General features: G+C 42.0%; 6 protein-coding genes across 17 annotated transcripts in view; 3 read left to right on the top strand and 3 right to left on the bottom strand.

The window, feature by feature from the left end:
• Positions 1 to 34233, bottom strand: part of LOC117407809 (uncharacterized) — a 504618-nt gene extending 470385 nt beyond the window's left edge. The window contains exons 1-9 of one of the 4 annotated variants that reach the window (XM_059015530.1): positions 28168 to 28388; positions 21617 to 21715; positions 19025 to 19079; positions 13688 to 13818; positions 9610 to 9639; positions 8036 to 8143; positions 6269 to 6373; positions 3211 to 3426; positions 1881 to 2018 (exon numbers count right to left, since the gene is read on the bottom strand). In XM_059015530.1, coding sequence (XP_058871513.1) covers positions 1881 to 2018; positions 3211 to 3426; positions 6269 to 6373; positions 8036 to 8143; positions 9610 to 9639; positions 13688 to 13818; positions 19025 to 19055 — 759 coding nt within the window. In that variant the 5' untranslated portion in view covers positions 19056 to 19079; positions 21617 to 21715; positions 28168 to 28388. Of the gene's footprint in view, positions 1 to 1880; positions 2019 to 3210; positions 3427 to 6268; positions 6374 to 8035; positions 8144 to 9609; positions 9640 to 13687; positions 13819 to 19024; positions 19080 to 21616; positions 21716 to 28167; positions 28391 to 34116 lie in introns of those variants that run through there. The other 3 variants (XM_059015531.1, XM_059015532.1, XM_059015529.1) reach the window with 3 other exon arrangements.
• A 40605-nt stretch (positions 34234 to 74838) lies between these two features.
• LOC117404862 (low affinity immunoglobulin gamma Fc region receptor III-like) lies at positions 74839 to 89688 on the top strand. The gene is made up of 6 exons (XM_059015371.1): positions 74839 to 74842; positions 74909 to 75172; positions 81835 to 82128; positions 88013 to 88288; positions 88985 to 89015; positions 89510 to 89688. Exons 1-6 carry the CDS (start codon positions 74839 to 74841, stop codon positions 89595 to 89597), a joined length of 957 nt encoding a protein of 318 aa, XP_058871354.1. The 3' UTR covers positions 89598 to 89688.
• Positions 89689 to 94868: 5180 nt separating this feature from the next.
• Positions 94869 to 220678, bottom strand: LOC131722016 (zinc finger protein 883-like). Of its 7 annotated transcripts, none has more exons than XM_059015562.1 (3): positions 219322 to 220678; positions 218676 to 219150; positions 94869 to 98017 (listed from the first exon to the last, which is right to left on the bottom strand). In XM_059015562.1, exons 2-3 carry the CDS (start codon positions 219118 to 219120, stop codon positions 96636 to 96638), a joined length of 1827 nt encoding a protein of 608 aa, XP_058871545.1. In that variant the 5' UTR covers positions 219121 to 219150; positions 219322 to 220678; the 3' UTR covers positions 94869 to 96635. The 7 variants fall into 7 exon arrangements, 6 of the variants coding, with proteins under 6 accessions (XP_058871545.1, XP_058871544.1, XP_058871542.1 ...); XM_059015559.1 differs by lacking the exons at positions 218676 to 219150; positions 219322 to 220678 and adding exons at positions 206951 to 207461; positions 212775 to 212882 and having other exon boundaries at positions 94877 to 98017; XM_059015560.1 differs by lacking the exons at positions 218676 to 219150; positions 219322 to 220678 and adding exons at positions 206951 to 207461; positions 216455 to 216715 and having other exon boundaries at positions 94878 to 98017.
• On the bottom strand, positions 143310 to 166788 carry LOC117398398 (uncharacterized). 3 transcript variants are annotated; one of them, XR_009319990.1, is made up of 3 exons: positions 166664 to 166788; positions 150274 to 158502; positions 143310 to 149457 (listed from the first exon to the last, which is right to left on the bottom strand). XR_009319990.1 is itself a non-coding variant. In XM_059015528.1 (2 exons), exon 2 carries the CDS (start codon positions 148285 to 148287, stop codon positions 146764 to 146766), a length of 1524 nt encoding a protein of 507 aa, XP_058871511.1. In that variant the 5' UTR covers positions 148288 to 149457; positions 150274 to 158096; the 3' UTR covers positions 143310 to 146763. The 3 variants fall into 3 exon arrangements, 2 of the variants coding, with proteins under 2 accessions (XP_058871511.1, XP_033853276.3); XM_059015528.1 differs by lacking the exon at positions 166664 to 166788 and having other exon boundaries at positions 150274 to 158096; XM_033997385.3 differs by lacking the exon at positions 166664 to 166788 and having other exon boundaries at positions 150274 to 158094.
• Positions 220679 to 223710: 3032 nt separating the features above from the next.
• On the top strand, positions 223711 to 241029 carry LOC131722028 (zinc finger protein 70-like). The gene is made up of 3 exons (XM_059015592.1): positions 223711 to 224322; positions 238323 to 238643; positions 239685 to 241029. The coding sequence occupies exons 1-3, from the start codon at positions 224049 to 224051 to the stop codon at positions 240350 to 240352; spliced, it is 1263 nt and encodes a 420-aa protein (XP_058871575.1). The 5' UTR covers positions 223711 to 224048; the 3' UTR covers positions 240353 to 241029.
• A 16854-nt stretch (positions 241030 to 257883) lies between these two features.
• LOC117409881 (macrophage mannose receptor 1-like) lies at positions 257884 to 277708 on the top strand. Its single transcript, XM_059015370.1, has 13 exons — positions 257884 to 257995; positions 264707 to 264754; positions 265717 to 266058; positions 270193 to 270534; positions 271079 to 271399; positions 272786 to 273127; positions 273766 to 273800; positions 274878 to 274920; positions 275013 to 275054; positions 275850 to 275891; positions 276355 to 276396; positions 276488 to 276529; positions 277226 to 277708. The coding sequence occupies exons 1-13, from the start codon at positions 257956 to 257958 to the stop codon at positions 277606 to 277608; spliced, it is 2064 nt and encodes a 687-aa protein (XP_058871353.1). The 5' UTR covers positions 257884 to 257955; the 3' UTR covers positions 277609 to 277708.
• Positions 277709 to 288358: the final 10650 nt, after the last annotated feature.

Raw genomic sequence — 288358 nt, 5'->3', positions numbered from 1 at the left:
AGTGACAGCACTAATATAGCCAAAGGAAATATAAGACCAGAATTACAAAGAAGAATTCGGAGGTGTTTGTTGTTGTAGTTTTGTTATGTTTTAAGTTATATGATTTATAGGGTGACGTTGTGTGAGAATCCTGTCTTTCTGAGGGAGTGCGCTTTATTGAAAATACAAATGAAAAATAATATTGCTTACTGATAGGGTTGCCACCTGGCCCCACAATCCCGGGACACATTGAGACAGAACAGGATTTTAAAAAGACCACTTAACTGAGAGAAAAGAACGTGTTAATTAGCTCCGATACCTTCGATCAAATTAATGATGGTGCTTAATTACCATGCATGGCAAACAACTGTATAATTATAATAATAATTAATACAATATATTACTTTTCATGTATTTCATTATTATTAATTATAATAATAATATTTAATTTATTTGAATTCACTGATACGTAAAAGTCGCTTACTTTCTGTTTGTTAATAATAAATCGCTAAAACGTACAATTACTCTCCCAATCAGTAACATTGCTCAGCTGTTCGGAGGCAGTATGTTGCGCACAGTAATTCAGCAATAGGATTCATTTCAGCAAAGGTGTAGGGCTAATTAACATGTGTGGCAATGTGCTCCGCCCCTGTGTGCATTTCTGTGTTGTATGTTGCGTGTGGTGTGTTAATGTTGGTGTATAGATATGGCTGCACGGGATATAAATGGGTGTGTGCAGCACGAGTTATTTCAAATGTATAATTGTATTTAGGCACGGGATTGCACATCACTTCAGGTGCATTTAAAGTATTTAATATGTGAGCACGAGGTTGCACAGAACTAATTCACGTGCTGGGATTAATAATTAATAATTAATTAGTAATTGAATCCCGGCACAACAGTATATATAGATGCACGTTTCATTCAGTCGGGGTTGTGTGTTCAGGGCGAAAGAACGGGAGAGAGTGAGGAGAAAGAGAAAGAGAACGAGAAAAAGAGAAAGTGAGCAATTGCTACGTGGTGCTGGAGGACCAGCACAGTACGTGTTTGTTTAGTGTTCGTCCCTGTTTGTTTGTGTGTGTGTTCGTTTTTGTTTGTCTCTTTATTTTGGCTACCAGTGCCGTGCCGTGTGTTTTGTGTTGCAACCTTTTTTATTTTCTGTCTGTTAATTATTAAATGCTGAGCACGATCACGCGGTCAGCTTCACCAAAACCCCAAGTCTCTGTGTATTACTTCCTGTTTCTGGTCTGACGCCACCCACTCTGGCCGTCTTTGTGACACATGTTAATTTATTTCAGTTTAGCAGCAAGTTTAAAATCCCGTTCTGTCTCAGTGTCCCGGGATTGTGGGGCCAGGTGACAACCCTACTTACTGATAGCAAGTCTGCCTGTTTCCCTTGAAGTGCTTAAAGATTCAGGGCCACCAGACTCAAGTGAAAGCTAATAAGTGTAATTTAGCTCGGGCAATTCATTATTTATGTATTTATTTATTTGCTCATTACCTTGAATTAACCTTTTTGTTGTTGATGTGGCTGCACAACGCAACAGCCTCCAGATCACGTTTTAACAAGGTCATTTTCCACATCGACGAGGAAATGATTAAACTATTTAATTAATTAATCTGTGTAACGCATGCTTTACATTTATAAAACTTGTTTGGGCTCTCCTCTGTACCACATACTACAACGTCTTTTTTCTATTTTAGTTTTTTAAAACACTGGTAAACAGATTGTCAATATGCCGTCTGAAGGTTTTTGACATCCAAAATGGCCGACAAGCTGCTGGCACGTGACTTGTGACATCACGTGCAAATCATCAATCCCTGTGTGCTCCACTGTGACACAAAGCACATGTACAAGTATATAGCTGAGTTCTGCTGTGGGTTTATCTCGCTGCTCTCACCTTGTCTGCCTCCTCCTTGATCAGGGCCCACATGATGAACTCCATGATGGGTAAGATGTTACTCAGCTTGCCTCGTTTCCACTCCTTCACCAGCTCTGCAAGACCCTGTTCCACAGCCTCCCCCGCTGAGACAGAGTTCTGGTTAAAGACAATATAGATTAGAGGATAAGGAGTGTTCACTCCAGACCACAGTGTGTGAGGAACTCTAGAGAAGGGTTTCAGTTGGGCAATGTTTTGAAATGAATCACACAAGCATGTCAGTATCATACATCCCTGCCATGGCTGTGAATTCAAAACAGTAGATCACTCTGCTATCTCCCTGTCAACACTGCATACCAATCTAAATGGAGCCTCACTGTGAAAAACAACCTGATATCAGAGGCTACATTTACTAAATTAATCTATCTACATTGTATTAGCAAATGACTGCATGTGCTTACATTATAGCAGTGATTAACTCATGAATGAAAAATAAAAAGATATCCTGTTTAGAAGAGATCACTAGCAGTGTGGGTGTGTAGGAATGAGATACAGGAACCTCTTTTGAGATGCTCTCATGGACAGTATGTTCAGAACAGATCACTAGCAGTGTGGGTGTGGAGGAATGAGATACAGGAGCCTCTTTTGAGATGCACTTATGGACAGTGTGTTCAGAACAGATCACTAGCAGTGTGGGTGTGGAGGAATGAGATACAGGAACCTCTTTTGAGATGCACTCATGGACAGTATGTTCAGAACAGATCACTAGCAGTGTGGGTGTGTAGGAATGAGATACAGGAACCTCTTTTGAGATGCACTCATGGACAGTATGTTCAGAACAGATCACTAGCAGTGTGGGTGTGTAGGAATGAGATACAGGAACCTCTTTTGAGATGCACTTATGGACAGTGTGTTCAGAACAGATCACTAGCAGTGTGGGTGTGGAGGAATGAGATACAGGAACCTCTTTTGAGATGCACTCATGGACAGTATGTTCAGAACAGATCACTAGCAGTGTGGGTGTGTAGGAATAAGATACAGGAACCTCTTTGGAGATGCACTCATGGACAGTGTGTTCAGAACAGATCACTAGCAGTGTGGGTGTGGAGGAATGAGATACAGGAACCTCTTTTGAGATGCACTCATGGACAGTGTGTTCAGAACAGATCACTAGCAGTGTGGGTGTGTAGGAATGAGATACAGGAACCTCTTTGAGATGCACTCATGGACAGTGTGTTCAGAACAGATCACTAGCAGTGTGGGTGTGTAGGAATGAGATACAGGAACCTCTTTTGAGATGCACTCATGGACAGTATGTTTAGACCCAGCTGTTGAAATGTGTTAATATCACCTCTGGCACTGTCTTCAGCTCTCTTGCCCACTGCATGATGATGTCGTGACCGTCCTTCAGTCTTTGCTCCTCCTCTTGGTTCAGCTCCTCCCCCTGGTTGTGCCCCGCCCCCTCACTCAGCTCCTCCCCCTCTGGTCCTGGGAGATCCTCTTTGTTTCTCAGCTCTGCTCCTTTTCTTTGCTCAACCTGTCCAGCACTCTGGCTTTGCTTTGGTGTCTATGAACACAACAAATCCAGACTAGATATCAGTGTTCTCAGGGCAGCAGCTCCCCTTCTCTGTGAAATCAGCCAGCAGAACAGAGGGGATAACACTTGCAATACGTAGCTCACTGACTGATTCATTTGGTCGTCAGTCTGCATCCTCGTCATGCCCCTTATAAAGGTTTACTTTTGTATGAGATGGTGAAGGCACATGCAAGCATGGGAAATTACAGCAAACACAACACATGGTAGAAGAATTATTCAGATCAAGCTGCTTACAATCAGGTGAGGGTCATTGGTGTTGATTGAGCTGATTTACCATCAGAGTGAAATGAGTGAAGAAACAGCTGCTTGGGTTTGTGCTGCTTCTTAGAACATGAAATCCACACAATTACTGTGCAAAGTGTGACTTTTTCTTCAAAGCATCTTCTTCAGTTGTTTCACTTGGAATGGTCAATCAGCCCAATCAAAACCAATGAGTCTCACCAGTGATGCGCTTCATCAGAATAATTAAATCCCTTCATGCAGCACTATGTAATAATATGGGAAACTGCTAAATTACTCTGAAAAGTGTGACTTTAAGAGTATTACTTCTGTACTATATAAAAGAAAATTACATCTCCCTGACAACCTGATTGTCTGTGAACCTGATTCTCAGCTCTCACTGCACCCTGCCTTTGAACCTGATTCTCAGCTCTTACTGTACCCTGCCTGTGAACCTGATTCTCAGCTCTCACTGCACCCTGTCTGTGAACCTGATTCTCAGCTCTCACTGCCTGTGAACCTGATTCTCAGCTCTCACTGTACCCTGCCTGTGAACCTGATTCTCAGCTCTCACTGCCTGTGAACCTGATTCTCAGCTCTCACTGCACCCTGCCTGTGAACCTGATTCTCAGCTCTCACTGCACCCTGTCTGTGAACCTGATTCTCAGCTCTCACTGCCTGTGTACCTGGTTCTCAGCTCTCACTGCCTGTGAACCTGATTCTCAGCTCTCACTGCACCGTCTGTGAACCTGATTCTCAGCTCTCACTGCCTGTGAACCTGATTCTCAGCTCTCACTGCACCCTGCCTGTGAACCTGATTCTCAGCTCTCACTGCACCCTGCCTGTGAACTTGATTCTCAGCTCTCACTGCACCCTGCCTGTGAACCTGATTCTCAGCTCTCACTGTACCCTGCCTGTGAACCTGATTCTCAGCTCTCACTGCACCCTGCCTGTGAACCTGATTCTCAGCTCTCACTGCCTGTGAACCTGATTCTCAGCTCTCACTGTACCCTGCCTGTGAACCTGATTCTCAGCTCTCACTGCACCCTGTCTGTGAACCTGATTCTCAGCTCTCACTGCCTGTGAACCTGATTCTCAGCTCTCACTGCACCCTGCCTGTGAACCTGATTCTCAGCTCTCACTGCACCCTGCCTGTGAACCTGATTCTCAGCTCTCACTGCACCCTGCCTGTGAACCTGATTCTCAGCTCTCACTGCCTGTGAACCTGATTCTCAGCTCTCACTGCACCCTGTCTGTGAACCTGATTCTCAGCTCTCACTGCCTGTGAACCTGATTCTCAGCTCTCACTGCACCCTGCCTGTGAACCTGATTCTCAGCTCTCACTGCACCCTGCCTGTGAACCTGATTCTCAGCTCTCACTGCACCCTGTCTGTGAACCTGATTCTCAGCTCTCACTGCCTGTGTACCTGGTTCTCAGCTCTCACTGCCTGTGAACCTGATTCTCAGCTCTCACTGCACCGTCTGTGAACCTGATTCTCAGCTCTCACTGCCTGTGAACCTGATTCTCAGCTCTCACTGCACCCTGCCTGTGAACCTGATTCTCAGCTCTCACTGCACCCTGCCTGTGAACTTGATTCTCAGCTCTCACTGCACCCTGCCTGTGAACCTGATTCTCAGCTCTCACTGTACCCTGCCTGTGAACCTGATTCTCAGCTCTCACTGCACCCTGCCTGTGAACCTGATTCTCAGCTCTCACTGCCTGTGAACCTGATTCTCAGCTCTCACTGTACCCTGCCTGTGAACCTGATTCTCAGCTCTCACTGCACCCTGTCTGTGAACCTGATTCTCAGCTCTCACTGCCTGTGAACCTGATTCTCAGCTCTCACTGCACCCTGCCTGTGAACCTGATTCTCAGCTCTCACTGCACCCTGCCTGTGAACCTGATTCTCAGCTCTCACTGCACCCTGCCTGTGAACCTGATTCTCAGCTCTCACTGCCTGTGAACCTGATTCTCAGCTCTCACTGCACCCTGTCTGTGAACCTGATTCTCAGCTCTCACTGCCTGTGAACCTGATTCTCAGCTCTCACTGCACCCTGCCTGTGAACCTGATTCTCAGCTCTCACTGCACCCTGCCTGTGAACCTGATTCTCAGCTCTCACTGCACCCTGCCTGTGAACCTGATTCTCAGCTCTCACTGCACCCTGCCTGTGAACCTGATTCTCAGCTCTCACTGCACCCTGCCTGTGAACCTGATTCTCAGCTCTCACTGCACCCTGCCTGTGAACCTGATTCTCAGCTCTCACTGCACCCTGCCTGTGAACCTGATTCTCAGCTCTCACTGCCTGTGAACCTGATTCTCAGCTCTCACTGCACCCTGTCTGTGAACCTGATTCTCAGCTCTCACTGCACCCTGCCTGTGAACCTGATTCTCAGCTCTCACTGCACCCTGCCTGTGAACCTGATTCTCAGCTCTCACTGCACCCTGCCTGTGAACCTGATTCTCAGCTCTCACTGCACCCTGCCTGTGAACCTGATTCTCAGCTCTCACTGCACCCTGCCTGTGAACCTGATTCTCAGCTCTCACTGCACCCTGTCTCCACTTCGAGCTTCATTCTCTGCGTCTCTCTTTACCTGGACCAGCTTGTCCAAATCGCCAGCCCATTTTATGATGAAGCAGCGACACTCTTCCAGGCTGCACGTATCCTCACTGGACACAGGGGTAGGTATGGCAGAGTTCTGAAATCAATCAATAAGAAATCTTTAAAACAATGAATTTAACCACAAGCACTGTAGAAACCAGTGATTTTAATTTAAATTGAACAGGAATGAAACAACAAAGAAACTCCTAAACTGCACATAACTGTTGCTGTCAAAGCTGCCTCTCTGTATCTTCAAGACACCGTTTAACTCCTTCGTTAGGTAAATGAAGGAGAGTCAACCCCAAACACACACACACTCCCCTCACTCCTTCAAACACACACACACCTCACCCCTTCAAACACACACACACACTCCCCTCACCCCTTCAAACACACACACACTCCTCACTCCTTCAAACACACACACACACACACACACTCCCTTACCCCTTCAAACACACACATACTCCCCTCACCCCTTCAAACACACACACACTCCCCTCACCCCTTCAAACACACACACACCCCCCTCACCCCTTCAAACACACACACATACACTCCCCTCACCCCTTCAAACACACACATACTCCCCTCACCCCTTCAAACACACACACACACTCCCCTCACCCCTTCAAACACACACACACACTCCCCTCACCCCTTCAAACACACACACTCCCCTCACCCCTTCAAACACACACACACCCCCCTCACCCCTTCAAACACACACACACACACTCCCCTCACCCCTTCAAACACACACATACTCCCCTCACCCCTTCAAACACACACACACACACACACTCCCCTCACCCCTTCAAACACACACACACCCCCCTCACCCCTTCAAACACACACACACACACACTCCCCTCACCCCTTCAAACACACACACACACTCCCCTCACCCCTTCAAACACACACACACACACACTCTCCCCTCACCCCTCCCTCTTTCTATACCTTCAAGACACTGTTTAACTCCTTTGTTAGCTCTGTATAATAATCTCATGTGTTTTCTGGTTTCATCTACAGGAGAGATGGCACGGAACGGCATCCCACAATTCAAGCTAAGATAGAACTCTTTGGCATTTCAAACAGCAGTAACTCATTTAAGACACAGATACTCACTGACTCTCGAGGTTAAACTGGTAGTACTGTAGTCAGGAATATTAGGCATATAGAATGCAGATGGACACTACATTTGTTTATTAGAATCGGTGCCTCTGTGGGTTTGAATTGAACTGCTAGACTCTCTCAGTAGAGGCACAAAGATGAGCCGTGTGTGTGTTTTTGTGTTGCTGGGGTTTAAATGATGAATAGCCTGCGGTCTCTTCCCACAATCCTTTTCATAATCCTCAAATCACATGCCAGTGTTCTTTATTGCTTAATTACATTTAAAAATGAAATTCAATTAAACTTGGACTACACCTAATTGTTGCTGTCAATGCTGTTTCTATTCTGTTCCGTATTCTATACATGAACGTCTTTGTTGGCTACATTAATTACCAATCCCCTCACCCCCTACACACACACCCCTCTCTCCGTACCTTCAAGACTCCTAAGCTTTTTGCTTTATCTGACACGATGGCATGCTGACACCCCACTTTAGCCCCTTTCTTCCCCCTCTGCCTCTCTCCTCTCCTGTAACCTCAGGACTCGCCTTTTCACCCCCCCTCTCCACCTCTCTGTAATAACCAACACTGCTCACTCCCCCATCCCTCCTTCTCTCTCTCCCCTCCGCTCCCTCTCTCTGTACCTTCACAACTCTGTTCAGCTCCTTTGCCAGCTCCATGATGGAGTGTCGACACTCTTCCAGGCTCCATTCACCAACCTCTTGATGTCTGGACTTTCTATCAGACCCCCCCTGTGGAATGAGTGAATAATTACAAACCTTCAGGATGGGTTCAGATCTTCACTATTTTACTGTAGATGCTCACATTCATATTACTAAAATAGATTCATATATAAAACTACTGTAGTGTGGCATGGCTAATACAAGTTGTCAATTCAGTCAAGCTAGGAAAGGGCTAACAGAGGTGGGTTAGTGAAAACCCCTGTATAAAAGCATAGGTGATTACAGAAGGCTGCAGCATTGCTGGTGTGCAGGGAAAGCAGAGACACATGGGACTCAGGTTTATCCACAAGGCTGCAGCATTGCTGGTGTGCAGGGAAAGCAGAGACACATGGGACTCAGGTTTATCCAGAAGGCTGCAGCATTGCTGGTGTGCAGGGAAAGCAGAGACACATGGGACTCAGGTTTATCCAGAAGGCTGCAGCATTGCTGGTGGTGAGTAGCGAGTGTGTTCTATTTTATTGCTTGGTTTGAGAACTTGTTTATATATTTATGAGTATGTTTTGGTTTAAAGTGCAGGGAAGCAGAAACACACGGGACTTCTGGATATATTGCTGTGCTCGTGGGGGTGAGTAGATTAGCTCATTCTCGTTCTTGTGTTGATTAAATCACAGACTCACCATTGTTTATTTTCTCTTAGTGCTAGTTGTAATCATACGGTATTATACGTGGAGAAGTGTTGTGCACACAGAGTAGCTACCTTGTGCTTGGAGTCGGTTAAGGTATTCTCTGAGGATAATTGATTCTGTTTCATTACTTTTTAAACATTAAGCTGCTGTGTTTTAGCTACATTGTAGAATGCATGTTTTCTAAAAGGTTTTATATATTTGAAAGGAGAAAGAGCAGTACAATAAATCTGCATGTATGTGAACAAGATGGTCAGTTCTTTACATCCATTATGTTCCTTGTTTTGCAGTTTTGTATTAGATTTGTCATGGTTTTCATGTTAAGGATTTTAATTCACGATAGCAATTTTATTTTGCGTGTCACATAGTTTGAATTGATTTGATATTCACTTTGCTTGTTTTGTATTTGACATGTTGCACTGAGTCTTGATTAGATTTTATTAGAAGTTTACTTTTAAAGATTCGCACTACATCCAAAAAGAAACGGTTACAATTGTATCCAACTTGTTGCATGTCTTGATGAATGATGCTATAAAAAGAATCATTTCAAAGACTATAAGATCTTTTGTCTTTCTAAATAAATAAATGGTTTTACTTATATATGTCTTTGGTGTTTTCCTTCTGGTACTGAAATTACAAATAAAGGGTGACCTATGGTACAGTAGATTAATAACAGCATGAATATCCTTTGAAGAAGAAACTCTTAATTGATGATATACATCATGACACTTAACTACACCCACCCTTCTCATCTCTCTCTTTCCCAATTCTCTTTCACTCACAATCTCCCCTTTTCTTCCCCCCTGTCTTATTCATCCGTCATTTAACAATACCACCCCCCCCCCCTTGTACCTTGAAAACTCTCTTCAGCAAACCAGGAATCTGCAAAAGAAAAGTTAATTCACTGAGTTACTATAATATGAAAACAAGTGCATACAGTTCATTAAAAGTCTGATTTTAACATTCACTTGGGACCAGACTATTAACAATCATAAAATGAGTTTCATGGGGAGCTGTAATCTGGTTCAGCATCGAATGGGCATTTAAATCTATTGTACGCAGAAAAATACATTTTAGACAGAAATTCACGGAACAACATTCTGGTTTAGTTTTACTTTGTTCCAGAGATCTCACACAGCTGCTCCTCATCTCACACAGCTGCTCCTGACCTCACACAGTTGCTCCTCATCTCACACAGCTGCTCCTCATCTCACACAGCTGCTCCTCATCTCACACAGCTGCTCCTCATCTCACACATCTCCTCCTGACCTCACACAGTTGCTCCTCATCTCACACAGCTGCTCCTCATCTCACACAGCTGCTCCTGACCTCACACAGCTGCTCCTCATCTCACACAGCTGCTCCTCACCTCACACAGCTGCTCCTCATCTCACACAGCTGCTCCTCATCTCACACAGCTGCTCCTCATCTCACACAGCTGCTCCTGACCTCACACAGCTGCTCCTCATCTCACACAGCTGCTCCTCATCTCACACAGCTGCTCCTCACCTCACACAGCTGCTCCTCATCTCACACAGCTGCTCCTCATCTCACACAGCAGCTCCTCATCTCACACAGCTGCTCCTCATCTCACACAGCTGCTCCTGACCTCACACAGCTGCTCCTCATCTCACACAGCTGCTCCTCATCTCACACAGCTGCTCCTCACCTCACACAGCTGCTCCTCATCTCACACAGCTGCTTCTCATCTCACACAGCTGCTCCTCATCTCACACAGCTGCTCCTCATCTCACACAGCTGCTCCTCATCTCACACAACTGCTCATCTCACACAGCTGTCCCTCACCTCACACAGCTGTCCCTCACCTCACACAGCTGCTCCTCATCTCACACAGCTGCTCCTCATCTCACACAGCTGCTCCTCATCTCACACAGCTGCTCCTGACCTCACACAGCTGCTCCCCATCTCACACAGCTGCTCCTCATCTCACACAGCTGCTCCTCATCTCACACAGCTGCTCCTCACCTCACACAGCTGCTCCTCATCTCACACAGCTGCTCCTCATCTCACACAGCTGCTCCTCATCTCACACAACTGCTCATCTCACACAGCTGTCCCTCACCTCACACAGCTGTCCCTCACCTCACACAGCTGCTCCTCATCTCACACAGCTGCTCCTCATCTCACACAGCTGCTCCTCATCTCACACAGCTGCTCCTCACCTCACACAGCTGCTCCTCATCTCACACAGCAGCTCCTCATCTCACACAGCTGCTCCTCATCTCACACAGCTGCTCCTCATCTCACACAGCTGCTCCTGACCTCACACAGCTGCTCCTCACCTCACACAGCTGCTCCTCATCTCACACAGCTGCTCCTCATCTCACACAGCAGCTCCTCATCTCACACAGCTGCTCCTGACCTCACACAGCTGCTCCTCATCTCACACAGCTGCTCCTCATCTCACACAGCTGCTCCTCACCTCACACAGCTGCTCCTCATCTCACACAGCTGCTTCTCATCTCACACAGCTGCTCCTCATCTCACACAGCAGCTCCTCATCTCACACAGCTGCTCCTCATCTCACACAGCTGCTCCTCATCTCACACAACTGCTCATCTCACACAGCTGTCCCTCACCTCACACAGCTGTCCCTCACCTCACACAGCTGCTCCTCATCTCACACAGCTGCTCCTCATCTCACACAGCTGCTCCTGACCTCACACAGCTGCTCCCCATCTCACACAGCTGCTCCTCATCTCACACAGCTGCTCCTCATCTCACACAGCTGCTCCTGACCTCACACAGCTGCTCCTCATCTCACACAGCTGCTCCTCATCTCACACAGCTGCTCCTCATCTCACACAGCTGCTCCTCATCTCACACAGCTGCTCCTCACCTCACACAGCTGCTCCTCATCTCACACAGCTGCTTCTCATCTCACACAGCTGCTCCTCATCTCACACAGCAGCTCCTCATCTCACACAGCTGCTCCTCATCTCACACAGCTGCTCCTGACCTCACACAGCTGCTCCTCATCTCACACAGCTGCTCCTCATCTCACACAGCTGCTCCTCACCTCACACAGCTGCTTCTGATCTCACACAGCTGCTTCTCATCTCACACAGCTGCTTCTCATCTCACACCGCTGCTCCTGACCTCACACAGCTGCTTCTCATCTCACACAGCTGCTTCTCATCTCACACAGCTGCTCCTGACCTCACACAGCTGCTCCTGACCTCACACAGCTGCTCCTCATCTCACACAGCTGCTCCTCATCTCACACAGCTGCTCCTCACCTCACACAGCTGCTCCTCATCTCACACAGCTGCTCCTCATCTCACACAGCTGCTTCTCATCTCACACAGCTGCTTCTGATCTCACACAGCTGCTTCTCATCTCACACAGCTGCTCCTCATCTCACACCGCTGCTCCTGACCTCACACAGCTGCTTCTCATCTCACACAGCTGCTTCTCATCTCACACAGCTGCTCCTGACCTCACACAGCTGCTCCTCATCTCACACAGCTGCTCCTCATCTCACACAGCTGCTTCTCATCTCACACAGCTGCTTCTCATCTCACACAGCAGCTCCTCATCTCACACAGCTGCTCCTCATCTCACACTGCTGCTTCTCATCTCACACAGCTGCTTCTGATCTCACACAGCTGCTTCTGACCTCACACAGCTGCGCCTCATCTCACACAGCTGCTTCTCATCTCACACAGCTGCTCCTGACCTCACACAGCTGCTCCTCACCTCACACAGCTGCTCCTCATCTCACACAGCAGCTCCTCATCTCAGACAGCAGCTCCTCATCTCACACAGCAGCTCCTCATCTCACACAGCTGCTTCTGATCTCACACAGCTGCTTCTGATCTCACACATCTGCTCCTCACCTCACACAGCTGCTCCTGACCCCACACAGCTGCTCCTGACCTCACACAGCTGCTCCTCATCTCACACAGCTGCTCCTCATCTCACACAGCTGCTACTCATCTCACACAGCTGCTCCTGACCTCACACAGCTGCTACTCATCTCACACAGCTGCTCCTGACCCCACACAGCTGCTCCTCATCTCACACAGCTGCTCCTCATCACACACAGCTGCTACTGACCTCACACAGCTGCTCCTCATCTCACACAGAATACACACCTAGAATACTGTGTACAGCTCTGGTCCCCTTATCATAAAAAAGACATTGAGGCATTGGAGAGAGTACAGAGGAGAGCAACACGATTAATTCCAGGACTGGGTATGTCATATGAAGATAGAGTGAAAGAGCTGAATCTATATAGCCTAGAAAGGAGAGCCAGAGGCGACTTAATAGAGGTATTTAAAATGGTCTAGGGTTTTAACAAAGTAACTGCTGAGAATTATTTTCACAGATCACAGAGAACAGAACCAGGGACCACGGGTGGAAGCTGAAGAAGAGCATATTCACAACTGAGGGGAGAAGGAGCTTTTTCACAGAAAGGGTGGTGAACCATTGGAACAGCTGCTGGACAGAGTTGTTTAAGCAGATCCTTCAAGAACAGACTGGATGCTGTCATGAACAATACTGTATAACCCTCTCTGTGACCACAATAAGACCTTTAGTCTGTCTAGCCACGGATTCCCAGAGGTTTCATTTCCCCTGCTAACCTGGTTCGGGTTTTTTTTTGTTTTTCCTCTCCTGAGCGCTAACGGACCACGCTGGCACCAAAGTGAGCGAGCATAGGTGGGCCAAATGGCCTTTTCTCGTTCTTGAATTTCTTATGTTCGTATGATTTCACTGTCTAAAGTTAAATGCCTGGTAAACACTTTATGAATACAGCCCTAAGCTTTCTCTGAAACAGCAGTCTGCCCGTGTCTGAATACAAATGATATGTGGATTCTTGCATGTATTGTGGATTTTAAAATGTTTAAATCATAGACTTTTTTACCATGGAAACTAGAATCTATTCTAATGATTAGTGTCACCATACCGTAGGGTTGCTGAATTCAGGTCTACCCCCACTGACGGACTTGGCATCACGTGCAGGGATTATACCCTTGTAGTCACGGCCGAAACTGCCAAAACTCTGAGAAACACTGAGGATTCCTGATGCACCTGAAACTGTGGAGACAGAGAGGGAGTGAGGGACTGAGGGTTCCTGATGCACCTGTAACTGTGGAGACAGAGAGGGAGTGAGGGACTGAGGATTCCTGATGCACCTGAAACTGTGGAGACAGAGAGGGAGTGAGGGACTGAGGATTCCTGATGCACCTGTAACTGTGGAGACAGAGAGGGAGTGAGGGACTGAGGATTCCTGATGCACCTGTAACTGTGGAGACAGAGAGGGAGTGAGAGACTGAGGATTCCTGATGCACCTGTAACTGTGGAGACAGAGAGGGAGTGAGAGACTGAGGATTCCTGATGCACCTGTAACTGTGGAGACAGAGAGGGAGTGAGGGACTGAGGATTCCTGATGCACCTGAAACTGTGGAGACAGAGAGGGAGTGAGGGACTGAGGATTCCTGATGCACCTGTAACTGTGGAGACAGAGAGGGAGTGAGGGACTGAGGATTCCTGATGCACCTGTAACTGTGGAGACAGAGAGGGAGTGAGGGACTGGGGATTCCTGATGCACCTGTAACTGTGGAGACAGAGAGGGAGTGAGAGACTGAGGATTCCTGATGCACCTGTAACTGTGGAGACAGAGAGGGAGTGAGGGACTGAGGATTCCTGATGCACCTGAAACTGTGGAGACAGAGAGGGAGTGAGGGACTGAGGATTCCTGATGCACCTGTAACTGTGGAGACAGAGAGGGAGTGAAGGACTGAGGATTCATGATGCACCTGTAACTGTGGAGACAGAGAGGGAGTGAGGGACTGAGGATTCCTGATGCACCTGTAACTGTGGAGACAGAGAGGGAGGGAGGGACTGAGGATTCCTGATGCACCTGTAACTGTGGAGACAGAGAGGGAGTGAGGGACTGAGGATTACTGATGCACCTGTAACTGTGGAGACAGAGAGGGAGTGAGAGACTGAGGATTCCTGATGCACCTGTAACTGTGGAGACAGAGAGGGAGTGAGAGACTGAGGATTCCTGATGCACCTGTAACTGTGGAGACAGAGAGGGAGTGAGAGACTGAGGATTCCTGATGCACCTGTAACTGTGGAGACAGAGAGTGAGTGAGGGACTGAGGATTCCTGATGCACCTGAATCTGTGGAGACAGAGAGGGAGTGAGGGACTGAGGATTCCTGATGCACCTGAAACTGTGGAGACAGAGAGGGCATGAGAGAGGAGAGAAAGGGAGGGGCTGTCAGAGAGAGAAGAGAGAAAGGGAGGGAGGGATTGTCAGAGATAGAAGAGAGAAAGGGAGGGAGTGAGGGACTGTCAGAGAGAGAGAAGAGAGATGCAGTGATGTAGGTAGAGACAGTGTAGGAGCGGTAACATTCATATTAGAAACAGGGCTGTATTCATCAGGCATGTTCATCTCTCAGGTCCTTGTAAAATATTGAGCTGTGCTTAAAACAAGTGGTTATTTTCCGTCACATATTCATGAAGCATGTTGATCTCTACATGCATCCAGATCTGCTCTTCATTTTAGATGCAGCTAACCAAGATAGAATGTGTTAAACAAGGGCAGGGCTTGTTTGAGTCTTCATCTTCAGCTCTTTATGAGTGAAAACAAATACTTAGTGACAACTTCATTATAGTTTAAATAAGCACTTCAAATGTAATATTATATCAATAACTTTTAAAACTTAATAGCATAAACTTAAGTCTAAGAATGACTTAAATTCAACAACAAACAAAAAAAAAAAAACATGACCAAATATTTTAAATATTCCACTTAGTACATTAATATGCACGATTCTCTATCAATCACACATTGTATATGACACAGGCTGGGGACGCAGTGGGGATTATAGTGAATCTTGCTATTCAATGTTGCTATTTGACAGGGCAGAGGTCCCTCGGGTTGATTGTTCACTGAGGGCTGCATTCGTAGCCAGCGGTGTGCCCGCTCCCCTGAAGCTGCAGGTTCATCTCCCCTGTCTGATACGTGCTTTCAAATATAGGTTTAAATAGAAAGGAATAGTAGAGTGTTGCATCATTAACTATCTAGAACATGGCATCACAAGCACAGTAATACATTTCAATAGAAACAAGTATATATGTATTTAAGACAGGAATTGAACTTCTTTAGATAATGCATAGAAACTGAGTTGATTTATATTTGAATCCTTTCAGATTGCAGGTTTGTGGAGTTCAGAGTTGTAAATATCAGTGTTACTGTCGTGTGTTTCAGATTGCAGGTTTGTGGAGTTCAGAATTGTAAATATCAGTGTTACTGTCGTGTGTTTCAGATTGCAGGTTTGTGGAGTTTAGAATTGTAAATATCAGTGTTACTGTCGTGCGTTTCAGATTGCAGGTTTGTGGAGTTCAGAATTGTAAATATCAGTGTTACTGTCGTGCGTTTCAGATTGCAGGTTTGTGGAGTTCAGAATTGTAAATATCAGTGTTACTGTCGTGTGTTTCAGATTGCAGGTTTGTGGAGTTCAGAATTGTAAATATCAGTGTTACTGTCGTGTGTTTCAGATTGCAGGTTTGTGGAGTTCAGAATTGTAAATATCAGTATTACTGTCGTGTGTTTCAGATTGCAGGTTTGTGGAGTTCAGAATTGTAAATATCAGTGTTACTGTCGTGCGTTTCAGATTGCAGGTTTGTGGAGTTCAGAATTGTAAATATCAGTGTTACTGTCGTGCGTTTCAGATTGCAGGTTTGTGGAGTTCAGAATTGTAAATATCAGTGTTACTGTCGTGTGTTTCAGATTGTAGGTTTGTGGAGTTCAGAATTGTAAATATCAGTGTTACTGTCATGTGTTTCAGATTGCAGGTTTGTGGAGTTCAGAATTGTAAATATCAGTGTTACTGTCGTGTGTTTCAGATTGAAGGTTTGTGGAGTTCAGAATTGTAAATATCAGTGTTACTGTCGTGTGTTTCAGGTAAACTGACCCCAGATCAGTTGCTGTGGAACAATCACTCCAAGCCGATGTATCTGTCTAGATAGTTTCAGCACACATGCCCTGTCAGAATAGTTTAGGGGGTGGAATTACTGTATCAACATTCCTATCAGCTTTAACTCAGAGACCGAACTGCATGGTGTATCTGTGAATGGATATTGAACTGTGAAAAAGAGCCAGTGGTTAATATGGTGGTGATGTCCTGATACCTGCTGCACAGGGAGAGTGAATCTACAGTGTGAAGGTTTTACTGTAGTGAAGTGAGAGCCAGTGGTTAATATGGTGGTGATGGCTGGTGATGTCCTGATGCCTGCTGCACAGGGAGAGTGAATCTACAGTGTGGAGGTTTTACTGTAGTGAAGTGAGAGCCAGTGGTTAATATGGTGGTGATGTCCTGATACCTGCTGCACAGGGAGAGTGAATCTACAGTGTGGAGGTTTTACTGTAGTGAAGTGAGAGCCAGTGGTTAATATGGTGGTGATGCCTGGTGATGTCCTGATACCTGCTGCACAGGGAGAGTGAATCTACAGTGTGGAGGTTTTACTGTAGTGAAGTGAGAGCCAGTGGTTAATATATTGGTGATGTCCTGATACCTGCTGCACAGGGAGAGTGAATCTACAGTGTGGAGGTTTTACTGTAGTGAAGTGAGACCCAGTGGTTAATATGGTGGTGATGGCTGGTGATGTCCTGATACCTGCTGCACAGGGAGAGTGAATCTACAGTGTGGAGGTTTTACTGTAGTGAAGTGAGAGCCAGTGGTTAATATGGTGGTGATGTCCTGATACCTGCTGCACAGGGAGAGTGAATCTACAGTGTGGAGGTTTTACTGTAGTGAAGTGAGAGCCAGTGGTTAATATGGTGGTGATGCCTGGTGATGTCCTGATACCTGCTGCACAGGGAGAGTGAATCTACAGTGTGGAGGTTTTACTGTAGTGAAGTGAGAGCCAGTGGTTAATATATTGGTGATGTCCTGATACCTGCTGCACAGGGAGAGTGAATCTACAGTGTGGAGGTTTTACTGTAGTGAAGTGAGACCCAGTGGTTAATATGGTGGTGATGTCCTGATACCTGCTGCACAGGGAGAGTGAATCTACAGTGTGGAGGTTTTACTGTAGTGAAGTGAGAGCCAGTGGTTAATATGGTGGTGATGTCCTGATACCTGCTGCACAGGGAGAGTGAATCTACAGTGTGGAGGTTTTACTGTAGTGAAGTGAGAGCCAGTGGTTAATATGGTGGTGATGGCTGGTGATGTCCTGATACCTGCTGCACAGGGAGAGTGAATCTACAGTGTGGAGGTTTTACTGTAGTGAAGTGAGAGCCAGTTGTTAATATGGTGGTGATGTCCTGATACCTGCTGCACAGGGAGAGTGAATCTACAGTGTGGAGGTTTTACTGTAGTGAAGTGAGAGCCAGTTGTTAATATGGTGGTGATGTCCTGATACCTGCTGCACAGGGAGAGTGAATCTACAGTGTGGAGGTTTTACTGTAGTGAAGTGAGAGCCAGTGGTTAATATGGTGGTGATGTCCTGATACCTGCTGCACAGGGAGAGTGAATCTACAGTGTGGAGGTTTTACTGTAGTGAAGTGAGAGCCAGTGGTTAATATGGTGGTGATGTCCTGATACCTGCTGCACAGGGAGAGTGAATCTACAGTGTGGAGGTTTTACTGTAGTGAAGTGAGAGCCAGTGGTTAATATGGTGGTGATGTCTTGATACCTGCTGCACAGGGAGAGTGAATCTACAGTGTGGAGGTTTTACTGTAGTGAAGTGAGAGCCAGTGGTTAATATGGTGGTGATGGCTGGTGATGTCCTGATACCTGCTGCACAGGGAGAGTGAATCTACAGTGTGGAGGTTTTACTGTAGTGAAGTGAGAGCCAGTGGTTAATATGGTGGTGATGTCCTGATACCTGCTGCACAGGGAGAGTGAATCTACAGTGTGGAGGTTTTACTGTAGTGAAGTGAGAGCCAGTGGTTAATATGGTGGTGATGGCTGGTGATGTCCTGATACCTGCTGCACAGGGAGAGTGAATCTACAGTGTGGAGGTTTTACTGTAGTGAAGTGAGAGCCAGTGGTTAATATGGTGGTGATGGCTGGTGATGTCCTGATACCTGCTGCACAGGGAGAGTGAATCTACTGTGTGGAGGTTTTACTGTAGTGAAGTGAGAGCCAGTGGTTAATATGGTGGTGATGTCCTGATACCTATGTTAAAACATGTTTCTGCTGGACTAAGAAGTTGTGTTACTTTTACTCAAATTGTATTATTGATTATTGTAGATCAAAAGACAGACAGCTTGTTTTCATTCTTACCTGTTTCCACGTCTGCAGTTTCCTTTTCCATCTTCTGTACTGATCATCCACACAGCTGATTAGACACACAAAGACAGTGATGTCAGGAATAATGTCCAGCCAACTGTGCTGAGCATATATAAGAGACATTTGAAATACTCATAGTTAGGGCTTCAGTTTTTCTTGTGGGCATGTACAATCCTCCCTATCTAACTGTAATATATCTTTAAATCCTGTGAGTGTACAATCCTCCCTATCTAACTGTAATATAGCCTTAAATCCTGTGAGTGTGCAATCCTCCCTATCTAACTGTAATATATCTTTAAATCCTGTGAGTGTACAATCCTCCCTATCTAACTGTAATATATCTTTAAATCCTGTGAGTGTACAATCCTCCCTATCTAACTGTAATATAGCCTTAAATCCTGTGAGTGTGCAATCCTCCCTATCTAACTGTAATATATCTTTAAATCCTGTGAGTGTGCAATCCTCCCTATCTAACTGTAATATATCTTTAAATCCTGTGAGTGTGCAATCCTCCCTATCTAACTGTAATATAGCCTTAAATCCTGTGAGTGTGCAATCCTCCCTATCTAACTGTAATATATCTTTAAATCCTGTGAGTGTACAATCCTCCCTATCTAACTGTAATATATCTTTAAATCCTGTGAGTGTGCAATCCTCCCTATCTAACTGTAATATAGCCTTAAATCCTGTGAGTGTGCAATCCTCCCTATCTAACTGTAATATATCTTTAAATCCTGTGAGTGTGCAATCCTCCCTATCTAACTGTAATATAGCTTTAAATCCTGTGAGTGTGCAATCCTCCCTATCTAACTGTAATATAGCCTTAAATCCTGTGAGTGTGCAATCCTCCCTATCTAACTGTAATATATCTTTAAATCCTGTGAGTGTGCAATCCTCCCTATCTAACTGTAATATATCTTTAAATCCTGTGAGTGTACAATCCTCCCTATCTAACTGTAATATAGCCTTAAATCCTGTGAGTGTGCAATCCTCCCTATCTAACTGTAATATATCTTTAAATCCTGTGAGTGTGCAATCCTCCCTATCTAACTGTAATATATCTTTAAATCCTGTGAGTGTGCAATCCTCCCTATCTAACTGTAATATAGCCTTAAATCCTGTGAGTGTACAATCCTCCCTATCTAACTGTAATATAGCTTTAAATCCTGTGAGTGTGCAATCCTCCCTATCTAACTGTAATATAGCCTTAAATCCTGTGAGTGTGCAATCCTCCCTATCTAACTGTAATATATCTTTAAATCCTGTGAGTGTGCAATCCTCCCTATCTAACTGTAATATATCTTTAAATCCTGTGAGTGTGCAATCCTCCCTATCTAACTGTAATATATCTTTAAATCCTGTGAGTGTGCAATCCTCCCTATCTAACTGTAATATATCTTTAAATCCTGTGAGTGTGCAATCCTCCCTATCTAACTGTAATATAGCTCTAAATCCTGTGAGTGTACAATCCTCCCTATCTAACTGTAATATAGCCTTAAATCCTGTGAGTGTACAATCCTCCCTATCTAACTGTAATATAGCTTTAAATCCTGTGAGTGTGCAATCCTCCCTATCTAACTGTAATATAGCTCTAAATCCTGTGAGTGTGCAATCCTCCCTATCTAACTGTAATATAGCCTTAAATCCTGTGAGTGTACAATCCTCCCTATCTAACTGTAATATAGCCTTAAATCCTGTGAGTGTACAATCCTCCCTATCTAACTGTAATATAGCTTTAAATCCTGTGAGTGTGCAATCCTCCCTATCTAACTGTAATATAGCCTTAAATCCTGTGAGTGTACGATCCTCCCTATCTAACTGTAATATAGTTTTGAATCCCTCGAGCAAGAACAATCCTGCACATCTAATTGTAATCTCGTTTAAATCTCGCAAGCGTGTGCAATCCTCCCTGTCTGCGGAGTCTCCGGTAGAAATGTAGGAATTTGCTCTCACTCAGTAGTTGGGGTGGGTTAAAAGCACAGAAGTCCTGGCTAAGAGAACACCCCTCAGGAAGCAAGCGAAGTCTTCTCTTAGCCCAAGTTTTCTCTTAGACAGAGTTGACCACCGGACACAATATGCCAAGTCCAATCACGATATGAATCAATAAATACAAATGTATTTATTACTTATGTCATGACGCATGTGCATCAACCTATGAAATTAACAGAATAAGTAAGAAAAAAGCAATAGGCAAGCATATGATGATAAATAATAATAATAATAATAATAATAATAATAATAATAATAATAATAATAATAATAATAATAATAATAATAAATTAACTGACAAACACTTGTTAATAAAATAACTGACAAACTCAATTCACAAAACACCCCTACATATGGTAAAAATGCAGCAGCGGCTCTAACAGTAATTATAAATATGAGAATTAATTTTAACACAATGGTTATTAACACAGCACTGCCCTGCACACACGTTAACAATAAGATTACTCTTGCGATGACAAGTTTGTTCTGAAAAGATTGACTAAACCATTTGAATTTGAGTTTGTTACAAAACAGTCTGTATCACTTTTGAATCGGTCGCAACAAATCGCTAGCGGTGCCAAAAAGGTGTCCTTTTACGTGCAGTTCCTGTTCCTTTAGGCGGAGCGTTTCCAATGGGAAAATTCCATGTGAAAATCCCATGTTCTCTGAAGCGAAGTGTTCTCTTAGGAGGTGTTCCTGTATGTGGAACAAATCAATGCCAGATACAAGTCAAGAAGGAGGGGCATTGCATAACTGACTGCACTGGGAAAAGGGTTAAATCAACGTGAATTGAGTATCCATTACATCCATAGTACACCCTCGCTATAACGAACCTGTTGGGGTCCAAGCCTTTTGTTTGTTATATCGAGGGGTTCATTATAGCGAAAGGACAATCAAAATGAACAAACACTGTTGGAGTACGTAAATGAGATGAGATTGTGAATGAAAGTAGAATTACATGTACCTGTCCGTTTCATGTATGCAGTATTCTGCCTTTGCTTTAATCTATTCGTTAACCAATTAAAACGCAGTACAAAAAAGCACAAATACCGAATTGAAGCTGAACTTTTATTCAAAATCAATCTGACATGAATAGTTTAAAAGTGTACAAAATGTTAATCCAGCGTGCAAATTAACCCGACATGAAAACTTCATCACATCCTCGTTTTTTTTGTTGTTGTTGTTGTTGTTTTTTCTTTAATCAATTATGCTTTGCCGCATGGTTGCTGAAGCAAAAAAAAGTGCTTTTTGACAGCCTGCATTCACGACAGAGATACGCCTGCGTTAATGCTTCTTTAAAACGATCAATATACTGTAGTTTCGAGCTTTACAAAAAGGGATCACACAATACCTGAATATACAGCTCTGGAAAAAATTAAGAGACCACTGCAAAATTATCAGTTTCTCTGGTTTTACTATTTATAGGTATGTGTTTGGGTAAAATGAACATTTTTGTTTTATTCTATAAACTACTGACAACATTTCTCCCAAATTCCAAATAAAAATATTGTCATTTAGAGCATTTATTTGCAGAAAATGACAACTGGTCAAAATAACTAAAAAGATGCAGTGTTGTCAGACCTCGAATAATGCAAAGAAAATAAGTTCATATTCATTTTTAAACAACACAATACTAATGTTTTAACTTAGGAAGAGTTCAGAAATCAATATTTGATGGAATAACCCTGATTTTCAAGCACAGCTTTCATGCGTCTTGGCATGCTCTCCACCAGTCTTTCACATTGATGTTGGGTGACTTTATGCCACTCCTGGCGCAAAAATTCAAGCAGCTCGGCTTTGTTTGATGGCTTGTGACCATCCATCTTCCTCCTGATCACATTCCAGAGGTTTTCAATGGGGTTCAGGTCTGGAGATTGGGCTGGCCATGACAGGGTCTTGATCTGGTGGTCCTCCATCCACACCTTGATTGACCTGGCTGTGTGGCATGGAGCATTGTCCTGCTGGAAAAACCAATCCTCAGAGTTGGGGAACATTGTCAGAGCAGAAGGAAGCAAGTTTTCTTCCAGGACAACCTTGTACTTGGCTTGATTCATGCGTCCTTCACAAAGACAAATCTGCTCGATTCCAGCCTTGCTGAAGCACCCCCACTGTGGCTTGTAGACCTGGGGAGGCCTACAAGCCACAGTGTCTCGCACCCACTGTGAAATGTGGTGGAGGATCGGTGATGATCTGGGGGTGCTTCAGCAAGGCTGGAATCGGGCAGCTTTGGCATGAATCAAGCCAAGTACAAGGTTGTCCTGGAAGAAAACTTGCTTCCTTCTGCTCTGACAATGTTCCCCAACTCTGAGGATTGGTTTTTCCAGCAGAACAATGCTCCATGCCACACAGCCAGGTCAATCAAGGTGTGGATGGAGGACCACCAGATCAAGACCCTGTCATGGCCAGCCCAATCTCCAGACCTGAACCCCATTGAAAACCTCTGGAATGTGATCAGGAGGAAGATGGATGGTCACAAGCCATCAAACAAAGCTGAGCTGCTTGAATTTTTGCACCAGGAGTGGCATAAAGTCACCCAACATCAATGTGAAAGACTGGTGGAGAGCATGCCAAGACGCATGAAAGCTGTGCTTGAAAATCAGGGTTATTCCACCAAATATTGATTTCTGAACTCTTCCTAAGTTAAAACATTAGTATTGTGTTGTTTAAAAATGAATATGAACTTATTTTCTTTGCATTATTCGAGGTCTGACAACACTGCATCTTTTTTGTTATTTTGATCAGTTATCATTTTCTGCAAATAAATGCTCTAAATGACAATATTTTTATTTGGAATTTGGGAGAAATGTTGTCAGTAGTTTATAGAATAAAACAAAAATGTTCATTTTACCCAAACACATACCTATAAATAGTAAAACCAGAGAAACTGATAATTTTGCAGTGGTCTCTTAATTTTTTCCAGAGCTGTATATTTAAGAGCATTGTTACCAAGCCTGGAATGAGTTTCGTTTCGGAGGCATAGTAACACAGCGCGAGAGCTGACTTCACTGCAGAGGTGCGTCCCGTACGTACAGACCGGGATGTTGACAGTGTGTGTTTATATGATGCTGACTTCACTGCGGAGGTGCGTCCCGTGCGTACAGACCGGGATGTTGACAGTGTGTGTTTATATGATGCTGACTTCACTGCGGAGGTGCGTCCCGTGCGTACAGACCGGGATGTTGACAGTGTGTGTTTATATGATGCTGACTTCACTGCGGAGGGGCGTCCCGTGCGTACAGACGGGGATGTTGACAGTGTGTGTTTATATGATGCTGACTTCACTGCGGAGGGGCGTCCCGTGCGTACAGACCGGGATGTTGACAGTGTGTGTTTATATGATGCTGACTTCACTGCGGAGGTGCGTCCCGTGCGTACAGACCGGGATGTTGACAGTGTGTGTTTATATGATGCTGACTTCACTGCGGAGGTGCGTCCCGTGCGTACAGACCGGGATGTTGACAGTGTGTGTTTATATGATGCTGACTTCACTGCGGAGGTAAGTCCCGTGCGTACAGACCGGGATGTTGACAGTGTGTGTTTATATGATGCTGACTTCACTGCGGAGGTGCGTCCCGTGCGTACAGACCGGGATGTTGACAGTGTGTGTTTATATGATGCTGACTTCACTGCGGAGGTGCGTCCCGTGCGTACAGACCGGGATGTTGACAGTGTGTGTTTATATGATGCTGACTTCACTGCGGAGGTGCGTCCCGTGCGTACAGACCGGGATGTTGACAGTGTGTGTTTATATGATGCTGACTTCACTGCGGAGGTGCGTCCCGTGCGTACAGACCGGGATGTTGACAGTGTGTGTTTATATGATGCTGACTTCACTGCGGAGGTGCGTCCCGTGCGTACAGACCGGGATGTTGACAGTGTGTGTTTATATGATGCTGACTTCACTGCGGAGGTGCGTCCCGTGCGTACAGACCGGGATGTTGACAGTGTGTGTTTATATGATGCTGACTTCACTGCGGAGGTGCGTCCCGTGCGTACAGACCGGGATGTTGACAGTGTGTGTTTATATGATGCTGACTTCACTGCGGAGGTGCGTCCCGTGCGTACAGACCGGGATGTTGACAGTGTGTGTTTACATGATGCTGACTTCACTGCGGAGGTGCGTCCCGTGCGTACAGACCGGGATGTTGACAGTGTGTGTTTATATGATGCTGACTTCACTGCGGAGGTGCGTCCCGTGCGTACAGACCTGGATGTTACAGTGCGTGTTTATATGATGCTGACTTCACTGCGGAGGTGCGTCCCGTGCGTACAGACCGGGATGTGACAGTGTGTGTTTATATGATGCTGACTTCACTGCGGAGGTGCGTCCCGTGCGTACAGACCGGGATGTGACAGTGTGTGTTTATATGATGCTGACTTCACTGCGGAGGTGCGTCCCGTGCGTACAGACCGGGATGTTGACAGTGTGTGTTTACATGATGCTGACTTCACTGCGGAGGGGCGTCCCGTGCGTACAGACCGGGATGTTGACAGTGTGTGTTTATATGATGCTGACTTCACTGCGGAGGTGCGTCCCGTGCGTACAGACCGGGATGTTGACAGTGTGTGTTTATATGATGCTGACTTCACTGCGGAGGGGCGTCCCGTGCGTACAGACCGGGATGTGACAGTGTGTGTTTATATGATGCTGACTTCACTGCGGAGGTGCGTCCCGTGCGTACAGACCGGGATGTTGACAGTGTGTGTTTATATGATCATGACTTCACTGCGGAGGTGCGTCCCGTGCGTACAGACCGGGATGTTGACAGTGTGTGTTTATATGATGCTGACTTCACTGCGGAGGTGCGTCCCGTGCGTACAGACCGGGATGTTGACAGTGTGTGTTTATATTATCTTTTTTTATATTTTACTTGGGGTCCTTGTGGGGGCGAGGTTTGTTATAGCCGAATGTTTGTTATAATGGAGGTGCTACAGCGAGGGTGTGCTGTAACTAGAGAAAATGGGCAATTATTAATGTGACAGCACCATTTTTTTGCTTTAATATGTTTAATTGTGAAATATCTTGAAATACCTATTTTTAGACAATGAAATGTTGTGAAATAGAAAAAAAAAATTACCTTGAAAAAGATATACATAAGAGAACAGTGCTTACACCACCTCCTCTTCCAACATATTCAGAAATATCTGACTGATTCTATAGATCTTTGAAAAATTGTAAGTAACTTTTGTGTTGCCAGTGACATGCCAAAAGTTCTTAAAAATATGTTAAATTGTTGGAAAAATATCGAGTAATCTCTGTGTAAAAAAGTTTCTATTGACTTTTTGTATTTGAATAGATTGTAGCTTTACCCTGGGCATTGTAAACTGCTGTCTGCTCTTTGTAACCCTGCTGTCAGCTTAAATAAAACTGTTACTTGTTACTTCAGAAACGCCTACATGGAATTCTTACCACTCTTAAAGGGAGTTGACATAATTAAACCAAACCAATACTTTAAACACAGCACAGAAACCAGAGAGGGAAGGGAGGAGAGGAGATAGGTGAAAGAGAGGGAGGAGAGAGGTGATAGAGAGGGAGGGGAGGGGAGGGAAGGGAAGGATATATCAGTAAGACTTTCTCTTGTTCTCTTGTTAAGTGCCTTCAGTTTATTGTATTTTTATAGCAATATAGATTTCACTGGTATTTGGGTTGTTTTAGAATCTATTAAAGGATCTGAACTCCAAACTAAAGTCAGATTACTAAACGTCTCTGTAACATCAGACGTTTCTATAAACCTCTAATGAAAATATTTCAATATAGGTTTTGTATGAGGGTTGGCTTTGTACAAATTTGTAAAAATATGTTTAGTTTACTTAGATTTAAAATCTTAAAGGAGTTGACAAAGTTGACCCTACAGCCATATATGATATAACATGTTTTACACATAAACAAATAACATTTAAATGATTCTAACGCAATGTTTTCAACTCATATCAAGGAATGAAGAAGCCATTTCCAGAGAGAAACGTGCTGCTCAATTCCCAGTGTGCACTGTGTTATTGTATCAATACATTTTATTAACATGTAGGCAGAAGAGCAAGACCAACAGAACGTCAGGACCTGTATAATCGAGTGTAAGTGTTGCGCAGTTACACCAGACTGCGGGACTGCAGTGAGATTTCTAAACTGCATGCTCTGCATTCTGCTTCAAACCCCGTTCACATGACTGAATCGCTGAGAGGACAGTCTTACTCACATTACTAACAGATCAACAGAAAGTCAGGACCTGTATAACCGAGTGTAAGTGTTGCGCAGTTACACCAGACTGAGGGACTGCAGTGAGATTTCTAAACTGCATGCTCTGCATTCTGCTTCAAACCCCGTTCACATGACTGAATCGCTGAGAGGACAGTCTTACTCACATTACTAACAGATCAACAGAAAGTCAGGACCTGTATAACCGAGTGTAAGTGTTGCGCAGTTACACCAGACTGAGGGACTGCAGTGAGATTTCTAAACTGCATGCTCTGCATTCTGCTTCAAACCCCGTTCACATGACTGAATCGCTGAGAGGACAGTCTTACTCACATTACTAACAGATCAACAGAAAGTCAGGACCTGTATAACCGAGTGTAAGTGTTGCGCAGTTACACCAGACTGAGGGACTGCAGTGAGATTTCTAAACTGCATGCTCTGCATTCTGCTTCAAACCCCGTTCACATGACTGAATCGCTGAGAGGACAGTCTTACTCTACTAACCGATCAACAGAAAGTCAGGACCTGTATAACTGAGTGTAAGTGTTGCACAGTTACACCAGACTGAGGGACTGCAGTGAGATTTCTAAACTGCATGCTCTGCATTCTGCTTCAAAACCCCGTTCACATGACTGAATCGCTGAGAGGACAGTCTTACTCACATTACTAACAGATCAACAGAAAGTCAGGACCTGTATAACCGAGTGTAAGTGTTGCGCAGTTACACCAGACTGAGGGACTGCAGTGAGATTTCTAAACTCTGCATTCTGCTTCAAACCCCGTTCACATGACTGAATCGCTGAGAGGACAGTCTTACTCACATTACTAACCCATCAATAGCGATTGATTTCCATCACATATTTTGTGACATTTTTACTGAAAAAAAAACCTATGAATACCTTTAACCTAATATAAATCTACGTATATAAAGAGTGAAACTGTTTTAGATCTCTACCTTGTTGTCTTGTCCACACGGCCACACTGCGCACCAGGAAATCAACTTCCTCTCTGCGCTGACAGGAAACGATGACGCACAGGAACCACCACCCCCGCCTCCCCTGAACTGAAACAGTTCTTAACTAACCACTGGTCCCTCCCTTTAAAGGAGGGCTGATCATCTTTAAAATCAATTCTTTCACTGCTTATTAGTTTTATTAACATTATCACTGGTCCGCCTACCTTTAAAGTAGTGCTGACCATCTTTAAAATTAAATCTCTGGGGGGATCACGTGACGCTTAAACTCAGTGGATGTGAAAGGACGAGCTCCGCATAACCTGATTGTATTTTTCCACCATTTGACCCCCTCCTGTTCTACTTCGACAGTAACAAATACTAAACCTCCAGTAACAATATCCCTGGATGAATATTGGGTGAATTCGACCGAGATCAACGAACAAAAAAATAAACGAACCACAGACCACGAACCACAAAATCAACAAAGAAAAATTCCAAAACTAGGAGTGCTACTCGACACGAAGAGGGACAAGATGGCGACCGCTGTTGTATACCTGAAGCCTTCATCTCGCAGATAGTTCGAGATGTCTCTACACGAATCAAAAGTATACTGGATAGAAAGCTTGAACGAATGATCAGCTCAGTCTACACTCTAAAGGCAGAAATTATTGAATCTGGTAAAAGGATTCAAGCAACAGAAGAACGTATATCTTTTATTGAGGACAGAGATACTGATCGAGATAAGCATATAGTGACGGCTGAGAAGGTGATAAAAGAGCTACAAGAGCGAGTGGAGGGGAAGAGTAAAAATGTAAGAATCACATGTCTGCCTGAGAGCACAGAGGGGAAATCACTGCTCACTCGCTTGCACCCAAGCCTGGAGCTGAAGAAAGGCCGCGACCCATTATCGTGAGATTCCACAACTACAGGGATAGACAAGCCGTACTGGAGGCTGCAAGAAAGAAGGGTGATCTGAGATTCAAGGGGAGGAAAATAATGTTTTTCCAGGATTTTTCATTTGCCGTCCAGAAGAACCGCCGAGAGTTCGACTCAATACGCAAGCAACTACGAGATGACAACATTCGATTTGCTTTGCTGTACCCTGCCACGCTCGGATTCGATTTGCTTTGCTGTACCCTGCCACGCTCGGATTCGATTTGCTTTGCTGTACCCTGCCACGCTCGGATTCGATTTGCTTTGCTGTACCCTGCCACGCTCGGATTCGATTTGCTTTGCTGTACCCTGCCACGCTCGGATTCGATTTGCTTTGCTGTACCCTGCCACGCTCGGATTCGATTTGCTTTGCTGTACCGTCACGCTCGGATTCGATTTGCTTTGCTGTACCCTGCCACGCTCGGATTCGATTTGCTTTGCTGTACCCTGCCACGCTCGGATTCGATTTGCTTTGCTGTACCGTCACGCTCGGATTCGATTTGCTTTGCTGTACCCTGCCACGCTCGGATTCGATTTGCTTTGCTGTACCCTGCCACGCTCGGATTCGATTTGCTTTGCTGTACCCTGCCACGCTCGGATTCGATTTGCTTTGCTGTACCCTGCCACGCTCGGATTCGATTTGCTTTGCTGTACCGTCACGCTCGGATTCGATTTGCTTTGCTGTACCCTGCCACGCTCGGATTCGATTTGCTTTGCTGTACCGTCACGCTCGGATTCGATTTGCTTTGCTGTACCCTGCCACGCTCGGATTCGATTTGCTTTGCTGTACCCTGCCACGCTCAGATTCGATTTGCTTTGCTGTACCGTCACGCTCGGATTCGATTTGCTTTGCTGTACCCTGTCACGCTCGGATTCGATTTGCTTTGCTGTACCCTGCCACGCTCGGATTCGATTTGCTTTGCTGTACCGTCACGCTCGGATTCGATTTGCTTTGCTGTACCCTGCCACGCTCGGACGGGCTTAAGTCACTTTTGCTGACTTTGTTATGACGGAGTCTTAAGTCTGTTTCACGAAACGATTTTCTGGGGAGTCTTAACTTAGACCAGCGTTTCTGTCCTCGCACGACGTCTTCCACTCAAGAGAAAGCAGTTGCCTGAGGGACAGATTGATCATTTTGATTCTTCACTGGGACTTAAGAAAAATCATTATGTCATGTAAATATAAATAATGTCAAATGTATATTTTATTATAGAAGTTCGTAATTTTTTATTTAAAAAGTTATCGTTATAATTATATTTAAACATATGATTAAACTGCTGCTTTTTATAAATTAAACATAGATTTACAGCCCTAATTATTGTTATAATGTTAATGGTATGATCTACATTGCAATAACATATTTAATACTGTAATACAATAAAAAAAACACGCTGGAATTGGATTGCTTCGATTTGGTTCAATTGACTGTTTATTAAAACGGTATCGACTTCTCAATTCAGTCTTAGGGTAGAATTGCTTTGGGCAATTCTCATCTGGGTGATCATCAAGTAAATCACATACTATCATCTGTCGAGCCATGGCAGAAAAAAAAGTTGTTTCAAAAGCAGCTCTGGACTTAAGCCTCCTTCAGGGTAGTCTTAAAGTTAAGACCTAACTTAAGACCAAAACTCAGTTAAGACTCGTTCGTGAATAAGACTTAAGTCCAAATTGACGAGTTATGACCAGCCTTAGACTTCAGTCAGCTTTGTGAATACGGCCCCTGATCTATTAATATTACTGCACCTTAATAGTAACAATGATCTAAACAGTGTTTCTGTAGGTAAAAATGTCGACATACAACTGAAACAGCATTTAAATCACCCAACAATGTTTTTCTCATCTCTGTCACTAAGAATTACAGAATAAATGGCTAATATACAGTGGTATTTAATCAGAGAACAGAACAAAGAAACCTCTGAGGTAAGCAGTAACACTTTATTCAAAAGCCAGCTGAGAAATCACCACGTAAGTCTCACTCAGCATGTAATTATATATATATATATATATATATATATATATATATATATATATATATATATATATATATATAGTGAGGAAGTGTAGTCCTGGGGAGCAAAGGACTACATTTCCCAGAAGGTCACAGGCTGAAAAGCCTTCATTTGTTTAATTGTTTTATTAGTGATTATCCCCTGCATCTGGTGATTTATTGTAAATTAGAGCCAGGTGCAGGGTATAAAAGGAAAGCAGCCAGTCTGTTCTGGGCTGCTGTGTGAAGAGCCCGCTTGCGAGTGTGTGCAGGCGTACAATAAAAAAAAAAAAAGGTAGTGTGAATCCTTTTTGTTGGAGTGTGCTGTGTAGCTTTGTTTTATTTGGCAACAGGTAAACAGCTTGGCTGTCCTGTCTTTAGTTTAGGGTCCTGGTTTATGTTTAGTTGCTGCTCGAAGAGAGCTCGGTGTTTACTTTGGATTTGTTTTATTTTGTGTGTATTTGTTTATTTAAAGAAATAGTACGTCAGCGCTGAAAAAAAAAATTAATTTCAGTGTCGTGGGCCTATTTTTAAAGGGGCAAAGAACCCGAGTGGGTGAGGTTCATTTACAATATATATGCAACAGCGGCATCTACTTATTAAACTAAATATTGCCTTATAAAACTGACTAGTGAGAATGCAATGTTTAAATTAGACACAACAGATACATCTCACCACTACCCTCCGATTTCAGAAACATATTTAAAACACAATTAAAATCTCTCCTGCTCTCTGCTGACACACCCGTTGGGTTTTTAAACACGGTCGGGTTCGGTATTGAATTCTATTGAGCTCGCCGCGGACGGGAAGGGCTGCGGCACTGCGCAAACTGACACGGAACTCGTTTAGTCCACGTGTCATCTAATGCTGGTTTACAATCGAGGGAAATGATGCCGCTTACCAGCCATTGCTGTGAAAACAGCCTCAGGAATTATTGGTGAGCTGTCTTGAACACCGCCAAACCTAAATAGGATCATTTCCTACAAAAAAAAAAACCCACTCGGATGTGGTAAATCAGTCTGCTTTCAATTCACAAATGCCATTTTATCTCAAACATTTTACTATGAACGGGAATATTCAATGTAATGTTTATGGCAAATGAAAAAGTACAAAATGTTACAATCAAACAGTCTTCAGGACTTTTTTTTCACCTCATGAACTGTAATATTTTGACCTGCAGTATATTTAATCAATAAATTCATCATTTCTGTATTTCTCACTTCATTTTTCTTAAAATGACATATTAAGCTTAACGACAAAAAGATTAGCATACTTTTCTATTTAAGTGTGAGTTAAGTGTACCATAACCTAAAAGTGAACTTGTTATTGTCTCTGTAATGTACACCACGCTGTTGTTTAGAGAGATCCGCACGTCCACGCATGTTCAGGGGAAAGAGGAAAACGCAACCTAACTATTAAGTCCCGCTGTTGAAAAAAAACTATCTTGCGGAGTGCACAGATATACTTTTGTTCAGTGGTCTCATTTAATTTCTCAAGATAATTTCAGGTGTTACTCTGTCATTGTAGTTGTTAGTTTTGCTCCAACAGCAGAAGCGAGACTACAGGAAACAATGCGTCACTGGCCTCTACTCCCTTAGCCAATAGCAGAGCTGCATGATGAAGAGCGCCCGCCTGCCTGTCAATATCTGCAGTGGCCAGCGAGATGAGAGTTTTACGGCTGTAGTTGGCGAATTTTCCATTTGTTAAAAAATAATAATGTATTCATTAAAAACTACTGTTGTATAAACATCAAACCTATAGCAAAGAATTTGAATGTTAATTGAATGTAGAATATTCGAATATGGTGCCTCACCCCTAATTATATATATATATATATATATATATATATATATATATATATATATGTGTATGTGTATATGTGTGTGTTTGTTTTCCCCTTCTCCAGGCCCCCTTCGAGTAGCTGTGCCCCGGGGAAATCCGTCCTCTCGGTGGACCTCAAAATAGTTCTTCACCAATTTTCAAAACGATTTGCAGCCTGCCAGGGCTGAACCCCACCCAGCACCTTTGCTTACTAAATATCTCGTTTATTAAAATACGAGAGTTAAGAACTTTCTATTCAAGATTCAAGAACACACAGCATGTGTGTCTGTGTTTGACTTCTCTTTCCTGCCAGCACGAAGCGAGTCAGATCACTCTTCCCTAGCAGCAAATGACACTGCAGCCAGCGAATCATTTAGGTAGCTCTGTGTTCTATATTCACAAGCGACACGATCACAGTAGAAGTTACATTACCAGAATTCATACATCTCAGTTCTCAGCGTTTTCTCTCTCACTGCGTGGATCTGCAGGGGACAGACACGCTCACTGCAATCCTTGGTGGAGGTTTATTTTGTGTATTTGAGTTTGTTTGTGTTATATGGTTATTGTCTATTTTGGGTTACTATTAATGGTTTGATTTATCTGTTTATAGTTTTCTTTAAGCTACCTTGTTGTGGTTAATGTATTGTATTTTATCACTATTTTTGATTGTAGTGTGATTTGTGTTCACTAATGAATTATTGTGTTTGAGTTATTTTCTTAGTCCACGGGGGTTGCAGTGGGTGTGTTTGCCTCCTTGCGTTTCCTATTCCGCAGAGAATAATTAATCCAGCTCAGTTGGTCTAATTTATTGGTAAGGTTTAAGATCGCTAACTGCTCTGTTTTAATTAACTATATTAATAAATTGTTTGCTCAGAGTTGCCGTTCCTGGTGTCTTTGTGACGTGACTTCATACACTCTCCCTTACAGTACTAAACTGTAGCGGTGTGCTCAGCAAGTGACAGCACAGTCATTTAATATAGAAAAAATATAGAGAGAGACATTCATAGATTACTTGTTTAATCATTCTGATTATGTGTTTAATAATTAATATTCGGTTTCACTTCCAGGACCATGGCTATTTTCTATTAACACAACCATTGTTATAACTCATTTTAAACACACACACACATATATAAATGCAGTCATTAGGTTTAGATGTCACATTCCTTTGCTGTCACTGTATTGATTTAGATATTCAGGTTGGATACCTCGGGATCCTTATTGAGAAGCCAGCGGAACTCCAGCGTTTCTCCGACCCAGTGAAGGAAGCGTTTGTCCCGGATAACCCCTCCCGTGATGAGCGGCGCTGCCATGACAACCTATGACATCACCCGCACAAGACACAACACGGCGAGTCATTTTTTGTAATACAGTATTAACGCTTTATTGTTTTCACAAAATAACATTAATAAGATTATCAGCTCAGCTGCTGCTACCAAAACGTATTTTTGTTTCATATTGTTATTAATGTATTTAATTATTTATTTGGTTAAACTAATCCAGCGTTACATTTTAATTGAAGTTACCACAGCGTGTTCATGTATGAATTACTGACGAGTAATATTGAGATTTGATTACACTAGCAGATGAACTGATAATGTATGGATGTTATTTTGTGAAAACAATAAAATATAAAAAAAATGCTACAACATTTAATAAGTAAATAAATTATACACCAAACTGTACCACATTCGTTTAGTCTTAATATCATAACAAATATACTTCTTATAAATACGTACCTTCTGTTATTTGTTGGAAAACGGTCTGGAACTGAAGTAAAGTGCTTTTTAATACAGTGCTATTTGAGTATTTAAAATGTGGTTATCTTCAAAATTAAAATGTCAGCAACGGTGTGTTAATTAAACGAAGCGCCTAACGGCGCTCGGAACTTTGGCATTTTTAAATCCTAACGGTCTCTGCTCAGCGGAGTGGAATGTTCAGGAGCCGGTTGCCTAGCAGCGTCTCCGCCTCCTTCTCTGCCCCGCCCCCTCTCTCCCTCTCTCGTTGCTCCAGCTAGGAGTTCACATTCAGCTTCCTTAGATTATATAGCGCCATTCTTTACTAACTTTTACAAATGAGCTTATTGGAGGCTTCGTGTTTTTAAGATGGTTCAGGTGCAGTCCGGGCAGACTGACTGCAGCATCATTACAGTATACCGCACTGCGCTCGGCTTTGTGTGGAGGCTGATACACAAAATAATGAACGACTGGTAAAGAAATCACATGGATTGCTTTTTAATGCTAAATATGTATCTGGTATTCTAAGTATTATCTACAATTAATAATTTTCAGCTATATTCATATTCAGAATGTAATACAGTATTAAGACAGGGTCCAGTATTAGAAATAAATAAACACGCTTTAAGAGAAACAGCAGTGATGTTTATTGACCATTCCCATCCATTCTCTAGATGTTTCTACATTGTGGTTGCAATCCACAGGATCAAGGGACTCAGCGATGTTAAATAAAAACCTAGAGCCCACAATTAACCAAAATATTGAATGTAAAGAACACGTTCATGTCTTGCTTTCTCATAGCTGCTTCTGTGTGTATGCACCAGTGGTGTTTATTTTGTTTAATTATCCGTCTTGTCTAAGAATGTGTATATTATATAAAATATATATTTATGAGCTAGTGCCGGCGATGCGGGCTCTACCGTGTGATAGCTGACCGCTGCAGGGAGTTATTATCAACCGGGACGCTGTGACTGGAGGCAGCAGCGCCCAGGCAGGGAGTTTTTCACAGATACATAATCTGTGTTTTGTGCACCGATATTACTATTTCCCATTCTCTTCTTCATAACGAGATGTTCAAACACTAACGCGATACCCCTGATAATGCTTTTAGAAGTACATAAGGTTATTCAAGTTGAGCTCCGTTGTCACAAACAGATCCACAATGGCGCAGGCATGCTCGCAGTTTCATAGCTTTCTCTTCGCTAGTCTTGGAGGTTCAGGGCGTGTGAACTTGTTTTTGGTAAATACAGCACAGGGTCGCAGAAAGGTCATTCTTTACGAGTAAACTTCCAGGCAGTAACCTCTGCTATTTCTACCCCATGCTTTTATTTAGTGTCTCTTAAACTGTCTTATTGTCTCCTATTCTTTATCCAGGACAGTATTCCTCCCTGCTGTCCAGCGGCACAGATTTAGAATCTTCCTCAGACTGCGCTGCGAACTAAACCAGGCAACAGAGCCGCGTCCACAGCAGCAGAAGAGTCATCAGCAATGAGACACGCCAAGGAGTGCGCTGCTCTGTGAGACTCGAGGGGACGCGTTATCAAAGCGCTTCCTCCAGCCTTTAATTAACTGCTATTGATTTAAAAAAGGACAAGACATCATGTTAATGTTACAACATGAAAAACTAAACACACTGAGAGTGCTGAAGAGGGCTTGAAATACAGTGTATCACTCAGCTGTGTGGCTCTAGCTTTGTAAAATGAACAGGTGGTTTACCTCTTTAAAATAAATAGGAGATAATTAAAGACTGGCGTAAAAGCTTTGAAAAGATGTCCTGAGGTGTCTTATTGTGATTAAAAAGCGTCCCATTCCACAAGAAAAACCTGAGAGGCGTTAGAAAACTAAAGCTCTTTGAATGAAATGCTTTTTATTATATGAATAACTACCCAGTGGAGTGACAGAGCAGGTTAATAAACTAAATGTATTGAATGAATATTGAAATCAGATCATATATGTCAGAGAGTGAGAGGTTTGAATTAAACAGTCCAGTTACAGTATTGTTAAAATGTTTTAGTAGTTTAACTACTTATGACTGCGAGGAGTGGAAACAAAGGTAAATATTCTCATACAATACTCTGCATTTATATTACTGCGCCCAACAGTACTTTCTGTAAAGCTGTATTTGGGTCTGTAGTTATTGTCCCCGGTCTGTACCAAGTGTATTCATTCAGGAGAGGCAACACGAGTGAAGGTGAATAAGCAGCCTACAGAATGTGTGCATTGCAGAAAGCGTTTATTATTAAAACATGACGATACATCTCTCAGGTTTCATTAATAACTCCAATACAGTATTTGAGTGGCGTTAGCTTGTAGCCCTTCAAAAGTTACAAACGTCAAATTTGCAAAGCTTCAATGTATCCAGTAGGTGGCACCAAAACACTGTTCAGCTTTTACATTGTACAGTTTAGACTGCATTGGTTGATAATGTACTTTCCTCCTTGAATGAGTTCAGTAAAAAGGGGCGGGCCTAGATATTTCAAACAGCATTACTGATATTTTTGTGATACAATACACACATAAAAACAATGTGCTCCACAATATAAAGCATTCTTTAATTCTTAGTTTAAACTGCTGCATAATAAAGTGAATGTACACAAACATTTGTGTTTAGTGTTTAAGTCTTCTAATAATTAGATTATTATGTTTAACCCATTTACCTTTCTAAATGATACCTTCAATCTTCTACTGAGATACTAATGGGAAAATGGAAAATAAGTTGATGGCTGATTGAAACAAAATCTTTGTTGTTTTGTGAAACGTAATTAACTCTCATCAAAAAAATGTAACCTAAGAATCTTCCTGTTTCTTTTCTTTGTAAATCACCTCCTCACCCAGTTCATTGCTCTGTGTGTGTAATCTCCATGCCTGCAATGGTAATGACTAGAGTTCAATCACCTCCTCACCCAATTCATTGCTCTGTGTGTGTAATCTACATGCCTGCAATGGTAATGACTAGAGTTCAATCACCTCCTCACCCAGTTCATTGCTCTGTGTGTGTAATCTCCATGCCTGCAATGGTAATGACTAGAGTTCAATCACCTCCTCACCCAGTTCATTGCTCTGTGTGTGTAATCTCCATGCCTGCAATGGTAATGAGTTAAATCCTAGGGGTCAGATGTAAACCCTTTTTATTTTCTTTTATTTAAAATATATTCCGATCCTGCAGTCTTTTTAATGTGCCCATCAGAACACACTTCTGCTTTTCTGCAGTCAGCTCTGCTCTGCATTCATTTCTGAGAAGGAAATACGTGTCTGTGGTTAGTGAGAGGAAGTGAAGGCAGGCAGGGTTTAAATTGAGCCTGAATACTGGAATGCATCCCTGCACCCCCTGTTAAACTGCCAAGAGGGGATTCTGAAAAGGGGAGATTGATTATTATTATTTATTTATTTATTTATTAGCAGACGCCCTTATCCAGGTCAACTTACAATTGTTACAAGATATCACATTATTTTTTTACGTACAATTACCCATTTATACAGTTGGCTTTTTACTGGAGCAATCTACGTAAAGCATCTTGCTCAAGGGTACAGCAGCAGTGTCCCCCACATGGGATTGAACCCACGACCCTCTGGTCAAGAGTCCAGAGCACTAATCACTACTCCTCACTGCTGCCCCGGATTGAGCTGAGCAGCTTGATACCAAACATGCCCTCAATGATCTTTAGATGACGAGGTCTGCTCTGCTGCTTAGAAAAGTTAATTGTAAAAGAAAACCATGGTAAGAACATGGCAAAATAAAGACAATTCTAGATAAGTTTGATATTGTATGATGATAAACTGATTATATACACAGATTCATGTAAAAAGGAAAATATGCTGAAAATATTTTCTATTGCTTAATTAATTAATTATTATTATTATTATTATTATTATTATTATTATTATTATTGTGACTAACTTTTTGGGGTTGCAGCACCCCCTAGCAGTCACACACAGATGATGTATTTATTCAGCTAGAATTAAGCAAAGATCTGTGGTATAATGAAAAACAATTCATGTGAAAATCTGCGGGTAACATTGAAGCAGGGTTTCACTCTAACTATTCTCCTGTTGAATGCAAACCTACAAGTGTGGTGTTGTGTGTGTCTCTGCTCTGGGGGCTCTTGCCACCCCTCCTCAAAGGCTCAGCCACTGTAGAGCCTCACCCCTCTGAGGGAGACTCCCTGCTGGGACAGAGGGGGACCTCCTGGACAAACAGTCATTTCAATCCAGCCTGAAGCTGCCCCGTGCATCATTGCAGGCAGCCTCCAAAAGAGATGTCACAGACTGGCTGGGCAGTGAGACATGGATCCAGTGGCAGAGTGAGGAAGCTCACAGGTAGCTCACATTACCACTGCTCATGCTATCCCAGCTCTCTGGATTAAAAACCTCCAGTGATGCCAACCCAGCAGATTCATGAGCACCAAAATAAAAGTGTAGAAATATAAACTGAACATTTATTTTAGTATCAAGGCCTTTGCATAATGATGAAGTTTCAATGTCGTGATGGCCTTTGTTTAACTGTCCCTGCAAGTACTTCCCCTCTCCAATGTCAAGATGACTTGTGTCTGTCAGCACAAGCACAGCAGTGATGCTCTTTTCAGGCTCTTCTATCTGGCCCTACCCCTGTTCATTCTTTAACATGTATTATCCCTGCTGGGGATGCACATCCTCGTCTAAACCTTGATGATCTGAACCCCTCTGTTATCCAAGCAGCCCCTTGTTAACCTGTCTTGTTGTGTGCTGTGCTCTTCTGCCCTGTCGTCATTGAAATGTGGTATTCAGCCCTCAACCTCAGGTATTTACAGTACAGTTCAGTACTGTACAATATGGATTTAAAGATAAAGCAGTATCATATATTTTATTGGGAGTCATATAAACAATTTCACAGTTTTAATTCAGTTATCTGAACAATTTGATCATCTGAACACCCCCTGGTCCCTATTAGTTTTGTTAATAGAGATTTTACCTGGTTCATATTCACATTTCTATCTTGAAGTGCAGTTGTGGTGACACTTGGTGAGGGTGTTCTTTAGTGTATTGAGAGAACCAGAATCTGGGAATATGAAGAGGTGTCTGTCTGTCACATTCACATTGTGCACATTCAGTGGATGCAGGTCAGACTGATCAGACTTACTAATCTAGCATTGCAATGATTTCTTTATAGTGCATCTCCATGCATCCACAGAGCAGGTGCAGTGTGAGTGTTTATGTTACAGTGTGTCACTGTGAGGGTTTGTCTAGTTCATGTAGATGTGTGTCTCTAGTAGATGTGTGTTACTAATCTAGTATTGCAATGATTTCTTTATAGTGCATCTCCATGCATCCACAGAGCAGGTGCAGTGTGAGTGTTTATGTTACAGTGTGTCACTGTGAGGGTTTGTCTAGTTCATGTAGATGTATGTCTCTAGTAGATGTGTGTTACTAATCTAGTATTGCAATGATTTCTTTATAGTGCATCTCCATGTATCCACAGAGCAGGTGCAGTGTGAGTGTTTATGTTACAGTGTGTCACTGTGAGGGGGAGGGTTTGTCTAGTTCATGTAGATGTGTGTCTCTAGTAGATGTGTGTTACTAATCTAGTATTGCAATGATTTCTTTATAGTGTATCTCCATGCATCCACAGGGTAGGTGCAATGGGAGCACCCTGAAATTGAAAGGTACACTTACTCATAGGTAAGACTGTATTCTTTTCACAGTTATCACAGATTTCACGATTTATGTGTTAGGGCAGCAGTGTGGAGTAGCGGTTAGGGCTCTGGACTCCTGACCGGAGGGTCATGGGTTCAATCCCAGGTGGGGGACACTGCTGCTATACCATTGAGCATGGTACTTTACCTATATTGCTCCAGTAATAACCCAACTGTATAAATGGGTAATTGTAGGTAAAATATATATATATATATGTGTAAAAAATAATGTGATATTTTAACAATTGTAAGTCGCCCTGGATAAGGGCGTCTGCTAAGAAATAAATAATAATAGAGTAGTGTGTCATGGTGAGGGGCTATGGAAGTTTTAACTTCTTAAATAACAAAGAAGTTGTTAGATGCGAAGTGTAAAATGTAATATTCCCCGCAATGAGATCACGTAGTTATATTCACTCAGATGACAGAATCAGAGATAGGCACAGTGGGAGGAAACTGTATGTCTACAGATTCTACTCTGAGCTCATCTTTGAAAGTGTCTCCAGACAGAATGCAGGCTTGTGAAGTCGCTGCACTGATATGTAAGTATTATTGCTGGTGCTTTATTAAACATGCTGCTGATTACCCATCTGGTTTGGGGACAGTTAGAGTGAAAGATTCCAGGTTTGTAAGACTAATTCAAAATCTATATTTTGAGGTAGTGTCTTGTGGAAATGTCATGGTAAAAGCAGAGTGTGCAAGCCAGGTAAATGACAGAGAGTATTGTGAAACACACTGTATGCATGGTAAAGCAAGGAAGTTTTTCATGGTAAAAGTGTGGTAAAGTGTAGTAAAGCTAGTCAATGTAAGTAAATCAAATGGAAGTATGGAACTGCAGGATACCACATGGTACAGGACAGGGAAGTGTGCTAAAGAATAAAAACATGCATGTGCTGGATTACTACATTGATCAATGAGAAGAACCTGGAAACCAGCGGGCTTGTATTTTATTTGTTCTATATATATATTTAAAATAGTGGTACAGAAAGTCCTCTCACAGTAATGTATGCTGATGCTGCTGAGGCCCTTTGAACTGGTCTGAACTGTAGCTACAGCAGCTCACTGACACTTCCTGTTGAAACAAAGTGTTAAAGCTGAGCACAGGGAGCGAGCACACGAGCACTTGATTTATTCAGTGTTATTTCTTTCTTTATCAGCATGTTATCAGCTTTAGCAACACGTGTCACATTCTATTGAAGAAATATACACTGAATTTGATATTTGCTTCACAGGCCACACACACAATGTGGGGAGGGGGAGTTAAACAAACATTTAGCTCTGCTAGGAGGTGAAATACAAACTTTACATTAGTAATGGCTCGTTCACATTTAGCTCTGCTAGGAGGTGAAATACAAACTTTACATTAGTAATGGCTCGTTCACATTTAGCTCTGCTAGGAGGTGAAATACAAACTTTACATTAGTAATGGCTCGTTCACATTTAGCTCTGCTAGGAGGTGAAATACAAACTTTACATTAGTAATGGCTTGTTCCCACAAAAGGAAAGGTCTGTTTTCTATGATCAAAGTATTTTTTTAAATTTCATTACCTAGTGATTGTAGGTTGGCAGTGTGTCACCAGCCTTCTCCCTGTTACACTGATCACACCCATTATTGAACTGAATTCACAACTCAAGTCTGCTTTCTTCTCTTCATATGAACACTGGAATCAGTATGAATATTGAATGTGTCAAAAAAGCTCTGACTGGTTTTGAACACGATTCAATATCACCACCAGTTGCTACTCAAGAATACTTTAACTGCAGCTACAGATCTGTCAGTTTCCTAAACCCCATGCGTGTGTCCAAGTTAATGAAGGATTATTATCATGTGACATTGTCTTGCTTTGTGTTACTAACAAAACAAGAGAAGGAAACCTGATCAAAAGTGTCAGATCACTAGATGGCGCTGGCTCTTACTTCTCCCTATGTTAGCACATGTTACATGTATGTATGGCAGCACCTATAACTGATGAGCATGGTATAACAATGGTAAAAGCATTGGAAACAGCAACATGACTGTGGTGCTTTTATAAGGGTCTAGTCCCTGACTGTCTCTCTTGTGTTTTTCAGTGCTGACTGTAGTGAGCTGCTCCAGACAGTATGAAGGTAAGAGAACAGTTTACAATGTGAACACAGTTTAAAAACAGGATTTACAATTCATGGGGGAAAAGCATGAAGCTGGTTTGAGAAATGACACTTTTCATGTTAGGTATGTGTGTTGAAAATAGGCTGTGGCAATGCAGTCACAAAGTGAAGAGACTGGTAAAGATTATCATCCTAAACACATTTTTAAAATCATCTTTCCTTTTCTTCTGTCCAATGTAACAATTTAACTTGGTTAAATAAAAAAATGAATGACTCCATCAAACACCATTACAGTGCCATACTGTGCTCCACCTAGAGGCTGTGTGTGGAAATACTGGAAAGCTTTTGAATAAGAATATTACATTGGCTGACTGCTGACCAATTCAACTACATAAGTGCTTCTTGATGAATACATCCATTTGAAACAACACAGTAATGAATGTAACTCAGTTTAAATGAGTAAGAACAATTGTGAGGGTTTCCAGTGACCAGACAGGCAGTGATTTTCTCATGTTCTTTTGTAGAAGAGCTTGTATTGTTTCTAGTCTCTTAGACTTCAGTTTGGAACATGCAGATATTTCAAACACGACAGATAATGTTTCTGCTGCTTCCTGTACTTCATGTGTTGTGGTTGAACTCACATTAATGTAAAAAATAACAGGGGAGGAGCCAAACATCCCATCACAATAAAAGAGGGACCTGTGATAATGTCAGTAAAGGTAATAAGAAGATGGATTTCTAAATGTTGGTTAGTATTCATTTGTTGTCTGCTTCAGTCAGAATTAACAGAAATGCACATTGAAATCTGGATTGACTGTGGTCTGTCATATTATATATTTAAGTGCTGCCCCTGGTGGTGACTCCCACTGTTATTGTCATCACTGTTACCGTGAGGGAAATGTTTCTTTAAGCATTTTTACTCGATAATCATCGATCATCGTCGTTAGAATTTGCACGATAATCGATGTCAACGCCAGGGTTTGATTTACAAACACTAATATGAGCTATTCTCAGATTTCATTATCATTATCGAGTAAAAATGCTTAAAAAAACATTTCCCTCACAGTAACAGTTTAGTTACATCATGCTCTTTTAATAGAGCATGGTATAAAAACTCATTCAGACAAATCCTGATGTTTTAAGACCCCTTTGATGAGTACATTGGCATTTAAATACAGCATATTTTCATATTCCTGCCGTCACTTCGCCTTGTTTTGTGTAAAATCTGACATATTTCCAGTGTAAACATAACGGTAAATTAAGAAAATAATAATAATAATAATAATAATAATAATAATAATAATAATAATAATCAACCCCACTGTCCAAATGAGGAAAAAACAAGGTTTGAAAACTATATTAACATTATGGCCTATTCACATGGAAATAGTTCGATATCTAATTTTTATTTATTTATTTATTTATTTATTTATTTGCTGTTGGTTACAATTTATGAATTACACTGCCCAGCTGCTAGCGAAAGCAGCAGTCCCTCCAGTGTGCCGCGGCTGCAGAGATGCATTTCACTTTTTGCTGTAATTAAAATTTACATGCCTTTCCATAGCCACTTAGATTTGCATTATCTTCAGTGAATACAACTATAGCGTCATTTTCCCAAACGTACATTAGAGGCAGCCTACCCTTTCCTGCAACGGAACTTTCCACAGCGACAACTCCGGTTGATCATTTTATTTTGCGTCTCCATTCTTGAATATGTATAATACCTTTTTCATACATGTATGTGGCTTTATTATTAATTCACTTACTGCCCACATCGCAACCATGATATGTAGAATATCACTGTCATACATGTATAGGCCTAATCAATCTACACACTACGTCGCAACCAAAAATGCGTCAAATACTGGAGTGCTCTGAGAAGCGATTCGCTTATTATTATTATTATTATTATTATTATTATTATTATTATTATTATTATTATTTCTTAGCAGACGTCCTTATCCAGGGCGAATTACAGTCGTAAACAAACTGACACAGTACATTACTAAGGCCCTACCTATTTCACTGCCGTGAAAAACGTGACACGGAGCGTGAAATTCATTCTTCACCGTGAAAACTGTCTTTTGTGTACTTTTACTCTGCACTTAAATCCAACTAAGTTATGTGTATCGGTCCAGGTTCCTGATGTGATTATAAGCTTGTTTCAATTTCAAAAAGAAAACTGGACAGGATTTATTGATTGACACGTAACAGCAGCCAATAACTGCTCTGGGCTCTCCTCACTGATTGGTAGATATGGGCATCCGGGACGGGTTTAATATCCTAGGAGATCTCAACTGATATTGTTAAGCGAGTGAACATTTTGTGAGTGTACAAAATGAATACAAAAAATCTACAATAATTACTGCAGCCAGGAATTTCGGGGCCCGGGACATCCCTGCCTTTATGTTTGAGAACATTTTTGATGCAACAGTCACAGACAGTGTGCAGAGATCCTAATAGCGATGCATATTTTCCCCAAAACAGTTTGTAGATTGCATTCAGTAGGTCGACCTTTCTCTTTGCGGAAGCGCGTTTTTCTCTTTATTTACATCACTTACAAAATACTTTAAGATAGGGTTCCTGCTTCTCAGCTCCGATTCACTTTTTCTCTCTTTTCTCTCTTTTGCTTTCGCGAGCCGGATTTATGATGATACAATTTTTCTGACTTTAATGCACTGAGCACAAGCATAATGCATACTAAGAATCAGTTTGCTGCGGAATAACACATATTTTCAATGCCGTGGGACAATTTTTAGTTTTACACTTGGGCCCGGGCAAAAGACATGCACGGCTCAATACGCGTTATTATTATTATTTGTTTATTTAGCAGACGCCTTTATTCAAGGCGACTTACAGAGACTAGGGTGTGTGAACTATGCATCAGCTGCAGAGTCACTTACAATTACATCTCACCCGAAAGACGGAGCACAAGGAGGTTAAGTGGAGGTTAAGTGATTTGCTCAGGGTCACACAATGAGTCAGTGGCTGAAGTGGGATTTGAACCGGGGACCTCCTGGTTACAAGCCCTTTTATTTAACCACTGGACCACACAGCCTCCTGTTATGAAGTCTACCAGCTAGACTGGTGTGTCTTTTGCCCCTTAGTGTAGTTTAAGGTACACCATAAGAACATAAGAAAGTTTACAAACGAGAGGAGGCCATTCAGCCCATCTTGCTCGTTTGGTTGTGTGGCAATGTGCCCTGCCCCTGTGTGCATTTGTGTGTTATGTGTTGTATGTTGCGTGTGTTAATGTTGGTGTATAGATTGGTACACGGGATATAAACGGGTCTGTGTTTCACGTGTATTTAAAAAGTGTAGATTTGTATTTAGGCACGAGGAGAGCACAAATCACTTCACGTGCTGGTTAAATGTAATATGTGAGCACGGGGTTGCACAGAATTAATTCACGTGCTGGGATTCAAGTGAATAAGTAATTAGTAATTGAATCCCAGCACAACAGTATATATAGATGCACATTTTCATTCAGTCGGGGTTGGGTGTTCGAGAGTGGAGAACGGGTGAGAGAGAAGGTGAACGTAAAGTAAAGGAAAATAATAATCTATAAGTGTTTGTACTCACCGTGTTTGTTTGTCTCTCCGTGCACCGTTTGTTAAGTGTTTAGTACGTTTTGTTTGTCTATTTATTTTGGCGTGAAGTGCCGTGTCCTGTGTTTTGTTGTTGCAAACCTTTTATTTTCTGTTCTGTTATTAAATGCTGAGCGAAAGCATTCGCTCAGCTTCACCAAACCCCAAATCTCTGTCTGTTTATTTCCTGGCTCTGGTCTGACACCACCCACTCCGGCCGTCTTTGTGACACGTGGTGTCAGCAGTGGGATCTACAGCGCCTCCAGGACTCAGGCCAGAGCAGGAACCGCATCTTTTTGGATTACAAAAAAAATAAAAAAAATAAAAATAATAGTAAAGCGAGGATGGGAAGAAAGAGCTGCAGGAAGCAGCAGAAGCAGCAGCAGCAACAACAACAGCTGCAGCACTCATCCTGCATGCCAGGCTGGGAGGAGGACAGCCACAACGGGGCAGTAGCCACCCCTCTACCCCCACTGCCACCGGGTTCCCCACCGTCCCGGGAAATATGGGACTGGCTGGTGCACCCCGAGGGGAACTTCGCCAGTGACCTCCCCTGGGTTATTCACGCGCTGCAGATGCGAGATGGGAAACGATGGGAGGACTGGGAGCAACAGCACAACCCAGCATCCGTTCGTGACCTCACCATGGTGGTGCGCCTGAGCGTCCACAGCCCAAGCGGGAGGAGCCTGAGCGTCCACAGCCCAAGCGGGAGGAGCCTGAGCGTCCACAGCCCAAGCGGGAGGAGCCTGAGCGTCCACAGCCCAAGCGGGAGGAGCCTGAGCGTCCACAGCCCAAGCGGGAGGAGCCTGAGCGTCCACAGCCCAAGCGGGAGGAGCCCGAAAGTCCTACGCCTGAGTGGGGGGAGCCCGAACGTCCACAGCCCAAAAGGGAGGAGTCGGGGCGTCCACAGCTCAAAAGGGAGGAGGTCGGGGATGGTGGCTGGGAGGTTTTTTTAAAGAACCTCGCGGCAGAGTTATGCCCTGGCTGTGGGGCTTATGGGCACACGTTAGCCATATGCCCCACCCAGTATGAAGAGGAGGAACTAGCGCCCAGACGGGGGGACCGCGAGCGTCCAGCGCCCAGACGGGGGGACCGCGAGCGTCCAGCGCCCAGACGGGGGGACCGCGAGCGTCCAGCGCCCAGACGGGGGGACCGCGGGAATCCGAAGCCTGAGAGGCAGCTGTTCCCACTTTCACCAGCAGAGCAAGAATGCCTGTTGGTTTCCCCAGCACAACCAGCAGAGGAAGAATGCCTGCTGGTTTCCCCATCACAACCAGCAGAGGAAGAATGCCTGCTGGTTTCCCCAGCACAACCAGCAGAGGAAGAATGCCTGCTGGTTTTCCCTTCCGAGGCAGAGCCGCACCAGTCCCCTGCAAGAAAGGCAGAGCCGCACCAGTCCCCTGCAAGAGAGGCAGAGCCGCACCAGTCCCCTGCAAGAGAGGCAGAGCAGCACCAGTCCCCTGGAAAAGGGGGAGACTACACGCTGCTCCTACCTCCGTCGCCAGGAGACTACACGCTGCTCCCACCTTCGTCGCCAGGAGACTACACACTGCTCCCACCTCCACCGGCAGGAGCAGAGCAGCAGGAGCTGCCTCTGCCTCCGCCACCTCCACCGGCAGGAGCAGAGCAGCAGGAGCTGCCTCTGCCTCCGCCACCTCCACCGGCAGGAGCAGAGCAGCAGGAGCTGCCTCTGCCTCCGCCACCTCCACCAGCAGAGGGTGAATGCCTGCTGGGTCCCTGTCCACCAGCAGAGGGTGAATGCCTGCTGGGTTCCCGTCCACCAGCAGAGGGTGAATACCTGCTGGGTCCCTTTCCACCAGCAGAGGATGAATACCTGCTGGTATCACTTCCCCCACCAGCAGAGGATGAATACCTGCTGGTATCACTTCCCCCACCAGCAGAGGATGAATGCCTGCTGGTATTACTTGCCCCACCATCACGAGGAGAGGAGCGGGAGCTGCCTCTGCCTCCATCACCATCAGGGGGAGAGGAGCAGGAGCTGCCTCTCCCTTCAACAGAAGGACCAGGACTAATTGCTGGCGGTCCTCAGCAGCCCTTGCATAGGCTGCTGAGGGAAGCACGGGGAAGAACTGCCCGGCCGCAGAGGTCGAGAAGAGGGCCAACACCCGCACCCCAACTTGTCCTGACTCCCTGCCTAGCTTCGCCCAAGGATGCTTGCCACGCTTCGCCCAAGGATGTCTGTCTGGCATCGCCTGGGGCTGCCTGTCGCTCCGCATCGCCTGGGGCTGCCTGTCGCTCCGCATCGCCTGGGGCTGCCTGTCGCTCCGCATCGCCTGGGGCTGCCTGTCGCTCCGCATCGCCTGGGGCTGCCTGTCGCTCCGCATCGCCTGGGGCTGCCAGCCGCTCCGCATCGCCTGGGGCTGCCAGCCGCTCCGCATCGCCTGGGGCTGCCAGCCGCTCCGCATCGCCTGGGGCTGCCAGCCGCTCCGCATCGCCTGGGGCTGCCAGCCGCTCCGCATCGCCTGGGGCTGCCAGCCGCTCCGCATCGCCTGGGGCTGCCAGCCGCTCCGCATCGCCTGGGGTTGCCAGCCGCTCCGCATCGCAGCAGGGAGTACTGTGGCCGGAACCCCACCAAGGGGAGCTGCCGGCCATGAAGAAGGTGGGGGAGGTCAGGAGACCTGCTCCCACTGCAGCAGTTTTGCTGCCAGAGATCGTGGGGGAGGTCAGGAGACCTGCTCCCACTGCAGCAGTTTCGCTGCCAGAGATCGTGGGGGAGGTCCGGAGACCTGCTCCCACTGCAGCTTCTTCGCTGCCGGAAGTACTGTGGTCGGAGCCCCACAAAGGGGAGCTACCGGCTACGAAGAAAAGGGGAGAGGGCAGGAGACCAGCATCCCCCGCAGCAATTTCGCTGCAGGAGTGGACCGGCATGCTGTCAGCCGTGCCACTACCGGCAGGGGTGCTGACAGCATTGCCAGCAATGGGCCCACTGAAGCCTCCCTTCCCAGCCCGAGACTTTGTCCTGGACTGCTGGGTTTTTAAGGGGGGAGGTGGCCGTTGAGGCCATGTGTGCTGCGCACAAGGGGGGGTATATGTGGCAATGTGCCCCGCCCCTGTGTGCATTTGTGTGTTATGTGTTGTATGTTGCGTGTGTTAATGTTGGTGTATAGATTGGTACACGGGATATAAACGGGTCTGTGTTTCACGTGTATTTAAAAAGTGTAGATTTGTATTTAGGCACGAGGAGAGCACAAATCACTTCACGTGCTGGTTAAATGTAATATGTGAGCACGGGGTTGCACAGAATTAATTCACGTGCTGGGATTCAAGTGAATAAGTAATTAGTAATTGAATCCCAGCACAACAGTATATATAGATGCACATTTTCATTCAGTCGGGGTTGGGTGTTCGAGAGTGGAGAACGGGTGAGAGAGAAGGTGAACGTAAAGTAAAGGAAAATAATAATCTATAAGTGTTTGTACTCACCGTGTTTGTTTGTCTCTCCGTGCACCATTTGTGATTTCCATTACACGAGAGTAGATGTTAAAACTTCATGCTGATTTGAACTCGGCTCTCGCCAAGATAAGCACCAACTAAGACGTAGCTTTACAGTAAACTAATGTGATCCATATGTGTCTCCCTCCATTTACGTTTCCTTCCATATGATGATGTAGATATCCTTCTGTCTGGTGTTAATGGCTGAAGTGTAATGCTGGCTCCAGGGATCAGCTTATTTTGCCTCCCTGGCGCATCAGCACACACAACGGCTGCGATGCTGGCTCCGGGGATCAACCAAAGTGCGGCCTCCCCAGCGCATCAGCATGACAACCGTCTGGATTGAGCTAAGTAGGGTACATCTCTGGGGTTTTCAAGTGGGCACCTTCCATCCTCAGTGTTTCGTCGACTAGCCCACGACACCTCAAGAGGGCTCGACGGTGATTCTGGCGTCCCAGCATCACCCCCCTCCGTCCCCCACTCAACTCAGCCCAGCTTACTTACCTGTCCCCAGCCAGAATCTTTCCGTCTCAACCACAGCCAGTTGCTGCTCCTCTCTGCTGCTTCAGATAAGTTCTTCACTGTGCGACGCAACTCTTGGCCACTGAATCCGACGTCTCTGAGAAACCGGGTTGTAGAGTGTGCCACAAATCCTCGACAACCCACTTCCACTGGGTAAACCCGAACTCTCCATCCTCGCTGTTCCGCTTCAGTGGCTAGTTGAGCATACCGCAGTTTCTTCCTCTCATACGCCTCATCTACAGCATCCTCCCATGGCACTGTTAACTCTACAAGGTGAACAAGGCGTGCTGATCCAGACCACAAGACAATATCTGGTCGAAGGTTAGTGGTGGCAATCTCAGGTGGAAAAATAAGCCGTTGACCAACATCTGCCAGCATATTCCAGTCTCTAGCAGCTTCCAGTTGTCCTGGGCGAGGATTGGTTTTAACACCTTTTCTTGGTGGTTGCTCTCCTGGGCGGAGGAATGTTGTCTTTTGTGTGTAATGTTTTGATGGAACAGGTGGCAACTTATTGGTCATGTTACGCTTGTCTTCCAATGCTAAGGCCAAACATCGCAGCACCTGGTCATGGCGCCAAGTAAACCGTCCTTGGCTAAGAGCCACCTTACATCCTGTCAAAATGTGCCTTAATGTTGCAGGTGATGAACACAAAGGACATGAGGGATCCTCTCCTACCCAGAGGTTTAGGTTCTGTGGTGATGGGAGAACATCATATGTTGACCTGATGAGGAAACTGATCCTGCTCTGTTCCATTGACCATAGGTCTTGCCAGCCAATCTTGCGTTGTTCCACACTCTCCCATCTCATCCATTCTCCCTGTTTGGCCTGGGAAATGGCCTTTATACACCTCATCCTCTCCTCCTGCTTTTGCACCTCGTTGACTACCAGCTTCCTCCTTTGAGCTGGGGCCGCCTTGTGCCATGTAGGAGGAGTTGAACTGAAACCAAGACCCCCTCTTCCATGCTGAACTTGCCCCATGATATCACCAATTCGAAGGGCAGCCTTTGCATCTTCCACAGCTTTCTTTGCCGCCCACTTTCTTCCAGTTTTCAACACAGGTGCTGCCTCCCTTACGCATTTATCGCGTGACTCTACTAATGTCATTTCCAGTCTGACCTTGGCGCACTTAAACTCCTCGGTTAGAGCAGAGACTGGTAGCTGCAGTATTCCTTTACCATAAAGTCCCACTCTGCTGAGGCAGCGTGGAACTCCCAACCATTTCCTGATGTATGAACTGATTAAAGCTTCCAGCTTCTCTACTGTTGTCAAAGAAACCTCGTACACAGTCAGTGGCCACAGCAACCTCGGCAGAAGACCAAACTGAAAGCACCAGAGTTTTAATTTACCTGGTAGAGCGCAGCTGTCTATGCTCTTCAACCCTTCCACTGCTTGTTGTCTAACTTCTCCCACACGAACTGTGTCCTTTAGATCCCCGTCGTACCATCTCCCAAGACTCTTCACTGGCTTCTCAGACACTGTTGGTATTGCCTCACCATTAATGAAGAATGTTTTATCTACTACTTTGCCTTTAATTATAGAGATGCTCCTTGATTTAGTGGGCTTGAATTGCATTCGTGCCCATTCAATGTTATTGGTTAATTTGCCCAATAATCGATTAGTGCAGGCTACTGTTGTAGTCATGGTTGTCATGTCATCCATGTATGCTCGAATTGGTGGTAGTCGCATTCCAGAAGCCAAGCGCTCTCCTCCTACTACCCATTTTGATGCCCTAATGATTACTTCCATTGCCATGGTAAAAGCCAGTGGAGAAATGGTGCATCCTGCCATTATTCCAACCTCTAGGCATTGCCATGTAGTGCTGAATTCTGAAGTTGAAAAACTGAATTGCAAATCTCCAAAATAGGCTTTCACTAAATTTGTTATTGTCATCGGTACACTGAAAAAATCAAATGCTGCCCAAAGTAGTTCATGTGGCACTGAACCATATGCATTAGCCAAATCCAGGAATGTCACATGGAGCTCCTTCCTCTCCTTTTTAGCTGATTGAATTTGTTGCCAGATCACATTGATGTGTTCTAAGCAACCTGGGAAACCTGGAATGCCCGCTTTTTGTATTGAAGTGTCAATGAAGCAGTTCTTTAATAGGTAAGCTGACAATCTCTGAGCAATAATGCTGAAGAAAATCTTGCCTTCTACGTTTAATAGGGAAATGGGACGAAACTGACTGATGCTTGTAGAATCTTTTTCTTTAGGTATAAAGACTCCACCTGCTCGGCGCCATGCTCTTGGTACAACCTGTTTTTCCCATGCCACTTTCATCAATTTCTACAGAATTCGTAGAACTCCTGAAGCACTCTTGTACACTCTGTACGGAACTCCATTAGGCCCTGGAGATGATGAAGCCCTTGCTTTTTTCACAGCTTGCTCTATTTCTTTCCACTTAGGTGCACAGTCCTCCATTTGGTATTCTGGTGGATTGATAGGTGGGATGTCTGACGGAACTGACATAGGCTCCTGCCTTTTTGAATCTGTATGTGTTTCCTCCAAATATCTCTCCAGCTCAACCTTAGATGCTTTTAGTGTGCCATTCTTCTCACTGGTGAATAACTTCTTTACAAATTTGAATGGGTCTTTATAAAAGTTCGCTCTCGCACGCTCCTTCTTTTTGTAGCGTTTCCGTAGGCGCTCAGCTCTGCGCAATGTTGCAAGCTTATCTTTTATGACCCTTTGTAAGAGATTGAGTCCCTCCTTCTGACTTTGTTCTGCTCTTCTCCATTGGTTCCTCAGCTGTCTCCTTTCTCTAACTAAGCGTTCAATCTCCTGCTGCCGTCTAGACTTTCCAGGAATAGTTTGTACTTTTTCCTTCCTTTTTTCAACTCCAAACCTCTCACTTCCATATGCGTAGATGATGTCCCCAAATTTATCCAGCTTCTTTTCAACTGTTCCACTTAATCTTTCCAATGCAACGCAGAGATCTGTGTTTACTGTGTCCCATGCAGTTTTCTCACAAGCTCTTGGCCATTTAACTCCAGGCTTGTGCCCGTTGAGGTTCTTTTCTCTCTTATGCTGGTTTGTCTGACCGGGTTCACAAGGATCATTAGGTTCATCACTAACTGTGTCCATGCAAGTCCTCCTCACATCTATGACAGGGGTGCTGATATCCTGCGAACTGTGGTTTGCTTCCTGTCGCTGGATTTCATTCGACTGACTTGACTGACTTCGTAAGAAGTACTGATCAATGCGAGGCCCTTGTCCCTTCTCCCTCAAGCATTTCATTCTCCCTTGATGAATCTTCAAACCCCTGACCGTTGTCGCCTTGCTCCAGCCGCAGACACAAACCTGGAGTTCCATGTCTTTGTTAACTGCAGATCTTGAATTAGTCTTTTGTGAAGTACTCTCCATACTCATATCCGTTTCCGTTCCTAAGTCTTTAACCGTGTTGTCCAACGTTGAGTCATCTTCCGCCCCCGCTCTCGCAGACTCTAGGGGTATTTTTCTCTTTAATTTCTTAGAAGCCTTGGGCGGGTGTCTCCAGCATCCTGTAAACACAGAGCTGGATACTGCCGACAAGGGTAGCTAACCCTTACCAGCCCCAATGGGGTCTCTTTCCTCCTGTCAGCTGTCTCTCCAGGCTGTCACAAGGTCTTTCCCTTGTTGCCAGCTGCACTATTCACAGCAGTCACTGGACGTATCCAGATCTTTATGATTTCCATTACACGAGAGTAGATGTTAAAACTTCATGCTGATTTGAACTCGGCTCTCGCCAAGATAAGCACCAACTAAGACGTAGCTTTACAGTAAACTAATGTGATCCATATGTGTCTCCCTCCATTTACGTTTCCTTCCATATGATGATGTAGATATCCTTCTGTCTGGTGTTAATGGCTGAAGTGTAATGCTGGCTCCAGGGATCAGCTTATTTTGCCTCCCTGGCGCATCAGCACACACAACGGCTGCGATGCTGGCTCCGGGGATCAACCAAAGTGCGGCCTCCCCAGCGCATCAGCATGACAACCGTCTGGATTGAGCTAAGTAGGGTACATCTCTGGGGTTTTCAAGTGGGCACCTTCCATCCTCAGTGTTTCGTCGACTAGCCCACGACACCTCAAGAGGGCTCGACGGTGATTCTGGCGTCCCAGCATCACCCCCCTCCGTCCCCCACTCAACTCAGCCCAGCTTACTTACCTGTCCCCAGCCAGAATCTTTCCGTCTCAACCACAGCCAGTTGCTGCTCCTCTCTGCTGCTTCAGATAAGTTCTTCACTGTGCGACGCAACTCTTGGCCACTGAATCCGACGTCTCTGAGAAACCGGGTTGTAGAGTGTGCCACAAATCCTCGACAACCCACTTCCACTGGGTAAACCCGAACTCTCCATCCTCGCTGTTCCGCTTCAGTGGCTAGTTGAGCATACCGCAGTTTCTTCCTCTCATACGCCTCATCTACAGCATCCTCCCATGGCACTGTTAACTCTACAAGGTGAACAAGGCGTGCTGATCCAGACCACAAGACAATATCTGGTCGAAGGTTAGTGGTGGCAATCTCAGGTGGAAAAATAAGCCGTTGACCAACATCTGCCAGCATATTCCAGTCTCTAGCAGCTTCCAGTTGTCCTGGGCGAGGATTGGTTTTAACACCTTTTCTTGGTGGTTGCTCTCCTGGGCGGAGGAATGTTGTCTTTTGTGTGTAATGTTTTGATGGAACAGGTGGCAACTTATTGGTCATGTTACGCTTGTCTTCCAATGCTAAGGCCAAACATCGCAGCACCTGGTCATGGCGCCAAGTAAACCGTCCTTGGCTAAGAGCCACCTTACATCCTGTCAAAATGTGCCTTAATGTTGCAGGTGATGAACACAAAGGACATGAGGGATCCTCTCCTACCCAGAGGTTTAGGTTCTGTGGTGATGGGAGAACATCATATGTTGACCTGATGAGGAAACTGATCCTGCTCTGTTCCATTGACCATAGGTCTTGCCAGCCAATCTTGCGTTGTTCCACACTCTCCCATCTCATCCATTCTCCCTGTTTGGCCTGGGAAATGGCCTTTATACACCTCATCCTCTCCTCCTGCTTTTGCACCTCGTTGACTACCAGCTTCCTCCTTTGAGCTGGGGCCGCCTTGTGCCATGTAGGAGGAGTTGAACTGAAACCAAGACCCCCTCTTCCATGCTGAACTTGCCCCATGATATCACCAATTCGAAGGGCAGCCTTTGCATCTTCCACAGCTTTCTTTGCCGCCCACTTTCTTCCAGTTTTCAACACAGGTGCTGCCTCCCTTACGCATTTATCGCGTGACTCTACTAATGTCATTTCCAGTCTGACCTTGGCGCACTTAAACTCCTCGGTTAGAGCAGAGACTGGTAGCTGCAGTATTCCTTTACCATAAAGTCCCACTCTGCTGAGGCAGCGTGGAACTCCCAACCATTTCCTGATGTATGAACTGATTAAAGCTTCCAGCTTCTCTACTGTTGTCAAAGAAACCTCGTACACAGTCAGTGGCCACAGCAACCTCGGCAGAAGACCAAACTGAAAGCACCAGAGTTTTAATTTACCTGGTAGAGCGCAGCTGTCTATGCTCTTCAACCCTTCCACTGCTTGTTGTCTAACTTCTCCCACACGAACTGTGTCCTTTAGATCCCCGTCGTACCATCTCCCAAGACTCTTCACTGGCTTCTCAGACACTGTTGGTATTGCCTCACCATTAATGAAGAATGTTTTATCTACTACTTTGCCTTTAATTATAGAGATGCTCCTTGATTTAGTGGGCTTGAATTGCATTCGTGCCCATTCAATGTTATTGGTTAATTTGCCCAATAATCGATTAGTGCAGGCTACTGTTGTAGTCATGGTTGTCATGTCATCCATGTATGCTCGAATTGGTGGTAGTCGCATTCCAGAAGCCAAGCGCTCTCCTCCTACTACCCATTTTGATGCCCTAATGATTACTTCCATTGCCATGGTAAAAGCCAGTGGAGAAATGGTGCATCCTGCCATTATTCCAACCTCTAGGCATTGCCATGTAGTGCTGAATTCTGAAGTTGAAAAACTGAATTGCAAATCTCCAAAATAGGCTTTCACTAAATTTGTTATTGTCATCGGTACACTGAAAAAATCAAATGCTGCCCAAAGTAGTTCATGTGGCACTGAACCATATGCATTAGCCAAATCCAGGAATGTCACATGGAGCTCCTTCCTCTCCTTTTTAGCTGATTGAATTTGTTGCCAGATCACATTGATGTGTTCTAAGCAACCTGGGAAACCTGGAATGCCCGCTTTTTGTATTGAAGTGTCAATGAAGCAGTTCTTTAATAGGTAAGCTGACAATCTCTGAGCAATAATGCTGAAGAAAATCTTGCCTTCTACGTTTAATAGGGAAATGGGACGAAACTGACTGATGCTTGTAGAATCTTTTTCTTTAGGTATAAAGACTCCACCTGCTCGGCGCCATGCTCTTGGTACAACCTGTTTTTCCCATGCCACTTTCATCAATTTCTACAGAATTCGTAGAACTCCTGAAGCACTCTTGTACACTCTGTACGGAACTCCATTAGGCCCTGGAGATGATGAAGCCCTTGCTTTTTTCACAGCTTGCTCTATTTCTTTCCACTTAGGTGCACAGTCCTCCATTTGGTATTCTGGTGGATTGATAGGTGGGATGTCTGACGGAACTGACATAGGCTCCTGCCTTTTTGAATCTGTATGTGTTTCCTCCAAATATCTCTCCAGCTCAACCTTAGATGCTTTTAGTGTGCCATTCTTCTCACTGGTGAATAACTTCTTTACAAATTTGAATGGGTCTTTATAAAAGTTCGCTCTCGCACGCTCCTTCTTTTTGTAGCGTTTCCGTAGGCGCTCAGCTCTGCGCAATGTTGCAAGCTTATCTTTTATGACCCTTTGTAAGAGATTGAGTCCCTCCTTCTGACTTTGTTCTGCTCTTCTCCATTGGTTCCTCAGCTGTCTCCTTTCTCTAACTAAGCGTTCAATCTCCTGCTGCCGTCTAGACTTTCCAGGAATAGTTTGTACTTTTTCCTTCCTTTTTTCAACTCCAAACCTCTCACTTCCATATGCGTAGATGATGTCCCCAAATTTATCCAGCTTCTTTTCAACTGTTCCACTTAATCTTTCCAATGCAACGCAGAGATCTGTGTTTACTGTGTCCCATGCAGTTTTCTCACAAGCTCTTGGCCATTTAACTCCAGGCTTGTGCCCGTTGAGGTTCTTTTCTCTCTTATGCTGGTTTGTCTGACCGGGTTCACAAGGATCATTAGGTTCATCACTAACTGTGTCCATGCAAGTCCTCCTCACATCTATGACAGGGGTGCTGATATCCTGCGAACTGTGGTTTGCTTCCTGTCGCTGGATTTCATTCGACTGACTTGACTGACTTCGTAAGAAGTACTGATCAATGCGAGGCCCTTGTCCCTTCTCCCTCAAGCATTTCATTCTCCCTTGATGAATCTTCAAACCCCTGACCGTTGTCGCCTTGCTCCAGCCGCAGACACAAACCTGGAGTTCCATGTCTTTGTTAACTGCAGATCTTGAATTAGTCTTTTGTGAAGTACTCTCCATACTCATATCCGTTTCCGTTCCTAAGTCTTTAACCGTGTTGTCCAACGTTGAGTCATCTTCCGCCCCCGCTCTCGCAGACTCTAGGGGTATTTTTCTCTTTAATTTCTTAGAAGCCTTGGGCGGGTGTCTCCAGCATCCTGTAAACACAGAGCTGGATACTGCCGACAAGGGTAGCTAACCCTTACCAGCCCCAATGGGGTCTCTTTCCTCCTGTCAGCTGTCTCTCCAGGCTGTCACAAGGTCTTTCCCTTGTTGCCAGCTGCACTATTCACAGCAGTCACTGGACGTATCCAGATCTTTATGATTTCCATTACACGAGAGTAGATGTTAAAACTTCATGCTGATTTGAACTCGGCTCTCGCCAAGATAAGCACCAACTAAGACGTAGCTTTACAGTAAACTAATGTGATCCATATGTGTCTCCCTCCATTTACGTTTCCTTCCATATGATGATGTAGATATCCTTCTGTCTGGTGTTAATGGCTGAAGTGTAATGCTGGCTCCAGGGATCAGCTTATTTTGCCTCCCTGGCGCATCAGCACACACAACGGCTGCGATGCTGGCTCCGGGGATCAACCAAAGTGCGGCCTCCCCAGCGCATCAGCATGACAACCGTCTGGATTGAGCTAAGTAGGGTACATCTCTGGGGTTTTCAAGTGGGCACCTTCCATCCTCAGTGTTTCGTCGACTAGCCCACGACACCTCAAGAGGGCTCGACGGTGATTCTGGCGTCCCAGCATCACCCCCCTCCGTCCCCCACTCAACTCAGCCCAGCTTACTTACCTGTCCCCAGCCAGAATCTTTCCGTCTCAACCACAGCCAGTTGCTGCTCCTCTCTGCTGCTTCAGATAAGTTCTTCACTGTGCGACGCAACTCTTGGCCACTGAATCCGACGTCTCTGAGAAACCGGGTTGTAGAGTGTGCCACAAATCCTCGACAACCCACTTCCACTGGGTAAACCCGAACTCTCCATCCTCGCTGTTCCGCTTCAGTGGCTAGTTGAGCATACCGCAGTTTCTTCCTCTCATACGCCTCATCTACAGCATCCTCCCATGGCACTGTTAACTCTACAAGGTGAACAAGGCGTGCTGATCCAGACCACAAGACAATATCTGGTCGAAGGTTAGTGGTGGCAATCTCAGGTGGAAAAATAAGCCGTTGACCAACATCTGCCAGCATATTCCAGTCTCTAGCAGCTTCCAGTTGTCCTGGGCGAGGATTGGTTTTAACACCTTTTCTTGGTGGTTGCTCTCCTGGGCGGAGGAATGTTGTCTTTTGTGTGTAATGTTTTGATGGAACAGGTGGCAACTTATTGGTCATGTTACGCTTGTCTTCCAATGCTAAGGCCAAACATCGCAGCACCTGGTCATGGCGCCAAGTAAACCGTCCTTGGCTAAGAGCCACCTTACATCCTGTCAAAATGTGCCTTAATGTTGCAGGTGATGAACACAAAGGACATGAGGGATCCTCTCCTACCCAGAGGTTTAGGTTCTGTGGTGATGGGAGAACATCATATGTTGACCTGATGAGGAAACTGATCCTGCTCTGTTCCATTGACCATAGGTCTTGCCAGCCAATCTTGCGTTGTTCCACACTCTCCCATCTCATCCATTCTCCCTGTTTGGCCTGGGAAATGGCCTTTATACACCTCATCCTCTCCTCCTGCTTTTGCACCTCGTTGACTACCAGCTTCCTCCTTTGAGCTGGGGCCGCCTTGTGCCATGTAGGAGGAGTTGAACTGAAACCAAGACCCCCTCTTCCATGCTGAACTTGCCCCATGATATCACCAATTCGAAGGGCAGCCTTTGCATCTTCCACAGCTTTCTTTGCCGCCCACTTTCTTCCAGTTTTCAACACAGGTGCTGCCTCCCTTACGCATTTATCGCGTGACTCTACTAATGTCATTTCCAGTCTGACCTTGGCGCACTTAAACTCCTCGGTTAGAGCAGAGACTGGTAGCTGCAGTATTCCTTTACCATAAAGTCCCACTCTGCTGAGGCAGCGTGGAACTCCCAACCATTTCCTGATGTATGAACTGATTAAAGCTTCCAGCTTCTCTACTGTTGTCAAAGAAACCTCGTACACAGTCAGTGGCCACAGCAACCTCGGCAGAAGACCAAACTGAAAGCACCAGAGTTTTAGTTTACCTGGTAGAGCGCAGCTGTCTATGCTCTTCAACCCTTCCACTGCTTGTTGTCTAACTTCTCCCACACGAACTGTGTCCTTTAGATCCCCGTCGTACCATCTCCCAAGACTCTTCACTGGCTTCTCAGACACTGTTGGTATTGCCTCACCATTAATGAAGAATGTTTTATCTACTACTTTGCCTTTAATTATAGAGATGCTCCTTGATTTAGTGGGCTTGAATTGCATTCGTGCCCATTCAATGTTATTGGTTAATTTGCCCAATAATCGATTAGTGCAGGCTACTGTTGTAGTCATGGTTGTCATGTCATCCATGTATGCTCGAATTGGTGGTAGTCGCATTCCAGAAGCCAAGCGCTCTCCTCCTACTACCCATTTTGATGCCCTAATGATTACTTCCATTGCCATGGTAAAAGCCAGTGGAGAAATGGTGCATCCTGCCATTATTCCAACCTCTAGGCATTGCCATGTAGTGCTGAATTCTGAAGTTGAAAAACTGAATTGCAAATCTCCAAAATAGGCTTTCACTAAATTTGTTATTGTCATCGGTACACTGAAAAAATCAAATGCTGCCCAAAGTAGTTCATGTGGCACTGAACCATATGCATTAGCCAAATCCAGGAATGTCACATGGAGCTCCTTCCTCTCCTTTTTAGCTGATTGAATTTGTTGCCAGATCACATTGATGTGTTCTAAGCAACCTGGGAAACCTGGAATGCCCGCTTTTTGTATTGAAGTGTCAATGAAGCAGTTCTTTAATAGGTAAGCTGACAATCTCTGAGCAATAATGCTGAAGAAAATCTTGCCTTCTACATTTAATAGGGAAATGGGACGAAACTGACTGATGCTTGTAGAATCTTTTTCTTTAGGTATAAAGACTCCACCTGCTCGGCGCCATGCTCTTGGTACAACCTGTTTTTCCCATGCCACTTTCATCAATTTCCACAGAATTCGTAGAACTCCTGAAGCACTCTTGTACACTCTGTACGGAACTCCATTAGGCCCTGGAGATGATGAAGCCCTTGCTTTTTTCACAGCTTGCTCTATTTCTTTCCACTTAGGTGCACAGTCCTCCATTTGGTATTCTGGTGGATTGATAGGTGGGATGTCTGACGGAACTGACATAGGCTCCTGCCTTTTTGAATCTGTATGTGTTTCCTCCAAATATCTCTCCAGCTCAACCTTAGATGCTTTTAGTGTGCCATTCTTCTCACTGGTGAATAACTTCTTTACAAATTTGAATGGGTCTTTATAAAAGTTCGCTCTCGCACGCTCCTTCTTTTTGTAGCGTTTCCGTAGGCGCTCAGCTCTGCGCAATGTTGCAAGCTTATCTTTTATGACCCTTTGTAAGAGATTGAGTCCCTCCTTCTGACTTTGTTCTGCTCTTCTCCATTGGTTCCTCAGCTGTCTCCTTTCTCTAACTAAGCGTTCAATCTCCTGCTGCCGTCTAGACTTTCCAGGAATAGTTTGTACTTTTTCCTTCCTTTTTTCAACTCCAAACCTCTCACTTCCATATGCGTAGATGATGTCCCCAAATTTATCCAGCTTCTTTTCAACTGTTCCACTTAATCTTTCCAATGCAACGCAGAGATCTGTGTTTACTGTGTCCCATGCAGTTTTCTCACAAGCTCTTGGCCATTTAACTCCAGGCTTGTGCCCGTTGAGGTTCTTTTCTCTCTTATGCTGGTTTGTCTGACCGGGTTCACAAGGATCATTAGGTTCATCACTAACTGTGTCCATGCAAGTCCTCCTCACATCTATGACAGGGGTGCTGATATCCTGCGAACTGTGGTTTGCTTCCTGTCGCTGGATTTCATTCGACTGACTTGACTGACTTCGTAAGAAGTACTGATCAATGCGAGGCCCTTGTCCCTTCTCCCTCAAGCATTTCATTCTCCCTTGATGAATCTTCAAACCCCTGACCGTTGTCGCCTTGCTCCAGCCGCAGACACAAACCTGGAGTTCCATGTCTTTGTTAACTGCAGATCTTGAATTAGTCTTTTGTGAAGTACTCTCCATACTCATATCCGTTTCCATTCCTAAGTCTTTAACCGTGTTGTCCAACGTTGAGTCATCTTCCGCCCCCGCTCTCGCAGACTCTAGGGGTATTTTTCTCTTTAATTTCTTAGAAGCCTTGGGCGGGTGTCTCCAGCATCCTGTAAACACAGAGCTGGATACTGCCGACAAGGGTAGCTAACCCTTACCAGCCCCAATGGGGTCTCTTTCCTCCTGTCAGCTGTCTCTCCAGGCTGTCACAAGGTCTTTCCCTTGTTGCCAGCTGCACTATTCACAGCAGTCACTGGACGTATCCAGATCTTCATGATTTCCATTACACGAGAGTAGATGTTAAAACTTCATGCTGATTTGAACTCGGCTCTCGCCAAGATAAGCACCAACTAAGACGTAGCTTTACAGTAAACTAATGTGATCCATATGTGTCTCCCTCCATTTACGTTTCCTTCCATATGATGATGTAGATATCCTTCTGTCTGGTGTTAATGGCTGAAGTGTAATGCTGGCTCCAGGGATCAGCTTATTTTGCCTCCCTGGCGCATCAGCACACACAACGGCTGCGATGCTGGCTCCGGGGATCAACCAAAGTGCGGCCTCCCCAGCGCATCAGCATGACAACCGTCTGGATTGAGCTAAGTAGGGTACATCTCTGGGGTTTTCAAGTGGGCACCTTCCATCCTCAGTGTTTCGTCGACTAGCCCACGACACCTCAAGAGGGCTCGACGGTGATTCTGGCGTCCCAGCATCACCCCCCTCCGTCCCCCACTCAACTCAGCCCAGCTTACTTACCTGTCCCCAGCCAGAATCTTTCCGTCTCAACCACAGCCAGTTGCTGCTCCTCTCTGCTGCTTCAGATAAGTTCTTCACTGTGCGACGCAACTCTTGGCCACTGAATCCGACGAATTAATTTTGTTTGTCTATTTATTTTGGCGTGAAGTGCCGTGTCTTGTGTTTTGTTGTTGCAAACCTTTTATTTTCTGTTCTGTTATTAAATGCTGAGCGAAAGCATTCGCTCAGCTTCACCAAACCCCAAATCTCTGTCTGTTTATTTCCTGGCTCTGGTCTGACACCACCCACTCCGGCCGTCTTTGTGACAGGTTGTTAGTAGCTTATTGGTCCCAGAATCTCATCAAGCAGCTTCTCGAAGGATCCCAGGGTGTCAGCTTCAACAACATTACTGGGGAGTTGGTTCCAGACCCTCACAATTATCTGTGTAAAAAAGTGCCTCCTATTTTCTGTTCTGAATGCCCCTTTATCAAATCTCCATTTGTGATCCCTGGTCCTTGTTTCTTTTTTCAGGTCAAAAAAGTCCCCTGGGGTCAACATTGTCTCTACCTTTTAGGATTTTGAATGCTTGAGTCAGATCACCGCGTAGTCTTCTTTGTTCAAGACTGAATAGATTCAATTCTTTTAGCCTGTCTGCATACGACATGCCTTTTAAACCCGTGATAATTCTGGTTGCTCTTCTTTGCACTCTTTCTAGAGCAGCAATATCCTTTTTGTAACGAGGTGACCAGAACTGAACACAATATTCCAGGTGAGGTCTTACTAATGCATTGTAAAGTTTTAACATTACATCACTTCAACACTTCTCACAATATATCAGAGCATCTTGTTGGCCTTTTTTATAGCTTCCCCACATTGTCTAGATGAAGACATTTCTGAGTCAACATAAACTCCTAGGTCTTTTTCATAGTTCCCTTCTTCAATTTCAGTATCTCCCATATGATATTTATAATGCACATTTTTATTGCCTGCATGCAATACTTTACACTTTTCTCTATTAAATTTCATTTGCCATGTGTCTGCCCAGTTCTGAATGCTGTCTAGATCATTTTGAATGACCTTTGCTGCTGCAACAGTGTTTGCCACTCCTCCTATTTTTGTGTCGTCTGCAAATTTAACAAGTTTGCTTAGTATACCAGAATCTAAATCACTAATGTAGATTAGGAATAGCAGAGGACCTAATACTGATCCCTGTGGTACACCACTGGTACACCACTGGTTACCTCGCTCCATTTTGAGGTTTCTCCTCTAATCAGTACTTTCTGTTTTCTACATGTTAACCACTCCCTAATCCATGTGCATGCATTTCCTTGAATCCCTACTGTGTTCAGTTTGAGAATTAATCTTTTATGCGGGACTTTGTCAGAAGCTTTCTGTAAATCTAAATAAACCATGTCATATGCTTTGCAATTATCCATTGTCAATGTTGCGTCCTCAAAAAAGTCAAGCAGGTTAGTTAGACATGATCAGTGTCACATTCATGCTGAAACGTAGCTGCAGTTTACTTCATTATCCAGTACATTGTTACGACTGAGCGAGCTGCTTAAACACGCAGAAAACGATTCAAAATCCCCCCTAAGATCGGGTCAAGGAGTTGGCAATAGCCATCCAGATCACAAAGACTAATTCGGAGATAAACTGGTATGAATTCTTCTTCTTCTTCTTCTTCTACTTCTAATGTAAAATGGTAAGTTTGTTTATATTAGTGATTGATGGCACTGGTGAGCATGTAACTTCCTTAGAATTTAAGAGTACAAATAAATGCTTCCTGTTATTCAGTAGTACTGTTTGTTTATCTTATAATGTGACGGTGGGGGCTAAATTTTAGCCTTTTACTTTAATTGCGGAATAACACAGACTTTTATAGTTTGTTTTTTTTGTCAGATTTTTAATTTTTTTTTTTTTTTTTCAGAAAACTAGGATCTTTGGTGATGACGGTTGTACTGTCTCGTTTATGATAAGCCTCACAGACTCCATCTTAAGTTCAACTAACAACTTTATTGACAACATGTCACCTGACATGAACACTTGTCCAGTTCTCATAATAGTTAACCCTTTATTATGACATGTACATGTGAGGTCTGTCGCATGCTCATGAGCAAGCCATTTTGAGCAAACCATTTCTCAACCAAGTAAAGGGGGAAAAAACATTTAAAGCTTAGGACACATTTTTAATTTCATGGAATATTCGATTTTGTTAAAATATTATCGATTTGTTATTGTGGGGTCCCAATTGACAAATAATTAAATTATCGATATTATTACAAGCCTAGTTCATATATTTACAGAATATAATCAGCATTTCTAACAATTTGTATGTTTAATATTTGTCAGTAATTTGACCCTTCTGTTGAAATGTCATATGCTGGTGACTCCACTGATACTGCACACTAACAGTACCTCTCTGTCTCTCTGCAATATAGATCCTAATTCTGTCATCTTCTCTGTTTCTACAGAGCTGCCCCAGACTACACTCACCCTGGAGCCTCCATTCCCAGAGATATTCATCGGGGAGACAGTCACTCTGAGGTGTGGGGTTGAGGGGGGTTCTGCTGGCTGGAAATATCTCTGGTACAAAGACAGTGAGGACACTCCACTGCTCCAGACTGCTGGCCGCAGTATAACTGGTGACAGCTACACAATCACTGCAGCTGCTGTATCTGACCAGGGCCAGTACTGCTGTCGAAGACAAAGAAAAAGTCGACCAAGTTCCTCTCAGCTCAGTGATAAAGTGACATTAACTGTGTCTGGTGAGTTTATTACCTCAGCTGCTACTGTAAATTGGACTCATTGCTGCCCCATTGACCACAGACTTCCACTTTATTGTCTGTGTTTTAAGGTCATAATCATATTGAGAGAGATTCCTCATAAATTCTTTTGTCACACAAATCACATCCAGAGATGTTATTGGGGGGACTGCAATCTATCTTGCAGTTTCCAACCTGATTATAGGGGACTGTGTCCTAATCCTATCCTGTTCTCTGTTTCAGAGGGCTGTCCCAAGGCTGTCCTGACCCTGCAGCCTGCCTGGTCACAGATATTCACAGGAGAGACAGTCACCCTGAGCTGTGAGGTGGAGGGGGGCTCTGCTGACTGGAGGTTTAAACTGTACAGAGATGGACGTGAAGAGGCAGGGTGCAGTGATCAATACAGCAGTAGATTTGGGGACAGCTGCACAATCAGTACCGCTCAGTATTACCAGAGTGGAGTGTACTGGTGTGAGTCTGCATCAGGACAGGAGCGCAGTAATGCTGTCAACCTAACTGTGTCCAGTAAGTCATTGTCATTACAGATAATATTCAGACCCTGTTGAATAGTCCTGCACTCGGATTGGCTGAGAGGGTATTGTAAGCTACTGATCGGCTTGCTGATTTGAGTAAAGCTGTCTCTGGATCTCCAGTCAGTATGAATTGTTGCTGCTCACATTGCTGTTTTAAAGTAACATCTGAGCAAATGGGCATATGTACATAGGCTTCAAATGACTGAATAGCAAATCTAGGAATACCCCCCCCTCCCCCCCTCCACACACACACACACACACACACACACACACGTTACACACTTGAAATAAAGACGACTCAAGCGTGTTGTAGAAAATAAACCTCTTCGTTTATTTCTGAAAATCATAAAATGCATTGCTTTAGTACAGCACCATATTATCAGTATCTCTCCTATTACCGACAGCCTACACTACTGATCGGAGCAGTAGTTGTTACGCTTTACTTTCAGTTTCAACACGAACGTCTTAGTTCTAATCGGCGAACATTCTATATAACCACAAACTCTATAATGCTGCAACTAATCACATTAGAACCTGTTCATCAAGGATTTAAAATAAACTGGCAAAACAAACACAGACAAGACAACGAAAAGGAAGGCCTTTTATCATTCATGCAATCTAAGTGCAGGCTAATAAGAACCATGCGGTAAGAATATTGTGTGTGTGTAAACATTTATTTATTCAAATAAACCGAATTTCTATTACTTCACATGTTCCTAACAACTTCACCGATAACAGCGATTAATTAGGGCCGGTTTGCTTACCTGAAAATCATAAAATACATTGCTTTAGTACAGCGCCATGTTATCAGTGTCTCTCCTATTACAGGCAGCCTACACTACTGATCGGAGCAGTAGTTGTTACGCAATCCTGTAGCTCCCTCTACTGATGCAGTTGCACTGTCCTCCAGCAAACCACACTCTTGTAAAAGCTTTTGCAATTCACCCAACATAACTTGAATGCCTAAATAAATGTACTGTTTTAACAAAAAAATATGGGGGTGGGTATTTTACATACCTCCCACACTCTCCTCTACTCAATTAATGTCGACTCGACATTCGAAGATTTCCCATAACACTATCAGTCCTCAGACTGGGGTGATTCATTGGTGGTTATTGGACACTTCCTATGTTACAGCATTTTTGTTTTCGAACACCTAGTACCATTGTGCACTATGATATCTAGTTGTTTCCTGTGCCACTTTATGCAGGGAATTATGTCCACAAAAGGTAAGTGATTTACACTTCAACCTTGAATCACAGAATAACGGATCATAGGTGGGTCTCCTTTACCTTTTACCTGAACATGAACCCAACCATTGCTCTTGCTGTCTGATGCGGCCTACTACTACGTGCTTTACTGACCTTGATCCATTATAAAGGGTGTATGGTAATTCTTTTCACTTGACCCCCTTTGCATTAACAGTATTTAACCCCTTCATTAAACAATCTTAACATTTAACTGTCCTATACAGTTTTCAACAGTTCAACAGTCCATAGTGCAGTGGAGTCAATAGTACAGTATAGTCCATAAACTGGTCACAGTCCGTAGTTCAAGTCAATGTCAGAAATTGGTCACAGTCCATATCTCAGTCCATGTCAAAAGTCTCTTGGCACAATCTTGGGCTGCCCCAGACTGTCATAAGTCAGTGTTTTGGGCGGTCGTCTTCCTCTTCTGGGGTATGTTCTTCTGGGGGGAGAATAGATTTCTTCTTCTAAGTCACTGTGGTCACTTGAACCTGCTCCTGGATCAGGTATGTCCACCTCCTCAACAGTGTGACTTGGAAGAGGAGGATGAACCGCAACACAGTTCCGATTACAGGGTCATCTTCTTGAGCCTTTCTCATGGCTTCTTTGGTTATCACAGCAACTGGAGATGGTAAGTTGACACTTCCGTCCTGTACTACTGCAGTTGTGATGGTCACAGGGAACATCCATGGCACTTGCTCCTCGTGTTGTATTTGGATCGCCTCCACAGTACTGCTTATAACGTCAGGGCGGACTTCTTGTGAGCATTGCTGCATATACTGTTCAGTGTCTAATGGCATGCGGGACAGACCGTCGGCATCAGCGTTTGTCTTCCCTGGACGATACTTAATTGTGAAGTTAAAGTCCGCCAGCTGCGCCACCCACCTGTGCCCTGTAGCGTTTAGCCTAGCGGTGGAGAGGACATAGGTGAGTGGGTTGTTGTCTGTGTAGACGACAAATGATGGAGCAAAGTATAGATAATCGCGAAATCTTTCACATATGGCCCACTTCATTGCTAAAAACTCCAGTTTGCCGGAATGCATGTGATAGTTCTTTTCTGGTAGAGTCAGTGTTCTTGAGCCATAAGCGATGACCACCAGCTTGCCATTCTGCCGCTGATACAGAACTGCACCTAGTCCTTCTTAAGAAGCATCACAGTGCAGGATAAATGGTTCTCTGAAATCAGGATATCCAAGAACTGGTGGATGAGACAAACAATCTATCAGGTGATGGAGGGCCTCTTCGTGTTCTCCCATCCATTTAATTGGCTGACGAGAAGAAAGCTGCCCTTGACCCTTCTGCTTCTTCGATGCTTTTGCTTTCCACCCACTGCCAACCGTCTTCTCAGCTGATAACAGGTCGTAGAGTGGTTTTTCTATCCGAGAGAAGTTTTGTATGTACGCACGGTTACACTTGAAATGTATTTGCTTACGATTGTAAGTCGCCCTGGATAAGGGCGTCTGCTAAGAAATAAATAATAATAATAATAATAATAATATGAGAGGAACCCTAAGATCTTTCTAAGCTCTCCCACTGTTGCTGGCTTCTGCTGTTTCAGGGATTGCACTGGTGCAACTTCAGCTGGATCCATGGAGTAGCCATCTTCAGACACAATCTTGCCAAGGAACCTGACCTGCCATTTGAAGATTTCACATTTCTTTGCTGTCAGCTTGATCCTGTGCTGCTGGTAGCGACCTAACACTGTGCATACATCCATTACATGGTCTTCAAATGACTTACTATGGATCAAGTTGTCATCAAGATAGCTCATCTCGTAGCCCTGCTAAGCACACTTCCATACTTCTCTGGAACTCTGCAGGGGCAGAACTGAGACCGAAGGGGATTCGGACCCACTCGTACAGTCCCCATGGAGTTATGAAGGCTGTCAGCGGTCGGCTTTTCTCCTCCAGGAACCCTTGGTGGTAAGCCTTCCCCTGGTCAAGCACTGAAAACCAGGAGCTCCCTGTCAAGCTGTCTAGCATATCCTGAATTCGGGGAATAGGGTGGCGATCTGGAATGGACTTCTGATTAAGCTCACGGTAATCGCAGCACAGCCGTAGACTCCCGTCCTTCTTCCGCACGCACACAACTGGTGAGGAATACGGCGATTTTGATTTGGTGATCCACCCCCGGTTCAGCAAGTCTTCAAGGTACTCTTTAACCTCCTTGTGTAGTGGCTTGGGGACAGACATATACGTTTTCCACACTCATCTTTCAGTCTGATCTGTAACTGTAGAGAGGGAATACAGCCTATGTCTTTATCATCCTTAGAAAATGCACCACATTCTTCTCTTAGCATTTTCCTTACCACCAGCTGTTGTTCTGTCGTCAGGTGGGCCACTGAAACTGGAGGGTCCCACAAGGTATCACCGTCGTCCTTCTTTTGGGTCGGGCTGTCCTTGTTCTCTTGTTGATGGACTGTCTCTGAAACACTATTACAGTTGGTCAGCTGCTTTTCACATGTTGAGGGCTGGTTTAGAACGGGTTCTACGGGTTTGGCTGCAGCTGGATAAACTGCTTTCACCAGCTGGATGTGTCCTAATAGAGAGCGTTGATTAAGCCTGAGATCATGACATGTATCATTCGTAACAGGAATTATTATTCTAGACAAGCTGCCCTTCTGAAGACAAAGAAGAGTTTCAGCAACGGCTAGTCCATCAGGCCACCTCGGGTTTTCATCCGGTATGAAGAGCACTTCCTGGTTCCCTAAAAGAGGCCCTGTGTGCACACAGCATCGGACACCAATGGTCTGGCCTGCTGGGATAATTACTCTCTGTCTCCCCACTCTAACTGCACACACACTGCTGTCAGGATCGTTGCTTTTAATCAGCTTCATCAATGCCTCTGCTTTCTTAGAATCACAAGAGAAGGCTAAACTCATCGCGTCAATGATGATGTCTGCAGACGGTTCAGCCTCCATATCCAGGTTGACTAGTGCTTCAATCACATTGTAGGCAATGATTGGTTCTTCTGCCACACCTGGCTCACAGGACACAAGGACAGGAACTCTGAATTCAGGTTGGGACCTACTTTCTATTCCGAGCTGGAATTTTAATTCAATCCACCCAGCAAATGGAATCTCTGTCTGGTTCACTGCCTTCCCTGTGAGTGTACCGGGCCCTAGGATGTCTTCCACAGCTCTGATTTTGGTGCCAGGTAGGTGTTTCTTTCTCCACTCCTCATTGATGAGGCAGACCTGGGATCCTGTGTCCCATAGTGCTTGTGTGGCAATGCCATCTAAGGAACACCAGATTAAACATTTTCTCCCAATCAAGTTTAGCAGCTTTGATTGACATTTTGGTGTAATGTGGCTAATGTAGCAGGACCCTGTGAGTTCGCTTTTACTGTCTTGTTTTGCTTTTTCTGCCTCCATGGATTCTAATTGACTAATGCCATTACGTACTTTCTTGTGCATTTCCTTGTGTTGCTCCTGGCAGACTTCTGAACAGTAGAACACAGCGTAGGGTTCTTGAACATTTTTAAACTGCAGAGAGTGACTTTCTTTTTTTCCACACCACTGGCAGCAATGGGACTTTGGTTCGAAAGAGGTTACTGTCTGTCCCGTGACGGCAACCTTCCCTCGTTTCCCTGCTGTTTTTGTGCTCTACAGCCTCTGGAGAGATGGCCCTGCTGACCACATTTAAAGCAATGGTTGCACATCTCGCCCTCACCTGTGTCTTGACAAGCCCTGCATCCTCGCTTTTGGGGGTTGGGTCTGTGGCTGTGCTTCACTGAGAGGCTGACCATTTCTTTCATTTCTGCCATGTCCTCCTTCAGCTGCTTCACTATATCATAAAGGTCTGGATCCATCCTCTTGTCCGTTTCCACCGCTTTCCTGCTTTTCTCCGGTCGAGGCGTGCCACTGCTTGGGGAGTTGTCCTGTGCAACCTGTTGAAGAGACTTGGAATTCTCTGTCCTGTTACCACTCTGCTGATGAATTTGCCCTTTTGTTTGCAATTCATTCACTTTTGTGATTTTACTGCATAGATTTTTTTTTTTTGTTTTTGCTGTCTTTCCCATTCAAAGCTGGCTGCTTCATTCAATTTTTCAATAAGCACCTCATCCGCTACAGCCTGGTCATCCAAGTAGGGTTTCAGCTGGAACTTAATATGGTCACTTAACAGTCCCGTGTTCACCGACCTCAAGAACTTCCTCTGAATGAGCTCTGCACTGTACTGTTCATCTGCCCCAACTTCTTTGGAAGCAAACAAGAGTCTCTCTTTTAATTCAATTGCCCTAAACAGGAAGTTTTGTGGAGATTCACGACTGTCTTGTGAAATACTGACCAGACGATGGTACAAGTCAGCAGAGCCGTCTTCCTTAAAATGACCCTTTAGAATTACTTTGAGTTGGGAAAGGGTGAGGTCACTTTTAATTTCCAGCATGTCTCTAAGATTAAGTCCAGGGCTAATAGCTTTCACCACAGCTTCAATGATTTCTACTTCAGTGTGACCTTTCGGCAAGCCTGTGTCAACCTGGTGCATCAAAATTGTATATGAGAGTTTGTCTTTTTGGCCCCTTTCCCCAATCTGGCCAGAGATCTTGAAATCCCTCCTAATGGTCACTTCTGGAACTCTCCCTTTGTTGGGTTGTGTCAGTCTAGACAGGGATTCAGCTGTGCTCTGTTCATTTATTTTTAGTTTTTCACTTAAGTATTTAATTTCATCCTCCATGGCTTGATAGATGCCTGGAAAGACTTCTGCATTTCAGAATACTGTCTTTTCAATTCCTTTAATTGAGCAATTTCAGTCTCTGTGTTATCTCCTGAGTTTCCCTGACATGACCCATCCTGTTGTTTAATTTCACTGATGAATGCAAGCAAATCCAAAAGATACTGTTGAGCACAATCCTGTTCCTCCTGTTCTACTGTATCATCCAGCGCCGTGTTTATTATTCTCATTAATGCACGCCTGTTATTCCCATTCATTATGTCATTTTCTGCAGCAATCTTCCCCTTAATACACACATCCTTTAACTGGTTAAATTGCAAATGGATGAGGCTTTCCCTCACCCTATCCTGTAGTTTTTCCAGTTCCATGGTGTATTCTCAGCAACAGATTGCCACGCAGTTCTGCTTTGTTTCTCAGGTTTGCGTTAAAAGAGAAGAAACGTCTTTGTGGATTTTTTTTTTTTTTACTCACGGGTATTTCTTCTCTTGGGCTGGCTCGCCAATACACACACACACACACACACACACTGACACACACACACACTGACACACACACACACACACACACACATACGAACATAAGAACATAAGAAAGTTTACAGACGAGAGGATGCCATTCAGCCCATCTTGCTCGTTTGGTTGTTAGTAGCTTATTGATCCCAGAATCTCATCAAGCAGCTTCTTGAAGGATCCCAGGGTGTCAGCTTCAACAACATTACTGAGGAGTTGGTTCCAAACCCTCACAATTCTCTGTGTAAAAAAGTGCCTCCTATTTTCTGTTCTGAATGCCCCTTTATCTAATCTCCATTTGTGACCCCTGGTCCTTGTTTCTTTTTTCAGGTCACAAAAGTCTCCTGGGTCGACATTGTCTCTACCTTTTAGGATTTTGAATGTTTTAATCAGATCGCCACGTAGTCTTTTTTGTTCAGGACTGAATAGATTAAATTATTTTAGCCTGTCTGCATACGACATAATTCTGGTTGCTCTTCTTTGCACTCTTTCTAGAGCAGCAATATTCTTTTTGTAACGAGGTGACCAGAACTGAACACAATATTCTAGGCGAGGTCTTACTAATGCATTGTAAAGTTTTAACATTACTTCCCTTGATTTAAATTCAACACTTCTCACAATATATCTGAACATCTTGTTGGCCTTTTTTATAGCTTCCCCACATTGTCTAGATGAAGACATTTCTGAGTCAACATAAACTCCTGGTTCTTTTTCATAGTTCCCTTCTTCAATTTCAGTATCTCCCATATGATATTTATAATGCACATTTTTATTGCCTGCATGCAATACTTTAAGTTTGCTTAGTATACCAGAATCTAAATCATTAATGTAGATTAGGAATAGCAGAGGACCTAATACTGATCACTGTGGTACACCACTGGTTACCTCACTCCATTTTGAGGTTTCTCCTCTAATCAGTACTTTCTGTTTTCTACATGTTAACCACTCCCTACTCCATGTGCATGCATTTCCTTGAATCCCTACTGCGTTCAGTTTGAGAATTAATCTTTTATGCGGGACTTTGTCAGAAGCTTTCTGTAAATCTAAATAAACCATGTCGTATGCTTTGCAATTATCCATTGTCAATGTTGCATCCTCAAAAAAGTTAAGCAGGTTAGTTAGACACGATCTCCCTTTCCTAAAACCATGCTTACTGTCTCCCAGGATATTGTTACCATATAGGTAATTTTCCATTTTAGATCTTATTATAGTTTCCATAAGTTTACATATAATAGAAGTCAGGCTTATTGGTCTGTAGTTACCTGGTTCGGTTTTGTCTCCCTTTTTGTGGATCGGTATTACGTTTGCAATTTTCCAGTCTGTCGGTACAACCCCTGTGTCAAGAGACTGTTGCATGATCTTGGTTAGTGGTTTGTAAATAACTTCTTTCATTTCTGAGTACTATTGGAAGGATCTCATCTGGCCCAGGGGATTTGTTTATTTTAAGAGCTCCTAGTCCCTTTAACACTTGTGCCTCTGTTATGCTAAAGTTATTTAAAATTGGATAGGAACAGGTCGACATGTGGGGCATGTTGTCCGTGTCCTCCTTTATAAAAACCTGTGAAAAGTAATCATTTAATATATTTGCTATTTTTTTTCTTCATCTATGATTTTGCCATTTGTGTCTCTTAGACATTTAACCTCCTCTTTGAATGTTCTCTTGCTGTTATAATATTGGAAAAACATTTTGGAATTGGTTTTAGCCCCCTTAGCAATATTGAATTCTATCTCTCTCTTGGCCTTTCTAACTTCCTTTTTGACTTGTGTTTGCAGTTCCAAGTATTCTTTCTGTGTACTTTGTTTTTGGTCCATTTTAAACGCTCTGAAAAGTGCCTTTTTTCTCTGAATATTTTTTTAATTGATCTATTAAACCATTTTGGCCATTTTGTTTTAGATTTAGATTTGTCTGCTTTTGGGATGTAATTAAAAACAGCCATCCTTTTTCTGTGGATGTTTTCTCTATTTTACTCCAATCTACTTCTGTTAGTCTCTTTTTCATACCTTCATAGTTTGCTTTTCTAAAATTGTAAACTTTAGCTTTAGTCACTACTTTTGGGGTTTTAAAAAACACTTCAAATGAGACCATGTTGTGGTCTGAGTTTGCCAATGGCTCTCTGACCTTTGTTTTAGTTATTCTGTCTTCATTATTTGAAAAGACTAAGTCAAGGCATGCCTCCCCTCTAGTCGGTGCCTTGACAAATTGCGTTAGGAAGCAGTCATTTGTCATTTCCACCATTTCAATTTCATCCGTCGTGCTCCCCACCGGGTTCTCCCATTTTATACAGGGGAAGTTGAAATCCCCCATTAGTATGGCTTCTCCTTTTCTACACGCATTTCGAATGTCATTGTACAACAGATTATTTTGCTCAGCGTCTGAATTTGGCGGTCTATAACATGCTCCTATTATTATGCCCTTTGAATTTTTGTCCATTATTCTGACCCATATTGATTCTGCGTTGTTTTCTTTGTCCAGATTTAACACCTGGGCTTCAAGACTATTTCTTATGTATAGCGCTACCCCTCCGCCTCTTCTGTCCTGCCTGCCTTTCCTATATAGTGTGTACCCACTAATATTATATTCGTCTCCATCACTCTCAGACAACCAAGTTTCTGTAACACCTATCACATCGTAGTTACTTGTTAGTGTAGTAGCTTCAAGTCTCTCAGCCCTGCTGATCTGAACTCTTTCTATCTTTTCAGATCGATGGGTGATCCTGCAGACTAATCCATCCTGACCCATCTCTCAGCCCTGCTGATCTGAACTCTTTCTGTCTTTTCAGATCAATGGGTGATCCTGCAGACTCCCCCCCAGCCTGTGATTGAGGGAGACACTGTGACTCTGAGGTGTCGTGTCCGCTATAATTCTCATATTACCAGGGTTGTCTTTTATAAAGATAATGAAGAGCTACAGTCCCGGACTGACACAGAGCTGAGTGTGGATCGTGTTTCAAAGAGTGACGAGGGGTCTTACAAGTGCAGAGCGTGGAGGAACGCCTCTTACCTTGGTGAATCTGCAGAGATGCGGGTGTCAGTGAGAGGTAGGTTCATTCTAACAGCTGAGTTTTATTGAGAGAGAGAGTCCTCACCCCCTTCTCTGTCTGTAATGTCTCACAGATACATTCACACTGGAGTCTATTCCAGCTGTGTTAATGTGACTCTGCAGAGGTGCGGGTGTCAGTGAGAGGTAGGTTCATTCTAACAGAAGGAGTCCTCACCCCCTTCTCTGTCTGTAATGTCTCACAGATACATTCACACTAGAGTCTATTCCAGCTGTGTTAATTTTCTCAACACAACTCAGGTGCTGAAGTAACGGGTCCTAGCAAAGTTTTCTGATATGAAAGCTCTTCCTGGTCTGAGTGACTCTCATACTCTGAGTAGTCTAGAAGCTGTAATAAAGCAAAAAGAGGACCTTTTAACACATGTCTTCTCATTTAAAATGAAAACTCACAACATGAAATAAAACAGGACAGTGCCTGTATATTTATTCAAAACACAAAACAAACAAAACAAAAAGCTGAACTCCTTCAAGGAGTGCGTACTAAACTTTGCCAGTCCAAACTACTCAACTGGACGGCTAAGCTGTTGACCAGCAATAAAACACCTGTACTTATTAAATATCAAACACAGTGCTGAGAGAGAGAGAGAGAGAGAGAGAGAGAGAGAGAGAGAGAGAGAGAGCAATAAAACACCTGTACTTATTAAATATCAAACACAGTGCTGAGAAAGAGAGAGAGAGAGAGAGAGAGAGATAGAGAGAGAGAGAGAGCAATAAAACACCTGTACTTATTAAATATCAAACACAGTACCTTCTCTTCAGGTTCCCACACAGGTCTCTCCACAGGCCTTAGCCTTCACACAGACAAGAGACACACCTTTTGACCTTTTTATATACAGATAGGTGTCCCTAATTACATTAATAAAACAATGAACTCCTTTGCAGCAGGGCAGCAGGAGAGAGCCCTGCACATTATTTTGTATTTGTGTTTTCTGATTTATGTATTATTATTAATTAATAATAAAACAATTAAATTAAATAAAACAATAAAGCAAAACAATTCAATTAAACAAATGTGCATTCGCACATGTTTTTTTTTCCCCATGCAGGGAGGATTAGCCCCCTCCCTGCTGTGTTACACTTCCCCCCCCCCTTAAGTGCGCAGCACTGATCGGCCATTCCAAGGCCACATTCCCCCCCCCCCCTTTGAAGTCCGGCGCCCAGAGGAAGGGACCACGATCCGGCGAGGAGGGACCCAAACGGCTTGCCAGGGGCGACCGACGATAGGCCGGTAACCTGGACGGTGCAGCGACAGGCAGAGGTGTGAGCCACGGGACCGGCGCAGCGACATCCGAGACTCCAGGGGGAACACAGCGGGAGGAAGGGGGAACGCCAGTGACGTCACACGACCGCGTTGTGACGTCTGAGGTATCAGGGGGAGCGGAGCAAGGGACCAGGTGAGCAACTGTGCCTGGCGGTGCCCCGACCTGGGCACTAGGTCGAGCACAGGGAGCTCCATGCATTCCTGCAGGGTGTCAACGAGCACGGGGCAAGGGACCGTACCCATCAGCGCCGGACTGCTTTGCTGGGGTGGAGGTCGGGGCTGTGGTGGAGCTGGGCACTTTAGCTCCTCTTTCTCAGACAGCTGCAGCTCCTGCTGCGGCTCGGGCACTGCCGGTTTTCTCTCCAGAGCAGGCAGCTCCGGTTCCAGAACTTGCAACTTTGGCTCTGGTACAGGCGACTCTTGTTGTGGTGCCGGCCACACCACCTTCTGAAGCACCAGCTCCAGCTGTGACACGGGGAACTCCAGTTCCCATGTGGGCAACCCCCACTCTTACCTCCACTGCTGTGTGCTCTCGTTCTGCTTGCGAGTTGCCTCCTGCATCTCCGCCGTGGACTTCTCTAGAGCCCTTATCAGCTCTGCAATGTCCATATTTATTTATTTATTTATTTATTTATTTATTTATTTTTCTGCGGGTCAGTTGGGGCTCTTGCTTACCGCTGCCACCATATGTAACCGAGCACGCAACTCACTCGGCTTCGTTGCCCCTTAAAAACACCGACCCAACACAGAAATGGAGATTAAAGCGCAGTTGCGCTATTTTTAATGAACAACACCAAAACAAAACACACACAAAATAAACACCTAGCTCTGTACGAGCACTAACTAACACATAGGAACACCCTGACTACAAGTGGGACAGCTAGGCTGTTTCCCCACTAAACAATAAATAAAAACCACACAGGTTTAATACAGTACACCTTTTACCTCACGACTGCCAGGAAGCAGAGTACTTCTTTCTGCCTCCTTCTTCTCAGCCGCCCCGAGCAAACTGACTGCCCTCTTTAAATACCCTGCACCTGGTTCTAATTTAACAATAATTACCAGGTGCAGGGGATAATTAATAATAAAACAATTAACAAATTAAACAATAAAGCAAAACAATTCAATTAAACACATGTTTTTTTTTTCCATGCAGGGAGGATTAACCCCCTCCCTGCTGTGTTACAGCACATACACAAACAGGAGTGTAAACAAAGGGTGGAAAAACAGCAATACAAAATTGAAAAACAAAAACACTTTTCAAAACAAAGCTATAAAATAAAAGGTGGCCAATACAGGGGCCGAGCGCTACCAAAAAGGAGGGTCCCACTGCCGAAGTGCATGAGCTACACACCCCTCACTATACTGTATGGAGATCGCTCCTGATCCCCCTAAACTAACCCTGCTCTATATCAGTGCCAGTGACGTAGGAAATAAGTTGACTGGGAAATAAGTTGATCGCGCAAGCGCAGTAATGCAAAAGTAGGCAAAAGTAAGGCAGAGCAACAGTTTGATTAAAGGGGAGGTTCACTGCATGGCTTTTTATTTTTATCTGACCGTTTTATTTGCAAGACTGTGTATGATGGTGCGTGTTCGTGCCACTGTCTTTTCGTATGAACTTTAAAATGTGTGATCGACGGCTCTTTATATGGTAAATTGTTTTAAACCCCTGTCTTTATGTTTCTATAACATCATTGTCAATCAGATGTAGTTTATGTGTGATCACAGAGATTTATTTATATATTAAATGATTTTACACGTCAAAATGTTGTCAATCTTTAATCAAAATTAAACTGTTTCAGTAATATAATCTAATGACATGCTGCATCCATCATATTAGTATGACAAGGTCGTATTTTGCATCCATCATCCATGCTGCATCCATCATATTAGTATGACAGGGTCGTATTTTTACATTTTAATATTAGTACAGCTGTAACTTTACTACAGTTTAGACACGGCATTACGTAGACCTCCATATACTGTATGATCTCTCTTTCTTACAATAGCTGTCTTGGTTGGTATTGAACTACAGGCATTTACCACGGTTTAGCAAAGACGTTAACTCTTTTTAATTTTTAACTAATTAATGTATTGGTTCTTCCCAAACTTGTAATTGAAATATACATGCATGATGAAAACAAGTCTCCTGTTCGTTTTCTGTCCTAATTATACAAAGTACAGTATGTAAAAATAAATGAAGCAACAAAGCGCATAATACAAAATAATAATAACACTGTATAAGCAACATTTTTCAAGTACATCATGTGATTTATGTGACCGTGGCATTAGTAATTGCAGCAGGGAGCTCAATTTTTTCTAAGACTGAAACTCATGCTTTAACTTTTGGAAAGTCGCTTGTATACCTGTCCATACAGTAGTGCTTCCCAAAACAAGAACACGTCCAGAAATGCAAAATAACGTTAAATATGGAACACATTTTGCTAGTTAACATTTGTTACATTAATATCACAGGCAGCTTACAAATTTCTCTGTCTGTCTGCTATCTGCTATCTCCTCCTGGATGCACTCGCATCACCTCAAACTCAACCTCTCTAAATCTGACCTCCTTTTCTTTCCCTCCTCCCCCTCCTCTGATCTCTCTATCTCTGTTCCTCTGGAATCTACCACACTCTCTACCTCCTCCTCAGCTAAGAACCTCGGAGTCACCCTGGACCCCTGCCTCTCTTATTCCCAGCACATCTCCACTCTGGCACCCACTTGCTGATTCTTCCTGAGCAACATACGAAGATGCAAGCAAGCAAATCTTCACCCAGCTGCTTTTACATCATGTGACCGAGTGAGTCACTCATCAATGAAACAATTAGCTCAGCCACTGGTCTCTTAACAGGATGTTCCCCAGTTTCCTATGTTGGTCAGAGACTGAAACCTTGGTAGAGCACCCTTCTGGCCAACTCAGGTATTACACTGCAAACTTATATTTTAACCCTTTGCAGTCCATTTATTAAGTGCGTGTCAGGCACGTCAGGTCCAATTTATTTTCACACGCGCAGTTAATTTTAGACGCGCTGCTTAAAAGTATTTTTTTTCCACAGTCAAACGGATTTAAAAGGCCCTGCATATCAACAAAGCACTCACTAGGCATCTCCAGCCCCGCCCCACCCTTTAGTTCGCTATAGCGTTCACATATGCTAAGAAATAAATAATAATAATAATAATAATAGTCGTATATACCGATCGATCATCTTCTGATCACTCGTTTTATTACCAAACTCCTCAATAATGCGATCCAAGTCATTATTTTATTACTAGAACATCTATTTATTATTATTTGTTTATTTAGCAGACGCCTTTATCCAAGGTGACTTACAGAGACTAGGGTGTGTGAACTATGCATCAGCTGCAGAGTCACTTACAACAACGTCTCACCCGAAAGACGGAGCACAAGGAGGTTAAGTGACTTGCTCAGGGTCACACAATGAGTCAGTGGTGAGGTGGGATTTGAACCGGGGCGCTCCTGGTTACAAGCCCTTTTCTTTAACTGTGATATTCTCTGAGCACTGATGCAGTAACAGCCAGCTTGTTTCCTTATGGCCGCCAGGGGCAAGTATGACTAATCATTTTTTTTTTTTTTTTCGGCTTGTCTCGGCTCCTGTCGCTCCCACTCAGCCATTGAATGGTGTGAAAGAATATAAACACCTCAGTCTAAATTAAGATCCAAAGTTATTCAGTGCACTTCATTAACATTCTAGCAATTGCAGGGAGAGACAATCAGAAGGCAACTGAACATAAGTTCTTCTAGTAACCCATGAGTTCTCTGCTCGCAGGCAGAAACAAAGAGTTTATATAGCTAAACAGGCATGATTCTACATAAGGCAGTAACCAATCAAGTCTTTACAAGTATTCTGCTTGTACCAATCACATGTTAATAAGCTTCTTATAGTAACCTTGTATTTCTATCAACAGTGGCTAATACTTTGCATTGTGTAAGAAAAGTGAAGATGCAAGCAAAATGTTTATCTAGTTTCTTGGCAACTTGCAGTTACAGATAGTGACAGCTAGAACACTCTGAAGAAATAAAAGACCTATTGTACTCTCTTACTTACATACACAGACTTTCTGTCACGTACATAATTTTTTTTTCAAACTCAAGTCTATGTCTCACATTGTTTACTTCCACAATGATCTTCTCGTTTTTTTGATGATGTCAGACAGGGTCCGACAATGGACCGGATAGGAATAATTGCAATGTCGGACCGGGTCCGACACAGGACCGCAAAGGGTTAAAGTGTAGGGCTTTCACCCTGCCACACCACTACTGCACAGAGACAGACAGACAGACACAATGTATTTTCTAAAACTTGTGCTTTTCATATTCAGGTCTGTAATGCTCTCAGTAATTCAGGTAGTGCAGTACCCTACAGGGGCATTGCATTGGGACCTGAGTTGGCAAGGAGATTTAAAATGATACAAAGCAATTGTACAGTGAAAAACAAAATCAATAAAAAAAGCTTAAAACATTATTTTCTAATCAACAATATTAACATATTTATAAAGAAAATCCTATCCTCTAAATGTTTTATCATTTTATAATTATCTGCGCTGAACAGAAATGTTTTGTTTTTTTTATTAAAGGTTAATGCATTCTTTAATTCAGATTTTTATGAATAATGTGATTTTCTTCCCAGGCTGCAACAATAGTGGTTTTGTGAAAGCTGGTTTAGCACTTGGCAATGACAATGCTACAACATGAGTGACAGACACCCTGCTGAACCCAGGATACAGACTTTAACTGGGTTTGGATCCACAGAGCCTCACTGAATATGAAGCCACAGTCTTAACCTGACCTGTGAGGCAACAGTGAACAAGCCTCCTGTCTCCACTACATGGCTTTTACCCCACAGTGTTATGGACTGCTATTGTATTACACTGACCTAGCCCCCAGAGTGCCCCCCAATTAATGTCTAACAATGCTGATCAGAGCTCAGCTCTATAATTAATATTCAGAGAAAGGTGGTGCCCACACTCTGAGAGACAGGAGCAGACACTGACTCTAATTCTTCATCCTCTCTGTTCACTCACTCTGAGAGACAGGAGCAGACACTGACTCTAATTCTTCATCCTCTCTGTTCACTCACTCTGAGAGACAGGAGCAGACACTGACTCTAATTCATCATCCTCTCTGTTCACTCACTCTGAGAGACAGGAGCAGACACTGGCTCTAATTCTTCATCCTCTCTGTTCACTCACTCTGAGAGACAGGAGCAGACACTGGCTCTAATTCATCATCCTCTCTGTTCACTCACTCTGAGAGACAGGAGCAGACACTGGCTCTAATTCTGTCATCTTCTCTGTTCACTCACTCTGAGAGACAGGAGCAGACACTGGCTCTAATTCTGTCATCTTCTCTGTTTCTACAGAGCTTCCCCAGACTACACTCACCCTGGAGCCTCCATTCCCAGAGATATTCACCGGGGAGACAGTCACTCTGAGGTGTGGGGTTGAGGGGGGTTCTGCTGGCTGGAAATATCTCTGGTACAAAGACAGTGAGGACACTCCAGTGCTCCAGACTGCTGGACGCAGTATAACTGGTGACAGCTACACAATCACTGCAGCTGCTCTATCTGACCAGGGCCAGTACTGCTGTCGAGGGCAAAGAGGAGATCAACCATGTTCCTCTCAGTGCAGCGATCCTGTTACACTGACTGTGTCTGGTGAGTTTATTAACACAGTGATCCTGTTACCCTGTCTGTGTCTGATGAGTTTATTAACACAGTGATCCTGTTACACTGACTGTGTCTGGTGAGTTTATTAACACAATGATCCTGTTACACTGACTGTGTCTGGTGAGTTTATTAACACAGTGATCCTGTTACACTGACTGTGTCTGGTGAGTTTATTAACACAGCGATCCTGTTACACTGACTGTGTCTGGTGAGTTTATTAACACAGTGATCCTGTTACACTGACTGTGTCTGGTGAGTTTATTAACACAGTGATCCTGTTACACTGACTGTGTCTGGTGAGTTTATTAACACAGTGATCCTGTTACACTGACTGTGTCTGGTGAGTTTATTAACACAATGATCCTGTTACACTGACTGTGTCTGGTGAGTTTATTAACACAGTGATCCTGTTACACTGACTGTGTCTGGTGAGTTTATTAACACAGCGATCCTGTTACACTGACTGTGTCTGGTGAGTTTATTAACACAGTGATCCTGTTACACTGACTGTGTCTGGTGAGTTTATTAACACAGTGATCCTGTTACACTGACTGTGTCTGGTGAGTTTATTAACACAGTGATCCTGATACACTGACTGTGTCTGGTGAGTTTATTAACACAGTGATCCTGTTACACTGACTGTGTCTGGTGAGTTTATTAACACAGTGATCCTGTTACACTGACTGTGTCTGGTGAGTTTATTAACACAGCGATCCTGTTACACTGACTGTGTCTGGTGAGTTTATTAACACAGCGATCCTGTCACACTGGCTGTGTCTGGTGAGTTTATTAACACAGTGATCCTGTTACACGGACTGTGTCTGGTGAGTTTATTAACACAGTGATCCTGTTACACTGGCTGTGTCTGGTGAGTTTATTAACACAGTGATCCTGTTACACTGGCTGTGTCTGGTGAGTTTATTAACACAGTGATCCTGTTACACTGACTGTGTCTGGTGAGTTTATTAACACAGTGATCCTGTTACACGGACTGTGTCTGGTGAGTTTATTAACACAGCGATCCTGTTACACTGACTGTGTCTGGTGAGTTTATTAACACAGCAATCCTGTTACACTGACTGTCTCTGGTGAGTTTATTAACACAGTGATCCTGTTACACTGCCTGTGTCTGGTGAGTTTATTAACACAGTGATCCTGTTACACTGACTGTGTCTGGTGAGTTTATTAACACAGTGATCCTGTTACACTGGCTGTGTCTGGTGAGTTTATTAACACAGTGATCCTGTTACACTGACTGTGTCTGGTGAGTTTATTAACACAGTGATCCTGTTACACGGACTGTGTCTGGTGAGTTTATTAACACAGCGATCCTGTTACACTGACTGTGTCTGGTGAGTTTATTAACACAGCAATCCTGTTACACTGACTGTGTCTGGTGAGTTTATTAACACAGTGATCCTGTTACACTGACTGTCTGGTGAGTTTATTAACACAGCGATCCTGTTACACTGACTGTGTCTGGTGAGTTTATTAACACAGTGATCCTGTTACACTGACTGTGTCTGGTGAGTTTATTAACACAGCGATCCTGTCACACTGGCTGTGTCTGGTGAGTTTATTAACACAGTGATCCTGTTACACTGGCTGTGTCTGGTGAGTTTATTAACACAGCGATCCTGATACACTGACTGTGTCTGGTGAGTTTATTAACCCAGCTGAAAACAGAGCAGTGTTCTCAATACAGACCCTGCAGAATCCATCAGTAACATTGCCCATGTTTACAACAGAAAAAAAAACAGACTGATATGCTGTTGCCGTACCTTTTAATACAATACAATATTAGATGTACCTGCTTTATTAAGAGAGTTAATAACAAACTTGGCCGTCAATGTGTTTTAATTGATGTGGGGCTGTGCTAATAATTCTGATGTCAGACATTGCTGTGGTATTAGTAATGAATATTAAAATTGCTAATTTGTATACCCCCACATTATCTGACTCGAATCCCATCTCCCAGGCTCTCTGTTAGACTTCGAAGCTGGCTTGGGACTCCTATTGTTATTGTAAGGTTTTTATTATTATTATTATTATTATTATTATTATTATTATTATTATTATTATTATTAGGCGTCCAGGCCATAGGCTGGGAAGCCTATTGTTATTGCTGTGAATCTTCTTCTTCTTGTTCTTTCTGTCAGAGTTGCTTGAAAACTCATGAAAATCGGACGGTTGGTAGATGCCTATGGGAAAGTGTCGCGGAAGAATAAACACATGTCGTAGGTCACATGGTTTAGCCAGCATATTGGCTTAATTGAAAAAAGGGGTTGCCTAAATGTAAAAATTCACCTTTCGAAAACCACTTATTGCAGAGTGCTGAAACTGGGTATACTTGTTGAGGGATAGTCCAAGATTAACTGGTGTTCATAAGAAGCTGATGGGTTGTGTGGTATGGTGGCTATGTTGGATGACATCATAATCACACTTGGATGACAGCATAATTACAAACCACGAAAAAATTGGTAAAAACTTGGCTAGTGTGGTTGTCAAGAGAAGTTGCTTCAATAAGAAACATGGATGACATCATCAGCATACAAAACTGGCTAATAACTCCTTATAGAATGCAGATAGGGTCATGGGTACTATGGAACACCTACAGGAACCCATATATTCTGTATCAAAAAAATGTAATTATATGCTATAAAAATGTTATTGCCTGTGACCTTTGACTTCTCCTTAAGGCCATGGTCATGATGGAACACATATAGGAAGACATGTATGTTCTATATAAAAATGTAATTGCCAGTGACCTCTGACCTCTCCTAAAGGTCAGATAGGGAGATAAGGTCATGGTTACTGAAGAACACATACAGTAGCCCATATATTCTCTATAACAAAATGTCATTGCCTGTGACCTCTGACCTCTCCTTAAGGTCATATAAAAAGCTGCCTTATAACTACTTACAAAGTTTAGATAACATGATTGCACAAAAACCTGTGAAACGTTGCTGTATAGTAGTACCCTATGGGAAGTAATGCCCACAATTGAATGAAGATGATTGCTCACATGGATAGTGACCAATCGATTTGCATAAATTTCATGGTAAAAACTAAGAAGCCATAAAGTTGCTTGCAACTCTAGTTATTATTATTTTTTTTCTTCCCAAAACTTTAAACTGCTCCTGTTCACATGTGGTGTAACCAATCAACATGAAACCTGGCAGGTAGCTGCCTATGGGAAATGATTCATCTGAAACTTCGCATATGTCATCAGCAACCATTTTACTATCAAAATGGCTGCTACCAAATTCGACAAAAATGCGACCCAAACATCAAACTGCTTCTGTTTGCAAACCATTTAACCAGCTAACTCTTAACTTGGTGGCGTTATCCTGGGGACAATGGAATTCAAATAGGGAAAAATTGTGTTCTTTTGTAAAACAAGATGGCTGCTAGACATTTTCTTAAATTTAAAACCACTTCAGTTGAAAAATTGTTTATTTGATTAACTCCAAAGTTGACAAGCATCATTCCTGTGTCAACAGAATTGACATTTTCAGAAACTGTGTTTGTGCGTAAACCAATATGGCCACATGACGCATTTCTTTAAAAACCTTTCAAAATCTTCGGTCAAATGTAAAACTAGCTTATAAAGCCTTACAAAGTGCAGATAGGTTAACGGTTACTGTGGAACACATATAGGAAACCATATGTGCTCTATCCAAAAATGACCTTGCCTGTGACCTTTGACCTCTCCTTAAGTTAAAATGTAAAACTAGCTTATAACTCCTTACAAACTGTATATAGGTCAATGGTTACTATAGAACACAGAGAGGAGCCCATATACAGTATGCTCTATCCAAAAATCACCTTGCCTGTGACCTTTGACCTCTGTAAGGTCAAATGTAAAACTAGCTTATAACTCCTTACAGTGCAAATAGAGTTATGGTTACTATACAACACATTTAGGAACCCATATATGCTCTATTCAGCAATTACCTTGCTCGTGACCTTTGACCTCTCCTTAAGGTTAAATGTAAATTAGCTTATAACTCCTTACAGTGTGTAGATAGGGTCATGGTTACTATGGTGTTTAAAGTTATAAAGCATCATGAGGTGATGAACTAATGCAGTATTTTGAATTGAAACTGCTCCATAAAACTGATCTATTGCTGACACTTGTGCTGAAATGCTACAGCTTGCTAAAATTTCCACCTGGTACTGAGCTTGGAAGCCGTAAAACTGCCTGGCAGTTCTAATTATTATTATTAAAAAATAAAATAATTATTAAAAATTATTAAAAAGCATAATTAATACAGGCAATGCATGCTTTTTAATTGCATATTTTGTAATGTGCACAATCAATTATGTATAAACAAAAACAGGGTCAATGCTTTCGTTATGCATATCAAAGATTTGTAATGTCACACAAAAAGGCTAAATTATTAATAAATTAATCAATCCTTTTTAATGTCAAATGGGAATAAATGACCATTTTTAATCTTTATGCATGTTTACACATTCTATGAATATGTCTGTTGCACTGTGCTGTCCAGCACTGTCTGTCTATGTGTGGAAATAAGGGCTAATCAACCAAGAGAACAAATTCACACACAGAGAACATCTACAAATATTACAAGAATCCAGAGCTATGCTCATAATACCCCTGAGAGACAGTAACATTGAGCTGCTTTTATTAGAGACTGTCACAAAGACGGCCAGAGTGGGTGGCGTCAGACCAGAAAAGGAATACACAGAGACGGTGATGGTGATGAGCTGAGTGCAATGGCTGCACTCAGCGTTTAATAACAAATAAAAGGTTTTAAACAGTACACAAAACAGGACACGGGACTTGCGCCAAAATAAACAGACAAACAAAACGGACTAACACTAAACAAACGGTGCACGGACAGACAGACAGACACGGTGAGTACAAACAAACTTATCTTTACGTTTTTACTGATTTACTTATTTTAACTCTCTCTCTCTCTCTCTCTCTCTCTCTCTCTCTCTCTCTCTCTCTCTCTCTCTCTCTCTCTCTCTCTCTCTCTCTCTCTCTCTCTCTCTCTCTCTCTCTCTCTCTCTCTCTCTCTCTCTCTCTCTCTCTCTCTCTCCCGTTCTCCTCTTCCGAACACCCAACCCTGACTGAGTGCTACGTGTCTCTATATATACTGTTGTGCTGGGATTCAATTACTAATTAATTATTCACTTGAATCCCAGCACGTGAATTAATTCTGTGCAACCCCGTGCTCACATATTACATTTTAAATGCACGTGCGTGATGTGCAATCCCGTGCCTAAATACAAATATACACTTTAAACACACGTGAAACACAGACCCGTTTATATCCCGTGTACCAATCTATACACCAACATTAACATACGCACGCATACATACACAAAACACACAAATGCACACAGGGGCGGGGCACTTTGCCACAGAGACCAACACAGTTAACAAGTCCATGTGAACAGAGCCTGTGGGTGCAGGTCATGCTGAACTGGGTTTTATTTCTGTCCTTGGCAGACAGGTCTGTGTTTCTAACAGGCCTTGTTTCCTTTCTTGACTGAAACATTTTTTGTTTCCTTTACAGGCAAAACGATAAGAAGCCTCTATACTCCAGCACTGACTCTGTCTCTCTAAGGAGCCTCTATACTCCAGCACTGACTCTGTCTCTCTAAGGAGCCTCTATACTCCAGCACTGCCTCTGTCTCTCTAAGGAGCCTCTATACTCCAGCACTGCCTCTGTCTCTCTAAGGAGCCTCTATACTCCAGCACTGCCTCTCTGTCTCTAAAGAGCAGGTGGCTCTGGGGGAATCCCACTATATGGAAGACGCTGGTTCTGATTGATTTGAATATCTTGGTCAGACAGCTTCACAATCACTAACCTGTCTTCATGTCATCTTTTCGTAGCTCTGTTCTCCAGGGTGACTCTGACAGCATCTCCAGGAGCCACAGTGAAGGAGGGAGAGGCTCTTAACCTGACCTGTGAGGCAGCAGTGAACAAAACCCCCCGCCCTGAACTCCACTACACCATTGTGAGAGACGGGGAGCCTGTGACTAACAGCACTGACTCTGCACTGTACAGCATAGCCAGCACTGAGAAGAGCCACACTGGGAGCTACACGTGTGCTGTGGAGTCACAGGGAGTGAAGAAGAGCAGCCAGGAGCTACACATTGAACTGCAAAGTAAGATTACAAACCCGTCCTACATGACTGTCCTTGATTGAAAGTGATCTCACAGTAAAATAGGTCACATTGTGATCCCATTATATTCCTATTCCCTGAAGAAACAGAATAAACAGACCACAGAATTACCAGCAATTACAACACAATGGATTGGTAACAAATCCTGCACAGTACAGACACTGTTTTTATACTTTGCAAATTCAGTGGTGTATATTTCCCACTAATGTTTTAGATTTAGAGTGGCAAGTTGAAGGCTGTTCCTATAGAGCGAGTGTGAGCAGGGTAATGTTCTTGAATCCCTATCAGCTCAGTCAAGGTGTATGGAAGTCACTCGCACACACTCATACTGTACCTTCCTTCCCCCAGCGTCCTGGCACAGCGCTGTTGCTATTGGCTACTGAGTGAGCTTCACTTTGATTCATTTCATTGTGTTCACTCTGCTGCTCCTTCAATACTGCAGGATCCAAGGTGAGACTCCCAGTCAGTGCACACATTTCACCTGGCCTGTCACAGCACACATGCAGGCTTCTTCTTAAACAGCACAGCCCAGTCTTAGGGATAGTTCATTAAGAAATCATTATTTCATCATTAAACATGCACAGCTAGTTTACAAAATAAACATTTTGGAAGTTTGTATTTATTTTTGTTAACACAATTATAAGAAACAAACTGAACAATCTGTATATATTTTTCCAGGTTCCCCGTGTCTCGCTGGTGGTAAGTCAAGGTAAGTCAGTATTAGCCAGTATGTGTACAGACAGGGGGCAGCACTCGCTATCTCTACCTGTCATCATCCTTTACAGCACTGAAAATGGAGATGGGAACTTTCTGATTAGCTCTTTAAGAATCCCTCTTACAAACTCTAACGGTACCCTTCACTTAGACCTGTGTCCTGAGATGCTATACAGGGTTAATTTGGCTTTTTGGTTTCCAGATGATAAAGATCTAAGGCTTTGACATATTTGACTCATAATCTTTATTCTTTGATTCTTCAATCTAGAGTATTAATAATAACCCTTTTGTCAGTAATGTCACAAAGCTGCTGCCTCCAGAGTGTCTTTACAGTTGATACACAGCTGCTCCTTACCCTGAAATGCACTCTGTGATTTCAATGGGACTTGATTCCTCTGAAGCCTAGAAGTGTCATCATCCTTTAAAGCTTTTGTTATTGCTGCAGTTAAACTCTGAACCCTCCTTGTGTGTCTCTGACATCTGTCTCAGGAAAACCTCGGATCAGGATCAGGAGCAGTCAGCAGAGGGGATTGAGCTCTCCAGCCGTGTGCAGCACACTGGAGTGGAACTGGAATAGTGCTGCATTACCATAGACTGGAGTGGAACTGGAATAGTGCTGCATTACCAGAGACTGGAGTGGAACTGGAATAGTGCTGCATTACCAGAGACTGGAGTGGAACTGGAATAGTGCTGCATTACCAGAGACTGGAGTGGAACTGGAATAGTGCTGCATTACCAGAGACTGGAGTGGAACTGGAATAGTGCTGCATTACCAGAGACTGGAGTGGAACTGGAATAGTGCTGCATTACCAGAGACTGGAGTGGAACTGGAATAGTGCTGCATTACCAGAGACTGGAGTGGAACTGGAATAGTGCTGCATTACCAGAGACTGGAGTGGAACTGGAATAGTGCTGCATTACCAGAGACTGGAGTGGAACTGGAATAGTGCTGCATTACCAGAGACTGGAGTGGAACTGGAATATTTGAGCTTGTGTTTAGTACACACTAGCAGCTGAGCTGATAATCGTATTGATGTTATTTTGTGAAAACAATAAAGCGTTAATACTGCCTTACAAAAAATGACTCTGAGTGTTCTGAAGTATACGGAACGTGCGGGTGATGTCATAGGTTGTCATGGCAGCGGCGATCATCACGGGAGTGGTCATCCGGGACAAACGCTTGTGGATTTAGAATAAAAAAAATAATATGGAAGACCAAATTCTAAAGTGCATAGAAATGAAACTGCTGAGGATGAGAATTCATTGCAGAATGAAATGATGAGGGCTCAGAGGTTTCAGTTAAAATCCGACATACACACATATACAATATATACAAATTCATGACAACACAGGGAGAATATATCTCATACATAATAAAGACAATTCATCTATATAATATTAGAAAGAAAGAAAATAACTCTCCTAACCCCTCCCCTCCCTCCACCCCAACCTTAAAATAACTCTCCTAACCCCTCCCCTCCCTCCACCCCAACCTTAAAATAACTCTCCTAACCCCTCCCCTCCCTCCCTCCACCCCAACCTTAAAATAACTCTCCTAACCCCTCCCCTCCCTCCACCCCAACCTTAAAATAACTCTTCTAACCCCTCCCCTCCCTCCCTCCACCCCAACCTTAAAATAACTCTCCTAACCCCTCCCTCCACCCCAACCTTAAAATAACTCTCCTAACCCCTCCCCTCCACCCCAACCTTAAAATAACTCCCCTAACCCCTCCCCTCCCTCCCTCCACCCCAACCTTAAAATAACTCTCCTAACCCCTCCCCTCCCTCCCTCCACCCCAACCTTAAAATAACTCTCCTAACCCCTCCCCTCCCTCCCTCCACCCCAACCTTAAAATAACTCTCCTAACCCCTCCCCTCCCTCCACCCCAACCTTAAAATAACTCTCCTAACCCCTCCCCTCCCTCCCTCCACCCCAACCTTAAAATAACTCTCCTAACCCCTCCCCTCCCTCCATCCACCCCAACCTTAAAATAACTCTCCTAACCCCTCCCCTCCCCTCCCTCCACCCCAACCTTAAAATAACTCTTCTAACCCCTCCCCTCCCTCCCTCCACCCCAACCTTAAAATAACTCTCCTAACCCCTCCCCTCCCTCCCTCCACCCCAACCTTAAAATAACTCTCCTAACCCCTCCCCTCCCTCCCTCCACCCCAACCTTAAAATAACTCTCCTAACCCCTCCCCTCCCTCCCTCCACCCCAACCTTAAAATAACTCTCCTAACCCCTCCCCTCCCTCCACCCCAACCTTAAAATAACTCTCCTAACCCCTCCCCTCCCTCCACCCCAACCTTAAAATAACTCTAACCCCTTCCCTCACTCCACCCCAACCTTAAAATAACTCCCCTAACCCCTCCCCTCCCTCCACCCCAACCTTAAAATAACTCCCCTAACCCCTCCCCTCCCTCCCTCCCTCCCTCCAATTTAGCAAAACCAAACGAATAAAAAACCCTTGGGTTTCCAGAATTAAAACAGTATCCAAAGTCAGTACTGAAAACTATAGCATATAGAGTAAGGCCCTAACAGCAATTACAAAAAAAATACATCACAGTATCTAAACCTGTCTAATGATTAACTGTTACAATACCGTAGCTTGCTTCACTCGCTTTGTTTTGGCTGCATTGTCGTCATTTTTTTTTAAATGTGGGTTGTGACAGATATTCAGATAAATTGTAACATTGAAGAGATGGGCTTTGTATTAGAGGCTGTGTGGTCCAGTGGTTAAAGAAAAGGGCTTGTAACCAGAAGGTCCCCGGTTCAAATCCCACCTCAGCCACTGACTCATTGTGTGACCCTGAGCAAGTCACTTCACCTCCTTGTGCTCCGTCTTTCGGGTGAGACGTAGTTGTAAGTGACTCTGCAGCTGATGCATAGTTCACACAGCCAAGTCTCTGTAAGTCGCCTTGGATAAAGGTGTCTGCTAAATAAACAAATACTAATAATAATAATAACAATTAGAAAACTGGTGACAGAGTTGGAAATCGCGCGTGATGGGCAAGTGTATTAATTTGTTACATTATTTATCGGATAACAGAGTGCTGACTATGTATATGGGATACGTATTCCCATCAAGGATCACAGAAGAGAGGGAAAAAGAGAAGAGAGGGAGAGGAGAGGAAAGAGATGAAGGATGGGGGAGAGGGGGAATGAGAAAGTAGAGGGGGAATGAGAGGAGGAGAGCGGTAGAAAAGGAGTCTGCCGTCCTGATGCTTTTAGTGAAATTCATTTGAACCTTTAGGAGATTAGCACAGAGGTGACCATGGACACAGGTGTGAGGAGCCATGACATTCCACACACTCTAGAGAAAAAAATACTCTACAGTATTTAATTAAAAAATTGGACAAAACGCATTACATTGTTTACAGTCCAGGTCGCGGATGTACCAGCTAAATCTATAGAGCACCCCGGCCCCACATTTATTTCCATTGCCACACTGTATTGTAGATTATTGTCTGCTCTGTAATGAAAGCTTCATCCATTAATCCGGGTTCATACACTTTTTCAAACATCAAAATTCCATACTTTTTTCTAGACTTCCATTTGTATTTCCCAGACTTGTGTTTTTAGTTTCTACTAGTTTTTCAATAGTTATCCACATAGGCAGGCAGCCGCAGAGCATTATAGCTTTTTGATTCAGAGCAGAAGTTGCTCCTGGTTTTCTAAAAGTATTTGTTAGAATCTGGAGGTGCATATCTAGCAAGAGACAATGCAGGTATGCAAAAGAGAAGTAAGCTACAATCTAAGAAATGCCCAATATTTGAGAACTACGTTGCATTATTTACAAAAATAATACAAAAAGTTGTATACTGCAAGTATACTTATGTCAAAATAGGATAGTATTATGTGACCAATAGGATACTAAAACCTGACAATTTTGGCACAAGTATACATGCAGTATATTACTTTTTTGTAAGGGATGAGATTGGATTCTGAGCCAAACTTCTTTACACCCTCTGTTAAATGTTGAACACCCTGGGAGGTGAAAAATAACAAAAATGAAATAACAAATGTGCGAGTGTGGTATATTAAACATACAAGTCAAACACTAAATACAGCACACCCTCGCTAGAACAACCCTGTTTGGATCCAAAGCCTTTTGTTTGCTATAGTAAAAGGACAACCCAAAACAAACACTATAAACTGTTTTGTTTCAATTGCAAAAGTTAATTTAAATCTTGGTTCATTACTTAAAGAAAAAGAAAAAAAAATCAATGTTGCTTTGCCGTGCCGGTTGCAGAGAGCTGTACGAGCCAACATCAGCAGCAGTTTGATTTTAAAATCAGTATTTAATCGTATAATGAAGGCCATATAGCGAGGATGTAAATAGTACACTCAGCTGACGGTTTGGATTCGAGACAGTTGCTGCACTCGGTACTGTAAGTTACAAGCAAGCACCATACATTTAAAATAAAATTACCGGTACGTTTTATTAATCACATTAAAGAAATGAAAAAAGCGATGTTAACATGCTACATTTGTACAAACCAAGGGGCTGCAGAAAGAGTTTATTTTTTTTTTAAATCCGAGTCGGTGATAATAAGGGCCTGTTCACACTGGAGCTTTTTTCGTACTCAGTACAGTTCGGTTCGTTTGGAGAGCAGTGTGAACATCAAAGTTTGATTGGCAAACAAACCGAACTGAACTGAACTGAGACCACTAGAAGAGATCGTCTCAGACCGTTTGGCAAAAGAACTGAGTTCGGTTCGCTTAAAAAACATGAATGTGAACACTGGACGGTCTCGGTTCTTTTGCAAACAGGAAACGAACCCGGTAGATTTGGCTGTACAGTAGCGTACAGTTACTGCATACACAAACAGGTGGTAAAAATGTCCAGATGAGTGATATGGACAACGGGGGAAACAATGGCATTGTTAGAAATGTGATCAGAAAAAAATTAAAAAATCAGACTGACAAAACCCAATGTATTTGCTGTAATATCAACATACCTGGGAATTTATTAAAATTACCGTAGCTCTGGTTGGCTGGTGCGATTGCTATAACCTCTTTTTTTAAAAAAAAAAAAAAAAGCTTTTCTTTATTTTTGTAGAATTGTTCAAGTTCATGTTAAATGATGTCAACTGCCTCCAATCGCTTTCATGATTCATCATTGACATTGGGAAAAAAAAATCACATTTGCAGAAAATACAGCTGCATGTGTATTACTGTATACGATGTTGTGCGAGGGAGTGTGCAAGCACCAACTTTATTATACAATATAGTACAGTATGCAAGTTAAACATTCCGTTTTTGGCTCGTTGTCCAGTTTTTAACAAATGTCTGTTTGTTAAAGTTATGCTTGGTGCGTACGTGAATATGTTTACCAGTGCTGAAAAAAAACAAAAAAAAAAAACAACTAAAATACAAAGTATTATATTAAAAAAGGACCAGATTTTCCTTTCTAAATTATTATATGTTCCTGATTTTGGTTTAGTAAACTTAAAGAAAGAAAACAATGCTATACAGTAGGATGCCAGTCTCAGAGTTTGCCAGATAGTTCCCAGGTATGAATTACGTGTTCTCTGTTGTCTTGCATAAATGAAATAAAACACAATTTATTTATTCATCGCTGTACACACTCTATTCTAATGTTTTACACGAGGAGCTACATCCCTAAACAATACATTCCTTTATATCTGTTGTCATTATTACAATACCGTCGTTCTTTTTTTCAATATACGAGGATTTTATATAAATGAAAAAAAGCAAAACATTTAACAATATATACAGTAGGCTACTGTACTACTATTGTATTTGAATATTTACATAGTGTGAAGAAGCAATGCCAGAAAATGTAAACATCCGATGGTCTTTATTAATAAAAAACGAGTTCACTTTATTATTATTTATTTCTTAGCAGACACTCTTATCCAGGACGACTTACAATTGTTACAAGATATCACATTATTTTTACAAAAAATTATAATTTTTTTTTTTACACATTATTTTTACATACAATTCCCCATTTATACAGTTGGGTTTTTACTGGAGCAATCTAGGTAAAGTACCTTGCTCAAGGGTACAGCAGCGGTGTCCCCACCTGGGATTGAACCCACGACCCTCCTGTCAAGAGTCCAGAGCCCTAACCACTACTCCACACTGCTGCCCTGATTATTTCAATATGAACACAAGTGAACTGAGTCCTGGGAAAACACGGAAGTGAACCACGAAAACGAGCCCCAGTTAATTTCCAAACGAACTCAGTACGTTTGTATACAAGGCAAGTGTGAACAGCTAGCACATTGATACATTGCTTCAAAGCAAACGAACCGGACTGAGGACGTTTGAAATGAACCCAGTGTGAATACACCCTAACTATCGTATTACATTTTTTTTTTCCTGGGTTGGGAAATAACATTAACGATTTAATAAAGGTAACAACAAGATAACACAATGTGAATCTCGGTGAGCAGAGTACAGTAGCTTGTAATTCCAGTCTGTAACTTTGTTTAAAAAATCATAGCCTTGGCTGTCGTAGACTCCATTTTACCCTTTGTTTCACTGGAGCAGACAGTCATGTGACATAAACCAGTGCGCTGACTGGATAGGATTGCTTTTGAGTTGTGAGGACGCTGTCAGGGGTGTTACACGGGGCAATCCTCGCGGGATTTGGTCACAAGCAACATAGCTGCTACTAGTAAACTGTCTAGACAGTTACTGCTAGAGCTGCTGACCCGCTTTAGAGATCAATTACTATTAATAATAAAAGTAATCGCGGAATCATTTTCATTCTCCCATGATGCTAGTGAAATTCCAGACTTTTTCAAGACTTTCATAACGGAGACGTGGTTTTTCAAGCATTTTCAAGCCCTGGAAATCAGTTTTGCATTTTCCATACTTTTTCCAGACTTCCAGACTAGCGTACGAACCCTGATTAATAGTCATAGCTCAGCTACATTTTCATTGGGAATTTGTCACCAAGTGCAAGATACTGCAAAAGAGCAAGAAAGAGCCAGGGATGAAACCGCTATGACTTTATGTACCCAAGATCCGTACACATGCCTGCTGCACTGCTATTACTCGGGGCACTTTACAAAAGCAACACAAACACAAGCATGGACAATGCACACTGCAAAGCGACACGTCACGCAATATTCACTCATTCATGTCATAATACAGTCATGCAACACTATCAGTTTTCATACGTTTTTGAATAGTGATGAATTTCCAAAACCCATCCTCCAGGTGGTTGCCCAGTAAGGACGCTGCAGTCTCGTCTCTGGGATGCTACATCAGGGGTCTGGATACTCATTCCCATCAATTTATTTATTTTCAAGTTAATGAAGTTCAAATGTTAAACTCTGAAACTCATTTCCACACTGAGTTATTGATTTCTCCTGACTCGTCCATCAGATGAGGTGTGAATAGTTTCCTTTCTGCATATTCTCGCTCCCAGGCACTGACTGCATTGACAGCCTGAGTTAAACTGACAGCAGAGAAGCCTCTTGTGACATGTCAGCGTCACCGCCCACTTTGACAGAGAGCAAGAGAGTGGATTTGCATTTTTATAATTTAAAATGCATGCTCTTAAGAGTGATACATAAAACATACATGCTGAAAAAATGGACCGCAAAGGGTTAAGAGTGATACACAAAACAGTCTTTAAGGTTTCTCTTCTCTGTGAATTCGCTGGTGTTTTTGAACGGCTTGTTTAAGACGGAAACTCTTCCTACAGTCAGAGCAGCAACACAGTTTCTCTCCTGTGTGAACTCGCTGGTGTTTTTTTAGGCTTCCTAAATGACTGAATCTCTTCCCACAGCAAGAGCAGTGATACGGTTTATCTCCTGTGTGAGTTCGCTGGTGTGAAACAAGGCTGTCTGACCGACTGAAACTCTTCCCACAGTCAAAACAGTGATACGGTTTCTCTCCTGTGTGAGTTCGCTGGTGTCCTTTTAGCCTTCCTAACTGACTGAAACTCTTCCCACAGTCAGAACAGTGATACGGTTTCTCTCCTGTGTGAGTTCGCTGGTGTGAAACAAGGCTCTTTGACTGTCTGAAACTCTTCCCACAGTCAAAACAGTGATACGGTTTCTCTCCTGTGTGAGTTCGCTGGTGTGAAACAAGGCTGTCTGACCGACTGAAATTCTTCCCACAGTCAGAACAGTGATACGGTTTCTCTCCTGTGTGAGTTCGCTGGTGTGAAACAAGGTGGTCTGACCGACTGAAACTCTTCCCACAGTCCGAGCAGTGATATGGTTTCTCTCCTGTGTGAGTTCGCTGGTGTGGAACAAGGCTGTCTGACCAACTGAAACTCTTCCCACAGTCAGAACAGTGATACGGTTTCTTTCCTGTGTGAGTTCGTTGGTGTCCTTTTAGGCTTCCTAACTGACTGAAACTCTTCCCACAGTCAGAACAGTGATACGGTTTCTCTCCTGTGTGAACTCGCTGGTGTTCTTTTAGGCTTCCTAACTGTCTGAAACTCTTCCCACAGTCAGAGCAGCGATACGGTTTCTCTCCTGTGTGAGTTCGCTGGTGTGAAACAAGGCTGTGTGACCGACTGAAATTCTTCCCGCAGTCAGAACAGTGATACGGTTTCTCTCCTGTGTGAGTTCGCTGGTGTGAAACAAGGCTGTCTGACCGACTGAAACTCTTCCCACAGTCCGAGCAGTGATACGGTTTCTCTCCTGTGTGAGTTCGCTGGTGTAAAACAAGGCTGTTTGACTGACTGAAACTCTTCCCACAGTCAGAGCAGTGATACGGTTTCTCTCCTGTGTGAGTTCGCTCGTGTAAAACAAGGCTGTTTAACTGACTGAAACTCTTCCCACAGTCAAAACAGTGATACGGTTTCTCTCCTGTGTGAATTCGCTGGTGTTGTTTTAGGTTTCTAAAATGATTGAAACTCTTCCCACAGTCAGAGCAGTGATACGGTTTCTCGCCTGTGTGAGTTCGTTGGGTTTTGTTTAAATGCCTTGTCTGCATGAAACCTTTCCCACAGTCAGGATATTCTCCACCGCCTGCCCTTGCTTTAGCTGCTGGACTGGAACCTGGAAAACATGAACAGGAAAGAAAGTAAGAGGGGCTGCTTGTAGGCTTAAGGTTGGTTCATAATTAAGACTCCGACATAATTTGTCGAGGGTCTCTGACCCTGTGTGACAGGTTGGAATTACGTCACACACACTCTTGCGACATGCGTCTTTTTTGGAAAGTCGTACAGCCTTTTCTCATGCGTCTGTGATCTGAAATCGCTTGTGGTCTGCGCCGGATGTATCACATTCATCTGCAGTGATGTATGAACCAACTCTCAGGGCATGTGCAGGGCCGGATTAACACATAGACAAACTAGATATACAGATAAAACTTGACTTCACTGACGTTCAAACCGAGGCATGCATCTCAAAATCAAATTGTCCTGACGGGTGTTATGCAGATTTCTGTACCCTATAGAATTGTGTATCCCCTGTGCAGAGGCAGTTTCTCAAAGATCGCTGGACGTGCACGCGTGATATTTCTGTGCCCGAGCCCCACTGTGTTGTCAAGCACTGCCATGGAGTTCAACAACGGTGGAGGAGTGGATTAAAGCATATGAATTTCAGCTGTGGGGGCTTGCACTGGGTTACACCAGCTTAAAGTTAAAAACTTAGAGTAAGTAGCGGGGTTCCAAAGATATAACATTCCACATCCCCATGTGTTGCTAGAACTGTATTTTTGTTTACGACTGTAAGTCGCCTTGGATAAGGGCGTCTGCTAAGAAATAAATAAATAATAATAATAATAATAATAATAATAATAATAATAATAATAATAATAATAATAATACAATACTACTGTTTAAATAACGTACCTGTCATTTATTTTCAACGCTAACATCATGACAACTTTTTACACATAACTAAAGCATGTTTCAAAGCTCTTTTCGAAATGCCCACCCTAGTGCACTGATAGCGTCAGGATTATTGCCAACATTGTCAGGTAACACAGCAATAGTGATCCATGATGTGGTATGGAACAGAAAAAACAGAGCCCTTAAGGTTTTTTGTTAGGGGTGGGAATTTCGAATAATAAGATATTCGAATATACCAAGAATGAAAGTTTCGACTCCTCAACCTCTAATTACTCATAACAGTGACAGGTCTTTAGAAAGTATTAGCAGCAACCACACATAGGGACGCTGTGGCAAAGTGGGTAAGTGAGTGCAGGTCAAGGCAATGCAGCAGTGCAGAAGAAAACAGACAGACAATTATATCCAGGTGCAAGGGTGTGTATTGTTTTCACAATGTCCAGAGGCTGACGGCAATCAGCTGTAAATAATACTGTTGTAAAGTGATACAGTGGTGTGTATCACTTCGATTAGAATCCCCGGGTTTGAGCCGTAACAAAAAGTCCCATTCTTTTAACACCCACACGTAACACAAAACACAGTCACAGTTCTTTAGTGAGTGATTTTAGTGCTCGTGGTGTGTAATACAATTTGTTGTGGTGAGGGAAGTGCTGGTGTCCGGGTTTGATGCTGGCCTGCGGCTACAGCTCCGGACAGTGTTAGTAGTCTTAGAAACAAACAAACAAACAGTTTACTAGACAAACAAACAAACACAACACTCACGTTTTTTGTTAGGAGTGGGAATTTCGAATAATAACATATTTGCAGGCGATCTGATTCAAACATTCAAAATCCTAAAAGGTATAGACAATGTCAACGCAGGGGACTTTTTTGACTTGAAAAAAGAAACAAGGACTAGGGGTCACAAATGGAGATTAGATAAAGGGACATTCAGAACAGAAAATAGGAGGCGCTTTTTTACACAGAGAATTGTGAGGGTCTGGAACCAACTCCCCAGTAATGTTGTTGAAGCTGACACCCTGGGATCCTTCAAGAAGCTGCTTGATGAGATTCAGGGATCAATAAGCTACTAACAACCAAACAAGCAAGATGTGCTGAATGGCCTCCTCTCGTTTGTAAACTTTCTTATGTTCTTATGTACAGTGCCTATGGAAAGTCTACACCCTCTTGAACTTTTTTTCACATTTTGTTGTGTCAGTGCCTGTGGCAATGTGCCCCGCCCCTGTGTGCATATTATGTGTTGTTGTATGCGTGCGTGTGTTAATGTTGGTGTATAGATTGGTACACGGGATATAAACGGGTCTGTGTTTCACGTGTGTTTAAAAGTGTAGATTTGTATTTAGGCACGAGGAGGGCACAAATCACTTCACGTGCTGGTTAAATGTAATATGTGAGCACGGGGTTGCACAGAATTAATTCACGTGCTGGGATTCAAGTGAATAATTAATTAGTAATTGAATCCCAGCACAACAGTATAAATAGGCACATTTTTAGTCACTCGGGGTTAGGTGTTCGGAAGAGGAGAACGGGTGAGAGAGAGAGAGAGGAGTAAAAGAAAAGTAAATAGATCGTAAATATAAGTGTTTGTACTCACCGTGTTTGTTCGTCTGTCCTGCACCGTCTGTTTAGTGTTTAGTCGTTTTGTATGTCTGTTTATTTTGGCGCAAGTGCCGTGTCCTGTTTTTGTGTTCTGTTTAAACCCTTTTATTTGTTAATAAACGCTGAGTGCAGCCATTGCACTCAGCTCATCATCACCACCGTCTCTGTGTTTGAATTCCTTTCTGGTCTGACGCAACCCACTCTGGCCGTCTTTGTGACAGTGCCTCAGAGTTTCATGCATTTAAATGAGGATTTTTTCCACTTATCTACACACCATACTCCACACTGTTAATTGAGAAAAAGATGATATATTACAAATACAAAACTGGAAGATCATAATTGGATAAGTCTCCAACCCCCTGAGTTAATATTTGGTGGAAGCACCTTTGGCAGCAATTACAGCTGTGAGTCTGTTGGGATAGGTCTCTACCAACTTTGCACACCTAGATTAGGCAATATTTGACCATTCTTCTTTACAAAACTGTTAAAGTTCCTTGGGGAGCGTTGATGGAAATTTTCGATTGGATTTAGGTCGGGGCTCTGACGGGGCCACTTGATGACATTTACCTTTTTGTTCCTTAGCCACTCCAGTGTAGATTTGGCTGTGTGCTTTGGTTGTCATGCTGAAAGGTGAACTTCCGTCTCAGTTTCAGGTTTCTTGCAGAGGGCAGCAGGTTTTCCTCAAGGACTTCTCTGTAATTTGCTCCATTCATTTTCCCTTCTATCCTGACAAGGGCCCCAGTCCCTGCCGATGAGAAACATCCCCATAACATGATGCTGCCACCACCATGCTTCACAGTAGGGATGGTGTTCTCTGGGTGATGTGCTGTGTTGGGTTTGTGCCAAACATAACGCTTTGAATTTAGGCCAAAAAGTTCCATTTTAGTTTTGTCAGACCAAAAAATTTTTGCCACATGGCTACAGAATCTCCTGCGTGTTTTTATGCATACTTCAAATGGGATTCAAGGTGGGCTTTCTTGAGTAACGGCTTCCTTCTTAACACCCTACCATTCAGGCCAGATTTGTGGAGTGCTTGGGATATTGTTGTCACATGCACACTTTGACCAGTCTTGGCCATAAAAGCATGTAGCTCTTGCAAAGTTGTCATTGGCCTCTTGATAGCCTCTCTGATCAGTCTCCTTCTTGCTCGGTCATCCAGTTTGGAGGGACGGCCTGATTTAGGCAGGGTCTTGGTGGTGCCATACACCTTCCACTTCTTAATAATCGTCTTGACCGTGCTCCAAGGGATATTCAAGGCCTTTGATATTTTTTTTATACCCATCCCCTGATCTGCGCCTTTCAACAACTTTGTCCCAGAGTTCTTTTGAAAGCGCCTTGGTGCTCATGGTCTTTGCTTTGAAATGCACTACCCAGCAGAGGGAACCTACAGAAACTGCTGAATTTACGCTGAAATCATGTGAATTACTACAATGTAACACAGGTGGAGGCCACTTAACTTGGTGTGTGATTTTGAAGGCGATTGGTTACACCTGAGCTAATTTAGGACTGCTATTACAAGCGGGGTGGACACTTATCCAAACAAGCTATTTCAGTTTTTATTTTTAATTAATTTTCTACAAATTTCCAGAATATTTCTTTCACTTGGAAGTTGTGGGGTGGGACGGCACTGTATATATACACAGTAGCAGCAAAGGTTTAGCATTGCCCGGATAGTTTGCAGTTTAAATCTGAATGAAAGGTCACTTCTAAAGCCGTATCCACACCAGACAGAGCGACGCGAGTGAAGTCACCGAATGTCAATGTTGGAAAGGATCCAGAAGACTGGAAATAAACACCCCGCCCACGCATTCCTATTGGACAAACTAGAGATGGGCTGTCTTTACAAAACAGGGCTTGTTTTGATAAAAGGTTATCCTGACCTCTGGCAACTCCATTGTTAAAAAATATATATACAAGTTACTTAATACTAAAGTATTTTAAAGTGCAACATTATTATTATTATTATTATTAATATTATTATGTTGTTGTTGAGCACTACATTATCACCATCTTTATCATTATTATTATGTTGTTGTTAAGCACTACATTTTATTATTATTATTATTATTAGTATTAGTATTATTATGTTGTTGTTAAGCACTACATTATCACCATCTTTATCATTATTATTATGTTGTTGTTGTTAAGCACTACATTTTATTATTATTATTATTATTATTAGTATTAGTATTATTATGTTGTTGTTGTTAAGCACTACATTATCACCATCTTTATCATTATTATTATGTTGTTGTTGTTAAGCACTACATTTTATTATTATTATTATTATTATTATTATTAGTATTATTATCCATGTTATTATGCGCAGGTCACACCCTAACAATGCCGTTCTGCAAATCTATTTTTTGCTACACTTCTTCATAAACGCTGCTGAAGACTGTGACACATCAGATCATGTGTTTGAGTCATCTCTGACTTCATTTACTTATGAATGATTATATTTTCTATGCATTCAGACATTCTATCAGTAAACTAAAAACACGTATCCCCCAATTTGACATGAAGTGTTGTGTTCTGATAAAAGTGTTAACATCCTCACCCCATGGATGGGACGTGTTTTGAGGCGTGTTTGATGTCTGTCAAGGGTGTTAACCTTACTTCAGATTGGTCAGCTTCATTCCAGTTGCGCAATGAAAAAAAATAAAAACAGAAACAAGTTCTATTTTAGCGACGCAGAATTTTCTCAAAGCGACGTCGCTCGCATCACTCGCTGCTGGTGTGGATACTCCCATTTGACTGCAATGACTTCTAAATTATTTGCTTGTGTTGCTCGCGTTCCGTGTGGATATGGCTTAATAAACAAAAAGCCTTTTTTCAGTCGAGACGCCTCACATCTCTAAAAGATGCACTGCTTGCTTGTTTCAGTCGAGACGCCTCACATCTCCACTGCACACAGTAAAAGATGCACTGCTTGCTTGTTTCAGTCGAGACGCCTCACATCTCCACTGCACACAGTAAAAGATGCACTGCTTGCTTGTTTCAGTCGAGACGCCTCACATCCCCACTGCACACAGTAAAAGATGCACTGCTTGCTTGCTTGTTTCAGTCGAGACGCCTCACATCCCCACTGCACACAGTAAAAGATGCACTGCTTGCTTGTTTCAGTCGAGACGCCTCACATCCCCACTGCACACAGTAAAAGATGCACTGCTTGCTTGTTTCAGTCGAGACGCCTCACATCCCCACTGCACACAGTAAAAGATGCACTGCTTGCTTGTTTCAGTCGAGACGCCTCACATCTCCACTGCACACAGTAAAAGATGCACTGCTTGCTTGTTTTTTGCCACATTCTGTGTTTTCTTCTAAAGTAGCAGATGGGTGCTGGCATTTTAGATGATTGAGAATGTACTTGTTGATTTACAATATGAAATGCTTGTGCTGCAGAGATTACATTGCATGGTGGTCTCGTTTAACTTTTTTCAAAATACTCACTGCTCATGTACTCCCTTAGCCAATAGCAGAGCTAGGTAAGGAAGAGCCCTGCCTCCTGTCAGTTATCAGTGAGGTGACAACTGTAGTGGCTGATCACTTTTAACTTGCTCCTCTGTCAAAATACCATGCCAAGCTTTTTCGGGTGTAGTTAGTTAATTTATCCATTTGTTTTAGAAATTAACGAGTACTCGAAACTTGATCACAGTGTTTCGAGTAGTAATTTCATTTAGAATACTCGATTATTCAGACTCACCCCTGTTTTATGGATCTCTCTTCCTGCAGTGATTTAGAGTACAGATCTCAAACCTCAGTGCATTAGAGCAGACATTTCTAAAAGAGCTTTGCAACGGACTAAAGTCATGTGTTAAAAGTTGTCAGGATGTGAACAATGTAAAGAAATGACAGGTACGTTATTTAAACAGTTGTAGCAACACGTGGGGACGTGGAACGCTATATTTTTCAGAACCCCGCTACATACTCTTTATAGTCTTTACTTTATTTGTAAAAGCAAAGTCAGTAAAGACTGACGCTGGTGAAACTGAGCCCTGGGATCAAAATCTGCCCTCAGAGTTCTCCTGTAATGTTTCGGGTCTATTTCCTCTAAAACACCCTACAATTATATATTTTTCAATAGCATTACGTTTAGGGGTGTTAATCATTTAAAATTTAAATGGTTAAATATTAGCAAAGTGTCAAATGTTTTTAATTTTGCTGAATTGTTTAAACTTTGTCAAATGTGCAGGTCAAATATTAAGAACAGGAGGGTGTCTGCAAATAACGGCTACTCAGTTTTCTTTTGTTGTCCATTTCCTACCTTTGTCACGTGACATCATTGTCACTGGATATTCACCTCGCAATTTCCAGCATGCTTTTGCTCTCATGACTATCAATGTTATCTTCAGGAGATCGAAATAACCGAAGCGCTGTCTGGGCACATTGTGATATAAAGGGAGACTGTGCTCTGCAGAGCTTAGTTACAGCAGCAGTACAGGAACAATGTTAAAATATATGAAAATATATCTACTGGTGCTGGATCTAGTGAGGAGGAGGTGGAGCCCAGGCAAACGACAATGCAAGTGCATGGCTGGTAGTGCAGGAAACGTGATAAAACTTGGGCTGAAAACACAATACCATGGTTGATTACTGAGACGAACGCAACTGATTCAACAAGTTCATGTGTTTTGTTGATCCAGATTTTTAGTCTTGCTGGTTTGCATTAAATCCTTGTGTGTGAGTGTGTGCTGGTACGGCAGATCAGCGCGTTGCTAGGATACACACTTCAAGCCTTTACATTCGTCTTGGAGAAGACAAATCACAAGCAGGCCTATTGGATGCACGGCTTCTTCATTTAAAAATTAAGAAAAACACTTTCTTTTATCTATTAAATCTACCAATTACCTTTTGTTTCAAAGCATGTTGTGTTTGGATTATATGGCAATACTATAGAAAAATAAGCTGAATTTAGTACAATTGTTACATTAGTCACGGTTTGTGAGATTAATTCAAACGCTTTGCTTTTGGACATAAAATGTGAACAGTATTGAAAAACCATAGTTCAGAAATTACTTCTGTTAAATACAGTATTTTAAATTATTATTACAATGTTAATCTGATGCAGACGCACGCATATTCTTTTCAGTTGTTAAATGTAAGTCCTTTGTATTTTTTGTTTTTTATATAATTGAAGTGTTCTCATTTGAATGCAAGTCGTGCCTTTTTGTTTAACTATTATGCACACACTGTTTTAGTTATTAGAGCGTCTGTTAAAAAAAAATAAAAAATGTGTTTATTTTGAAAAATAAAACCTCAATGCATGGATAATCATTGATAAATGTCTATACGATACTCAAATATGAAATGAGGGTGCCGACTGCACCTCTACTTAACAGGATCAACTGCATTATTTAAGGAGAGTTGAAAAGCTGAGGTAAAACACTGAACAATCAGAAGACCTTTTTACAGACATATAGGCTATGCGATCATTTACAGAAAGCTATTTATTTAAAAAGATATAGCACTCTCAATGTTTTTACTTGAACGTTTAAACTATATATTTGTAGAAGTCTAAAAGTCTAAAATAAATGTAATGGAATCAAGCACCCCTAATAACGCTACACATGTACAATAATATCCCTCTATTTAGACACTGAACATTTCTAATGTTATATACAGTACTTTAGCTCTTCTCCCCTTGGTATAATCGGGTAGGAGTGCCAGTGTGAAAGAGGCTTATATCTGTATCTTAAGATCACCAGTAGAGAGTCCTATCCTGAACTGGTGTGAGTGGTACAGGAAAAACAAATAGCTAGTAATGTAACCCACATGCTCCCTCCCTCCCTCTCTGCCACACTATCACGCAATCTAGAATGACAATGTCACAGCTACTGGGAGTCACTCACCTGCTAGACTGCATTCTGAATGTGACTGACCGTCTTCCTTTCCACCTCCTTGCATGCTGTTTGGACAGCCTTCCTCTCCAGTGCCTTGCTCTCTCACACAGATTCTCTCCAGCTTAGGGATGTTTGGTTTGAAGTCCTCGGATTCTTCCATCCCTGGTTCCATGTGGTCAAACTCTACTTCAGGGGGCTCCTGTTTAATATGGTTAATTTCCAGCACCTCTTCTTGTTTCACAGGAAGGGGTTCTTCTGTCTGTGGGATCTCCAATTCACTGTGCTCAGCTTTAATCTCAGAGACCTCTGGCTGGCTGCTGTCACATTGCATCTCACAGAGCTCCTGTTTAATGGGGAGGGAAGCCAGCCCAGCGACCTCCGCTCTAAAGAGGACAAGTTCAGGTTCAGGGAACTCCTCTTTAATCTGGACAGATTCCATCTCCACACTGTCCATGGGAGCACTCGGGATTCTGCTTAGCAGCAGCTGAAAAAAAAATGCATTTATTTAAATATAGTGCTACTAAGGCCATTCAAGGGACTGACAAAACCTGGCTTTAATAGCAGGGCTGGCTTTACTATTGAAGGGACACAGAATTTCTTGTAATACGTTTATAATACCAGAGGATTGTATCTGTCTAATCTCAAGAATGATGGATGAAAGTTACTATAGTTCTCTTTTCAGTTAATAAGTGTGTTTGGTGTTTTATAATACATTCTCTTAAAAAGACTGATCAGCAAGGAGTCATTTTGTCCTCAAACCTTGGTTGTTAGGAGCTTATTGTTCCTTTTAGGAGGCTGTGTGGTCCAGTGGTTAAAGAAACAGACTTGTAACCAGGAGGTCCCCGGTTCAAATCCCAGCTCAGCCACTGACTCATTGTGTGACCCTGAGCAAGTCACTTCACCTCCTTGGTCTCCGTCTTTCAGGTGAGACGTTGTTGTAAGTGACTCTGCAGCTGATGCATAGTTCACACACCGCTTTGTGATGGTGGACCACTATGAAAGGCGCTATATAACACTAAAGATTATTACTATTATTATTATTGAATCTGTTTCTTGAAGGATCCCAGGGTGTCACTTCAACAACATTACTGGGGAGTTGGCTTCAGACTCTCACAATTCTCTGTGTAAAAAAGTGCCTCCTATTTTCTCTTCCAAATAGCCCTTTATCTAATCTCCACACACATACATAATGTAATGAGATGTAAGAGAGTAATAAGAATTAAAAATAAATAAATCCCTAGAGAATTGTGTTTATTTATTACCTTAAAATAAGTACTACATAAATAAACAGTGTGTTGTCGTGGCAATTGGTGATCAAACAAATAATAAAGTAAAATAAAACAAAATAAAATCAATAAATAATAAGGTCATCGCCTTACAGTGATGGCTTTGAAGTCATAATGCATTGCAAGTGTTATTAGGGAATGCTGTGTCGCGTTTTCAAGCGCGTCACTGAGCTGCGCTGCGAGGTTTGGAGACGCGCTTCTACAAGCTGCGTGTGACGTCAGAAAGACAGCAGCCACGAGCAGCCGGCGCGCGCTCCGGGTAACAGAACGAACCCCGTATTTACCCGCGAGACGCTTTCAGAACAATGAGAATCTGTCTGGAAACCCGCGAAGCTGTCAGCCCTGAAACACACAGACTGTGAATGAGAGGATGAGAAGAAAAACAAACGCGCTGACACAGACACGCCGCTTCACAAATACAACACACACACACACACAAAAACAACGCGCTCCTACCACACTACAACCCGGACCTTTCAAAATAATACAATATAACAGCGCTCTGTAGTTTATAAACACATTGTAGAGCTCCATGCAGACTCTCTCACCTCCTCTCTGCTCTCCCTCAGTGTCTGAACGGATAAAACAACGCGCTCCTACCACACTACAACCCGGACCTTTCAAAATAATACAATATAACAGCGCTCTGTAGTTTATAAACACATTGTAGAGCTCCATGCAGACTCTCTCACCTCCTCTCTGCTCTCCCTCAGTGTCTGAACGGATAAAACAACGCGCTCCTACCACACTACAACCCGGACCTTTCAAAATAATACAATATAACAGCGCTCTGTAGTTTATAAACACATTGTAGAGCTCCATGCAGACTCTCTCACCTCCTCTCTGCTCTCCCTCAGTGTCTGAACGGATAAAACAACGCGCTCCTACCACACTACAACCCGGACCTTTCAAAATAATACAATATAACAGCGCTCTGTAGTTTATAAACACATTGTAGAGCTCCATGCAGACTCTCTCACCTCCTCTCTGCTCTCCCTCAGTGTCTGAACGGATAAAACAACGCGCTCCTACCACACTACAACCCGGACCTTTCAAAATAATACAATATAACAGCGCTCTGTAGTTTATAAACACATTGTAGAGCTCCATGCAGACTCTCTCACCTCCTCTCTGCTCTCCCTCAGTGTCTGAACGGATAAAACAACGCGCTCCTACCACACTACAACCCGGACCTTTCAAAATAATACAATATAACAGCGCTCTGTAGTTTATAAACACATTGTAGAGCTCCATGCAGACTCTCTCACCTCCTCTCTGCTCTCCCTCAGTGTCTGAACGGATAAAACAACGCGCTCCTACCACACTACAACCCGGACCTTTCAAAATAATACAATATAACAGCGCTCTGTAGTTTATAAACACATTGTAGAGCTCCATGCAGACTCTCTCACCTCCTCTCTGCTCTCCCTCAGTGTCTGAACGGGTCTGTCTCCCACAGAACGAGGAATATACCAATCACAAAATACAAACCGATCAGCGCGGTCTGACAATTCATCTAATATGGACCGCAAAGGGAATTGTGATACCTGGGATCTTTTAATAAAAAATGAATATGACTTTCAATTTTAACATCATAGTCGAGCTGTTTGTAGCTCTATATTTTTCCCAGTGAATACAATTTGAATTCAGGTACCCCCTCCCCCATGCCGGAGTTGGTATAGTCCTTTCTCTATCAGGCGGCAGCAGCGTCGATGCTGCGAGTTTCACGCAGATATATAATCTGTGTTTCGTGTAATTATATTGATATTTCCCGTCCTCTTCTTCCGAATGAGATGTTCAAACACTAACGCGATACCCCTGATAATGTTTTTTAGAAGTATATCATGTTAATTCAAGTTGAGCGCCGTTGTCACAAACAGATCCACAATGGCGCAGGCATGCTCGCAGTTTCATAGCTTTCTCTTCGCTAGTCTTGCAGGTTCAGGGCGTGTGAACTTGTTTTTGGTAAATACAGCACAGGGTCGCAGAAAGGTCATTCTTTACGAGTAAACTTCCAGGCAGTAACCTCTGCTATTTCTACCCCATGCTTTTATTTCGTTTCTCTTAAACTGTATGATTGTCTCCTATTCTTTATCCAGGACAGTATTCCTCCCTGCTGTCCAGCGGCACAGATTTAGACTCTTCCTCAGACTGCGCTGCGAACTAAACCAGGCAACAGAGCCGCGTCCACAGCAGCAGAAGAGTCACCAGCAATGAGACACGCCAAGGAGTGCGCTGCTCTGTGAGACTCGAGGGGACGCCTTATCAAAGCGCTTCCTCCAGCCTTTAATTAACTGCTATTGATTTTAAAAAGAACAAGACATCATGTTAATGTTACAACATGAAAAACTAAACACACTGAGAGCGCTGAAGAGGGCTTGAAATACAGTGTATTACTCAGCTGTGTGGTTCCAGTTTTGTAAAATGAATAGGTGGTTTACCTCTTTAAAATAAATAGGAGTTAATTAAAGACTGGTGTAAAAGCTTTGAAAAGATGTCCTGAGGTGTCTCATTGTGATTAAAAAGTGTCCCATTCCACAAGAAAAACCTGAGAAGCGTTAGAAAACTAAAGCTCTTTGAATGAAATGCTTTTTATTATATGAATAACTACCCAGTGGAGTGACAGAGCAGGTTACAAAACTAAATGTATTGAATGAATAATGAAATCAGATAATATATGTCAGAGAGTGAGAGGTTTGTATTAACAGTCCAGTTACAGTATTGTTAAATGTTTTAGTAGTTTAACTGCTTATGACTGCGCAGATTGGAAACAAAGGTAAATATTCTCATATAATACTCTGCATTTATATTACTGCTCCCAACAGTACTTTCGGTAAAGCTGTATTTGGGTCTGTAGTTGTTGTCCCCGGTCTGTACCAAGTGTATTCATTCAGGAGAAGCAACACGAGTGAAGGTGAATAAGCAGCCTACAGAATGTGTGCATTGCAGAAAGCGTTTATTATTAAAACATGACGAGACATCTCTCAGGTTTTATTAACAACACCGATATTCTATTTGAGCGGCGTTAGCTTGTAGCCCTTCAAAAGTTACAAACATCAAATTTGCAATGCTTCAATGTATCCAGTAGGTGGCACCAAAACACTGTTCAGCTTTTACACTGTACAGTTTAGACTGCATTGGTTGATAATGTTCATTCCTCCTTGAATGAGTTCAGTAAAAAGGGGCGGACCTAGATATTTCAAACAGCATTACTGATATTTTTGTGATACAATACACACATAAAAACAATGTGCTCCACAATATAAAGCATTCTTTAATTCTTAGTTTAAACTGCTGCATAATAAAGTGAATGTACACAAACATTTGTGTTTTAGTTTGTAAGTCTTCAAATAGATTAGTATGTTGAACCCATTTTGCTTTTTAAATTATACTTTCAGTGTTCTACTATGCCACTAATGGGAAAATGTAAAATAAGATGATGGCTGATCGAAACTAAATCTTTGTTGTTTTGTGAAACATAATTTCCTCTCATCAAAAAAATGTAACCTAAGAATCTTCCTGTTTCTTTTCTTTGTAAATCACCTCCTCACCCAGTTCATTGCTCTGTGTGTGTAATCTCCATGCCTGCAATGGTAATGACTAGAGTTCAATCACCTCCTCACCCAGTTCATTGCTCTGTGTGTGTAATCTCCATGCCTGCAATGGTAATGACTAGAGTTCAATCACCTCCTCACCCAGTTCATTGCTCTGTGTGTGTAATCTCCATGCCTGCAATGGTAATGACTAGAGTTAAATCACCTCCTCACCCAGTTCATTGCTCTGTGTGTGTAATCTCCATGCCTGCAATGGTAATGACTAGAGTTCAATCACCTCCTCACCCAGTTCATTGCTCTGTGTGTGTAATCTCCATGCCTGCAATGGTAATGACTAGAGTTCAATCACCTCCTCACCCAGTTCATTGTATCCTTGAGCAAGGTACTTTATCTAGATTGTTCCAGTAAAAGTCCAACTCATGAATAGGTATTTATATGTAAAAATAATGTGTAAAAAAATAATGTAATTGTGTGTAACAATTGTAAACCACCCTGGTTTCTGCTAAGAAATAAATAATAATATGGCAAAATAAAGACAATCCTAGATAAGTTTGATATTGTGTGATAATAAACTGACTATATACACAGATTCATGTAGAAAGGTAAAGAAGTAGACAAATATGGTGACTTATATACTTTTGTATTATTATAATAACTTTTGGGGGTTGCAGCACCCCCTAGCGGTCACACACAGGAATATTTATTTATTTATTTATTTATTTGTTTATTTATTTATTTATTCATTCAGCGACAATTAAACAATGATCTGTTATAAAGCTGTGGTATAATTTATTTATTTGTTCATTTTTGAAATTCTCAGGGTAACTTGAAGCCGTGTTTCACCTCTAACTATTCTCCTGTTGAATGCAAACCTACAGGTGTGGTGTTCTGTGTGTCTCTGCTCTGGGGGCTCTTGCCACCCATCCTCAAAAGCTCAGTCACTGTAGAGCCTCACCCCTCTGAGGGAGACTCCCTGCTGGGACAGAGGGGGACCCCCTTGACAAACAGTCACTTCAATCCAGCCTGAAGCTGCCCCTGCCTCGTGCATCATTGCAGGCAGCCTCCAAAAGAGATGTCACAGACTGGCTGGGCAGTGAGACATGGTTCCAGTGGCAGAGTGAGGGAGCTCACAGGTAAGAACATAAGAAAGTTTACAAACGAGAGGAGGTGATTCGGCCCATCTTGCTCGTTTACTTGTTAGTAGCTTATTGATCCCAGAATCTCATCAAGCAGCTTCTTGAAGGATCCCAGGGTGTCAGCTTCAACATCATTACTGGGGAGTTGGTTCCAGACTCCCACAATTCTCTGTGCATAAAAGTGCCTCCTATTTTCTGTTCTGAATGCCCCTTTGTCTAATCTCTACTTCTGACCCCTGGTCCTTGTTTTTTTTCTCAGGTAAAAAAAAATAAGTCCCCTTGGTCGACATTGTCAATACCTTTGAGGATTTTGAATGCTTGAATCAGATTACCGTGTAGTCTTCTTTGTTCAAGACTGAATAGATTCAGTTATATTTTCCTGTCTGCATATGACATGCCTTTAAAACCTGGAATAATTCTGGTTGCTATTCTTTGCACTCTTTCTCTCCTTTCTGTAGCGAGGTGACCAGAACTGAATACAATATTCTAGATGAGGTCTTACTAATGCTTTGTAAAGTTTTAACATTACTTCCCTTGATTTTAATTCAACACTTTTCACTATATACAGTGCCTATAGTAAGTATTCACCCCATTGGACGTTTTCACAGTTTGTTGTGTTACAACCTGAAATCTTGATGTATTTAAATGAGATTTTTTTCCCTTTGATTTACACAATCTACTCAACACTTTCAATGTGTGAAAAAATGGGTGGGGGGTGGGGGGTGAAAAAACAAATCAATTAAAAATAAAAACCTGAAAAGTCTTCATTAGATAAGTATTCACCCTGTTTGTATTGGGAATGGGTTTCTTTGGGAATCTATAATAAAAGATGTCTCAATATCTTGCACAGTAGCATCCATATTTAGGGCAGCAGTGTGGAGTAGTGGTTAGGGCTTCTGACTCTTGACCGGAGGGTCGTGGGTTCAATCCCAGGTGGGGGACACTGCTGCTGTACCCTTGAGCAAGGTACTTTACCTAGATTGCTCCAATAAAAACCCAACTGTATAAATGGGTAATTGTATATAAATAAATAAATAAATAAATTATGTGATATCTTGTAACAATTCTAAGTCGCCCTGGATAAGGGCGTCTGCTAATAAATAAATAAATAAAAAATAAATTTGCATGTTGGGTTGGGTTTGACAGTGTGATCTCATTCATGTGCAGGTGTTAATACAGCAGCACCTTCACATCGAACGAGCAGGACACAGAGACAGAGAGCAGCTACTCCACTCACTAGTAATCGGTAAGCACACATCTCAATGATTTTTCAAATGTGCTTTCATTTCTTTATTTTTCTATTCCTCTGAAGGTGGTGGATTGGAGACCAGTCCTCTTTATGTCTCCACAGAGCAGGGATAACACAAGCAGAGGCAATGGGAGCTTATGGAATATTAGTTTGTTTAAAAATAAGTGGCTTAGCCACTATTGATATTTAAAGGGATTCTCAAGCCCATTAGTTTGATCAGCCTGACTTGTGTTTTCTTTTATAAAACGTGCAGACTGTAGTCCAGCAGCAGACCTCAGTGTTGTGACTGTATACTGAGGATAGTCTTATTATTGATTCCATAGTGTAACATGTCCTGGATGTAAGGCTGATAGGTCTGTACCTGCCCAGGTTTGCTGTATCACCCTTCTGAGATATTGTTACCATATTGATGAGCCTCCTGACATCCGGGTCACCCCCTGTCCTTATCGACAAATCCTTTGTAAATAATTTTTACTAATAATTTTTGTTTATAAATGTATATAACTCAACACTGGTGATTTTGAAACCCAGGTGAACTGTCTGAATAGTTAAATAATCCCATAATTCGGCTATAACTTAACCATTAAAAAAAGTGTAAAAATAAATGAATAGTCTACAAGCCCTTCTCTTGTGGATCCTGGATACAAAGAGTTAAAGATTCTGCGATTCACTGCGAATAGAAAAAAAAGAACAAGCAAAAAAGAACAGACTGTTCTGCATTATCACATTTGAATCAAAGGCACTCCACAGCAGACCAGACCTGTGACTCACCTTTGATTCAAATGTGATCATGCAAAACACTCGAGATATGTCACATGAGGGAAAGCAACCTGTCTGCAAATCAAAACTGGTGTCCTGCCTTTCACCTTGCTGCGGAGGCCTGGGGTCCTAGCGGGGGGAGGGGCGGGGGGCTAGGTGCTGCACTGGGTTTATGTTAATGTTAAGAAATACCTTCTTTTAGTATTTCTAAATGTAGCACTATTGAGTGTGTAATAGTTATGGGTGTCTATTGTTAATGCATCAGGATAGTCTGTCACCTTCCTCTGGAGGCCTGGGTTCCAATCTGGATGGCTAGGTGGTGCTGTGGGTTAATGTTAATGCACTAGACTAGCCTGTCACCTTTCTCTGGAGGCTCGGGTTCCAGTCTGGATGGCTAGGTGGTGCTGTGGGTTAATGTTAATGCACTAGACTACTCTGTCTCCTTTCTCTGGAGGCCTGGGTTCCAATCTGGATGGCTAGGTGGTTCAGGGTATGTGTAGGTAAAGTGTCAGATTTACTGAAGGTATTTTTTTGTTTCAGCAAATTATTTGTAAATACTGATTCCTTATCATTTTATTGATATAGTGTAACATTAGTCATATTGAAACCTCAGGGACCTGTCTGAATATGTTTTTATGCCACTGTGTATTTCCATGGATACATATGTAAAGGTTTTTTCTTTAATTGTTGATAGTTAATTAGTAAATGAAGTTAATGATCAGCAATCAGGTTGTATTGGGAATGGGTTTCTTTGTGAATCTATAATAAAAGATGTCTCGATGTCTTGCACAGTATTGATTTGCATGTTGGGTTGGGTTTGACAGTGTGATCTCATTCATGTGCAGGTGTTAATACAGCAGCACCTTCACATCGAACGAGCAGGACACAGAGACAGAGAGCAGCTACTCCACTCACTAGTAATCGGTAAGCACACATCTCAGTGATTTTTCAAATGTTCTTTCATTTCTTTATTTTTCTATTGCTCTGAAGATGGTGGATTGGAGACCAGTCCTCTTTATGTCTCCACAGAGCAGGGATAACACAAGCAGAGGCAATGGGAGCTTATGGAATATTAGTTTGTTTAAAAATAAGCGACTTAGCCACAATTGATATTTAAAGGGATTTTCCATCACATTAATCTGATCAGCCTGACTTGTACTTTCTTTTATAAAACGTGCAGACTGTAGTCCAGCAGCAGACCTCAGTGTTGTGACTGTATACTGAGGATAGTCTTATTATTGTTTCCATAGTGTAACATGTCCTGGATGAAAGGCTGATAGGTCTGTACCTGCCCAGGTTTGCTGTATCACCCTTCTGAGATATTGTTACCATATTGATGAGCCTACTGACAGCTGGGTCACCCCCTGTCCTTATCGACAAATCCTTTGTAAAGCATTTTTATTATTATTTATTTCTTAGCAGACCCCCTTATCACATTATTTTTACATACAATTACCCATTTATACAGTTGGGTTTTTACTGGAGCAATCTAGGTAAAGTACCTTGCTCAAGGGTACAGCAGCAGTGTCCCCCACCTGGGATTGAACCCATGACCCTCCGGTCAGGAGTCCAGAGCCCTTACCACTACTCCACACTGGTGATTTTGAAACCCATGTGAACTGTCTGAATAGTTAAATAATCCCTTAATTGGGCCTATAACTTAAAATTAGGGCTGTCAAGTGATTAAAAAAAATAATCGCGATTAATCTCACGATTAAAAAAATGAATCTTAGATAATCTCAGTTTTAATTGCATGTTAAATTGTCACAATTACTACATCCATTGAATTTAAATGTGTTTTATTACTGATGCTATTGTTTTTATTATCCTTAACTGTAAATAAAATTGTTTAAAATGTATTTATTTAACCAGGAAATGTACCCATTGAGACCACCACCAAAATGTACTAGGGGCAATAATTTAGAAATTACAAATACAACCAGCACAATAACATGTGCGGTTCAAGCTTGATCAGCAGCACACAGAGATCAGAAAACACAATACATAGGATATCTATTTTAAAATGTGATTGTGAACTGAAATAAATTTTGTTTTTTTTAATAAAATTATAAATCTGTAGCTATAGTAAGCACTTCTAGGAAATGAACTGTTAATTGTGAAGAGAACATACAAAAAACACTGTCATCATATCCAAAAACTGCAAACTAAGAATTGTCAGGCTTTACATACTTCATGAAAAAAGCAGCAACGCAGCCTAACTCATTTATTATCATGATCATTCTTCGCTTGATATGGGCTTGCAGCGATCCTGCATTTCTACTGAAACTGGTGGGTTTAATTTGTTGTTGTTATTGTCTGTAGCTGAAGAGCTGCTCGTGTATTTTGAGAGATGAAGGCGTGTTCAGCACGCAGCAGACTAGATGTACTCGTGTGTGATACTGGAACTCACTTTGACAGTAGACAAGAAAGCGTCTTTCTGTCCAGTGAGTTAAAATAATTAATCTCTAAAAACATTTACGTGTTAATTGCAGAAGTTAACTGCGATTAATTGAAAGCCGTACTTAAAATCATTACAAAACTGTAAAAATAAATGAATAGTCTACAAGCCCTTCTCTTGTGGATCCTGGATACAAAGAGTTAAAGGTTCTGCGATTCACTGCGAATAGAAAAAAAAGAACAAGCAAAAAAGAACAGACTGTTCTGCATTATCACATTTGAATCAAAGGCACTCCACAGCAGACCAGACCTGTGGCTCACCTTTGATTCAAATGTGATCATGCAAAACACTCTGGATATGTCACATGAGGGAAAGCAACCTGTCTGCAAATCAAAACTGGTGTCCTGCCTTTCACCTTGCTGTGGAGGCCTGGGGTCCTAGCGGGGGGAGGGGCAGGGGGCTAGGTGCTGCACTGGGTTTATGTTAATGTTAAGAAATACTTTATTTTAGTATTTCTAAATGTAGCACTATTGAGTGTGTAATAGTTATGGGTGGCTATTGTTAATGCATCAGGATAGTCTGTCACCTTTCTGTGGAAGCCTGGGTTCCAATCTGGATGGCTAGGTGGTGCTGTGGGTTAATGTTAATGCACTAGACTAGTCTGTCACCTTTCTCTGGAGGCCTGGGTTCCAATCTGCATGGCTAGGTGGTGCTGTGGGTTAATGTTAATGCACTAGACTAGCCTGTCATCTTTCTCTGGAGGCCTGGGTTCCAATCTGGATGGCTAGGTGGTGCTGTGGGTTAAATTCACCTCTACAACAGACGTGGTTATACATTTTATATGTGTTTTTGCTATAATATAATTTGTTTAATTAGTGCAAGAAAAGTGTCTTGATACATAGTTTTAGGAATGGTATCTAAACTGTTGAATAATTTCAGTAAAGATAATTATTTGGATTCACAGAGAGACAGACACCAAGTGGTCAGTGATGTAACTGCAGTTTGTTTCTTTTCAAACAAGAAGGGGATAATAATAATAATAATAATAATAATAATAATAATAATAATAATAATAATAATAATAATAAATTCCAAATTATGCATATTACACATTAATTCTTAATGCAATATGTCATATTGTAAGTATATAACTCCACTGAACAGAAATAATTGCAAAGTACAGTAATCCGTCCCATATCTGACTGTGGTGGGACCAGAGTAAGGGCGGATATGCAAAAAGTGAATGAATGAATCCTGTTTTAAATACCATTACACACAGCTGTAACAATTACTATATTCACACAATTCTTGTTTTGAGATTCAGCTTTTATTAGGGAGCTCCCCTAAATACCTTGTTTAGAAAGATATTAATGTTTGTGACAGAGTAGCCGTCTGCCGTGTGGGTGCGTGCATTCACTGCTGAGTGACAGGCAGGAGATCGAGACGGAGGTTGAAGTTGATACGCCCCCCGCAGGCGAGCAGGATTTATTTACATATCAACACACTGAACACGTGACACTACCAGCAATGGCAGAGCATGGAACACATACAACACAGTGTACGAAAACTGTGGTGGGATCTGCAATCTCTGAACTCATCTTCTCTGTTCAATAATAAACTGACGTTGCTGAAGAGCTTGATCGTGGAGGATATGTGACGTGCGGATTCACGCCGGATCACTGTAGTATCTAAACTGTGAGCCTACACTAACCCAAAATGTGAATAACTGTTATTTAAGTTATTATGCCTCACAAGCTTTAAAAACAGAAACAGTTGCCAGTGCGTACATTTTTAACAAATGCATATATAAAACTGCAGAGTAAACCTTAGTTTCTTGTATTTACTTTATCATCATATGTAGATTTTTTCATAAACATTTTTGTGATTAAGTACTGTTCGTTAAGAGTGGAGATGGTTGTAGAGCTGTTTAATGTTGTGTCTGCGCGGTCGCACAGGCATCGTTTAAGGTCTGAATGAAGGTCCTGTTTAAAGTCGATTTTACAACCAGCTCAAAAGGGAGATAACATCCCACCGATATGCATGAACATGTTTATGTGTGGTCGGACTGGCAGGCTCAACAAACCCTGAGAACGGGGTAGCACTTGGTTGAAAACTTTTTGAGATACAGAGTTTATTTCTTTTAAATTATTAAGATGCTTTTTTATACACCTGTATCTCTAAGCAAATTAAAGAACCCCGCTCGGCATACACATAATCCCGGGGGTGTACATGTGCAATAATTAATATATTTTGGGGGCAGGTTCCTAGTTTTACAGAAACTGAACCCCAAAGCTAGCAGTCTGACGTCACTGCAGCCTGATGTCGTTGCTAGGCAGAGTGAATTGCGACCGTTCCATTGCACTGAATAGGGAGACATGGAATATATAGTTCAGCACACACGGGTCACATCTGTGTTTCTGTCTGGATCAAAATTGTAATCCGTGATCATATTTGTTTTGTCTGTTTGTGCCTTCAACACTGGGGAATAATAATTTGTTAATTTAGGAAATACTATTTTCATTTCCCCCCTCTGAATTTTGTTGTTATGGTACGGTCGTGAGTTTAACGAGACCGTTCCATTCCATAAACAAATCTATGTTGCTGTGGGTATTAAACCTGTTAACTTCTCTGTGCTTTTAAATAATGAAATGAAAGTGACCCTGTGTGTAGTGTTACTTATTATACAATTAAGATTAAATTAAATTAAACTGGTGGGGGCGCAGCTTCTAGCATGTATCTAGTACAGCAATTGCAAGCAACGACACTGTTACTGTACAGATTTCATTCAGAGGGATGCAGGAAGTTTAACAATAACGACATGTCGGTTGACAGGAAGACATGAATAATAACATGATCCTGTTTACAGTTTTTGAAAGAATATTCTGAAATGACAATGATTTTGTAAAGACATGAATGCATTTTATACGTTTATTCATACTAAAAATTACTTATTTGGAATGTCAATTGTGCTGAGTTAGAAAATAAACATACTGCTCAGTATCACCAGATTTATATAGAGCCATTTTAAAATTCAAACACGGAATTCATTATCCCCCATATTGTTTATGAGTTTATTAAAATAATATGATATTGTAATTAATACAGCACTTGCCAATTTCAAGCATGACAGGGTTGTAATTCCCACAAAGGGAAACCATCAGCCACGGTCACTGTGTTGCCTGGTTGTGAAAAGATGAGCAATGGTTTCAATGTAATGATAGCCATGCACACAATGCATCAGACTGCCTAAAAACCTGCACGATTCTTACATGATCTTTCGAGAGAGAGTGGACAGAGCCATACAACATGAAGAATAACTGCCCTCAGCACTGCTGTTCAAATGTGTCCCCACTTCTCCAGTCTCAGGTACAGTCGTTGTTGTCCCCACCTCTCCAGTCTCAGGTACAGTCCTTGCTGTCCCAACCTCTTCAGTCTCAGGTACAGTCCTTGCTGTCCCCACCTCTCCAGCCTCAGGTACAGTCGTTGCTGTCCCCACCTCTCCAGTCTCAGGTAGAGTTGTTGCTGTCCCCACCTCCCCAGTCTCAGGTACAGTTGTTGCTGTCCCCACCTCCCCAGTCTCAGGTACAGTTGTTGCTGTCCCCTCTTCTCCAGCCTCAGGGACAGTCGTTGCTGTCCCCACCTCTCCAGTCTCAGGTACAGTCGTTGCTGTCCCCACCTCTCCAGTCTCAGGTAGAGTCGTTGCTGTCCCCACCTCTCCAGTCTCAGGTACAGTTGTTGCTGTCCCCTCTTCTCCAGCCTCAGGGACAGTCGTTGCTGTCCCCACCTCTCCAGTCTCAGGTACAGTCGTTGCTGTCCCCACCTCTCCAGTCTCAGGTACAGTCGTTGCTGTCCCCACCTCTCCAGTCTCTGGTAGAGTCGTTGCTGTCCCCACCTCTCCAGTCTCAGGTACAGTTGTTGCTGTCCCCTCTTCTCCAGCCTCAGAGACAGTCGTTGCTGTCCCCACCTCTCCAGTCTCTGGTAGAGTCGTTGCTGTCCCCACCTCTCCAGTCTCTGGTAGAGTCGTTGCTGTCCCCACCTCTCCAGCCTCAGGTACAGTCGTTGCTGTCCCCACCTCCACAGTCTCAGGTACAGTTGTTGCTGTCCCCTCTTCTCCAGCCTCAGGGACAGTCGTTGCTGTCCCCACCTCTCCAGTCTCTGGTAGAGTCGTTGCTGTCCCCTCTTCTCCAGCCTCAGGTATAGTCGTTGCTGTCCCCTCCTCTCCAGTCTCAGGTACAGTCATTACTGTCCCCACCTCTCCAGTCTCAGGTACAGTCGTTGTTGTCCACACCTCTCCAGTCTCAGGTATAGTCGTTGTTGTCCCCACCTCTCCAGTCTCAGGTACAGTCGTTGCTGTCCCCACCTCTCCAGTCTCAGGTACAGTCGTTGCTGTCCCCACCTCTCCAGTCTCAGGTACAGTCGTTGCTGTCCCCACCTCTCCAGTCTCAGGTACAGTTGTTGCTGTCCCCACCTCTCCAGTCTCAGGTACAGTCATTGCTGTCCCCACGTCTCCAGTCTCAGGTACAGTCGTTGCTGTCCCCTCTTCTCCAGTCTCAGGTACAGTCATTGCTGTCCCCACCTCTCCAGTCTCAGGTACAGTCGTTGCTGTCCACACCTCTCCAGTCTCAGGTACAGTCGTTGCTGTCCACACCTCTCCAGTCTCAGGTACAGTCGTTGCTGTCCCCACCTCTTCAGTCTCAGGTACAGTCGTTGCTGTCCCCACCTCTTCAGTCTCAGGTACAGTCGTTGCTGTCCCCACCTCTCCAGTCTCAGGTACAGTCATTGCTGTCCCCTCCTCTCCAGTCTCAGGTACAGTCATTGTTGTCCACACCTCTCCAGTCTCAGGTACAGTCGTTGCTGTCCCCACCTCTTCAGTCTCAGGTACAGTCGTTGCTGTCCCCACCTCTCCAGTCTCAGGTACAGTCGTTGCTGTCCCCACCTCTTCAGTCTCAGGTACAGTCGTTGCTGTCCCCACCTCTCCAGTCTCAGGTACAGTCCTTGTTGTCCCCTCCTCTCCAGTCTCAGGTACAGTCATTGCTGTCCCCACCTCTCCAGTCTCAGGTAGAGTCGTTGCTGTCCCCACCTCTCCATATAATAAAAATAAAATACAAAAAAAACATAGAATATTGCAGGTTGTATTAAAAATAAAAACATGTATTGTAAAAGGCAGTCAAAGTGACGGCTTCGGCTGTTAGGTTAGTTGTAGACATTAGGTTTCAGAGTAGGCGGTAGATTTAGGGGTTAGGAGGCTAGTAGGTACCTACTGGCCCATTGCTATGGGATGATTCTTGCTTGATCACGTCCCATTCAATCGACTGATCTCAATCAGATCAGCAGGCGCAACAGTGTTTTTAAGCGCTGTTCACACTTGTATCGGTACAGTTTGTTTTGTTATAGAATATACCCGTACGAAACCACTTTCTGTCCTGACTCACTTTCCAGTACCGGTACAGTACAGATACAGTTGTGAACACCTGTCCACATTCATGATGTTTAATTCGACAGTGCTGGGGCTCTGAACTCGTTTCCATGACGACCGCTGTCACATCTGTTAGAAGCGGATCCGTTGTTATGTAATACAGCATGTTTTCCCGTCCTGTCCATGTACAGTATTTAGTTTTTGTCTTTTTGTTCGTCTCGATTAAATCGGATATTGCAGGTTCTACTGTAATTATTAACGAGTAAAACATTACTGTGAAAGCACCAATACATCATGAACCTAAAGAAAGCAATGCAGATGAGGAATTGTTATGTGTTTAAGCTTGAGCATGCATCAAACTCTTCAATACCAAACACTGAACTGAACACATGAAAATATTCAGTTCTAATGATATTATTTCTCTTCAGCTCTGTGGTATTACAGACCTATCAAATATACTGTGGTGTTTATTTTGTAAACAGCAGTCTTGGAACATGGAACACATATGCAATGTAATTCCTCAATAAATAATACAAATAAACAATTATTGTTTTGTTTTGCTGTGTTTTTTTATATTTGAAACTTCCCTCTATGAAGGTGATTAATAGTAAGTCTTCTCTTTCTAATGCAGAGTCTGCTGTGATGGGGGAGAGGGGGCTGCTCATCCTTCTGCTTGCAGGTGGGTTTCCTTTATCTATTTTTCTCACTATTTGCTTTGATATTTCCCACACTCCCTGCCTGCATGTTACACATTATTTTACATGTATCTGGAGAGGTTCCCAGTCCTCTTGTGTTCAGTCTGCCTGTCACAGGGTGTGCGTGTCGTGTGCGTATGTGTAGGGGGTATATTGGGTTGGCATGCAGAGGAGGGGTTACATTTCTCCCTGTCAGATCACGTGGGAATGTGGCTGGAGCCGACAAGTGAATACATGATTAAGTGATTAAATAGGCTCTAGACACGGGTGAATAGAAAAGGTATTCACAGGTGGTAATTAGTGAGGACACAGATCTTCTTTCTACACAACATGGTCACCTTTGCTGGTTTAACATTGGAACTTCCTTCCGTGCCTGAGCGGTGCATCATGGGAATCCAAAGAGTGCCGGTAGCGACTTTTCCCCTATCTATAGAATGTAAAATCTGCTTCATTTCCTATTCCAAGGCTTCTCTTTTTTAAAACGATTGCATTTTTAAACGAGATTAACCTAGATTTATTTAGAGACACACCTCCTTAACACATACGTGTTATTCTTTATACAATCGATGTTTTCACCTGGCCTGACGAGAGCTCTTTATTGCTACTTTATGCTGTCCTGTCTCAGTCTATTAATCTTTCACTCCACTAGCTATCAGCATGTTAATAATGCTGTTTATTCTTTATCAGGGTTTTGTGTGCCTGCGTACAACCAGATCAGAAAACACGTGTTTGTGGAAACTGTGAAGAGCTGGTCTGGAGCTCAGAGCTACTGTAGAGAGAAGCACACAGACCTGGCCACTGTGCACAGCCAGGAAGAAGCAGAGCAGCTCTTAAATATTACAGGAGCTTCTCTCGGGGATTCCTGGATCGGGCTGTATCGTGATGACACACAGAACTGGCAGTGGTCTAACAGCGATGATGTCATCTACTCCAACTGGAGGGCAGACGTCTTCTGTGCTTCAGTCAATTCAGATGGAAAGTGGACTGATTTACCCTGCCACCTTCAGAAAGCCTTCATGTGCTACAAAGGTAAAGACATAATTGTTGCTATATTGCAATTGATTATTCATTTATTTTAGTTCTTATAATTATTAAGCATCCTTTGTATGAGTTTTCAAATCCACCCACTCCTACAGCTGCTAATATCTCAAACTATTTCAGCTTGCAAATATTTTCAGTCAAAACCCTGAATCCAAGTTGCCCTTGAAAGGATACAAAAACATACAGTTATTAGATGTGTTTGGTGTGTTTCAGAGGCAGTTCAAAAAGATACCTACATTTCGTTAGTGATAGATGGCTGGATCTATAACACTGTGTTTCCCCCCTCTGGTAGGGCTGTCAGGTTTACCTTCCCCTCTGGGCTGGGGTTTGCTGTGTGAAGGTTGAAATCTTCTCTGGGAGTTCTGTGGCAGTTCATTTCTTTCAGATTCAGGAAAGTCAGGCTCTGCTTCATCTCCTAGTACCCGAGTGCTGCTGGTATTGGGCCGGGTATCTGTATATTTCACCATACTCTCTGCAGCTTCCAGGATGGTGGGATTTGAGTTGTCTGCATTTCCACTATGCTCATGGCAGCTCTGACCTCTGCAGACAGGTTACGTATGAACAGCAGCTTGACGCTCTTGTCTACATTGTTCCCTGGATGTGCTTCACCTGCATAGTAAAGGAGTTTCAGTTCCTTGTAGAAGTCTCTTGGGTCCTCATCCTTCTTACATTGTCTGAGACAGGCTGTGTGCAGGGCTGTGCAGGGATCACCGGGTCCTCATCCTTCTTACATTGTCTGAGACAGGCTGTGTGCAGGGCTGTGCATGGATCACCGGGTCCTCATCCTTCTTACATTGTCTCAGACAGGCTGTGTGCAGGGCTGTGCAGGGATCACCGGGTCCTCATCCTTCTCATATTGTCTCAGACAGGCTGTGTGCAGGGCTGTGCAGGATCACCATACTTGGAGCATTTCCCTGTTAAGGCAGTGCATAGTTTCTCAACGTTTTTCCTGGTCCACTCCTGTACTGTGTCTACAAGTGTGAGAGAGCGGTCTGGCCTCATGCAGATCACTTGTCAGTTCCCAATCGACGATAATATCCTGGATATGACTGATGTGTCCCTCAATGGTGATGTTCAAACTTGCTGATAGTTGACGCTAACTTGTGGACTTGGTGTAAACCATTAGTTTTCAGTTCAGGTTGAAAAATCAATCATACATAAAGCCCTTAGAGTTTTTCTTCTGGACCGTGTCCTTTTGGATTTCAGTATCTTTGAGGGCCTGTCGCCCCCAACAGCAGCATAGTGGCAAATCTGGATGCAATCTCATCTTTGGGTTCTTCTCACATTGTCAGCAGTAGATTGACTTTGCCTTTCGATCATCTCTGTGTGTGTGTGTCTGTGTCCTGTGTGTGTGTGTGTGTGCGTCTGTCTGTGTGTGTCTGACTGTCTGTAATCTGTCTGTGTCTCTGTTTGTCTGTCTGTCTCTGTGTCTGTCTGACTGTCTGTATCTGTCTGTGTGTGTCTCTGTGTGTCTGTGTCCTGTCTGTGTGTCTGTGCGTGTATGTGTCTGTTTGTGTATGATTTTATTTTCGATAGTAATTTTACTACATATATATCTCATACCCTGATAACCATTAGCTTGATACTTGCGTGTACTTCCTGTTGGTATAGTTCAGTTTCAGGTAAAGCAGGATGTCTTGAGGGAACCAGAGACGTGGTACGCCAACTCCACAGCTTTGCAGCCATTCTGAAGGGACAACTTTGACTTGGATCTTTCAGAACAAAGGGAGGCCAGAGAGCGTTTCTGATTGGCTGGTCATATCAGAGCTGAGACACTGTTTGAAGTGGAGGTGCCAATCACTGTCTCCTGTGTCGGGCACACTTTGAGTAGATTACACACGGTGATAACCCGTGTCTCTGCGTTTGCATACTGAGTAAATTACATTGATTAATTAGTGATAGCCAGTGTCTACACATTCGCAGACTTAAACTCATTACTGAGAATACCAATCTGTCTGCAATGTGATCTACAATACCAAACTGAGAACACCGAAACAGGAGTAAATTAGCCAATTCGAGAATGTTGCCCCTTATTTTTAAATAACGCACAGATGTACCTGACTGTAGACAGGATGCTGTTTGTGATAAATTGTAGGATTGATGAAAACACAATTTGTTTTGGGTTCAGAGCCAACTCACCTCCACAGCTCCCAGCCTCTCAACTGCTGTTTGTTTGTGTTTACAGAGACCAGCAACATCACTGAGAGATACACCCTGATTGAAGAACTGAAAACCTGGACTGAAGCTCAGCAGTACTGTAGAGAACACCACACCGACCTCGTCAGTATAAAGAACGCCAGTGAAAATGAAGAGATAGTGAAGAAAGCGCAGGGCAAGCCCTTCTGGATAGGCCTGTTCAATGAGCCCTGGAAGTGGTCACACCAGGGGGATAACTACACATTTCACAACTGGAACTATGGGCAACCAAACAATGGGGGAGGGGATGAGAACTGTGTGTTGATGAGTAAGACTGGTGGATGGTTTGACTATGGCTGCAACAATCAGAACTCCTTCTTCTGCTGTGAGGGTGAGGACCCTGTTCAGACTGAGTTCTCATTTAATTCAGTGTAAACCTTCAGGTTCAAAGAGGGAAGCATGATTAGCTCTCTTCAATAGGTCCTGGTGGTGACAAATCTATCAGTTTCCACTTTGAGAATCAATCACAGAGGGTCTAAATGGGGTAAAAATAATAAACAAAACCCCAGTTATATTTCCTTAGGCTTTAAGGTATTGTGCTGTGCTGTGCAATATCCTATAATAACAAGACATGTACCTTTGCACCTTCTAAAACAACATTAGCATTGATTGACAGTGAACTGAGTTTTTCTCACAACGATTTCTTTGTCTACCTGGTGTTTCCATGACCTTCGTCACTCATGCCAGAATGATACTCGTGTTACAGTACAAACCACAAGCATGTTAGTATATTTATTATCACCATACAGTTCTACTAGTGTCCTACATTCTTACAAGACCAGTATTCTGTGACTGTTGGTTCCATTTCCAGTGGAAATCTTTTCTGTGAAGAACACGTTTTCACTCATCTTTATTGTGCTGTCCCCTCTCCCCAGGCGGCTCCTCTAGTCAGTGTTTCTATGAAGGAGCTTGGAAGACATGGCAGGGAGCTCAGAGCTACTGCAGAAACCAAGGCAGAGACCTGCCCACCATTCAAGACCAGGCCAGGGTTAATAAGCTTATAGGTCTTATACCTTTATTTACTTTATATAACTGGTATTGGATCGGGCTGTATCGTGACAAAGAGAACTGGCAGTGGTCCAGTGGAGGTGATGTCATCTACTTCAACTGGGGACGATACCTCTTCTGTGCTTCAGTGAATTCAGAGGGAGAGTGGGAGGATTCACTCTGCAGTCAGGGAAACTATTTCATGTGCTACAGTGGTGAGTTGAGATTCAATTCCTTTGTTAATGACACAGCTGACTGGACTGGGGGATGAAGCCAGGTCCCCTGGATACTGCACAGGGGCCGTAAGTGATACTGTTTGCTTCATATTGATTTTGCACCGACTGTGAGGAAAATATGAATGATCAATTTGAAAAAGAACGGTCATTATTCCTAAATCATTAAATAGACTCCCCCATCCCCCACTTTGCTATTAAATACTTTTCAGACATAAACTAAAGAGACTCCCATGCACTGCTAGAGATGCTGCTTTTCAGGACCTTGATAGCTGAGCCGGATGTGACTCGGGTTCAATCACTATACACAGGAGAGCCAGCGCACCTCCACAGCTGACATTGTTTTTGATCTGCTGTTTGTGTTTACAGAGACCAGCAACATCACTGAGAGATACACCCTGATTGAACAACTGAAAACCTGGACTGAAGCTCAGCAGTACTGTAGAGAACACCACGCCGACCTCGTCAGTATAAAGAACGCCAGTGAAAATGAAGAAATAGTGAAGACAGCGCAGGGCAAGCCCTTCTGGATAGGCCTGTTCAATGAGCCCTGGAAGTGGTCACACCAGGGGGATAACTACACATTTCACAACTGGAGCAAAGGGGAACCAAACAATTGGGGAGGGGGTGAGAACTGTGTGGCGATGAGTAAGACTGGTGGATGGTTTGACACTGGCTGCAACAATCAGAACTCCTTCTTGTGCTATGTTGGTGAGGACCCTGTTCAGACTGTGTTCTCATTTAATTCAGTGTGTACCTTCAGGTTCAAAGAGGGAAGCATGATTAGATCTTCAATAGGTCCTGGTGTTGACAAATATAGCAGTTTCCACTTTGAGAATCAATCACAGGCTCCCTGCTCAGGCTGATGGGATGGTCAATATCCTTCCAGAGGTAATGGGGTGATGTGGATTGCAGCTATCAGTACCCCTTGTTCTGCTGTGATTGAAGGCTCCCTGTTCAGTCTGTGCTCTTGTTCAGCTTAGGGTTTGTACCCCAGTCTGTGAGCAGGGACTCAGAGGATCAGTCCATCTGATCCTACAGCAGCTGTCTGACCTCCAGAGCAGGACAGGGTGTAGCCTAGAGATCAGAAGAACCAGAAACCAGCCCGGTCATTAAGAGTGTGAGAGGGAGCAGCTACCCCTCATTGTTATACCCAGGAGAGACGTGTGCTGTGATATACATTCTTACTGTCTATTTATTATATTTATTTGAAAACAATACACCATGTCATTGTCAGCATTGCCCTGGTGGAGACAGCAGCATAGACACAGTTTCATTGAAATGCATTTGAACAATACACTTGAAACAGGAAACACTAAATCTTGTGGTTGTGTGTTTTCTTTACAGATTCAGACCCCACAAGCCCCCCTTCCACTCCGGTCTCTCAAGGTATGCAGTGTAATCACTTCAGTGGATTCAGAACCACTGCAGGAATCTGGCTTTGTTATAAACTTTCTTTTTTCTCTTTTTCTTGTTACAGAAGGAGAATCCTCGAGCCCCTCTTCCACTCCGGTCTCTCAAGGTAAGTGCAGTTTGAAGATGGCAGTTTGTTCAGTGTGATTGACAGCCCACACCATGTGTTATAAATGAATCTCAGTGTTCTTATCAACCTCACTAATTTAACAGGGAGTTCACAATTGCCCTGGTGATGACAGCACCACACACACACACACACACACACACACACACACACACGCACATGCACACACACACACACACACAATGTCACTAAAATATATTTAAACAATAATGTAAAAAGGCAAATGATATATTTTTACTCCTGCAAATCCAAACCTCTCAAGCCTTCTCTCAACTCCAGCCTCTAAAGGTATGGAGTGCACTAGTTCAGTTTGAATGTGGCTTTGTAATAAATGACTTATTGTTTGATTGTATTAGTATTTATTTATTGTCCTGGTGGAGACAGCAGCATAGACACAGTTTCATTGAAATGCATTTGAACAATACACATTTACGCTGCGACAATTCCCCAAATATCCATTTTGTCATATGTACTGAAAAGAAAATGTGTTGATGAAAAGATCTGCAATATACTAATTTAAATATCATTTGCGTCACCTTAGTAAGATCTCTAGCGAGAGTCATGTGACATTGTTAAAATAAACAGTGGCAGTTGAGTTGTGGTTTGCTGCAGCAGAGGGTGCCTGAAGGATAACGTCTGTACATGCAAGGGTGCAAGAATCAAAATTACATTGTTTTTGTTAAATGTAAACTTAATCTGTACAATGCAATCTGTTCTGTCTTCATTTTACCTATTTTAATACTGTTATATATATATATATATATATATATATATATATATATATATATATATATATATATATACAATACAATACAATCGCACACATATATATTCAGAGTTCTCAATGTATTTTAAATATAAATCATTGCACTGAAATAACACTAATGTGTTTTGGGGAGGCTACACATTACATTATGTACAAATAGAAATCTGTACAGTAGGACTATACAGTGTACTGTATTAAAATCAAATGAATACCTAGTGCACTTTTTTGTACTTTAGCCTGCTGGTAACACCAAATAAATCAGGCTGCTGCCTTGAACACATTGGTGTACAATGCAAATAAAAGATTATTTTAAATTGAAACTAAATGATTTTAGGGTTTTCTTTAATTTAAATTTATTATTTTTAAGTTGGTCTACTTAGTAGCTTAGACAATTAACACACAATAGATCCTGGTCCTATACAGATGCTCAGAATGAGCTGGAGTGGTTAGAGGCGCACGTTATTATTATTGATTTCTTAGCAGACGCCCTTATCCAGGGCAACTTATACAATTATATCACATTATGTTTTACGTACAATTACCCATTTATACAGTTAGGTTTTTATTGGAGCACACTTAGCAATGTCCCCCACCTGGGATTGACCCCACAACCCTCTGGTTAAGAGTCCAGAGCCCTAACCACCACTGCACACTGCTGCATGTGTGCAGGCTCCTGAGCCAAACTTGCTGGGAAAACCAGAAATGTCATAGAAATGTGTTTTCAAGGCTTGTAGGTACACCCTGACGTTAGTGAAAATTAGGTACTTGGGTGTTCATCTCAAAAGTACATTTAGCACAACTGGCAAAGCACGAGAAAAAGCGGACTGAGAAATGTCAGCAACAATTGCGACTGTTTAAAACATGCTTTCAAAAGTTGAGAAATGATGCTGACAGCTTTGCGTTTGTTTAGTACGTCACGCTACACTTCCGCCTGGTTTGCAATGATTGCGACGGACGCAACACTTTAGTACCCCTAAATCTTGTTGTTGTGTGTTTTCTTTACAGATTCAGACCCCACAAGCCCCCCTTCCACTCCGGTCTCTCAAGGTAAGTGCAGTGTAATCACTTCAGTGTGATTCACAAACCACAGTAGAATGGCTCTCTCATGTGTCATGTGAACCACTAGACCTATTGAAGCCATGTGAGATTTGTGTGCAACAATAATGTGAAAGCTGAATCTAGCGTGAGGCAACTGACTGCCTGACTGACAACATGTTTAAGTCTATTGAAAACTGCCCTAACATTAGACACTCCTCTAAACATCTAAACACAAGAGTTCATCTTTGAAAATCTACCTCTACACGTCTGCTTCTTGTGTTCTAGGTACCAGCACCTCACCTGAGCCCTGCACTTAACTCACATTCTGTGCTGCATGTTACAGACGACGTGGGTCTTATTGTTTTACATGGGGTTTATTTAATTATTCAGCTTAGGGTTTGTACCCCAGTCTGTGAGCAGGGACTCAGAGGCTCAGTCCATCTGATCCTACAGTAGCTGTCTGACCCCCAGAGCAGGGCAGGGTGTAGCCTAGAGATCTGAAGAACCAGAATCCAGCCCAGTCATTAAGAGAGTGAGAGGGAGCAGCTCCCCCTCATTGTTATACCCAGGAGAGGCGTGTGCTGTGATATACATTCTTACTGCTATTTATTATATTTATTTGAAAACAATAAACCATGTCATTGTCAGCATTGCCCTGGTGGAGACAGCAGCATAGACACAGTTTCATTGAAATGCATTTGAACAATACACTTGAAACAGGAAACACTAAATCTTGTTGTTGTGTGTTTTCTTTACAGATTCAGACCCCACAAGCCCCCCTTCCACTCCGGTCTCTCAAGGTATGCAGTGTAATCACTTCAGTGGATTCAGAACCACTGCAGGAATCTGGCTTTGTTATAAACTTTCTTTTTTCTCTCTTTCTTGTTACAGAAGCAGAATCCTCGAGCCCCTCTTCCACTCCGGTCTCTCAAGGTAAGTGCAGTTTGAAGAGGGCAGTCTGTTCAGTGTGATTGACAGCCCACACCATGAGTTATAAATGAATCTCAGTGTTCTTATCAACTTCACTAATTCAACAGTGAGTTCACCATTGCCCTGGTGATGACAGCACCACACACACACACACACAAACACACACACACACACACAATGATACACACACACACACAAACACACATACACACAATGATACACACACACACACACGCACTGACACACACACACACACGCACACACACTGACTGACACACACTCACGCACACACACACACACACACACACACACACTGACACACACACACACACAATGTCACTCAAATATATTTAAACAATAATGTAGAAATGCAAATAATGTATTTTTTACTGCAAATCCAAACCTCTCAAGCCTTCTCTCAACTCCAGCCTCTAAAGGTATGGAGTGCACTAGTTCAGTTTGAATGTGGCTTTGTAATAAATGACTTATTGTTTGATTGTATTAGTATTTATTTATTGCCCTGGTGGAGACAGCAGCATAGACACAGTTTCATTGAAATGCTTTTGAACAATATACTTGAAACAGGAAACACTAAATCTTGTTGTTGTGTTTCTTTACAGATTCAGACCCCACAAGCCCCCCTTCCACTCCGGTCTCTCAAGGTATGCAGTGTAATCACTTCAGTGGATTCAGAACCACTGCAGGAATCTGGCTTTGTTATAAACTTTCTTTTTTCTCTCTTTCTTGTTACAGAAGCAGAATCCTCGAGGCCCCCTTCCACTCCGCTCTCTCAAGGTAAGTACAGTTTTGTTTTATTTCCCTTTTAAAAAACAAGCATTTCAGAAATACCATCATATCAAGCGTTTAGAAACTGGTAAAAATGTAATGTACAGTACAGTGTAGTGATTGAAGACGACATACCACGTGCATTTGTTTGCAAGTTGAGTTTAGGTGACTTCACTCACGTGTCTCTGTTGAAACTCAACATGACAGCAGCACCAACGAAGAAAAAAAAGCAATGTTTCAGTAAAAGACAGAGCTAAAACAAAATCTGATTATCTCTATGAGGATGGTGGGACACTATTCAAGTTTTGCTGCCATTGATCATGTATGAGTCTATCCCATTAAAAGATCATATTGCCAGTCATAAACACGTAGAGAGAACAAGAAAGCAAATAAGACGGAAACAATGACAAAGCACACATTCACTATACTGAAAACTGAGGTCTAAGACACTGCATTCATTATACTGAAAACTGAGGTCTAAGACACTGCATTCACTATACTGAAAACTGAGGTCTAAGACACTGCATTCACTATGCTGAAAACTGAGGTCTAAGACACTGCATTCACTATACTGAAAACTGAGGTCTAAGACACTGCATTCACTATGCTGAAAACTGAGGTCTAAGACACTGCATTCACAATACTGAAAACTGAGGTCTAAGACACTGCATTCATTATACTGAAAACTGAGGTCTAAGACACTGCTTTCACTATACTGAAAACTGAGGTCTAAGACACTGCATTCACTATGCTGAAAACTGAGGTCTAAGACACTGCATTCACTATGCTGATAACTGAGGTCTAAGACACTGCATTCACTATACTGAAAACTGAGGTCTAAGACACTGCATTCACTATACTGAAAACTGAGGTCTAAGACACTGCATTCACTATGCTGAAAACTGAGGTCTAAGAACTGCATTCACTATACTGAAAACTGAGATCTAAGACACAGCATTCACTATGCTGAAAACTGAGGTCTAAGACACTGCATTCATTATACTGAAAACTGAGGTCTAAGACACTGCATTCACTATGCTGAAAACTGAGGTCTAAGACACTGCATTCACTATGCTGAAAACTGAGGTCTAAGACACTGCATTCACTATGCTGAAAACTGAGGTCTAAGACACTGCATTCACTATGCTGAAAACTGAGGTCTAAGACACTGCATTCACTATGCTGAAAACTGAGGTCTAAGACACTGCATTCACTATGCTGAAAACTGAGATCTAAGACACTGCATTCACTATACTGAAAACTGAGGTCTAAGACACTGCATTCACTATGCTGAAAACTGAGGTCTAAGAACTGCATTCACTATACTGAAAACTGAGATCTAAGACACAGCATTCACTATGCTGAAAACTGAGGTCTAAGACACTGCATTCATTATACTGAAAACTGAGGTCTAAGACACTGCATTCACTATGCTGAAAACTGAGGTCTAAGACACTGCATTCACTATGCTGAAAACTGAGGTCTAAGACACTGCATTCACTATGCTGAAAACAGAGGTCTAAGACACTGCATTCATTATACTGAAAACTGAGGTCTAAGACACTGCATTCACTATGCTGAAAACTGAGGTCTAAGACACAGCATTCACTATGCTGAAAACTGAGGTCTAAGACACTGCATTCACTATGCTGAAAACTGAGATCTAAGACACTGCATTCACTATACTGAAAACTGAGGTCTAAGACACTGCATTCACTATGCTGAAAACTGAGGTCTAAGACACTGCATTCACTATGCTGAAAACTGAGGTCTAAGACACTGCATTCACTATGCTGAAAACTGAGATCTAAGACACTGCATTCACTATGCTGAAAACTGAGGTCTAAGACACTGCATTCACTATGCTGAAAACTGAGGTCTAAGACACTGCATTCACTATGCTGAAAACTGAGGTCTAAGACACTGCATTCACTATGCTGAAAACTGAGGTCTAAGACACTGCATTCACTATGCTGAAAACTGAGATCTAAGACACTGCATTCACTATACTGAAAACTGAGATCTAAGACACAGCATTCACTATGCTGAAAACTGAGGTCTAAGACACTGCATTCATTATACTGAAAACTGAGGTCTAAGACACTGCATTCACTATGCTGAAAACTGAGGTCTAAGACACTGCATTCACTATGCTGAAAACTGAGGTCTAAGACACTGCATTCACTATGCTGAAAACTGAGGTCTAAGACACTGCATTCACTATGCTGAAAACTGAGGTCTAAGACACTGCATTCACTATGCTGAAAACTGAGGTCTAAGACACTGCATTCACTATGCTGAAAACTGAGATCTAAGACACTGCATTCACTATACTGAAAACTGAGGTCTAAGACACTGCATTCACTATGCTGAAAACTGAGGTCTAAGAACTGCATTCACTATACTGAAAACTGAGATCTAAGACACAGCATTCACTATGCTGAAAACTGAGGTCTAAGACACTGCATTCATTATACTGAAAACTGAGGTCTAAGACACTGCATTCACTATGCTGAAAACTGAGGTCTAAGACACTGCATTCACTATGCTGAAAACTGAGGTCTAAGACACTGCATTCACTATGCTGAAAACAGAGGTCTAAGACACTGCATTCATTATACTGAAAACTGAGGTCTAAGACACTGCATTCACTATGCTGAAAACTGAGGTCTAAGACACAGCATTCACTATGCTGAAAACTGAGGTCTAAGACACTGCATTCACTATGCTGAAAACTGAGATCTAAGACACTGCATTCACTATACTGAAAACTGAGGTCTAAGACACTGCATTCACTATGCTGAAAACTGAGGTCTAAGACACTGCATTCACTATGCTGAAAACTGAGGTCTAAGACACTGCATTCACTATGCTGAAAACTGAGATCTAAGACACTGCATTCACTATGCTGAAAACTGAGGTCTAAGACACTGCATTCACTATGCTGAAAACTGAGGTCTAAGACACTGCATTCACTATGCTGAAAACTGAGGTCTAAGACACTGCATTCACTATGCTGAAAACTGAGGTCTAAGACACTGCATTCACTATGCTGAAAACTGAGATCTAAGACACTGCATTCACTATACTGAAAACTGAGGTCTAAGACACTGCATTCACTATGCTGAAAACTGAGGTCTAAGAACTGCATTCACTATACTGAAAACTGAGATCTAAGACACAGCATTCACTATGCTGAAAACTGAGGTCTAAGACACTGCATTCATTATACTGAAAACTGAGGTCTAAGACACTGCATTCACTATGCTGAAAACTGAGGTCTAAGACACTGCATTCACTATGCTGAAAACTGAGGTCTAAGACACTGCATTCACTATGCTGAAAACAGAGGTCTAAGACACTGCATTCATTATACTGAAAACTGAGGTCTAAGACACTGCATTCACTATGCTGAAAACTGAGGTCTAAGACACAGCATTCACTATGCTGAAAACTGAGGTCTAAGACACTGCATTCACTATGCTGAAAACTGAGATCTAAGACACTGCATTCACTATACTGAAAACTGAGGTCTAAGACACTGCATTCACTATGCTGAAAACTGAGGTCTAAGACACTGCATTCACTATGCTGAAAACTGAGGTCTAAGACACTGCATTCACTATGCTGAAAACTGAGGTCTAAGACACTGCATTCACTATACTGAAAACTGAGGTCTAAGACACTGCATTCACTATGCTGAGAACTAAGGTCTAAGACACTGCATTCACTATGCTGAAAACTGAGGTCTAAGACACTGCATTCACTATGCTGATAACTGAGGTCTAAGACACTGCATTCACTATGCTGAAAACTGAGATCTAAGACACTGCATTCTCTATGCTGAAAACTGAGGTCTAAGACACTGCATTCATATACTGAAAACTGAGGTCTAAGACACTGCATTCACTATGCTGAAAACTGAGGTCTAAGACACTGCATTCACTATACTGAAAACTGAGGTCTAAGACACTGCATTCACTATGCTGAAAACTGAGGTCTAAGACACTGCATTCACTATACTGAAAACTGAGGTCTAAGACACTGCATTCACTATGCTGAAAACTGAGGTCTAAGACACTGCATTCACAATACTGAAAACTGAGGTCTAAGACACTGCATTCATTATACTGAAAACTGAGGTCTAAGACACTGCATTCACTATACTGAAAACTGAGGTCTAAGACACTGCATTCACTATGCTGAAAACTGAGGTCTAAGACACTGCATTCACTATGCTGATAACTGAGGTCTAAGACACTGCATTCACTATACTGAAAACTGAGGTCTAAGACACTGCATTCACTATACTGAAAACTGAGGTCTAAGACACTGCATTCACTATGCTGAAAACTGAGGTCTAAGAACTGCATTCACTATACTGAAAACTGAGATCTAAGACACAGCATTCACTATGCTGAAAACTGAGGTCTAAGACACTGCATTCATTATACTGAAAACTGAGGTCTAAGACACTGCATTCACTATGCTGAAAACTGAGGTCTAAGACACTGCATTCACTATGCTGAAAACTGAGGTCTAAGACACTGCATTCACTATGCTGAAAACTGAGGTCTAAGACACTGCATTCACTATGCTGAAAACTGAGATCTAAGACACTGCATTCACTATACTGAAAACTGAGGTCTAAGACACTGCATTCACTATGCTGAAAACTGAGGTCTAAGAACTGCATTCACTATACTGAAAACTGAGATCTAAGACACAGCATTCACTATGCTGAAAACTGAGGTCTAAGACACTGCATTCATTATACTGAAAACTGAGGTCTAAGACACTGCATTCACTATGCTGAAAACTGAGGTCTAAGACACTGCATTCACTATGCTGAAAACTGAGGTCTAAGACACTGCATTCACTATGCTGAAAACAGAGGTCTAAGACACTGCATTCATTATACTGAAAACTGAGGTCTAAGACACTGCATTCACTATGCTGAAAACTGAGGTCTAAGACACAGCATTCACTATGCTGAAAACTGAGGTCTAAGACACTGCATTCACTATGCTGAAAACTGAGATCTAAGACACTGCATTCACTATACTGAAAACTGAGGTCTAAGACACTGCATTCACTATGCTGAAAACTGAGGTCTAAGACACTGCATTCACTATGCTGAAAACTGAGGTCTAAGACACTGCATTCACTATGCTGAAAACTGAGATCTAAGACACTGCATTCACTATGCTGAAAACTGAGGTCTAAGACACTGCATTCACTATGCTGAAAACTGAGGTCTAAGACACTGCATTCACTATGCTGAAAACTGAGGTCTAAGACACTGCATTCACTATGCTGAAAACTGAGGTCTAAGACACTGCATTCACTATGCTGAAAACTGAGATCTAAGACACTGCATTCACTATACTGAAAACTGAGGTCTAAGACACTGCATTCACTATGCTGAAAACTGAGGTCTAAGAACTGCATTCACTATACTGAAAACTGAGATCTAAGACACAGCATTCACTATGCTGAAAACTGAGGTCTAAGACACTGCATTCATTATACTGAAAACTGAGGTCTAAGACACTGCATTCACTATGCTGAAAACTGAGGTCTAAGACACTGCATTCACTATGCTGAAAACTGAGGTCTAAGACACTGCATTCACTATGCTGAAAACAGAGGTCTAAGACACTGCATTCATTATACTGAAAACTGAGGTCTAAGACACTGCATTCACTATGCTGAAAACTGAGGTCTAAGACACAGCATTCACTATGCTGAAAACTGAGGTCTAAGACACTGCATTCACTATGCTGAAAACTGAGATCTAAGACACTGCATTCACTATACTGAAAACTGAGGTCTAAGACACTGCATTCACTATGCTGAAAACTGAGGTCTAAGACACTGCATTCACTATGCTGAAAACTGAGGTCTAAGACACTGCATTCACTATGCTGAAAACTGAGGTCTAAGACACTGCATTCACTATACTGAAAACTGAGGTCTAAGACACTGCATTCACTATGCTGAGAACTAAGGTCTAAGACACTGCATTCACTATGCTGAAAACTGAGGTCTAAGACACTGCATTCACTATGCTGATAACTGAGGTCTAAGACACTGCATTCACTATGCTGAAAACTGAGATCTAAGACACTGCATTCTCTATGCTGAAAACTGAGGTCTAAGACACTGCATTCATATACTGAAAACTGAGGTCTAAGACACTGCATTCACTATGCTGAAAACTGAGGTCTAAGACACTGCATTCACTATACTGAAAACTGAGGTCTAAGACACTGCATTCACTATGCTGAAAACAGAGATCTAAGACACTGCATTCACTATACTGAAAACTGAGATCTAAGACACTGCATTCACTATGCTGAAAACTGAGATCTAAGACACTGCATTCACTATGCTGAAAACTGAGATCTAAGACATTGCGTTCAAGGCGGCTCTTTCCTGAAGTTTTGAAGGAAAATGAGTTGCGTGTTTAATGATTGTTTACTTTATTTATTTCTATGCTACCTGTGTTTTAATAAAGCTGTAATTAGCAATATTAAACAAAGGCAGTTTTTTTTAATTAAATTATATTTCAAAATTGTATAATGCAACAAAATGAATACATTCAAAGGGTTAGTGCGTCGTCGAAGGTTCCTCACTGATAATTGATCCTTTCTCAGTTAAAACGGTACATTCCTCAGAATCTAAAAAGGGAACGCTGCTCCCGTTCTGTGCTGCACATTACAGACTACGTGGGGTCTTATTGTTTGACATGGGGTTTATTTAATGGCTGTGTGAACTCTTCTGTGCTGCACATTACAGACTACGTGGGGTCTTATTGTTTTACATGGGGTTTATTTAATGGCTGTGTGAACTCTTCTGTTTGTCTGCACATTACAGACTACGTGGGGTCTTATTGTTTTACATGGGGTTTATTTAATGGCTGTGTGAACTCTTCTGTGCTGCACATTACAGACTACGTGGGGTCTTATTGTTTGACATGGGGTTTATTTAATGGCTGTGTGAACTCTTCTGTGCTGCACATTACAGACTACGTGGGGTCTTATTGTTTGACATGGAGTTTATTTAATGGCTGTGTGAACTCTTCTGTTTGTCTGCACAGATAACATGGCAACAGCAAGGGTCAAACTAAACGTACCCGAAGGAGTGAATCTTGAAGACCCTAAAGTGAGCGAAGCCATTTTAGAGCAGGTAGGTGACACTCCCTTTCAGAAATCCAAACTGACACTGCTTCCTGTGTACTGGGCTTTGTGTGACACTGATGAGCTAATCTCACGTTGACTTTGCTTCCCTTTAGTTCCTTCTAGTTTCCTCTCGTTTCCCTGATAGATACACAGAGAGATGTGGTGCTCCTTGATAACACTGTGTTTCTTGTGTTGCTGTTTCAGATTCGGGAGCATCTCTCCAAGAACTTTCCAATGGACGGTGTTAATCTGCGCTGGAGAAAACAAGATGGGGAGATATTCCACAAGGAGGAAGAGGAGAATAAGAAGTACTTCAAGCCGTGAGATACCAGTGCCCACAATGACAAGCAGGGGCTTTCAGAGCAGCACTGTCTTATATTAATCTGACATTATCTACTGGTTTATATTACTCTGACATTATCTACTGGTTTATATTAATCTGACATTATCTACTGGTTTATATTAATTTGACATTATCTACTGGTTTATATTACTCTGACATTATCTACGGTTTATATTACTCTGACATTATCTACTGGTTTATATTAATCTGACATTATGTACTGGTTTATATTACTCTGACATTATCTACTGGTTTATATTAATCTGACATTATGTACTGGTTTATATTACTCTGACATTATCTACTGGTTTATATTAATCTGACATTATCTACTGGTTTATATTACTCTGACATTATCTACTGGTGCAGCACTGGTTTATATTAAGGTGAGGTGTGTGTGTTTTAATTTAATGATAATTTAAATATATGTTCAATTATTTACTGGTGCTGCACATATTTATATTAAGGTGATGGGGTGTGTGTGTGTTTTAATTTAATGCTAATTTAAATACATGTTCAATTATTTACTGGTGCAGCACATATTTATATTAAGGTGAGGTGTGTGTGTGTTTTAATTTAATGATAATTTAAATATATGTTCAGTTATTTACTGGTGCCGCACATATTTATATTAAGGTGAGGTGTGTGTGTGTTTTTAATTTAATGATAATTTAAATATATGTTCAATTATTTACTGGTGCAGCACATATTTATATTAAGGTGAGGTGTGTGTGTGTTTTAATGTAGTAAATGATTCTAATAGAGGTTACATTAGTTGCTGGTGCAAGTTTCTTTCACCTTGTAAAGAATATATTCAGAGTGGTAACAGAGTAACAGGCCTCTTCACCATGGCATGGCAGAGCATGGATTTACAGAATGAATGTACAACTTGCAGTGTACTATTAAATCCCATAGAGGGCACCACAAACACATTTACTGAGGGAGGAAGGGAGCAAGCTCCTGTATAATGATACAATCACCTGGAAGGTCTTGATGCTGCAGTACATTACAAACAGCAGCCAGGATACAGGTGTTGAATTGCTTATCAGGAGGACAGGGCTAAGGTAGATGGCAGATGAAGGACAGTTCTCTTTTTCACATGATCCTCCAGTGCAATGACATGGGCAGCTCTAGCCTGGGTCACTCTGAGTCTCTGTCTGGTAAGTGAGACGAGTTGTCCTAGTGCAGCTCAGCAAGCTGGTCTCTTCCAGTCCAGGTCTGCGTTCCAACCATGGCTGCGTTTCTACCTGGAGGAAAAGCCCTCCAGGACTGGAGCCTGTCGCAATGCAAGTGAAGCTGCAGCATATACTAGCACTGTGGCGCCCCCTATGGTCTTTAAATCATTCTCCATTATCAAACAGAAATATATGTGCAGTCTGCAGGGTGCAATGAAACATGGGGTTAAGTCATTAAGGCTATGAGTAGGGTGGTTTGCTACAGCTTATGATTTCAATGGAAATGTCTTATTTTTTCTGATGATATTTAATTTACATTACTGTAAAAAACATAAAAATAACAGGGTCACTGAAAAAGTTTTATTTTGCATTATAGTGTATGGGGAGCAGAGGGGTGGGGGGCAAATCCATGCATTCATGAAACATGTTCATCTCATGCAAACACATAGAAATCACACGAGCTGTACCAAAGAAAATATGTGATTCATGTCATTGTATTGTATGAAGGGTTGTGCATGCTAATGATACTCTACTACTCTGTATTTCTGAATGTATTTTTGCTGAATTATTTAAATAAAGTTTCAATCTCAATCTTTGGCATCTTTTTTATTATTACTATTATATTACCACGATTAAACACCCACGAAGTGTCCACGGCTGGGATGAAGCTCGAGTGAAGACGACCAGACCGCAGGTGGAATTCTGAGCAAACCGCATCACTCATAGAATAAGGAGGAATGTGTTTGTATTGTATTCATGCAAAAGTCTCTTGACACAGGGGTTGTACCGACAGACTGGAAAATAGCAAACGTAATACCGATCCACAAAAAGGGAGACAAAACCGAACCAGGTAACTACAGGCCAATAAGCCTGACTTCTATTATATGTAAACTTATGGAAACTATAATAAGATCCAAAATGGAAAATTACCTATATGGTAACAATATCCTGGGAGACATTCAGCATGGTTTTAGGAAAGGGAGATCATGTCTAACTAACCTACTTGACTTTTTTGAGGATGCAACATTGAAAATGGATAACTGCAAAGCATACAACATGGTTTATTTAGATTTCCAGAAAGCTTTTGACAAAGTCCCGCATAAAAGATTAATTCTCAAACTGAGCGCAGTAGGGATTCAAGGAAATGCATGCACATGGATTAGGGAGTGGTTAACATGTAGAAAACAGAAAGTACTGATTAGAGGAGAAACCTCAAAATGGAGTGAGCTAACCAGTGGTGTACCACAGGGATCAGTATTAGGTCCTCTGCTATTCCTAATCTACATTAATGATTTAGACTCTGATATAGTAAGCAAACTCGTTAAATTTGCAGACGACACAAAAATAGGAGGAGTGGCAGACACTGTTGCAGCAGCAAAGGTCATTCAAACTGATCTAGACAGCATTCAGAACTGGGCAGACACATGGCAAATTACATTTAATAGAGGAAAGTGTAAAGTATTGCATGCAGGCAATAAAAATGTGCATTATAAATATCATATGGGAGATACTGAAATTGAAGAAGGGAACTATGAAAAAGACCTTGGATTTTATGTTGACTCAGAAATGTCTTCATCTAGACAATGTGGAGAAGCTATAAAAAAGACCAAGAAGATGCTCGGATATATTGAGAGAAGTCTTGAATTTAAATCAAGGGAAGTAATGTTAAAACTCTACAATGCATTAGTAAGACCTCACCTTGAATATTGTGTTCAGTTCTGGTCACCTCGTTACAAAAAGGATATTGCTGCTCTAGAAAGAGTGCAAAGAAGAGCAGACAGAATTATCCCGGGTTTAAAAGGCATGTCGTATGCAGACAGGCTAAAAGAATTGAATCTATTCAGTCTTGAACAAAGAAGACTATGCGGCGATCTGATTCAAACATTCAAAATCGTAAAAGGTGTAGACAATGTCGACCCAGGGGACTTTTTTGACCTGAAAAAAGAAACAAGGACCAGGGGTCACAAATGGAGATTAGATAAAGGGGCATTCAGAACAGAAAATAGGAGGCACTTTTTTACACAGAGAATTGTGAGGGTCTGGAACCAACTCCCCAGTAATGTTGTTGAAGCTGACACCCTGGGATCCTTCAAGAAGCTGCTTGATGAGATTCTGGGATCAATAAGCTACTAACAACCAAACGAACAAGATGGGCTGAATGGCCTCCTCTCGTTTGTAAACTTTCTTATGTTCTTATGTTCTTATGTTCTAACAATGTAGCTGACGACTACGGCACCTTGTTTTTAATAAGGCAAGGACCTTAATGGCCGAATGGATACTGATTTTCCGTTCCCCAGGTTCGCTAATCCCCGGGTTCCCACACACACACACAATGGAGCAGCTCTAGGTAAAACAAAGTTTATTGTTCTCAACAGGGATATTTCAAACATTAAAATCAACACAATGATAAACAGACAAAATAGTAAAAAGCACACAATAGGGAGTACCAAAAAACAATATTAAAAATAAACCACACTAGGCAGTCCTCTCCTGTTGGTAAAAATCTAAAAAAAACAAAAAAAAACTTAATGGTTGTTACTGTCCTGAAAAAAAATAGTTAAAAGAAATAAGTTCCAGAACTCCCGGGGGGTCCCACAGGCCGGCTCTCCCGCCGCACCCCACCCACCGCAGGAACCGTCAAGCCTTGCCATGCCTTCCACTGCCAAATCAACCGACACCTCCGATGTACCTGGGACGCATCCCAGGGGCAGAGGACCCAGCATACCGAAGACAGGATAGAAAGGTGGTCGCTGACTGAGGGCAGCGATGCCGACGCATCCCAGGGACAGAGGACCCAGCAACCGAAAACATATACGAGGGTTATGACTGGAGAGCCGACCCCTCGAGAGGAAGTCGGTCCCGGATGACAAGGACATAAAAGGAGATGAGAGAGAGAGGGCTACCCAGCGTCTGAGACTTCTGTAAGGGGCGCTCGTTAAACCCCTGATTGGCCGAGACGTCGCCCTGCCTGGGACCTGAAATAAGGACAAAGCATAGAGTTTAGTATAGGACTCGAGCACAAGGGCCACGTCCCAAAAGAAAGGCAGAATTGAACAGAGCCTCGAGTGAGGCAAGATAAGCGCAGGAGCTGCGACAGGACAGGGTATGGCCGGGGGTCCGCTCTGACTCACATTGTGAGAACCCCCCTGAAGGTAAGGGAGGCAGATGCCTAACCCTGAGGTCGGGGAAGTGAGACTCACTTGCCCCCCAAAGGATGGACCCCCGGCACCTCACGAAATCTCCCACACCGTGAGACGAACAAAGAGAGCCATGCCAACGCATAACATAGACACAAGACCAGAAGGACAAACGAGACAAACAGAGGGAAGTTAGTGGATATTAGTAGGATGTGATTATGTGTATATCTGCCGCTCAGTGGAGAGGGAAAAACCCCTTGAGGCCGATTAGGGGAAAACCTCTGGTGGCCCCGGCGGTCAGGTAGCCCCCACTCCGGGCATACTAGCAATTTTAAAATGGGCTAGGACTATATCGGAGGGGGATGAACGAACATAAGAGTCTACTGCAGAGGAGGACCAGCGCCCCATGGTCTTGATCAGGCTGTGGTTGATGCTGGCCCTTGCGACGGAGGTAGCTGCGCCTAAACGAAATGAGTGGGGAATATAAAGCTGAGGAGGGAGGACTGTTCTGGAGAGGAGCGTGGAGAGGTGGGCTGAGAACCAGTGATGAGTGATAATGGAGTGAGAAACTAGAAGCTGAAGGAACTGTGAATTCTGAGACTTCTGGTCTCCATGAGGAGATCTTCGTAGGGGGAGAAGCAACCTTTCCGAAGAGTAGAGATGAGTGGATGGAGAATGTCTGTTGATATGGGCAAGCGGGAAAGTGCAGCGGGGGGGGGGGACTTTTGCAGATTCCACGGAGAGTCAGACGAACTACTGGTATGGAGAGAATGGTGGGAGAAGGCACGGACATGATGCGGTAGTGATATTGGATTCCTGAAATGTAAGATTTAATGGATGCTGGGGAGAGATGGAGAGATTCCTTAGCATGGACAATGAAAGCCAGAATCCAGTCTTGATTGAAGGGAATGGGTGGATATGATTATGAGCGCAGAAGGTTAGGAATGCTGACCAGGCTGTAGAATAAGAAGCTCTTGAAGAAGGGGTGAGGGCTGTAGACATGTAGTTTTGAGCAGATTGAAGGAGGTTGCGGAGGGTAGGGTTCAGTCTAGAAGCAGCTGATGAAACTGTGGGATCTGAAGGGGGTTTGTGGAAGCAGACGGGACCAGCTGACAGAACTTGGATATCTGCAGGCGGGAGAGAGCATCAGCAGCATTATTATGGGTACCAGGAAGATGGCGGGCTTGTATTAGGAAGTTGAGAGATACAGAAGACCATATGAAACGACGGAGCAAGCGCATAATGAGAGGGGATGAAGAACGTCCTTTGTTGATGATGTGCACTGTGGGTTTGTTATCACTGAAGAAAAGGATTGATTTCCTTGACCATTGGTGACCCCAGAGGACAGCGGCTGCTACGATTGGATATAATTCTAGGAGAGCAGTGGATTTCTCTTGAGGGGGAAGAAGCTGAATTTCAGGGGGCCAAGTGCTGGAGAACCATTCGCATGAGAGGAACCCGCCGAATCCGATGGATGAGGCGTCTGTGAAGAGGGCAAGATCGTGAGGGGCTGAAATAAAGTTATCATAAAATAAGGAGAGACCGTTCCAGTTAGTAAGGAGAGAAATCCACATTTTTATATCTTTTCGGGCTTCGGCTGAGATTTTGACGTGTGAATTCATATTCTTCGCAGTTGATGAGAGGACTAGAAGACGTGAGATAAATGTTCTGCCCTGAGGAATGATGCAAATGGCAAAATTAAAATGACCGAGGAGAGACAGGAGGTCTCGCTTCTTAATGAAAGAGGAGATCTGAAAACTGTTGATGAGTGAGAGAATACGTTGGAGTTTGGCAGGGGGCAGGCTGGCTTCGAATTTCACAGTATCTAAAGTAATGCCGAGGAATTCCAGAGAGTTGACGGGGCCGATGGTTTTCTCTTGAGAAAGGGGGACACCAACTAAGGAGAAAAAGGGCCTTGAGCTGATTAATTGCTTGGGCTGGAGGATCTGAAGGGGGGGAAATAAGTAGGAAGTCGTCCATTAGATGGAGGAGAAAGGGAACACGATAGGTGTTGAGCAAAATCCAGCAGAGGGCTTCTGATAAGGAATCAAATATTTTTGGGCTACTGCGGCAACCGAAGGTGAGCTGGGTGGAGAAATAGAACTTGTCTGCCCAGCAGACTCCAAAAAGGTGACGGAGGGAAGGATGAATAGGCATGACCTTGAATGCATCAGAGATATCGACCTTGGCCAGCCAGGCTCCGTGACCTGCAATTTTGATGAAATGAATGGCATCTGAGAGCTTTATGTAGTGAAGAGCGAACTCCTCACTTGAAATGAGGGAATTGATGCTACGTGTGTAACCGCCCCGAGGAGCAGATAGGTCAATGATAAGGCGTTTCTTGCCAGAATACTTGCAGGTAGCGATGCCTATGGGATTAATGCGAAAGGTAGTGAAGGGCAGTGCTGCAAAGGGACCGACCATGAAGCCTTTATCAACTTCGGCTTGGATGAGGGAACTGACGACTTTTGGCTCTGCTATGGCAGAACGGAGGTTTTGACAGATGTGAGACTCCAAAGGGATGTGAGAAATGCCAGTGAAGAAGCCATATGTAAGTCCATTAATTAGATAGGAGACGAACGGCTTGTCAGGATGATTTTGAAGTGCCTTATCGAAAGCCAAAACGTTGATGGGAGTGAAAACATGAAGTAGTTTTGATTGTCACTTAGCTGTAAGAGGACATATGGACCGGGAGTGGGCGTCATTACAGAAGCTGCAGACGTGGAGGTTCTTGCAGAGACGGTTGAAGCAGGTGGAAAAATTAAAATTATTACATATTTGCTTGCCGCCTGAAAACTTGATGGGACGGCCATAGATATCTTGGGCTTGAGATCTGGTGGGCCGAGCTGAAGCATGGATGGAAGCAAGGGCAAGTGGTCTTGAACTGGGAAGAGAAGGCAAGGGACGAGGAATGGGTTGAAGTGGACTAGCTGCAACTTTAGGGCATAAGTGAGAGGAGTGCGCTGTGGAGGCGCATGCACTGCAGGCGTTGGCACGAATTCCACTGAAGATGCGGGTGAAAAGATCTGGGTCGGAATGGGACCAGTCCACGATACGGTTGTCAGCTGAAAGGGTGGCAGCGGCTTTGGCTGAGAAAGCGTGGTGGTATTGATAGAACAGGGTGCCCCCATAGCGCACAGACAATTCAACAACCAGGAAGAGATACTGATTTAGCTCCTGTAATCTGTGTGGATAAACAGAACAGAGAATGTCACGATAGATGGAGAAAGCGAGAACAAATTCCCCCACTGAAAGGCCTTTTTGAAGACGTGGGTCGCAGGACTTTAGAGTGATTGAAACGTCTTCACAGTCGACCACTCTGTGATCCAAAAACTCAGAAGAGGCGATGCGAATGGAAACGAGATTAACGTCCTTGCCTTCGATAATTTGCTTCCTAATTTTTGGAGAAATAGAATGGCTGGTAATAGCACGGGGAGAAGAAGAACCTGCTACAGTGGCTGAGGAGAGGTTCAACTCTGGAAAAGCAACAGGGGGTACTAAAGAGGACGTACCTGAAGTATGAGCAGGAGTGGAACTGAAGGCAGGTAGAACCGGAGAGGGATTCTCCAGTTTGTCAAGACGGGCGCTGAGGGCTAGCTGAGAGTCTATAATGGGCTGAAGCAGAGTTTTCAGCTGATTAAATGTGACCTGAGGGGCGCTGCTGGTGGAGGTGATGGGCGAAGTAAGTGACTGCGGCAGCAGATGCTGTGGATGCGCTGACTGCGCCGGCAGGGGGAGCTGAGCTGCATGAGCAGGATCTTGCGTATGCGCAGCAGGAACAGAAGCTGAGAGAGCAGCAGAGGTGGAGGGCCTGATGGCCGAAGCTTGCAGACGGGGAGGAAAAATCAGCTCGGCTGACAAAGCTTCACAATAAGTAAGAAATAAGGACATGCGATCTCCGCCCACGGGGATGGGAATGGACTTCTCAAAAAGGATTTTCAGTAGCTTAGGTGTCATCCAATCTTTATAATGAAGCTGTGGCGGGGGCTGGCTGGCAGAACCGCGCTTTGAGCCGCGCTCTTGCCTAGCTGAAGGCCAGGTGGAAGCCAGGTTGACTGACGGGGCTGGTGCAGTCGAGAGCCGGGAGGAGGAACGGGAGGTCTGACAGAGACGGACCGGTGGAGGAGTCGGAGGCAGGAACTCGTCTGAGTCGGAAGGAAAGGCGTAGGCTGAAGGCTTTTCCATAGTCAGCAGGTAATCTTGCAGCTATTTAGTTGTTTGAACGATAATCTTCGTAGGAGTTATTATTATATATATATATATTGTTTTTTTTGTTTTTTTTGTTTATTTTTTTTAAAGTAATGCGTAACACTACCGGTCAGGATTCAAAAACGAAACACTCGACAGAAAGGGTGCAGGTGATCAGGGCTTAAATAGAAAAATATACTAATTAACACTAATTGACAGAATTAGAAAATTAGAAGATTAGAAGATTAGAACCCCTGCTCCACGCCCCCTGAACTACACAAGCTAACATTTGTTACCCCCAAAAAATCTTTTGAATATATTTTGACTAATAACAGAGACTTATTAATATATAACAAAAATGACTCTAAAAGAAATATTAATGTAAAGCATATTGTCTAATCATAGAAATAATTAGGAACAATCCTAGACTCTGATTGCCTGAGATGTCCTCATGATAACATTACTGATTTCTCTAAAGCAGCCTCATCGCTGTCTAAAATCAACACATCCAATACAAAAACAGTCACTTCAGAATTACAACAATCCTTATAGTAAAGTGGGTTACAAACAAGCTGTTAAATACCTTGTTTTTAGGTAACTTTTGAACAGTTCTCAATCAAATTTTAAAGTTAACAATTTCACTTTGCAGCAGTACTTCTCTTAGTGTAATGTTGCACAAATAATTTTTTTTTTCATTTAACACCATCATTGCATTCATAAATCAATAACAGCAATGATACTCTCCAGGATGTGTTATCAAGGGGCTTGAAGGCGTGGCAATCTCTTATGATAACACACACCCTGTTGTGTATTATTGCTTAAATACAAACTATTCAGTTAATGATATTTCCGTATCAGATCATTTTCTGGTTATTCTACAGATTTCAGTAAATAAGTCAGAATTTCACGCTGTACTGCAAGTTGCATGGAGTGTGTATTACTGACACACACACTAGTAATCAATAAAACAAACTATCAAGAAACAAAGGGAATTATTTTCATATGTAATTTAAAGCAAAGCATTTTCTTAAAATTCTGTAGCTTTGCTATTAGATAGCAGACGGCATCGTGCTGCAATGTTTCAAACAATTTTTCTTCTTTTCTTTTGAAGCAGCTGAATCCATCTTTTGTGATTACAATCGTTCTTCTCCAAAGCTGGTCATCTCGCTTAAAAACACAAACAAAAAAAAAAAAAACAGGTGTGTATCTGAAAATATTTGAAATGTGTTCACCAAACAATTATTATTATTATTATTATTATTATTATTATTATTATTATTATTATTATTAATAATTCATTTAGCTGGTGCCTTTATTCAAGGCAACTTACAAGAATCACAATAGAAAATACAGTTTACAAAAAATTGTTTAACTTGTTAAAGTACAAATTACAAGTGTAACTGACTACAGGACAGGACTGCTGTGTGATTTCTATAAACTAATCTTCTTCAATAAAGAAAACTTTATTCCAACTACATGTGCTGGTGTGAAAAGCTCCTTCCACCCTACATTGAAGTTAATGTACAAACATTTAAAACATGCATTATATTTTATAACTTACTGTTACCCAAAGAATCCTGGTCATTTTTTTTGTTTGTTTCATTTAATATTCTGCATCTCACAATATTGCATATTTAATATATATTTGGAAAAAGATGGGAGATGTATTCTTTGGGTTCTAAAATGCTCTTTTAATGGGTCACTGCATGTTTTACAGCTGTTTGGACATTAAAAGCTGTTTGGCCTAGTAAAGATTAGAAAACTGTGGAGTGATTTACCTACAAAATGTGTAAAGTATTTTTGTAATGACTTATTGTTATTCTGACATATTTTGTCTTGTTGGCCATTGTAACAACATTATTGTTCCATTATCCATCAGATAAACACAGACCTTTTGTGAGTCATTGTGATGTAAAAAGATGCTTTGCACACTAACACGTTTATTAAACAAGAGGTTGAAGTAGGGTGACAAGAAAAACTTACCTTCTATTTTTGTAAATTCCAGCTCAAGGGAGGAAACCTACAACCATCTTGTGAAACAGATCGTTCTGGTCTAAATAACCCTTTGCATTAATCCAGGTGTGAATGGCATTGTAATCATTTTGATTCATTACATTCTTTGGTGAAAGTTTTTTATACCATTTATTTAAAATATTAATATGAGACTGTAGAATGGTGTTGTGGAACACTGCCAATCTTTGTGCATTTAATCTGAGTTGTGCTCTATTGGATGTCTTATTGTTATTCTTCTTTGTAGAAGGCTTCAGTATATAATCGGGTATTGCTCCAATGAAGGTCAGCTTGAAGGCATCTCGTACATTATTAGTACTTATGCTCTTTGCTAACTCTTCCCGAAATTTCTTTGAAATGGTACTGGGAAACCTGCGATGCAACACTTGAGGCAATAAAGAAGTGGGAAGATTCATGCCATGATACTTGTGTACTGATGGAATTAAACTGACATTCAATGGACTTGATTGAGTTGCAACTTCGAGCATTGCTATAGCAAGCTTACTGTTCTGGTTCATGTTGTAGGCACTGAGGATGCTGTTCACTGGTGGTTGATGGTCTGCATTGATGAAATGCCCTATCCCTGATTTGTACATAAATATCCTGTTCTTTTTGTATTTTTTTACTATTCCCAGATGCTTTTTAAGTTCATTTTTTGTTTCTTGCCGCCGTATTGGAGCAGCTCCCTCTGCCATGAACCAGTCGCCCCCTCTGATCCCATCTGTCCACTGTTTACGTTTAATAAAAGATGCCCATTGGGATGACTTGTTCAAGAGTGTTTCAGCTTCCAACATTCTGAGCTTTTCCACTGAAGAAGAGACATGTTCATCAGAAGATGTCAATTGCAGCCCACGGGCCAAAGCATGAAACATACAACTTTTGTCTTCATTTTCCAACCTGACTACTTTTCCACTGAGACAGAGGTCATAATGGCCATCAGGGTATTGATCGCTTTTTGGTTTATAGACTAATTCAACAGTTTGAGAAGCAGTATTGGTATTGGGGTCCACAACCTGCATTTTATTCAGTTTTCCCTGGTTGTCCTCAGTGAAAATGACAACCTTTGTCCTAGTTGCTTCGGCTAATATCCTGAGATCAAGTATTGTCCCTGGAGTATCAATCTCCTTAATTTTCTGGGCATAAGATTGCACGCGTTGCAGCTTATCTGTGTGGAGATTTTTATTTGATTTTATATCCACAGGATTGTTGGCTATGTAGCTGTTATTTTGTCCAGCTTTTAGCTTTTCTTTAGTTCTTTCTGTTTTAAAACCGATCCTCAAATAGTTACTGAGGTGTTGATTAGCTTGTACTTTGGCAATGTTAAAAAGATGGCTGGAGAATTTGTCATGGAAAATCTGAACCACAACATCTGACAGCTTTTTTGCTATTATATCAGACAGTTCATGTTTGAAACCCTCCAATATCTGCTTGTCATTAACTGACAGTTGTCCTTTTTTCACTTTCTCCACCATCCCATTTTTTTCTGCAAATGTTTTCAAATTTTCTGAATATTTGTTGTTAAACTCCTTACAAAGACTGGTCACTGCAATAACTGCATCAATACCCAATGCAGCCATGTGTGTGGCTTGGATTGCAGTCAAAACTGTGCTTTTCAACCCTTTAACTTCCTGTTTGGCTTCATTGAACACACCGAGAATGGAAGCGGAGAGAGTGTTCTGCCAGTCAAGGTCAATGCAGTATGGCTGTAGTACTTTCATAGATATCGACTGGAAAATCTCCTTTAACTGTGTTTTAAGATTACTATCCATTAAAAGATCCCGTACGTCTTCCACATCTTCAAGCTGTGACAGAATTACCAAGTCTACTAATGGTCCCAATGGATCCCTTTCCATATCTGCTTTCACTGTTGTCATGGCTTTGTCTCGGACTTCATTTTTTATTTTTTCAATAATGAGTTCAATTAACTTGTCTTCTGCTTTGCTTATTCCATACATGACAATTTGTTGTCCAATTTCTTTACCTGTGTGTTTCATTGCATTCTTCATGTTAACCTTCATGACACCATGTAGACCTTGTCTGCTTTCTTTTGAAATGACCTTGGGCAAGGACTTTAGATTTTTACCAAAACTCTTAATTGCTGCCTTGGATGCTTTAAAGCCTTTGGCGAGCAACTTGCCAACACCAAACCCAATAAGTGAGACAGCTACAGAAATCGATTTCTCTATAGCCCATGACTTCCAGCTGAACTCTCCTGTCACCATGGCTTCTATTCCACTGATACAATCAGATATCCCTTCAGTTATTAGACTCATTCCAACAGTGGCAAGTGTACCAGCAGTGAATACAGTCAGAAGCGTTCCTCCCACTATCTGGAGAACTCCGAGGAAGAAAACCAGCAGTCCTTCCCAACAGAAACGAGGTTTTTCTTGTACAGAAAAGACATTCTCTAGACCAAGCTTATAAAAAAAATATAGTTGCTCTTGGATCTCAGTTTCAGTATCTGTTACCAAAGAGAACACAGAAGTTTCCACTGCCTCTGCATCCCTACCTCTTTTCTTGATGTCAGTCAATTTGCTCAAGGCTTCATTAATGTTTTTATCAAAGTAACCAATTACATTGCACTTTGTCATAATTTGTTTCTCAAAGGCCGTATTGCTTTCTCCTGAATCTCTGCTACACATCTTCACCAGCTGCAAAGTGACCACACACTCCTCAGTGAAGTACTTCATAGATTCCTTTGCCTTCTGTAACTCTTCTATGGCTCTTAATAGGTAATCTGTATTGCTTTCTTTTATAGTACAGTAGGCATGACTATAGAAAGCAATGGCAGCCCAGGTTGGGTCTAGATCCATGGCTTTTTTGTAAAGTCTAGCACTCTCTGACAAATTGTTGTCAAAGAGTGCATTGTTAGCAAACTTAATATAGTGGTAAATGCTAGCACAGGGAGACTCGTTAGTTTCAGACTGATGTTTGGCATTTATCATGTCAGTACTCAGGCTCTTAAGTAGCTCAGTTTGTTTTAAATTTACAATCTCCTCTGACTTTATTTGCAGCCATATGCCCCAGTACTCATTCATGATAGCAACTGTAGCTTTGCGGACCTCAACATCCTCAATATCATTATATATCTTTAATAGGGTCTTGCAATAGTTCGAAAATAGCTCTTCTCTCAGACAAACCTCAGGGATATCATCCATCATAACATGCTCAACCTTGTTTTTTGCCAGAATGTCCCTGCTTTCCTTCACCAATTCCAGTGTAGAATCTGATTTCAAAGACTCTTGAAGGTGGCTGGAGCACATGATTATTTGAGCAGAACCAGGTTTACCTTTGCGTGCTGTTCGGCCAAATGCTTGCAGCTCCACTCTTGCATTCTGAGAAAGGAAGGTAAGGACCACAAATAAACCTCCACTTTCATTGACCTCATCAGAGACTTTAATGTTTGTGCCACGGCCAGCTAAGTTTGTTGCAACAATAACATCACCCGGATTCAATGCATCTTCTAAGATATTTAGGTTATTATTGTCACTCCTGGTATACAGCTTGAGTTGACCAGACACATGTGTTTTTAGTGCTGCATGAACTTCATAGGCTTTGTTAATACTTTCACAGATCACAAGAGCTGCTCGGCCTCCTCTATAAGCAGTCGGGTTAATCTGGTCTTCAACAGCGATACATATTTTTGTTTTCCATCCCTCTATGGTATGTGTAATCACGCCTTTTACTTCAAATAGCTTCTTCCTATTGAATGGTGGAACACTACAAGTTGAAAGATTTGGGTAGAGCTCCTGTAAGAACTGTATGTCACATCTGGTCCCCAATGTTCCCGTGGTTCCATAGATATGCTCCTGATACTTTTTGAAATAAGTCACATTGGAAATGTAATTGGTCACAGAGGACATGCAACTTATTTTACTTTGGTGTTTTATTTCTAGAAATTGTTGCAAGCCATCACCCCATTTCTTGTTCAGCTCTACAATACCAGTGGACTTGAAATCTACAGGCAGGATACAGTCACCTTCAACTACATATTCCTGGCCTTGCTTTAGCTTGATGGCTAAAAAGGCATTCTGAACCCAAGTTTCCAGTTTCTTTTCCACTAGATTTCTGAGAAAACCTGGGATATTAAGCTTGTCTTTACTGTTTTCTGATGGAGTGAATTGGAGATTAACTCTTACGTTATTTAGAATGGGATCCCATAAGAGTTCTTCAGAATCATACAATGCACAACATAAACCATCCTGCAGAACTAGAAAAGATAAGTCCTGAATATCTTGTACATCATTCTCACTACGAAGTTCAGGCTGCAGTGTTCCAGTCTGGTCTTGGGTGTAAGCAATGAAACGATAGGGTAGGTATTCTTCTGCTTTTTTAAAGAACTCAAGCATAGCATCCTGGTTTACTGTCTTTAACTCCTCCAATAGTTTCTCTCTATCTCTATAGATTTCCTGAATGAAACCCAAATGAACCACATTATGTTCTTCGGCAATACGCAAAATATCAATTGGTTCTTCGATTCCCGATCCTTCAGTGTCTATGGAATCATAGACAGCTTTGTAGAAAGGCAGTGGTGGGCCCCTGATAAATGTCCTGTTTTCTGTTGCTACAAGACCATACTGGCTTACAGTACTCCAGATCATTGTCAAGACAGTATTTAGGTGATACATACTGACCGTGTCGGTGGACAGATATGTGAGTTGCACTCCCCGGTCCAATAAAAGAGAATCCACCTCATCAATTATGATGCACTGGAACTCACGATCAGGGCATATGTCCTTCAGTTCGAAAGTCTGCCGTAGATAGTCAGCTGCAAATGTCTCTACAGTGCCATAAACAATATCAGACTGGTAGCATTTCTTGCGGTCTTCATCAGTGGTTTTGGCCGTGTTTGTATCTACTTTAATACCAAAATGATCATAAAATTTAGACCATTCTTCTGCATCCCTCTCACTTAAAACAGAAGAGCTAGAGACTATGTCAACTTTCTCTCCCATAAGCACACGCATTGCTGCAAACATGGCTATGACGCAGGACTTTCCTTCCCCAGTACCCATCTCCAGAAGCTTCCCAGAGTCAGATAGAGCTAAGAAACACCAGCTGATCATCTGAGTAACTCTGGGCCACCACTTACTTACTTTGAAAACTGCTTCACATAGAATATAGAGGACCTGCTGAAGGTCTTTTACATCCTTGCTGTTTCTTTTTAGCAAAATTTTTTAAATATCTTTGTATTTTTCAATTTCTTCATGCTCAATCATGTGCTGAACAGCTTTAACAATGATGCAGGTTTTCTCATCAGTGACCTCATCGATATCTCTTGATTCTCTTATTTCTGTGAGAACATCTTCTATACTTTTGTTTCCTTCACTTTGCAATTCGCTTTCAAAATAAAGCAGTGGGTTATCTATTCCAACTTTGTCAAAAAGATGGATAATAGAATGCCCTTCACGATCTTTCCATGTTGAAGATATTTGATAAATCTGCACTAAATGTAAAACTTTCATGATGGAAATATGATCATTATCATATTTCTCTATCAAAGCGACAAAGAAGTCTATGGCTTCCAATGGTGTCCATAGTTTGGTGCTTCCAAGGTCCAAAACCTTCTTGATTGGTTCCTTTGAGGGTTCTTCACTGCAGGTTTGCAAGACCACAGTAAGCAGCAACTCAAAGCATTTTCTTCCCGCCTTCGATACAAAGCCCTCAGTTGTTCTTTTTGTTTCCTTAATGGATTTCAGAAGAGTTTCCAGAAATTTAAGAACATGGATTTCCTCCTTAGAAAACTCTTTGGACATTTTTTGTGAAATGGACAGAATCTTCATATCAGAATATAGTTTGTCTCCTTGCAGGGCTTGAAGTGAATGTAAGAGAACTGTAACAAACTGAGTCCTCTCATCCAAATTGCTGTCAGAGTTGGAAACAGTATCCAGTAGAATGTTAATATAGTCTGCAATGGTTTTTAATAAACCATTTTTATTTACAAAGCCTGGAAACTGCAATCCATAGTGTAGAAAAAGGCCATCCTTTTCAAGAATGAACCCCCGGAAGTGAGAGGTTTTCTTCAGCTCTGAAATGTGATGGAGGTAATCAGCTACAAACTGCTCAATGGTACCATAGACAATATCAGACTGGTAGCATTTCTTGGAGACTTCTCCAGTGGCTTTGTCATTGTTTTTATCAACTGTAATACTAAACAGCTGGTAAAAGTCATACCATTTGTCCACTTGCTTCTTGCACTCAGCAGCAGAGCTTAATATTATGTCCACAGGCTCTCCCATAAGCACTTGCATAGCAGCAAGCATGGCATTGACACACGAGTCTTGTTCATCTGTAACAACCTCTAAAGGTTTGCCGTTGTCTGATAATGCAACCAAACACCAGTTGATCATCTGTGTCACTTGAGGCCACCAGGTTTTTGTTTGGAATACTGCTTTGCAGAGAACAAATAAGGTTTTTTGAAGGTCTTCGGTTTCCAAGCTGTGACTCTTCAAGGAGCCTTTTGTTAAACCTATACAATTAGTATTATCATTTGTGACATTTTCAATTAAATTTAGGACACCTCTTACTATACATCGTACCTTAAAAATGGTGGCCTCCTCCAAATTCCTTGATGCCTTTATTTCATGAAGAACATCATCAAGACTGCTTTCATCTTCACTTTTGAGTGACTTTTCAAGAACTGTATGGAACTTTTCAGGGCCAACAGAGTTGAGAACATGACTTAAGGAACGCCCCTGGTTGTCTTGCCACGTAGCGGATATGCCATATGCTTGCACTAAATTTAAGGTTTTCACAATGGAAAACTCATCATCATATTTTTCGGTCAATGCTCCTAAGAGACCCATTGCCTCAGCTGGTGTCCATTGGTTTGTCTCAACAAGTCCTAACAGCTTGTGGATTAAGTCTGCATGAAGGTCTTCACTGCATGATTGTGTGATGGTGGTCAGGAGCAACTCGTAACATTTTTTTTCCACATTCAGCACAAAACCTTGGGTGTTAATTTCCATAATATCTTGTAAGGAATAAATAAGCATTTCAAGAAATTTAAGAATAGATGTTTCTTCAACGGAAAGCTCTCTTTTGGCCCATTTTTTAGTGATGCTGAGGATGTTTTGATGAGTATCTTTGCTTTTCTCAAACAGGGTCACAAGGTTTAAAAACAGAGCCTGAGTAAACAGGAAACACTCATATAAATCAGTGTCTGAGCTTCCAATTGTCTCCACAATGAATTGCAACTGATTGGAAATGTTTTCCAACGAGACTTTCTCAGAAATATCCAATGACAATACAGCCAGTTCAGTAATCAATACTTGTGCTTGGTTTAAAGTATTGACTGAAGGAGGGTTATCAATCCATTCATCAAACAATAGATTGTCAAGAGCTCTTGTGATATCAGCAATGTGGTCAACAGCCAACTGACTGAGATTCATATTTGGAGCTGGGATTCTACATTTTTCAGAGAGGATGAGAAGTAATCCTTTATCATTAGGGTCATGGTTAAGTATTTCTGAATCCTCAAACTCATCAAATTTGCTTATAAAAAACTCTCTCTTTGTCTCATTTTCAAACAGAGATGTTCCATGGAGTCTTTCCTTGGCAGTCTGTTCTTTTGCATTCTGGTGAGTTTGTTTCAGCCTTTGCTTCAAGTCTTCCCTTCTTTGTTTCTCCTTTTCCTCGCTGGCTCTTTCTTGTTCTTCTCTCCTCTGTCTCTCTTCTTCCCTTCTCCTCTCTTCAGCTTCCCTCATCTGTCTCTCTTCTTCCCTTCTCCTCTCTTCAGCTTCCCTCATCTGTCTCTCTTCTTCCCTTCTCCTCTCTTCAGCTTCCCTCCTCTGTCTCTCTTCTTCCCTTCTCCTCTCTTCAGCTTCCCTCCTCTGTCTCTCTTCTTCCCTTCTCCTCTCTTCAGCTTCCCTCCTCTGTCTCTCTTCTTCCCTTCTCCTCTCTTCAGCTTCCCTCCTCTGTCTCTCCTCTTCCCTTATCTCTCTCTCTCTCTTTGGTCTAAAAAAGCAGTCTGGGCATTCATATGCATTATGATGATTTACTTCCCTATAGTACTTCCCATTGTTAAATACATACATTTGTCGACCCTCTATCCATCTTGTATCCAAATTTGAAAAAGAGGTGCATGGAGGGAGCTGTTGTCCACATTTGTAGCAGTTACAGCCATTTACTTCTGAAGGCACGTTACCCATGTTGAATGAATTTTCAAACAATGAAAGATGGCAAACAATCTGTCCTTTTCCCCTGCATGAAAAAAGACCCAGTAGAAATTAGACTTTTCTACATATCAGAATAAATGTAGAGGCTAATTATGTGTTACAGAGCAGATACCTTGGTGTTTTGTCAAAGTAAAATAAAACATTATCATATTTTTTTTAAAGTTAAGCATTATTGCATTTATCAAGTGTAATTGTCTGCACCCATTCCCTGTCTGTATTTGCCTGTCTCTGCCGGCTAGTACTTGGAAAGATAACCAAGAACACTTCAGTCTGTGCTGAACACTTTGCTTGGCACACATGTGTCTCAGCATGGTTTATTCTGGCTACAACTGATAAGGTAATGGTCACAAATTCACTTCAACTTTTACAAAGAGCATTTCAAGTGGAGCAATTAAAAAAAAGAAGCCATTAGAAGCAACAATTGTGTGAATCTTGGGCCCCAGCACCTTTCCAAGTGTGCCTATTTGCTTGATGCTTGACAAGATTGCCCCAATTGCTTCTCCTAACTTGTGTATTTTGTGTGACAGGAAATTTGGTAACACTAGTGTGTGGATGCAGTGAACAATGAGCACCATCTAGTGGACATTATTGTTACAGCATGCATGTGTTCTTATAAGTGTTACAATTCAACCATGATTCTATATATGCATTCTCAGTTTTACATTTGACCTTTTGGAGATGTACATGTTTTCCTATACTTGTTACATAACAACCATGACCCAGTATGCAGTCAATAAGAAGTTATAGGCAGTCTATTATCCAGTTTTACAATTGACCTTTAGGAGAGGTCAGAGGTCACGGGCAATGACATTTTTTTATAGCGCATATATGGGTTACTATACATGTTACATAACATTCACGCCACTATCTGCAGTCAATAAGTTGTTATAGGCAGTTTTATAGCCAATTGTGTACGCTGATGATGTCATCAAGCATGGCCGCCATGTTTTTTTACTGTAGCAACTTCCCTTTAACAAGCTGTGGCAATGTGCCCCGCCCCTGTGTGCATATTATGTGTTGTATGTTGCGTGCGTGTGTTAATGTTGGTGTATATTCATTGGTACACGGGATATAAACGGGTCTGTGTTTCACGTGTATTTAAAAAATGTAGATTTATATTTAGGCACGAGGAGGGCACAAATCACTTCACGTGCTGGTTAAATGTAATATGTGAGCACGGGGTTGCACGTAATTCATTCACGTGCTGGGATTCAAGTGAATAATTAATTAGTAATTGAATCCCAGCACAACAGTATATATAGAGACACATAGCACTCAGTCGGGGTTTTTAGGTGTTCGGTGAGTGGAGAACGGGATTGGAGACGGAGGTAAAAATAATAATAATAATAATAATAATAGTAGTAGTAATAGTAGTTAAATCTGCTCACCGTATTTTGTCTGTGTAGTTCGTTTTGTTTGTCCATTTATTTTGGCTTAAAGTGCCGTGTCCTGTTTTGTTTCAAACCTTTTATTTTCTGTTCTGTTATTAAATGCTGAGCGCAATCACGCGCCCAGCTTTACCAAACCACATCTCTCTGTTTGTTTATTTCCTGCTTCTGGTCTGACGCCACCCACTCCGGCCGTCTTTGTGACACGTGGTGTCCTACGTGGGATCTACAGCGCCTCCAGGACTCAGGCCAGAGCAGGAACCACATATCTGGATTAAAAAAAAAAATGGCAGAAGACGCCATCAAAGTGCGGGACTGGATGCTGGAAAATGCTGGGCTGGAGACCCAGTCTATACCAGTAGTCGTCCAGTTCCTGCGGTTGATGGACAGGGAGAGATGAGAGACGTATGCGAGGGAACAGACCGTAAGCACCTGGGAGGAAGGTGTGGGGTTGGTCCTCAGCTACCTGGAGGCAATTATAAGTGGAACAGCAGCCCAGGTAGCAGGTCCACCAGCAGAGGAAGAATGCCTGCTGTCCCCGTCTCCACCAGCAGAGGAAGAATGGCAGCTGGTTTTGCCTCCACAGCCCGAGCGGGAGGAGCCAGAGCGTCCACAGCCTGAGCGGGAGGAGCCTGAGCGTCCACAGCCCGAGCGGGAGGAGCCTGAGCGTCAACAGCCAGAGCGGGAGGAGCCTGAGCGTCAACAGCCCAAGCGGGAGGAGCCTGAGCGTCCACAGCCCGAGCGGGAGGAGCCTGAGCGTCAACAGCCAGAGCGGGAGGAGCCTGAGCATCCACAGCCCAAGCGGGAGGAGCCTGAGCGTCCACAGCCCGAGCGGGAGGAGCCTGAGCGTCAACAGCCCGAGCGGGAGGAGCCTGAGCGTCAACAGCCAGAGCGGGAGGAGCCTGAGCGTCCACAGCCCGAGCGGGAGGAGCCTGAGCATCCACAGCCCGAGCGGGAGGAGCCTGAGCGTCAACAGCCAGAGCGGGAGGAGCCTGACCATCCACAGCCCAAGCGGGAGGAGCCCGAACGTCCTACGCCTGAGTGGGGGGAGCCCGAACGTCCACAGCCCAAGAGGGGGGAGTCGGTGCGTCCACAGCCCAAAAGGGAGGAGTCGGTGCGTCCACAGCCCAAAAGGGAGGAGTCGGTGCGTCCACAGCCCGAAGAGAGGGAAGTCGGGGCTTCCACAGCCCTAGGACCCAAGCTGCCAGCAGAGGGAGAATGCCTGCTGGTTCCACCTCCACCAGCAGAGGGAGAATGCCTGCTGGTTTCCCCGTCAAAGGCGGAGCCGCACTAGTTCCCTGCCAGAGAGGCAGAGCAGCACCAGTCCCCTGGAAAAGGGGGAGACTACACGCTGCTCCCACCTCCATCAGCAGGAGACTACACGCTGCTCCCACCTGCACCGGCAGGAGCAGAGCAGCCGGAGCTGCCTCTGCCTCCGCCACCTCCACCGCTTCCTCCACTAGGAGCAGAGGAGCAGGAGCTGCCTCTGCCTCCACCACCGCCAGGAGCAGAGCAGCAGGAGCTGCCTCTGCCTCCGCCACCACCACCGCAGGGAGCAGAGGAGCAGGAGCTGCCTCTGCCTCCGCCACCTCCACCGCTTCCTCCACTAGGAGCAGAGGAGCAGGAGCTGCCTCTGCCTCCGCCACCGCCAGAAGCAGAACAGCAGGAGCTGCCTCTGCCTCCGCCACCACCACCGCAGGGAGCAGAGGAGCAGGAGCTGCCTCTGCCTCCGCCACCTCCACCGCTTCCTCCACTAGGAGCAGAGCAGCAGGAGCTGCCTCTGCCTCCACCACCGCCAGAAGCAGAACAGCAGGAGCTGTCTCTGCGTTCCGTACCTCCACCACAGGGAGTACGGTGGCCGGAGCCCCAGAAAGGGGAGCTGTCGGCCACGAAGAAGGGGGAGGAGGTCTGGAGACCACCAACCCCAGCAGCAGTTTCGCTGCCGGAGATCGTGGGGAAGGTCCGGAGACCTGCTCCCACTGCAACTTCTTCGCTGCCGGCAGTACTGTGGTCGGAGCCCCACCAAGGGGAGCTACCGGCTACGAAGGAAGGGGGAGAGGTCAGGAGACCAGCATCCCCCGCAGCAATTTCGCTGCAAGCATGGACCACCATGCTGTCAGCCGTGCCACTACCGGCAGGGGTGCTGACAGCATTGCCAGCCATGGGCCCACTGAAGCCTCCCTTCCCAGCCCGAGACTTTGTCCTGGACTGCTGGATTTTTAAGGGGGGAGGTGGCCGTTGAGGCCATGTGTGCTTTGCACAGGGGGGGTATATGTGGCAATGTGCCCCGCCCCTGTGTGCATATTATGTGTTGTATGTTGCGTGCATGTGTTAATGTTGGTGTATATTCATTGGTACACGGGATATAAACGGGTCTGTGTTTCACGTGTATTTAAAAATGTAGATTTATATTTAGGCAAGAGGAGGGCACAAATCACTTCACGTGCTGGTTAAATGTAATATGTGAGCACGGGGTTGCACGTAATGAATTCACGTGCTGGGATTCAAGTGAATAATTAATTAGTAATTGAATCCCAGCACAACAGTATATATAGAGACACGTAGCACTCAGTCGGGGTTTTTAGGTGTTCAGTGAGTGGAGAACGGGATTGGAGACGGAGGTAAAAATAATAATAATAATAATAATAGTAGTAGTAATAGTAGTTAAATCTGCTCACCGTGTTTTGTCTGTGTAGTTCGTTTTGTTTGTCCATTTATTTTGGCTTAAAGTGCCGTGTCCTGTTTTGTTTCAAACCTTTTATTTTCTGTTATTAAATGCTGAGCGCAATCACGCGCCCAGCTTTACCAAACCACATCTCTCTGTTTGTTTATTTCCTGCTTCTGGTCTGACGCCACCCACTCCGGCCGTCTTTGTGACACAAGCGTAAAAGGCAAGAATGTTGCGATCAATCAATTTCAATTTCTGCTTCAAACCACAGAACCAATCAGCTTCTTAATAGCTACAGTTAATCATTGACTATCCCTCAACATCTATAACAAATTTCAGAACACTGCAGTAAGCAGTTTTTGATACATAGGCATTTTAACAATTCCTTCAAAATCCATATGGCTGCCGAACAGTGTGAATTACAATTCAAGATTCATCACTGACAACAGTGCATAGGCATCTATCAACCAAGCACATTTTGTAAGTCTACGAGCAACTTTTGGCAGAAAGAAGAAGAAGGAGAAGAAGGACTAGAACAGTCAAGCAGTTTTTACGGCTTCCTCACTGCAGTACCAGTACCAGTAACAAACACTTCAGCAATTACCAGAAAAAGTGGGTTTAGTTCTTGATATTTGTCAACTTTGAAATCAGTAACTTCAGAAGTTTGAAGAGTTTACATGCAGCAGTGTTCATGTTACATACAGAGCAAAAATTTGGCAACACATCATGTGCATACAGTGATTAATGAGCACCATCTAATGGACAATTTTGTTACCTATAAGTGTTACAATTCAACCATGACTATCTGCATTCTCAATGGATTATTAAGCCAGTTTTACATGTGACCTTTAGTAGAGGTCAAAGGTCAAGATTGGTGACATTTTTTGATACAGCATGTATGTGTTCCTATATGTGTTACATAACAACCATGACCCTATCTGCAGTCAATAAGAAGTTATAGACAGTCCATAGCCAGTTTTGTACACCGATGATGTCATCGAGTGTGGCCGCCATGTTTTTTGCTGTACCAACTTCCCTTGAACAAGTGTAAAAGGCAACCATACTGTGATCATTAATTTCAATTTTTGTTTTAATCGGGTAAGCAGTTTCTGATAAGAAGATGTTTGTTTTTTGATGATTTTACATTTTTACTGTAATTTTATGTCATTAATCAATGTGGTTGCCAAACCACAGAACCAATCATCTTATTAGCAACAGTTAATCATGGACTATCCCTCAACAAGTATAGCAATTTTCAGAACTCCGCAGTAAGCAGTTTGATATGTAGGCGTTTCAACAATTTCCACAAAATCCAATATGGCTGCCAAACCATGTGACTTATGCAAATTTGCCATACATCACTGCACATAGTCATATACCAAATTTAGCAAATTGTGCGAGCCTACAAGCAACTTTGACCATTGAGCAACATTGTCACATGTGACCTGGAAGTGGAAATCGCATACATATGAACTTTTGAAGCTATTTGTGGTTGAAGTAACCAAAACAAAGATGGCGCGCCAAAAAGTAAAAAACGCTTTTCAGCTGAAATGGCAGCAATGCAGATGGTTTAAGAAATTGATCCTGAATCAATCTTGTCTGCCTCAAACATCAATTTGGATGAGGTACAGGTATTATGTGCTGGAATTGAATCATATGCTAAAAAAACCCAACAATTTATGCTTTGCACAAACTGTCAAGGCTGAGTCTCCACTATTAGCCCAAATTCTCAGGAATCTACAGGAAGGGTCTGTATTTATTCTGGGATCTAAACGTTTAACATCATTTAGGCAGAAATAAATGGCTGTGAAAAAGACAGAACACAATTCAAGCAGCCACTATTGTGATTGCTAAAATGCAGCTGCGCCATCAGAGTGGAAACTTTCTCAATCAAAGTCATTTATTTTGTGCTTTGCATACCTCTTTGTAGAGAAACTGTCAAACTTAGCCGTTATGCCATTTTACAAGTGACATTTTCCCAAATTAATTAACATGTTTGTATGCTTATTTAAATAAATACACTAATAAACAAAATAATGGAATGCAGAAATATATTTCTAGATGACTCTTATACATAAACCCCAACATTTTCAACCCTCCCCCTAGAATTCCAATTCCTTGATGATCAAACAAAATGGCCACATCAGTGATAAAGACAGTAGGGTTCATCTACAAGTTAAAGCACTGCAGTAGAATTACCCACACAGTTAAAGCACGGCAGATTGCAACATGTATTTTGTTTTTTATATTATATTCAATCTGGCAGCGCTGAATGGGGCACACAGTGTTAATTTGCAGGTTCGCAAACTTTTTTGAAACACATAAAAGTTCAAATAAAATACATACAATAAAATGATTTTGCAGTGCAGCAGCTGTGGCACCTAATCTCAAGACAACCTTATTAAAATAAATTCATCCGCAGCATCAGCATTCTGTGTGCTTCGGATTATTTGACAATCCTGAAATGCTGCATTTTACCATCTTGCCTGAATTTGCACAAAATGGGAGGTGAAAAAATAGTGTTGGATTCATATTTGTAAAAAAAACATTTTTGTCAGCAAGTAGCAAGACTAAAATTAGGATGCGCATGCAACCCAAGCTGTGATCTCTTGTGCCACGTCAATTTAGGCCTACCTATGAAATGTTCCTAATTTGCGTACTGCGCATGCCCGCACTATTTTCAACCACTGCAGCATGCCCAGAATTTTTTTCCTTAACACTGAGGACGCTCATCAAAAATTGCTGCCTATTTTTTTGGATAAGAAAATATGTGTTCTGTAAACTTACATTATACTCCAATGTAATAAAGTTTCATATAAAAGACAGACAGCTGGTGAAGTGTACTATAGAGCCAGGTACTTTTTTTAATACAAAAAAGCAACAGATAAAAAGGCAACTATACACTGACACACAGCGTTTTCTTGACACATTTAGGGTCTGATTTTTCCAAAGTTGGTAAAACATGTCCTCATGAGTAAGACCACCAGTTTAATTTAATTCATTAAGTATAGTAATTGTTTCAAATGTTGATAATTTATGGGGGCTATTTACAACCATGGTGTTTGAGTAGATAAGTCATAAGTATGATACAGTAACTCTTGGAAAACCGGGGCCTAAGTAACCCTTAAGTACACCTTGTAAAATTGTTTTGCAAAGGTAGTATTATTAGTAGAGATATATCATTGTGACAGGGTGACTGGGCGGTGACGTCAGGCAGAAGCAGGAATGAAAACAAACTGACACCAGTACTGCAGATTAAGGTGGCGTTTTCCGTTTTATTTGCAAAACAACAAAAATAAATAAAATATTTAAACAAAAAGACTCACAGAGCGAAAATAAAAGGTTTAAATAAACAAGTCTCGAACACAAAATAACACGGTCAGGCTGGGCAATAGCCTTCACTGATCCTTTGTCTTTTCTAAATAAAGTCCCTCTCTCTCTCTCTCTCTCTCTCTCTCTCTCTCTCTCTCTCTCTCTCTCTCTCTCAGAGCTCAACAAATAACAACCCCAGTCTTTTTTTCTAATGTCTGGAACACACGTATTTTGCAATACCAGATGCCAGAATAAGTATGTAGATATTAAATTACTGAATACATTCTTATTTCACGAGAGGTAGGCTTGACTGATTCATTTACAGAAGACGGCTCTTAAGACGGACAGGAAAAAAGCCATTAAAAAAGAATAAATGATCATACAATATGTAGGGCTTTTTAGAAAATAAAATGTTTGAAAGTATACAACCGAGACATTGTAGCACAGCTATTCAAAGTAAAATAATTAGACAACCAACTTTCACTAACGAAAAGTCCTTACGGAAAATAGTTTAACTTTACTGGTAGCAGAGTTAAGAAGCTTAACTAAAGGAAACATTTTAAGACTTCTTAAATTCAGTTTTACATATTGTTAATATTACTTTATGCCAACAGAATTCCAGAAGCACAGAGTACAGAATCTTAGACTCTGGTTTTCCAAATAAAGCAGTAGCAAAGTGTTTAGCTGTTAATTTGGTGTTAATTAATTTCTGGGTCGTTTTTGAGTTGCACTCAGAATGTGACAAACAAACATACAGTTTATGAGCTGCAGAACTAAGATGAATTAGGCGGTGAAAGGCAGATAGGAAACAGCTTTACCTTCATCTGGCAGGACAAGCGGCCACACTTCTTATTCTGTTTCTTTTCTTGTCTCAACTCAAGTTTTCATTCTCGTTCATTTTATATAATCCACTTATCTCTGATCTAAGCACATAATCATTTTTTTATCTTCTAACTGGTTCTATCAAGTTACACAATTATCCTTTTAGAACAAAAACAATGACGTAATACATTCCTTCAGGTAAAGTGTAAAGTGTAAAGTACTGCACGCAGGCAATAAAAATGTGCATTATAAATATCATATGGGAGATACTGAAATTGAAGAAGGAATCTATGAAAAAGACCTAGGAGTTTATGTTGACTCAGAAATGTCTTCATCTAGACAATGTGGGGAAGCTATAAAAAAGGCCAACAAGATGCTTGGATATATTGTGAGAAGTGTTGAATTTAAATCAAGGGAAGTAATGTTAAAACTCTACAATGCATTAGTAAGACCTCACCTAGAATATTGTGTTCAGTTCTGGTCACCTCGTTACAAAAAGGATATTGCTGCTGTAGAAAGAGTGCAAAGAAGAGCAACCAGAATTATCCCGGGTTTAAAAGGTATGTTGTATGCAGACAGGCTAAAAGAATTGAATCTATCCAGTCTTGAACAAAGAAGACTACACGGCGATCTGATTCAAACATTCAAAATCCTAAAAGGTACAGACAATGTCGACCCAGGGGACTTTTTTGACCTGAAAAAAGAAACAAGGACCAGGGATCACAAATGGAGATTAGATAAAGGGGCATTCAGAACAGAAAGTAGGAGGCACTTTTTTACACAGAGAATTGTGAGGGTCTGGAACCAACTGCCCAGTAATGTTGTTGAAGCTGACACCCTGGGATCCTTCAAGAAGCTGCTCGATGAGATTCTGGGATCAATAAGCTACTAACAACCAAACGAGCAAGATGGGCCGAATGGCCTCCTCTCATTTGTAAACTTTCTTATGTTCTTATGTTCTTATACACCTTTTTCTCAAAAAAGGTGATCGCACCTTATACAAGGGAAGACAGGTTTTAGGGTCACTCTGTGACAGCGTTCCCCAGTATATTTCCATGTTGACAAAATATATTAATTGTCATTAAACTCGGATGTCCTGTAATAATCATATGCGTGGATAAAAGTGCCTGGGGTCTGCAAAAAAATACGTCTGGAGAAAAAGAAGGAGATTGACATTTTTACCTTCTTTTGGTGATTTATTTATCTTACTGTATGACAGGTTGTGACAGGGTTGGCAGAGTGGTGACATCAGGCCAGAAGTAATGGCACTTGCGCCGTTTTATTTTCAAAAATAACAAAAATAAAGGAGATATATTACATTATACGGCCACACAGAAAACAATTGTATTTTGATTATACAGAACGGTATTCTACTTTATTATTTTTATTTAGCTGTAATTAGATTAGTCTCTACTCTCTGCCTGAGTGAATGACTGACAGTCTATTGTTTTTCAATCAGCCTTTTGAAAGGCTGGCGCCTGCTTGCCAGCTGCGCTGCTTTGGTCAGTCAATTAGCATCAGGACTAGTGAAAATAAATACCAGAGACTGTGGAGTTTTACTACGCAACAAAATATGGAATTGATGTTTGGATCAGATGGTACGGAAGTATTCTGTGAAAGCTGGCTCCCGACGGTGGTCTGTTCAGGTGTTTTACAATGTATTGGACCTATCAGCCATCAACTCCGGGTACTTTACAAAGAATGCACAGAGAAGAATTTACCAAGGAGAGAATATACTTTACATTTAGCACAGGAACTTCGCAAGGAGCATTTGGAACAGAGGGAAACTGCCAAGCGTGTACCCACAGCTGAAGCTGACAACAACTGACGCCAATGCCAGGTTGGCAAGTGCAATAAAAATAAAACTTCGGGCAGCTGTGCAGAAAGGTGGCGTGGAGAAGCGCATTATCTGTGTTGATTGTGAACAGCCTTACACTCAAGGTAAAGGAATACCATTTTGTCGAAAAAAAAGAAAAAGAAATTAGACTTTTTTATAACTTCTTGTGCTGTGCGCTTCTGTAATATGTTTTCTACTAAGTTTATTTCTCTAAGTTGTTCATTTGCTTTTGCACATCTGATAATAAATTGCTGTTGAAAAGTTTAAAATGTATTGCTATCATTTCAGTTTTATAAATATGTATGTTCTAAACCGGTGTCTGTTCAGATGTATGTGTGTATATATGCTTTGGTTTTTCAGATGTTTATGTAACGTACTCAATATATATATATATATATATATATATATATATTACATCCGACTGTTTCTCCGTTCATTATACTATTTACAGTGTTTTGAATACAGCCGTCAGAAAGACTGCTGCGGGGCTTCTAGGTATATCTCTGGTCCTTCTAGTGTTAACAAACAGTCCTTAAAAGTTTGCTAGAAAGGAATTCTGAAAAAACCTTGGGGTATGTATAATATGTACATTATTCTAATATAATAATATCATATTAGAAAATGATTTATTACCATCAGCCAATCAGTTTTCATCTCTATTAGGCTGAATTTTAAATTTGATTCATAGGTGGTGCTGTGACGTTCCAGTGGGCATCTAGATTTAGATTTTTATTAATCAAAACTGTCTGTGAAAAAACTGTCCTTAATAAAACATTCCTTAAAGCATGACCTTGAATAAGGCTTGTGGCAGGGCAGGAGCCTGCAAAGGGTTGATTTTAGTTGAGTTAAATATTTCCCTGACAACTCCACGTGGGGAATGTGGCCATTCCTTAATTAGATCTTTTTTTGCACTTCCCCCACAGTTCTCTGTGTTTGAATCTCCCTCCACCCACATAACATCTTGGGCCAGGACGCTATTCTTTCACATGTGGTGTCAGGGTGGGATAGCGCACCCTGGAGACTCAGACCCGAATTGCAGGGAGTTTAAAAAAACAATAATAAGAAATGGAGAACAGTCCAGAATTGGTTGCAGGGAGAAGGTGGTGGAAGCCCTGCAGCGATGCACCCTGGGATTGGTAGGCAGAGCAGGACCAGTGGGCAGCAGAGGGAGTTCCCATCTGTGGTGTTCCAGAGAGGGATGCATACACCTCCCTTGATCTGTGGGTTGACGATTTGGATATGGTTCTCACCGAACTTGAGGGTGGGTGGGTGGTGAACTGTGGGGAACTGCTGTCCCAATTGCCAGAGAAGGAGGGGCTGTCATCTCCAGCTGCTGCCAACTTTGGCATGTTTAATAGGTTTGGATAGGTTTGTAGCCCAAGAATTTGCCAACAGCAACAAAAACAAGTTGATCCATGCAAATCTCCACTTGTTTCTGGTCTTCATCAATTATGTGATTCAAATGAAGCAACTGCAGCTATAAGGCAACAGACAAGTGTCAACAAAGATAAAGTTATAACTTGCTCATGCATAGTTTATTTTCTTATGCTCTGCCAGTTTTTTTCAGGATAATAATTGTGTTTCTTTCAAATTTCTTGTCATTTTAACTGTGTTGTAATACCCTTTGTTTTAATATTTATTTCACAGGTTGTAGCCATAAATCCTCTGCGTTTACTGTAGTTTTTTCTTATCAAGACCAACCCCATGATTGTTGCATTGGTAACGTGACCGATCCACATGAATAGGGGTAGAGTTTATGTTAGGAAACTCAAGGTTATGGGTAGCCCAAGAGGAGAGTAAGAGATTCGCTATGAAGAGAATGATGTAATGTGTTTGTAGATGAAAGTAATACACTGATCCGAGCCATAATATCCCCCATTCCCATATCACATTCTATTCATCCGGAAATCAAAACTAGGCATTTCCAACACTGGAAAGGGGCGGAGATGGATTCCACTTGATTTGGAAGAAAAAGTAGGAAGGCACAAGACAGCAGCTGTCCACCAATCACAGCTTAAGTTTCTGACCTTTCAAAAAAAGTCGAAACAGGCTAACTGTCTCCCTGAAACAGCATGGCAGAAGATGAGAGGACTGATTGTCAACAATAACTAATACACGCGCAAAACCCTGATGCGCATATATAATTAAATATTAGTAGTAGTATTTTTCTTGCAGACATTTAAGGTTGTGTGAGTTTTATTTGTGTGCATTTCCTACACAGCTGCTTTCTGGAGGTACATTTTGTTTTGTTTGTTAATGAGTTTGTCTGTGTTCGAAAGGTGTTTACTAGATTGTGTTTAGTGCAATTGAATGGGTTGTTTTGTAGATGTTTATTATTGTATAGGTTATATCTACATGTACAAGATGCTAAGGAGAACAAAACCAACACATGAATAAACATTATTAGCCAAGCTGAATCAAGTGATGATATTGTAAAGCAATCATAACCTACACAATGTTGTAACAAACTCAACCCTAACTGAAATCAATTAGTTTTAATTATTTAACTAAGGAAAATTACCACCCACAGAAAAAACATATTTTTGTAGGTAGGTGAGCTGAGTGCCAGATCCAAGAAAATAAATGCTGGGTAAGTCAGGATTCTTTACAATAATTATGTACTGTGGTAGTACAAAAAAACACAGAGCAAGACAATAAATACTGCTAGTTTGGTTGGGTTGTACATGTTTAAAAAACAGTTTAATATCGGTAACATGTCGAATTCAGAGGAAAGCACACAGTCTGATGCTGTGGATTTCACTAATATTTAATATAGGTAACATGTCGAATTCAGAGGAAAGCACACAGTCTGATGCTGTGGATTTCACTAATATTTAATATAGGTAACATGTCGAATTCAGAGGAAAGCACACAGTCTGATGCTGTGGATTTCACTAATATTTTTATAGGACGTCATGAGAACCTGTTGCAGAGATAGCGTTCTTTCTTGATGACTTATATATTACCAGTCCCCATGACACTGATTTAGAGGAAGAGGCTGAGGAGGCTCCTGCGGTCTTACCAGAGATTGAAACACTAAAAGACTTCATGTTGGAATGAATTACTCATTTAGATACCATGGAGAATGAGAGTTAACTCACTCACTCAAGAAAGTGCAGTAAATAGGGAGGAGTCTCCCAGGCATTGTATAGACCAAAGATTTGAACATATGCAAATAGCCATTGATACAGCAGAGCAGAACAGAAACAGAAAGTGGTTCATTGTTTGTTGAGAAGGGATGAACAGTGGCAGTGCAAGCTCATGAAACACATTTGATCTGCTAGCACACCTAGAATATCTACGATTCCCACTCCTATGACTTCTCATAGAACCATTCCGGATAACGACACCATGGTAGATTTTTCACTTCGCTCAGGTGTTTCCACTAAACCGCCTGTTTCTCTGCTGTTTCCTGAGTTTGGTAACACAGAAGATGATAGTGACATGTTGGGGTTTTTAGAACAGTGTGCACATTTTCTAGCTCTTCATCCTATGGGGGATCCTGAGAGAATGGCTATCCTGTCATCTGTTTTAAAAGGTTCAGCTAGAAGCTGGTGGATAGCTGTGGGGGGGAATATACATAGCTGGGATGATTTTCATGAAGCCTTTCTTGCTGCATTTCTACCCACTGATTATTTGACAGAAATAGCAGACAGGCTCAGGAATATGGTGCAGACCCCATGGCAGTGCAGAAGGGATTGTGTTTATGGTTATAGGGCTTTATGTATTAAATGGAAACCTGACATTGCTGAAGAGGAAGTCGATTGATTGATATTGAATAAATGTAATCCAAAGCTTGCTAGTTGTGTCAGAGATTCTGTCAAGACTGTGGACAAGCTAGTGAGAACTGGCACCATGGTGGAAAAGGATTGGGCAGCACAGAAAGAGTACTGGTCAAAAGTTAACCAGGCTGGTTCTGAAAAAGGAACCAAGAAGGGGCCTGTGGCAAAGTGGTAACAGTGTGCAGGTGCAGGAATGCAGCAGTGATCAATGAACAGACAGACAACGGTAATCCAGGTGTTGTTTATTTTTATAATCCAAAGTCTGATGACAAAACGGCAGTAAACAATAACAATGAGAAACAGGCAATACATTGGCATGTATTGCCCTGTTTTAATACACGGGTTGGTCCTGAAATAATAGTCCTGATCTTATACACCCACACGAAACACAAAACACAAACACAAGTTCACAGTGAGTGCTAAAATGCTCGTGGTGTAAATACAGTTATTCGTGAAACAAAGTGCAGTGTAGTCCAGGTTTTGTGCTGGTCTCTGACGACAGCTTCGGATCGTGTTAGCCATCTAAATAACAACAGTATATTTAATAACTACAAAACAAACAAAACACGCACAATAATAACACACGTCCTTCCTTCTGGTTCAGCTTAACCATAACAAGGAACAGATCATTTCACTACGCCCCCTTTTGTACTGTCAATCATGACCCCTTGGTTAACGAGTGCAACCGCTCCTCCAATGTTGTTTCCCTTCCGGGTAGATGATTTAGTGTATCGTAGCTCAGCCCCCTTTCTAGATGACCGACTTCCTTCTAACCCTAGAAATGAAGGTTGGGAGAGAGATTTATCACCAAGAATCATTCTGTCTCTGTCACAGGGACCTTAAAAGTAAATCAGTCTAAGACCTTGTTAAGTCTGCTCATAAATGTTGCTTGTTTTTGCATTTTCTTTTGTCGTCATTGCCCCCCGGAATGATGCTGGCCAGTAAAATGTTTGTGTGGCTGGTGGATCTTTACATCCACAGGTAATCTCAATGCTGGGGATAAAAATGTTTTAATTCTTTCTCTTTTTAATAATACTGTTTAGGAGTCCTGTGTACTGCAGACCATTGCTGCTTGCAGTAGATTGTTCAACATCCACAAAGTTTCAGTTTCCCTAGGCATGAGTCTTTTCGCTTCTCTAAAAGTGAAGTTGTCAGGTAAGATGTTTGGAGAGTTAGGGTGTAGTGAGCACAGATAATATTGTTTATCAATTAATAAAAACAAATATTAAACATCCTTAAGTCAGAGTCATAGAAACTGCCTACTGTGTTAAAATGAAAAGAAAAACAAACAAGATACTATTTCATAGACGTAAGTATAGTTAACATTTTTAGATTAAGATGTTAAAATAAAGCACCCTTTGAGCCTTTGAACAGTTGCTTTGTGAATATGACCTTCTATTGAAGGCATTGTAGGCAGAAAATAAACAACCATAGGTAACATGAATGAATGAAACCACATGAGCAAAACCAGTGAGCGTCTCCTCTGTTATTTGATGCTGTTTGTGTTTCTGGTAGTTCTTGTAAAAACAGAGGGGGAGGAGGTTCTTAATTCTAACTTGACTGGTTTTGTACATGTGAAATGTTTTTGATTAGATTTAAATTTACCCCACTTAGAATAATCCATATTACTAAATTACCCAAACAAACAAACCAAAACCTCCCTCAAATACACTCACTGTCAAAAAAAAAAATACAGCACTTAGTAGGCGTTGGTGGATTCTAGGTGTTGCAAGTTTTTAGACAGTGAGTATATAAAAAGATACGAATTAACAGTTAGGATATAAAACAATTCATGCGTACAATGACAACAGCAGTACCAAAGTGAAGGCCAGTGCCTCAGTCTAGATAGATACATACATAGATAGATAGATAGATAGATAGATAGATAGACAGACAGATTAACTTGTGACTGCTTGTCTCTGAAGATTGTGTTAAGTGCTGGCAGGATTGTTAGCAGGCAGGTAGTAACAGGAAGCGTTAGTTTAATGTTGCTTCTGGTAATGGCTTTGGAACAGGTACAGGGACACTCCCTAAGCTGTCTGCCAACAGTCCCGCCAGTGCCAAACACAAGTCACTGCTGGAAGGAAAGAGGGGGTGCTCAGTTTTTACATTTATGAATAGCTAGAATAGTTTTTTAGATTTGAGGGAGGTTTTTAGGGCTACTAGAGAGACAGACACCAAGTATCACGCCTGCTAAAGAGCAGCTATCAGATTTAAAAAAAAAAAAAAAAAAAAAAAAAAAAAAAAAAAAATGAACCTTTGGTTCCCACATGCTGCTACAGCTGTTTAAGTACCACACCTGCAATTGTAACCTTCATTGTTAACAGTCTGACAAGTTTTTACACTCTAAACATTCTCAAAATGGCTGCTCATGGAGAGCAGATTTTGTGCAGCATAAGTCATGTGATTGTCACAGGTAGGGTGACCTGAGATAACCCAGCTAGTGTACCTATGTAGCTGATGACTACGCCACATTGTTTTTGGTAAGGCAAGGACCTTAGTGACCGAATAGTTATTTCGTTCCCCCGTGTCGGTTCTTTGTTCCCCGGGTTCTCACACACACAATGGAGTGGCGTCTGGTAAAACTAATTTTATTTTTCTCAACAGGGTAAAAATTGTTAACCAAACCACAATACAAAAAATAAGTTAATTTCAAAAGGGAGTGCCCCAAAAAAACAAAAAAACGCACACTAGGCAGTCCCCTCCTGTTGGTCACGGTCTCCGAAAAAAGAAAAGATCAGGCACATGGACAATTACTGTTCGACAAAACAAACAAGGAAAAATAAATAGTCCAGGGGGGTAGACCCCACACTCCTGGGGCTTCCCCCCCCCCCCCCCCCCCCCGACTCGCTCGGTCCGCTGCTGTTTCCTCCCACCGATGCAGGAACCACCACCTCCTGCTGGATCTCTTCACTGACGATCAGCTGCCGCCTCTGAAGGACCTGAGACAGGAGAGCGGGGCAAAGAAAAGGGGCCGTCAGAAACTGACACACAGGTAAGTAAACTACACCTTCCACCACAAAGTTCTGGTCACTTCTCTTCAACAGGTCTCTAGCCTCGCGTTTCTCTCCTCTCTCTCTCGTCACGCTCCCTGGATCTCATCCTAATTCCATCTGCCGCCACCGGTCCCAACCTGGAAGCTGGACTCCAGACCTAAAAGGCAAGGTAGGTAAACCACTGGAGGCCTCAAGCACACTCTGACGGGGGTGCAGGGGGCCAGCCAGTACAGCTAAACAGTATAGACAAAACAGTTAACACAGAACTTGACGATTGATTGTCCTTTCCCCTCTTCCAGAGATCAAGGAAAACAATTCGCCCCTTAAAGATCCGTGGGGGGCCCCAAATGTCCAGGACTACACACTGGGACCCCAAGCAATTGCACCTGTCCCTCGCTCCACCAAGGAAAACAAAAAAAGAAACAAGTGTCCAAAAATAAATTGCTATTTGTTCTGAATCCAAAAAAAATGTGTTAGTGAAATGCTTAACTGATAAAAAATGATTGTCTCTCTTCTCTTTCTGGTATGCAATAAAAAAACCACAACAAAACAAGAAAAATACAGCCAACCTCTTATGCTGCACAAAATCGTCTCTCCATGATCGGCCATCTTTGCTGTGGACTTTAAATCTTAAAGTGTAACAACTTGTCACAATGTTAACAATGAACGTTAATATTGCAGGTATGTTACTTAAACAGCTGAAGCAACATGTGGGGACTGATAACTCCATTTAAAAACCCTGATAGCTGCTCTTTAAACACTGTCTCATAAAATCATGCTTCCATCATGAAATCTCGTGCATGCATGTATTAGTTACCCAAGTAAAGATAGCACTCAAAATGATTAACAAAGGGCTACATTGTGGGGCTCCTGAGTGGCCCATCTGGTAAGGCGCTCCGTATGGAGTGCAGGATGCGCCCTATAGCCTGGAGGTCGCTGGTTCAGGTCCAGGCTATTCCATTGCCGGCCATGGATGGGAGTTCCCAGGGGGCGGCGCACAATTGGCCGAGCACCGTCTGGGGTGGGGAGGGCTTAGGTCGGCCAGGGTGTCCTCGGCTCACCATGCACCAGCGACCCCTGTATACTGGCTGGGCAACTACGGGCCTGCCTGCTAGCTAGCAGCCCAGAGCTGCGTGGTCCTCCGACGCTGTAGCTCTGAGGTGGCTGCATGGCGGGCCTGCAGAGTGAAAAGAAGGGGGCGGCTGATGACACACGTTTCGGAGTACATGTGTGTTCGTCTTCGTCTCTCCCGAGTCAGCGCAGGGGTTGCAGCGGTGAGCCAGGCTTACGAATTGGGCATTTAAAATTGGGAAGAAAATGTGGTGAAAAACAATTGTCAATTCCAATTTAAAAAAAAAAAAAAAAAAAAAAAAAGCTACATTTTTTGGATTTGACTCAAGAATCTGTCAATCACTGTAGTACGGACATTCCAGTAAGGTACGGTGTCATGCAACATTTTGAAGCCAGTAAAGTACGTGTGATGAAATGTACTGCGCGCCTATTGAGGTTTGAATGACTGATCAATAAACAAACTCCTTACTGTACCATAGCTTTTGCAAAATCCTGAATATGTTCATGTTCTTGCTCATTTTACACTTTGTTTCCATGCATAATTAGTAAGTGGTAGTTTCTTTGCAGTCTTTGTTTTGAGATTAATTAGTTTGGGATAACATTCAACTATGACATCATATCAATACTCAGAAAAGCTCATGTATAATAATTTGAGATCTCTCTGGAGAGAGCCAGATAGCTCCCCCTATCCAGACCAATATTAACTCCTTTTTTGTTCTAAAAATACACTAGCTAGTTTAACCCAGGTATAAGAACATAAGAAAGTTTATAAATGAGAGGATGCCATTCAGCCCATCTTGCTTGTTTGGTTGTTAGTAGCTTATTGATCCCAGAATCTCATCAAGCAGCTTTTTGAAGGATCCCAGGGTGTCAGCTTCAACAACATTACTGGGGAGTTGGTTCCAGACCCTCAATTCTCTGTGTAAAAAAGTGCCTCCTATTTTCTGTTCTGAATGCCCCTTTATCTAATCTCCATTTGTGACCCCTAGTCCTTGTTTCTTTTTTCAGGTCAAAAAAGTCCCTGGGTCAACATTGTCAATACCTTTTGAATGCTTGAAACAGATCACCGCGTAGTCTTTGTTCAAGACTGAATAGATTCAATTCTTTGAGCCTGTCTGCATACGACATGCCTTTTAAACCCAGGATAATTCTGGTCGCTCTTCTTTGCACTCTTTCTAGAGCAGCAATATCCTTTTTGTAACGAGGTGACCAGAACTGAACACAATATTCTAGATGAGGTCTTACTAATGCATTGTAGAGTTTTAACATTACTTCCCTTGATTTAAATTCAACACTTCTCACAATATATCCGAGCATCTTGTTAGCCTTTTTTATAGCTTCCCCACATTGTCTAGATGAAGACATTTCTGAGTCAACATAAAATCCTAGGTCTTTTTCATAGATTCCTTCTTCAATTTCAGTATCTCCCATATGATATTTATAATGCACATTTTTATTGCCTGCATGCAGTACCTAACACTTCTCTATTCAATATCATTTGCCATGTGTCTGCCCAGTTCTGAATGCTGTCTATCATTTTGAATGACCTTTACTGCTGAGTGTTTGCCACTCCTATTTTTGTGTTGTCTGCAAATTTAACAAGTTTGCTTACTATTATTATTTATTTCTTAGCAGACACCCTTATCCAGGGCGACTTGCAGTCAAACAAATACATTTCAAGAATCACAGTACAAGTAATAATACAATTAAGAGCAAGATAAAAATACAATGACTTTGGTTCTAGCAAGTACAAGTACAGTGCCTTGCGAAAGTATTCGGCCCCCTTGACTTTGCGACCTTTTGCCACATTTCAGGCTTCAAACATAAAGATATGAAACTGTATTTTTTTGTGAAGAATCAACAACAAGTGGGACACAATCATGAAGTGGAACGAAATTTATTGGATATTTCAAACTTTAACAAGTAAAAAACTGAAAAATTGGGCGTGCAAAATTATTCAGCCCCTTTACTTTCAGTGCAGCAAACTCTCTCCAGAAGTTCAGTGAGGATCTCTGAATGATCCAATGTTGACCTAAATGACTAATGATGATAAATAGAATCCACCTGTGTGTAATCAAGTCTCCGTATAAATGCACCTGCACTGTGATAGTCTCAGAGGTCCGTTTAAAGCGCAGAGAGCATCATGAAGAACAAGGAACACACCAGGCAGGTCCGAGATACTGTTGTGGAGAAGTTTAAAGCCGGATTTGGATACAAAAAGATTTCCCAAGCTTTAAACATCCCAAGGAGCACTGTGCAAGCGATAATATTGAAATGGAAGGAGTATCAGACCACTGCAAATCTACCAAGACCTGTCCGTCCCTCTAAACTTTCAGCTCATACAAGGAGAAGACTGATCAGAGATGCAGCCAAGAGGCCCATGATCACTCTGGATGAACTGCAGAGATCTACAGCTGAGGTGGGAGACTCTGTCCATAGGACAACAATCAGTCGTATACTGCACAAATCTGGCCTTTATGGAAGAGTGGCAAGAAGAAAGCCATTTCTTAAAGATATCCATAAAAAGTGTCGTTTACAGTTTGCCACAAGCCACCTGGGAGACACACCAAACATGTGGAAGAAGGTGCTCTGGTCAGATAAAACCAAAATCGAACTTTTTGGCAACAATGCAAAACGTTATGTTTGGCGTAAAAGCAACACAGCTCATCACCCTGAACACACCATCCCCACTGTCAAACATGGTGGTGGCAGCATCATGGTTTGGGCCTGCTTTTCTTCAGCAGGGACAGGGAAGATGGTTAAAATTGATGGGAAGATGGATGGAGCCAAATACAGGACCAATTCTGGAAGAAAACCTGATGGAGTCTGCAAAAGACCTGAGACTGGGACGGAGATTTGTCTTCCAACAAGACAATGATCCAAAACATAAAGCAAAATCTACAATGGAATGGTTCACAAATAAACATATCCAGGTGTTAGAATGGCCAAGTCAAAGTCCAGACCTGAATCCAATCGAGAATCTGTGGAAAGAACTGAAAACTGCTGTTCACAAATGCTCTCCATCCAACCTCACTGAGCTCGAGCTGTTTTGCAAGGAGGAATGGGCAAAAATTTCAGTCTCTCGATGTGCAAAACTGATAGAGACATACCCCAAGCGACTTACAGCTGTAATCGCAGCAAAAGGTGGTGCTACAAAGTATTAACTTAAGGGGGCTGAATAATTTTGCACGCCCAATTTTTCAGTTTTTTACTTGTTAAAAAAGTTTGAAATATCCAATAAATTTCGTTCCACTTCATGATTGTGTCCCACTTGTTGTTGATTCTTCACAAAAAATTACAGTTTCATATCTTTATGTTTGAAGCCTGAAATGTGGCAAAAGGTCGCAAAGTTCAAGGGGGCCGAATACTTTCGCAAGGCACTGTATATGACAAAATACCATTCAATAACAGAGCAGATAACAGTGTCAGTGATAGTTACATCAGGATATAATTACTATACCAGAATCTAAATCATTAATGTAGATTAGGAATAGCAGAGGACCTAATACTGATCCCTGTGGTACACCACTGGTTACCTCGCTCCATTTTGAGGTTTCTCCTCTAATCAGTACTTTCTGTTATCTACATGTTAACCACTCCCTAATCCATGTGCATGCATTTCCTTGAATCCCTACTGCGTTCAGTTTGATAATTAATCTTATGCGGGACTTTGTCAAAACCTTTCCGGAAATCTAAATAAACCATGTCATATGCTTTGCAATTATCCATTGTCGATGTTGCATTCTCAAAAAAATCAAGCAGGCTAGTTAGACACGATCTCCCTTTCCTAAAACCATGCTGACTGTCTCCCAGAATACTGTTATCATATAGGTAATTTTCCATTTTGGATCTTATTATAGTTTCCATAAGTTTATGTAGCACCATCTTATGGATGTACCCGACCACACCACCCCCTTTTAATATATAGGAGAAGGAGATTCCCAAAAGTACAGTTGAATATGAATAATCCCCACACACAAGAACCCTTCAAATAAATGAAAGTATAGAGGTCGGTACAGTTTAAAATCAAGATTTATTATAAAATGGGAAAAGCCCCAAATTTCATAGAGCACAGAAGAAAAAAATAAAAAATTTAAAAAAAAAAACACAACAATCTGTTATACTAGGTAATAAGCAACTAATCAATGATTTAGTCAAAAATACAAATATGCAATTGTAAAGGTTCCAGCAGATAGTATGTAACTGTGGAGATCGGTGAAGTCAGCCCACCACCAAAAGACAGGAGTGCGATAGAGCCACCTAGAGAACAATCACAACAGATAAACAAAAACGAATCTGTGAAACAAAATAACCAACACAAATGAAAATCAAACTTAAAAAACTACAAAATCATCAAAAGTGCATAAATCAAGAACACCACACAGTGCTCAACCAAACACCAAACAAATAAAACACCCTGCAGTGACTCTATCACTATCCTGAATCAAGAACACCACAACACACAGTGCTCAACCAAATAAAACACCCTGCAGTAACTATCACTATCCTGAATCAAGAACAACACAGTGCTCAACCAAATAAAACACCTTGCAGTGACTATCACTATCCTGAATCAAGAACACCACAACACACAGTGCTCAACCAAATAAAACACCCTGCAGTGACTATCACTATCCTGAATCAAGAATAACACAACACACACAGTGCTCAACCAAATAAAACACCCTGCAGTGACTAGCACTATCCTGAATCAAGAACACCACAACACACACAGTGCTCAACCAAATAAAACACCCTGCAGTGACTATCACTATCCTGAATCAAGAACACCACAACACACACAGTGCTCAAACAAATAAAACACCCTGCAGTGACTCTATCCTGAATCAAGAACACCACAACACACACAGTGCTCAAACAAATAAAACACCCTGCAGTGACTCTATCCTGAATCAAGAATAACACAACACACACAGTGCTCAACCAAATAAAACACCCTGCAGTGACTATCACTATCCTGAATCAAGAATAACACAACACACACAGTCCTCAACCAAACACCAAACAAATAAAACACCCTGCAGTAACTATCACTATCCTGAATCAAGAATAACACAACACACAGTGCTCAAACAAATAAAACACCCTGCAGTGACTCCATCACTATCCTGAATCAAGAACACCACAACACACACAGTGCTCAACCAAATAAAACACCCTGCAGTGACTATCACTATCCTGAATCAAGAATAACACAACACACACAGTGCTCAAACAAATAAAACACCCTGCAGTGACTCCATCACTATCCTGAATCAAGAACACCACAACACACACAGTGCTCAACCAAATAAAACACCCTGCAGTGACTCTATCCTGAATCAAGAATAACACAACACACACAGTGCTCAACCAAATAAAACACCCTGCAGTGACTATCACTATCCTGAATCAAGAATAACACAACACACACAGTCCTCAACCAAACACCAAACAAATAAAACACCCTGCAGTGACTATCGCTATCCCAGCAACAGGAAGTGCACTGCCTCCAAAAATCCACAAAAGGCTTAGTTTGGATATAAAGCATGCTATACGCAAATGGTGAATCAGCTGTGTGCAATATGACCTCAAATAACTATCAATTGGTTTGCAAGCATTGCTAAAGTTACATAAAAAAAAAAAAACCCCGTATTGACACCATTTAAGAAACAGTGGGAGCGTTCTTTATCCTATGAAAAAAAGAACAAAAGTTAGCATCTCCCCAAAGGCACGCTACTACCATTGTACAATAGAAATGTTTATAAAATCACAATACCTCAGGCGGGCTGTAACCTACACGGTACATAAACCCACCCTACACGAACCTTTAAACAATCAATCACATTACCTCAGGCGAGTCTGGATTCAAACACCTTTATTATGGCCCGCCCTACAAATACCGGAACTAAAATTAAAGACGTGCTTAAAAATAATTCAAAATATCAATGAATCACACTGGGTAAAACAGATAATGTAACTGGCCTACCTCCACTCATCAAACAAACATCAGACAGACACCCGGGTAAACCAGCTCCATGGAAAGTGTGCGCTACTCTGAAATGAGGAACGCTACGGCACTTTTAAAGGTAAGCTTATCGTTTTGTAATCTCCCAATCCACAGCACCTGTTGATGATGTTGATCAGCTATGCTAATTAAGCATCTAAATCAGGGTATTTTAGCAAATCAAGCTCTAATGTTCACTGAATATAATAAAATCAGTAGCACCCGCTACATTTACATATAATTGAAGTCAGGCTTATTGGTCTGTAGTTACCTGGTTCGGTTTTGTCTCCCTTTTTGTAATTGCTCCAGAGCAAGAGGTCCACAGATAAATATTTAAAATGGTGCTTATTAGCTGAAAATTAAACCATACCAACATTGACTTTAATGCTTCACTTGAGTAGTGTATGTAGTATTATAATGTGGCTTGGAAAAATAACAACCTCTGATTTGTTAAACAGCATCACATGACCGTGTGTATATATAGCATATAGCACGGCTTGCATACTAATGAGCCGCTTCACACTGGATAAATCACTACGCAGCACTGCATTCTAAATTCCATGACAAACTGCCATTTTATTTGTTATTAGTTACAAAACCACAGCCAAAAATGAGTGACATTCCACCTATTTCCTTTTAATATATTTGGGGATGAAACTCCAGATAACTGGTACATAACCGGCTTACTGGGTGAAGACAGCAGACCACCTGAAAAAAAGAAATAAATAAAATAAGGGCACCAGCAAAACTAGACACAGAACAGTAGATGAGGAACAGCTAAATGAAATAGAAAAAAACAAAGATTGAAAAAAAAACAAAAAAAAACTGTTAATGTACTTAAAGACTGGTTTAAAGAAAAAGAAATACATTCATTTTAAGGAAATAAGTCCAAAAAAATCTCAACAACATTAAAGTGGATTTTATGCCAGTGCAAGAAGTTCAGCTGGGGTCCAGTATTGAGTCTGCAGTGTTATAACACTGAGCTGGACTGAATACATATTTTAACAGTAAAAGTTTTAACATCTCTGCTGACAGCGAGTTTAAAACCAACAAGAATGTATTCCTGTCAGTCATGAAAACTTTTAGAAAAGCAGATAAAGAGAAGGCCAGACACCACCCCCCGAATTACCGGCCTGGATTTGAAGCATCTGCGGGAAACTGACGCACTGTCCCCTGACACCACGGTCGGATTGGTGCGTAAAGTCTGGTTTGATCTTCAACTTAATCTGGCACAATTTGGACGCAAGGGTGTCCGACAACTAACAAAAACATCTTCTGAGATCCGAAAGGATGAAAATGGATTTGAATATGTGTGCCTCACATATAACACTATGTAACACAATTTTTGTTCCTGGGTAGTAAGTGTTATTTCCTAATTGCTTATGCCTCAAAAGTATAGAAAATGGCTATTATTCCCCACAAACTTTGCTTTTGTGACCAGGACAGTGATATTTTGAAATTTACCTATTTCCAATGAGAAAACGGGCGAATTTGTGTCTTTTCGTTCACATAAAGTCAGAAAAAAACAACATATGAATCCAAATTAACATGTATTTATACTAAAGTAATACAATGACTACAAAAGATTTAGAAGTGAGTAGTTTTTCGAGATTTACGATTACACTGTAAATCACTTTCACGAATCAGCCCCCAAATGTAGTCTCCCATCATGTTCTCGTTATACTGTCCTTGGTAGCGGCGTTCAAAGTCCAGTATATCCTGGTGGAAGCACTCGCCTTGCTCCTCCAAGTACGCTCCCATGTTCTCCTTGAATTTATCAAGATGAGCATCAAGGATATGGACTTTGAGGGACATCCTACAGCCCATTGTGCCGTAGTTCTTCACCAGAGTCTCAACCAGCTCCACATAGTTTTCGGCCTTGTGATTGCCCAGGAAGCCCCGAACCACTGCGACAAAGCTGTTCCAAGCCGCTTTCTCCTTACTAGTGAGCTTCTTGGGGAATTCATTGCACTCCAGGATCTTCTTTGAGAGCCTGTTGACATACTGTATCACAGTATGGTACGGCAGCTGCACCGTGGCAGACAGGGAGAGGCTTCAGAGAGTAATAAGAGCAGCACAGAAGATCATTGGCTGCCCTCTCCCCTCCCTGATGGATATTTACATCTCCCGCTGCCTCAGCAGAGGAAAAACCATCATTAAGGACAGCTCCCATCCTGGTTCTGATCTGTTTAACCTGTTGCCCTCAGGGAGACGTTACAGGTGCATCAGAACAAGGACTAACAGATTCAAGAACAGTTTTTTCCCAAAAGTCATAACCACTTTAAACTTACACATGCATTGACTTACAGTATAGGTATATAGCGTCTCAGAACTGTGCACTTTACAGCCCCCCTCACTTCCCCCCCTGGGCACTACTTATTTTATTTTATGTTGTTATATTTATTTATTTATTTTATTTTATTTATCTTATTTATCTTATGTACATGTTGGCACTGAAAATAGGAGTGGTTTTTAATCTCATTGTACATGTGTATAGTGACAATAAAGGCATTCAATTCAATTCAAAATTCTTTATCTGTGGTCCGATGAAGACACCAGCTTTGACCTTTGCCTCAGACAGCTTAGGGAAGAAGTCTTGAAGGTACTTGAAGGCTGCCGACTCCTTATCTAGAGCTCTGACAAATTGTTTCATAAGGCCCAATTTGATGTGCAGTGGTGGCATCAGCACCTTCCGGGGGTCCACCAGTGGCTCCCACTTGACGTTGTTCCTCCCCACAGAGAACTCGGTCCGCTGTGGCCAGTCCCGCCTGTGGTAGTGCGCCTTGGTGTCCCTGCTGTCCCAAAGGCAAAGATAGCAGGGAAACTTGGTAAAACCGCCTTGGAGACCCATCAGGAATGCCACCATTTTGAAGTCTCCTATGACCTTGATGCCATCTCAGAAAAATGCAGATATGTATCCACTTAGGCAGCTGGAACTAAACTGAACTGGTGGGCTTAAGGCCCCTGTATTTATACTACTATTTATATTACTGGAAAGTTCTAGAAAGTTCTAGAAGTTACTCCAAGTTTACTCAGCACTGAATCTATCTGGAATGTTCTGGAAAATAGGTACATTTCAAAATATCACTGTCCTGGTCACAAAAGCAAAGTTTGTGGGGAATAATAGCCATTTTCTATACTTTTGAGGCATAAGCAATTAGGAAATAACACTTACTACCCAGGAACCAAAAAAAAAAAAAATTTGTTACACGGTGTAATGAGTACAGAAACTCGGCTGATGGCTCGGGCGTTATCACCACCCCAAGCATGGTATATACCATGGGAACCACATGGCCCAACGTGGTTTATACCTTACTTATACTGAAACAGTACTATACTTAATATATTAACTAAACTGTTGTCATTTAAAAAGTGAGTAAGTAGATTTAACAAAAATGCACAGAGTCATTTTATTCAATCAATAATAGGTTTATTGAACTACATGCAGGAAATCAGGTCCCAAGTACAGAACAAGCAGATTCAAAGTTTTACAGTTTCCATGATTATTAATACTCCTGGCACAGGGTGGTTCCCCTCTCCTGTTTCAGACACTTAACCAATGGTAAAGGGACAACATCCATTACTCATTCTTTGTCTGTGTGTGTGTAATATTTTTGCGTTGTGTGCAAAAGATACAACTACATAGCATGTGCTGAAGTAGTCTTAAGAATTGCTTGTCAGCAGGAAATTACTATTTCCAACTTGTTATTCTGTGAATGTTAGCTAGCTATGTTGTGTTATCTTGGCTGTTTCAGTTTTCCCCAGCTGTCAGCCGTTCGTCAAAGAAGTTCCTGTTGGCTCGACACTCAAACTTGTGGACTTGGCTATCTTCTTGTTTTTCTCAAGAATATGCAAATTTAGTTTGCTTTCCCTCACCGCTCCCACTTCCTCTACTAATCTTTCTGAACTAACAGAGTGTAAGAGATTTGTGTGTTTAGTCACTTCCCAGTGCACAGCATTTCTGCTGTAGCACCCAAACAAAACAGAATATTATTTGCTGTTATTTCTCTTTGCATGTTACAACTAAACCATTTCAAGTTTGGGGTTAATAGATATAAATGCAGAAAATTACAGCCAATTGTCTGACTTCCCTGACAGGGGAGAGGTTAATGGAGGAACGAGAACAATAATGAAAGGATTTAGCCTTACTCATGGCGAACCTTTCCTTCTAGGAGGATGGGGTGGCTGCAGTGGCAGCGAACCTGTAAGGTTAGGGACTGAGCTTCCCTGCCCACCAAAGGATGGACCCCTGGTTCCCTGCAACAGTGCCACCAATGCAAAAAAAGAAAATAAGGATGTTAGGTGTTAGTATTTAGTAAACAGATGGAAAATGTGTAGACCTCCCGCTGAGTGGAGAGGAAAATCCCCCTTGTGGGAGGAAACCTCTGGTGGTCCAGGCAGAGAGAAGGCCCCCACTCTTGGCATGCTAGCAATAGTTTGTTTTGCTGAAAAGATATCAGGAAAAGAAGAGTGGATGTATGGTTCAAATGCTGAAGAAGACTAACGTCCCATACTTTTAATTAGATGCTGATTGTTATTGACTTTAGCCACTGATGAAGCTGCACCTATTCTGAAAGGATACGTGGTATGGAATTGAGGAGGCAGGCCTGCTTTGGAGATGAGAGAGGACAGATGGGATGAAAAGCAGCTCCTAGAGATGACAGTATGGTTGGAGTTATTAAACAAGGTGGAAAGGAGCAGAAGGGTTGTGACAAGACAGAGAAGAATAAGGGCACAGGGGGGAGTTGAGCTTACGGAATGGCACAAACTACCCCTGGCGGAAATGATCTGTCTTGGAGGAAGTGAAGGAAGTCTTGGCGTGGACAATGAAGGAGAGAATAAAATTCAGGTTAAATGCGTATGAAGAGCAGGTGGCTGGAGCGAGGGCAGAAGCCATATAACCTTGTGCAGATGCGAAGAGGTTGAGCAGAGAAGGGTTTAGTTGAGAATCAGGTTTCTGAAAGAAGGAACTGCCAAGGGAAATGGATGGGCAGAGGGAACCAGGCATCAGACTTGGGAATCTTGACGAATGATACGGATGTGAAAGCTGAAATGTCCACGAAAGGAGAGAAGATGATGATGGTGCTGGTGATCTGAAATCCTAGATGAGGGAGAGGATACATTCAAACTTGGAGGAAGGCAGGCAAGCTTCGAGCTTTTAGAGTTCCTGAGGAAAGATGCAGATTGTCTTTTGTGTGGACAGGAAATGACAAAATGTAGTCCTGGTGCGGGCTCTGTCACACCTAGCTTTGGCATAGATCTTTTGTGCTATAAATCACTGGGACCCTTTGCATGGCAGGCCTCAGTTGCCAGGGTAAACAATTCTTTTATGGACTCACAGTCAGTTACAATGTTAAAGAGCAGACTCACAGTCAAGTCTCTTATTTAAAGAAAGGAGTGATTCTGATTTAAAGACAGGCTCTGATTGTCAAACCAAGTATTCTAAAGTAATGAAAACAGAATACTTGGATTCAACAATTTAAAGTCTTAAAACTGCTGCTATATTTCTGGGAGCTAAACAAAGGTATAGTTTAAATAAATGATAAAAGTATTAAGACTTGATCTAAAAGGAACCCCTGAATTAGAAGTAAATTTTCTATTTAAATTGCAGCTGTTAGAATGTTGTATTTAAAAGAAGCAAGACAATAAAATACAAATAGTATAGACTATAACTCTAACAGTAAACTTACTAAAGGAATACAAACTAATGTTGTAACCTTGTTCTCACCTGCTTGTGGTACAGGCAGCGTTGAAGATGATTCATAGGTGTTGGCTGATGAAGCAGGGATTTTTTCTGATGGTCAGCGATTTAAAAGCTAAGATCCTCTCTATAATAGGCGATCTTGTTAATATTAATGAACGGAATTACCGGATAACAGAAGATAGGAGTTTATCTTACAATAATAATTTTTCCATATATAACAGAAATGAATTAGAACCTGTCAGGAAGAGATGGGAATGGAAAGCGTGTTACTACGTTAAGTTAGATGTTGGTTTGAAATCATGAGTATTGGAAAATGCTTACGATACTGTTTCATATTAATCAACCCTAAAATTGGCAAAAAGCAAAGGTTGTCTTAAAACCTGCTTTGACTGGATTTTGTATGAACAGTGAAGGTGGTCAGGCTTAGTTCAGTCACTGTAGCACTATGGCATTCTGGTATATTAATGCTAGCCTGTATTTAGATATAAATAACTGCACCTTCCATTAAAATCTTGAAAGATTTATCAATGGAGTAAAATAATATTACAATTTCTAGAAGCAACGGTTATACTGAAGTAACTTAATTAGAAATACATCTTATAATGCCATTTAAAGTTAAACTGTTGAAAGCACATAGTAAAAGTTTATTATAACAGAAGCATGGCATTGACAATATTGTAAATATATTGTTAAGACACATTTAAAATAATGTTCATTTAATTTAATCAATTTAATAATTAGTTCAGTTTTTCCAACTAAACAAAAAGTATTTTAGACATTACAATATATTTAAACCAAAGAATATACATGTTTAGTTTATATAAAGGTATTACTGCAGTAATAAACAGAGGTATTTATTTACAGGGAAATGGAAGAATTTAAAAGTGAAAGAATTAAATGTTTGTCTCAGACACACAGTAGAATTCTGGAAGGGCATTATTATTATTATTATTATTATTATTATTATTATTTATTTCTTAGCAGACGCCCTTATCCAGGGCGACTTACAATCGCAAGCAAATACAAATACATTCAAGTGTTACAATACAAGTCATACAATAAGAGCAAGAAATACAATAATTTTTTTTTTTCAAGTTTGACAAACCACAATTCAATAATACAGCAGATAATAGTGATAGTTACATCAGGATATGATTAAGTACAAAATACTACAGGTTAAACACTTGGCAGATTACAGTATTCTGAAGTACAGGATTAAATGTAGTAAAATATGGGGCAGATAAGAGCAAAATAAAGCACATTTACATGAAGGGTGATAGTGTCCCAGGATACAAACAGAGGAGTTCTACAGGTGCTTTTTGAAGAGGTGAGTCTTAAGGAGGCGCCGGAATGTGGTCAGGGACTGGGCAGTCCTGACATCTGTAGGAAGGTCGTTCCACCACTGCGGAGCAAGGGTGGAGAAGGAGCGGGCTCGGGAGGCAGGGGAGCGTAGCGGAGGTAGAGCTAGTCTTCTAGTGCAGGCGGAGCGGAGAGGTCGAGTGGGGGTGTAGGGAGAGATGAGGGTCTGGAGGTAGCTGGGTGCAGTCTGGTCAAGGCATCTGTAGGCTAGTACAAGAGTCTTGAACTGGATGCGAGCGGTGATCGGGAGCCAGTGGAGTGAGCGGAGTAGTGGAGTAGTGTGGGCGAAGTGAGGCAGAGAGAACACCAGGCGGGCAGCAGAGTTCTGGATGAGCTGGCATTAGACCTTCAAAAAATAAAACTTAGTCTTTGGCACCTCATAGCAGGATTAGGTGTTGGCTCTTGAAAGCGGGATTTGCCACCCTTGAATGATAACCAACGGAAGGTGCTTTAAAAAAGACAGGAGTATGTATCTCATTATATTATAGAAAATAATGAGAGCTGAGTTATAAAATTAGGATGTAAGCGTTTTCTTATTATCTGAAAAGATTCCGGTCCAGGTGTCTCTTGAATCGGCCAAAAAATGACTTCATGCGGTGAATTTGTTAAAGTGCTTACAGTGGATTTTACTGCCCTAAATATACTGTGGGACTGTGTGGCATTGTTCTTTCGTGGTTTAAGTCCTTACAGATAGATTTCAGTTTGTCTCTATTGGGGAGGATGCATCTGAAAGTTCTTTGTGGTGTCCCTCAGGGCTCTATCTTGGGTCCACTGTTGTTCTCACTGTATTGACTCCAGCTTGTCCAAACTCACGGGAGTGCCAGAGCCAATGTGATGTTCCCTTTGGAATCCACATTAAAGAGCGGTGACTTCGCACGGCACCTGCAAAGCAAATAAACTACTGCACGAATAGGGAAGTGTTCATCGTTTAGTAAGAAACTCTTACCAAAAGCCCCTGAAAAGCAGGATTTTTTCACTGGAGAGTCAAAACCAAACACTAGTGACCCACATTAGTTAATTAGGTCTCACTGGGGATGTTAGTTTAAATAGAAACTGCTGTTTACATGACAAACAGATCATGTGTGCACTGCATTACATAAGCAGCATATTTAAAAAAGATTTGTTTTATGTCTTGAATTCTTGAATTGTCATCACAACAGAATTTTATTTTGCTGACTTCATTTGGCATGTGTGTATATATAGCTATTAATGGGTGAAGATCGGAGTTTAACATGAAAACAAAGTTTGCTGAACTGTCACTTTAGCCTCCTTCAAGATCTCTGTCTTCAATAGGTTATATTATAATAGGTCTTATTGGTTAATGACATGAAAGAATGTGTTGGAGGGAGTTGATTTTTCCCCCCAGGTCACCAAGGAAGTGCAATACTATCTGAAAGTCCCAGATATCATGTTTTAAAATACAAATGCACTTTATGTAACAAAGTGTGGGGCAAAGTAATGGATGGCATGTACATTCTGCCCTGATTTGTACAATTTAACCCTGGATTCTAAGGGAAGTGTAGTTTAGCAGGCAATGGACCCTGAACTATATTTCCCAAGATGCAATACAGGCAGGATTGAAAATTTAATAGACTTGATTAGGCACCTGAATAAGTGGGGAAGTAGGATCCTGCAACACTATTTTAGAAAAGGGAAATAATTGAAATAAACATGAACAATGGTATAAAGTGGTCTTTGTCAGTGATGCTATCACAATGTAAATTGCTGCTGTACAGGAATTCAATGAGTTTTACTCTCTTCATGTAACTGCTCTTAGACTTGGGGTTGGAATTTTAATTTTTTTTAACCTTTATTAAACCAGGAAAGACCTGTGGGATTAAAATCTCTTTAAACCCAAATTTAAATAAGAACGCCCAATCCAGACAAGTTAATCAGATTCCAAGAAATGAAACCTGTCTCACTGGTTCTTATCTTTATTATCATTTTCAGATCAAGCCATGCACAAGAAAGATTTCTGCTTTCCTTTCTGGAAGAAATATTTTAAAATCAGGAAAGTTTAAACTGTAAAGGTATATAAATAATGGATGATTTAAACTATTATTAATCTACAGAGCCATGAGATCCTCTCCCTAAAGGGAATGCTTGGCAGCAGGATTACTGCTCCTGATTGTTTAGTTTCTTTTTCAGGTGTGCACATTCGAGCTCCCTTGTGTTTTTACTATCTGACTTAAAGAGCAAACATGGAGTTTTCAGTCCTCACATGCTGCTGCAGCTGTTTAAGTACCATGCCTGCAATTGTAACCTTCATTGTTAACATTCTGACAAGTTTTTACACGTAAAGTTTTCAAAATGGCCGCTCATGGAGAGTAGATTTTGTGCAGCATAAGTCGTGTGATCTTTCCTGGAAATGCAAAAAAAAACCTACAATGTTCCACACAAATGGTTCAGCATGGTGGGTTGTTATTATTGTGTCTCCTTGTGTTGGAAACAAGTAAGGATTAGAGTAGTTTGTTTAGGATATTTTGTGATTACATGACTTATGCTGCACAAAATCTGCTCTCCATGAGAGACCATTTTGAGAACTTTTAGAGTGTAAAGACTTGTCAGAATGTTAACAGTGTTGCAGGTATGGTACTTAAACAGCTGTAGCAGCATGTGGGGACTGATAACTACATTTTTTAAAACTGGCACTCCGACCTGGGTCCAGACCTGGGTTCTGGCTACCTGGTTGACACAGGATGTGGGTCGACACGGTTTGCGAGACGATAGCAAGAGGATTATGTAACAAATAATTAGATTACATATATCTTTCTCGTTTGGTTGTTAGTAGCTTATTGATCCCAGAATCTCATCAAGCAGCTTCTTGAAGGATCCCAGGGTGTCAGCTTCAACAACATTACTGGGGAGTTGGTTCCAGACCCTCACAATTCTCTGTGTAAAAAAGTGCCTCCTATTTTCTGTTCTGAATGCCCCTTTATCTAATCTCCATTTGTGACCCCTGGTTCTTGTTTCTTTTTTCAGGTTGAAAAAGTCCCCTGGGTCGATATTGTCAATACCTTTTAGAATTTTGAATTATTATTATTTTATTTCATTTATGCAAGACAACAGCGAACACGTAATTCATACCTGGGAACTATCTGGCAAACTCTGAGACTGACATCCTACTGCATAGCATTGTTTTCTTTCTTTAAGTTTACTAAACCAAAATCAGGAACATGTAATAATTTAGAAAAAAAAATCTGGTCCTTTTTTTAATATAATACTTTGTATTTTAGTTTTTTGGGTTTTTTTTTGCAGCACTGGTAAACATATTTACGTACACACCAAGCATAACTTTAACAAACAGACGTTTGTTAAAAACTGGACAACGAGCCAAAAACGGAATGTTTAACTTACATACTGTGCTATATCGTATAAGAAAGTTGGTGCTTGCATACTCCCTCGCACAACATGCAGCCGTATTTTCTGCAAATGTGATTTTTTTTTTTTTCCAATGTCAATGATGAATCATGAAAGCGATTATTATTATTATTATTATTATTATTATTATTATTATTATTATTATTATTATTAGTATTATTATTATTATTATTTATTTCTTAGCAGACGCCCTTATCCAGGGCGACTTACAATCGTAAGCAAATACATTTCAAGTGTTACAATACAAGTAATACAATAAGAGCAAGAAATACAATAACTTTTGTTCAAGCAAAGTACAAGTGTGACAAACTACAATTCAATAATACAGCAGATAATAGTGATAGTTACATCAGGATATGATTAAATAGTGATAAAATAGGGGGCAGATAAGAGCAAAATAAAGCATATTTAAATGAAGGGTGATAGTGTCCAAGGATACAACAGAGGAGTTCTACAGGTGCTTTCTGAAGAGGTGAGTCTTAAGGTGGCACCGGAATGTGGTCAGGGACTGGGCAGTCCTGACATCTGTAGGAAGGTCATTCCACCACTGCGGAGCAAGAGTGGAGAAGGAGCGGCTCGGGAGGCAGGGGAGCGTAGCGGAGGTAGAGCTAGTCTTCTAGTGCAGGCGGAGCGGAGAGATCGAGTGGGGGTGTAGGGAGAGATGAGGGTCTGGAGGTAGCTGGGTGCAGTCTGGTCAAGGCATCTGTAGGCTAGTACAAGAGTCTTGAACTGGATGCGAGCGGTGATCGGGAGCCAGTGGAGCGAGCGGAGTAGTGGAGTAGCGTGGGCGAAGCGAGGCAGAGAGAACACCAGGCGGGCAGCAGAGTTCTGGATGAGCTGGAGCGGACGGGTGGCGGACGCAGGGAGGCCAGCCAGGAGGGAGTTGCAGTAGTCTAGGCGGGAGAGTACCAGGGTCTGGACCAGGAGCTGGGTAGTATAGTTGGTGAGGAAGGGTCGGATTCTTCGGATGTTGCTCAGGAAGAATCGGCAAGTGCGTGCCAGAGTGGAGATGTGCTGGGAATAAGAGAGGCAGGGGTCCAGGGTGACTCCAAGGTTCTTAGCGGAGGAAGAGGGAGAGAGTGTGGTAGATTCCAGAGGAGCAGAGATAGAGAAATCAGAGGAGGGGGAGGAGGAGGGAAAGAAAAGGAGGTCAGATTTAGAGAGGTTGAGTTTGAGGTGATGCGAGTGCATCCAGGAGGAAATAGCAGACAGACAGGTAGAGATACGGGAGGAGATGGTGGAGTCAGAGGTGGGGAAGGAGAGGAAAATCTGAGCATCATCAGCATAGAAATGGTATGAGAAACCATAGGATGCGATGAGGGGGCCCAGGGAGCGGGTGTAGAGAGAGAACAGGAGAGGACCCAAGACTGACCCTTGGGGGACTCCAGTTAAGAGAGGGTGAGGTGCGGAGGTTGCTCCACGCCAGGTTACCTGGTAAGTGCGGTTGGAGAGGTAGGAGGAGAACCAGGCCAGAGCAGTGCCAGAGATCCCCAGGTCAGCAAGAGATGATAGTAGAATAGAGTGATCAACAGTGTCAAAGGCAGCAGAGAGGTCGAGGAGAATTAGGACAGAGGAGAGAGAGGCAGCTCGGGCACACTTAAGTGAGTTTGTGACAGACAGGAGGGCGGTTTCAGTGGAGTGAGCAGAGCGGAAGCCAGATTGGAGAGGGTCAAGCAGAGAGTGGTTGGACAGGAAAGCAGAGAGCTGGCGGTGTACAGTCCGCTCGAGGGTTTTGGAGAGGAAGGGTAGGAGGGAGACAGGACGGTAGCTCTGGAGGGAGGTGGGGTTTTTTGAGGAGGGGCAATGGTTCAGGTAACCTGAGTTGGGTGTGGTGGTGAGGTCCTCCATCTTGACAGGAAGTGGGGAAGCAGCCATGTTGTTATTGTTATTTATTTCTTAGCAGACATCCTTATCCAGGGCGACTTACAATTGTTACAAGATATTACATTATTTTTTACACATTATTTTTACATACAATTCCCCATTTATACAGTTTGGTTTTTACTGGAGAAATCAAGGTAAAGCACCTTGCTCAAGGGTACAGCAGCAGTGTCCCCCACTTGGGATTGAACCCACGACCCTCCGGTCAAGAGTCCAGAGCCCTAACCACTACTCCACACTGCTGCCCTGTTGGTGAGGGAAGCTTTTATTGACTTCCCTGAGTACTGACTTCCTGTAGTCAGGGCAGTACCTGTAGAAGATATTGAAAGGGGGGACAGCTGATTTTAAGTATGTTTCCCTCTGCTTGTTTTAAAGCATAGTTTTAATGCACATGTTAGATTAATGTTTAGTTATATATATATATATATATATATATATATATAGATATATATATAGATATATATTATATATATATATATTCATTGATTTGTTTCTTTTTGAATACTTTATTTATTCTTGATAACTGTTTGCTGGTTTGTTTCTATATACCCACCTGCAGAATGGTTTATTCTGGAGGAGGGGGAGGTCTGGAAGGGTATAAAGGCTGTTAGTTTTGTTCAGTCAGGATCGTCTTTTTGTGCAGATCAGAGGGCAGTTTTGCAGCTCTGTGGTTGGACTCAGTTATTGGAGTCAGTACCTGTGATTAGGTGACTATAAATAGTTCTTTTTGGTTTCCACTTTTTCTTTCCTCAAATTGTTTGATATTTTGTTCAATTAGCTTTTTGTTTATTATTGTTCTTAAATAAAAATAATTGGTTTGGCACCAAACTTCTCTGTGATCCTTGTGCGCGTGTGTGTGTGTGTGTGTGTGTGTGTCAGTCACACACACACACCGAGACACACACACACACAGAGACACACACAGTGAGACAAACACACTGAAACACACACACACTGAGAGACACACACAGTGAGACACACACACTCACTGAGACACAAACACACACACATACACTGAGACAAACACACCCACACTGAGACACACACACACTGAGACACACACTGAGACAAACACACTGAGACACACACACAAACACACTGAGACAAACACAGTGAGACACACACACACACACAGACACACACTGAGACACACACACTGAGAGACACACATACTGAGACAAAAACACTGAGACACAAATACACTGAGACACACACAGAGACACACACACACACTGAGACACACACACCGAGACACACACAGGTACAATTATGTTATGATAATTGTTAAATATTCAGATTTAGCGGCCAGTTAAATATTTAGCTAAATGTTAAATCTAGTTAAGAGATTTAAGATTTATTTAAATATTTAGCTAAATGTTAAATCTAGCTAACTGTTAAATGTTGTAACTAGATTTCTAAATGATATCTGAATGCACACATTTATAAAAAGCTGTATTTATTTTCTCCTCATTTCTGGCAGCCCATACTAACGGCGCTCGGAACTTTGGCATTTTTAAATCCTAACGGTCTCTGCTCAGCGGAGTGGAATGTTCAGGAGCCGGTTGCCTAGCAGCGTCTCCCCCTCCTTCTCTGCCCCGCCCCCTCTCTCCCTCTCTCGTTGCTCCAGCTAGGAGTTCACATTCAGCTTCCTTAGATTATATAGCGCCATTCTTTACTAACTTTTACAAATGAGCTTATTGGAGGCTTCGTGTTTTTAAGATGGTTCAGGTGCAGTCCGGGCAGACTGACTGCAGCATCATTACAGTATACCGCACTGCGCTCGGCTTTGTGTGGAGGCTGATACACAAAATAATGAACGACTGGTAAAGAAATCACATGGATTGCTTTATAATGCTAAATGTGTATCTGGTATTCTAAGTATTACCTACAATTAATAACTCAGCTATATTCATATTCAGAATGTGATACAGTATTAAGACAGGGTCCAGTATTAGAAATAAATAAACACGCTTTAAGAGAAACAGCAGTGATGTTTACTGCCCATTCCCATCCATTCTCTAGATGTTTCTACATTGTGGTTGCAATCCACAGGGACAAGGGACTCAGTGATGTTAAATAAAATACTAGAGCCCACAATTAACCAATATAGAAAGGAAGGGGGGAGAAATGTATTGCCTGCGTGCAGCACCTTCCACTTTCCTCTATTAAATGTCATTTGCCATGTGTCTGCCCAGTTCTGAATGCTGTCGAGATCATTTTGAATGACCTTTGCTGCTACAATGCTGCCACCGTGTGAACATTTACTAGAACTGTTTGTTCTTATATATATGTCAAGTCTGAAGTCACAACGGTCAAGGGTCAAGTCTGGAAACAGCCAAGCCTGATTGACCTGATGATGATGATGATGAGGAGGAGGAGTGTGAGGGAGGAGACCCTCACATTGTCTCAGTATGTATCTGGACATTTACTGCAAATGTTTTTAATCTGTTTTTGTATGGTGTTGCTGATCCTTGTGTCTAGTAAGGAAAATAATAAAAACAAAATTCACTTCCCTGTTGTACGGGGACTGGAGGCCTGTGGTTGGGAGTGTCCTGAACAACAAAAGAAATGTTAATGAAGAGTACGGTTTAGAGAGCTGGTTTGGAAAGGAGCACACTTCCAGAACAATGTATTGCACTACTATTGTTGAGATAAACTGATATGCAATGGTTCAGGTAACCTGAGTTGGGTGTGGTGGTGAGGGCATCCATCTTGACAGGAAGTGGGGAAGCAGCCATGTTGGTGAGGGAAGCTTTTATTGACTTCCCTGAGTACTGACTTCCTGTAGTCAGTTCAGTACCTGTAGAAGATATTGAAAGGGGGGAGAGCTGATTTTAAGTACGTTTCCCTCTGCTTGTTTTAAAACATAGTTTTAATGCACGTGTTAGATTAATGTTTATATATATATATATTCATTGATTTGTTTCTTTTTGAATACTTTATTTATTATTGATAACTGTTTGCTGGTTTGTTTCTATATACCCGCCTGCAGAATGGTTTATTCTGGGGGAGGGGGAGGTCTGGAAGGGTATAAAGGCTGTTAGTTTTGTTCAGTCAGGATTGTCTTTTTGTGCAGATCAGAGGGCAGTTTTGCAGCTCTGTGGTTGGACTTGGTTATTGGAGTCAGTACCTGTGATTAGGTGACTATAAATAGTTCTTTTTGGTTTCCACTTTTTCTTTCCTCAAATTGTTTGATATTTTGTTCAATTAGCTTTTTGTTTATTATTGTTCTTAAATAAAAATAATTGGTTTGGCACCAAACTTCTCTGTGATCCTTGTGCGCGTGTGTGTGTCAGTCTCACACACACACACACACACTGAGACACACACCGAGACACACACACACACTGAAACACTCACATAGTGAGACAAACACTGAGACACACACACACACACACACACACTGAGACACACACTCACGCACTGAGACACACACACAGAGACACACAAACACAAGGAGAGACACACACACTGAGACACAAACACACACTGAGACACACACACACACTTAGACACACACACTGAGACACACACACACAGGTACAATTATGTTATGCAAATTGTTAAATATTCAGATTTAGCGGCAAGTTAAATATTTAAGTAAATGTTAAATCTAGCTAAGAGATTTAAGATTTATTTAAATATTTAGCTAAATGTTAAATCTAGTTAAGAGATTTAAGATTTATTTAAATATTTAGCTAACTGTTAAATCTAGTTAAGAGATTTAAGATTTATTTAAATATTTAGCTATCAGTGACTTCACACACCTCCGTGATCTCACACACCTCAGTGATCTCACACACTTCAGTGACCTCACACACCTCAGTGACCTCACACACCTCAGTGACCTCACACACCTCAGTGATCTCACACACCTCAGTGATCTCACACACTTCAGTGATCTCACACACTTCAGTGATCTCACACACCTCAGTGATCTCACACACTTCAGTGATCTCACACACCTCAGTGACCTCACACACCTCAGTGACCTCACACACCTCAGTGACCTCACACACAGGCCTCAGCTGTTGGTGTTCTGAGCTGGCATCAGTGTAGATGTTATTTTCTGAGCTGAGCTGAGCTTTCATGGCATCAGAGATCTTGTTTTTTTTTTGCGCTGGCATGGCACAGAGATGTTAGTTTCTAAGCAAATAAATGACTTCATACAGCACAGATATACAGCAAGCTTACGTAATTTTCTTTGCTCAAATTTGGTCTCATTTCCCTAGCATGATACATGGTGTGAGACAAAGCATATTAAAAGTTAACATTAAACATTAAAAGCGTTTCTTCTTCACTTTACCAATGTCAGCAGAAACCCAGATAACAAGAAGTTCCATTTAAGAACAATGATGTGGGTTTTGCTCAATTCTCACAGGCAGCAAAGCGCTATACTCATGCATCACAAGGTTGAATGACAAGGCTGGTGATTGCAAACTACTGATGTACACCAGCTATGTACAGCTTGATGTTAAGAGTTCATTAACCCTGCGTTGATTCAGAGCTTAGACAGGAAAATCACACAATGTTTACACTTTCAATGATTTCTCACTTCCTTCAACATTTAAATAGGAAGCATAAGTAACGGATTGTATAATGAAAAGGAACAAAGGCTGATGAAATAATAAGAGCTCATGCCATTTAACTGGAACAGTGTGTACCCTGTCCCACACACGCGGTGTGTGCTTATCAGAAAAAAACTGCGTGTTCCAATTGTATAGTGTGTTATTATGAGTTCCGTGACACTTACCTGAAGTTATAGCATGTCACTTTTAACAAAAGTAAGGGATTTTAAACCAGTTTGAATTGGTTTGATTATGGTTTGTACACAGGCTCAAAACAGCTTATTAAGCAGAAACAAAGTTTTGATCATCCCTCCGAGGTCACAGCTGCACTCTGAGTTATGAAAAGCCAGTCACTCCCACATGGGTGTATTTGGGGTCACATGCCAAGCTAAACAGCTACAAGGTCAGGGAAGCAAGAGTTTTAAAATCCTTACACAGTACTTGAATTTGGTGTTATGTTTGCATCCTATGGTAACATTATATTTTATTTTTTAATTGTTTATTTACAGATTACCAGATACTCATTTTCAATTCATCAATAAAAACACCCTGAACTGCAGCGATGACACTAACACTTTGTTTTAATTAGGGAAGATGTCCAGGAAACACTGTCTAGTGTCTTTAGACCTCCATCCAATTTACCTTTTCCCGCTAAGGTTTTAGAGAAGGTGGGAGCTGGCCAACGCAATATATTTCTTGGTGATAACCAAATACTTGAAAAGTTTCAATCAGGCTTTAGATCTGGTCACAGTACAGAGACTGCCCTAGTCAAAGTGCTGAATGATTTACTAATGAGCGCAGACTCCGGTCACATATCCATTCTGGTTCTGTTAGATCTAAGAGCAGCATTTGATACTATTGATCATGCTAGTTTAACTGATCGCCTTGAAAGTCGGATAGGGATTTCAGGAACTGTTTTAGACTGGCTTAGGTCATATCTTACGGACAGGTAGAATTTTGTTTCAATAGCAGACTCTGTATCACAATTATCTACGATCTCCTGTGGTGACCCCAGGGCTCCATTCTTAGCCCCTTAATATTCTTCTTATACATGCTACCATTGGGCATGATTATCCATAAACACCATGTACATCTTCACTGTGATGCTGATGACACACAGCTTTACATCTCTGTGAAACCTGGGGATATATCGGTTGTCTCCACCCTAATTGCATGTCTGTCGAAGGTGGAAAGCTGGATGTCCCAACATTTTTTGCAGTTAAATTCAGGTAAGACTGAAGTTGGAGCAGAAATTGGAGTTTGTAAATTCTATAAAAACTAATTTAGGTAAATATAATTCAAATATAAATTCCAAAGCCAGAAACCTGGGATTTGTAATTGATTCTGATTTATGATTTGAGGGTCATATTCACAATACCACTAAAGTGTCCTTTTTATTATTTATGTAACATTGCCAAGATTAGGTCTTTTTTATCATTGCCTGATGCTGAGAAGCTAATTCATGCATTTGTTTCATCTAGACTGGATCACTGCAATGCTCTGTTATCTAGGCTACCAAATCATGCCTTATTCCATTTGCAGCTTGTTCAAAATGCAGCTGCCAGGGTGCTAAGTAAAACAAAGAGAAGAGAGAGCATATAACTCCAGTGTGGGCTGCACTTCACTGGCTTCCAGTACGTTTTAGAATTGATTTGAAGGACTTGCTGCTGGCTTGCAAGGTGCTCCATGGTCTGGCTCATGACTCTCTAAAGAGCTCCTGTGCCCACATGCACCTGTCCGAGCTCTAAGGTCAGCCGACTCCAGTCTTTTGCTTCTTCCAAAGTTTAAGACCAAGAGAAAGGGTGAAAGAGCTTTCAGCTATAATAACACACCAAGACTGTGGAATAGACTGCCATCCGACATCACAGAAGCAGAGTCACTGCCTGTTTTTAAGTCGAGGTTAAAAGCTGATTTTTTTTAGATTAGCTTTTGAATCCTGATTTTATGTATCAATCTGTTATTATTTTAAACTTGTTCACTGTATTTCTGTTTTTAAACCGAGTTGTTGCTTACTTTTTATTAATATTACCAATGTTGCTGTAAAAATGGTGTTTAATTCTGTGTTTTGTTGTTTTTTTATTGTATTGTAAAGCACTTTGAGACACTGTGTGAAAGGTGCTATATAAATAAAGAAACTTTAAACATTACATCACTGCTTTCTAGATATTATTAGTGGGAAGATGAAGCAGGGATGTGAGTAACTAGACTGGGTTTCTTGACCATCTTCAATAATAAAAACTTGTAATAATAGCTAGAAAGCAGTGATTTGTGTAACTACACAATGTTTGCTACATTACTCAAATATATCAATACCCATCATGCCAGTAAGAACTGGCAGAAAAGTTATTTGTGTCTTTAGCCATTTTCCCACAGCAGACTGTATTAATAACAGTATTTCTCCTAAAAATGTGCATTCAACTGCATATTTCACAATTACAGATGTGTTAAAAGAGGTGTCTATCAAAGCACAGTAAATAAAGTGTAGACAGTATTGTAGTGGCCTCTAGTGTCAGTGAGAGTAATTGCAGGCACTCACCCCAGTCATCCTGATCTTCTTTTCAGTAGGACCCTTGTTGATGCCGCCATGCTGCGTTCATTTCACAAACAAAGGGCCGGCCACACCCGTGCATCGCACACAACTAAACTTGAATCTAAACTAAATGGAACTGAGATTGTGCTGCGCTTTGTATTCTAATAGGATCCAGTCTTTCACAATGCCATTTTTTTCTTCTGTATCATCGTGCATTAATTTCTGATGCATATTATTCTTTTAAAATGAACTCTTAAAGGGAAGCTCTGCACCGGCTGTGGAATGCAACTCTGTCACATGACACGTTTGCATTCCGCAGCAAAGCAGCTGTGCGAGCATGGACACCTGTCCCTGCAGAGCAGAGCAGCAAGTGCGAAATGAGAATAAATAGTTCTGTACTGCGATATTAAAAAGTTTAATTTCACTCTTAATTATATAAATTTGTAGAGGGGGAAACTGGTTTCCATCTTCTTTACGTGGAATGGTTAAAAGTACTGAATTCTAGCTCTAAACTTGCTGACGTTTTGCAATACCCAGGAGCTGTGCACGAGCTGTTACCAGAGGGGAAGATGAACCAGCACCTTGGAAAACAACAGGAATTCTGTACAGCATCACACAACACAAATCATGACAAACAAACAATTCATCATTTATTGTACATTAGATCATTAAAAAAAATAAAAAGCATGATAATTAACTTGAAAATAAATAGAGTAAGTTCAAAATGTTAAATCCTGAAACTCATTTCCACACTGAGTTATTGATTTATCCCAACTCGTCCATCAGATGAGGTGTGGAATAGTTTCCTTTCTGCATATTCCCGCTCCCAGGCACTGACTGCATTGACAGCCTGAGTTAAACTGACAGCAGAGAAGCCTCTTGTGACGTGTCCGCATCATCACCCACTATCTGACACAGAGTGCAAGAGAGTTTTAAATGCATGCTCAAGAGTGATCTACAAAACAGTTATTACACAGGGATTCGTAATGCAAGGTTAATATTTTTTTCCCCTTCATGAGTGAAAAGTCCCATTGAACATGGTTTTTAAAGTTTCTCTCTTCTGTGAATTCGCTGGTGTTTTTGAAGGACTTGTTTCACACTGAAACTCTTCCCACAGTCAGAGCAGTGATACGGTTTTTCTCCTGTGTGAGTTCGCTGGTGTGAAACAAAGCTGTCTGCCCGACTGAAACTCTTCCCACAGTCAGAACAGTGATACGGTTTCTCTCCTGTGTGAGTTCGCTGGTGGTATTGAAGGCCTTGTTTCACAGTGAAACTCTTCCCACAGTCAGAACAGTGATACGGTTTCTCTCCTGTGTGAGTTCGCTGGTGGTATTGAAGGCCTTGTTTCACAGTGAAACTCTTCCCACAGTCAGAGCAGTGATACGGTTTCTCTCCTGTGTGAGTTCGCTGGTGGTTTTGAAGGCCTCGTTTCACACTGAAACTCTTCCCACAGTCAGAGCAGCGATACGGTTTCTCTCCTGTGTGAGTTTGCTGGTGTGAAACAAGCCTGTCTGCCCGACTGAAACTCTTCCCACAGTCAGAGCAGCAATATGGTTTCTGTCCTGTGTGAGTCCACTGGTGGATTTGAAGGCCTTGTTTCACACTGAAACTCTTCCCACAGTCAGAGCAGTGATACGGTTTCTCTCCTGTGTGAGTCCACTGGTGGATTTGAAGGCCTTGTTTCACACTGAAACTCTTCCCACAGTCAGAGCAGTGATACGGTTTCTCTCCTGTGTGAGTTCGCTGGTGTGCTTTCAGGGTTCCTGAGTGACTGAAACTCTTCCCACAGTCAGAGCAGCGATACGGTTTCTCTCCTGTGTGAGTTCGCTGGTGTGAAACAAGGTTGTCTGCCCGACTGAAACTCTTCTCACAGTCAGAACAGTGATACGGTTTCTCTCCTGTGTGAGTTCGCTGGTGGTTTTGAAGGCCTTGTTTCACACTGAAACTCTTCCCACAGTCAGAGCAGCGATACGGTTTCTCTCTTGTATGAATTCGCTGGTGTGAAACAAGGTATCCTGACTGACTGAAACTCTTCCCAAAGTCAAAGCAGTGATACGGTTTCTTTCCTGTGTAAGTCCGCTGGGTTTTGTTTAAATGCCCTAACAGCGTGATACCTTTCCCACAGTCAGGATATTCTCCACCACCTGCCCTCACTTTAGCTGCTGGACTGGAACCTGGAAAATATGAACAGGAAAGACAGTAAGAGGGAGTGCTTGTAGGCTTAAGGTTGGTTCATACTTCAGACTGACAATTTCTGGTTGGAGTTGAGGGTCTCCGACCCTCTGTGACAGGTTGAATAATGTCATCCACACTCCTGCGACAGGTGTATGAACCAAACCTTAGGGCATGTGCAGGGCTGATTAACACATAATCCCTGACATTCGAACTGAGGCATGCATCTCAAAATCAAAATTGTTCTGACGGGTGTTATGCAGATTTCTGTACCCCATGGAATTCTGCATCCCCCCCTGTGCAGATGCAGTTTCTCAGACTGCTGGATGTGGACACACACACACGCGATATTTCTGTACCTGAGTCCAGGTGTTTTCTCAAGCACTCCTGCAGCTTGCAACACATATTGTGAACAAGACAAAACTAGTGATGTGGCAAAATAAAAACCGCACATTTAACTCCACTGATTTTCTAGAAATACAGGACATTCAGCCTCCTGTGTTGCTCATGCATGAAACCCTTGATTTAAAGTAACCTTAGAAAAGATTCTTTTAAAAACACGTTTTCATTTTTTTCACATGTACTGTCCAGAATCATCAAGTGTTCATATCCAGCGATCTTTGAAAGAAAATGCAGCTGTGTCAGGATGGAATCATCAAGGGTACACAATTCTACAGGGTATAGAAAGCTACCATAGGAAACACCTGAATATACTTGTATGTCAAAACACTGACTATTCTCTGCTCTGGAGAAAAGGGCATTTTCTTTAATGAAGCGAGTCAAACCCAAGGAGACATTGACGATTTTGTGTGCAGTAATCTAATGTATTTGACTCACAACAATGTACAGGTAGGTTTGTTTTTTACTATTTATTTTCATTGGCTATTGTGGAGCTCCCATTAGTGAAGTCTGAGCACCCTTCTATATATTACCTTTTTCAACTTCATATGGGGTTCCTTGTTTGTTTGAACTGTTGCCTTTTTATTCAGTAAATCAGGAAAGTCATTGTTGAGCTGTACTACACAACTTAACATAGGCTTTAGTTTTTAGCACATCCCCTACAGTTTGATTTTCTGTCGGCTTCATTCAGTCATTCATAAAAACTTAAAACTGAGAATTCTACCTGTTGTGAAAGGGTGGAGCGCTAGTTATAAAGGCTAGAATGTATACAGAGGTGTGTGTATGTATGTATAGGTGTACGTGTACATGTGTATGTGTATGTGTACGTGTGTATGTGTACGTGTGTATGTGGCTGTTTGTTCTGGGGTAGGAGGCCCGCATGTTTATGCTTGCCTCGGACCCAGTGATGGCTTCATCCGGCCCTGGGCATGTGGCTGGGTGCTGGAGTGGATTACAGCATGTTAATTTCAGCTGTGGGGGCTCGCACTGGGATACACCATCTTAAAAAAGCAAAGTTAAACTTAGAGTAGGTAGCTAGGTTCCAAAAAATATAGCGCTACCCTCCCCACGTGTTGCTACAACTGTTTAAATAATGTGTTTTTTTTTTTCATTGTTCACATCCTGACAACTATACACTTATAACTATAAAGTTTGCTTCAAAGTTCTTTACAAAATGTTGGCTCTAGTACACTGATTATTGCCCACGTTGTCAAACAGGTAACACAGCAATTATGATCACTGATGTGGTACGAAACAGAAAAGAGTACTTGGGTCTTTTTGTATCTCTCTTCCTGCAGTGATTTAGAGTGCATATCTAAAACCCCAGTGCACTAGAGCAGACATTTCAAAAAGAGCTTTGCAATAGACTAAAGTCATGTGTAAAAAGGTGGCAGGATGTGAACAATGTAAAGAAATGACAGGTACGTTATTTAAACAGTTGTAGTAAGACATGGGGGCGGGTAATGCTAGATTTTTCAGAACCCCGCTTCTTACTCTTTAAAGCCTTTACTTCATGTGTAAAAGCAAAGTCAGTAAAGACGGACGCTGGTGAAACCGAGCCCTGGGATCAAAATCTGCCTTCAAAGTTCTCCTGTAATGTTTCGGGTCTATTTCCTCTAACACACCCTACAATTAGATGTTTTTGTAGGGTACATTTAGGGGTGTTAAACATTTAGAATTTAAATGTCAGTAAAGGGTCAAGCGTTTTTAATTTTGCTTAATTGTTTAAACTTTGTCAAAAATGGCCAAATATTAACAACAAGAGTGTATCTGCAAATACAGCTACTCAGAGTTTTCTTTCATTGCCTTCACCAGATGCATCTGAAGGCTTGGCATTTAAATCAGCCTCGCCTTCATTTTCATTACAAGCAGGACATGCAAACGAGATCGCGACATGTTAATAAGAGACTCCTCTTTATTAAAGCTAGAATGAACAGTACAGTATTTTATGCTGGACTCACTCTATTACAGTCGCTGTGCATGTCTGTATTTACATTAAGAGGAGTCACTTCTGCATTTAAATGAAAACCCCATTTAGTTGTTTCACATGAACGTGTTTCTCAGTGTGATCGAGATACACGAATGGATGAACAGGATCAACTGCATTCTTTAAAGAGAGTAGAAAAGCAGAGGTACAACACAGACAACCAGAAGCCCTATTTATAACATATGTGCAGTAATTTAGAGAAAGCTATTTATGTAAAAAATAAGTAATAGCACTCAATGTTTGTATTTTAACATTGAAACTATATATTTTCAAAAGTTTAAACTTGATAAATGTAATGGAATCTAGCACCCATAATGACATCACACATGTACAATAATATCCGTCTATTTAGACACTGAACATTTCTAATGTTATATACAGTACTTTAGCTCTTCTCCCCCTTGGTATAATGGAGTAGGAGTGCCCGTGTGAAAGAGGCTTATATCTGTATCTTAAGATCACCAGTAGTGAGTCCTATCCTGAACTGGTGTGAGTGGTACAGGAAAAACAAATAGCTAGTAATGTAACCCACATGCTCCCTCCCTCCCTCTCTGCCACACTATCACGCAATCTAGAATGACAATGTCACAGCTACTGGGAGTCACTCACCTGCTAGACTGCATTCTGAATGTGACTGCCCATCTCCCTGTCCACCTCCTTGCATGCTGTTGAGAGAGCCTTCCTCTCCATCGCCTTGCTCTCTCACGCAGATTCTCTCCAGCACCACGCTACACTCCCGCAGGCCCACAGGCTCCAGCTCAGGGATGTTTGGTTTGAAGTCCTCTGGTTCTTCCTTCCCTGGTTCCACATGGTCAAACTCTACTTCAGGGGGCTCCCGTTTAATACGGACCATTTCCAGCACCTCTTCTTGTTTCACAGGAAGGGGTTCTTCTGTCTGCGGGATCTCCAATTCATTGTGCTCAGCTTTAATCTCAGAGACCTCTGGCTGGCTGCTGTCACATTGCATCTCACAGAGCTCCTGTTTCATGGGGAGGGAAGCCAGCCCAAAGAACTCCACTCTAAAGGGGAGAGGTTCAAGTTCAGGGAACTCCTCTTTAATCTGGACAGATTCCATCTCCACACTGTCCATGACAGCACACAGGATTCTGTTTTTAAGTTGCTGAAAAAAGAAAACATTTATTTATTTACAGTATTACTAAGGCCATTGAAGGGACCGACAGAATCTGTCCTTAACAGCAGGGCTGGCTTTACTATAGACACAGAATTACACAGAATTAATTGCAATAAGTTTAATAACAACAAAGGACTTGATCTGTCTAATCTCAAGAATGATGGATGAAAGTTGGCAAAAGTTACAATATTTCTCTTTTCATTAATTATGTTGAGTATTTTAGAATGCATTCTCCTAAAACAACCTATCAGCAAGGAGTCCTTTTGTCCTTGGGCCTAAATGTAGACTTGTTACAAAACATGATCTGTGATACAATGTTCCACAAACTTTATCAAACTGTGTATATTCTTTTAAAGACTTACACAAACATTGCCAACACTGGTGTATTATTTACTCCTTAGCAGACGCCCTTATCCAGAGCGACTTACAATTGTTACACATTATTTTTACATACAATTCCCCATTTATACAGTTGGGTTTTTACTGGAGCAATCTAGGTAAAGTACCTTGCTCAAGGGTACAGCAGCAGTGTCCCCCACCTGGGATTGAACTCATGACCCTCCGGTCAAGAGTCCAGAGCCCTAACCACTACTCCACACTGCTGCCCAGTGTAGTGTAGGGTCACGCGAAATCTGGTCTCCCCTTATCATACAAAAACAGGTTTCCATTAAAATGGATTCTAGTGAACAAACAGCTCTACGTTCCGACACCACGAGCTGAAAAAACAGGTTATCACTCAAATTTTCTTGATCTGAACAACAAAAACTAAAACGTGCATCTCCATCTATTTCTTGTATAATGTATTGCTGGACTGAAAATGGACCAAGAAGGAATAATATATACAGTATATCTCCTCCAAATTAAAAAGAATTACCATTGTGCAACTTTTCAGATTTTTTGAAGCTGTACGGTTTCCCTCATATGCAATTTTAAGTAATAATAATAATAATAATAATAATAATAATAATAATAATAAATCAGAAAGAATGACAGTCCGGTTTCAGATAGCCTCCGGAGATAGCTGCAACGAAACCTAAAAGATATTTCAATACTGATTGGGAAAATGAATATTTTGTTTTTGAACAATCAAGGGTGGAATTAATCTGCAGTGGCCAGAGCATTGCCAAGAAATGGTGTACAAAATATGAAAACACGTCTGCAGCAGAAGATATGATTGTAAGAAAAGCGATAGAAAACAGGAGGCACTGGAACCATGTTTAAAGCAGGGCTGCTGAGAGCTCCTCTAGTTCCAGTGTCCTTGCAGTAATGCAGTGGCACTGAAACCATGTTTAAAGCAGGGGTGCTGAGAGCTCCTCTAGTTCCAGTGCCCTTGCAGTAATGCAGTGGCACTGAAACCATGTTTAAAGCAGGGGTGCTGAGAGCTCCTCTAGTTCCAGTGTCCTTGCAGTAATGCAGTGGCACTGGAACCATGTTTAAAGCAGGGGTGCTGAGAGCTCCTCTAGTTCCAGTGCCCTTGCAGTAATGCAGTGGCACTGGAACCATGTTTAAAGCAGGGCTGCTGAAAGCTCCTCTAGTTCCAGTGCCCTTGCAGTAATGCAGTGGCACTGGAACCATGTTTAAAGCAGGGCTGCTGAGAGCTCCTCTAGTTCCAGTGCCCTTGCAGTAATGCAGTGGCACTGGAACCATGTTTAAAGCAGGGCTGCTGAGAGCTCCTCTAGTTCCAGTGCCCTTGCAGTAATGCAGTGGCACTGGAACCATGTTTAAAGCAGGGGTGCTGAGAGCTCTTCTAGTTCCAGTGTCCTTGCAGTAATGCAGTGGTACTGGAACCATGTTTAAAGCAGGGGTGCTGAGAGCTCCTCTAGTTCCAGTGTCCTTGCAGTAATGCAGTGGCACTGGAACCATGTTTAAAGCAGGGGTGCTGAGAGCTCCTCTAGTTCCAGTGTCCTTGCAGTAATGCAGTGGCACTGGAACCATGTTTAAAGCAGGGGTGCTGAGAGCTCCTCTAGTTCCAGCACCCTTGCAGTAATGTGATCACAGCATTATGAGGTATGTTTATTTGATATTGGGATATAATGAAGTATACGTAATACTAACAGACAAAATATATGATCTTGTCCTAGTGAGGTCAGTATTTTGTAAGGTGTCTGTTGTGTAATATGACTGTGCCGACCCCTGCATATAAGTGCCATTTAAGATAAATTACTGCAATTATACCTGTGCCCAGCAACGTACAGAATTAACCAATGTTGCATCATAGTCGAATATAATGTTACGTTAACATATTGAATTACATACTGCAGTTTAACACAATTAAGCAGGTTGGTGATTCCCAGTCCTTACATAAAATATGCCTTTACCATTAACAGAATGCTACATTCATTGTTTACTGAACTAATATGAAGCATCATCATTTATAACATATTTAAAAGTACAACAATTGCAAACAGCATCCATCTACCTGTAATTTTAGGCAACTTAAACTGAACAGAAGTCTCCATAGCTTAGCCATGTAGCTGTCACTCGCTGAAGCTGATTTTACAGGAAATTTACAGATTCTAGTTACTGACGCTTCGTAGAACAAAAGTTTGTTTTAATCCCCGTACAAAGTTATACTAATCTTATACATGGTTTTAATTGTGAGTATATTTAAATGAAAGATGTTAAACGTTTATATACAAACATTGAAACTGTACATAATTCATATTGTATTTTGTAACAAACTATTGAAAATGTGTTTTTTCTTAAACATGTACCAGTATGTACGTTTTCTTAAAAGGATAAAGGAATCTCGTTCAAATCACGTCAGTGTGCTCGCTCACCGGTGATGCACAGTAGAGGTCACAGATTCCAAGTACCTGGCACATCATAAATGATATCTTTCTAATTCCTGTGACTGAAGGTAGAAGAACACTCTGTGGTTGCAAAATACCGACAGCATGTAGCCTGCTGGGGTCACGTGACTGCAACCTCTCACTTGGATTGTTTACATCACGTGGATATGTTCGCAGTCCCCAGTAGAATGTACAGATCAGGACTAAACAGTGCATTTTTCTAAATACAACAGTGGAAATCGTTTAAGCAACTAATGTATGTCAAAGAAAATATTATAGGAAGGTTGGTGTTTCTGATGCGTTTCACTTAAAAACCTGACATCAGGGAATCCAGGCTTGTTAATTCCTGTCACGCGGACACAGATGCTAATTCCTGGACTGTCCGGGTCAAACCTGGACCGGTGGCAGCCCCAACTCAGGGAGATGGTGTTGAATTCTCAAATGCTCTGCAACCCCCGTAAACAACACCATTCTCCCCATTCACTAACACCGTGACCCGTCCCGTTCCCCTTCCAATACAAACTGAACAACAAGTCCTGCACACATTCTCCCCATTCACTAACACCGTGACCCGCCCCGTTCCCCTTCCAATACAAACTGAACAACAAGTCCTGCACACATTCTCCCCATTCACTAACACCGTGACCCGTCCCCCTTCCAATACAAACTGAACAACAAGTCCTGCACACATTCTCCCCATTCACTAACACCGTGACCCGCCCCGTCCCCCTTCCAATACAAACTGAACAACAAGTCCTGCACACATTCTCCCCATTCACTAACACCGTGACCCGTCCCGTTCCCCTTCCAATACAAACTGAACAACAAGTCCAGCACACATTCTCCCCATTCACTAACACCGTGACCCGTCCCGTTCCCCTTCCAATACAAACTGAACAACAAGTCCTGCACACATTCTCCCCATTCACTAACACCGTGACCCGTCCCGTTCCCCTTCCAATACAAACTGAACAACAAGTCCCGCACACATTCTCCCCATTCACTAACACCGTGACCCGCCCCGTTCCCCTTCCAATACAAACTGAACAACAAGTCCCGCACACATTCTCCCCATTCACTAACGCCGTGACCCGTCCCGTTCCCCTTCCAATCCAAACTGAACAACAAGTCCTGCACACATTCTCCCCATTCACTAACACCGTGACCCGTCCCGTTCCCCTTCCAATACAAACTGAACAACAAGTCCCGCACACATTCTCCCCATTCACTAACACCGTGACCCGTCCCGTTCCCCTTCCAATACAAACTGAACAACAAGTCCCGCACACATTCTCCCCATTCACTAACACCGTGACCCGTCCCGTTCCCCTTCCAATACAAACTGAACAACAAGTCCCGCACACATTCTCCCCATTCACTAACACCGTGACCCGTCCCGTTCCCCTTCCAATACAAACTGAACAACAAGTCCTGCAACAAAGCAATTGTCCGGGTCGTTACAATATATTTATAAGTAAAAGTATATAAAAAGCATGACAACCTTTATGTACAAAAATCTTCACTAATATACAATTGAACAGGAACTGTTGAATATTTAATTTCATACAGTACTAAATGTCATTGTTTATATGATAGTAATGTAAACACAAATTACACACATGTCTATGTGTTCATTTTTCAATATTTATATTAATATTTATTTATGTTTCACTTTTACCAAGTATATAGGCTATCCTTCAGCATAGCTAATTCTTAGAAATTAGGTTTCTTTTTTGTCCAGCGGGGACCACAAATAGCGTTACTCTCATCAACCAGCATAGACAGAGGAAACCGTACTTCCTTGTGCCAATAGGGACCACAATGAGTGTTACACTCACAGGAAACCAACAATTTTCAGAGCTCCAGCTCAAAATCTCAGAATGAGGATGATGAAGATGAACGACGACTTGAAATATTACACAGTCTGGAGAATTTTCAGCTGGCTGACTTCAATCTTTCAAAATCCTGTTTGTCTCAACTAATCGTGTAGCGCTGACAGTTAACACAACACGCTTGTAAGCTGAAGGTTGTAGGTTCAAAAAGATTTTTTTTAGAGGCAAACGTTCCATTTTAGAACAGAAATAAATCATTTCGTTTGCTAGGGCGGCAAACATCGTTGCGCGGCCCTGCCCATCCACTCAACTGAACCGCAGTTAAACTCTACAGGAGTTCCCGTATTTGAAAGAGATAAGAGCACCAATTCATTACAAATTCAGACAACCAGGTATTATTGTAAAGCACTAGTATATGCAAGACACTAGACGTACAGCTTTTTATATTAATAGATATTTTCATAACCAGTTTCATACACACATGATTAAAACACCGTCATTATTAACTCTGTGTGTAACACTCCCCCCTCTCGTATACTAAATGGTTCGGTCGAGAATCAGCTCGCTTCACTGCCCTATTGTAGCCGCTTAAGAAATAAAACACTAATTAAACAGAACAAGCGTGCAGGACATGCAAAGGATCAGCAGCATATTTCAGGAAAGCAAACGCAACCTACAGAGCAGAGCATCTCCGTGTGTGTCCATCAAACTGAATCAACCCACAGCAAAGCACAGGAAGAGGGGCTGTGCATAAGAATGAACACCGCGCGCTTATTGTATTGAAGAAGAGCTTCCTTTCAAAGAGTCGCCAGTGCTGGAGTTACACAAACTGAACGGAGTGAACGCCACGCATGCAAACGACAATGTGCTGAAATGGAGTGAACGCCACGCATGCAAACGACAATGTGCTGAAATGGAGTGAACGCCACGTATGCGAACGACAATGTGATGAAATGGAGTGAACGCCACGCATGCGAACGACAATGTGATGAAATGGAGTGAACGCCACGCATGCAAACGACAATGTGATGAAATGGAGTGAACGCCACGCATGCGAACGACAATGTGATGAAATGGAGTGAACGCCACGTATGCGAACGACAATGCGATGAAATGGAGTGAACGCCACGCATGCGAACGACAATGCGATGAAATGGAGTGAACGCCACGCATGCGAACGACAATGCGCTGAAATGGAGTGAACGCCACGTATGCGAACGACAATGCGATGAAATGGAGTGAACGCCACGCATGCAAACGACAATGTGCTGAAATGGAGTGAACGCCACGTATGCGAACGACAATGTGATGAAATGGAGTGAACGCCACGCATGCGAACGACAATGTGCTGAAATGGAGTGAACGCCACGTATGCGAACGACAATGCGATGAAATGGAGTGAACGCCACGCATGCAAACGACAATGTGCTGAAATGGAGTGAACGCCACGTATGCGAACGACAATGTGATGAAATGGAGTGAACGCCACGCATGCGAACGACAATGTGATGAAATGGAGTGAACGCCACGCATGCAAACGACAATGTGCTGAAATGGAGTGAACGCCACGCATGCGAACGACAATGTGCTGAAATGGAGTGAACGCCACGCATGCAAACGACAATGTGATGAAATGGAGTGAACGCCACGCATGCGAACGACAATGTGCTGAAATGGAGTGAACGCCACGCATGCAAACGACAATGTGATGAAATGGAGTGAACGCCACGCATGCAAACGACAATGTGATGAAATGGAGTGAACGCCACGCATGCGAACGACAATGTGATGAAATGGAGTGAACGCCACGTATGCGAACGACAATGTGATGAAATGGAGTGAACGCCACGCATGCGAACGACAATGTGATGAAATGGAGTGAACGCCACGTATGCGAACGACAATGTGATGAAATGGAGTGAACGCCACGCATGCAAACGACAATGTGATGAAATGGAGTGAACGCCACGCATGCAAACGACAATGTGATGAAATGGAGTGAACGCCACGCATGCAAACGACAATGCGATGAAATGGAGTGAACGCCACGCATGCAAACGACAATGCGATGAAATGGAGTGAACGCCACGCATGCAAACGACAATGTGATGAAATGGAGTGAACGCCACGCATGCAAACGACAATGTGATGAAATGGAGTGAACGCCACGCATGCAAACGACAATGTGATGAAATGGAGTGAACGCCACGCATGCAAACGACAATGTGATGAAATGGAGTGAACGCCACGCATGCAAACGACAATGTGCTGAAATGGAGTGAACGCCACGCATGCAAACGACAATGTGCTGAAATGGAGTGAACGCCACGTATGCGAACGACAATGTGATGAAATGGAGTGAACGCCACGCATGCGAACGACAATGTGATGAAATGGAGTGAACGCCACGCATGCAAACGACAATGTGATGAAATGGAGTGAACGCCACGCATGCGAACGACAATGTGATGAAATGGAGTGAACGCCACGTATGCGAACGACAATGTGATGAAATGGAGTGAACGCCACGTATGCGAACGACAATGCGATGAAATGGAGTGAACGCCACGCATGCGAACGACAATGTGCTGAAATGGAGTGAACGCCACGTATGCGAACGACAATGCGATGAAATGGAGTGAACGCCACGCATGCAAACGACAATGTGCTGAAATGGAGTGAACGCCACGTATGCGAACGACAATGTGATGAAATGGAGTGAACGCCACGCATGCGAACGACAATGTGCTGAAATGGAGTGAACGCCACGTATGCGAACGACAATGCGATGAAATGGAGTGAACGCCACGCATGCAAACGACAATGTGCTGAAATGGAGTGAACGCCACGTATGCGAACGACAATGTGATGAAATGGAGTGAACGCCACGCATGCGAACGACAATGTGATGAAATGGAGTGAACGCCACGCATGCAAACGACAATGTGCTGAAATGGAGTGAACGCCACGCATGCGAACGACAATGTGCTGAAATGGAGTGAACGCCACGCATGCAAACGACAATGTGATGAAATGGAGTGAACGCCACGCATGCGAACGACAATGTGCTGAAATGGAGTGAACGCCACGCATGCAAACGACAATGTGATGAAATGGAGTGAACGCCACGCATGCAAACGACAATGTGATGAAATGGAGTGAACGCCACGCATGCGAACGACAATGTGATGAAATGGAGTGAACGCCACGTATGCGAACGACAATGTGATGAAATGGAGTGAACGCCACGCATGCGAACGACAATGTGATGAAATGGAGTGAACGCCACGTATGCGAACGACAATGTGATGAAATGGAGTGAACGCCACGCATGCAAACGACAATGTGATGAAATGGAGTGAACGCCACGCATGCAAACGACAATGTGATGAAATGGAGTGAACGCCACGCATGCAAACGACAATGCGATGAAATGGAGTGAACGCCACGCATGCAAACGACAATGCGATGAAATGGAGTGAACGCCACGCATGCAAACGACAATGTGATGAAATGGAGTGAACGCCACGCATGCAAACGACAATGTGATGAAATGGAGTGAACGCCACGCATGCAAACGACAATGTGATGAAATGGAGTGAACGCCACGCATGCAAACGACAATGTGCTGAAATGGAGTGAACGCCACGCATGCGAACGACAATGTGATGAAATGGAGTGAACGCCACGCATGCGAACGACAATGTGATGAAATGGTCGCACCACTGCTGCACAAACGCAAGGTCCTCAAAACGCAACTCCTCCAGAGTAATGATGTGTCATTCATGGCGGATGGGCAGCAGTGGGGAGTAGCGGTCAGGGCTCTGGACTCTTGACCGGAGGGTCGTGGGGATAAGGGCGTCTGCTAAGAAATAAATACATGAAAATAAAATGGAACGCTGCAAACAATTAAAAAGGTAAAAGCCCGATTCGATTCTGTTACCGGTTCAGAATCGATACTGTTTGTCTCTGCGGCTGGATTGGGAGAACTTCTTAAAAACTAAAACTAGCGGATATTTCACGCAGCCATGCTTTAAATGAGTATTGATGCACGTGCGCAAAACAGTTTATGAATACGCTCAATGTTTTTATTAGCATGACGCCTAAAAGTCTGCAATTACAAAAGACATACGTTTGTACGCAGTTATTTAAAAGTGACCATAAGTGCAAAAGTGCAGGCTCCAGATATAAAAAGCTTACTGGAGCACTGCTAACTTTGAAATCGGTAGAATTATTCCGTTAAGTGAGCCCGAATCAGAATTAGAACAGCTAATTGACAAACGTTACATGCCATGAAGATCTAGCGAAATCTATTTCATATTTACTGTGAAGTATAATAATAGAGAGAGACGCTTACTTCAGGTATTGTCAGTGGGATCTGCAGCACGGCTCTAGTCACTCGCTCTGACCGTCTCGGTTCTTCTCTCCAGGGTAAACAGGCAGCTCAAACTAACAGCGACAGGTAATCTGTGTGACTAGACTAGTCCTCACTGCAGATTTAACCCCCTCTCTCGCAGTTCCAGGTACAAGAACACGCCCCCAACACGTCAGCCCCTCCCCGGGTGTCCGCTGTCCGGTGTTAGCCTCTCTTTGTTCTGTTTAGGGAGTCGTTATCTCTTTTCTCTGCTGGGTGAGCTGCAGTGAATGCGTCCTTTCTGCTCTTCAGATGAGCGCTGTTACCAGCCACTCCAAATCTGAAAATGTGTTACAATGTGTTAGCTTAGTTCAAGGAGAACAGTGCTTTTTATTTTTTTAATTATTATATATAACTTATATATTATTTGCTTCGGTTCACTTTCACAGATGTATACAGCACTATGAGATTACAGGAATACAGTTTAAGATACTGTGAAAGAAACCGTTCAAGGTGAGGGGACAATTTAACCCCCCAGGTGATCAAGGAAGTGCAACACTATTATTATTATTTATTTCTTAGCAGACGCCCTTATCCAGTGTGACTTACAATTGTTACAAGATATTACATTATGTTTTACATACAATTACCCATTTATACAGTTGGGTTTTTACAGTGTCCCCCACCAGGGATTGAACCCACGACTCTCCGGTCAAGAGCCCTAACCACTACTCCACACTGCTGCCCATTTCACTATCTGAAAGCAAGGCTTGTAAACCCGGATTGTAACCTTGTGTAGTACCAGATATCCTGCATCAAAATAAAAAATGTGTTTCTTTCACTTAACAATATTAAAAACCCTGTGTGACGCTCCACAGCACGAGTTTGGAATTGAGGTCTCCCTCAGTGTTTTAAATGATACCAGCAGAATAAAACTAGTGAAGGAAACAAAGGTACACTTCATTGAAAGTATATTTAAACATGATTTCAAACATATTAAGGAGAAACCAGTTCAAATACAAATGTGGCTTTTTTGTTAAAGATTCTGAATTTAGTGTGAGTGTGTGCTGGTACGGCAGATCAGTGCGTTGCTAGGATACACACTTCAAGCCTTTACATTCGTCTTGGAGAAGATTAATCACAAGCGGGCCTATTGGATGCACGGCTTCTTCATTTAAAAATTAAGGCAACACTTTTTTTATCTATAAAATCTACCAATTACCTTTTGTTTCAAAGCATGTTGTGTTTGGATTATATGGCAATACTATAGAAAAATAAGCTGAATTTAGTACAATTGTTACATTAGTCACGGTTTGTGAGATTAATTCAAACGCTTTGCTTTTGGACATAAAATGTGAACAGTACTGAACAACCATAGTTCAGAAATTACTTCTGTTAAATACAGTATTTTAAATTATTATTACAATGTTAATCTGATGCAGACGCACGCATATTCTTTTCAGTTGTTAAATGTAAGTCCTTTGTATTTTTTGTTTTTTATATAATTGAAATGTTCTCATTTGAATGCAAGTCGTGCCTTTTTGTTTAACTATTATACACACACTGTTTTAGTTATTAGAGCGTCTGTTAAAAAATATATATATATATTTGTTTATTTTGAAAAATAAAACCTCAATGCATGGATAATCATTGATAAATGTCTATACGATAATCGAATACGAAATGAGGGTGCCGACTGCACCTCGACTTAACAGGATCAATTGCATTTTTTAAGGAGAGCTGAAAAGCTGAGGTAAAACACTGAACAATCAGAAGACCTTTTTACAGACATATAGGCTATGCGATCATTTATAGAAAGCTATTTATTTAAAAAGATATATCACTCTCAATGTTTTTACTTGAACGTTTAAACTAACTATTTGTAGAAGTCTAAAAGTCTAAAATAATGTAATGGAATCAAGCACCCCTAATAAAGCTACACATGTACAATAATATCCCTCTATTTTGACACTGAACATTTCTAATGTTATATACAGTACTTTAGTTCTTCTCCCCTTGGTATAATCGGGTAGGAGTGCCCGTGTGAAAGGGGCTTATATCTGTATCTTAAGATCACCAGTAGTGAGTCCTATCCTGAACTGGTGTGAGTGGTACAGGAAAAACAAATAGCTAGTAATGTAACCCACATGCTCCCTCCCTCCCCCTCTGCCACACTATCACGCAATCTAGAATGACAATGTCACAGCTACTGGGAGTCACTCACCTGCTAGACTGCATTCTGAATGTGACTGCCCGTCTTCCTGTCCACCTCCTTGCATGCTGTTGGGAGAGCCTTCCTCTCCAGCGACTTGCTCTCTCACACAGATTCTCTCCAGCTCAGGGATGTTTGGTTTGAAGTCCTCGGAGTCTTCCTTCCCTGGTTCCATGTGGTCAAACTCTACTTCAGGGGGCTCCTGTTTAATATGGTTAATTTCCAGCACCTCTTCTTGTTTCACAGGAAGGGGTTCTTCTGTCTGGGGGATCTCCAATTCATTGCGCTCAGCTTTAACCTCAGAGACCTGTGGCTGACTGCTGTCACATTGCATCTCACAGAGCTCCTGTTTAATGGGGAGGGAAGCCAGCCCAGCGATCTCCGCTCTAAAGGGGACAAGTTCAGGTTCAGAGAACTCCTCTTTAATCTGGACAGATTCCATCTCCACACTGTCCATGGCAGCACACAGGATTCTGCTTAGTAGCAGCTGAAAAAGAAATGCATTTATTTAAATATAGTGCTATAGGATTCTATCTCTCTAATCTCAAGAATGATGGATGAAAGTTACTAGAGTTCTCTTTTCATTAAATAAGTATGTTTGGTGTTTTATAATACATTCTCTTAAAGACTGATCAGCAGAGTCATTTTGTCCTCAAACCTGGTTGTTAGAAGCTTATTGTTCCTTTTAGGAGGCTGTGTGGTCCAGTGGTTAAATAAACAGGCTTGTAACCAGGAGGTCCCCGGTTGAAATCCCAGCTCAGCCACTGACTCATTGTGTGACCCTGAGCAAGTCACTTCACCTCCTTGTGCTCCGTCTTTCAGGTGAGACGTTGTTGTAAGTGACTCTGCAGCTGATGCACAGCTCACACACTGCTTTGTGATGGTGGTCAACTGTGAAAGGCGCTATATAACACTAAAGATTGTTAGTATTATTATTATTAGAATCTGTTTCTTGAAGGATCCCAAGGTGTCGCTTCAACAAAGTTACTGGGGAGTTGGCTCCAGACTCTCACAATTCTCTGTGTAAAAAAGTGCCTCCTATTTTCTCTTCCAAATAGCCCTTTATCTAATCTCCACACACATACATAATGTAATGAGATGTAAGAGAGTAATAAGAATTAAAAATAAATAAATCCCTAGAGAATTGTGTTTATTTATTACCTTAAAATAAGTACTACATACATAAACAGTGTGTTGCTGTGGCAATTGGTGATCAAAGAAATAATAAAGTAAAATAAAATCAATAAATAATAAGGTCATCGCCTTACACTGATGGCTTTGAAGTCATAATGCATGGCAAGTGTTATTAGGGAATGTTGTGTCGCGTTTTCAAGCGCGTCACTGAGCTGCGCTGCGAGGTTTGGAGACGCGCTTCTCTACAAGCTGCGTGTGACGTCAGAAAGACAGCAGCCACGAGCAGCCGGCGCGCGCTCCGGGTAACAGAACGAAACCCGTATTGACCCGCGAGACGCTTTCAGAACACTGAGAATCTGTCTGGAAACCCGCGAAGCTGTCAGCCCTGAAACACACAGACTGTGAATGAGAGGATGAGAATAAAAACAAACGCGCTGACACAGACACGCCGCTTCACAAATACAACACACACACACACACAAAAACAACGCGCTCCTACCACACCACAACCCGGACCTTTCAAAATAATACAATATAACAGCGCTCTGTAGTTTATAAACACATTGTAGAGCTCCATGCAGACTCTCTCACCTCCTCTCTGCTCTCCCTCAGTGTCTGAACGGATAAAACAACGCGCTCCTACCACACCACAACCCGGACCTTTCAAAATAATACAATATAACAGCGCTCTGTAGTTTATAAACACATTGTAGAGCTCCATGCAGACTCTCTCACCTCCTCTCTGCTCTCCCTCAGTGTCTGAACGGATAAAACAACGCGCTCCTACCACACTACAACCCGGACCTTTCAAAATAATACAATATAACAGCGCTCTGTAGTTTATAAACACATTGTAGAGCTCCATGCAGACTCTCTCACCTCCTCTCTGCTCTCCCTCAGTGTCTGAACGGATAAAACAACGCGCTCCTACCACACTACAACCCGGACCTTTCAAAATAATACAATATAACAGCGCTCTGTAGTTTATAAACACATTGTAGAGCTCCATGCAGACTCTCTCACCTCCTCTCTGCTCTCCCTCAGTGTCTGAACGGATAAAACAACGCGCTCCTACCACACTACAACCCGGACCTTTCAAAATAATACAATATAACAGCGCTCTGTAGTTTATAAACACATTGTAGAGCTCCATGCAGACTCTCTCACCTCCTCTCTGCTCTCCCTCAGTGTCTGAACGGATAAAACAACGCGCTCCTACCACACTACAACCCGGACCTTTCAAAATAATACAATATAACAGCGCTCTGTAGTTTATAAACACATTGTAGAGCTCCATGCAGACTCTCTCACCTCCTCTCTGCTCTCCCTCAGTGTCTGAACGGATAAAACAACGCGCTCCTACCACACTACAACCCGGACCTTTCAAAATAATACAATATAACAGCGCTCTGTAGTTTATAAACACATTGTAGAGCTCCATGCAGACTCTCTCACCTCCTCTCTGCTCTCCCTCAGTGTCTGAACGGGTAAAACAACGCGCTCCTACCACACTACAACCCGGACCTTTCAAAATAATACAATATAACAGCGCTCTGTAGTTTATAAACACATTGTAGAGCTCCATGCAGACTCTCTCACCTCCTCTCTGCTCTCCCTCAGTGTCTGAACGGATAAAACAACGCGCTCCTTCCACACTACAACCCGGACCTTTCAAAATAATACAATATAACAGCGCTCTGTAGTTTATAAACACATTGTAGAGCTCCATGCAGACTCTCTCACCTCCTCTCTGCTCTCCCTCAGTGTCTGAACGGATAAAACAACGCGCTCCTACCACACTACAACCCGGACCTTTCAAAATAATACAATATAACAGCGCTCTGTAGTTTATAAACACATTGTAGAGCTCCATGCAGACTCTCTCACCTCCTCTCTGCTCTCCCTCAGTGTCTGAACGGATAAAACAACGCGCTCCTACCACACTACAACCCGGACCTTTCAAAATAATACAATATAACAGCGCTCTGTAGTTTATAAACACATTGTAGAGCTCCATGCAGACTCTCTCACCTCCTCTCTGCTCTCCCTCAGTGTCTGAACGGATAAAACAACGCGCTCCTACCACACTACAACCCGGACCTTTCAAAATAATACAATATAACAGCGCTCTGTAGTTTATAAACACATTGTAGAGCTCCATGCAGACTCTCTCACCTCCTCTCTGCTCTCCCTCAGTGTCTGAACGGGTCTGTCTCCCACAGAACGAGGAATATACCAATCACAAAATACAAACCGATCAGCGCGGTCTGACAATTCATCTAATTGGACCGCAAATATAATTGTCATATCGGAGACCTTTTAATTAAAAATAAACCACACTTTCAATTGTAACACCGTAAACGAGCCGAGCTGTTTGTAGCTCTAGTTTTTCCAGTGAATACAATTTTAATTCAGGTAACCCCCTCCACCATGCCGGAGTTGGTACAGCCTTTTATCACCCGGGACGCTGTGTCTGGAGGCAGCAGCGCCGATGCAGAGAGTTTTTTGCAGATATTTACTCTGTGTTTTGTACCGATATTGTTATTTCCCGTCCTTTTCTTCAGAACAAGATGTTCAAACACTAACGCGATACCCCTGATAATGTTTTTTAGAAGTGTATCAGGTTAATTCAAGTTGAGCGCCGTTGTCACAAACAGATCCGCAATGGCGCAGGCATGCTCGCAGTTTCATAGCTTTCTCTTCGCTAGTCTTGGAGGTTCAGGGCGTGTGAACTTGTTTTTGGTAAATACAGCACAGGGTCGCAGAAAGGTCATTCTTTACGAGTAAACTTCCAGGCAGTAACCTCTGCTATTTCTACCCCATGCTTTTATTTCGTTTCTCTTAAACTGTATTCTTGTGTCCTATTCTTTATCCAGGACAGTATTCCTCCCTGCTGTCCAGCGGCACAGATTTAGACTCTTCCTCAGACTGCGCTGCGAACTAAACCAGGCAACAGAGCCGCGTCCACAGCAGCAGAAGAGTCACCAGCAATGAGACACGCCAAGGAGTGCGCTGCTCTGTGAGACTCGAGGGGACGCGTTATCAAAGCGCTTCCTCCAGCCTTTAATTAACTGCTATTGATTTAAAAAAGGACAAGACATCATGTTAATGTTACAACATGAAAAACTAAACACACTGAGAGTGCTGAAGAGGGCTTGAAATACAGTGTATTACTCAGCTGTGTGGTTCTAGTTTTGTAAAATGAACAGGTGGTTTACCTCTTTAAAATAAATAGGAGTTAATTAAAGACTGGCGTAAAAGCTTTGAAAAGATGTCCTGAGGTGTCTTATTGTGATTAAAAAGCGTCCCATTCCACAAGAAAAACCTGAGAGGTGCTAGAAAACTAAAGCTCTTTGAATGAAATGCTTTTTATTATATGAATAACTACCCAGTGGAGTGACAGAGCAGGTTAATAAACTAAATGTATTGAATGAATAAAGAACTCAGATATTAATATCTTAGCAGACACCCTTATCCAGGGCAACTTAAAATTGTTACAAGATATCACATTATTTTTATATACAATTACCCATTTATACAGTTGGGTTTTTACTGGAGCAATCTAGGTAAAGTACCTTGCTCAAGGGTACAGCAGCAGTGTCCCCCACCTGGGATTGAACCCACGACCCTCCGGTCAAGAGTTCAGAGCCCTAACCACTACTCCACACTGCTGCCCAGATAATATGTCAGAGAAACTCATAAATCAGTTTAGCATTATTTTATTTTTTTTACATGTTTAAACCTTTAGAATAAATATCTGAATATTTGAAAAGTATAATAACTGTGTGGAAAAAGAGTCAAATCATTTTAATTTGTATTACAAATCATTCATAAGATAATGTCATGACTCGAAAGCGATTCACACCCCCTGACCAGGTGGCAGTAGCACATGCAGTGAGGATTGGATCTGCTTGCTACACACTTCATTGTCAGCCAGCGCTCGTCTCTTGTTTTGCGCCGCGGCTGCTCCTGCGCAGGACCTCTTGAGAAGCTGCGCGGCTCTGCAGACTTTTAAACCCGTGGATGCGTGACCTGGATCTGAATCTGGACACGTTTTCCGCAGAATGTGCTCAGACTTAGTACCTGGAATAGAAAGGGCTGCTGCTGCGTGCAAAGTCTGTGTGTGATGCATGTATTTGAATGGGAAGGCTACGATAAAAACAGATATATCTTACTAAATACAAACCGAAGGCTGTGTTTCTGAATGCAAAGAGGATTCCGCTAGAGCAGTTTCAAACTAAACCAGTGAAGATGGACATCTGTGTCTCCGTGTCGTTGTTTCAAGACGAGCTCGCCTCCACCGTCGAGCTCGCAGTGAAAGCGGCTGCAGACAGCGTCGTGTGCGCGATTACTGAAGCTGTGAGCAGCAAATTCACTGAATTACAAGAGGACATGTCTGCAGTGAAGAGAGAGAATGAAAGTCTGAAGCTGAGATTGGAAATATCAGAGAGCGAGCTGAAAGCCGTGCGAGGGTGTATATTAAACGCTGCACATGCAGACATTAAACAGCCTTTCATATTTCAAGGTAAGATGGGTTTTATTGTGTGGTATTGCTCGGTCAATCCAACACCTCAAACCACCTTCTACTGGAAAGATCTTGGGTCGAATCTCTCTTCAGACACGTTTTAAAGTGTTTGATTATTATAAGCGCTGTTAATAGCACAGCTCTGTCCTAATATTGGTTATAAGGAGTCTAATTGAGGCATTGTGTTATTTTATAGATTATAAGAACGTAGTGCATCTAACCTAGTCTAATTCATATTTAAATAGGTATTCTAGAAACTAAGAAACTACTATATTGGTAAGTCTTAACCAGTCTGTAATTAGAGAGTCTTACACGGTGTCCTTCAGGTAAAGTGATGTCTTGTTTAGAGTCCCACTGAGAGTCACAGACCATATTACAGAGCTTTAGAATAATGATTTGGGACCTCATATCAACACACAGCAGCGCATCGTGTTTTCGTGTTTGACTGCACATCTGTTTTTAGATAAATGCTTTCATTGTCTTCAGCTCCAGTGCTGTGTTTGTCTTTGGTAGAGTCGCGGCTCATTATTTTGCTGTAGTCCTGTTTCCTTATTGTTAAACACACACATTTACAGCGATCTTTACAGACAGAACTGGGTGAATACAGGGGGCGGCATCAGCACCCTGCCTTAATATATTATTAAGAATGGATAGTGGTGCAGTATACATTATACTATAACAGTGTATTATTAAGAATGGATAGCGGTGCAGTATATATTATACTATAACAGTGTGTATTATTAAGAATGGATAGTGGTGCAGTATATATTATACTATAACAGTGTGTATTATTAAGAATGGATAGTGGTGCAGTATATATTATACTATAACAGTGTGTATTATTAAGAATGGATAGTGGTGCAGTATATATTATACTATAACAGTGTGTATTATTAAGAATGGATAGTGGTGCAGTATATATTATACTATAACAGTGTGTATTAAGAATGGATAGTGGTGCAGTATATATTATACTATAACAGTGTGTATTATTAAGAATGGATAGTGGTGCAGTATATATTATACTATAACAGTGTGTATTAAGAATGGATAGTGCTGCAGTATATATTATACTATAACAGTGTGTATTATTAAGAATGGATAGTGGTGCAGTATATATTATACTATAACAGTGTGTATTATTAAGAATGGATAGTGGTGCAGTATATATTATACTATAACAGTGTGTATTAAGAATGGATAGTGGTGCAGTATATATTATACTATAACAGTGTGTATTATTAAGAATGGATAGTGGTGCAGTATATATTATACTATAACAGTGTGTATTATTAAGAATGGATAGTGGTGCAGTATATATTATACTATAACAGTGTGTATTATTAAGAATGGATAGTGGTGCAGTATATATTATACTATAACAGTGTGTATTAAGAATGGATAGTGCTGCAGTATATATTATACTATAACAGTGTGTATTATTAAGAATGGATAGTGGTGCAGTATATATTATACTATAACAGTGTGTATTATTAAGAATGGATAGTGGTGCAGTATATATTATACTATAACAGTGTGTATTATTAAGAATGGATAGTGGTGCAGTATATATTATACTATAACAGTGTGTATTAAGAATGGATAGTGGTGCAGTATATATTATACTATAACAGTGTGTATTAAGAATGGATAGTGGTGCAGTATATATTATACTATAACAGTGTGTATTATTAAGAATGGATAGTGGTGCAGTATATATTATACTATAACAGTGTGTATTATTAAGAATGGATAGTGGTACAGTATATATTATACTATAACTGTGTATTATTAAGAATGGATAGCGGTACAGTATATATTATACTATAACAGTGTGTATTATTAAGAATGGATAGTGGTGCAGTATATATTATACTATAACAGTGTGTATTATTAAGAATGGATAGTGGTGCAGTATATATTATACTATAACAGTGTGTATTATTAAGAATGGATAGCGGTGCAGTATATATTATACTATAACAGTGTGTATTAAGAATGGATAGTGGTGCAGTATATATTATACTATAACAGTGTGTATTATTAAGAATGGATAGTGGTGCAGTATATATTATACTATAACAGTGTGTATTATTAAGAATGGATAGTGGTGCAGTATATATTATACTATAACAGTGTGTATTAAGAATGGATAGTGGTGCAGTATATATTATACTATAACAGTGTGTATTATTAAGAATGGATAGTGGTGCAGTATATATTATACTATAACAGTGTGTATTAAGAATGGATAGTGGTGCAGTATATATTATACTATAACAGTGTGTATTAAGAATGGATAGTGGTGCAGTATATATTATACTATAACAGTGTGTATTATTAAGAATGGATAGTGGTGCAGTATATATTATACTATAACAGTGTGTATTATTAAGAATGGATAGCGGTGCAGTATATATTATACTATAACAGTGTGTATTAAGAATGGATAGTGGTGCAGTATATATTATACTATAACAGTGTGTATTATTAAGAATGGATAGTGGTGCAGTATATATTATACTATAACAGTGTGTATTAAGAATGGATAGTGGTGCAGTATATATTATACTATAACAGTGTGTATTATTAAGAATGGATAGTGGTGCAGTATATATTATACTATAACAGTGTGTATTATTAAGAATGGATAGTGGTGCAGTATATATTATACTATAACAGTGTGTATTATTAAGAATGGATAGTGGTGCAGTATATATTATACTATAACAGTGTGTATTATTAAGAATGGATAGTGGTGCAGTATATATTATACTATAACAGTGTGTATTATTAAGAATGGATAGTGGTGCAGTATATATTATACTATAACAGTGTGTATTATTAAGAATGGATAGTGGTGCAGTATATATTATACTATAACAGTGTGTATTATTAAGAATGGATAGTGGTGCAGTATATATTATACTATAACAGTGTGTATTATTAAGAATGGATAGTGGTGCAGTATATATTATACTATAACAGTGTGTATTATTAAGAATGGATAGTGGTGCAGTATATATTATACTATAACAGTGTGTATTAAGAATGGATAGTGGTGCAGTATATATTATACTATAGCAGTGTGTATTAAGAATGGATAGTGGTGCAGTATATATTATACTATAACAGTGTGTATTATTAAGAATGGATAGTGGTGCAGTATATATTATACTATAACAGTGTGTATTATTAAGAATGGATAGTGGTACAGTATATATTATACTATAACTGTGTATTATTAAGAATGGATAGCGGTACAGTATATATTATACTATAACAGTGTGTATTATTAAGAATGGATAGTGGTGCAGTATATATTATACTATAACAGTGTGTATTATTAAGAATGGATAGTGGTGCAGTATATATTATACTATAACAGTGTGTATTATTAAGAATGGATAGCGGTGCAGTATATATTATACTATAACAGTGTGTATTAAGAATGGATAGTGGTGCAGTATATATTATACTATAACAGTGTGTATTATTAAGAATGGATAGTGGTGCAGTATATATTATACTATAACAGTGTGTATTATTAAGAATGGATAGTGGTGCAGTATATATTATACTATAACAGTGTGTATTAAGAATGGATAGTGGTGCAGTATATATTATACTATAACAGTGTGTATTAAGAATGGATAGCGGTGCAGTATATATTATACTATAACAGTGTGTATTATTAAGAATGGATAGTGGTGCAGTATATATTATACTATAACAGTGTGTATTATTAAGAATGGATAGCGGTGCAGTATATATTATACTATAACAGTGTGTATTATTAAGAATGGATAGTGGTACAGTATATATTATACTATAACAGTGTGTATTATTAAGAATGGATAGTGGTGCAGTATATATTATACTATAACAGTGTATTATTAAGAATGGATAGTGGTGCAGTATATATTATACTATAACAGTGTGTATTAAGAATGGATAGCGGTGCAGTATATATTATCCTATAACAGTGTGTATTATTAAGAATGGATAGTGGTGCAGTATATATTATACTATAACAGTGTGTATTATTAAGAATGGATAGTGGTGCAGTATATATTATACTATAACAGTGTGTATTAAGAATGGATAGTGGTACAGTATATATTATACTATAACAGTGTGTATTATTAAGAATGGATAGTGCTGCAGTATATATTATACTATAACAGTGTGTATTATTAAGAATGGATAGTGGTGCAGTATATATTATGCTATAACAGTGTGTATTATTAAGAATGGATAGTGGTGCAGTATATATTATACTATAACAGTGTGTATTAAGAATGGATAGTGGTGCAGTATATATTATACTATAACAGTGTGTATTATTAAGAATGGATAGTGGTACAGTATATATTATACTATAACAGTGTGTATTATTAAGAATGGATAGCGGTGCAGTATATATTATACTATAACAGTGTGTATTATTAAGAATGGATAGTGGTGCAGTATATATTATACTATAACAGTGTGTATTATTAAGAATGGATAGTGGTGCAGTATATATTATACTATAACAGTGTGTATTATTAAGAATGGATAGTGGTGCAGTATATATTATACTATAACAGTGTGTATTATTAAGAATGGATAGTGGTGCAGTATATATTATACTATAACAGTGTGTATTAAGAATGGATAGTGGTGCAGTATATATTATACTATAACAGTGTGTATTATTAAGAATGGATAGTGGTGCAGTATATATTATACTATAACAGTGTGTATTATTAAGAATGGATAGTGGTGCAGTATATATTATACTATAACAGTGTGTATTAAGAATGGATAGTGGTGCAGTATATATTATACTATAACAGTGTGTATTATTAAGAATGGATAGTGGTGCAGTATATATTATACTATAACAGTGTGTATTAAGAATGGATAGTGCTGCAGTATATATTATACTATAACAGTGTGTATTATTAAGAATGGATAGTGGTGCAGTATATATTATACTATAACAGTGTGTATTATTAAGAATGGATAGTGGTGCAGTATATATTATACTATAACAGTGTGTATTAAGAATGGATAGTGGTGCAGTATATATTATACTATAACAGTGTGTATTATTAAGAATGGATAGCGGTGCAGTATATATTATACTATAACAGTGTGTATTAAGAATGGATAGTGGTGCAGTATATATTATACTATAACAGTGTGTATTATTAAGAATGGATAGTGGTGCAGTATATATTATACTATAACAGTGTGTATTATTAAGAATGGATAGTGGTGCAGTATATATTATACTATAACAGTGTGTATTATTAAGAATGGATAGTGGTGCAGTATATATTATACTATAACAGTGTGTATTAAGAATGGATAGTGCTGCAGTATATATTATACTATAACAGTGTGTATTATTAAGAATGGATAGTGGTGCAGTATATATTATACTATAACAGTGTGTATTATTAAGAATGGATAGTGGTGCAGTATATATTATACTATAACAGTGTGTATTATTAAGAATGGATAGTGGTGCAGTATATATTATACTATAACAGTGTGTATTAAGAATGGATAGTGGTGCAGTATATATTATACTATAACAGTGTGTATTATTAAGAATGGATAGTGGTGCAGTATATATTATACTATAACAGTGTGTATTATTAAGAATGGATAGTGGTGCAGTATATATTATACTATAACAGTGTGTATTATTAAGAATGGATAGTGGTGCAGTATATATTATACTATAACAGTGTGTATTATTAAGAATGGATAGTGGTGCAGTATATATTATACTATAACAGTGTGTATTAAGAATGGATAGTGGTGCAGTATATATTATACTATAACAGTGTGTATTATTAAGAATGGATAGTGGTGCAGTATATATTATACTATAACAGTGTGTATTATTAAGAATGGATAGTGGTGCAGTATATATTATACTATAACAGTGTGTATTAAGAATGGATAGTGGTGCAGTATATATTATACTATAACAGTGTGTATTATTAAGAATGGATAGCGGTGCAGTATATATTATACTATAACAGTGTGTATTAAGAATGGATAGTGGTGCAGTATATATTATACTATAACAGTGTGTATTATTAAGAATGGATAGTGGTGCAGTATATATTATACTATAACAGTGTGTATTATTAAGAATGGATAGCGGTGCAGTATATATTATACTATAACAGTGTGTATTAAGAATGGATAGTGGTGCAGTATATATTATACTATAACAGTGTGTATTATTAAGAATGGATAGTGGTGCAGTATATATTATACTATAACGGTGTGTATTAAGAATGGATAGTGGTGCAGTATATATTATACTATAACAGTGTGTATTATTAAGAATGGATAGTGGTGCAGTATATATTATCCTATAACAGTGTGTATTATTAAGAATGGATAGTGGTGCAGTATATATTATACTATAACAGTGTGTATTATTAAGAATGGATAGTGATGCAGTATATATTATACTATAACAGTGTGTATTATTAAGAATGGATAGTGGTGCAGTATATATTATACTATAACAGTGTGTATTATTAAGAATGGATAGTGGTGCAGTATATATTATACTATAACAGTGTGTATTATTAAGAATGGATAGTGGTGCAGTATATATTATACTATAACAGTGTGTATTATTAAGAATGGATAGCGGTGCAGTATATATTATACTATAACAGTGTGTATTAAGAATGGATAGTGGTGCAGTATATATTATACTATAACAGTGTGTATTATTAAGAATGGATAGTGGTGCAGTATATATTATACTATAACAGTGTGTATTAAGAATGGATAGTGGTGCAGTATATATTATACTATAGCAGTGTGTATTAAGAATGGATAGTGGTGCAGTATATATTATACTATAACAGTGTGTATTATTAAGAATGGATAGTGGTGCAGTATATATTATACTATAACAGTGTGTATTATTAAGAATGGATAGTGGTGCAGTATATATTATACTATAACAGTGTGTATTATTAAGAATGGATAGTGGTACAGTATATATTATACTATAACTGTGTATTATTAAGAATGGATAGCGGTACAGTATATATTATACTATAACAGTGTGTATTATTAAGAATGGATAGTGGTGCAGTATATATTATACTATAACAGTGTGTATTATTAAGAATGGATAGTGGTGCAGTATATATTATACTATAACAGTGTGTATTATTAAGAATGGATAGCGGTGCAGTATATATTATACTATAACAGTGTGTATTAAGAATGGATAGTGGTGCAGTATATATTATACTATAACAGTGTGTATTATTAAGAATGGATAGTGGTGCAGTATATATTATACTATAACAGTGTGTATTATTAAGAATGGATAGTGGTGCAGTATATATTATACTATAACAGTGTGTATTAAGAATGGATAGTGGTGCACTATATATTATACTATAACAGTGTGTATTATTAAGAATGGATAGTGGTGCAGTATATATTATACTATAACAGTGTGTATTATTAAGAATGGATAGTGGTACAGTATATATTATACTATAACAGTGTGTATTATTAAGAATGGATAGTGGTGCAGTATATATTATACTATAACAGTGTGTATTAAGAATGGATAGTGGTGCAGTATATATTATACTATAACAGTGTGTATTATTAAGAATGGATAGCGGTGCAGTATATATTATACTATAACAGTGTGTATTATTAAGAATGGATAGTGGTACAGTATATATTATACTATAACAGTGTGTATTATTAAGAATGGATAGTGGTGCAGTATATATTATACTATAACAGTGTATTATTAAGAATGGATAGTGGTGCAGTATATATTATACTATAACAGTGTGTATTATTAAGAATGGATAGTGGTGCAGTATATATTATACTATAACAGTGTGTATTATTAAGAATGGATAGTGGTGCAGTATATATTATACTATAACAGTGTGTATTATTAAGAATGGATAGTGGTGCAGTATATATTATACTATAACAGTGTGTATTATTAAGAATGGATAGTGGTGCAGTATATATTATGCTATAACAGTGTGTATTATTAAGAATGGATAGTGGTGCAGTATATATTATACTATAACAGTGTGTATTAAGAATGGATAGTGGTGCAGTATATATTATACTATAACAGTGTGTATTATTAAGAATGGATAGTGGTACAGTATATATTATACTATAACAGTGTGTATTATTAAGAATGGATAGCGGTGCAGTATATATTATACTATAACAGTGTGTATTATTAAGAATGGATAGTGGTGCAGTATATATTATACTATAACAGTGTGTATTATTAAGAATGGATAGTGGTGCAGTATATATTATACTATAACAGTGTGTATTATTAAGAATGGATAGTGGTGCAGTATATATTATACTATAACAGTGTGTATTATTAAGAATGGATAGTGGTGCAGTATATATTATACTATAACAGTGTGTATTATTAAGAATGGATAGTGGTGCAGTATATATTATACTATAACAGTGTGTATTAAGAATGGATAGTGGTGCAGTATATATTATACTATAACAGTGTGTATTATTAAGAATGGATAGTGGTGCAGTATATATTATACTATAACAGTGTGTATTATTAAGAATGGATAGTGGTGCAGTATATATTATACTATAACAGTGTGTATTATTAAGAATGGATAGTGGTACAGTATATATTATACTATAACAGTGTGTATTAAGAATGGATAGTGGTACAGTATATATTATACTATAACAGTGTGTATTATTAAGAATGGATAGTGGTGCGGTATATATTATACTATAACAGTGTGTATTATTAAGAATGGATAGTGGTGCGGTATATATTATACTATAACAGTGTGTATTATTAAGAATGGATAGTGGTGCGGTATATATTATACTATAACAGTGTGTATTATTAAGAATGGATAGTGGTGCAGTATATATTATACTATAACAGTGTGTATTATTAAGAATGGATAGTGGTGCAGTATATATTATACTATAACAGTGTGTATTATTAAGAATGGATAGTGGTGCAGTATATATTATACTGTAACAGTGTGTATTATTAAGAATGGATAGTGGTGCAGTATATATTATACTATAACAGTGTGTATTAAGAATGGATAGTGGTGCAGTATATATTATACTATAACAGTGTGTATTATTAAGAATGGATAGTGGTGCAGTATATATTATACTATAACAGTGTGTATTATTAAGAATGGATAGTGGTGCAGTATATATTATACTATAACAGTGTGTATTATTAAGAATGGATAGTGGTGCAGTATATATTATACTACAACAGTGTGTATTATTAAGAATGGATAGTGGTGCAGTATATATTATACTATAACAGTGTGTATTATTAAGAATGGATAGTGGTGCAGTATATATTATACTATAACAGTGTGTATTAAGAATGGATAGTGGTGCAGTATATATTATACTATAACAGTGTGTATTATTAAGAATGGATAGTGGTGCAGTATATATTATACTATAACAGTGTGTATTATTAAGAATGGATAGTGGTGCAGTATATATTATACTATAACAGTGTGTATTATTAAGAATGGATAGTGGTACAGTATATATTATACTATAACAGTGTGTATTATTAAGAATGGATAGTGGTACAGTATATATTATACTATAACAGTGTGTATTAAGAATGGATAGTGGTGCAGTATATATTATACTATAACAGTGTGTATTATTAAGAATGGATAGTGGTGCAGTATATATTATACTATAACAGTGTGTATTATTAAGAATGGATAGTGGTGCAGTATATATTATACTATAACAGTGTGTATTATTAAGAATGGATAGTGGTGCAGTATATATTATACTATAACAGTGTGTATTATTAAGAATGGATAGTGGTGCAGTATATATTATACTATAACAGTGTGTATTCTTAAGAATGAACAGTTTTGCAGTATATATTATACTATAACAGTGTCTATTAAGAATGGATAGTGGTGCAGTATATATTATACTATAACAGTGTGTATTATTAAGAATGGATAGTGGTGCAGTATATATTATACTATAACAGTGTCTATTCTATTATTAAAATCTATCATTTGCTCAGAATAGCGTGAAGCTGCAGTTTGTTTGTTAGAAAAATTCTAACCATAAAATAAATAAATAAAGTACATTGTTCAGCTCATGGTAAACAGAATTAGGAAACGATCGCTCATATTGTTTAAAACACAGACACTTACTAATACAGAGTATAACAGAATTAGGAAGCGATCTCTCGTATTGTTTAAAATCCAGACACTTACTAATACAGGGTATAACAGAATTAGGAAGCGATCGCTCATATTGTTTCAAACCCAGACACTTACTAATACAGGGTATAACAGAATTAGGAAGCGATCTCTCGTATTGTTTAAAACCCAGACACTTACTAATACAGAGTATAACAGAATTAGGAAGCGATCGCTCATATTGTTTAAAATCCAGACACTTACTAATACAGAGTATAACAGAATTAGGAAACGATCGCTCATATTGTTTAAAATCCAGACACTTACTAATACAGGGTATAACAGAATTAGGAAGCGATCGCTCATATTGTTTAAAATCCAGACACTTACTAATACAGAGTATAACAGAATTAGGAAACGATCGCTCATATTGTTTAAAATCCAGACACTTACTAATACAGAGTATAACAGAATTAGGAAACGATCGCTCATATTGTTTAAAATCCAGACACTTACTAATACAGAGTATAACAGAATTAGGAAGCGATCGCTCATATTGTTTAAAATCCAGACACTTACTAATACAGGGTATAACAGAATTAGGAAGCGATCGCTCATATTGTTTAAAATCCAGACACTTACTAATACAGGGTATAACAGAATTAGGAAACGATCGCTCATATTGTTTAAAATCCAGACACTTACTAATACAGGGTATAACAGAATTAGGAAGCGATCGCTCATATTGTTTAAAATCCAGACACTTACTAATACAGAGTATAACAGAATTAGGAAACGATCTCTCATATTGTTTAAAATCCAGACACTTACTAATACAGGGTATAACAGAATTAGAAAGCGATCTCTCATATTGTTTAAAATCCAGACACTTACTAATACAGGGTATAACAGAATTAGGAAGCGATCGCTCATATTGTTTAAAATCCAGACACTTACTAATACAGAGTATAACAGAATTAGGAAACGATCGCTCATATTGTTTAAAATCCAGACACTTACTAATACAGAGTATAACAGAATTAGGAAGCGATCTCTCATATTGTTTAAAATCCAGACACTTACTAATACAGGGTATAACAGAATTAGGAAGCGATCTCTCATATTGTTTAAAATCCAGACACTTACTAATACAGGGTATAACAGAATTAGGAAGCGATCTCTCATATTGTTTAAAATCCAGACACTTACTAATACAGGGTATAACAGAATTAGGAAGCGATCGCTCATATTGTTTAAAATCCAGACACTTACTAATACAGGGTATAACAGAATTAGGAAGCGATCGCTCATATTGTTTAAAATCCAGACACTTACTAATACAGGGTATAACAGAATTAGGAAGCGATCGCTCATATTGTTTAAAATCCAGACACTTACTAATACAGGGTATAACAGAATTAGGAAGCGATCTCTCATATTGTTTAAAATCCAGACACTTACTAATACAGGGTATAACAGAATTAGGAAGCGATCTCTCATATTGTTTAAAATCCAGACACTTACTAATACAGAGTATAACAGAATTAGGAAGCGATCTCTCATATTGTTTAAAATCCAGACACTTACTAATACAGGGTATAACAGAATTAGGAAGCGATCTCTCATATTGTTTAAAATCCAGACACTTACTAATACAGAGTATAACAGAATTAGGAAACGATCGCTCATATTGTTTAAAATCCAGACACTTACTAATACAGAGTATAACAGAATTAGGAAACGATCGCTCATATTGTTTAAAATCCAGACACTTACTAATACAGAGTATAACAGAATTAGGAAGCGATCTCTCATATTGTTTAAAATCCAGACACTTACTAATACAGGGTATAACAGAATTAGGAAGCGATCTCTCATATTGTTTCAAACCCAGACACTTACTAATACAGGGTATAACAGAATTAGGAAGCGATCGCTCATATTGTTTAAAATCCAGACACTTACTAATACAGAGTATAACAGAATTAGGAAACGATCGCTCATATTGTTTAAAATCCAGACACTTACTAATACAGAGTATAACAGAATTAGGAAACGATCTCTCATATTGTTTAAAATCCAGACACTTACTAATACAGAGTATAACAGAATTAGGAAGCGATCTCTCATATTGTTTAAAATCCAGACACTTACTAATACAGGGTATAACAGAATTAGGAAGCGATCTCTCATATTGTTTAAAATCCAGACACTTACTAATACAGAGTATAACAGAATTAGGAAACGATCGCTCATATTGTTTAAAATCCAGACACTTACTAATACAGAGTATAACAGAATTAGGAAGCGATCTCTCATATTGTTTAAAATCCAGACACTTACTAATACAGGGTATAACAGAATTAGGAAGCGATCTCTCATATTGTTTCAAACCCAGACACTTACTAATACAGGGTATAACAGAATTAGGAAACGATCGCTCATATTGTTTAAAATCCAGACACTTACTAATACAGAGTATAACAGAATTAGGAAACGATCGCTCATATTGTTTAAAATCCAGACACTTACTAATACAGGGTATAACAGAATTAGGAAGCGATCTCTCATATTGTTTAAAATCCAGACACTTACTAATACAGAGTATAACAGAATTAGGAAACGATCGCTCATATTGTTTAAAATCCAGACACTTACTAATACAGAGTATAACAGAATTAGGAAGCGATCTCTCGTATTGTTTAAAATCCAGACACTTACTAATACAGGGTATAACAGAATTAGGAAGCGATCTCTCGTATTGTTTAAAATCCAGACACTTACTAATACAGGGTATAACAGAATTAGGAAACGATCGCTCATATTGTTTAAAATCCAGACACTTACTAATACAGGTTACTATTTAAGAGCAGAGGATGCATGCACTAGGGAGAGCCACACCATTTCAAATGTATTGTAATACTAGAAGGGATGTGATTGGATGTATATATACAGTTCATATGACGTTGCACAAGTAAGCTTCCAATGTTGTTACTAATGATTATTACACAGGTGGAGTTTGTACAAAAAAACATATTGCTGCACTTTGAAAAGTCAGAATTGTGTAAATCACTTGTTTCCATGAAGCTGCTTTGAGAATAAGCAGCTCTCCTGCTGCAGCCCCTTGTCTGCTCATTGTATTTGACACATTGAAACTTGTATTCTGTGATGACAGTTTCCATCCCAACCATGATCACAATACAGTATGAGTTCACAGAAAGACATTCCTCAGACACTTTGCTGAGACTTGCCTCTGTTGTCCTCAGCTGTTGTGTGGTTTCCTGCTGCGAGGAAAAATGTGTTTTAATTTGGGAGTTAAAGGGTAAAGTAACACTATTAATTAAAAATAAATCAATAAAATAAGAGAGATAGCTCCTCTTAGACCCAGTGACATTATGTTGACTCAGAAATGTCTTCATCTAGACAATGTGGGGAAGCTATAAAAAAAGACCAACAAGATGCTCTGATATATTGTGAAAAGTGTTGAATTTAAATCAAGGGAAGTAATGTTAAAACTTTACAATGTATTAGCAACACCACATCTAGAATATTCTGTTCAGTTCTGGTCACCTCGTTACAAAAAGGATATTGCTGCCCTAGAAAGAGTGCAAAGAAGAGCAACCAGAATTATCCCGGGTTTAAAAGGCATGTCGTATGCAGACAGGCTAAAATAATTGAATCTTTTCAGTCATTCTGACAAGGGGCTGGCTTTGTAGAGGAACCTAGCTAGTAAGTAAGAGTTGTAATTTTATACAATTTTGTTTCCCACAGATCCCATTGAGAGCCACGCAATCCCTGAAGCTGAAGCACAGGAAGGGCCAAAGATAGAAGCAGTTTACACACAAGAGGAGTCCTTTGAGCAGGAGTGGTGTGCAAGTCTAATACAGGTTACAGAGCTGACATGTGTTAAAGATGAAGACGTCCCTGAACAGGAATGTGTTCCTATTAAAGAGGAATTCATAGAACAGGAATGTGTCTCCATCGCAGAGGAACGTCGTACTAAAAATAATGTCTGTACACTTGAGGAGAACACCAAGCTGGGATCCAGCCTGTGTGATGATTCTCCATCTGAATGTGATCTGGGATTTGGAGGTAATCCTAGAAAACAAGCAGCATTGAGCTGCCTATTCATCCTGCAGAACCTGGTACTGAACACCAGCAGTGTGCTTGAGAGTCATATTTTAACCAAGGGGAGCTGCCCAACCACTATGTCAACAAGGACATCACTGTGCTTGCTCCTGAGGCACCTGCTAGCTATGCAGCCACTGCCACGCCTCTTTAGAATGCTGTGAGATCAGCGCTGTCCAATCACGCTGGATGTGCAGCCACTGCCACGCCTCTTTAGAATGCTGTGATATCAGAGCTGTCCAATCACGCTCCTGGAGGCCATTCCACTCCACATTGAACAGGTTCACTTCTATAAAGTGCTGCTCCTGTGCCTGGATGGATCTTTAATTAGTTCATTTAAACAACTCAGAACAGGGTTGGAACAAAGATCATGAGTGGAAGGGCCAGCTTTGGACACCCCTGTGTTAGATCTGTGCCTTTCCCCATTTCTGGTAGGCTGTTTGCAGTTGTGCTGCTCCCACAGCTGTACAGAGCTGCAGGGATCACATGTCCCATCACTGGGTGATGTCAGATCCAGTCGGGTTGCTTAGCGTCACCAGAAGAAACATTTCAGTAGAGCATTTCTGTGGAGAGTATGCAGCAGCATCGCCACAATGAGAGTGAACCCGTATTGTATGACCCATCAGTCTTATTTTAATTCTTACACTTTATTCAGATACAATATCATGTTTAAAAGCTCATCTCACTACAACTTTCCCAGGGACTGTAATGTTTGCTCTCAGCAGCACATTTCACTCTTGTGCGTCTCACAGTAAGCATTGCTGTGTTGTTATTGTCACAGTACATTAAGTACGTGTGTGGAGGGGTTCTGTACAGCAGACCAGCAAATCAGTTTCAGCTGGGAGGGGGATTCTGGGAATTGTAGTTTTACCAGGTCTTTGCTCTAATTTTGAATCATCAGAGTTCACTCTAGTTGTCATGTTTATGACATGAAGCCCTGCAGAACAGTACATGTGGAAGAATGCTGTACAATAACCTTTGTCTCTCTTCTCTTTCTTTCTTTAGCTTCTAAAGTAGATGAAGGAGAACACGACTCCACTCCATCACCCCAGTGCAAAAACTCTTCTAGAGGCAAACCACAGTGCAAGAAACACAGAGAAACGACACCCCAAGAAGAGTATGTGAAGACATTGAGAACTCACTCAGTTAAAATCCCTTCTTTACAAGACAGACACCCACTTACTGTGGAGAGTACAGAGACGCCACATTCTGCATGTTTTAACAATTCTGAAACCCAGGGCAACTTGAAGACCTTGCCTCATTCTATTAAAGGTGGGAAGAGTTCCTGTCAATTAGACATTCCTGAAACTCACAAGGGAAATCCCACAGGAGGGACTACGTTTTCCTGGGCTGATTGTGGGAAGAGTTTCAATCATATATCACTGCTTAAAAGACACCAGCGCATTCATACAGGAGAGAAACCTTCCCACATACAGTCCAGTGATAAGAGTTTCACACACTTAGGAAATCTTAATTCACACCAGCACATTAACATAGGAGAGAAACCTCATCACTGTGATGTTTGTGGGAAGAGATTCAGCCATTTAAGAGACCTTAAAAGACACCATCAAATTCACACAGGAGAGAAACCTTATCACTGTGCTGTTTGTGGGAAGAGATTTAGCCTGATTGGAAACCTTAAAAGACACCATAAAATTCACACAGGTGTGTAATCCTCTCCCTGCACTTAGTGTGTGAAGTGAAGTCAGTTGCAGGCTCTTACAGGACTCGAGAACATTCTCAGAATTGCAGACGCTTGGGGACACCTAAACAACAGGAGGACATTTGACTAAATACAGAAATATTTACTGAAAACAAAATAATAAACTTGCTTGATAAACAGGGTCACCCCTAATCACAATCTGTTCAGATCAAAAGCTCACAGACTCAAATATGAACGAGTACATCTTGTATTCATCGTCTTGTTGAGCATTCGGATTGTGTTACCTCACATTAGTAATATATTAAATAGATTGTTATTATGAATGCACGTTTCTCTTTCCTTTCTCATGCGTTGCTCAGCCTCTTGCAGTGGGTTCTGTGGAACCTTCCCCCGATACCACGGTGAATCTGCGGTACCTCAAGACACAGCACAGTGTACTGCAGTTATCATGCCGGCAGCTTGCAGTGTAAAGCAGTACTGTTTCCAGCAGGGGGCACCAGAGAGCTTTTAGGAATGTAATGGGCTGCATACCATTGCTTCTTAACGAGATGATTTCTGCTCAGGATGTGTTTAATATTGCCCTCTCTCTCGGGTGCTCTATTAACAAACGTAGGTTCTGTGTTTTTAATATCAATTTGTTGATTGACAACGAGACTACTAAACCAAATAAAATCTATATTAAAAATGTTTTGCTGCCTGTATTAAATGCTGTTTTAAATGATGTTCAGTGTCTTGTAAATCAAGGATTTCATTTTAAACATCCAGAACAGGCATTTTCAATACTTGGAAATGGGACTTTTAGCAACAATGCCTCCATCTTTTGGTTGAAGTAGATTATGATTAGCTGCTCCGCAGCTTAGTATGCAGCTCTGTACTGAATCCACAAGTTCATCGCAATTGACCCAGATGGTTGTCATTGCTGGCTTCATTAGGAGCACTAGGCACTGGGAAATGTAGTTCTGATGCCATTTTAAAATCCCAGAACTACATTCTCTTTAACAGATTTCCATAAGTGCTGTGCGCTACACCACTATCTGTGGAAGAGGCTGAAAGCAGAGCCACGCAATGCTGTTACAAAGCAATGCCAGCAGCATTCATCTGGAGAGCCTGCACAACCTCTGCCCCAGATTTACAGCCTAATAAAGTCAAGGATACCAGATCTGATGACAGCACTGGAAGATGCTATTGATAGTGATGGTGTTGGAGTGGAGACACAAGAGGCTGTCCCTGGAACATCAGGTATCATTCACTACAAAATGAGTATTCAAATCAATTCAAAATGAGCATTCAAATCAATTCAAAATGAGCATTCAAATCAATTCAAAAACGAGTATTTAAATCAAATCTGATACTTCTCCCTAAACTACAGAATTTGAAAATCTTATTCTGAAAAGAAATAGTTTTTAAAAGATATCTTCAACTTTCAGCTTTTATTTTTTTTTCTTTTAAGATGTGGGTTGCACCCCCTGTGCAGCTGTGTGATCTGATGCAGTATTTATAAATGCATCTAGACAATTCCTGCCGTACCTTTCTCTGCACATAAACTTGTCCAGGTATGACGGTATCAGCTCCTCTTCTGTGCCCTGTATTGTTATAAATGGTTTCTTAACACAGGCCCTGTTGCTGTCCAGCCGTAAACTGCAAAGTCAGTTTGATAAGTGACCGGGTATTTGATAATGCAAACAGGGTCTCAGGTTGGGTCTGCATCAGTTTCCCAACAGCAGTAAAATAGTTTGTGTAACAATAAAGACGTGTTGTAAGTGTGATTTTTATGAGAGCTTCCTTTATTAAGTGTTGTGTACGTTCTCAAGCCGGACCCTCTCATCAGTTTTTCTCTCAAAGTGGGATAACAATTGATTAAAATACACGAGTTTAAATGGAGCTGTCAGGTTTCAGCAGAGGAATCCACGGCTCACCGCGCTTCAAGCGACCCCTGTGGCCGATAGTGCGCCTGTGGCTCTGTAGTGGAGCCACCAGATCTGTGTTGTCCTCCGGCACTATAGGTCTGGTAGCATTGCTGTGGATCTGCAGTGCGAGAAATGACGGCTTGGAAGGAGCACGTTTCGGAGGACGCGTGTTCCAGACGCCATTTCCCGAGTCGGGGAGGGGGGCGACGACTACATTTTTATAAAAAATATATATAAAAAATACAAATAAACCAGGGAACGCAAGCACTTTGATATCCATACCAGTTACACAAAGCTATTTATTATGTTTTGAAACAGCACATATCGCACAAAAAAAATTCCCGAGGTTCGAACGTGCAACCCGCTGCGCCTCTAGGTAGCTGTTGAAATGTATTTAAATTTTTAAACTGACATAAATTAATAAATGGCAAACCAGGAAAATACATGTCACTAATCGATTTGGTTGATTTTATATATATATATAACCCCTGCAGGGTTCCGGGTTCCCGAGTGGTGCATCCTGTAAAGGTGCTCTGCGTGGAGTGCAGAATGCGCTCTATAGCCTGGACGTTCCCTGTTCGAGTCCAGGCTGTTCCACAGCCGACCGTGGACGGGTGCTCCCAAGGGGCTGGCTATTTACAGTATAAAACATTAAACAAAATATATAAAAAGCTACAACAATGCATTATATATAGATATACACACATATATTGCATATTATTTATATACAGTGTCTTTTAAAAGTATTCACCCACCTTGGACTTTTCCACATTTTATTGTGTTACAACATGGAATCAAAATGGATTTAATTAGGAGTTTTTGCCACTGATCAACACCAAAAAAAGTCCATAATGTCAAAGTGAAAAATAAAATCTAAATTCTAAATTAATTACAAATACAAAACAGAAAATAATTGATTGCATAAGTATTCACCCCCTTGAGTCAATATTTGGTAGAGGCACCTTTGGCAGCAATTACAGCCATGAGTCTATTTGGATAAGTCTCTACCAGCTTTGCACATCTGGACACTGCAATTTTTGCCCATTCTTCTTTGCAAAATTGCTCAAGCTCCGTCAAGTTGGATGGGGACCTTTGGTGAACAGCAATTTTCAACTCTTTCCACATATTCTCAATTGGATTGAGGTCCAGGCTTTGACTGGGCCACTCCAGGACATTGACCTTTTTGTTTTTAAGCCACTCCAGTGTGGCTTTGGCTGTATGTTTGGGGTCATTGTCCTGCTGGAAGATGAATCTTCTCCCAAGTCCCAGGTCTCTTGCAGACTTCAGCAGGTTTTCCTCCAGGATTTCTCTGTACTTTGCTGCATCCATTTTGCCCTCTATCTTCATGAGTTTTCCTGGCCCTGACGCAGAGAAGCATCCCCATAGCATGATGCTGCCACCACCATGCTTCACGGTAGGGATGGTGTTCTCAGGATGATGTGCGGTGTTAGGCTTGCACCAAACATAGCGCTTAGTGTTGAGGCCAAAAAGCTCTATTTTGGTCTCATCAGACCATAGAATTTCTTCCACTAGGTCTCTGAGTCTCCCACATGCCTTCTGGCAAACTCTAGCTGAGATTTGATGTGAGTTTTTTTCAACAATGGCTTTCTTTTTGCCACTCTCCCATAAAGGCCAGTTTTGTGAAGCACCCGGGCTATTGTTGCCGTATGTACAGTGTCTCCGAGCTCAGCTGTTGAAGACTGTAACTCCTTTAGAGTTGCCATAGGCCTCTTGGTGGCCTCCCTGAGTAGTGCCCTTCTCGCCCGGATACTTAGTTTTTGAGGACGGCCTGTTCTAGACAGATTCACAGTTGTGCCATATTCTCTCCATTTCTTAATAATGGACTTTACTGTGCTTCAGGGGATATTCAATGCCTTGGAAATGTTCTTATATCCTACCCCTGATTGGTGCTTTTGAAGAACCTTATTCCGGATTTGCTTTGAATGTTCCTTCATCTTCATGATGTAGTTTTTGTTAGGAAATGTACTAACCAACTGTGGGACCCCCCAGAGACAGGTGTATTTAACCTGAAATCATGTGAAACACCTTAATTGCACACAGGTGGACTCCATTCAACTACTACTTATTATTATTATTATTATTATTATTAGTTTATTTAGCAGACGCCTTTATCCAAGGTGACTTACAAAGACTAGGGTGTGTGAACTATGCATCAGCTGCAGAGTCACTTACAACTACGTCTCACCTGAAAGACGGAGCACAAGGAGGTGAAGTGGACTTGCTCAGGGTCACACAATGAGTCAGTGGCTGAGATGGGATTTGAACCAGGGACCTCCTGTTTATAAGCCCTTTTCTTTAACCACTGGACCACACAGCCTCCTTATGTGTCTTCTAAAAGACAATTGGTTGCACCAGAGCTTATTTAGGTGTGTCATAGCATAGGGGGTGAATACTTATGCAATCAATTATTTTCTGTTTTATATTTGTAATTAATTTGTAGATTTTATTTTTCACTTTGACATTGACAAAAACTCCTAATTAAATCCATTTTGATTCCATGTTGTAACACAATAAAATGTGGAAAAGTCCAAGGGGGGTGAATACTTTTGAGAGCCCCTGTATCTAGTTACATGATTGGCCAACGAAACCTGTGAGTTTATGGAATCTTTGTAGACAATCAGTCTGCAAAGACAACTTTTCAGAGTCTGCTTTTGTAAAGTGTAAAATAAAAAATACCAGAATCCTTTGTTCTGAAAACACTTGAAAGAGTTCCCACTTGGTCACTATCTCTGTGACCTCAAATAAACAAACCTGCAAATTCAAGAACTTTCCCGTCTCTTCTGTAGAATCTCCATTTGTACTTTTTTGTAAATCTGTGAGTGAGTGAGTGAGTGAGTGAGTGAGCACATGCTTTTACTTTTAAATGAATAAATTATAATGGAACAGCCAAGCTGGTTAAACTATAATGCTTGTTATTAAAAGTTAAAGAATAAACCATGTGTAACAGTAAGAGATTTAAATGTAAACTAAATATATATTTACAATACAGTATTTTGATATAAGACTCCCATTCTATAGCAGTAGGAGCCATTTGGGGTTTTGTGACCTGCAGACTTTTATTTTCCAGCTTCTTCAGTACAGTTTCTACGAGGGCCTGCTGTTAGTAAAACCTGAAATGGACCAAACTGCTATCCATTATGAGTCTTACTTCCATCCCTGCATATGCAATTAACAATAAAAGTAATAGCTAATTCAATAGCAGTAAAGGTAACAGTCACTATAGCAATAGAATTCAAAATGATAGATGTATCAACAGCAGCAATGTTAGCAATGGCTATAGCAATATAAGTAATACAGCTACATCAACAGCAGCAAGAATGAACAAAATAATAAGAGTTTAAAACAATACAAATATCCAGGATCCCGATTCTCAGTGTCCTGAAGCAGTGTGGACTCAAGCAGGCTGTAACAGCTCTAGAGGGAGGGGTGTCAGCTGGACACAGCAGTGCTATAAATAACAGTGCAGAGTGAATATACAAAATCATACCGTGATTAAAGCAAAATAAGCAATAATACACGTGAACAAAAATAATACAAATAAATCAATAATAAGGTGCTGAAGCACACCTGCAACACGTGTAGTACTATTTTTGATATGTTGTCCAAACAACAACTAGGTTTACAGTAGTTTGTTTATGTTGTCCAAATAACAGCCTACAGTAATGTTTTGATATTTTCAAGCAACAACTGTATTTACAGTCCTATTTTGTCCAACCTGTCAAGAGTCCAGAGCCCTGACCACTACTCCACACTGCTGCCCTCTAGAGGGAGGGGTGTCAGCTGGACACAGCAGTGCTATAAATAACAGTGCAGAGTGAATATACAAAATCATACCGTGATTAAAGCAAAATAAGCAATAATACACGTGAACAAAAATAATACAAATAAATCAATAATAAGGTGCTGAAGCACACCTGCAACACTTGCAGTACTATTTTTGATATGTTGTCCAAACAACTAGATTTACAGTAGTGTTTTTATGTTGTCCAAAAAACAGCCTACAGTAGTGTTTTGATATTTCCAATCAACAATTACATCACAGTACAATTTTTATGTTGTCCAAGCAACTATATTTACAGTCCTATTTTGCATATGCTGTCCAAACAACAACTATATTTACAGTCCTATTTTGCATATGCTGTCCAAACAACAACTGTATTTACAGAACTATTTTGTATATGTTGTCCAAACAATAACTATATTTACAGAACTATTTTGTATATGTTGTCTAAACAACTGTATTTACAGTACTATTTTGTATATGTTGTCCAAACAATTTTATTTTCCCTTTTCTCTTTGCCATCTCTGCTTTTCGATGCCTGGAGTTCAGACCAGGTCATTTCCTGTGTCATCCCCTGATCTTTGTAAAGGTTAAACACCCAGGCAGGACAATAGATGTATTTTTCTGTTTGGTCCCTGTTTTAATGCCAATCTGCAGAACCTACGCAGTTGGCCAGACGGCTGAGGTTCTGTCTGCTTCCTCTTTTTCTGCTCTAATCTTTGCTTTGTGGCATCTCAACACTTTTGTAGAGCAGTAAAAGTACCTGATGGTCCCTTCTTTGGTTTTCTTGAACTGCTGTTGCTTCTGATGTCATCTGTTCATAATTTCTTGCATGGTTTTTTCAATTGACTCTGGTGTTAAGGCAGTGGATGGAGCAGTAGGTGTTAACAGCAGTGCAGGTGGGTTGACAGCTGCAGGTGACACGGTTACCACTGGGACCTGTACAGTGGCACTGCCTTCAGTTAAATGATGCCACAGCAGTGGAGTCTCCTGGAGCTTTTCAGGACTGGTGTTGAGGGATGAGCTGGTGTTTTTCATCTTTGCCAGGTGTTTCACATACCTAGATATGTGCTGCTTGGTTGTTGGATGAAGCACACTGTGTGGATCCATGCAGGATCTGTTCACCATGGTGGAATAATCATGGTCAACCAGTCTTAATGGTGTTGTGTGGATTTTCTTTCCCGTAGACACCTGGGGAAGGGGTGGTGGAGATGGACTTGCTGGTAGAGGAAAAAACAGAAAAGTGTAAGTTAATCTGTTAATCTGTCTCTTGTATAAATAAGATATCATTGTGCTGTTTGCTTAGCCTGAACTGTTGAGCTTTGCTTTGTGGTCCTCGTGTGAGATGACATGTCTTGTACATTAAGAAACTCTCTTCACTCTGGTTATTAACTGATTATAAATCAAACAAATACAAAAGCAAGCCATCATATATTTGTTTTGTTCTTGCGCTTGCCTCTTAGGCACTCCTTTGTATCTGCACAGGTTGCATTTGCTTTAATTGTAACTATATTGTATTTGCTCGTACTTGTAACTATATTTACATTTTGAACTTGCACTTAAACTACACTGTCTGTAATGCTTAACGATATGCTTAACTTGCACATTACTCATTGTAATACTTTGCAACGGTAACTCAACCTGGATAAGCAAACAAATAATAATATCAAATCAGTTATAACCGCATGCAATCCACATTAACGGTATTTAGAAAGTATATTAGTTTTATATAATATACAGTTAGAATAGCTCCTTTTTGACATTTACTCACTCTTATAATAAACAATAACAACAACAACCGCATTCTTACCTGTCACTCCGAGCTACGCGAGAAAGTTGTGATGTTTATAGCAGAATGATGTTTAATAATATAAAATCAATTAGCAATACATATTAACTGTATATAGAATCTATAACAAAAACATTGTCAATGTCAAAAAAACAGTTAGAAAAACGCAACAGCCATTTAAAGGGGTGATATCAAACACAAAAGTCCAAGTTAGGAGAAGCAATTAGGCCAATCTTGTCAAGCATCAAGCAAATAGGCACAATTGGAAAGGTTGAAATGCTCTTTGTATGACTTGAAGTGACTGAGACACACTCAGACTGTGTGTGTTGTAGTGTGTCTGTGTGTCTCAGTGTGTGTGTGTGTGTGTGTATGTCTCAGTGTGTGTGTGTGTGTGTGTATGTCTCAGTGTGAGTGTGTGTGTGTGTGTATGTGTGTGTGTGTGTGTGTGTGTGTGTGTGTGTGGGTGTGTGTGTGTGTGTGTATGTGGGTTGGCCCTGCACATGAAAAGGGGGCAGGGCAAAACCCTGCTATTTAAATATGTTGCCTTTTATTGTTTCATTTAAAATGTATTGTTTATTATTTTAAGAAAATGTGTGTTTATCTTAGCACGGGGTACCCCTGGCCCTGTGTATTTTGTATGTATATTTATAGGATGGCAAAGCTGTATGTTTGTTATTGTTTAGCAGCATGGATGGGAAGCCCCAACCACACAAAAACCTTGTGCAGAAGGTGACCATCTCCCGAGTTAATTAATTGATTGTTTCTAATAGGGAGATGGTCATCTGTATAAAAGCCTGCAGCTTTCAGTGAGTGAGAGAGTGAGAGAGTGAGAGAGTGGCAAAGCAAAACGAAAGTAAAAATACTGTTACGAGTGCTGGAAGCTCCAGCACCATATTTGTTTAGTTAAGATTTCTTTGTGTTGGTGACTTGTTTTTGTTTATTATTTATACTCTGTGAACATTGTTTTTGTTACAACCTTTTTTTGTTTTTGTGTTTAAATAAACATTAAAAAGCCATACATCTTATTAATAATAATAATAATAATAATAATAATAATAATAATAATAATAATACAGCTCTCCAGCTTCATATTGATTCTTTGTTGCTCAGGATTTGGTGTATAAGAAGTTATGGATGTATTAATATGGAAGTATGTTAACAGATAATGCTTCTGTCCCTGTACTTGTTAGAGGAGTAGTTTAGTCCCTGAGGGACGCATTTTGATTCTGGCAGCACTGTCCTAAATTACCATTAAATTGTTGTTTTGTGCTTTTTAAAAGTCTAAAAGGATGATTACAATAAGAAAGAAAGAAAGAAAGAAAGAAAGAAAGAAAGAAAGAAAGAAAGAAAGAACACTGTTGTCCAGCACAGAGAGCCCCGAGTGACTCTCACACCTGAAAGAACACTGTGTCTATGTGGCAAAGTGCCCCCCCTGTGTATGTTATATGTTACGTGTTGTGTGTAAATGTTGGTGTATAAGCATTGGTACACAGGATATAAGCGGGTCTGTGTTTCACGTGTGTGTAAATTGTATATTTGTATTTAGGCACGGGGATGGCACATCACATCACGTGCAAGTAAAAAGTAATAATATGTGAGCACGGGGAATTGCACTTTAATTAATTCACGTGCAGTTGTACCGAGATTCCAATTGAATGATTGACTAGCAATCGAATCTCGGTACAACTGCATAAAAGCTGCATGTTTTCACTCACTGGGGGTTGGTGTTCGGTGAGTGGAGAACGGGAGAGAGACCTTTTATTTTCTGTTCTGTCTGTTTATTCATTAAATGCTGAGCGCGGTCACGCGCTCAGCTTAACCAAAACTCCATGTCTCTGTGTGTTACTTCCTGGCTCTGGTCTGACACCACCCACTCCGGCCGTCTTTGTGACACGTGGTGTCCTGCGTGGGATCGACAGCGCCTCCAGGACTCAGGCCAGAGCAGGAACCGCATTTTCTTGGATTACAAAAAAAAAAAAAAAAAAATGGAAGGCTGGAACTGGAGAGATGGCTGCAGTGAGCTGGAGGATCTCCTCGGGGGCCTGGAGGACCAAGGCTGGTGCCTTGCTTGTGGAGTATACGGGCACACAGTGGTTGTCTGCCCTTTCCAAGAGGAGGAGAAACCAGCTCAAGGGAGGAAGGTAGGGAGAAGGAAGAGAACGGAGAAAGGAAAGCTGCAACAGCAACCACAACACCAGCCGGAGGAACAGCAGCCTGGGTGTTACTGCTGCGCTGAGCCTGGGCATTCCAGCACCAACTGCCCCTGGTACCCCCGCGGACAGCTACCCCAACTGTGCCCCATCTGCGGTGGTGAGCACTACGTGGCCCGCTGCCCTGTCCATCCGGAGAGAGAGGAGCAGGGGTCGCCTCAGTCTCCACCACCAGCAGGGGGAGGCAGACTGCTGCTCCCACCGCCCCAACCACAACTGCAACAGCGGCCAGAGGAGCCAGAGAACCTGTTCCCCTGGTGCACCTGGTGCGGAAAGGTGGATCACCGCTGGAGGGACTGCTCCGAGGTGCCACCGAGCTGGTGCGGGCGGTGTGAGGAACGGGGACATGACTGGTCGGGATGCCCCTATGCCAGCTCGCCAGTACCTGAGTGGGAGGAGCCCGAGCGTCCTACGTCTGAGTGGGAGGAGCCCGAGCGTCCTACGCCTGAGTGGGAGGAGCCCGAACATCCTACGCCTGAGTGGGAGGAGCCCGAACGTCCTACGCCTGAGTGGGAGGAGCCCGAACGTCCTACGCCTGAGTGGGAGGAGCCCGAACGTCCTACGCCTGAGTGGGAGGAGCCCGAACGTCCTACGCCTGAGTGGGAGGAGCCCGAACGTCCACAGCCCAAGAGGGAGGAGTCGGTGCGTCCACAGCCCAAAAGGGAGGAGTCGGTGCGTCCACAGCCAAAAAGGGAGGAGTCGGTGCGTCCACAGCCCAAGAGGGAGGAGTCGGTGCGTCCACGGCCCAAGAAGAGGAAGGTAGAGCGTCCACAGTCTCCACCAGCAGAGGGTGAATGCCTGCTGGGTCCCTGTCCACCAGCAGAGGGTGAATGCCTGCTGGGTCCCTGTCCACCAGCAGAGGGTGAATGCCTGCTGGTCTCCCCTTCCGAGGCAGAGCCGCACCAGTCCCCTGCAAGACAGGGAGGGCCGCACCAGTCCCCTGAAACAAGGGGAGACTACACGCCGCTCCCACCTCCGCCGCCAGGAGACTACACGCCGCTCCCACCTCCGCCGCCAGGAGACTACACGCCGCTCCCACCTCCACTGGCAGGAGCAGAGCAGCAGGAGCTGCCTCTGCCTCTGCCAACCCCACCAGCAGAGGAGGAATGCCTGCTGGTATCACTTCCCCCACCAGCAGAGGATGAATGCCTGCTGGTAACACTTCCCCAACCAGCAGAGGATGAATGCCTGCTAGTATTACTTCCCCCACCGTCACGAGGAGAGGAGCAGGAGCTACCTCTCCCTTCACCAGAAAAACCAGGACTAGATGCTGGCGGTCCTCAGCAGCCCTTGCATAGGCTGCTGAGGGAAGCATGGGGAAGAACCGCCCGGCCGCAGAGGACGAGAAGAGGGCCAACACCCGCACCCCAGCTTGTCCTGACTCCCTGCCTCGCTTCGCCCAAGGATGCCCGCCTCACTTCGCCCAAGGATGCCCGCCTCGCTTCGCCCAAGGATGCCCGCCTCACTTCGCCCAAGGATGCTCGCCACGCTTCGCCCAAGGATGTCTGTCTGGCATCGCCTGGGGTTGCCAGCCGCTCCGCATCGCCTGGGGTTGCCAGCCGCTCCGCATCGCCTGGGGTTTCCAGCCGCTCCGCATCGCCTGGGGCTGCCTGCTCCGCATCGCCTGGGGTTTCCAGCCACTCCGCATCGCCTGGGGCTGCCTTTTGCTCCACACAGGGTGCAGGGTGCGAGGGAGAAGTGGAGCTCCCGCTGCCGCCTCTATGGCCAGGGGCTCCCCTCCCAAGTTCGCCTCCCGAGGGTCCGCTGCTGCTGCCGTCGCCTCCCGAGGGTCCGCTGCTGCTGCCGTCGCCTCCCGAGGGTCCGCTGCTGCTGCCGTCACCTCCCGAGGGGCCGCTGCTGCTGCCGTCTCCTCCCGAGGGGCCGCTGCCGTCGCCTGGGGTCGCCAGGGATCCTGCTTCGCCTGGGGTCGTCGAGGGTCCTGCGTCGCCTGGGGTCGCCGGGGCCTCTGCTTTGCCTCGGGTCGCTACACTGTGGCCGGAGCTCCATGAAGGGGAGCTGCCGGCCATAAAGAAAGGGGGGGAGGTCAGGAGACCAGCTTCCCCAGCCGCATTTCCGTGGCAGGAAACACGGTGGCCGGAGCCCCACGGAGGGGAGCTGGCGGCCACAAAGAAGGGGGGGGAGGTCAGGAGACCAGCTCCCCCGCAGCAGTTTCGCTGCTGGAAATTGGGTGGCCGGAGCCCCACGGAGGGGAACTGCCGGCCATGAAGAAGGGGGGGGAGGTCAGGAGACCAGCTCCCCCAGCTGCTCTTTCGCGGCAGGAGATAGTGTGGCTGAAGCCCCGGAAGAGGGAACTGCCAGCCACGAAGAATTGGGGGGTAACAGACATTCCACCATGGCCACCCCCAGAAACAACTTGCTTCCCCCTCTTCCAGGACTTTGGGACTGAGGGGGGAGGTGGCCATTGAGGCCATGTGTGCGTTGCACAAGGGGGGGTATATGTGGCAAAGTGCCCCCCCTGTGTATGTTATATGTTACGTGTTGTGTGTAAATGTTGGTGTATAAGCATTGGTACACGGGATATAAGCGGGTCTGTGTTTCACGTGTGTGTAAATTGTATATTTGTATTTAGGCACGGGGATGGCACATCACATCACGTGCAAGTAAAAAGTAATAATATGTGAGCACGGGGAATTGCACTTTAATTAATTCACGTGCAGTTGTACCGAGATTCCAATTGAATGATTGACTAGCAATTGAGTCTTGGTACAACTGCATAAAAGCTGCATGTTTTCACTCACTGGGGGTTGGTGTTCGGTGAGTGGAGAACGGGAGAGAGAGGAGAAAGGAAAGGAAAGTAAAGTAAAGTAATTAGTGTTTTCACTCACCGTGTTTGTCCGTTTGTCTGTTCACTGTTTAGTCTGTTTTGTTTGTCTCTTTATTTTGGCGTATAGTGCCGTGTCCCGTGTTTTTGTGTTCAGACCTTTTATTTTCTGTTCTGTCTGTTTATTCATTAAATGCTGAGCGCGATCACACGCTCAGCTTAACCAAAACTCCAAGTCTCTGTGTGTTACTTCCTGGCTCTGGTCTGACGCCACCCACTCCGGCCGTCTTTGTGACAGTCTAGCACAGAGAGCCCCGAGTGACTCTCACACCTGAAAGAACACTGTGTCCAGCACAGAGAGCCCCGAGTGACTCTCACACCTGAAAGAACACTGTGTCCAGCACAGAGAGCCCCGAGTGACTCTCACACCTGAAAGAACACTGTGTCCAGGACAGAGAGCCCCGAGTGACTCTCACACCTGAAAGAACACTGTGTCTAGCACAGAGAGGCCCGAGTGACTCTCACACCTGAAAGAACACTGTGTCTAGCACAGAGAGCCCCGAGTGACTCTCACACCTGAAAGAACACTGTGTCCAGCACAGAGAGCCCTGAGTGACTCTCACACCAGAAAGAACACTGTGTCCAGCACAGAGAGCCCCGAGCGACTCTCACACCTGAAAGAACACTGTGTCTAGCACAGAGAGCCCCGAGTGACTCTCACACCTGAAAGAACACTGTGTCCAGCACAGAGAGCCCCGAGTGACTCTCACACCTGAAAGAACACTGTGTCCAGCACAGAGAGCCCCGAGTGACTCTCACACCTGAAAGAACAGTGTGTCCAGCACAGAGAGCCCCGAGTGACTCTCACACCTGAAAGAACACTGTGTCCAGCACAGAGAGCCCCGAGTGACTCTCACACCAGAAAGAACACTGTGTCCAGCATAGAGAGCCCCGAGTGACTCTCACACCTGAAAGAACACTGTGTCCAGCACAGAGAGCCCCGAGTGACTCTCACACCTGCAGACCAGCATGGGGGAGCGCGGTGCTGGATGGAGTTGCAAAGTTTCAAAGTAAAGAAAATATATGAAGTGCAGCAATCATGCTGTGTTTGTATAAATATATGCAGTGCAGCGATCATGCTGTGTTAGTATAAATATATGAAGTGCAGCGATCATGCTGTGTTTGTATAAATATATGAAGTGCAGCGATCATGCTGTGTTTGTATAAATATATGAAGTGCAGCGATCATGCTGTGTTTGTATAACCAAGCCAGAAATATAGTTTGCTCTGGTTTAGTTTTTTCATTTCTTTAACTGAGCTGCTCACACTGTCTACAGCACACACCTGTTGTTACTGCAGATACAAATCAGAGAGATTTGAATGTCTCCATGGCAACAGGTACCAGTACAGGTTATGTGTTGAGCAAGTTGGTTTCTACAGAATTAACAATACTGATACAGGGTGCAAATAGATCAAAATAGATCCCCAGGGTTGAACTCCACTGGCTCTACAGTGGGGGCAGGGGGATTTTAAACCATGTTCTTAACCTAAATAGATCATCAAGAGTGCCAAGACTGGTACAGCATTCAGTGTGATCCCTGTCTGGACAGTCACCATTGCAGAAACCCACTGAAGAGGTACAATGAAGAGCAGATATCCCACCCAGTCAGTGTGCATTATACATGGATAAGGACTGGAGTGCCATTGCACTTGTGGGGCGGCTTCCTTATTAAAATCTATTGACTGTTTTGGAAGTATCATTTCATTTTTGCTGTCAATTATTTCAAATTAAGAAGAGAAAGTTTACAAAACGAGAGGAGGCCATTCAGCCCATCTTGCTCGTTTGGTTGTTAGTAGCTTATTGATCCCAGAATCTCATCAAGCAGCTTTTTGAAGGATCCCAGGGTGTCAGCTTCAACAACATTACTGGGGAGTTGGTTCCAGACCCTCACAATTCTCTGTGTAAAAAAGTGCCTCCTTTTTTCTGTTCTGAATGCCCCTTTATCTAATCTCCATTTGTGACCCCTGGTCCTTGTTTCTTTTTTCAGGTCAAAAAAGTCCCCCGGGTTGACATTGTCTATACCTTTTAGGATTTTGAATGCTTGAATCAGATCACCGCGTAGTCTTCTTTGTTCAAGACTGAATAAATTAAATTATTTTAGCCTGTCTGCATACAACATGCCTTTTAAACCCGGGATAATTCTGGTTGCTCTTCTTTGCACTCTTTCTAGAGCAGCAATATCCTTTTTGTAACGATGACCAGAACTGAACACAATATTCTAGGTGAGGTCTTACTAATGCATTGTAAAGTTTTAACATTACTTCCCTTGATTTAAATTCAATTCACGTTTTAATATATGTATTGAAGCACATATATTAAAACGTGGGGTAATTGTCTTAATCATGCTTGGTGCTGCTGTATATTTTAATATATATAAAACGTGTACCTTTTTTAAATTGGGCGTGACTATCACTGCTTACTGAATGACGTCACTGGCTGTGCTGTTTGTCTCCACCCATCATGCTTAGTATATCACAGCATGTCTAAGCTGAGCTGTCACAGTGTCAGCGCGTTTCAGACCAGGGAGAACACTTTGGCACTGCTTTGCGTCTAAGGTAAGACTTTCCAAAAACATTATCGAGATGTGTTTGTCTGTATGTAGATTACTAAATATCCATTAAAAACAGCAGCATGTTTATATGTGAAAGTCCAGTGTCCCAATAGGTTTTAAATATAGATTTTAAGGAGGCAGTTTCCTCAATAGCCCACGTTGAACATCTTACATTTATAGTTGCTTCTTGCAGAAGGAGTTTACTACTCTATAGGAAATAAACTCAACAAAAATATTATTATTACTATTATCATTATATTGAGATGTATTGCTTTTTAATATTTTTATTTTGTATTGTTTTAGATGCTTATGTGTTTCTTATACAGCCCTACTCTGTTTAAGTCTGTTCTGATTGGTTAAAATGCGGGAGTCATTTGAGCAGGAATTCTTCTAAAAATATATAAAGTGTAGAAATATATTCAATCTGTAGCAGCATAAAAAGTAATTTGGTCGATGGGATGTGCTGTGCTTTGCATAGCCTTGCTTACCCTAGTCAAACCTGCCAAGAAAACATTCAAATCAGATGTTTTCAATACTTCAAAGTGCAATATTGGGTCTTTATGCAAACATAGTGAAACGAAATCATTATAATTGATGATGTGTATTCCATATAGTATTGTTTGCTTCATGCAATAGTACATGTACGTTTTAATTTCCATCGCATAACAACCAGCGTTAGACTCCTACAGAAAACAGTGAGTGGACTGTAAAGTACGAAGCACGATACGCATCCCAAGGACCCGCTCATCCAGGTGACAAAGTCCTATTTTGTCAACAAAATTAATCAATTTTAAAAATGCAAGCTATATCTGATCCAATACACCAACATAGAATAATTTGAACAATAACGATTACTATGCAACTGTTTAAACGTTAAAAATATCTATTATTTTCCATACTGTTTGGTTTGGTAAGAATGTCACACAAGTTAAATGTAAAGTGAGAGCAGATGTAAGCAGATTTCTTGCTACATAAAAAAAGAACCTCTTCCGTAAAACACAACTCCCCTGAATCCTGCTATGCAAATCACAAATTACTAATATAGTATTTTATATTTTATTCATTGATTTTGTTTTTAAAAAAAAATCGTAATGAAAAATCGCACTATTCTGTCTATTGCCACCACGTTTGGTTAAAACATGTATTCCTAGTAAAAGTGATTCTATTGTAACACAGCAGGGAGGGGGTTAATCCTCCCTGCATGGAAGAAAACATGTGCGAATGCACATTTGGGTTAATTGTTAATTATCCCCGGCACCTGGTAATTATTGTTAAATTAGGACCAGGTGCAGGGTATATAAGGGGTGCAGTCAGTCTGCTCAGGGCTGCTGTATAGAAGGAGACAGCAAGGTGTGCTCTGTTTCCAAGCAGTCGGCAAGTGAAGCGTTTCTGTGGGTTTTGTTTGGTGGGGAAACGGCTTAGCCGTCCTACTTGTAGTCAGGGTGTTCCTGAAAGTTAAGTTAGTGCTCGTAAAGAGCTAGGTGTTTGTTTTTGTTTTGTATTTCTGTTTGTTTTATTAAAAGTGAACTCCCAATTTCTGTGTCTGGGTCAATTTTTAAAGGGGCAACGAACTCGAGTGGGTGAAGGACGTTACACTATATTATATTAATATTAATTAATATTAATATATGAATGTCTGTTGCAGGCAAACGTTTTTTAAGAGTTTAATTTTCATCGAGTTAGCGACCGATGTGTAAAGCGCCTGATTGTCACAGTGCGGGCGGCATGATAGCAGCTTAGCAGCGGTGTTCTGGAGCTGCAAAACCGTGGAGTTAGACTTGAACAACGCCTATTACAAACTCGACTCGTCTTTTAAAAAACTCAAACTCAACGAGTTAAGTAACCCCCTACTCTTTAAAATCATATTTTCCATTTTAAATACGAAAGCATTGTAAAGTATTGACATGTCCTAATAAATGTGAAATTCGAACAATTTATACGAGACAGTCCGCTAAACGATAGGAGAAACAAAACAAGGAAAGTCATGTGTGAAAACACTGACAAATATTACCACAGTAATGATCTGACTGGATCTTTACAAAGCTTGATCCCGTGTCTCAATCAGCTTGGCTTAGTGTGGAATCACATTGTTATGCAGATAAAAGAGCGAATAGTATTTTATTTAGTTAGGTCATTTAATATTGTATTTATCTGCATTTTTATTTAATTCATATTCAGTATTCAGGTTAATATTACTTTTCCATGTCTCCGATCAACACACACAAATAAACAAGCTTTTGAAACACGCAACCGGGTGAAACATGTTCCCTATTCTGTAGTGATGGAACGACAATCACAATTCTACGCTTCTGAAGATGATTATAGTGATAGTACAGTGATTTTCCGTGCTGCCTTCTGTATGAGTCTTGATAAAGTCAACAGCCCCCCCCCCCCCACACCAATAAGAAATAGAACAGTCCATTTTTTTTTATCTTCGTCAACAACCGTAAAACCGCCATCGTGTATTTTATGAACGTTAGAATATTTCACTGTTATGACCATTAATACACGATGAAGAGGAGGAGTGTAGAAGATGTTTTTGTTCATGTCGGTAAGACGATAGTGACACAATCATATGCTTCTTGTATGTTTTGTAAGGCACAGATAAAGTTATCAATTTTATACAACAGGCCTATTACTAAGATTTTTTTTTAGTATTTGTGATTCGCATAGCAGGATTTAGGGGAGTTCTGTTTAACAGTAAGTGGTTCGGTTTTTTTTATGTAGCAAGAAATATTGGCGTGTCCTCGTCCCTGTATTATTAACTGTGTTCTTTTGAGAACAGAATATTGTATTTGGGAGGATTTTTTTTTGGTATATTGTGTTCTGTATTCTGTCAAGGGATTCCAGTATTATTTGTTTTACACTTGTGTCCACACTGCTTTTAGCATGATGTGGAAAATTAAAACCAGGTAAAGGCGATCATCCAAATGAAGCTGAAGCTCTAATGGATAACGACACAGAACGCATGTACAGCGCTGAAACACGACGTTTAAAAAACACTATACTGATGAACCTCGTCATCTTAATATCAGCATCACAAGGGTTTCCGTGGATTATAATTTATGACGTCACAGAAACCCTGTCTGGAATTATATTCCTGTAACTCACCAAAGATCATCTATCTATCGAAGTCATTATATTTATCTTGCTCTTAATTGTATTAATACTTGTACTGTGATTCTTGAAATGTATTTTTGTTTATGACTGTAAGTCGCCCTGTATAAGGGCCTCTGCTAAGAAATAATAATAATAATAATAATAATAATAATAATAATAATATATCTATCTATCTATCTATCTATCTATCTATCTATCTATCTATCTATCTATCTATCTATCTATCTATCCGCATATTAAAGAACTGTGTAGTCATAATCAATGCTACTACTAAAATAATGTTAACAACAACAACAACAACAATTATCATACCACTATTATTACTACTACTACTACTGGCACTTTTTCAGAGCTCCTCCAATTCAAACAGTTTGTGGAAGGGTGATGGACAACTCACTGACACACAGGAGATAGAACTTTATTTGAAACGCCCTTGGTGCATAGATTTATTTCAGCCAGAAGGTGGCACTGTGATTCTACTCAGGGCGCAACCTGATAGCAGCGATGGTACAAGGCTGGCCGTTCACTCGTGGTGCGCATAGTGTTAGACTGGGGGCTGGACGCGGGTGTGGTGCACACAGTGTTAGACTGGGGGCTGGACGCGGGTGTGGTGCACACAGTGTTAGACTAGGGGCTGGACGCGGGTGTGGTGCACACAGTGTTAGACTAGGGGCTGGACGCGGGTGTGGTGCACACAGTGTTAGACTAGGAGCTGGACGCGGGTGTGGTGCACACAGTGTTAGACTCGGGGCTGGACGCGGGTGTGGTGCACACAGTGTTAGACTCGGGGCTGGACGCGGGTGTGGTGCACACAGTGTTAGACTGGGGGCTGGACGCGGGTGTGGTGCACTCAGTGTTAGACTGGGGGCTGGACGCGGGTGTGCTGCGCACAGTATTAGACTAGGGGCTGGACGCGGGTGTGGTGCGCACAGTGTTAGACTCGGGGCTGGACGCGTGTGTGCTGCGCACAGTATTAGACTAGGGGCTGGACGCGGGTGTGCTGCGCACAGTGTTAGACTGGGGGCTGGACGCGGGTGTGGTGCGCACAGTGTTAGACTGGGGGCTGGACGCGGGTGTGGTGTGCACAGTGTTAGACTCGGGGCTGGACGCGGGTGTGGTGTGCACAGTGTTAGACTCGGGGCTGGACGCGGGTGTGGTGCACAGTGTTAGACTGGGGGCTGGACGCGGGTGTGGTGCGCACAGTGTTAGACTAGGGGCTGGACGCGGGTGTGGTGTGCACAGTGTTAGACTCGGGGCTGGACGCGGGTGTGGTGCACAGTGTTAGACTGGGGGCTGGACGCGGGTGTGGTGCACTCAGTGTTAGACTGGGGGCTGGACGCGGGTGTGCTGCGCACAGTATTAGACTAGGGGCTGGACGCGGGTGTGGTGCGCACAGTGTTAGACTCGGGGCTGGACGCGTGTGTGCTGCACACAGTATTAGACTAGGGGCTGGACGCGGGTGTGCTGCGCACAGTGTTAGACTGGGGGCTGGACGCGGGTGTGGTGCGCACAGTGTTAGACTGGGGGCTGGACGCGGGTGTGGTGCGCACAGTGTTAGACTGGGGGCTGGACGCGGGTGTGGTGCGCACAGTGTTAGACTGGGGGCTGGACGCGGGTGTGGTGCGCACAGTGTTAGACTGGGGGCTGGACGCGGGTGTGGTGCGCACAGTGTTAGACTGGGGGCTGGACGCGGGTGTGGTGCGCACAGTGTTAGACTGGGGGCTGGACGCGGGTGTGGTGCGCACAGTGTTAGACTGGGGGCTGGACGCGGGTGTGGTGCGCACAGTGTTAGACTGGGGGCTGGACGCGGGTGTGGTGCGCACAGTGTTAGACTGGGGGCTGGACGCGGGTGTGGTGCGCACAGTGTTAGACTGGGGGCTGGACGCGGGTGTGGTGCGCACAGTGTTAGACTGGGGGCTGGACGCGGGTGTGGTGCGCACAGTGTTAGACTAGGGGCTGGACGCGGGTGTGCTGCGCACAGTGTTAGACTGGGGGCTGGACGCGGGTGTGGTGCGCACAGTGTTAGACTGGGGGCTGGACGCGGGTGTGGTGCGCACAGTGTTAGACTGTGGGCAGGACGCGGGTGTGGTGCGCACAGTGTTAGACTGGGGGCTGGACGCGGGTGTGGTGCGCACAGTGTTAGACTAGGGGCTGGACGCGGGTGTGGTGCGCACAGTGTTAGACTAGGGGCTGGACGCGGGTGTGGTGCACACAGTGTTAGACTAGGGGCTGGACGCGGGTGTGGTGCACACAGTGTTAGACTCGGGGCTGGACGCGGGTGTGGTGCACACAGTGTTAGACTGGGGTCTGGACGCGGGTGTGGTGCACTCAGTGTTAGACTGGGGGCTGGACGCGGGTGTGCTGCGCACAGTATTAGACTAGGGGCTGGACGCGGGTGTGGTGCGCACAGTGTTAGACTCGGGGCTGGACGCGTGTGTGCTGCGCACAGTATTAGACTAGGGGCTGGACGCGGGTGTGCTGCGCACAGTGTTAGACTGGGGGCTGGACGCGGGTGTGGTGCGCACAGTGTTAGACTGGGGGCTGGACGCGGGTGTGGTGCGCACAGTGTTAGACTGGGGGCTGGACGCGGGTGTGGTGCGCACAGTGTTAGACTGGGGGCTGGACGCGGGTGTGGTGCGCACAGTGTTAGACTGGGGGCTGGACGCGGGTGTGGTGCGCACAGTGTTAGACTGGGGGCTGGACGCGGGTGTGGTGCGCACAGTGTTAGACTGGGGGCTGGACGCGGGTGTGCTGCGCACAGTGTTAGACTGGGGGCTGGACGCGGGTGTGGTGCGCACAGTGTTAGACTGGGGGCTGGACGCGGGTGTGGTGCGCACAGTGTTAGACTCGGGGCTGGACGCGGGTGTGGTGCACACAGTGTTAGACTGGGGGCTGGACGCGGGTGTGGTGCGCACAGTGTTAGACTCGGGGCTGGACGCGTGTGTGCTGCGCACAGTATTAGACTAGGGGCTGGACGCGGGTGTGCTGCGCACAGTGTTAGACTGGGGGCTGGACGCGGGTGTGCTGCGCACAGTGTTAGACTGGGGGCTGGACGCGGGTGTGGTGCGCACAGTGTTAGACTGGGGGCTGGACGCGGGTGTGCTGCGCACAGTGTTAGACTGGGGGCTGGACGCGGGTGTGGTGCGCACAGTGTTAGACTGGGGGCTGGACGCGGGTGTGGTGCGCACAGTGTTAGACTGGGGGCTGGACGCGGGTGTGGTGCGCACAGTGTTAGACTAGGGGCTGGACGCGGGTGTGCTGCGCACAGTGTTAGACTGGGGGCTGGACGCGGGTGTGCTGCGCACAGTGTTAGACTGGGGGCTGGACGCGGGTGTGCTGCGCACAGTGTTAGACTGGGGGCTGGACGCGGGTGTGGTGCACACAGTGTTAGACTAGGGGCTGGACGCGGGTGTGGTGCACTCAGTGTTAGACTGGGGGCTGGACGCGGGTGTGGTGCGCACAGTGTTAGAGTGGGGGCTGGACGCGGGTGTGGTGCACTCAGTGTTAGACTGGGGGCTGGACGCGGGTGTGGTGCGCACAGTGTTAGACTGGGGGCTGGACGCGGGTGTGCTGCGCACAGTGTTAGACTAGGGGCTGGACGCGGGTGGATGCAGTCCACTCACTTTTTTTGGACACAGTCCACCCACTGTTTTTGCTGAAACAGCATTTTCCACAGTCCATCTTCATTGTTATTTGTCTTGAATAGCCTATTTGATTTCTCCCCAATACTTAATCCTTTAATGTTCCTCACGCGACTTTTCCTTTTATGCGTCTTCGCATGCTCTCTGGCTAAACAGTCACTGGAGTCTTGCACTGAAATTGATAAGCGGCACCGTAAACTGAAATTCATGTGACAACTGTTTTTTAAATGGAGGAATACATATTTTAAAGAACGTTATCATATAATAATAACATGTTTTGATTAATTTAATACATTTCTAAAGTAAACTAAGTGAATAATAGCATAACAGCTGACCTTGTTTTTTTCTTCCAAAACTGACAAACTAAACACTGTGACAGACTCGATGATAAACAGCATTTACTCCACAACAGGCACTGCCTCCCTCATCGGTCCTGCGTTCCCAGCAAGATCTCTCGATTTGCTGAAAATAATTGTGAAAGCTTATAATACAGCAGAAGTTATTTAATATCCTGTCTGTGTATACGAAGACACTGCACACTCGTTTTTACTAGGCTATAATATAAAGCCTTCTGTTCTTTATTTTATTGCATACATTTTGTGTATTGCATATATTTAATTGTGACCTGTTATTTTGTCAGATTTTAATGTGTTTTTTTTTCTCTTTTTTTAATTTTATTTGCTTGTTTCTTGTTTCTGTGATGTCTGTATGGTCTTTATAGTTGTTGTTGCAAAAGAGCTTTGGGATACTATATTGTATGTAAAAGGGCACACGTGTTTGGTTGTTATCAGATTTTTTTAAGCTTTAGTTTTTATTTGCGACCTGCATGGTCTTTTTTTATGGCTTTTTAATTGTAAAGAGCTTTGGGATCCTTATAATGAAAGACGCTATCTAACACAGATTATGATGACCGTTATTATTATTATTAGTAATAGTATTATTATCAATCAATAACACACCGATGATGGAAAGCAGGAAGGATGTTCTCATTACAGTGGACATGTTACTTCACGGTCTTGTTAGTTGCCTCTCTTTTTGTGGAAGATATATCTTTTTTCTCTGGTTTTAAATAATCCTTGTCTAATCCTAACGTTGTTTTAAACATTATACCAGACATTTAGTGTATTTAATAACTGTTTTTATTTGTTTTATTTTTTAAACACTTTTCTATGGGACCAGTTAGGAGATCTGAATTGTCAGATTGTTTTCCAAATGGTTTCATGTGCGCACAACCGGCATTAACATTTTTGAAAATCCGATATTGCCGAATATATCCTTGCAGCCAAATAATATATAACAGGCAAGGATAGCCCTCCTAGTTTAGAGTCTCCTTTTTTATTCTGGGCTGGGAACCTTCCATAGACAATCTACCCAACAGTGAGATTGGCAGAATTTTACAGTTTAGCGTGTTCTGCTATTAATTCAAATTATTATACTGATTATTGGTAGCCTAAAACTTAATATAATATAATTCTTTATATGCAAATTAACATTTTCCCATCCATGGCCATGGCCAAGGTGGTCAGACCGTCGACCATTGTGGCGACACACACTGCGGGTTGAGAGGGGTCTCGCAGTTGGGGGGATGTACATCTTCATAGAACTCATGGAGGGGTTGGGCAGCAGGGTTGTCCTTTCTAACGTCCCACCTTTCTTAAAGGATGACCTTCTAAAGCCCCATCTTCAGGCCCTAGGGGAGCTGAAAACAGTGATCCACCCCACCCCCCTAGGGTGCAAAGACCAGCCCCTCCGCCACGTCCTGTCCTTCTGACGCCATGTTACCATCCACCTGGTAGGGGTGGTAACTGTGTGATTTTTTTCTCCTCAAAGGAGGTGCGGTGCTACCACTGCAGAGACCTGGGGCACCAAAATAAAAGGTGCCCTAAACTCAAGCAGAGCGCAAACCCATCCACGCCAGCACCGCACACCTCCGAGTCATCTCCCCCTCAGGGCCCTCAAACAGGTATCTCGAGGGGGTCCTTAGGACTGGAGAGCCGGTCCTGCTGATTGAAACAAAGTTGCTGGACCCTCCTCAGCCTCCCCTCGAGAACAACCTGAGCAGGATCTCTGATTTCTCCTCGACCCCCCTCCGCTCTGCAATGAGGAGAACCCTGTACTATTTGTTAGATAGTTAATGGGAGTTTGTGTTAGCACCGCCTTTTTGATTAGGGGATGCTGATTAGTATTTTTTTCATCAGCTATTACATCAGCCATACCATCTTGAGTAAGCCTCATCTAGGATGATCTTAGAAGCTAAGCAAGGTTGGGCTTGGTTAGTACTTGGATGGGAGACCACCTGGAACACCATGTGCTGAGTGAAAGCTGATAGAGCCCTCCTGTTGGTCATCAAATAGGACTACTACTAATAATAAGAACAACATTTCTATTGAGGTTCCAATGTGATTGAGTATTCTGTTTTTTATTTTGTTTTGCTGTTTTTTATATTTGAAGCTTTCCCTCTATGAAGGTGATTAATAGAAAGTCTTCTCTTTCTAATGCAGAGTCTGCTGTGATGGGGGAGAGAGGGCTGCTCATCCTTCTGCTTGCAGGTGGGTTTCCTTTATTTCTGGTTTTCTTACTGTTTGCTTTGATATTTTCCACATTCTCTCTCAGAAAAGTTAACGCAGTTCTTAAAGCTGCAGTGTCCCTCAGTCACGTTCACTGTGAAACTAACATGTGATTCCTGGGTGTCTGTGTGTTTACTGCACTGCTCCACTGCTACAGAGCAGACCTGGCTGCTGTTATATCTGCTCAGCTCAGCACAAGCTATTGATCGGTACTGTGGGGGGTATATGGAGGCTGTCTGTCTGTCTGTCACACCTACATTGTTACAAATGTGTAGCGAACCGCTTGTCCACTTAAGACGAAATTTTGGTTTGAAACTGGAAAATGAATGGTTATCATGCACAGGCATGATGGAAAATACTGTATAGTGACTGCTTCTTTTTTCTTTAATTCTCTGTGCAAACTCCCTGGCAGAACATGTAAAATCAAACCATGCTCAGTTGTTAGTGCTGTGGAAGAGCAGGCTGGAAATGTCTGCTCCGCTCCCTCGCTCCATATACAATGTGCTCGCTCTGCTCCGCACACAGCCTGGCACCGTGAGCTGTCAAGGCTGATTGATGGGCTATCAGGAGGCTCATTGAAACAATAGAAATGTCAACAGACCGCTCACTTGAGGAATGCAGACTGATATAATCAAACTTCAATACATGTCTGCAAGTCCTGACTGATGAATACAAATAATACAACAACACCTCATTGTTATAATAGGTTTTCTATGTAGCGGTCAGTTTGACTGCTCCTGGTCGGAATAGGTATGACAGTATTTTATCTCACTAATTTTTGGAGCGACGCGATTCTTTCTTTGTCAAGGTAATTAGTACATAGATTTAGGAAAAGTCAGGAAAGCACAGCTCTGTATCTTAATATTTAAATTAAAATCCAAAAAACGGTCAAAATGACCACCTTGCTCGTTCTAGTGTTAATCATGTTGTTTTTTCTTTATCAGGGTTTTGTGTGCCTGCATACAACCAGATCAGAAAACACGTGTTTGTGGAAACTAAGAAGAGTTGGTCTGAAGCTCAGAGGTACTGTAGAGAGAAGCACACAGACCTGGCCACTGTGCGCAGCCAGGAAGAAGCAAAGCAGCTCTTAAATATTACAGGAGCTTCTCTCTGGGGTTCCTGGATCGGGCTGTATCGTGATGACACACAGAACTGGCAGTGGTCTAACAGCGATGATGTCATCTACTCCAACTGGAGGGCAGACGTCTTCTGTGCTTCAGTCAATTCAGACGGAAAGTGGACTGATTTACCCTGCAACCTTCAGGAAGCCTTCATGTGCTACAAAGGTAAAGACGTAATTGTTGCTATATTGCAATTGATTATTCATTCATTTTAGTTGTTATAATTATTAAGCATCCCTGTGAGGGGAGCTTGTATGAGTTTGCAAATCCACCCACTCCTACAGCTGCTAATATCTCAAAAACTATTTCAGCTTGCAAATATTTTCAGTCAAAACCCTGAATACAAGTTGCCCTTGAAAGGATACAAAAACATACAGTTATTAGATGTGTTTGGTGTGTTTCAGAGGCAGTTCCAAAAGATACCTACATTTCATTAGTGATAGATGGATGGAGCTATAACACTGTTCCCCCCCTCTGGTGAGGTGTAGGGCGTCAGGTTTACCTTCCCCTCTGGGCTGGGGTTTGCTGTGTGAAGGTTGAAATCTTCTCTGGGAGTTCTGTGGCAGCTCATTTCTTTCAGATTCAGGAAAGTCAGGCTCTGCTTCATCTCCTAGTACCCGAGTGCTGCTGGTATTGGGCCGGGTATCTGTATATTTCACCATACTCTCCTTTAGCTTCCAGGATGGTGGGCATTGAGTTGTCTGCATTTACCACTGCGCTCATGGCAGCTCTGACCTCTGCAGACAGGTTACGTATGAACAGCAGCTTGAAGCTCTTGTCTACATTGTCCCCTGGATGTGCTTCACCTGCATAGTAAAGGAGTTTCAGTTCCTTGTAGAAGTCTCTCGGGTCCTCATCCTTCTTACATTGTCTGAGACAGGCTGTGTGCAGGGCTGTGCAGGGATCACCATACTTGGAGCATTTCCCTGTTAAGGCAGCGCACAGTTTCTCAACATTTTTCCTGGTCCACTCCTGTACTGTGTCTACAAATGTGAGAGAGAGCAGTCTGGCCTTATTATGCAGATCACTTGTCAATCCCCAGTCGTTGATAATGTCCCTGATATGACTGGTGTGTTCCTCAGTGGTGATGCTCTTTTTAGCTGCTGATAGTTGACGCTAACTTGTGGTGTAAACCATTAGTTCTCAGTTCAGGTTGGCGTGCTTCACCATTGCACATTGCAGAGTTGTAGACTGGGCTCTGGGCTCACCAGGGACTTGCCTTCTGGGTTGTGCAGTGTATTCAGGAAGTGAGGTCATGCTCTGAGCAGTGCTTAGAACAGCTTCTTGCAGACGTTGGTCTATCCTGGAGCTGTGCTACTTCCCTGTAGAGTTTTTACCAAGTCCTTCAGGCTCTCTGCCTCAGTATTGTTCACAATTGGAGAGGATGTTTTAACTCTAAGTAAAAGTATTTGAGTTGGAATCAGGTTCCGATGACCCTTTCAGAGCCTGCAAATCTCTGCTTTTACTTTCCTGAGCTCCTCCTCTCCATGTTCTAGCTCTGCGTGGAGCCTGGGAATGTCCTCCTCTTGTTGCAGCAGCGTGCTTAGTGGTTTATTTGATGCTCCATCTGTTGCTGGAGATCTTCGATCTGTTCCTCTCTGTTCTGTAAATCCTCGGCTGCAGTGCTTAGTTCAAGTTCACCCACTCTCCTCTCCAATCTTGTTACATCGGAAGTAAGGGAGGAAGTTAGGGTTTTTCTTCTGGACCATGTCCTTTTGGATTTCAACATCAAAAATGCCTCCTATTTTCTGTTCTGAATGCCCCTTTATCTAATCTCCATTTATGACCCCTGGTCCTTTTTTCTTTTTTCAAGTCAAAGAAGTCCCCCGGGTTGACATTGTCAATACCTTTTAGGATTTTGAATGTTTGAATCAGATCGCCGCGTAGTCTTCTTTGTTCAAGACTGAATAGATTCAATTCTTTTAGCCTGTCTGCATACGACATGCCTTTTAAACCCGGGATAATTCTGGTTGCTCTTCTTTGCACTCTTTCTAGAGCAGCAATATCCTTTTTGTAACGAGGTGACCAGAACTGAACACAATATTCTAGGTGAGGTCTTACTAATGCATTGTAGAGTTTTAACATTACTTCCCTTGATTTAAATTCAACACTTCTCACAATATATCCAAGCATCTTGTTAGCCTTTTTTATAGCTTCCCCACATTGTCTAGATGAAGACATTTCTGAGTCAACATAAACTCCTAGGTCTTTTTCATAGTTCCCTTCTTCAATTTCACTATCTCCCATATGATATTTATAATGCACATTTTTATTGCCCGCATGCAATACTTTACACTTTTCTCTATTAAATTTCATTTGCCATGTGTCTGCCCAATTCTGAATGCTGTCGAGATCATTTTGAATGACCTTTGCTGCTTCAACAGTGTGGGCCACTCCTCCTATTTTTGTGTCGTCTGCAAATTTAACGAGTTTGCTTACTATATCAGAGTCTAAATCATTAATGTAGATTAGGAATAGCAGAGGACCTAATACTGATCCCTGTGGTACACCACTGGTTACCTCACTCCATTTCGAGGTTTCTCCTCTAATCAGTACTTTTTGTTTTCTACCTGTTAACCACTCCCTAATCCATGTGCATGCATTTCCTTGAATCCCTACTGCGTTCAGTTTGAGAATTAATCTTTTATGCGGGACTTTGTCAAAAGCTTTCTGGAAATCTAAATAAACCATGTCGTATGCTTTGCAGTTATCCATTTTCAATGTTGCATCCTCAAAAAAGTCAAGTAGGTTAGTTAGACATGATCTCCCTTTCCTAAAACCATGCTGGCTGTCTCCCAGGATATTGTTACCATATAGGTAATTTTCCATTTTGGATTTTATTATAGTTTCCATAAGTTTACATATAATAGAAGTCAGGCTTATTGGTCTGTAGTTACCTGGTTCGGTTTTGTCTCCCTTTTTGTGGATCGGTATTATGTTTGCTATTTTCCAGTCTGTCGGTACAACCCCTGTGTCAAGAGACTGTTGCATGATCTTGGTTAGCGGTCCCGTACCTGGGATTGAACCCACAACCTTCTGGTTAAGAGTCCAGAGCCCTAACCACGACGCCAAACTGTGATATATATATATATATATACACACACACACACACACACACACACACACACACACACACACACACACACACACACACACACACACACACACACACACACACACACACACACACACACACACACACACACACACACACACACACACACACACACACACACACACACACACACACACACACACACACACACACACACACACACACACACACACACACCCCATATACCATATACCTCGAATTTAAAACTTTCTCACCATCAATTTGAGGGAAAAATTAAACATCAAATAAATCTGCATTTACAAAGATCCACCCTCAATTACGCTCGTGGTGCAAACACAATCCTCTGTGAAAACAAGTGCAGTGATGTTGTCCGGTTTAGGGCTGGCCTTTGGCGACAGCTCCGAATCATGTTAGCTGTCTAATGTCAACGTAAACAACGAAGCAGGCAACACATTCAAACAATTGCACAGCCAATATTCCATTAAACAACGTTACGACAAGGCATTTAGACAACAATTCATCAATGAACTAACTAATAACATTTGAGTCAAAGCAACTTCTAGAGATTTCACTGTAAGAGATTCTCTTCTAATCTCTTAGCTTAGAAACTCCAGGCTGTAGGGCACATCCTCCACTCCACACGGAGTGCCTTCACCGAATGCACCACTCGGGAGCTCCTATTGGTTTACCCTTTTAACCCCATTTAGACCCTCTATTATCTATTTATTTATTTATTTATTTAGCAGACGCCTTTATCCAAGGCGACTTACAGAGACTAGGTTGTGTGAACTATGCATCAGCTGCAGAGTCACTTACAACTACGTCTCACCGGAAAGACGGAGCACAAGGAGTGACTTGCTCAGGGTCACACAATGAGTCAGTGGCTGAGGTGGGATTTGAATTGGGGACCTCCTGGTTACAAGCCCTTTTTTTAACCACTGGACCACACAGCCTCCAAATGATTGATTCTCATATTACTGATTCTCATTGAACATCGAAACAGGAGTAAATTAGCCAACTAAAAAATATACTTCTGGCATAACAGGTTTCTGAGAATTTTGCCCCATGTTTTTAAATAACACACAGATGTACTTGACTGTAGACAGGATGCAGTTTGTGATAAGTTGTAGGATTGATGAAAACACACAAGTTTGTTTTGGGTTCAGTGCCAGCTCACCTCCACAGCTCCCAGCCTCTCAGCTTCTGTTTGTTTGTGTTTACAGAGACCAGCAACATAACTGAGAGATACACCCTGATTGAAGAACTGAAAACCTGGACTGAAGCTCAGCAGTACTGTAGAGAACACCACACCGACCTTGTCAGTATAAAGAACGCCAGTGAAAATGAAGACCTAGTGAAGAAAGCGCAGGGCAAGCCCTTCTGGATAGGCCTGTTCAATGAGCCCTGGAAGTGGTCACACCAGGGGGATAACTACACATTTCACAACTGGAACTATGGGGAACCAAACAATAGGGGAGGGGATGAGAACTGTGTGATGATGAGTAAGACTGGTGAATGGACTGACACTGGCTGCAATTATCAGAACTCCTTCTTCTGCTGTGAGGGTGAGGACCCTGTTCAGACTGTGTTCTCATTTAATTCAGTGTAAACCTGCAGGTTGAAAGAGGGAAGCATGATTAGATCTCTTCAGTCGGTCCTGGTTGTGACAAATCTACCAGTTTCCACTTTGAGAATCAATCACAGAGGGTCTAAATGGGGTTAAAAGGGCAATAAAAACCCCAGTTATATTTCCTTAGGCTTTAAGGTATTGTGCTGTGCTGTGCAATATCGTATAATAACAAGACATGTACCTTTACACCTTCTAAAATAACATTAGCATTGATTGACAGTGAACTGAGTTTTTCTCACATCGATTTCTTTGTCTACCTGGTGTTTCCATGACCTTCGTCACTCATGCCAGAATGATACTCATGTTACAGTACAAACCACAAGCATGTTAGTATATTTATTATCACCATACAGTTCTACTAGTGTCCCACATTCTTACAGGACCAGTAATCTGTGACTGTTGGTTCCATTTCCAGTGGAAATCTTTTCTCTGAAGAACACGTTTTCACTCATCTTTATTGTGCTGTCCCCTCTCCCCAGGCGGCTCCTCTGGTCAGTGTTTCTATGAAGGAACTGGGAAGACATGGCAGGAAGCTCAGAGCTACTGCAGAAACCAAGGTAGAGACCTGCCCACCATTCAAGACCAGGCCAGGGTTAATGAGCTTATAGGTCTTATACCTTCATATAGTAACTGGTATTGGATTGGGCTGCATCGTGATAAAGAGAACTGGCAGTGGTCCAGTGGAGGTGATGTCATCTACTTCAACTGGGGACGATACCTCTTCTGTGCTTCAGTCAATGCGGAGGGAGAGTGGGAGGATTCACTCTGCAGTCAGGGAAACTATTTCATGTGCTACAGCGGTGAGTTGAGATTCAATTCCTTTGTTAATGAAACAGCTGACTGGACTGGGGGTTGAAGCCAGGTCCCCTGGATACTGCACAGGGGCCATAATCTTGAAATGTTCAAAAGAAGAAACATCTTCTCAAATACAGTATGTTTCTAAGTTTATTATTAAGAAAAAATGTTAAGAAGATGTGTTATTCATAACAGTTTTTTATGATTGTTTTTCCTTCATAAGAAACTTAAGAAAATGTGAATTCTTCAAAGAAATGTTCTTATTGTTTTGTTTAGATTGTTTATATTCCAGACAGCAAAATCTTAAATATGTAGCCCTTATTAGACATGTAGAAGGAATATGTTTAACAGTTAAATAACTATTTGTATTAGAATAAAAGGTGATAAAGAGGGTTGTAGCTTTGCTGTATTGTGTGTAGTGGGCTGAACCTCACATGACTGATTCGTTTGTTATGCAAATGAGGTCTGACAGGTATTCTGCAATATATAAAAGTTGCATCTCCCTGTTACAAGTTAGTTTCAGTCACCGTGAGCAAAGAACAGACTTTCATACACAGCTGATAGCACAGCAGGTGCTCGGTTGGCAGGTGATTCCCTAACCAACACTAGGCTACATAAATGCCATGTTTCATGAGGTACAGCCTCCACAGTGATGAGCCAGTCTCGTTGCTCGTGTCAAATGTAACTTTTCTTTCTCTTCTAAACAGTGTTGTTGTGATCATACACTGGTGGTAGAGTTTGTTTTTAGAGATTTAGGTTAGCAGTTTTATCATCCCGCTTATCATACACAGGCAATCTTATGACATACGGGTCTCACACCACCACCGTGTACAATAAGACTGTACAATAACAACGATTATAGGAAATTATTGTTCACCATGTATAATAATATAAATAATTAATACCACAGCCACCTGAACTCTGCCTCAACCAATCAGGTTCCTGGTAGAGTGCTCATTATCATGCAGTCGACGCCCTCAGAGTTTAGAATGTTGAAACTGTCATTGGAACAGGCTGACTTCAAAACAGACAAATAGCAGCCAGTACCGGAAAGTACAGTACGGGAGGCGGGGGGGGGGGGGGGGGGGGGGTGTCATAATGATACTGTTTGCTTCATATTGATTGTACATCGACTGTGAGGAAAATATGAATAAATTGAAAAAGAACGGTCATTATTCCTAAATCATTAAATGAACTCCCCCATCCCCCACTTTGCTATTAAATACTTTTCAGACATAAACTAAAGAGACTCCCATGCACTGCTAGAGATGCTGCTTTTCATGACCTTTATAGCTGAGCCGAGTGTGACTCGGGTTCAATCACTATACAACAGGAGAGCCAGCGCACTTCCACAGATGACATTGATTTTGATCTGCTGTTTGTGTTTACAGAGACCAGCACCATCACTGAGAGATACACCCTGATTGAAGAACTGAAAACCTGGACTGAAGCTCAGCAGTACTGTAGAGAACACCACACCGACCTCGTCAGTATAAAGAACGCCAGTGAAAATGAAGAAATAGTAAAGAAAGCGCAGGGCAAGCCCTTCTGGATAGGCCTGTTCAATGAGCCCTGGAAGTGGTCACACCAGGGGGATAACTACACATTTCACAACTGGAACTATTGGGAGCCAAACAATTGGGGAGGGGATGAGAACTGTGTGTTGATGAGTAACACTGGTGGATGGTTTGACTATAGCTGCCACTTTCAGTTGCCCTTCTTCTGCTGTGAGGGTGAGGACCCTGTTCAGACTGTGTTCTCATTTAATTCAGTGTAAACATTCAGGTTCAAAGAGAGAAGCCTGATTAGATCTCTTCAATAAATCCTAGTGGTGACAATTCTAGCAGTTTCCACTTTGAGAATCAATCACAGGCTCCCTGCTCAGGCTGATGGGATGGTCAATATCCTTCCAGAGGTAATGGGGTGATGTGGATTGCAGCTATCAGTACCCCTGGTTCTGCTGTGACTGAAGGCTCCCTGTTCAGTCTGTGCTCTTGTTCAGCTCAGTGTTTGCACCCCAGTCTGTGAGCAGGGACTCAGAGGCTCAGTCCATCTGATCCTACAGTAGCTGTCTGACCTCCAGAGCAGGACAGGGTGTAGCCTAGAGATCTGAAGAACCAGAATCCAGCCCGGTCATTAAGAGTGTGAGAGGGAGCAGCTCCCCCTCATTGTTATACCCAGGAGAGACGTGTGCTGTGATAAACATTCTTACTGTCTATTTATTATATTAATTTGAAAACAATAAACCATGTCATTGTCAGCATTGCCCTGGTGGAGACAGCAGCATAGACACAGTTTCATTGAAATGCATTTGAACAATACACTTGAAACAGGAAACACTAAATCTTGTTGTTGTGTGTTTTCTTTACAGATTCAGACCCCACAAGCCCCCCTTCCACTCCGGTCTCTCAAGGTATGCAGTGTAATCACTTCAGTGGATTCACAAACCACAGTAGAATGGCAATCTCATGTGTCATGTGAACCACTAGACCCCCCTGTGTCTGCTGGTTTTCATTCCAACTGAGCTCTCAGTTACTTAACTAGACCCTTAATTGAACTGATAATTTACTTAATTAGACCTTTTAACTTGTTTTCAAATCTTAAACAGTTGCATATTTCAAGTTAGCTATAACATTTGACAAGTAACTTGAACTGCAACTGTTTAAGAGCTGAAAACAAGTAAAAATGTCTAATTAAGCAAATTATCAGTTCAATTAATGGTCTAGTTAAGTAATTGAGAGCTCTGTTGGAATGAAAACCAGCAGACACAGGACCGAGTTTGAGAAGCCCTGATCTAAACCACTCACTGTAGACGTGTCAGTGCATTGAAATCCACACAAAAGAAAGGTAATGAGGTCTAAACTCGCATGCAAGCATTCAAATGGTGCCTGACGGAAACATGTTTAAATCTGTTAAAAACTGCCCCAACATTAAACACTCATCTAAACATCTAAACACAAGAGTTCATCTTTGAAAGTCTACCTCTACACGTCTGCTTCTTGTGTTCTAGGTACCAGCACCTCACCTGAGCCCTGCACTTAACTCACGTTCTGTGCTGCACATTACAGACTACGTGGGTCTTATTGTTTGACATGGGGTTTATTTAATTATTCAGCTCAGTGTTTGCACCCCAGTCTGTGAGCAGGGACTCAGAGGCTCAGTCCATCTGATCCTACAGTAGCTGTCTGACCTCCAGAGCAGGGCAGGGTGTAGCCTAGAGATCTGAAGAACCAGATTCCAGCCCGGTCATTAAGAGTGTGACAGGGAGCAGCTACCCCTCATTGTTATACCCAGGAGAGACGTGTGCTGTGATATACATTCTTACTGTCTATTTATTATATTAATTTGAAAAAAATAAACCATGTCATTGTCAGCATTGCCCCAGTGGAGACAGCAGCATAGACACAGTTTCATTGAAATGCATTTGAACAATACACTTGAAACAGGAAACACTAAATCTTGTTGTTGTGTGTTTTCTTTACAGATTCAGACCCCACAAGCCCCCCTTCCACTCCGGTCTCTCAAGGTATGCAGTGTAATCACTTCAGTGGATTCAGAACCACTGCATGAATCTGGCTTTGTTATAAACTTTCTTTTTTCTCTTTTTTCTATTTACAGAAGCAGAATCCTCGAGGCCCCCTTCCACTCCGGTCTCTCAAGGTATGTGCAGTTTGAAGATGGCAGTTTGTTCAGTGTGATTGACAGCCCACACCATGAGTTATAAATGAATCTCAGTGTTGTTATCAACCTCACTAATTCAACAGTGAGTTCACCATTGTATCAGTTCAATTTGAATGTGGCTTTGTAATAAATGACTTATTGTTTGAATTTATTAGCATTTATTTATTGCCCTGGTGAGGACAGCACCACACACACACACACTGACACACACACTGACACTCACACACACACAGACACACACATACACACTGACAAACACACACACACACTGACACAGACACACACACAAATACACACTGACACACACACTGACACAGACACACACAAATACACACTGACACACACACAAATACTCGCACACACATACAAACGCACACACACACTGACACACACACAGAGACACACTGACACACACACACACACATACACTGACACATACACACACACACACACGCACACGCACACACACATACACACACAGGGTGTCGCTCATATATATTTAAACAATAATGTAGAAATGCAAATGATGTATTTTTACTCCTGCAAATCAAAACCTCTCAAGCCTTCTCTCATCAACAGCCTCTAAAGGTATGGACTGCACTAGTTCAGTTTGAATGTGGCTTTGTAATAAATTACTTATTGTTTGATTGTATTAGTATTTATTTATTGTCCTGGTGGAGACAGCAGCATAGACACAGATTCATTGAAATGCATTTGAACAATACACTTGAAACAGGAAACACTAAAACATGTCGTCGTGTGTTTTCTTTACAGATTCACACCCCACAAGCCCCTCTTCCACTCCAGTCTCTCAAGGTAAGTGCAGTTTGAAGATGGCAGTTTGTTCAGTGTGATTGACAGCCCACACCATGAGTTATAAATGAATCTCAGTGTTCTTATCAACCTCACTAATTTAACAGGGAGTTCACCATTGCCCTGCTGAGGACAGCACCACACACACACGCACACACACCCAGACACACACAACGTCACTCAAATATATTTAAACAATAATGTAAAAAGGCAAATTATGTATTTTTTACTCCTGCAAATCCAAACCTCTCAAGCCTTCTCTCAACACCAGCCTCTAAAGGTATGGAGTGCACTCGTTCAGTTTGAATGTGGCTTTGTAATAAATGACTTATTGTTTGAATTTATTATTATTTATTTATTGTCCTGATGGAGACAGCAGCATAGACACAGTTTCAATGAAATGCATTTGAACAATACACTTGAAACAGGAAACACTAAATCTTGTTGTTGTGTGTTTTCTTTACAGATTCAGACCCCACAAGCCCCCCTTCCACTCCGGTCTCTCAAGGTATGCAGTGTAATCACTTCAGTGGATTCAGAACCACTGCAGGAATCTGGCTTTGTTATCAACTTTCTTTTTTCTCTCTTTCTTGTTACAGAAGCAGAATCCTCGAGCCCCCCTTCCACTCCTGTCTCTCAAGGTAAGTGCAGTTTGAAGATGGCAGTCTGTTCAGTGTGACTGACAGCTCACCTCACGTGTCATGTGATCCACTAGACCAGAGAGGGCAAAAGTGGTCCCTTCCACTCCTGGTCTTTGTTCCAACCCTGTTCTAAATTGTTTAATTAAACCAATTAAACCTCCATCCAGTTCCTGAAGTAGTTTACTGATCTCATTCCACCTGTTAAAGCTGGATTGGAATGGCCCTCCAGCACCGTGATTGGACACCCCTGCACTAGAGCTTTATAAGCTGTGGGAGAGTGTGTGCAACTATTCAGCAACAACACTAGGATAGCACAAGGTTGTCTTTCGGCTTGGCATCCTAATCCATAGTTACATTATATTGTACAGTACAAAGAATATGTCTTTTTAAACAAAATCTGACAGTCACCCTGCACTCATATGATTTTCTCATCAGTAGGCTGTGCTGCAGTGTGTACAGGTTACATTGTTGCATGTGAGATGCAAGTGCAGTCTGACTCACGGATAATCTGAACCACAGTGCAGGCTGATGGCAGCTGTAGAAGCACAATTTAAATATTACTGCAAACATTAAACCAACACTCATGATTGGCACATGAATAGCACGAGAGTCACACATCTAAAAGCCTATTAAAGTCAATTACATTATTATTATTATTATTATTATTATTATCGTTATCATTATCATCATCACCAGGCACTCCAGTCCCTGAGGAGCTCCACCTGATCTCTCACAGTATGGTCTGGCCGGAGGCTTGGCAGTACTGCAGGGATCGCTACACTGACCTAGTGAGCCTCACAAGCCTGGCTGCACAGAACAGAGTGTCGGAGCTCGTCAGGAACAGCACTGCATCGCGATTCTGGATCGGCCTGCACAGAACTGTTGTGTATGATAACTGGTACTGGGTTGCTGGTAAGGATAAGAAGGCCCGTCTAAACTACACTAACTGGGCCCCCGGGGAGCCCAACAATCCTTACTATGAGCACTGTGGGGAGATGGTGCTGCGGGAGGATGGGGGGGCTGAGTGGAATGATCTGTGCTGCTATGAACAGCTCCCCTTTATCTGTTTCAAAGATTAAAAACATCCTGAAAAGCTTTTACAGCAGTGGCTCTCAAACTATCTCCAGCTGGGACCCCTTTTAAAGGCACTTTAGTCTGAAAAAAAACATTTACTAAGAAAATGATAGAAATATCTCAATCTAAATTGTGTGAACATGAAATGTGTGAATAATAAAGCAGAAAGAAATCTCGTATCTGACAGAGTTTGCAATGCCATGTCTGCTCTCTATAAAGAGCTGCTCCAATGCACTGCAGTCATCGTGGATGGAAGGTCTGCTTGAGATGTGGTCATTAAAAACCTTTCTGTGACCTCCAGGGGGTCCCAACCCCCAGTCTGAGAACCACTGTCTCCACAGAACCCAGAGCTTTACTATAGAGTAGTGCAACAAAATACTACACATTCCTATCAAAGAGAATCCTCTGTAGCAATCTTTAATGATATACATCACTGTGATATTCCATTCTGTACTTGTTTAATATCCTATTGTGTGTGTGTGTTCTGTACAAGGCTCGACATTAACGTACATTTGAAAGCATTTTGCTACCAAAACTCTTAATTTGCTACTAGTTTTTTCCATGCAGTAGCATTTTTCTGATCCCTTACGCTGCAGTTTATATGACCGACCCTGAGTGAACACGCCGATGAATAAATGAACAGCTTAAGTAACCACACGGACAAACTTCAGCGAGACACTCACGCATGCGCATATCTCAAAGCAGTGCAGAATTCTGTACGACAGCGCCCGGGGAAGATACACGTGAGGAACACAATGCAAATCATATTGAGTATAAATACTGTCACTAATCACAACGTGCATACAATTTAAAAGTTTATTTTATAGAAAAAAAGTAAAATTAAATAACTGATAAAACATAACAATGTTATAATATAACAGACAGTGACCTACAGGATATGAAGTTTATTCAGTGTCTATAAAATGCTAATTTAATCTGTATGGAGAATAGAGGCTCCAGTCTTGTTATAATGTTAATCCTGGTTTCACCCACGCGAAAAATGAACACATAATAGAGAGAGAATTATTACTTTATCAAAATTATGACTATGAAAAAAAATATATATACATATAATAAATAAAACAGGAGCAGATAGCTAGCTATAACGCTACCATGATCCAAGTAACATCTTCCTTGCTTTATCAGTACGAATAAGAGATGGGACACAATATTGAGGTGCATTAATTTATCTATCTATTCATTTATCTATCCAGGTTTCTTTTTAGGTGATAGGTATCTAGGTGATAGTTTAGGTTATTCAGTCTATTTAAAAGTCGGTAGCTGTTTTATTTTTTTAATATATATAATTATTAGTTGAATAAACCTCTACTAAATAAGCCCATTTTTTATTATTATTTGTTTATTTAGCAGACGCCTTTATCCAAGGCGACTTACAGAGACTAGGGTGTGTGAACTATGCATCAGCTGCAGAGTCACTTACAATTACATCTCACCCGAAAGACGGAGCACAAGGAGGTTAAGTGACTTGCTCAGGGTCACACAATGAGTCACTGGCTGAGGTGGGATTTGAACTGGGGACCTTCTGGTTACAAGCCCTTTTTTTAACCACTGGACCACACAGCCTCCTTTCCAGGCAGCTAGCAAATCCTCACTACTGCCTTAAAAAGATAGCTCTATGGCTCTATGATTCTCTATTGTTTCTGCTCCGAGCATGATCTCCTGTGCTTACTAACTATTCCAGCAATTGCGGCTTCTGAAAAGACTCCTCAAGGCTGATTGTGATGAAGCGAGGTGGGGAAGCATACAAGTGTTGCTCATACTTCAGTGTACAATGCTTCAGGGCTTCAGTGCGCTGCGCAACGCTAATATGCTTCCCCACCTCACTTCCTCACAATCAGCCTTGAGAAGTCTTTTCAGAAGCTGCTTCACTTGTTTTTTTTAGTTCAGGATCCTCAGCTGTTTAAAATGCAGCGCGTAGATAAACTGCTGCATCCTGGTACCTTTGCTGTGGCTCACTTGGTCTGATTGAGGACGCAGCAGCAGCTTGGTTTTAGTTATTATCATCAAGAACGCTGCCTTTGAAATATTTAGATGTTCCCAACTGAAGTATAAAACACAAGCACAAGAAAAGGGTCCAGTGATAATATTGTGGGGTCAGTAAGCTTTCAAAAAATGAATCGGACCACCTTGGTTAGCAGTGCTTTAGTATAGGATAGAGGGGAGAAGCACAGAGGGGGGACGGGTTAACTTGCCATTCTCATTACTGTTTCTTTTAAGCACTTTCTTGTCTTTAAATATTACAATAGTTTTACAATATTGTGTTAGTTTTTACATAGTTAGAAGTTTTTATATATTTAAGAGCGTGTGTCTGTAGTTGGCCCTGTATGAGGTCATCAGCACCAGTATACAAAAACTCCACTTGGAAAACAAAAGAGAAAGAAACCTTTTATTTTCCTTGTTTGCACTTTTGTGTTGCTTCCCTGAGCTGCAGCAGAGCGGACAGTCATACCCTCTGCTGCTGCAGGTAGTGGCAGGAGTGAGCCTGGTTAGGGTTAGGCCTGTTTAGTGACATCAGAGTGACACAAAGAGGGCCAGAAAGCTTCAAGGAGGGAGGAAGCTTGTGTGCCTGCCTGCCTGCAGCTGAAACGACCTGCCTCTAGGGAATGCAAACAAACTGGACAGCCAACAAGGCCTGGTTTCTGATGAAGCAGATTGCACCTCATGCTGTTCTATTGAATGTAGTAAACAGGCACACTGTAGTTATATTTGAATATGATGCTGCAGTTTTAACTAAACAGGAAACATGTAATAGAGTGAGTCATAGCTCACTGTTTATAGTCTGTATTTCTGTGTGGATTTCTTGGGATTATAAGATTAATAAAGGTTTACTGTTTGAATCATCAGTCTTTTTGTTTCTTGATTTATGTATATATAACAAATATCACTATATCACTAAGAACTTCACAACATTTTAATCATCCTGAAATATAATCCACTGTTACAGAGGAGCTGGTCTAAACACAAAACTTTTGGAGTTATGCTGCCACCTACTGTTCCTACTGAGGTACTGCAGGATTTATAAAGATACTAGGCAAGATATCAACTATACTACTTTGCAGACAGCAACTTTGTTCTTCATATTTCAATTGGTTTATTCAGTATATGAATTGGTATATTTTAAAGATCATGTACAAAATAAAAAGGCTATACTGTTTAAAGTGATAAAAACACAATAATAGTACAACACTACACTTTGTACTATTATTATTTATTTATTTAAATAATACATACCAAGACCGAGACCAAGACCAAACGTACCAAGACCAAACATACTGAGACCAAGACCGAGACCAAATGTACCGAGACCAAGACCAAGACCAAGACCGAGACCAAACATACTGAGACCAAGACCGAGACCAAACGTACAAAGACCGAGACCAAGACCAAACATACAGAGACCGAGACCAAATGTACCGAGACCAAGACCGAGACCAAACGTACCGAGACCAAGACTGAGACCAAACATACCGAGACTGAGACCGAGACCGAGACCAAACATACCGAGACCGAGACCAAACGTACCAAGACCAAGACCGAGACCAAACATACCAAGACTGAGACCGAGACCGAGACCAAACGTACCGAGACCGAGACCAAACGTACCGAGACCGAGACCAAACGTACAGAGACCGAGACCAAACGTACAGAGACCGAGACCAAGACTGAGACCAAGACCAAACATACCGAGACCGAGACCAAACGTACCGAGACCAAGACCGAGACCAAACGTACCGAGACCAAGACTGAGACCAAACATACCGAGACTGAGACCGAGACCGAGACCAAACGTACCGAGACCGAGACCAAACGTACAGAGACCGAGACCAAGACTGAGACCAAGACCAAACATACCGAGACCGAGACCAAACGTACCGAGACCAAGACCGAGACCAAACATACCAAGACTGAGACCGAGACCGAGACCAAACGTACCGAGACCGAGACCAAACGTACCGAGACCGAGACCAAACGTACAGAGACCGAGACCAAGACTGAGACCAAGACCAAACATACCGAGACCGAGACCAAATGTACCGAGACCAAGACCGAGACCAAACGTACCGAGACCAAGACTGAGACCAAACATACCGAGACTGAGACCGAGACCGAGACCAAACGTACCGAGACCGAGACCAAACGTACAGAGACCGAGACCAAGACTGAGACCAAGACCAAACATACCGAGACCGAGACCAAACGTACCGAGACCAAGACCGAGACCAAACATACCAAGACTGAGACCGAGACCGAGACCAAACGTACCGAGACCGAGACCAAACGTACAGAGACCGAGACCAAGACTGAGACCAAGACCAAACATACCGAGACCGAGACCAAACGTACCGAGACCAAGACCGAGACCAAACATACCAAGACCGAGACTAATTGTACCGAGACCAAACGTACCGAGACCAAACATAAACATATATTTTTGTTGTGACCAACTAAACTAAATTAATTTTTGCTAGAAGAATAAGAACAACAACAATGATAATAACTATTTATTTTTTGAAAGCTAATTTTCTTTTGATAAACCAAATAAACACAAAAAATGCAACAACTGAAAAATGTGTTCTATTGACTTTTTCCAGTTACAATCAATTCACTTACACACTACATACCCTGAAAAGGTGTATAAAAACATTTACATTAAATAGTTACATATAATTGGAAACATCTTAAAGAGGGTCCTGATCAAAATGGAAGACTTGACAGGTATGTACAGACAGTCATATTTCTCTGCATTTGTGTTACTCACACAGTTTTGTTAAGGTAACTAATATATCACAGGAAATGTATTTGGTGGCAGGAGGACAGTTTGCTTCATGAGGGAGGCTGAGAGACGCTGTAGCAGCACGAAGTCTGATGTGTTAAATTTAGTAATTTGAATGCTGCTCTACAGTATAATGGCTACATTATGTTGTATAATAGCTGTCAATGTATACATGTGAGTGAAATTATTATTATTATTATTATTATTATTATTACTATTTTAATTCAGTCGTTGCCAATTTTTTTTTTTATTATTATTTTCTCCCCAGTTTGGAATGGACAATTATTTTTAGGCTCAGCTCACCGCTATCACCCCCACGCTGACTCGGGAAGGTGAAGATGAACACACGCTGTCCTCAGAAGCGTGTGCCTTCAGCTGACCACTTTTTTTTAAAACTGCGGACTCACCATGCAGCCACCCAAGAGCTACAGCGTCGGAGGACAACGCAGCTCTCGGGCAGCTTACAGGCAAGCCCGCAGGCGCCCGGCCAGACTACAGGGGTCGCTGGTGCGTGGTGAGCCGAGTACACCCTGGGCGACCTAAAACCTCCCTCCCCCCAGGCGGCGCTCGGCCAATTGTGCGCCGCCCCCTGGGAGCTCCCGTCCACGGTCGGCAAAGAAATAGCCTGGACTCGAACTCGCTATGTCCAGACTATAGGGCACATCCTGCACTCCACGTGGAGCGCCTTTACTGGATGCGCCACTTGGGAGCCCCATGTGAGTGAATTTTGAAGGATAAAAAAGGATATATGATAAAAGAGGAAATAAAATAATCTTGAATGTTTATGAATGAGACCAATCTGTGTGCTGCCTGCTATCAAGACCAAGACCAGACCCAACCCGACATGCCAAAACCAAGACCCAGACCAGACGTGCTGAGCCTGAGACCCAGACCAGACATGCCGAGCCCAAGACCCAGACCAAGACCAGACGTGCTGAGACCGAGACCAAGACCTTGACCTTAAAATGTGGCCTCGAGACTCCATCTCTGCTTCCGATTGATCCATTTCTCATTGTAAACAAAAACAAATCTTAGAACTGCCAACCGACACAGAATATAGCGAAAAATAATTCATACTGCTCAATCCTTTACTTGAACACATTACAATTCATAGCAATATAGAGTTAATATAAATGTAGTATAACTATGGAGATAGTGATATCTGGTAGCCCTTCTTGACACACAGCACATTGCGATCGTGTAGAAAGCAGCGGTCATTGTGTTATTATTATGAAGCACGCCGATGCACGTACAGTACAGGAGGACACCTGACAGTTTAACACAATGCAGTTCATGTACCGAGTTACAAACGGGACGGCGCTGCACAGAGCGGTACAAACTGTGCGATTCAAATCTCCTGCAGTACTACAGACGAGCCGCCGATATACTCATCTCTGATTAACCCAACATGAATACAAATCCGATCCGATCTCAGTCTGTTTCAAAGAGCGCTCAGAGTGACGGCGCCGGAGAGTCTGCGAGCAGCTTTAATAATAATGAATGATCCTGCTGTGTCTGCTCGAGTCTCGCATCAAACTCGCCATCCTCTATATAATATAAACACATTACACACCCCCGAACCACACACGGGGTTCCCAGAGGGTGCAGTGAATTCAATTCCAATAACTCACCGCTCTCTTTCTCTCTCTACCTTATATTTTTTCTGTTTTCTCGTGTCTTTTTCTCCAAGCAACCCAAACAATGTAACTTCCGATTCCGACTGGTGCACGGATTTAAAGATCCCCCCCATAGGGGAAACCAGTGCCTACATGTTGTTAAGTACCGGTTTGATAATACCTCACTTGGGGCTCACACCAGGGACTACTTCCAGTAAGAGATGTATAAACCATAGTGAACAAAATAAATAAAAACTTGCATTCATAACAAAAAACAAACATATTAGGCCCATATAAATCTACACACTTTTTGTGATGCTGGAACAGGGTATATATATATAAGGGGTGTTGATAATTTCACCCTAAACTTGCATACTGAAAGTAACATGTCAAAGCAAGAAGAAATCTAATCAGCAGAATATGCCTGTGTAATCACAACTCAGAGGCAGGCAGACCTATGGCATCACACATGGGACTACAGACACAGGCAAGGGATTCTGGGAATTGTAGTTTGTTTGCAGCATTGTGATGGACTAATTGTATAATGAGATGGCACCGTTATTGTAGGTGAAGTGTCTGTTATGCTCATTCGGCCCAGATTGATTAATTGAGAGAGAAACCAGAATAAGATCTGTAAATAATTGGCTAGAGGCAGAAAGAAAGGCAGAAGAAAACAAAACACCAAGGCAGGACTCGGACTAGAGAGATAGACATACCATCAATTTCCAATCGTCCTTCTTTTTATTGTCTTCTTAACCAAAGACACTGGCATCATAAAGAACATTATATGTTTTGACTTTAATAATTAAATTTTTTATTGATGTCGATTTTTTTTATTTCTGTTTTAATGTCTGCGTGAGCAAGACAGACAGTCTGACAGCCGCTACCTTTGACCTTATTTTTGATTGGTCCATTGCGATGCGAACAGCGCGTAGCAAAATACAAATAAAACAAATGTATTTCTATATTTGCTCGCTTCATTCATGCCGCTTGCTTCGCTTGCGTTGTGCATTACTCAGTTTAAATCAATAGTTTTCATTATTTTTGCTCGCGTCCGGCGTGCATAGCGCTTTTAATATGCAAGCCCATTCCCATTGACGCGTTTGATTAAGCAATGTATTGTAGCGTTTCACGCAGTAGGCAGAACAGAAGAAGCACCCTACAGAAATCAGCGCTCTAGCTGTTTGCCCTGGAACGACCCAATAAGCGTGCAACGCCCCCTTTTATAACTTAGCTCCGTCCCTTTATGCTAATCGAGTGCCGGAGCGAACAGCTATCCCATTGGTCCCCAGCCGCACATCAGGACCAATGGGCACACACAACTAACAGCCAATGACAGGGAGCAGGGCGCACCCTGCGTGCAGGACAGCTCGCACAGCCACAGAGACAGAGCGAACCCGCAGCTACAGGGAATACAGACGAGGGGAGGAACACAATACAGCGGTAATAACAGCACCCAGACAGGGGAGACAAGAGCGAATACACAACACGAAACACAAACACACGGACCGCTACAGTATGCTGCAGAGCTGCGCTTACACTCCGACTTTTAACAATGTGTTTGTTAACATTTATTTATTTAGCCTGTTTTTTTTTTGTTGTTGTTTTTTTACAGAACTGCCCCTTTAGTCATAGTCACGCCCCCCGTGTCTATGTATGAATTACTGACTCATATTTGTGATTTGATTACATCAGCAGGTGAACTGATAATGGATGGATGTTATTTTGTGAAAACAATACAATATTAAAAAATAAATAAATAAATTACACTACAACATTTTATAAATAAATAAATTATACACCAAACTGTAGCACATTCGCTTACTCTTAATAGCATAACAAATATACTTATTATAAATAAGTACCTTCTTTTATTTGTTGGAAAACGGTCTGGAACTGAAGTAAAGTATTTTTTAATAAAGAGCTATTTGAGTATTTAAAATATGGTTATCTTCAAAATTAAAATGGCAGCAACGGTGTGTTAATTAAACGAAGCGCCTGACGCCGCTCGGAACTTTCGCATTTTTAAATCCTAACGGTCTCTGCTCAGCGGAGTGGAATGTTCAGGAGCCGGTTGCCTAGCAGCGTCTCCGCCTCCTTCTCTGCCCCGCCCCCTCTCTCCCTCTCTCGTTGCTCCAGCTAGGAGTTCACATTCAGCTTCCTTAGATTATATAGCGCCATTCTTTACTAACTTTTACAAATGAGCTTATTGGAGGCTTCGTGTTTTTAAGATGGTTCAGGTGCAGTCCGGGCAGACTGACTGCAGCATCATTACAGTGTACTGCACTGCGCTCGGCTTTGTGTGGAGGCTGATACACAAAATAGTGAACGACTGGTAAAGAAATCGCATGGATTGCATTTGAATGCTAAATGTGTATCTGGTATTCTAAGCATTACCTATAATTAACAACTCAGCTATATTCATATTCAGAATGTAATACAGTATTAAAATAGGGTCCAGTATTAGAAATAAATAAACACGCTTTAAGGGAAACAGCAGTGATGTTTATTGCCCATTCCCATCCATTCTCTATATGTTTCTACATTGTGGTTGCAATCCACAGGGACAAGGGACTCGGCAATGTTAAATAAAAAACTAGAGCCCACAATTAACCAATATAGAAAGGAAGTGGGGAGAAATGTATTGCCTGTGTGCAGTACCTTCCACTTTCCTCTATTAAATGTCATTTGCCATGTGTCTGCCCAGTTCTGAATGCTGTCGAGATCATTTTGAATGACCTTTGCTGCTGCAACAGTGTTTGCCACTCCTCCTGTTTGAACTGCAAACACAAGTCAAAAAGGAAGTTAGAAAGGCCAACAGAGAGACAGAAATGAACATTGCTAAGGGGGCTAAAACCAATTCCAAAACGTTTATCCAGTATTATAAAGAGTAAGAGAGGAGGTTCAATGTCTAAGAGACACAAACGGCAAAATCACAGACGAAGGAAAAAAAATAGCGAGTATATTAAATGATTGTTTTTCACAAGTTTTTACAAAGGAGGACACGGACAACATGCCCCACATGTCGACCTGTTCCTATCCAATTTTAAATAAATTTAGCATAACAGAGGCAGAAGTGTTAAAGGGACTAGGAGCTCTTAAAATAAACAAATCCCCTGGGCCAGATGAGATCCTCCCAATAGTACTCAAAGAAATGAAAGAAGTTATTTACAAACCGCTAACCAAGATCATGCAACAGTCTCTTGACACAGGGGTTGTACCGACAGACTGGAAAATAGCAAACGTAATACCGATCCACAAAAAGGGAGACAAAACCGAACCAGGTAACTACAGACCAATAAGCCTGACTTCTATTATATGTAAACTTATGGAAACTATAATAAGATCCAAAATGGAAAATTACCTATATGGTAACAGTATCCTGGGAGACAGTCAGCATGGTTTTAGGAAAGGGAGATCGTGTCTAACTAACCTGCTTGACTTTTTTGAGGATGCAACATCGACAATGGATAATTGCAAAGCATACGACATGGTCTATTTAGATTTCCAGAAAGCTTTTGACAAAGTCCCGCATTAAAGATTAATTCTCAAACTGAATGCAGTAGGGATTCAAGGAAATGCATGCACATGGATTAGGGAGTGGTTAACAGGTAGAAAACAGAAAGTACTGATTAGAGGAGAAACCTCAAAATGGAGTGAGGTAACCAGTGGAGTACCACAGGGATCAGTATTAGGTCCTCTGCTATTCCTAATCTACATTAATGATTAAGATTCTGGTATAGTAAGCAAACTTGTTAAATTTGCAGAGGACACAAAAATAGGAGGAGTGGCAAACACTGTTGAAGCAGCAAAGGTCATTCAAAATGATCTAGACAGCATTCAGAATTGGGCAGACACATGGCAAATGACATTTAATAGAGAAAAGTGTAAAGTATTGCATGCAGGAAATAAAAATATGCATTATAAATATCATATGGGAGATACTGAAATTGAAGAACGGAACTATGAAAAAGATCTAGGAGTTTATGTTGACTCAGAAATGTCTTCATCTAGACAATGTGGGGAAGCTATAAAAAAGGCCAACAAGATGCTCGGATATATTGTGAGAAGTGTTGAATTTAAATCAAGGGAAGTAATGTTAAAACTTTACAATGCATTAGTAAGACCTCACCTAGAATATTGTGTTCAGTTCTGGTCACCTCGTTACAAAAAGGATATTGCTGCTCTAGAAAGAGTGCAAAGAAGAGCAACCAGAATTATCCCGGGTTTAAAAGGCATGTCGTATGCAGACAGGCTCAAAGAATTGAATCTGTTCAGTCTTGAACAAAGAAGACTACGCAGTGATCTGATTCAAACATTCAAAATCCTAAAAGGTATAGACAA

This window comes from Acipenser ruthenus, chromosome 50 (genome assembly GCF_902713425.1).
Source record: "Acipenser ruthenus chromosome 50, fAciRut3.2 maternal haplotype, whole genome shotgun sequence".
NCBI classification, from domain to species: domain Eukaryota; kingdom Metazoa; phylum Chordata; class Actinopteri; order Acipenseriformes; family Acipenseridae; genus Acipenser; species Acipenser ruthenus.
The sequence above is the reverse complement of the archived record's forward strand: the minus strand, read 5'-3'. Positions and strand labels throughout refer to the sequence as shown.

Excerpts from the sequence above, each read along its gene's own strand:
- LOC131722016 (XM_059015559.1), bottom strand. Across the intron at positions 98,018-206,950 it reads TTCAGAATGCAGTCTAGCAG|GTTCCAGTCCAGCAGCTAAA; the intron begins GTGAGTGACTCC and ends CATGTTTTCCAG.
- LOC117409881 (XM_059015370.1), top strand. The coding sequence starts at position 257,956 with ATGAAGAGGAGGAGTGTAGAAGATGTTTTTGTTCATGTCG. Across the intron at positions 257,996-264,706 it reads AGATGTTTTTGTTCATGTCG|AGTCTGCTGTGATGGGGGAG; the intron begins GTAAGACGATAG and ends TTTCTAATGCAG. Across the intron at positions 271,400-272,785 it reads CTATTTCATGTGCTACAGCG|AGACCAGCACCATCACTGAG; the intron begins GTGAGTTGAGAT and ends TTGTGTTTACAG.
- LOC117398398 (XM_033997385.3), bottom strand. The coding sequence starts at position 155,366 with ATGATCAGCTGGTGTTTCTTAGCTCTATCTGACTCTGGGAAGCTTCTG.
- LOC131722028 (XM_059015592.1), top strand. The coding sequence starts at position 224,049 with ATGGACATCTGTGTCTCCGTGTCGTTGTTTCAAGACGAGCTCGCCTCC. Across the intron at positions 224,323-238,322 it reads ACAGCCTTTCATATTTCAAG|ATCCCATTGAGAGCCACGCA; the intron begins GTAAGATGGGTT and ends TGTTTCCCACAG. Across the intron at positions 238,644-239,684 it reads ATGTGATCTGGGATTTGGAG|CTTCTAAAGTAGATGAAGGA; the intron begins GTAATCCTAGAA and ends TTCTTTCTTTAG.
- LOC117404862 (XM_059015371.1), top strand. Across the intron at positions 75,173-81,834 it reads GATGCGGGTGTCAGTGAGAG|AGCTTCCCCAGACTACACTC; the intron begins GTAGGTTCATTC and ends CTGTTTCTACAG. Across the intron at positions 82,129-88,012 it reads TGTTACACTGACTGTGTCTG|CTCTGTTCTCCAGGGTGACT; the intron begins GTGAGTTTATTA and ends ATCTTTTCGTAG.